The sequence below is a fragment of the Typopeltis vanoorti genome, chromosome 3 (assembly GCF_054136105.1).
Source record: "Typopeltis vanoorti isolate ZY-2024b chromosome 3, IOZ_Tvanoo_1.0, whole genome shotgun sequence".
NCBI classification, from domain to species: Eukaryota; Metazoa; Arthropoda; class Arachnida; order Uropygi; family Thelyphonidae; genus Typopeltis; species Typopeltis vanoorti.
Window position 1 is genome coordinate 65,396,128 of NC_143551.1, and position 243,793 is coordinate 65,639,920.

At 34.7% G+C, this 243,793-nt stretch overlaps 1 protein-coding gene across 1 annotated transcript; it reads left to right on the plus strand.

The window, feature by feature from the left end:
- Positions 1-20,494: 20,494 nt before the first annotated feature.
- On the plus strand, positions 20,495-239,527 carry LOC150108222 (ubiquitin-conjugating enzyme E2-24 kDa-like). The gene is made up of 6 exons (XM_090415670.1): positions 20,495-20,648; positions 21,165-21,316; positions 58,097-58,147; positions 194,504-194,636; positions 231,694-231,841; positions 237,635-239,527. Exons 2-6 carry the CDS (start codon positions 21,165-21,167, stop codon positions 237,730-237,732), a joined length of 582 nt encoding a protein of 193 aa, XP_090271796.1. The 5' UTR covers positions 20,495-20,648; the 3' UTR covers positions 237,733-239,527.
- The last annotated feature ends 4,266 nt before the right edge of the window (positions 239,528-243,793 follow it).

Below are 243,793 nucleotides of genomic sequence, written 5' to 3' on the forward strand. Positions count from 1 at the left end.
ACGATGAGTTGGGATAAGGAAGCTTTGTCCCTCTTCATAAGTTTCTAAGGTTTTCATATGACCACACCTGGACTATAGTGTTCGGATTTGTTCTCTGGGTTTCGTGAATTTCTACGTTTTCTTTATAGAGGAATTGACAAAGAGGATTCAAAAATTAGTAAGAGATATTATTAGGTCCATCTGTGAAATATGCTTTCTCAGAATAGATTCGGGATCAAGCCTACCAACATGTAAGTTGGTAGGCTTGATTTTGGATGAAATATTTTGTCAAAAGAAGTGATCAGTGTATTGTCAGTAAATTAATTCAAGGGAAAAAGTGATAGCCATTGTAAGGCTTCCCATGATGAGTTCTAGAATGCAACAGGGGTGCAATAATATTAATAAAAATTTTTTTTCAGAATAACATTTTTGTATTTAAATATTTGTTACATTAATAAATTTCAGCATTGGTTGATTCTACTTCAACTCCGGGTTCAATGTTCATAGAGACAATCTGCCTTCACAATTTCTGATGGACTACAAATACGTTTGTGGATGCACATTCGATAGCGATCCCAGGTTTTTGATTATACTCTACACGAAATTTTAATAGTAATGAGTACTTTAGCAGCATGCGCACAAGCCTCTTAATCCTCAGGTCTTTGTCTTTTAACATCTTTTATCAAATTGTACACGCTTTTTCAAGATTTAGTAAAAATGTTTTCTAAATCTTGAGAATGATTGGTAAAATTTGGTAAAGCTAGTCACTTTATCCAATTACAATAGAGAATTGGTATTATTATTTTAAAGATTTTAAAAGGCTTAATCTTGGGGGGTTACAACTGTTAAAAATGTTCATTTTTAATAAAAAGTGTGAACGCCAGATATACGTGAACACGCACGCGACAGATTTACATCATTCATCAGTGGGTGAATGCACAGTTATATCCGTTTCTTTGTGACTTATATGACGGAAAAAAAAACAGCTGCTTCCAGCTCAATCACAACTAATCTTTATAAGGGTTTAGCGACTGAAGTCACATACGGAAGTGAACGGTGTTTTCTATCCCGCAAAACAAGTAAATCATCCAGAAAATGCATGCAGTTGCAGACCATATACTGCCTTCATGCCTTAGTTGTTTCGGCATCATTCCGCACAACAACAATAGAACAAAGTATCTTTCCATCTACGCTTGACTGAGAACCCCCTAACACACTTTCAGTTATTAAGCCTACCCACATCCTTCCTAATCATGTTGTCCACGCTTCTAAGCATATTCTTCATGAGTTTATGATACTGTAAGTCAGTTCTTTTCGATTATTCTTCTCGTAACATGATCATTAATTAATGCATCATTGTTTGAAAACACTGATTTTATTTGCACCAGAATTCCAGTTCCTATAGTTATAATGGATAGAGATTATGCCTCTCATGCAGTCCATTTAAGTTTTTCCGTATTTTTTCTCTCAGTCAGTAAGAGATTTAATTTAAGCCACCAAACCTTACAACTGGGATTACACTGGTACATAAGGTCTGCCATCCTCGTCCGCTTGTGCATTGATTGAGGTCAGTCAAGATTTTCCACATCAGCTTCTTCGGACTATGTCGCAGTAGCACCTGTAGTATGATATGGTGTACTGTTAAGCTAAAAGAAACATGGTTCTATTTCGTAAGTTACCATAATGTGAGAAGCGTTGCATATTTGTCAGCGTTCATCCTTGTATGCCAGTGGCGCACCCAGGGAGGGGGCCAAGGACCCCCCCCCAAAAAAATAACAAGTTAAAATACACTAAAAAATTTTCCAAAATACTTTTCCTAATTAAAATTCTTTTTTTATTATTTATGTTGTGTCATGTCTTCTATTTCTATACTACTTATGAATTAGCGGTCACATAAGGTGAGCGTAACCTATAGCAGTGTTTCTCAACCTGTGGTCTGTGACGATGGGACAGGTGGTCCACAGGCAGACTTAAATTAACCAAATAAATCTATATATTTTAATTATCCAAACAAAACAAATTAAAATTGAGTAAGTAAAATTTATTGAAATAAAATGGATACTTAAAAAATAAAATAAAAATAGGGGCAATGTTCATTCCATGAACATTGCCCCTATTTAATTCTAATTTAATTTGTAGCAGCAGAATGACAAGTAATAAAAGAGGGATTAAGTGAACAACAATATGGTTTTATTGCTTCCGCTTTCCCTTGCTGTTTTGTCAGATTTGAAGTGAACATGTGTTGTCCACATGACCACATTTCAACCAATTGCTTGTTGTTTATTGATGTTTATTGTTGAAGGGTTTCCTGCTTTAACTAAAGCTCAATATCTCTTCAGAAGTGCTAAGTAATACTTGGACAAAGTGTGTTGTGAGTTAACCCCAGTATTTATATATTTTTAGGAAATCGCGCGACGGTAAGATAAAAACAAGCTGCCAGTTGAGTTGAAATGCTAACTCTCTTCAACGAATTCCATATGTGAAACTGCCATAACAACATTCACTATATATATATATATATTTCTAAGTTTTAACACCTTTACGAATTTTAACACCTTCGGTTGAACTTTATTGCTGCTTTGTGGCAGGCGAACTCACACACATCTAATTAATAACAATAGTTTTTAGTTAGATACTGTGTTTGCAGGTGCAACACGTGGTTTTGCTTGAGTCTAAATAGCATAGTTTCTGTATGAAAGGACATGTGATTCATTAATTAGTGTGTTTTTATTTCAGTTGTCTTTAATTGCACTATTTGTTGAGAAATATATTACACAGACTCCTCATACCTTATTCACTGGCATAATAAAAGTACTTATTTTTATTGCCTCTGCAATATAGTGGCTGTTAGGGAGGGCGTGTTCTTTACCGCGGGAGCAAATTACTATCCCCTGCTCTGAAGTGTTTCAGCTTTTTTTCATTTGCGAGGTATATGCGAAACTTTTTAATTTCTTTTTCCGAAAAGTAAAATCAGGGGTACGAGTTATATTCGAGTAAGTACAGTATTTCGGATAAGTATGGATAAGTACATTGGCACCTTCTTTAAATGGAAAAATAACTTGGATGACAGTGATAATACAAAACGAGTTTGTAATGACAGTTGGTGTGTGGTTTCTGAAGAGAAAGAAATCTGTAACGAATCCACAGAAACACAGAATTCCCATCAGTTGCAATGCGATAATATTAATACACTGAACGAAAGGAAAGATTTGCTGACTTGCTGGGCACTCGACCAGTGGATCTCATTAAAAGGTAAATACAATCAGTTATTTTGTAGGAACATTTTTCTCTTTTGTGACTTTTCTCCCTTTACGGTAATTATGCCTACATTATTGTGTTATTATTCAACGACTGTTTACAGTTTTGAATGTGTATATAAATCAATATCAACAGTAGCCTGATGACGAACGCGTGATGAAAGGGACGGGGAGGTTTGGAGCTTCCCCGGATAGTATTCAAAAGGTAAATACAATTGAGCTTTCAAGTGACAGTGGACTAAAAATGCAATTCCGTGGTCGTGGTTTGGCTCGAATCTGGATCCCGCCTTCACTGAAAAGTGGATTTCCCGAATTATCTGGAGAAGCATCGAAAATCGTCATGCAGGTTTCTTTGCAAGAAAGAATTTTCATCGCTCCTTCAAATAAAAACAAAAAACAGAATTCGTCTTAGTGTGTGTGTGCCAATCTTCGACTGAAGTTGGCCAATATTGAGCCAGATATCCAGCAACTCTGCAAGGCCGAGAAGCTCATCCATCTCATTAAAAGTAAATAGTAAATAATTATATCATCTTATTTATTTATTTAATAAAAATTAAAACTTTGTTCGATGAAGATACACTTTTACTCGTTTACTTCCAAGTTAATTATGTTTCCATATATATTCAAAACATGCTTTTAGGTTTATTATGTTATAAATGGCACAGTTTTTTCCCAAATGTTGGTAATCCCTACATACGTTTTTTTAAAAAATTACATGACTTAGTGGTCCATAGAATTGTTTTAGGAATTTTATTTGTCCTTGGGCTTAGAAAGGGTGAGAAACGCCGTCCGAGCAGGGCCAGAGAGGATCAGGGTATCATGTATTGGCGAATCATTGCAGATGCTCGGTCATAGGTCGTGTGCGATACGCTCGTATTCTGTGCTATTTTGCATTGAATTCGTTGAAAAGCATGTCTTGAACTTGAAACTTCTTCCCATCTCTGAAGAGTAACCCTACCGTACATAAATTCTTCAATAATATTGAAGTTCAAAGTTAAAGTTTTAAAGTTAAATTTGTAAAAGATTTTATTTTGTTTTTTGGATTTTGTGCTTCAAATTATGGCTGAAAAACGTACGCAGAGTATTTTATTGAACTATTTCTAAAAAACTAAAAAAGGATGATTCAAATGTTAGTAGCTTTTGTTGGCGCTATTAATATTATCAATACCTTTGGATTCGGCTTCCCCAGTCGTAGGTCTGACAAAACCATCGAATTATCCAGAAGAAAGTACTTCCTTAGTTATTAATAATTCTCACGACATCGCATTTTTGAAAGAACAAACATTTAATTCTGACAATAATTTAGATATTGTGAAAAAAGTTGTGGAAACCAGAACCAAATTTTAATTTTCCTGCAACCTGTGCTGCAATTCTATTCAATACATATGGTTTGAAATATTTACATGGCTTGTGTACGCTCAAGTTGAAAATAGTGCATACTGTAAATATTGTGCGTTTTTTGCACCTGCTAATGTTGGAAAATCTAAATCTGAAGTACCTGGGCAGATAGTTACGCAATATTATAATAATTGGAAGAAAGCCATTGAAAATTTTAATAATCATCAAAAACAAAATACCATAACGGCTGTTATGACTTACGAAAGGCTAAACAATATTCGAGATGGAAAATGTATTCCAATCAATCGACAAATTGATGTAGATAGTGCATCACAAGCTGCAGTTAATCGGAAACGATTAGAGCCGATTATAAAAACAGTAATTTTATGTGGTCTGCAAAATATACCCTTGAGAGGACATCGTGATTATGGAGAATTTTCATTTGAATAGGAGCCAATCGCCAATGAAGGCAATTTTCGAGCTTTGTTAAGAACAAGAATCGATGCGGACGACGGCTGAACATTTTAAACATTCTGCCAAAAACGCTACCTACATTAGCTGGAACATACAAAATCAAATTATAAGTGCATGTAATGAAATCATTTTGAACCGTTTGGTCGAAAAAAATTAATTCGGCGAAATGTTTTTTGCCAATGAAACTTATGACATTCTACCACTGAACATCTTTCCTTGTGCGCCAGGTATATAGACGAAGAAAATGACAGCAAAGCTTGTGAAAACAATTTTTACAATTTGTTCCTGTAACAAGCAGTACAGGAAAAAACTTATCCGACAAAATATTAGACAGCTTAAATAATTATGGTATCGATTTGTCATATTTACGTAGGCAAGGTTACGACGGTGCCGCATCAATGAGCGGAAAGTTTAATGGTGTCCAATCTCACATATCAGCTATATATCCACAAGCTTTATATGTTCATCGTGCATCACATAGTTTAAATTTGGTAGTTGGAAATTCTGTATCTGTGACTGAAATAAGAAATTGCATTGGCATAATTGAAAAGGTACACAATTTCTTCAATACCCCTAAGAGACTGGACATCCTTGTTGACAACATTGATAAATATACACCGGATACTATGGGACAGAAACTACGTCAAGTTTGCCCGACTAGGTGGGTGGAACGCCATGAAGCCATCATGACCATGGTAGAATTATATGATGCAGTGATTCATAGCTTGAAACAATCATTTCTTGGGAAGTCAGAGACTCGTCCTCGAACGCAGAACTTTTGAATAATTTATTGTGTGAATTTGGTTTTTTAATATCTTTATTTAGCTTGCAAAAAATATTTGTGTACACCTTATCATTGTCTAAAATAATGCAAAAATCTGACAGTGACCTCTTAATTGCCCTAAATTTTGTTGATGATGTTGTGGCTCAATTAAATACCATTCGTGAAACACCAGAGTCTTCATTTCAAGATATTTACGACAGAGCATGTTTAAAAGCCAATAATTTTAATATTGACATTAAAAAGCCAAGGACTACATCAAAACAAACATTAAGGTCCAATGTTCCAGCCGATTCTGTAGAAGAGTATTTCAGGAGTTCACTCGGCACCGCAACATTTTGAAAAAAAACTTTTCCCTTCTACCAAATGGAAAAAATGCACCAACAGCAAGTGCAATGGAAGATTTTCGTCAGTTGTGTGAATTTTATACCGGTGATTTGCCTTATACAAATCCAGCAATTTTGAACGCCGAATTCAAGTTGTGGTATAAGAAATTTGAAAAATCATTTGCAATAGCTCCATGCAAAAATGCCGTTGATGCAGTTTCAAAGTGTGACAAAATAATATATCCTGATATCTATAACTTATTAAAAATATTTGCAATGCTTCCGGTAACAACACGTGTCAGTGAAAGGTCATTTTCTAACTTACGCCTTTAAAAACGAATTTAAGATCTACCATGACACAATCACGATTGAACGGACTGGCTTTGCTGTATATACACAGAGAAATTAATGTAACCACGACTGAAATAATTCAAGAGCTTTGTAAAAAGAAAAGAGAACTGTGTTTTATTCTTTAAATAAATTTTTATAATCACCTAATGAATTTTATTTAATGAATGAAATTTAACGAATTTTAGTTGAACGGATAAAAATATTTTTAATACAAATTCCTTGCATTAAAAATATTTTTATCCGTTCAACCCCCCCCCTCCCCTTCAAGATTAAATACTGGGTGCGCCGCTGTTCTAGACCATACAAAAAATCATTTTTATTTCTTCTGGTATACATGTTGACCTTTGTTATACACGTCTATACCAGAAGAAATAACTTGACACCATTAATACTTTGTCTTTCGTAATTAATACATAATTATACTTCGTCATGAAATTTCATAGCTCGAATGATGCATTCAAGCATACTAAACACCTCAAGCATACTAAACACCTCAAGCATTTTTCACACCTTTTCACATCTTTAACAGGACTGTGAAGTAGAGTATCCCGATCTTTATTTCAACACGATGTATTCTTCCAAAATTCAGATTTTTGGGATTTGAGGGAGATCGAGGTAAAACTATCAAAGCATAAATAATAGGATCTGAAAAAGACGATTTCGTGGCGCAGTAGAAAGAATGGTACGCTAACCATTAATTGGAAAGATCTGGATTCCAATTTTCATGTGGAACCACATAATTTGTATCTCTTTTGAAGTCTAGTTGAGTTAGATGGGCTATATAACGGTAGCTATGGTTTTTCCCCCCCCTCCTGCAAACTTAGATTTTTCGTTCCACAAAACGATGACCTAGTCATAATACATTTGGCTCAAGACTTGAAACGCCTGGGATAATATTCTAAGCGACCCACTCAGTTATCAACTATATCGAATGGATCATAACAGCTAATTAATGCTATTAAAATAATAAAGATACTGATTGACTGACTACAAAATAAGCACAACAAATCTGAGAATCTCAGCAGTTTGATTTTCTATTTTAATTATAAGTCCATATGAGTAATACTTCAGTGAGGATTATTGCTAGAATCTCCACATAAATAATGAAGAGGATCTGGATCAAACTAAATAAATATGTAAAAATAATTAAATCTTAATTTCTTGAGAAAATTTATTTTTGTTTTATTTTTAATTATTATTGGCAAATAAGTAAAGATATGATAAAATAAAATTACTCTTGTCTTGTTATACTCCTTTTTATTTTATTTTATGTTATTTATTTATTGTTATTTATTTATTTTCAAAATTGAATTTTCTGCAACCGTAAAATAATGAGGTTTTTTTTTCTTTTTTCTGGATATTGAAAGACCCGAAGCGCTTCTCAAATACGTGACCGATATCTTTAAAATAGAAATTAATAGTTTTATTTTTTATCTATTAATTAATCTGTTAGTTGGTTTTGCGTGAACATTTCTTTTTCAAAATAAAATCTTTTATAAATATTTTTAAAGGCAAGCTTTTGAAGCGCCCTCAACTGGGAAACTGATAATTACACTTGATTTCATCGTTTGGTAATTTGCATTTCATATTTTTTTATTTGTTTTTTTTTTTGTATATGTTCGCATTAAAAAAGTACAGATTAGTCTACATGAAATTAGTCTTTTCACAAACTGAAATAAAATGTCATATGTTATTATTTTCATTTATATATTGGGAATGCTCTTGCAGCAGTGTAAAAAAAACAGAAATTTCTGCAATTTTTTTATTACTGTATTGGTTGAAATTAATATTTCTTACGGGAAGACTGTAAAATAACTTTTTAACATTTTAAAAGATTTGAGAAAGGCTGAAGTCCTAAGCAGCTCTTGAATATAAAGTTCCATTGTTCTTAGAATAGGAATTTATAGTGCATAGTTTATTTATATTTTTTTTACAGCACTTCAATATACTGTATTCGGTTTTCAAGAGTACGTGTAGATCATTAATTTCCTTGGAGTCTATTATAACTTATACAAGAATTTAATTGTTGTTTTGTTATTGTCTAGCCTCACCTCCTTTTCAATTAATTTGTTTACGAAAAAAAAAGATGTTTCAGGTCTGCTACTAATAAGCTTTTATTTATTTATTTTTATACACAAAAATAGCTTATTTTCCTTATGTTTTCGATTTTTGCAAGACGTTTCTTTCCCCTCTACGTCATAGCAATTAAACGTTATATCGATTCTGCTATGTCAAGCCTACAGTCATTAGCACCCAACTTCCTCTATTTTTATGGCTGTGACAAGAATATAACATTATTTGGGGTTAAGGACGCTCAGTTTTATTTATATCAAATCATCTATTCGACACAGGTATCTTCCACTAATAGGAACATAAATGACTACGTTAATTTAAGTGCTACTTCGTCTACTATATGAAGAAAATACGCCATGCAGAGTCCACAGGTTTAGAGTCACAGAGTAATGAAGAACAATCGATCTACTGTCGCTCACCGATCTAATGGCAAAGCAGCAGGGTTACATGCTTTCACGTCTCCTATCTCTTTTTAGACGTTCTTTATACCAGCGAAGCTAATAGTGACATAATCCATTATTGGCACGTCGCGTATGTATGGTTTCGTGTCTTAAACTACTGGATGGATTTTGATGAAATCCAGCATACATGTACCCGACAAAAAATCTTTAAAATCAGGATTGTATCCGTAGAACACATAGAAGAGCATAGCCAACTAGTTGTTGGCATACAATTCACAGTTACACATTTATTATTTATTATTCTCTTACACATTTACTGTAAATTAAATTTAGATCCCGACTAGACAGTTTAGCACATCATTTTACATCGTGCCCAAATATACATCCAAGAGACGACAGTTATCTCCGCCTCCGTAGCGCAACTGCAAGAACAGCGAAGAGGCTTTGTCTTTTAATTATAAGACGAGTTTGATTCTTGTCATGACGACAGGAATCTTTATATGGGCTTTTCAGCTGAAGGTGAGTTAGCCGATGTCATACTGAGGTAGCAGAATTTTTTCACTCGGAAACTAGTTTATCATTCGACATACAGGCAAATCAGCCCTAGTATATACACACGCAATTTAGAGTCAGAATGGCGGTAGATGGCGTTGTATTGATTGTGATATTATGTGGATGGAAGATTAAGTAGTGTAAAAGGTGCGTTGTAATGGAGTTTCCTCAGTGATGAGTTTGGGCTCCTTCGAGGTGTCACATTAATAATAATAATAATAATAATAATAATAATAATAATAATACGTTTAAGAACAGATGGACAGAATTAACCGACATAATGTACTGGCCTCATAGCCTTAATTACTTTCGCTGCATTTCACTCCAAACAGCAATCGCAGCCATCAAGAAAGGGAAAGAGATTCTTGTGTTATGTCAGTGCTTTTTGTTTAAATACTTTTCTGAGTCTTAATTTAGTAAGTCAATGTCTATGATGTAATTCATAACTAGGATGCAATTTACTGCATCATGTAAAATGTAAACAAAGGCCAAAACTATGAAAATAGACAGACTACAGAAAACTTCAGGCATATTCTTAATGGAGAATCTGTAGAATAAATTAAATATTTTAGCTATTTAGGCACAGTTTTTATGTAAGACTGCATTAACTCTGGAAATAGACAATAGAATAAGTAAAACTGGTATGGTGGAGAGCCAGTTGAGTAAATTTATATGGAATAAGAGAGAAATTGGCCAAAATACCAAACTGCAGGTATACAAGACAGTGTTCAATCCAGTTTTAGGGTATAGATCTGAGAGTTCGGTTAGAAATAAAGCACTCTTGATCAGAATTAGAGACTACAAATATGAGAGTTCTGAGAACAATTAAGGACTTGAAGAGATGACATTAATGTCAAAATCATAATAAAGTAATAGTAATAACCATCAAATTTAGTTACTTAAAAGATTCTTGTATTGTTTTATTCATAATGTATGTAGTACTGAACTTAATAATGTGTCGAAATAGTATAAGATTGAAAATGCAAACATTATGAAATATCAAGAATATAATAGAATAAAAACAAAACGAAAGGTCAATAAGTAGCGATATATATTTTAAATATTTTACTGAATTTCATAAAAAAAAATATAGGACAATTCGGCGAGTATTTCATAGTACATTAAGTTGTGAAACGGAGAAAAATCGTGTATATACGGAATGCCTGACAAACCTAAATTAAATCAGGATTAAGAATACTTATAAGAATCAGATTCTGTTATTAATAATGATGAAACAGCAAAGCATTTTGTAAAAAATATATATATTCAAGTATATTCAAGAGAATATACTTGAATATGCTTGAAAATTCAAGAAAAATACTAATAGATTTATTCTTTTTCAATTCTTTATGCTCTTCACTCGCCTGTGCGTGTGTGTATGTGCATGTGTGGGTTTCGTTACAATAAAATTAAAACGTTCTTATATTTATCTTAGTTGCGTCATTATCTGGCTCTTTCTTGTCAGCTTCTTTGAAAGTTTCTCTGATTTATGTTCAGATTTGTATTCACAGAATGCAATAGTGCACATAGCCTGAAAGAGAGCTTCAAAGTAAGGACGTATTTCCTTAATATAACGTGGAGTTTTGGAAACTTGTACGATGATAAAAAAAAGTTTAGAATAAAGGCTGCAATACAGGTGTAATTTAATAATAATATTAAATTGAATAATAATAATAATATAAAATTGAACTGCCACGGACCCAGGATATAACACGCGTGATACCACAGAAGTGATAGCAACAACTAGCAATGTTCCAACACGCGTACAGTAACGAATTTAACGAATTTGTATTATGGTTTATCAATGATATGTTACGGTTGTGAAGTTATCAAAAAAAAAAAAAAATCTAATATATGTGTAATTAATTTTAATGGGCTTTTGTTGTGTAAAAATCTTTAGATAGCAGTACCCCTGATGACGTAAGTTTTAACCAAATAACTAAATAAAACTGGTCGAGTTTTATTTGCTTATTTTTATTAAAATCTTTATTTATATTATAATGTGGTGTCAATACCGAAAACTTTCCCACAGAAACTTACGTTTGCATGTTACGTTATATTTCTCTTTCTTTTGTGTGTGTGTGTGTGTGTGTGTGTGAAGCAGATCTGGAAGGAGGGATAATTTTTTCCTCATATAATATTCTCCTCTTTTGCTTTTTTTAATGATCGCATCGATTCAAGTAGGAGAAATTTCAGTTGGAAGAGACGTGGTGAGAATTCTCTGATAAGGAACGCCTATTCGGAAAAATTCACCCAGTTTCTCAAATAGTAGCAAACTATTTGAGAAACTTTTCCCAAACTGTTCCGCGGAAAGTAAATAAGTGTTCCTTGAAAAATTATCAAAGTTAATATGAGACTGGTTTTAAATGCTGCAACAAGTTCAAACATGTTCGAAAATCAGGCGCTCCTCATTTTGCGTGTGGATTCTGCTATTCAGGCCAGCATGCGCTGGCATTGACTCAGCCGCCCGCGATTGTCGACACCTCCGAGTGCGAGTGAAGTACGCAGGTATCTATTCTAGGAAACGTGCGGTCACAAGCAAAGTCAATGCGATGTGCTGCAGCCCGGCACGCCTGTAGCGTGCGCTGTCGCATTTTTGCGATGCGATACAGCCTGCTGCGGCGATAGTGTGCGGTTAGCTTTACATTGAATACGAGACCGATGATACTCGACTCTAACCAGTGGTGAGCTATGGTAATTTTAACAAAGGGCTCGCATCGTCGAGCAAGAAAAAAAAAAAAGGCCTAACTTAGCCTTTATAATACTTATATTGCGACTTTGTAGAGCTTCTGACAGATATGATAATTCCCGTAGGATATCAATCATTAATGCTAGATCTTTTAAAAATTCCAAATTGAGATGATTTAAAAAGCCCTTATATTTATCGTTCGATGCAAAATGCTTTCATAAAGCTGGGTAATTTCTCCACAAAGCAAGAGCCGTTCATAAACTGCAAACTGCCCATCGTGGTCCAAAATCACGGCCGATCTTTAAAATTTCGATACCAAGGCTTTTGCAATCGTATTTAATTCTCGTTGATTTTTTTTGGTGATTGATGATAAAAAGGCATATAATTTATCCATATATATTTCAAAATGATTGATTTCTTTAATGCTTTTTTTTTTTTTTTATCGAATCCGTCTAATGCTAAGTGTAAACGATAAGCGCGATGCCAAATTTCCCACGATGTTGGGAAATTTTTGTAGAAGTTTGATTGCAACACCTGATTTGTTTCCTAACATTACATCAGAACAAAATGCAATGAAATGATTTTCTATATAGTTATCGGAAAATCCATATGAATTTAAAGTAGCAATTATAGTAGCATGTATACATTCCACGGTGGTATTTTCTAGTTCTCAAGATTATTAAACAAGAACAAGGGGCTCTCAAATTTGAGAAAAATTTAACAAAGGGCTCGCGCGAGCCCCTTACAGCTCATCATTGACTCTAACCAAGGTGTTCCGTTAAAATTTCAGAATTTGGGAAGTGTTCCATCGTAGGAAAAATTTGGGAAAAGCTGTTCTAGGTAAACCTACCCACAAGATTATTCACTGATTGTCTTCAATGTTACAATCATGTTTCCAGTATCCTATCTAGTAGCGCGTCTTTTAAAGCTCAATTCTTGTACTTCCAGCAAGAAGAGATGTCGAATCTATTCATCGAGAAACATTGTTTGGCTATCTCAGATCTCTGGTAAGCGACTCGGTGGTTTTGCTATGCCAGACGATGAAATTCGTCCACCAATAATGGTCTCTGAGAGGTATGAGCACCGCAACCCGAACCACGCCCATGTTTAATTATTCCTTGGTAGTCTCCTTCAGTACGATGGTTGATGCTTATAGCCAAAAGATATTCCTAAACTTGTCATTATTGTTATTATTACTTGGCGTCTCCCCAAAGTCCCAAGATTCACCAATGAAAGTCACTCTGAATAAACTACCTTCATAAAATAGTTCATCCACTCCACTCATCGCTCAAATGTGTCTGTTAACTGCGTGTATTCTCCGGCTGGTTTGCTTGTTTTGTGAGCTGGAAGCTGGGATTTTTATCTAAGGAAAAATCCCAGCTTCCAGGAGAAAAATCTCTGCTATTTTCGTGTAAGACCAACTAACTCACATTCAATTAAAATAAGCCCTTTATAAAGATTCCTAATGTCATGACAAGCATCGAGTCAGGGTCTAGGTTCAATTCTAGTCATGTCAGATCGTTAATCCATTCGTGCTACGCATCGTTATCAACATACTCGAAACATAAGCTGTAGGATAGGATCAATTTTGTTCTTTAGTTTATTCTTAGTTGTTTCCACCGTAATCCAATTTAATCAATCATTGTTTATGTATCAATGTTGTTTTGGAAGAAATGATCTTCGAATAAAAATGAACAACAATGAAACGTTCTTAAGGGGAATATAATTAATATTTTTTCCGTGGCCCAAATATGGAAGAGATGCATTTTTACCCAAGAAAAAAAGTCTAATTCTGGCTCTAGGTACAGACATGCAGAGTCACCAGATTTCGACATAAGTTTTCTAAAAAAAAAACTATTCTCATTACTGGTCCGTGTTTACATATCCTCAACATTTATCAGTTAATCCCCCTCCCCCAACACCTAATACTCCTGCTTCTTTTCACAACTTAAGTCTCATCACAGGATCAATGATTTTCATCAATAAAAGCGGTCAAGGCGGCTCTAACACTGTCATTCGAACCGAAGGGAAAATGTCGCGTCGTTTCACGATTGCGTTACAAAGGCGCTGCCTACGGAACAGAACTAATGTCACTATCGTTCTAGAATCACTCCTGCACAACTTGGGCTTTTGGCATGGCTGGGCTGAAAATAAGTGTCACAAAATGAATAAACAGTTTGCATGGAATACTTCGTTTGCAACAGTGCTTATTAAGAAAAGGCTGAATTTAAGCTTTGTAGTATCCATAGGTACTATTTTGCCATGCACCTTACAAATTTGTGAATTATTTTTTGAAGAGCGAATAACTGTCTAGAAACTGTATTGTCTAACATTTTAATTTAACGATGTTAGAAAGAGATTTGCTTACTTAATAATGTTTTCTTCTTAATTATCAGATTAGGTTAAAGTACGTGTTCCTTCTTGTCTGTAATCATTTTAAATGGACGCTCACTGAACAAAGTATTATACAACCCATGATAAATGGAATCTGCCAGTAACAAGCAGTAAGCACAGGCTATAAATATGTGGTAGATTGTCTGCGTTCATGTGTGTGAGAGAGAGAGAGAGAAAGAGAGAGAGAGAGGGGGGGGGGAGGAGAGAGAGAGATAACGACCAAGTCTTAATCTGGATGACTTAGAAATGGCAGATAACGGGAACTAGACGGGTCGGTAAGAGTATCTCGGATTATCTGGTTGCTAAATAGCTATGTGCAACAGCATCCTCAGACATACCAAGAATGGTGTAGTAAACAGAAAAATGTCAAATCAACTCCGGGTATGTGACCAGAAATAGCTGATCGATGCGAGTGGCAGATGAAGGATCCGAAGGAGGTTAAAGTCCAACAGACGTGCTACGAATAGTCAAAGGACTGCGATACAACTAGAATTGCGAAGGAACGTGCTCGACATTGTCTCGAATGTATTTGGCTTGTTTCGAACTACAGCCAAAGTGACTGAGGCTATGAGGCGCCAGTGTATTATGTATGTTGATTTTGTGTGTGTTCTTCTGGCTAGCTTGCCTGTTTGACGGAATGAGAAACCTGCGTTTCCATCTGGGTGGAAAAAAAAACCCTACCACCCAGGCATGAGGGTGGTCTCGAATAGAATATATCGAATTACGATGTTTGTCCAAACAAACAGCTAGCTAGGATGGGTATAGGGACATCAATTTCATTTCATTTCATGCCGACGGAAAAACCAAGGTATGACGAAAACAACAGGAATTTACGGAACCCATTGTGTTTAGTCACAAAATTGCAAGGCAGTGGTGAAATGTGTCTAGGATATATTTTTCTGGCATGCCTTAAGTCCCTTGATACCAGCAGAGTAAGAATAAATGTTACGGCCAACTTGAACATAGTTGTTGATGAAGTACACCCATTGGTGTTGACCATTTACGCTGCACATGATGAACACTTCCAAGCAGGATAACTTGCTATGTTCCAAGGCAATTGTCATCCGCTAATGGTTTTAGGATCATGATAGTGATTTTACCTAAATGTATCGTTCCCTCTTCATTTACCTAATTTCTCATTTTCACCGATCACCATCAGAATATGGTAGAATGCTTGTGATAGGACCAACTATTATATTTTTTTATGATGTTACGTCAGGAATTTTCGCGTCCACCTAGGACAGAATATCTGTGGGATGCTTTCCTAACCACATGGAGTAAATGTCTCAAGAATCGAAGTTGTTCTGAAGACTCATGGTGGTCTAACACATTATTAGTTGTGTCCGAAATAACTGGCTACTAAGCGTAATTAAGAATGCGTCCTTTCAAAATACAGCCCTTGTTTCAAGATTCATACACTTAAGAAGTTAACTTTCTTTAATCTCTCAGGTATATTTTTAATATTTATTAAATAAACACATCTTATATTCTGTTTTCCACTTTTTCGATAACCTGTTTCCGTGTTTATTTTTTTTTTTTACACAGTTAATTGTGACAACGCGAAACAGAATATATACTGACTTTTTTTTTTTTTTTTCCCTACTGATTCAAGAATAAGTCGATTTTGGCGCATGCAGGTAACTTTATTTTATTTTATTTTTTGGAAGAAGCTGGACTTTTTAAGGTCATATGTCACCAAAATTGACCGTAGAAAATCCAGCTTAGAAAAGTGGAGCATACTATAAAATACTAATTAGAATTAGTAGTTAGAATAGAATTATGGTTCGTGTATTCTCAAGAGGTATAATCTCTCACCCCCTTCAGAATACACTTTCGATGGCTACCTAGCAATTGAAAGGGGGAAAAAAAGTTGTGTTAAAAGAGGGCTGACTGCTTCCTTTGAGGAATGAAAAAGCATTAGAGAAATTATGAATTATTTAATAGATTATTTAATAGTGCTAATGAACAGCATGTAGTATTTTTATTGGATTTTATGGGACTTTTAGCAGATCCTTCAAATCATGTAAACATTATCGTTTACAAAATACATAATACAGTATATACGATTTTTATAATTTTCTATTTTAAATTATATTATTTATTTCATTTGAAAATACAAATTATATTTTTTCTCAAATGAAAATTTAGATCTATCTTAAAAATTGCCATGTCTGTAGGTATTTAGTAAAGTAGAATAAATGTCCGTTGATCCGACAGCAAGCAATTTATTCTTTCTATAAGAGATTAAGTCATCTTCAGGAGTTGTCTCGAAATCACCTTGAAATGCATATCGTAGGCTATCTTGAAGGAGTTGCTGAAGTTTCATACGCGGCTTTTAATATATTAGAAAAATCGACTTCCAATTACAAAGTTTGGTTATATATATGCATTAAAATGATCTCAGCTCGCTTCCCCTTATCTTTGATAATATGAAGATCTTTACAGTATCAAATTTCTCTTTCCAGGCTGACATTCACAACTTGCCTTTTCTGATACAACACATCATGTCCATTGGCGAAATATGAAAAAAAAAAAAAATAAAATAAAATAAAAAATAAACTCTCAATACCCTTTCCAAATATTTTGCTAATGAACGATCCACTTTAACATACCTCAGCTGCTACTCCAGATGCATTTTGTTTCTGCTTCATGCCCTTTCTGTAGGTACTTCTATGGGTATTATTTCACTGAGCTAGCTTCCTCCATTTAACACTTTCTTTTACAGGTGTTTATTATTCATTAAAACTCCAGGTATCTCCTTTTCCTCTTTCATTGTATCTATTTCTATTATCAGGAACGGTTTTCTAAGATTATTCCAGGACTGCAACTTACAATTGATGTTCAAAAAGAACATCAATTGTTCCATTTTCCTTCTTAATTTATAGTTCACACACGGCATTAGTGTGGTAGACAAATGTTACCCAACGTAAAATACTATGAAACTTCTTCAGGTGTGACCTAACGAAGACTCTGGAGGCCCAACAAAAATTCCGAAGGGCATTCGAAGCTTGTTGTCAAGATTTCCATACCCTTTTCTGTCACTGAGGTCCTTATCAGTGCCGGATTAAGGGACGGGCTGACCGGGCACCAAAACTATGATCGACACTAGGGCCAGGATCGTCGCCAGATTAGATCGCGTCCTGAGGCATACAATTAATTATCACCCCTGACGGCTTATAAGACAGAATATAAGAAAATCTCCAATTGCTATTTTGTTTTTATTACAAGAGAAACAGTAATGCAAAACGATTACATAATAATATTAATTAAATGTTTGCTCTACGGGGATATCACACAATAAAACTGTTTATAAGCTCTTCTAAATTTTAATTATAAATATGTTCTATATTTAAAAATATAGAACATATATATTTTAATTATATGTTCGCCTCTATCGATATAGTTGCTAGACGAATCAATCTTTTTCAGGTCATTGCTGTTCGCAAATAATTTTTCGTCAGTTTAAGCTTGGAAAAACTTCTTTCCCGCTAACAGGAATTGTTAGCGTAGCGACGGCGCCTACCACAATATGGCTGAACGAGCGCCCCTATTAAGCAGCGCCGCGAGGCAAGCTGCCTCTATGCTACACCCTGTCGACGGTACTGACTTAGAGCCTGCGGTCTTTCCAAAAATAATTACCTATCCCTGTAATACATGATGCACTGATAATACCGATCCAGCCACCAAATCATCTGGATCTTTAACATTAGCAAAAAAACTTTGCGACTATTCCTTTTTAGTTATGTTAGTGACGTGGGATGACATACTTCAGATAAACACAGTAAGCAAATCTATACAAGCAAAAAAATATGGATTTAAAAACTGTTATAAATTTATTAAAACTTTTACAAACGGAGCCAATATTTGCAGAAAAAGAATAGTTCGTAAAAAGAAATTATTTAATTACGAAACAGAAGACATCGTTGCTGTTGATGAGATAACAAAGTTTAGAACAACGACATTCAATATCATTTTATTATCACAATATTAACATCTCTTGAAGAAAGATTTGAGCAAATAAAAACTTATGAACAAAATTGGGGTTTTCTTTTTAATTTAACTAAAATAGTCGATTTAAACGAATTAAGAAAACATTGTATGGATTTGCATTCAATTCTTAGTGATGAAAATAGTAGTGACATTGACGGAAACGAACTCTTTGAAGAAATTAAATCTCTAAACAGTTTACTTCTGGAAATCATCAATTCGCCGTTAGAAACTTGACAATTTTTTAAAGGAAGCAATTTGCAGAATGTAGTTCCAAATACGTGGGTCGCATTGAGAATTTTGCTGATAATTCCTATAACGGTAGCAAACAGCTGAAAGAAGTTTTAGAATTATAAAAATTATTAAAACATGTTTGCGATCGACAATGGGGAGTGAGAGATTAAATTCTTTAGCCTTGTTATCTATTGAAAATGCTGTTCCTCAGAAATTAGACATTAGTGAAAGAATAAAAGCTTTCCAGATTTAAATCAAGAAAAAAAAATCTAAATTGATCGATTAAATTAAAATTACAGTGTAAAATTAATAATTTTTGTTTCTTTTTCATGTAATATATCTGAGCAGTGGCACACCCAGAGGGGGCCTTCCCCCTCCCTAAAAAAGGGGGAAAAACACTAGAAAATTTTCCAAAAATATTTTCCTAATTAAAATTATTTTTTTTAAAAAAAAATTTATGTTGTGTCATGTCGTCTATTTCTATACTACTTATGAGTTAGATTGCTCATTCATAGGTCGTATGCGATGTATTCTCAAATCGCCTACTAAACTCGTCACCCCCCCCTCCAAGATTAAATCCTGAGTGCGCTACTGTATCTGAGTTAATAAAAATGATAAGTAGAAATAATGAAGTTATGAAATTATTAATAATTTGAAAAAAAAAAAATTACACTTACAATTAGAAAGTACTTTAGTACTTAAGTATTAAAAAAAAAAAAATTAGTCTGTCCGGGGCGCGTAATTATCTTGTTCCTGCACTGGTCCTTATATATATATATATACGAGCTGAAATCATAAAGTAAATTTTATATTAAAATAATTGCTTCAGAGTTTTATGTGAAGTAATAAATTATTAAAATGCTTAATAACATGCAAAAAATACCATTTCTTAATTAAAAGTTTAAATAAATATAATTACTAGAACATGGCACTTAATTATTATATTTAAAAACAAGAACAAGGTATTCATTGTTATTGGTGGTTCTATTCTTAATAATCACTCGGACTCGATCCCGCCCCCTTTATACTCAAAGCAGATTGAGACAAGATGGCGCTATCATAATCTCACACATTTTCACAAGGGCGTCACCCATTATATTTACTGCGTCACGAATTGAAAGCTATTTCCCTTCTTGTTATCTTGGTTGTTTCTATTATTTATTGTTTATGCTTTATTTTAATAAAATTTATAATCAGATTAAATAAAACGTAAGTCGTTAATATGGTTTCCAAAAAAAAAAAAATAACAAATGTATTTTCGCATTTATTTTGTATTTTTCTTTTGCTTTTTTTCCTTTTCTTTTAAGAATTAAAATATTAGAATTCAGAAATCTCTAAAATCACTCGAGGTTTTTGTGTTCGTAGAAACTTGAAGCACGTGTTCGTGAACTTCCGCTTGAAATGAAGCACAAATCCGCAGAATTATTAGTGGGTATTTGACACTCGCCTGCAGTTTTCACACCAATGAAAATAGACCAGCTTGGCTTTTTCGTGTTTCATTCCCCCCGTCAGCTTTGTAGTATTTTGTCATTTGATATTTACTTCAGATATTTGGATAAAATAAATAAAATTTTCCATTAATTTTCCCATTCTGTTACAAAAATGGTATTGATTATTTAAATTTACCCGCAGAAAATTCTATTTTAACAATCATTAAAAATTGCTCTTCCTTTTGGGAGACATAACCGCTAGTGGAACAGCCTATGATCATAGTTAAGATCACACGCTGCGTCTGCAGTAGTAGATTTGTGCTATCGAAATAATATTGAATTCGCCTGTGCTTGCCATCTTTATTTACATTCGATATACCAGGTAACATTTGTTTTATGTGCTGACCATGTAGTTTTTTTTTTTAAATCTAAGAAATTTGTGCTTAATCTTTGCGACCACGAAGAAGGCCTTTGTTAGAGATCGCCGTGCGTACTGCATAATCACGAAGCCTGGCTGACCGTCTTTAAGCCGACCGGCGTGTCTCGTTTCACGTAACAAAACAAACGAAGCGCTTTAAATGATTATCTAAGAATTTATTAAACAAGTACTGTCAGTTTAACATGGGTATTCGAAAAATTTACATGTCATTAATTGACATTCATTCATAGGATTTAGTCGTCTTTTCCCATATAAAATAAATAATAAACAAAATATAAATTACAAAATTATTGATACATTCCTTGTATATGTTTTACTTTTAAATTACAGACACGGTTTATCAAAAGTAGTAGTTACCACGCAGAATTTTAAAATGATGATGCCCTTCATGCTCCAATATGACAAGTGATGTCATTTTTATATATCTGTATATTTTATGTATGTAACATTTTTTTCCAGATGTCTGGTGATCGTGCACAGGCAGGCCCTTCCGGATCTTCTGCAGGTGGTGGAAGAGGACGTGGAACTGGATCATCAAATCAAGAAAAAGATCATAAAGAGCCGAAATTGAATCCAAAAATGTCCAAAGCTTTAAGTACTAGTGCAAAGAGGTAAGAGAAATATATACGTTATTAGAGAAATTATAAATTGACTAACTTAGTATAAGTGTTCTTTCTTTATAGAATATATTCTGTAACGAAAAATAGTTTCTCGATTTCTTCTAAAAACTCACTAAAACATATTTTGTATCTGCTGTTTTATGTCACCTATCCACACACATTTTGTGTGGATAGGAAATTAAAGATTCTTCATTACCCGGATATGTTTATACTCATGTTTATTAAACGTAAAAATTATTAGCCTAAAAAAAGTAGGAAAATTAACAGTTTTGTGTACCCTTTAGGTCTTTTTGGCTATTAATAATAGCAAGAATTTCATAGGTCTAACCTGTCCTCGCTTGTGTTTGTGATAAACATCAATAACTAATTGACTGAAAGGTAAAACATGGTATCTAAAAATATAATTTGTAGCGTTTAGTAACAGTAGTCATTTTTATACACCATAAATATGTGCAGTAGAATTGTTTTGGAAAAAAAAAAAAAAATAAAACTTTTACTATCATTGAAATCCAACATTCTTGGATGTGTGGAATTTTGTTAATCCAGCAAGTTAAGAGCTATATATAAAATACACCTCTTCTTCGATGAGTATTTGATCCAAGAGGGTTGATTAATAATATATTAATTACTTCGCTATGAATTATATTATAGTGGAATAGTGATAAAGTCATAAAATTTGCATTCATTTTCAAAAGTCATGAGTCAGTTATTTATTAGAACCCCAAGGATGGCTGTGCTCATTAGTTAATGTAATTGAAAATTACATTAACTAATGAGCTTGCAACTTAACATCAGAAGACCCAGACCCATTTACAACTCAGACAAAAAGAAACCAAAGGAATTAACAGTGTAATAAATAGTATGCTCTTATCACCATTCCTTTCTCTTAATAAGAGAGTGATATAGCAGTTTTAAATCTTAATTTATTAGAGAAAGAGAATAGTTCTTGAAGAAGGCAGTTTGTTTTTAGAGTAGATATATAACTTGTTCAAGTGTTCTTAAGTAATATTCTCACTTAGTGATGGGATGTTAAAAAGTCAATATAACAGATGGGAAGGAGTTGTCTAACTCCCCCCCCCCTAAAAATGTGGCATGTTTAAGCTGTATAATCTTTTGCAAATTCAATTCTGACAACCTTTTTGTAAAATTTTACTAAAATGTAGTTGAAGTGTGTTTTTGTTATTAATTAAATATAAATATGAATGGGAAGGAGTTGTCTAACAAAAGGAAGCAAGGTTCCTTGGGTTAGACAAGGTTCCTCACAAGGAACCTTGAACAGAAACCAAGGGATGATCCTTAGTGATATCTGGAAATTACTCATAAGATCTCTTCACATGTCAGAGTTTAATTTTGCAACTAATTATAGGAGCCATGTGCTTAACAATGACTGACCAAGTACAAATATGTGGAGCATCCACTCTCCACTATGAATTTGATATTTTTCATTTTTCAGTTATGTACTGATTTGTAATCTAAGCTCATTTGTTTTAAGCTGTTATATGTATATTCATCTAAACCAGAAGAAGAAGAAATGACCAGTTAACGTGGCAAAATTAGTCAGTTACTGGTTATATCACATTTCCGACCGATTTAAAACCCAATTTTCAGTTATTTAAGTATTTAGTAGTTGAAAAAAACATTGATCATAAATATATAAGTTTATAAGGAGGTGCTTATGCAATAGGCTGAAGGGATAGCAATCATGACTATTATTACCCAAGACCCCATGGAGTCAAAAGACTCATCTAGGAGGTCCTTTTATGATACACACAGCTCATCATACTGTGCTTTAAACATACTCAAATTCCCTGCAGACACCACACTCTCAGGCAAGGCATTCCAATTATTCACAGCTCTGCATGAAAAAAACCTGCTTTCACTCCCTTACTCACACCTTCTTTATACAGTTTCCAGGAGTGACCTCTGGTTCTCCCCTGATCTCCCACTATTTTCTGTAGAACCTCTCCAGCATTGATCCTATAACAACCCCTTAATAACTTGTAGGTCTCTATCATATCTCCCCTCTTCCTCCTGTCCACCAGACTATGCAAGTTGCATCTTCTCAGTCTTTCCTCATACTTGACATTCCAGGGGTTAGAAACTACCTTAGTCAGTTGCCTCTGGACCCTTTTCAACATCTCTTCATCCTTCTGAAAACCAGGTTACAGAATCTGGGCACAATAGTCCATGTGTGGCCTAATCAAAGCCTTATACAATGGAACAAGAATCTCTCTACTTCTACAAGTCAGTGTCCTCTGCATCTTTCCCAGAAGCCTTTGTGTTGTCTTCACAATTTTGGCTATGTGTCCCCTAAATTTCAGATCCTTATCCACTCTTACCTCCATCTCTGACAATATATCCTCACCAAGCATAAATTCTGCATCCCACTTTTGTTTTCCAAATTTTAAAACCTTACAGTTTGCAACATTGAACTCGCATTCCCATGAGTTCAATGCAGGTCATGTTTTAGTAATTCCCATTCCCGTGCCCAATCACTCAATTTATTCAAGTCTTGTAAGGCCACAACATCTTCTCTACTCTTCATTGTTTGTTCCAACTTTGCATCATCTGCAAACAACTGAATATCTCCATCCAAATCTTCACCAATATCATTAATATACAAGTTAAACAGCAATGGCCCTAACTCCCCCCCCCCCATGGCACACCACTAGAAACTTTCCTTTTCCTGGATATCGCTCCCTCCCATACACAACTTGTTTATACCTATCAGATAGCCAGTCTCCAATCCAATGCACCAATCTAATATCCAACCCCATCCATTCTAGTTTGACTCAACTTATCATGTAGTAATTTATCAAAAGCCTTTGCGAAATCTAAGTATATTACTGTGTATCCTTCTTCTCTGTCCATGGAATCAGTCACCTTGTTGTAATAATTAGATTACTAAAACATTTCCCTTTAGTAAATCCATGCTGTCCATGAAAGGTAATACCATTGTTGTCAACCCAATTCTGGATCCTAGTTCTCACAAGCTTCTCCAACAACTTAACTACAACACACAGATAGACCTCTAGTTTGATGCTTGAGTTCTATCACCTCCTATGAAGTGGCACAATCTTGCCCTCCTTCCATTCCTTAGGAACTTGACTCAGTGCAAGACTCGTGCTAAAAAAATATGTCAAGGCCAGGGTCAACTCCCTGGCACATTCCTTCAGAATACGTGGTGATATATTATCAAATCCCACAACCTTATTTACACCTAGTTTGCTCAACTCCTCATTCACCTCTTGCTCACTTACAGTCAGTCTCTCTTCCCCATCATCAACTGCTCTCAATCTCTCCATGAAGTCACATTCACAAGATTGAAAGACCTTTATGAACTGCTCATTAAGTATCTCCACCACACCTTCTGCAACAGCTGCCATTATACCATTTTCTCCAATCAATGTCATCCTTCCATAATCATGATTTCTTTTGCTGGCTACATATCGAAAGAGCTCCTTAGGATTCTTTTTGGCTTCATTAGCTAACCGCTGTTCATACCCCTCTTTAGCTACCCTCACCAATCAAGTCACTCGCCTTGCCTGATCTTTTGTAGTCCTCATGGAATGGGTTATTTCCACTTCTCTTATGCTGCCTCCATAATGTCCTTTTTCTCTGTATCGCATGCTTAATCTCTTTATTCGTCCATTTCACACCTACCTTATTTAACCTTCTCACCCTCGGAATACATTTAGACATTGCATCTACTAGATAGTTTTTGAAATTCCCCAAGCTGCATTGATCTATTTTCCAGCTAATTCCTCATTCCATGCTACACCTGCAAGCTGCCTCCTGAGCTCTTCATAATCACCCCCCCCCCCCCTTGTAGTTCCACATATACTATTTTCTTACAGAGGTCCTCACACTGCTGGCAACCACCCAGGTAATTACCTCATATGTTGAGACCTTTAGTTAAGTGTCTTACAAAAAAAAAAAAAAAAAAAAAAACATTATACTACTGAATGACTAATTACACTGATCCTCCTTAGCTCGTTTGCCAGTGACAAACACCATTTGTTTGTAAAGAGCTGAGTTTGAATCTTGTCCAGGATGTGAAGAACCAGTATAATGTTTTTTTTTTCATTTAAAGGGTAGTTAATTAGTCTCATATGGAGGCAAAACAGTTTTTAATTCTGAAAAAGCTGTGAGGTAAACTGGCCTCATAGTCTTAGTGCTTGATTGTAATTCCAAACAACCAACCGACTAATTATACAAATAGATCATTTGGATGTTTCTGTCTGAAGTTTATTTAGATAAAAAAAAAATCCAAAACTAATATAGCAGTTATGTCACAAAAGCAGAAGATGTTGGCAGCAGCATAGTTCTAGCATCACAGATTACTTCATTTTTGGTTGAATTTTTTATTTGTAAAAAAAGTGTGTCACACACAATCTGTTTATTGGTGCATATTGGCATGCATGTGTATTTTGGTGTATGATGGCTTCTAAGCTAGCTAGCTTATACATATTAAAGACAGGTGAAAAAAACCCTCTACCTCCATATGAGACCGGCTAACTCACCTTTAAAAACACTTATGAAAGGTTCCTCACGTCATAGACAGGAAGCGAACCCAGGCCTTTCCGACCAAAGGGGCTGCGTCTATACTGACTGAGCTACAGAGGCTCCAAGTAAGTTCCTAATACAATATAATTCCCCTCCCACATGTCAATTTTAGTTTATGACAGCAATACTTATATAACATTAAACTATCAGCAGTCGATATTACATAATAATAATATAGTTTTCATAGTATCTGTTTGAATCGTTTTATGGTATCAGTATCAAATTGTAACCAACTACTTATCATCCTTGGAGTAGAGTTAAAGTTAGTTCACCATTTTATTTTGAGAATTCTCAAAATAAATTTTTTTATTACTTTTTCATGTTATATATATATTGTGTGTGTAACAGCTGTTATCAAGCTTTATGTGGCTAGTGATTTTTTTTTTTCTGATTCATAATGCTCATTCTGCAAATAAGAATGAACATAATAAATTTTTAGATTTTAATGCATATTTCAAAGAGACTGTTTTAATATAAGTCTTGCATGCACATAAATAAGTGAAAATACAGATTTTGAATAAAAATGTTGTAAATTTAATGATTGCTATTTAAAAAAAGTACTAATTCTTTAGGACTTTTGAGTCCATTTACAGCAACAGTTTGGAACTATGAAGCTGTTTTAACTAAATTTTAGTAATAATTAACTTTAATTATGGTATACATCCCAACAGAAAACTTGGAGTATGGATCAGTTATACTTGAACTTTTGGGACCTTTTTCCAGGCCACTGGAAGGACTAAGGGTTAGAGGTTATATAATCTGTAATCCTACTCTAAACACAATATAGAACCTTTTTTTTTTAAGCCACTTCTGTAAACAAGGGCATTAGTCCCACACTAGCTGATGAAATTCATCTATCATCTAAAGACGTTCACAAATATCATTGCTATGTTGGGATTCCAACTTGTAGTCTGCTGGTTTGAGATCTGGAATGCCATCTCTACTAGGGCAGCCAAGCTGGAAGTTTGTTGATGTTCCAATGCAGATAATTTCCAGGACACACTGAGAATGGTTACCATTGGGCAAAATTATGTTGCTCAACCAAGATAGAATTCTGGCGAGAAAATAGCACTCAGTGATTGGCAGCTGCATAAATAGACTTATTTCTAATCTTCTGGGAAATCAGTATGGAACAGAAATTACCACTGAAGTCAGCATGAAAATTTCATTAGAAACAACAACAGTTTGTCATTTAGAGTGGCATAACATAAACTTCTTGTTCCACATAGGAATTTCAAAATTTGGTACATAGTGGAAGAATTAAATTTAAAATATCGAGTTTACCTTGCTATACTAAAATGGTAGGGTAAGTATATGTCAGCTTCAATCTGAAGTCATGGGTCTTTCACATCTTGGACACATTTATTAGAGTGGAGTGATGTTAGTTTAAATAAGATTAAATCTTATATTTAATAAGATTAAAGATCCGAGTGGTTATGCACTCCACAACCATATACCACAACCATATTCACCCTAAACATAAATGTTTAGGGTGAAAAGCGCTGGTTCTTTAATTGTTATATGCTAGAAATGGTTTAAGAAACTCTCTGTAAACCCACTTTTCATAATAAAATCCTACTGAGTTTTTATGGGTTCATCTGGAAAAAAGGCTATTGTAGAGAAGTACCAAACTTGGATATCTTATGAATTTATGCAAGATTATGTTGATATCATTCAGATTTTCTTTTACTTGGCAAACAGAAGTCATCATAGCGAGCAATAGTTTTGATGGGATAATATTAGACCATTCTGTTTTTGTTAGTGTGTATACTTTGTTTCGAGTAAATATATTTATATATAAAAATTCACTTGTGTTTTTACTCTTGCAAAACAAACTGACCTAAGAATATGCAGGGTTAACAAATGCCATGTTTTCACCTCATTCGGTTGTTTATACTCATAAACAACAGCAGCATAAGAATGGAAAGAAGTTTGTTTCAAAGAATATCAGGTTATTGAAGAGGAACAAGTTAATTTAGTATGTATTTTAAACTTGGGGGGAAATTTAAAAAAAAAAAAAAGCCCCATTGTTGCTACAATAAATTTATTCCCACAAAATTACAATTTTGCAAATTGCAAAATTGTAATTTTGCAATTTGCAGTCCATAAAAGAAAACAAATCTAGATTACAAATGTGACAGAAAGTCATATTTTAATTGTACTTCAATCTTGTGACTCTTCAATTATCAGAATAGTAAATTGTCTTCCTGTTGTGGTCAGATTAGATTTCTGTAATTTTTTTAGTATACATAATTGTATGATGACAGGAATGTTGTTTGTATATACTTGTGAAAATGTAGTTATAAGTATAATACGAAGGTCAAGTTCTGCACACTAGTCATTTGTGGTGGTGGGGGGGATTATTATTAGACACCTCCAGAGTCCAAAGACTCATCAAGGGAGGGCACCTGCTCTACAACTTTGTCTCCACCACTCAATCCACTAACTGACCGCAACTACACCCTCTGTCGCTGCCCACCGCCACTAGTATTTCTGAGGACAATCACAAACTCCATGCCCACGGTGGGATTCGAACCCGCAGCCGTTTGGCTGGAGAACATATACGCTAACCACTTGGCCAGTCATGATGCAATAGTTTTCACCTTCATGTCAGTTGTAAGCCAAACAGAGTAAAATCTTTGATGTACTTGTTTTCTGTTTCTGGAATTCTGCTTCTGTGAATTAAGATTTCAGAATGGAAGCAGAATCTAACTCAGACTGGATTTATGCAATGGCCATTACAATATGGATGTCACATGTTTTACATTAAATATTTGATCTTATGAAAAGCATGGATGACAATTATTTTCTCATCACTTGTACAGTCATGACATGAGCTCTTCAGGCTTGGTCTGTTCAGTAAGTCAGCCATTCAGTGGGAAATGTTTAACTACTATTGATAAAGTTACCTAAATGTTAGATAGCAGTTATAAGGAAGAATTGAAATTATATTGAAGGCCTATAAATGTATTTTTTTAAAAATAAATGTTTATCTTAAGAATAGTAGTACAGTTTGCAAAACTTTTGAATTGGCTCTCATATATTCATATTTTCCAAATATAAATTAGTTCTCTATTGAATTATTATTATTATTGAATTAGGAAAGAGCTTGACATTGTCAATATCCAGGAATGTGTTAGCAGAGCTAATCTCAGGTGGTATGGCCACTTAAACAGAATGGGCGAAGAAAGATTAGCAAAACAAGTGTTCTCTGCCAGGTTGGCAGCAAAACGACCCAGAGGAAGACCAAGATGTAGGTGGATTGATACAGTACAAAGTGCCTTAGACGATAGAAATATAAGATCTGATAATGTTGGAGTCTTGACAAGTAACAGACTGATTTGGAGGAAAATTATGGATAGGACGTTAGTAATGATGTAATTTTTTTTCATGTAGTACTATCATATCCTGTATACCCCTTGAGGGTACATGGCAGGAATTTGATGATTGAATTATTATTATTTTTTTATATAAACTATTTTCCCCAACCATATGCCTTTTTATTTAGAGATTGGGGATACCCTTAACAGAAAAAAAGAAAATTTTTTGGTTTACCACCCCAGATTTGAAAAAATCTGGGATGATATTCTTAAAAATTTAAAACTACTTAAATACTTATGATGAATACTTCACTAAACAATTTAAAGCCCACTTAAATGGAGATTTGGTTTTGTATAGTGTTAGCAGTTGTACAACACGCTAGACTGAATACTGATGAATATCTTGATCTCATCTGACTTTCATCATAAGCATTCTTTTGATATGCAGGATATTGAGGAAGTTTTGCATGATATGTTTGTTATAAAAGGTTAGTTAGAAATTTTATCTTGTATGAAGTTCTGGATATTATTCAAGACAATAGGTGCAAATAATTCTTCTTGTAAGGAATAAAACAGCATTGAGTTTCATGAGATTGAAAGTTTGATAATTTAACTTCTTACACTGGACTTATTTACTTTATGTGGTCACATTTAGCTTATTTTGTATCATGTTTTAATTAAATTATCATGATTTTATCTGAAAAATTTCTGTGGTCAATTTTAAAGTGTGGCAAGCCCATCTTAGTTCTTGTGATTTCATTGGGGATGAAAACACAAATGAGAACTCATTTCCTGTCAGTTAATATTCCACATTAACAACATTTATCTTGCCTTAATTCTAGTACCATGATTTTGTGAACTGCAAACATGGCTTATAAGTGTAAGACCGCATTGAAATGCTAAGACTAGTTTGAGAAATTTCTAAAATAAAAATATTAAATGCCAATTTCTGTAGTACACAGAGGCATAGCTGGGGGGGGGGGGGGGCAGCACTTTGAACCTTTTTGAACTTTTGCAGTTAATTCTAAAATACAGTCTTGAGAACTCATTTCTAAATATTGTAATACTTTGGACATTCACACAATTGCTGTGAGTGTTGCTAGTTGTGAGAGGAATTTTTCTAAATAAAATTAAGAATTACCTACATTAATATGAAATAGACTTCGGCAATATCATCGATTTTGCTAACAGACAAGCAAGAAAAATAACATTTTAGAATGTTGAAATTAAAGTTTTACTTCAAAAATAAATAGTGTTTTAATTTATTTCCCTATACGTCACTTTGACTTTTTGTAGTATTTTGGTATGTATTGAGAGGTGTGGCTAACTCAGGGACTGCCCGAGGAACAAAAGCTCTAGTTACATCACTGCTAGTATATTTATTTAGATGCACTACCTCATATTTCTTCTCATTTATTGGCCATCAATAGTGATATTCAAAAGATCTGTCATATTCATAATAGAGATATTTATTTATACTGCTTAACCATGGAAATTTTAAAGAACACATTTCTAAATTATTTTATTTTACTTGCTTCTTAACAATTGTCTTAGCCATTGATCTATGTGAAGAAGTATGTCATAGATCTTAGTTTGGTATTTTATCTACTGTGATTTGTGTAAGAATCAATTTTACTTCTGCCATTAAGCTTTTACTATCCTCAGTAAAAGCTTAATGGCATTTTCTCCCTCATGATCGAATGATTATTAGGCATGGAAAAAAAAAAAGCATCATAATTAGCACAACTTTTAAGGAAGCAAAATGGAGTTGTGATGCCCTTGCAAAACAGGCTCACTGAGGCTGCTCTAATATACAGTTACATCAGTATACTATAAACAGACCCAGTGAACATTAATTTTAAAAACAAAAGTGTGCTAAATTAATTTATAAATGGGTAAATCAGGACTTACATTTAAAATAGTTTATCCAGTATAGTCTACCAATTAGTGAAACAGTTTATTCATATAGTACTATTGAATATTTCAAGTAAGTCAGGTTCATTCATGTTGAAAAAAGTAATCAGAAAATCAAAATTATCGATTAATTATGTAAAGGTAGTAGCTCAGTGGATGTGGCATTTGCTCACCACGGCACTTGACTGCACAAAGGAAGACTGGGTTTCGAATCTAGTTGGCAACTAGAGGAAATTTTTCTAAGCCTTTTTTCGACTGATTCCTGAGTTAGTTAATCTCTGGCATGGGCAAGCAGGTTCTTTCTCCCAGAAACTCAGGTTTTTCATCCTGTAAACTCGAGAAAATTGACCATAGAACCCACACTCTTTCAGACAAATATATTGTGTTGGGGTTAGGGACCACTGCATGGCAGCACTTGTTGAGCAGTCTCTTCACTGTGTGCTGCTGAATTAGTGATAGCCTTGGGCAAGCTATCTCTGATTGGCTACCAGTGGAGATTGAACTGCCTACTCAGTCTCCAAAAGTTAGTTAGGGCTAAAACGGCCTCGCCTACTCCCTATATGGGAATAAAAAGGTGTTAGCTGATTTTTTATTTTTTATTTTTTTTTATGTAAAGGTTTTAAGTCTTCAAAATTGGTGAGCAATAGGTTGTATAGTCTCCAAGGTGGCCACATCAACCACTATCCATCTTCAGTGTCCAAACTGCACACTTTACAATTCTTTGCCAAAAAAAAATGACTAATTTAGAATCCTCTGCATTTTGACCTTCTCTTTAATGTTTCCTCATCCCATTTAGTAACATACATCTGTTGTTATTTACCTGTTTCCAAAAGCCATTCTGACTTCTTTACCTTCCTCTCCATGAAACTTGACCATCTGCAATACAGCTATCCAAATAGGAAGATAATCTCACTGGACAAAATGAAGTTTTTGCTATAAACAGTAAACTAATGCAAATCTTAAATCTACCCATCTGAATTTCTATTTCTGATAACCTTCTCTCCCAACATTGCCAAGCTGAAAATTGGAATTTCGTGTGGTGGCCAAATTTTTAAAATTTTTTTTATTTAGTTAGCGACGTCCACACGATAACGTGTGATCGGTCGTTTGGTGAGAACTCGCATCGCGCGATATCGTGTGATTGGCAATGAACGTGTTAAATCCTGACCTTGTGCCCTTTTTTTTTTATTGCTTCCTCTTTTCTGATCCAAACATCTGCTCTAAGTGAGTCCTCACTGGCAATGGACTTCATTCCCAATTCAACTCAATATTCTTGTCCAATTTCCATGTTAAATTGCCTCCTACCATACCAGAATCTGAGTATCATATGCCTCCTATAGTTTTCCAGCAAAAAAATAAGAAAAATACTAAACAATTTGGGCAGTAAAAGTTTTCTTGTCCTGATGGCATCTCTCCAGTTGTACTCAAATATTGTGCTCCACAACTAAATCCCATCTTGTATTGTCTCTACAATCTTCTCTACATGGCTGGCACTTATCCCATCCAGCTGGGGCTGGATGATTGGAAGCAATCATCCAGCCCCAGTCTTTTCCAAAATAATTGGGAAAAGTCATTACTAGTCAACTTTTCCCCTACCTAGGAGCCCACCAGTTAATCAGGGACTATAAGTATGGATTTTGCCATTCAAGGTCTGCATGTGCTACCACTCATATTTTCACACCTTTTGATGTCTGGCATCAAGGCCTGCTAAGCAAATTGCCATCTTTTGGTCTACCTGCTACCCTTTCTAATTGGGTAACCAGGTTTTCTCTGGTTGTTCACCGATGTGTCATCCTTTAATGGGACAAGGACACTGATCACCTTCACTGTGACTAAAATTCAGCCTTGCCTTCTCTCTTTCCCAAAATGGATCCCAATTCCCCCAGTAATACTCAAATTGCCAAACAGAATCAGATATTTCTCTGCTGGACTGACATTTACCTCCAGCCTCTCCTGGCATAAATATCATATCAATAGCTTCTTGCTTCCAGTCAAGAAGTATTTTTTTTTTATCCACCCAGTTAGTGACTCTATACAAATCCCAAATCTGCTCATCCTTAGAATACGGTTCACATGTTTGGTGTGGTGCACATAACATCTCCTTAAAAATTCTGGATGCTGTCCAGAGAAAAGCACTTTGACTCAGATGATCCCTCCTTTATGGACTCGCTTCAACCTCTGTCTTACTGACTCAGCACCGTGTCTATTCTCTAGGTACTTCCATGGTCACAGCTTCAGTAAACTGGCAACAATCATTCTCCACACTAGAGTGGTAGCTGTTCAGCATCCTTTTTCAGTACAACTGCAAGCACACTGACCCTGTTCTCTTCCTTTTTTATTCCATCTACCTCTGACTTCTGGAACATCCTTCCTCTTGAAGCCATTCTTCTGCTGCTCATGTAGGACGTTGAAGAGGACATATGGAAGTGATCACTTTCCTGTTCTTTGTACAATATCTTCACAGGAACCATGTTCACCCACACAGATACCTATATGGAAAATGGACCAGGCTGACTGGAACACTTTCTCTCATCTTGCAAAATTTAATGCTGATGCCATCGGTCAAACACCTATCAATGAAACTGTAAAATATATAACAGAATGCATTGTCCAGGCAGCAACAATCACCATCCCAAAAACATCATCTCGATTTCCAGTCTATCTAAAGCCTTGGTGGAACGCAGAATGTCAGGCAGCCAAAAAAGATCAACACAGAGCATGACCAAAGCATGTTTTGTAAGACATCAGAGTCCAAAACAATCATGGATCCAATTTACTACGTCAATTAATCAAATGACCAGTCCAAAAATTGTATGGGATAAAATCTGGAAAATGAAAGGCAGATATAGTACACATTATTTGTCCACCTTTAGACTATAATGAAAGTGTTATTGCTGATCCCAAAGCTATTGCAGATATTTTGGGAGAAACGTTTGCTAAAATCTCAGCAACAGCTTCATATGCTCTGGAATTTTTAATACTGAAAGAGCAGCAAGAGAAACAAAGGCTTAATTTTTCTACCAACATTCTTTAGCCATATAATCAGCCATTTGTCAAGGAGGAATTAAAAAGAGCTCTCCAACAATCTCACCCTAGTGCAGTAGGACCTGATGACATCCATTATGAAATGATAAAACATCTACCATCATCTTCTATGGATCTTCTCTTATTATACAATAGAATACTTGCAGAGGAAGAGTGTCCAAATTCTTGGCATAAATCAGTTGTCATTGCTATCCCAAAACCAGGAAAAGATCCAACACAAGCAAATAATCATCAACCCATTGCTCTGACAAGCTATCTTTATAAGATACTAGAGAAAATGGTTAATGCCATTCATAATGGTTAATGCTATATAGAAAGCAACAGTCTTCTTTCCAATACACAATGTGGTTTCTGTAGACATCGATCAACTTTAGACTATTTAGTTCGGTTAGAAACTTGTATAAGAGATGCATTTCTAAAGCAAGAACATCTTGTCTCTGTTTTTTTTTTGACATGGAAAAAGCTTATGACACAACCTGGAGATATGGCATATTGAAAGACCTCTATAACCTAGGTCTCAAAGGACACCTCCCTATATTTATTAAAAACTTTCTGTCCAGGCGAACTTTCCAAGTCAGTGTGGGAAGTATGCTATCTCGTATGCCATATCTTCAAGAACAAGGTGTTCCCGAAGGCTCTGTCTTAAGTGTAACCCTTTTTGCTATTAAAATCAATTCAATCATTGAACAGCTTCTTCCCACTGTAGACAATGCTCTATATGTTGATGACTTCACAATCTACTGTCACTCACGTAACATGAGGGTAATTGAAAGACAGCTTCAGCAAGCAATTGATCGTGTCTCTCTGTGGGCTCTTAATAATGGGTTTAAGTTTTCAACAGAAAAAAGTGTCTGTGTACACTTCTGTCGAAAACGCACTCATCACCCAGATCTTGAACTAAGAATGGGACCTACTGTTATTCTAGTAACTACAGAAACCAAGTTCTTGGGACTCATTTTTGACAGAAAACTCGCATTTCTAGCACACATTCGTCAACTAAGAGAAAAGTGCAAAAGAACTTTGAACCTCCTTTGCACTCTATCCTCTACTGGGTGGGGTGCTGATCGAGCTTCATTGCTCCATCTTTATCGTGCACTTATACCTTCAAAGCTGGATTATGGGTCCCAAGTCTATGGTTCAGCAAGACAGAGTAACCTACGATGGTTGGATTCCATCCATCATCAGGGTATACGGATAGCTACTGGTGCCTTTCGCACCTCACCCACTCCAAATCTCTATGTATAAGCAAATAAACCGGCTCTAGCACTTCGACGGAAACAGTTGTCTCTTAATTACGCCCTAAAAATAAAATCTCTTCCAGATCACCCTACATGGAATAGTATCTTCTCTCTGAATTGGAAAGCTCAAAATCACACACATCAAACTGCTATACATCCTTTTGGTATGCGTATTAAAGAAACTGTGCAAGCTGTTAGTATAAATGTTGACAACATTAGCTACACTAAACAAAACAGCATTCTTCCATGGCAGGTTTGCACACCATCCTGCAACCTCTCACTTTGTCAGCAACAGAAATCTTATACCCCCCCCCCCCCCCCATCATCCATTTACCTGCAATTGTTTAATGCACACATGGTAGCACACGCTGATTTCTTACCCATCTATACTGATGGTTCAAGAACTAACACCTCTGTTGGCTGTGCTGCTGTGGTTCGTGACATTATTATCTCAAATCAGATCCCACTAGACTGCAATAATTATACAGCAGAGTTATATGCCATTCAGCTTGCACTTGTGCATATAAAAGAAAACTGCTACCAAAAGTGTATAATTTATACAGACTCTTTACAGGCTATCTCCTCCCCTATGTATAATCCTCATCCAGTACTTTATGAAGTGCTACACCTGCTTCGCAAAATGAAAATCCTTAATTTCGATGTTCAGTTCTGCTGGATTCCCAGCCACATCGGAATCAAAGGAAATGAGGCTGCAGATGCAGCTGCTAGATCAGCCCATACCTTCTGCACAAACTATTTGACAGTTCCATATACAGACTACAGACAACTTATAAGATCAAAACTAATTGGGAGTTAACATGGCAAGAAACATCAACAAACAAATTATATAACATTAAACCTGAAATTAAATACTGGCATTCTTGTCAATGTACAAAGAGAAGGGAGGAGGTTGTCCTTGCTAGGCTCCCCATAGGTCACAAGTCACCTTACGCATTCTCATTTACTGAGAGCTGATAACCCTCCCATATGTGAAAAATGCAACACACATCTCACTATTCATCATGTTCTGGTAGATTGTCAAAAATTTACACGAGAGAGGAATGAAATTTTCACCTATCTAACCAAGCCATATACACTCAGGGAAATGCTAGCAGACTCAGGCAAATTGCATGATGTTTTTAATTTTTTAGAAAGAATTAATTTGTACAAACACATTTGACCATAAATTTGTTTATATGTAAATACTTTTTGTAATAATAAACAAACTCATCCCAGAAGACCGATTACCCTATTATCGGAATGGTTTCTCCTTTTTGGGACATGCGCAGAAGTGTTGAAGGGTCTCTAATCTGTGGGCAAACTATAGATGGTTGGCGTAGTTGTAGTTGGTGGAGTGGTCGAGACGGAAACCTGTAGAGTAGATGCCCTCTCCCGATGAATCTCTGAACTCCCTGGAAGTGTTACGTAATAATAATACAAATTATTATTATTTGTTCTTATGTATCCCATTTGTCTTACATATATCTGTTTGATCACTCCTCTATCATTATAGTCAATGTGACTTTTAATATTCTACATCATCTTTCAATTAACTTTGTCAAATGCTTTTTCTAAATCAATGAAGCATATATATGTTTTTTGGTTTAGCTCCATTCTTTTTTCGATTATAGTTCTCAGCCTAGTAGTTATGCGCTTTGCAACCATATGCCTGGGGAAGGAATGTCCTAGGTTCGATTCCCGTCGGTGACGTGAGGAGCTGAAGGATCTTCCTCAGCCATAGCCAAGTTAGCCAGTCTTGGGCGTGGACAGCAGGATTTTTTCCCCAGTTTATTCTGGGGTTTTTCATCCCGCAAAGCAGGCAAACTGGCCTTGAGAACTCAACACTACAGGCCATAGGATACACCGGGGCATGAGGCTGACCACCTTATCCTGTAAACGGAGTGGGGTCCGATGATCAATGGACCCTCGACACTGCAAGGTAAAAGAGGGTATAAGGATGATGAGATGAGTAAATACTTTTTTTTTTTTGCTTAACTTAATTTTTATACCTATGTATTATTCATTAGGTTAAATCTGACCAATTATGTATTACCGTGGGCCTTGATCTTGTATATTTGTATCACCCTGCTGTAATTTTATTAATATGTAAATACCATAATGCTAAACTTAAATTTTATGTATCAATGCTGTATAATAATTCCTTTCTGACTCTTTAAGTATTAGTATAATAATGTTTGTTGTAATCTTACTAGATGTAGACACTGCTTTCCTTGACTTGTTTTGTATATACATATGTTAACCTATAGTTATCTATTTATATACTGATGAAACCTCTGCAGTAATTTTGTTTATATGTAGATACTGCATCACTTAACATACACTTTGTGTATGCATCTTATTTACTACTTTATTTTTCAAATAATCATGTAATGCTGTAGGACATCTTACCTATTTGTGTACTTTCTAGTAATTCTGTTTATATGTATCCTAAATTCTGTTTCTACTGTATTGCTAATTTTCATTTTCATCCATGCATATTATATAATAATTCCTTTTTGCCTATTTTTGTGCTGCTATAAAGGCATCTGTTATAATTTTACATATATGTAGATACAGCATTCCTTGGCTTAGTGTTTCATATATTATGTATTAACTTATATTGTTAACTATTTTTGCATTACTGTAATAACCTCTGACCTTGTGTGTTGCTGTGTCCTCTGCAACAGTTCTATTTACCTAGAGATGCTGCTTTATGAAACTAGATTCTTGTACAGACATATTGTTAACAATTTTCTGTAAATGCTAATGTTTGTAACCTTTAGTTGGCACAATATATGACCTTTTTGTGCCAAATAAACTATAAACCAACTAACCAATCCTCTTGAAGTATTCCAAAACTGCAACCTGCAACTCTTGAAGAAAAATGTCAAACTTCTTTATTCCTCACTTGCACTCCATTCATGGCACCAATATGCTTATAAGTTCTTCTGTCCCTTGTGTATGGGATCAGTATTAAAAAAAAAAAAAAGTGTAATTTGCAGAGACAAAAGAATGCATCATTGTTCGAGTTGCCTTTGTGATTATATAAAGGATCCAGCTCATTGACTGAATTATAATTAGGCAGACCATCCAGGTGTTGAATTAATTTTTTCATAATTGATGGAAAGTTCAGTAGCGAGTTGCTAAATATTTGTGCGAGTGATTGTATCTAGCTACTTTTGAAGGAAAAATTTTTTATTTTATTGATTTAGATAGTGATATAGAATAGACATTGAGATTAATTTGCAAGTTAGAACAAGGCCTTTCAGTAATTATGTGATGTATAATTACTGAAATATGTTTAATGTAATGCACATAACATGAAACAAATTTAAATGAAAAGTAACTGTTGAAATAGAATAAAATAAATAAAATAGTTCACAAGAGATAAGCTGTCAAACATCTTCATTTTGTAAGATGTCTAATTACACAGATATTTGTCATTTGATTCTGACACCTGGACATCTGAAGCAGAGGTATCAATGAATAAATATAACATGATTAATAACATTAAAAAAATATATAGCATGAAAAAATGTTTGTTACTTGGCTAAATTTATCTTTTTTGAAGTGAATCTTATTCACAGAAAGAGTGCTAGTCTACAATACATTAGTATTAGTACTATGGATAGACCAAAAATGGAGCTTTTTTCAAGCCAATTCAGGGGTCAATAAGTGGGGTGGGTGTCATACCAGCAGTGAGATTCATCTGTCATCGAAAGATCCATTTACAAAAACATTCATGCCCACAGTGGGATTCAAACCCACATCTTGTTAGTTGGAGATCAGATATACTAATTACTCAGTTGTTGACATCTTGTGGGCAGTTTTACTTTTTTTTTTTTTTTTTTTTCAAGAATAGTATACTGCTGTGGTTTATTATGCATATACCTTTTCAATCACATTATCTGTAATTTCACTTGAATATGAATTGGACTTAATTAGACTTATTTATATTCCACCTACTGCCCCCCCCCTCCCTCCAGCTATATCTTAGGCATTATATTTGAATATATCAGAATCTGCTATGCTGAAATCAGTATTGTGGCATCCTATACTATGTATATTCCTGTCACTGTTATTGGCCTATATTGCCATACAGGGGGCATGCTGGCCATATGTGCAATGTGTGCGATGCACGCACAGGTGCCAAAGAGGAGGAAATACTTTAAAAAAAACGTTTTTTTAAAGTGATTTTTTTTATTGGAGGGGTGGGATAGGGCAGCCAACTAAAGTTTTGCACACAGGTGCCGGACACTACTGGCGTGCTACTGGCTATAGGAGCGCGAACAAAAGTTTTGCACACAGGCGGTGGACACCACTGCCCCCCCCCCCTGCTGCCATATGAGGCTTGTACATCCCTAGAGTTAATTTGTATCATTTTATGAGATGACAATTCTATACTCTCAGTGGCATGTAGAGAACTTAATGGACTGTGAAAGAGATTATCATATGATGCTATATCAGTAACTTATCTGTCCATAACACTGATTAAAAAAAAATGCATCAGTCATAATCAGCTGTAAGCAACATTATCAACCAGTAAATGTGTAGATACCATCCTGAATCAAGAAATGCACCCAAATGTGGAAATGATCAGTCAGAAGTTCAAAAAGTATATGATGGTGGGGGGGGGGGGGTAGGTTAGTAGAATGTTATATAGAGAACTTCAGATTTACTTTCTACAGGGCAGTTGTGCATAAGTCAGACATCAGTCACTGGCAGTCAACAGCACAAACTGCACTGCTGTAATGAGCATTCATGTTGGCCTATAGAGCATTACACGTTTGTTATATATATAGCAGCAAATTGTACTATGTGGTTTTCCAGTTTGGATGGGCTAGTGTGGGCATGAAGCATGCCCACACTAGCATGGGGAATACCTTATGTCTGAGCTGTTTCTCCTAGTATGGACCGAGACTTTTGGTTCTAATGCCGGGAAGGGTGAATGGGGCAACTTCTGGATATTTGGATAATATATACTGCTTCCCATGTAGCACTTTTATGGAACAGATTTTTTTTTTTTTAGCATGACAGTGCACAATGTTGCAACATAGTTTAATCTTAACTAAATAGAAAACATCTTTAGAATGTATTGGAACATTAAGTATTGGTCATTCAGTGCATCCAGAAACAGTATTTAGATTGGCTGTCATGAAGAAAGAAATAGTCCAAAATAGCTGACTTATCTCAAACTGGCACAGAGAATGCCCAGAACAATTATCAGGACCAAAATAGTAAGACCGTGTTATTGAGGTGTGTGTGTGTGTGTGTGCAATTTAGGTTTCTCTGAAATATAGTATCCTCCCAATATTTATTTCAACACTGCGTGTGTGTGTGTGTGTAAATAAATTACTGAATGAAATCTATACTCAAGACTAGTTACTCCCGTTACAGTTGATATAAACATTGGATTTCCTCTGATATTCAATTTTCCCTTAGCGAAGCATGTATTTCAGCTCTATTATAAAATTGTTTATATGAAATTATTTGATGTTGATGGTGGCAAAAATTATTTCTGAGAAAGGAAGGAAGGAAGGGATTTGATACACAGTAACAAAAACATTAGTTGAGTTGCATTTTCATTCATGCAGGAATTTTTTTGTGTTTAAATTGTTTTAATTAGATAATTTAAACCAAATTAAGGGGATAAAAATCCCTTATTATTTTACAGCCAGTATGTGAAACTCTAAGATCGAAAACTACGATCTAAGGGTTTCATGCCGACGAACTATCGGCGAATCCAAGTGTAAGTGACCACCGGGTAGTACCACACCAAGGCAATTCGAAGCGAAGATGGAGCAAGCTCCCTCACTATCCTTGATATTTTCTCATAATGTAAAAACACACAGCTCCTAGGAGATGTAATACTGCTTTACATTATGAGGAGAGGTCACTACCCAGACCGGTTCAACCTTTTTTGAGGTCTCATCAGTGAGTAGCTAGACCTGGAGATATCAAAGTTTAAGTGAAAAGAACTTGCATACCTTCACTATACGAATGCCAGAAAAGTGTGCCCATATATTATATTATAACATATTGTAACTAAGATGAAAAGCCAAATTTTTTTTTTTTTTTCCTGGTGAAGTTAAGGGATTTTTATCCCCTTAATTTAATTAACTCCACCAGGAAAAAAAAAGCCATTTGGCTTTTCATCGTAATTTAAATGAATTAGGTATGAAATGTACTAATAATTTCTAGGCTTTTGACTCAGAAAAAATGGTATTAATTCCTGAAGGTCGATGTTTCCTAGTGATCTTCATAAATTCAGCAGTTGTGTCGATTCTGGAATTTTATAAATTCTTCACGATTGCAAAATTTTGATTTAATTTTTCATTCAAAATTTCATTTTTTTAATGAAAGCTTTGGTATGGGTAGCATGCTGAAATATTGCATTCATTTTATTTGTATAATTAATGTACTTAATATAATTTGCTACTTGGTATCTACAGGATCTATTAATGCAGTAGAAACATGTAATATTTATCTTAATCAAACAAACAAAACTACTTAATTTTATTATCTACAGGACACTGTATTGTATATTGCTGTTGCTAAGAAAATCTCTGCATTGTGTTCTTAACTTGTAATTTCACTGTGCTCTTAATTCTTTAGAAATTTAAGAGAGAGAAATTAATATCCCATGGGCACAACCATGTGGAAAAATTGCCTGCCAGAAAATCAGAAATTAATTCTTTACTCTAGGCACTGTAACTTTCACTACTGCACTGTTAGTAGCGCTGCAGGAATGTTGTAAATTCTATAGTATTATGTGGATAAGTTAAGGGTCAAGACTGGAGAAGGAAATTATAAATTATTCACTGTTATGAATAAACGTAGGTTGTTTTTCAGGAACATTGGAGAATGCTTTTTCAAACCGAAACTGAGGGTATGAAAGAAAAGGAACAAAAGATAGTTTGGGGCTGACTTTAGAAATGTATGGAGTAACTGGATTGAGCTTGTACTTTCTATAATTTTTTTGATGGGATGGAGAGATAATGGGTGACAGTTCAGTTTAACAGTGTCTTTGAAAGTATTTTTACACAATAAAAATATACCTTTTATACAAGGTATAAAGCAGAAGATTAACTAATGGAAAGCAACTAACAATAGTAGTAATGTCAGGAAAGGAAATAAATGTTCAGCCGAAGTTGAGGCAGTTATAAACATGTGTTGTGCTGAGAAAGCTGGAGATGTTAATCTCATCTTGTGCAAGGAAGTAGATATTATAATAGGTTAAGAGTATGGAGGAAACAGGATTGCATTTTAGCTGCATTTAAGTTCAGTGAGTTGTCTGTTTTAAGAATAGTGCAGACTTCAGTATGCCAAGTGAAAAGGTACTGTCCAGACTAAATTTTTTTTTAGGAGTGGGGAGGGATATCAAGATTAGGCAAGATTTTTTCTGAGTTATATACCTTTTTGATTGCTTTTTTAGATTTAAAAAAAAATCGCAAAAATTCTGTCTAATCTGAATGTCTGCATTATGTTCAATATGGTAGAAGGGGAAATATCTTAATTGCCAATGCAATTAAGATATTGGAGAAGAATGATGCTAGGATAATAGTTTGTCTTTAATGATGATATAGTAGAAATATGGATATGGAAGAGTTTGCAGTATGCAAACATTTACCTGATGGTTTAAACTGGTACCTAAAATATTAAGACAAGTACTTGGGTCTTTTTAAAATTGGATTTCATTTGGCTAGTATAGTTTTTCTTTGTAAGCTTCTGTATATGCAGAGGGGGAAATTGAGGTTTTTAAGGGAGTTTTAGTACATGCTGCATGTTTAGTTGATTTGCTATGACAGTTGTGGAATCAAGGTATGCATGTATAAAGAGCAGGAGTTTAGTGCAGAATTAACATCTTTATTCTAGTAAGAATAAATAAGATGATCATTATAATTTACAACAATCCTTTCTCTGATTTAATTACTTTATTCTTTAAATTAAAGATGCCTAGAAATTATATTCTTGGTTTCATCCTTTATCCAAGCATGAGCAAACAAAGTTTGCACATGAAGTCATTTCATGACTGGGTTACATGTATATCGAGGCTAATGACTTTACATCAATTGCCTTAGTATCCCATAATGCAACACACACACACATATCCTTCTGGACATGTATTACATGCTTACACTTGGATAAAGGATGAAACCGAGAATATAATTTCTTGGGATCTTTAATTTATAATATGACCACCAAGTGAAAAAAACTTTCAACATCTATCTTTAATCCATAGTAATAAGGTGTGACACCTTTTGGCATACTTGTATATGGAAATATGACTTCTGCATTATTTCAACCTTGGTATCACTTCTGGGTTTTGCATTTACTGATGGGACCTCAATAAAGGTCAAAACTGGTTGGGGTAGTGGTCCTTCCCATAATGCATAGCATTATACACACCTGAAAGGATGTGTGCTTTGCATTATGGAATGCTAAGGCAATTAATGCGAAGTCACTATATACTACAGCAGTAGACTGGTGAAGATATTTCACATGCAAACTTTGTTTTGCATATACTTTTGGATAAAGGATTAAACACGAATATAATTTCTTGGCATCTTTAATTTATAACTAAGTGAAAAAAAAACTTTCATTATTTTATTCTTCTGTTGCAAACTTGCTTAGCAAATTTAGTCAAAATGTTCTTTAAGTTCTTTCTCTTTATACAACCATTGTTCTCCAGGTATTAAACAAATTTAACTAAAAACGTAGCACATATCATAACTAGTTTAAAACTGAAACTCCAGTTGTTGATTGGATTTTAACGGTATAGATGAGAAGACAGATTGATAAGAAAATAACTATTTATTAACTTAAACGCTTAACTTAAGCATTTAAGTTGATAAATAGTTATTTTCTTATCAATATGTGTTCACATACTATACCATTAAAATCCAATCAACATGTGTGACGAACACATAAGCCTTTCCACATGAAACTCCATTGTTTCTCTTTGGGAATACAGAAGCTCACGTTAGTCACAGTGACCCTCAAAAAGAAATGTTATACACATTGTTTGGTCTGTTATTTAACAGAATGGAAAAGGAAAATTTTTTTGAGCTAATGATAAAAAAAATAATAATTTCATAATGGATTTTGTTTTCTAGGAGCTAATGGTAGTTGCAGTATCTGCCAGTTAAGATTTTATTAGTATTAGAAAGGTCAAGTTTGTTGATGAAGGGACATTGAATCCCCCCCCCCCTGCCCTCATATTTCCACATAGATCAGAGAATCTGTAGTATATTAGTAACATATAGGTGTATTTGCAATCTTAAAAATTTATCGATATTTTAAGTTTTTGGGATTAAATTGGACAACTTATGTCACACTTGTGCATGAAAGGTATATTTCTATGGTTCCACATCATTTCTATAGGTTGCACCAAGACATTTTTTTAAATGCCAGTCAGCAGTCATGGAGGGAGCGAGAGAGAGAGAGAGGAAGAACTAGAATGAACATATCATTCACAATTCATAAGGCTAATAGCGTCACCGTAATGGACTATTATTATTCTGAGTACCTGATTCTTAATTTTGGTTCTCGTTTTTTAAATTGAGTTCCATAAATGGCATATTGTTGCTGTATTAAGATCAATGGTGTAGTTTCATAACTAATTTCAGTAACCAAAAGATTCTTATACCTCAGCACTATGGAGTCACACAGGATGTTGGATCAATACTGAGGCAAAAAGATCATTCACTTCAGGACTCGATTCTCTCTGTATGTAAGCAGCTGGCAAACTTATTTCAAGCCTCTTTTGTGCTAACAGTTATTGTAGATCTCACTCTATACATATAGAAAATTGGCGTCCCTTATCTGCTCCACTAAAGACCAACCACTTCCCCTAGACGGACCTGTCATACACCAGGTAGGTCTAGGGGAAGTGTCCAGGTCTCTGTCCTGCCTGTTTGGCCTACTTCGGCCAAACAGGCAGGACAGCAAATATCAGAATTTCAGAACACAAGAACTACATCTGGTTTCACCAGTACAGCCACTCTGGTCTTGCAGACCATGCTGTGGATACACGCTACAGAATATGGGGGAAGAAAGCCATGGTAATACACCGTAGTAAATTCAAATTTGAAAGGCTATTCATGGATTCAGCCTCAGCCCTAAGAAACATGCCAAACCTCAACAAATTTGGTTGCATGAGACTGCCCCAAATTTGGGAGACTTGCATCAGACCTTCAGCCCGACGGCCAAAAATAACTACATAGCCTACTAGGGGGGCACCATCAGGACTTTTAGGAGAAACAATAGCTTCCTGCTTCGGCCTCATTTACTGTGTGTAGTGCCTGCATGCACGTGTCTTTATTTTAAGTTCCTTTGAAGATGGCAACATCATGTTGCCAAAATATTGGAAATATAGGTTAAAGTTTAATTTAATTTATATCCTTTGTACATTGTAAATTTCTTAAGTTATTTAATAAGCATGTATAACCAACGTCTAAGCCTTTCTACGAGAATTTCTATACATAACTGTAGATCCTTGATTTCCCCTCTCCTCTCTTTACATTCTTTTCTTATTTCAAAATACTTGTAAGCACTTTTGTAATCAGTAATAGTTATGGAACTTTAACAGGTTGAGTTAATAGTAATGAGCATAGTTGTTTGTAGTGGATTTGGGTACCCATTATAAATTTTGTTTGTGTCTGATGTGTAAAAACTAAAGTTTTTCTGGCTTGACTGATTTTAATGAAGTATATTACTTTTTAAAATTAGAATTAGATTTTGTCTAATTTGGAATGAAATGTATCTTTTTTTGTGATCATAGAATTTTTTTCAAATGTCCTTTGAAAGAATGATCAAACCAAAACTTTTTGCATAAATTCTAGCCAACTTGCATTAGGTTTTCTTTTTTTCCCTTCAAGCAAACTAAATAAGTAATGAAAGTTGGGCTCCTTTAGAGTATTTTTCCCCATCAGAATTATTACAATTCTTTCAGTTAGGAAGGTATTTTATTTTTATGCCGTTTCATGTAAATTTACCTTATCAATAAATAATAGCCATAGGATATTCTTTAAATTATAAGACAGGACCAAGAATTATTGCTTTGCTTAGGGCATCGGTTCCCAACCGGTGGTATGCGTACCCCCAGGGGTATGTGCTGGGCCGTTCAGGGGTACACGAAAAATAATCAGTAATGATGGAAAAACAAGTAAAGTAAACAAAATGCACTGAATAGGCACAGAACAAAAGTGTCAGTATTTAAAACAGCTGTTTTAAAAACAAGGGGTACAATTTATAGAAATGGGTTTAAAAGGGGTATGCAAGTGGAAAAATGGTTGGGAACCATGGACTTAGGGCCAAATGTCTTGCAACTTCTGCATATGTATGAATATTACATATAACCTGCATATATTGCATATTATACTTGCCAAGAAATTACATCTTCTGTTTTTTTTTTAATTCTTTTAATTGTTCTTCAACATCTATACTTTTCAGTATAGATGTTGAAGCTAACAAGTATATGTCATTTCTTGAAACTAAAAAGAAATTACATATTCTTCTTCAGCATCTCATTTAGCCTTGATTCCTGCCTGTGAAACCTCATTAAATTGAAAACCAGTGCGGGGATGATTCTTTCCATATTGTAAGGCAATATACATATATATATTAGAATGTGTGCAGTTTACATTATGGATACCTATAAGAACTGCAGTGAATTATGTTAGTCAAGGAGATTTTTGCCTGGGAAAAATATGGATGAAAACAATTATGATATTATTATTACGTGACACCTCCAGGGAGTCCAAAGACTCATCGTGGGAGGGTACCCACTCCACAACTCTCCATCTCCACCATTCACTTCACCAACTACAACAAACTGCAACTACCATCATCATCTACACCAATGCCTCCACAATATGGTATCTGTTATAGTGAGAGAATTATCTACAACTACTACATAGAGGGTCACTCTGTAACTAATGAGTTCAGGACTTCTTTGAATGCTTTTTAGGTAATATGCATGAAAAATGTATGTAATTTAGTAATGAAAATAACACTAACAAGTAGTCACTTAGAATGGTTGTGCCATAGTGCAAGGTATTAGTCCAACTTCATTTGGACCAGTGTGCCACTCTTGCACTGCACTGAAGCTTCAAAACCAGTCTGAATTTTGTAGGATGAGAGTTCATGGCATATATAAGATATCAGGATTCTGCAGTTCACCTTCTCTGTCTGTGGTCACATTCAACTAAATTAGTGAGCATGTTCACCAATAGGAATGGAGTGGAGATTTCTCCAGTGTTGGATGCATTTAAAGCAAAGTAATGGACATTTTGATTAGTGTGGAGGAACAATGTAAAGTAATGTGCCATTGGAGTAATGGATTTTTAATCCAGCCACAAAAGTTTGTAAACCCAAACTACATTAGTACCATAGGTGTGCTAAGGGTGAGCTCATCCACACGAAAGATTGCCAAACTATAATACATCACTGTGGTGTGTAAGAAGAAAGAAGGAATGTGTTATGTTTCTTGAAAAGCTGAAGGTTGTAGTCTTTGAGGAATCAAATGAGAAATCAAATGAAATTTGATTCCTCAAATGAGGAATAACAGTGAAAGGAGGGAGAGAAGTAGGTTTAGTAAGTTTGAAGCTGCTTGTGTCTTTGCATGTAAAAAAGTGGAGGAATGATGATGATTGCAAGTTTGTAAGAACATTCTCCATGGAAATACTTATAGAAGAAACATAAGGCAAAAACAAATTGATTTGTGTGTGTACATGCAAGAGAGAGAGTCATCAGTTAATTGGATTGCCTTCTTCTGGATAGTATCAAGCATTCTTAGAGAGGTGTTAGATGCACCACTACCCCAAATGTGTGAACAGTATTCCAAGGTTGGGAGAATTTAGGATTAATACAGCATCAGCAGTTGTACAATTAAGAAGTAGACTTGAGCAAGAAAGTGCACCAGGTTTTTTGGATGCTAAAGATGATATAGCCAAGAGTATATTTGTGCAGGAGAGGCTAGCAGTGCAAGTCGGCTAAAGAAGAGAAATCTGATTGTTTTGAGATCTCAGTAGTATCAAGACTAAGGGGAAGTGAAGTGACATCCTTCTTCTTAAGAAATAAGACAGGACTATATTTTGCTAGCATTGAAGTTTACAAGATTATTCTTATCCCACTGAAGGAGAGTAGAGAGAGAGAGAAAAGATGAGGTTAAGATACTGGTTATGTTAGCAGCAAGTAGCAGAACTTTAATTTTTTTTAGATTTGTTCAGGACAGCAGAGCGTGTGATAGTGGATGGTGATACTTTTATCAATATACATTCTTCCTCATTTAATTATTTTACAAAGCTCACAGCCATTACATGTTGTATGCAAGCAAAAACAAAAAAATGACGTTAAAAAAATAAAGAATAATGCAAAATATATTTCCACACTAGAGTAGAACACACAGCTTTGCTGCTTGTTTCATGCTTGATTTAGATTTTATTAACTAATTTAATGCTGAGGCATATTACGTATTCAATCGAAAATATGTTTCGTTAAAATTACTATACGTAGCTGTGAGCAATAAAAAAAATAAACTTTTTTGCTGGAATGATCGCTTCGATGGAAAAGAAATTAAATAAAAAGTGAACATAATAGTACATAATCGAAAACTCCAGATTTCTTTTAAAATTATTAAACCGCAATACTATTTAAAATAATTTTTCATGCATTTAAAATATCTAGCTTAATATCGAAAGTTCGAAAAATCACGAATTGGTAGTGTAGAACAAATAATTTAAATCCCCATATATCTCAAATGTAGCTATATGATAAGGCAAATCCAGCCCTCCCACTCCCCATAAATATGAGGGTTATGTTCCATTCCATTCATGTGCCGTCTCCTATCTAGGAGGTTGACTACCATGATATTACTCATGGTTAACTATGGGTGTAACGACATGTGGTGAGGACCCTATCTCTTCCACATATTGCCGTAAGTATTCATGACCGTAATCCGTGCGTGTTCACGGGGCGGTTTGCCTGTTCTGAGGATGAATACCCTCTACCTTCGTATGAGACTGGCTAACTCACCTTTAGTCGAAAGAGACCAGATAAAGGTTCCTCACGTCATAGACGGGAATCGAGCCCAGGTCTTTCCTGGGTTCGATCTTTGACCAAAGGGTGTCTATACCGACTGAGCTGCGGAGGCTCTGAGGGTTATGTTATCATACGAAAAATAAAAGCTTCACAAATATATTCAAAACCGCTCCGAATAACAGTAAATAAAAACAACATATCGTATGAGTTAACGAATTCTAGCTTCCTGCTTTTAAATAATATTGTAAGTATGGATAGCAAATATCGGAATCTACACCTTTATAGTTATGCCTAGTTCATCTCTCTCTCTCTCTCTCTCTCTCTTGAGTCACTGATCGTTGCGAATATTTTAGATGCCCTAAAGCAAATACGTTTTCAGTCAAACTGAATAAATATTAGAAAAAATTGCTTACATGATTTATTTCAAGCTGCTGATCAGTAACTGCTGCTTTCTATCGCTTGATTCTTTGGAATGAAATTTAATGGTACCTGCTCAACGGGTACATTATGAATTTGTTTGCTATCTTGCACGCAGTTTAGTTTAGAGACTTTTTGTTTTTCGTAGAAGCATAGGCACTGTTTTAACATACGAAAAGTGAACTTGCTGATTTTTTTATGTTTAGGAGCGACGATGCCTCCTGTTACATACTTTTCGCCACCCTTAACCATCATTCGCTTGTTCTTCAGTCGAAAAAAAGAACGAACGAGCGAGCTCCTGCCCAAATTTCCCTATCAATTGGGAACCACTTGTCGAAAGTACATAAATCTCTCTAGAAAATGAACAGAAATCGGTAACTCTAAGATTGTCAGTTATCTGCATGGAGAGGACAAAAATAAAAAAGTCTGCAGATGAATTCCTAGGAACACATTCATCGAGTTAGTTGTCCAAAATGGATCATTATTGATTCTCGAGCGGCCATTCCACACTTTATATATGCTGCTGATCTAGTTTTTATTATTATGATTATTTTCTTATCAGAATCGGCCATTAAAGAGAGAAAATTTGGTTTTCTTAGGGGTCAGAATATGCTAAACCGGCGCTGATCATTGCTGAACCGACCAGTGAGAAAATTATAACTTGGCACTCATCTTTCCATTTTGCGCCATCGTGGAGTCCTGTTCGACATGAACAAGAATAAAAAGTGCATTCCATAAATGGAATAGAAACATAGAGCTTTTTAAGACATTCTGAACGCTTTAAAATGCGTGTCAAGAAGTATTTAATCAAAAGTTATGGCTTAAACTATAATGTGAACACTATCTTTCCATAAATCACATAGGCATTCTGCGACTTTGTTTTATATGACAGATATATGCAAAAAGATTTTAAACCTCTCCAATTACCTCTCACTTCAACTCCACCAGGCTAGATTATGAACTGATCATGGCAAAAATGGAGAACAGAATATATAAACCGCTTAACAACTGAAACACACAAAAAAAGTCAAACTTTTATTCCAACGCTGTCAGTGAACGTCCATGTTACTAATGACGTTCTAGTGGGTTATTAGAATTATCTCAGTGATCGCAGTGAACTGAATGATTGAAACGTATTTTTGTCCATAATCTATTTAATTCGGAAAATTATGGTACTCAATAATTTTAGCAAGAACAGAGCAGAAGTTGAAAAGGTATTGTGTTACTTAAGAGTTTTAGTTAAAAATAATGAAAACAAACGATTTTGATCATGAATTTTCTTTTATTGACACTTTCTTCCTACTAATGCAGTGATTTACGTAATATCGGTTTCCCACTACCAACAACGTTTTTAATTTAAAAATTTTAAAGCATTATTGCTTTATTTTATTTTTTTATTTTTAGCAGAAACGATCGTATATCACAAATTTGTATATTCGTACAAATTCATATACATAAAAAATCGTATACCACAATTTTTTTCTCTTCGTAATGAAGTTCTTGTAAAGTGGTCCACGAATTTGATAGTTAAATTTTACGAGTTATGCTAGTATTGAATATCATTCATCGGGCTAGTCGCTATATCCCAGGATTTGTTTACTATCTCAGTAAAGAATGCTGGGGGGGGGGGGAGGCGTCAATTGTTAATTATGAATGTGATGATTGTGTAAGAATTTTTTTGATAGCGAGCGCACACATACATTGATTTTTTTTTTTTTTTTGAGCGGGGAAAATAACTTTTTTCCCCCGCTCACTGTACCAGGTTATGCGCCATTATGTAGAAAGTGCTAGTTGTTGATAACAGGTAACTAACGTTTCTCCTCCATTGAAAGGATCTAGCCGCTATATAAGTTAAGCTGTTCTCGCATAGACTGAACTTCTTTTACATTCATTGTCAATAACTCTTTCTGAATACAAGTGTTTTTTTTTTTTCTTTCTTCGCATAGAAATTGATGGGACATTCTTTCTTCGCATATATCGCCTTTTTATAAGTATTCTTTTAATTAAGATTAAGGTATTTAAGAAACCGTCTGCCATGCAGTAATTATATATCTGCATTATTCCTTAAAAGATCCTTTGTTTCTTCTGAATTATTTCAGTTGTCGCAGTGAACTGAATGGTCGAAACGAATTTTTGTCCATAATCTCTTTAATTTGGAAAAGTATTGCGCTGAATAATTTTAACAAGAACAGAGCAGAAGTTGAAAATATATGCTGTGTTGTTACTTAAGGATTTTGGTTTAAAAAAGAATGAAAACAAATGATTTTGATCATGAATTGACTTTTATTGACACTTTCTTGCCACTGCAGTGATTTATGTAATATCGGTGTCCCACTTTCAACAAGCGTTTTTAATTTAAAATTTTAAATTGTCATTTGCATTATGCAGTATTTATTGCCAGTGGTGATTTGGTGGTTATCTTGTGTGATGCTTCAAAGATGACGTTATAGAGCCGAAGTATGTCTTGGTGAGGAGATCATGCACGTCAGACGAATGTTTTTTTTTTTTTTTTTTTTTTTGCAAGTAAAAAAGATAAAAAAAACCCCCAAAAAATCCGAATAACTTGAGCACTCTGGCATTGCTACAGAAAAAAAAAAAAAAACATTTCAGAACAGCGAAACGTCTGTTAGCAACAATATAAATTTACAAGTGCTCTTTTCTACGCAATGGAAAAGAACACTTTCATCAAAATCAATAGGAATATAAATTTCTGAACTTAGCAGATCTGCAAAGTAACATCGGAAAAGAATGCGTCAGACCTGTTACAGATAGGGTATAACAATTGGCCGCCTCCTAGTTATATTTTTGACAGCTAAAAACAACCAGAAATAGCTGACAGAGAACACCGGTACTGGGTAATAATATGGCGATAGCGTGAATCATTATCATCGTATACCAGCTGGTATTAGGAAGGCGTTACATTTTTTTGTACGTGTTACTTCCACTGTGCACCAATTTCTAAATGCTGTTGACATTGCTGAACATTGTTGTAGACCAGGCGCATTCCTCCTTATTTAGTTTATCCATCCAGTTATTTCCAGAAGTATAATGTTTGAAATCACAAGGTGGTTCGGAATAATTCCAAGACTGTGGGGGGGGATGTTTACCACCAAACTTGTATCTGCTCACCAGATCCCAACTCCATTTGTCATCTGTGGGATGAGGTGGAACGAGTTGTTTGTGACAGGGATCCTTGTCAATGCGACACACACACAGAGTGTATATATAGTGACAAATGGATTGTTAAATGCTATCAAATGACAGTTGGAGTATTTCTCAAACTGCGAATCCCTGGTGAGGGGATTCCTTATTCCAAGAGTTCGCGAATTATGCACGGCAATTGATAATTTGTTATTTTTAAATATAAGCATGTTAACTTTTTTTTTTATTATGTATTTCAAAACTGGATAGTGTAAAAAATGTGGATTCACCGTCTCAGCATACATCAAAAGACATTCGAAGGTACTTGCAACATCCTCAGTACGATACTAGTTGTCACTGTATTATTCTAGTCCTTTTATAAAATGCAATAAAAAATAATTTAAAAAAAATAATAAAATTATAGTTACCTATATTATATTAACAGCAGCATAGTCTTCATAAACATATTCATAGATTTTTGTGCATTCTGTTTATGATGAAAATGTAAGTATTAAAAATAGTACTTCTCAGAACCACAAAATGTAATGAAGAGAATTATCGTGTTACTTACTTGAAGATCGAAAAATCATGAATTAGGTTATAGATGTTATTTAAATTAATATAATTACTACTAATAATTTTCTCTTTTAACGATGTCATGCAAAACTTTTGCGGAAAGGTCGTTTTCTAATACTACGTACCAGTGCAAACCACGTGATATATTAAGTACATTACTTGTATTTCAAATGGCTACTTATTCTCAATCAGTCAACTTCATCATAGGCTGCCATATTAGTCACTAATCAGTTCTTGCGATTGCATAAGGCATTCCAAATCAGTTGTAACGAATGCCATGCCATTGAAAAATAGAAACCTGATTTGTGAAAAGAGATTCAGAATAGTCAGACTGCAAAACGGATGAATGAGTTAGGAGGTATACTGAAAATAGTCGCAGTAAATTCTTTCATCCAGAAGTTTAGGTCGCCCACAGCTATCAGAAGTTTGTGTTCGAACATTTCCTGCTAACTTGTGGCTTATGTAAAGAAACTCTTCCATTGAAATCCAGGCTAGGTAGAGTTCAGCCTCCCCCCCCTAAACATTGCTCAAGTAAGACCTGCCACCCAAAAACCACAACCAAAAACTCAGTTTTTAAATTCTTCAGGAAGATCCCGTCTTTTGAAGGGATTGGAAAGTACAACAATATTATCCGTGCATGTGCGGGGGAAGGAGAGAGAGAGGAGGGATCTAGGTCTCAATAATGCCTCTTAAATTAATTTGATAACTCAAGATAAACGAATAATCCACAAGTTATTAATTCAGGTTGAGTTATCAAATGAGTTCACTTTCATCCGAAGTATAAAGAACGAGAAGCAGCTGCTATGGAAATTCAAAACCAGCAACCGGTGAACACACACAAAAAAGCTTACAAATTAGTTACAAATAATTTCAAGTAAATGGCATTTACTTGCCATTACTTTTATAATTGTAAAAAAGTTATTGTACGCTTTTTGTTATATGAAGTGATCTTTACTGAGTTTGTTGGAATCATTTGAAGGTTTCTTTTCTTTTTTCTTCTTCTTGTAACTGCAATTTAATTTAATTTAGGTACGAGGCGAATGAAATTGTTGTCCTGCATGCCTCTACCACCGGGCTTCTTCGCCAGCATTAATTTCCTATTCACGATGTCAAATCGCTTTTCTCATCCAAATGCTATCAATACTTGCTGTCCTGCCCAGTACGTGATAGCCGTTTCATGTCATTTCGTCACTGGTTGAACCTGTTACTCTTTAGACGTTAGCGGAATCGAAATTCAATACATAAAAAAAAAAATCAATGTAGTCAAATGATATATACATAGATCAGTATCAAGTTTGTGTTAACCGATATCGACATAACCAGTCAAACGTTGTGAAGGATGAATACCACAAACAATGAATCATGGACGAGTCGACTACATCGTTAAGGGACCGGATACTGACAATCCTGGGTAGCAAAACGAGCGAGCTGATTACAACGTTGTAACCTTAAGCTTTTAGGCTTTCGAAGCTTATCTTGCATTGAATTGAATAATTTTCGAGAGAAATAAAATACACAATGACGATTTATTATTATTATTATTATTATTTTTTTTTAAAAATATTTTTGGCAGTTGTGTGTGAGATATGTCAAATTAATTTGATACAGTACAAAATTAAGGAATTCAAATGACGAATTTATTAAGGATTTTAACTATTGCATTATCAAAACTGGAAATCTCGATCAGTACACAGTAAACTCCAATGTAACACAGATAACGAGATGTACGCTTTTGCCAATGTTTTTGTATACACGTTAACTTCCGGAAGGAATAAATATTTTTCAACCTTAACGAGAACGTTTAACAAGTTTTTCAGTTGTTTCCATAGTTACGTCAATCTTTTTGTGAATTGTAAAATGGAAATGTCATTTAAAATTAATATGAATAAGATACTGCCATTATCCTGGAACTACTGCTTAATCGCACTCTACATGACGCTTCATCAGTTATAGCGATTTTTTTCCCCTTTTAGAATGTTATTCACTTTTACCCTGCGTTTTGTTCACCCGCATTAATGTTTGACAGTCATTTTTTCAATCAATTGTACGTTTTTTTCATTCTAAGAATTCTTTATATGGCTTATTTTGGCAAACATATTATATTGCTTAGCATGAAAATGTAGAAAAGGATATGTAGAGGTGAATGATGTGTGATATACAATAACTGTTATTTCACTTGTCTTCGCACTTATGCAAACACCATGTTTGCTTTAATTTCACGCTTAACATGTTTAAACAATGAATTCTCGCAGTTACTACAATCGCTTTTCTTTTTGTCAATTAATTGTCCGTTGTTAGCCTAGATAAATATACTGTTTATTTTGATTAATATTACAGTATAAATGGTGAAATAAACTTGATGAATGAATTTTCTGTTTGATTATTTTATACTTTTCCAGATGGTTAATTTATTTTTAATTTACATTAAACATTTTTTTTTTATTTAATAAAACATACAAAAATGTATAAGTTTTTTTTTTTTTTTTTTTTTTTTTTTTTTTTTTTTTTTTTTTTGCAAGTAACTATCCTAGTAAAAGTGGGAAAAGTTCATTTGTCATTTCTTATATGCGACTTTAGGTAAAACAATAGATCAAATTGTCCACTTGCTCAAAACTTGAATAACCATTATTTTTAGAAAAAGATTCATTCTTATCTTATTCTTGTGGGTTCCTCTCCCTTTTTCCTCAACCGTCCCTTAGGACTGGTTGAGCACTCCTGAAGGATTTATGACTTCGTGTGTGTGTGTGTGTGTGTGTGTTTACCAGCTCGTTTGCCGGTAAACACACACACACACACACACGAAAGAGGGACGAAAAATACGAGTTTCCGGGAAAAAACCCTCCACCACCGTATGAGAACGGCCAACTCACCTTTAGTCGCAAGAGACCAGATAAAGATTCCTCACGTCATGGACGGAAATCGAACCCAGGTCTTTTCAACCAAAGGGCTTTGTCTATATCGACTGAACTACTGAGGCTGAAGATTCATTAACATCAAGAGAAGATAACAACCTCTTTAGATTGTGTACCCACTCATCCCCAAAGAGCAGACCGGTTTGAATTCCATCTTGATGAATGTTATTAAATATATAAGTAGGAGATAATTTTCACCAGTCGCTTATTAAATGCCTGAAGTGGCTTTGAAAGAGTTCTATGTTTTGACTTTAGAGCGGGGTTTCAGATTTTATCAGTGTATTTATACACACACACACACACACACACACACTGATAAATAAAACCTTCATTTATTTTACAAAGTTAGTTGATGGGAGTCACATAAAAAAACGCCTCAAGCGGGAACAACTAGCCTGTCCCTAAGATGCTTTGTATACTGCCGTTTCGTGCGGCATTTAATTCGTCACTAAACGAATTAATTTTCCTAAGAATAGTAAATACTTTCGAGATTAAGTATAGATCTTGAAAGTTCATTGGAAACAATGACAATTTTTATTCCTCTAATTATATCTTCGAATGTTTCCTTGAACACGGCGATTTAATTTCTTCCCATGAGTTAGTCAATCTTTTTCAGATTAGATCATTAACACTAGCACTCTTAGGATCAAGAGGCAAACGGAAAGAAACTGCAAATACAAAATGAAATTTTCTGCTTGCTTTTTGTAGTTCATGCAATTGATTTCATGTACTTCCGTTACCTAACCGGATTTGTAGAGGAAGCTGAGAAAACGGAAGACATTTTTTAACGCTACCTGCTGTCGTGGGGGAAACATAGCGTGCTATGTGTTGCTCAGTCGGCAGAGCGATGTCGAAATTAAGTTTTAACCCTGTTCTGGTAATTTTGAAAAAAATTCTTTTTTCTTGAGAAAGAGCGCAGTGACGTATTCTAGAAAGCCTGAAGTATTAATTACAATTATCTGACCATAATATAAGGTATAAATGGACTTGTTTTATTATTATTTTTAAGAATCCCAAAAGCACTTGCAGAAAATGGGATGAAAGATGTTGAGTTTTGGATCATACTTTTCTGGTCGCCAAAAGCAAGTTCTTTTATAACGATAAACTAAAGTTAACCAGTCAATTTTTTAAGCTAAACCAGTCAGAATGGTTTAGCTTCATCGAGAAAGATTAAAGAGACAATTTAATTTTTTCTGCTACCAAGACAACGGACTTTTTTTTAGGATCCAAAATGAAATGAGAGAAATCTCATCATTCTTGTGGCAAATCAAAAGTATTACTATTAAGTTTTTAAAATCAAAATTTGTGACATTCTTTCATTTATGCCCAGAGTGAAGGGTTCTTCATTTTTCTTATATTGATTTATAAACTGTTGCATTATAAGCTCTGATAATATGATTATATTTAAAAAATGCATTTTGTGTTTACATATGTTTATGCACAGTTTTTCATAAGTTTTCTCAGTTTCTTATCAATGAAATATTTCTCCTGCTTATTTAGTCTCTTCTCTCTTAATCTCTTCTCCATGGCCTTTTTTATGATTTTTATTATAAATGTTATTATCTGAATATAAGATATAACGGACTTCATTGTTTTCAGGATCCAGAAAGAGCTTGCAGAAATCACCCTTGATCCACCACCGAATTGCAGGTAAGTGTCAAACTGTTTTGCAGAATTTCTCTAGTTTACATAGTAACAAAACTGCAAAATTGAAAGATGTTGTCTATCCAGCAGCCATTTCAAAAGATTTCTTTTATTCTGATATTTTGTTTAATTTTTTTCAATGTTATCTAACCCACAAGGGGTTGTTAAAACCTTAGTGTAATTAGGAGAAACTCAACTATAGAAACCATGGAGCTTATTGAAGCTAATTCAGGCTTTCAAAATGATATAATGTATTTACTCGACTATAACTCGCACTTTTTTCTCCAAAATTAAAGTTAAAAAATCGTTATGCGAAATATATACGGGGATTTTTGGAAACTCAAGTTTTTCAGAAAAAACAACAACAACTAAATCGACGTTTATAATTAAATCCTCAGTATTCATTATAATTGCTCACATTATTTATAAAATGAATGCATTTAAATTTTAATTATCAACGTGGTTTACGCGATAGGCTGCTCACTTTCATCACGCGATATATTTGAATCTTTTAGCGACAATGCTTCTGTAATTAAATTAATTATTTCTGGCGAAATCATATCCCAAGCTCTCAATATCCAGTTGCACAATAGTTCTAATGATGGTCTCTTAATCCGCCCCCCCTCCGCAATCCAAGATCGAGAAGTCAATGCCCTCATTCCCACATTTCCTCTACTGGTTGCTTCCATCTCTATGCATGTGATTGGTGCGGTATTAACAAAAGATCGCGCGACTCAACGACAAAGGCAAGCCGACGATTGTTGAGTTGAAAAGCTGATTCTCTTCAACCGAATTCCAAAATATCTGAAACTGTCATAACAACATTCACCGCCTATTTCTTAAAGTTCTAACTTTTTTCTTGTGCGAACTATATGGGAAACTTTTTAATTTATTTTTTCGTAAAGTAAAATCAGGGGTGCAAGGGCGTGTAAATACGGTATTAGTATACGTTACAAATGATAGTTGAGCAGATAACATCTGTTTTCCAGTGTATATACTCTGTGATGTTTGGGAATATCTTCAGTACTAGATTCAAAATTGAAGCTTGAAAAAAAAGTTCTATCATTGATCTTTAGACCACATCTCAGATTATCTAATCTTAATCCAACCATGGTACAGTGTAATATGATTAGGTTTACTGCCTTTTTAACCAAGTGTTGGTTGCTACTTAAGATTACGTAGCATATACACCATGTAATCGCAATAATTTCACATGCTCTTTGGCCTACTTCCTCTATTCTGAGGAAACAGGCTACTTAAGATATTAAATATGTAGAGCATTAACTGTGTCATTCAGAAGGTCCTTTTGAAATCGGATGTTTTAAGGTAATGGGCTGTAGACATTATTTTGAATTAACTGTTAGTGTATGCAAAATATATGAGAGAGAGAATATAGTATATTGACTCCTGTATAGTTCATAATAAGGTGACTTTCAAAGATGTTAAATTTCTTTTTTGAAAGTATTTTTTTGTGTTTAACCTTGGGAAGCAGACCAAAGAACTTGCAAAACTAGTTAATATAAATAAATTAATATCCTGCTGTGATGTTATATACTGCATAAACTTATCTAATACAACTCTGAGTTATTTTTACTATATATATATAGGAATGCAACAATTTAACGTATGGTCGATTTTATTAGTGAAATTGATAACGATACACAAACTCTTGCATCACATATAACATTATTATATGTATATTTATTATAATTATTATTATTATTACAATCATTTATAATAATTGAATAAATGTGGTAAGGAATCTTCAGTGTCATCTTCAGACTGAGCAAACACAGCTGGGATTGCTTTCCATTTTCTGTAAGAATATAGATTAAGTTGAATTGTGTTATTTAGAATTACTGGTGCACTTGTTTTTAAGTTTGTGTGTCTGTATAACACTATTATAGCTATGTAACCTTCACTGGAAGGTGCATTCATGTGGGCTCTCATTATTCATCTGGTCAGAAGTGTGGCACCATCAGAATCCTTGCAAATTGATGTCATAGTATTTATTAATATGTGAATTTGATCAGATATGTAATGATCTGTTTAAATAATTATAAAATATCCATTATTAACTGAATACTTAAGTGGCCATCTGATATGAATCAAAATGGGAAAATTATTCCATGTGTTAGAAATGTTTCTGAAAACGTTGCTCATATTTAAAAGTTTCCAGTTTTCTGCCTATTTCTGTCATGTTCAAAAACTTTTTTTTTTTGCTTTTAAAGCAAAAGTACAATCCTGGTCTCTTTCTGGTGCATGTACTGTATTCTTTGTTCATATGGCCTTACCTTGGCATTCAGCTGAGGACAGATGTGAAGAACACAACGAACTCCATCCATTGATTTCTATCAATTTAGTATGTCTGGATTAGATGACCATATCATTAATACAGGCCAATGGTAGGATATGACACGTTTTTATTGCAGAGCTTCTAAATTTGCAAGATTTAAGTAAAGCTGATTCCATGTCTGTCCCGTTTAAGTAGTAGTTATCTGAAAAAATGAACATTTAAATTTAATATCCTACTATTATTATGATTTATCAAACAGATATTGCTGTCTTTTTAAACACTATTTTTTAATGGATTCGAATTTTCTTCTTCCTATCACGAATCTGGGTCAGGTGGCCAGTTTTGGTCTCAGTCCAGTTTTTTGTCGGTTTCCTTTTTTTCTGGAATTCGCCATCTTCTTGAGTACTCTTTCATAGCATTCGTTCTAGATGTTCTTTTCATTTATTTGTATATTTTCTGCTATTTCCATTATTAGGGACTGGTTTAGCTCTTTCAATATTTCAATAGTTTCATTTGTTTGTTTATTTATTTATTTTAGTCTGTGTTACTCTGATGCTAGTGATATTAGAGAAACATTAACTGCAAAGTTTTGTAATCAACTTTAATTATATTTTCCCCTCAACGTGTTAAAACCTTAATCTGTTAATTATGCCAAGTAGTATGTATTAGAAGGCCTATCTGCGCGCGCGCGCACACACACACACACACACACACACACACCTCATTTTTATGTCGCAAGTATTTATAACGATTGCATGGTTAACATGAGTCAAAGGAACTAACGTATTTTGCTGGAATATTTAATACTGAGGTAGGATTGACGATAGGAATAAACTATCAGGCATGACAGGTTAGATTAGTCTGTCAGGTAATATTAATGAGTCATTAGCTATCTTTTTAGTGACAGTTAATGAATAATAACTTTACTTCTGTAGAAAATTTATTAATGTATTTATTAATAAACACTTCATACCGATTCCCAATGTCATTTTGTTCCCAGTAGAAATGGCCGGCATGTTATCAGCATTACCTTAATGAGTATTAAAATCACGAACCCCTAGCTGTCAGGATTTTACCAGATATTCTCAAGGATGGTTCTGAAATTTGGTATAAGGTCACTTACACTGTGCTAGTAGAAGGGGCATCTAAGCGCTTCGTGTTTAAAGAGCAACTGTTGAAAATTTCTGTAGTTCTCCTCATTATTGTAAAACGTTAGTGGATTTCCTGAAGTTTTATGAAAGATCGGAAAGTCGCTGTATCATTTAAGATTAAATATGTAGAATAATGTGAATCAAGATTTGCTGACAGAATGTTTTCGATTTGTGTTTGTGAATAATCGTTATCATTTTCAGTTTAGAAAGTATTATTAATTGTGTTTATTGAAAGCAAATGATTCGAATTTGTACTCTGGCTTTGAGAGATTGACATTGATTGATTTGCCGTTAAGGACTTATTATTAAATTTCGTTTAAATTGTTTTTATTTAATTTTATTTATTTTTTAATCAGAGGAGAGTACCTATTCTGGAATGAATCAATATTTTTAGACATGTAAGACTAAGCTTTAATGTATTTCTCCTCATTACTACAGTTTTTGGAGTGCTTGTTAAACGGGAAGATAATTCGGCGAAGCAAACATCCTGCGGTGTTTGTTACTGTTTGACTTACTGTAATCGATACATAAAAAGGTAATTTTGTCCTGCTGCTTCTAGCTTGACCTCAGTCGTTACATTTATACTTGGAGCAGACCTTTTCTAAACTAAGTGACATCCGAATGATGTAATTTCATTACGCAATTGCCCATGCTAAGAACAAAATCAATTGCCCCCATAGAGCGCGATACCTGTGGTGTCAATGAGGTCAGAAGAGTCGATTATTTTCGTCAAACCGCTCCTGTCTTTGTTGCAAACGACCGACTATGTGCATAATTACTTTTTGGATTTACGCTATAAATTAAGGAACGCTTAATGAACTCTTCCGATATTTTAAAACAAAATACCTGATTTCGCTTAATTTTATCGTTCTTGGAAAGTCTTGAACCTTTCTTGGTTAAGTGTTCTTGTCACTTCACCAAGAATATCCAGCTGGATAGTGTAAGAGATGCCTCTGTGAATCAAACCCGCTTCCCTTATTAGTATACTGCTATAAATGAATGATTTTTGTAAGAGTGTGCTATTTTTTTTTTATGCAATGCATAAAAATAAGTTTTTAATTAAGCAGCTGTTGAGTAAATAGTGTTTTTTGTTATGTATTTAAATGTTATGTATATTGAACTTTATTGTATCAATTGTTATAAAAACTGCTATTTGGAAAATCGGGGATTGCAACTTTAAGTGGTTCCTTATACCACAACATCTATTTAACTGTGATCGACTTTCCACATTATTCTAGCACAAATATATTTTTGATTTTAGAGGACATTAAAACTTGTGAATCATTTATAGCATTTAAATTGTTACTTGAACTGTTAATTAATAATGATAAACTAATAACGACTTTTGAAAATTCTGCTCGCTTCATTTAGTACATAAGTATCATTTATTATCCTTATGCACTCCGTAAATATCATAGAATTTGGGTTTTGTCGGAGAAAATGTAATTTATTCAAGCATCCTTCATTTTGGTAATAAGTTAATAATTACACTTTGTCTGTGTGTGTGTGGGAGGGGTGTCTTATTCATGCATTGAATAAAGGAACAGTATACTCAATCAACGCATAAATTAAAAGTATAAAAAATTATACTTATGCGCTACACAGATTCTAATAGTGTTAGGTTCTATTCATCTGCGGTGCATACGTAATGCTGATTTTGGAAAAAGAAAAAAAAATCAAACAAAGAAAAATGAATTCCCGTTAATGGCTGCCATGATCTCGAGGTCACTGACAGTACTGTAGTTTTCTAGGTTATATTTCTTTCTCCAGAGATCGATTTCTTCGAAGAGAAGAGATAACGATTGTTTGAAAGCAGACAATGACATTACAGGAATATCAACAAAAATTTATACTTGCTTATTTGATACTTTTCAGTGCGGTATAAGAAATAGAGGTCTCATTTACACCTGATTTATTTTACGATGCTGTTGAAGTTGCTCGCACTAACAGCTACCCTAAGGGAAAACAGTACTGTAGGATTAAAAGCTCAAGGACGACGCGTGTATAGCGTAACTGTAATCCCGGGGTGTTGTGGCTGAGTTAATTCGTGAACGCCAAACGAGTGGAGACTTTCAGCTGCGAGTGCTTCTTTTATCTACTTCACGGAAGATTGCATTTTTAGATGCTCGCAGAATTAGGTCAATCAAACGATACAAACTCTGCCTTACATTTCATTAGCATGCCAGGACTTATGTAGCTATATATAATAGAGTCTTCAAAAATGCATATCTAGTTTCACTTCATTTATAACCCAGCTTGGTCGTTATCCCTTTAATATTTATATCCAATGGAGTATGCTTTAGAATTTTTAATTATAATGCACTGGAAAAATTAATTCACGAAGACCGCCCTTTCTATTCTTTTGCACTATCTGATAGATACTGAGAAAGCAGTCAGCATATACTGCCCTTTTCGTGCACAGTTTACTCACCCGAGATGTCTGGAAGTCGTATTTTTCAACAATCCTTCACGCCTTAGGAGTGGTGCAGACAAAATCCATTTCCTGGAAAAGTGCCAGTTATTAGAAGATATTCAGTGATTATAAACAGTACATAGCCTTGAAGTGATTTCAAAATAATATTGCTCTGTTGTTGAATAGATTGTTGTCAGTAATAACGTATCAAGTAATGGATTTTCCATTAGCGTGTAAATATATTATGCCGATAGACCTCATTCGACACATGTTTTGATATGGTTCTTAATCATGAGTTGGCTATTTTTATGGGGTTACTGATAAATTCACAGTGCTGTTTTTTTTTTTTTTTTTTGTTATTCTCGGAAACTACATTTATTTACATGGTACTACTCGTGCTAGCGAATAACAACAATGATCAACCAACAACTGCAGATACCAGTTAAGTTCGCTGATTGTAAGAATAAAATAAATCTATGGAATTCCTTGGCGGGAAAGAATTTCATTGGCCTTGATTCACCTGCTGCTATAATGACGAAATTAAATGGATAATGGATGTACTTTTGTCGTATCGCATAGTTGAACAACACGTTTGTATCATTTAACCGTGGTATTAACGAAGCTAGATTTTTTCTGCAAGCAGCCTAATTTTTTTAATTTTTGTTTTATTTTTACCAATGGCGTTATAGGATTAACCTGAATAAATCAGGAGAACTATTTTTTCGGACGGTCTTGTTGATCGCTATATCGAATTACTTTGTGTTGTCTGACTATTTCTAGGAAAGTATGTTTGAAACGAAACAGAAAACATCCCGCTCCATATTCGATTTCTAATGCTCGTATACAAGACCGTCGCCAGATTAGATTGCGCCCTGAGGCAAACAAATATTGCCCCTAATGGATAAAGACAAAAATGTAATAAAATCTCCAATTGCCATTTTGTTTTTATTACAAGGGAAACAGTAATCCAAAACAATTACATAATATAAATTAAATGTTTGCTCTACGGGGATATCGCACAATAAAACTGTTTATAAGCTGTTCTAAACTAAATGCAGTATACTTGTAAACTATCTCGTCGCCGTAATACGGCGCCTACCGCAATATGGCTGAACGAACGCCCTTATTAAGTGACGCCCTGAGGCAGGCTACCTCTATGCTACACCCTGTCGACAGTACAGCTCGTATATAACCGAACATTAAACAAACATTTTTAAATTCCATAATTGCACTTACTAAAGGTTTTCCGTGCAGATACTTGGACATCACATTTTGCGATCTCTTACGTGGGGGGGGGGGAGGGCAGGAGGAGTTTTCATCCTGTAAGACAGGCAAATCGGCCAGAAGAACACATGCAATTTACATAATACAATGATATCACACTCTTACTACGGCTGTAAGTCCAACATATTTTGCTGAATATGTTGGACTTACAGTTCAAATTTTGTTAATGAAATTGTGGTTTGCTCTTTATATTGGAATGTTAATGTGGTTATATTTTATTGTTGAAATATACCTTGGCAGCTAGATTTCGGCTATCATTGGTATAGGTGTAGTTCATGCATATTTTTCAAATTGTAATTCGAACCCAGTAGGATGTCCTTGAGTTTGCAGACAACAAACAGTGGGAATTGTTTAGGGTAACGCCAGAACTGTAATCTGGATACCCTCAGCTGTGGTCGTTTCCATTTATGATTAACGGGAAGAGAGTGATTTAAAAACAAATGCTTTGTTTTAAAACACACGGTTTAAATGAGCTCACAAATGTTCGTTTTCTTTGGTACAAAGAATAAGAGAACAAAAAGAAAAAGGCAACATAAAACAATTCTTCCCTATTTGAAAGAGTTTTGTAAAGAATACATAATTCGAGCACTTTTACGCAGGTTTGTATTATATTTAATACAGTTTCTTTAAACATTCAATATGTTTATTAGTATTTGGTTATAATTTACCAACAAACCTAGATTCAAGTTAATGGAAGGAAACTCATAGCTTTAAAAGGTTATTCGTCCTTCGACCGTGACCCATATGCTATATATGTCAAAATTTCTGATATATAACGAGAGAATTCAAAGTAATATTTGTAGACTGCTCTTCGCAACCATATACCTAGGGAAGGAGTGTCCTAGGTTCGATTCCCGTCGGGGGCGAGAGGAGCTTAAGGATCTTCCTCAGCTATAGCCAAGTTAGCCGATCTTGGGCGCGGACAGTAGGGTTTTTTCATTCCGCAAACAGCAAGTCGGCCCCGTGAACACACGGATACAGTCAGGAATACATAAGACAATCCCTCCAGCCATAGGTCTGAATTGTCAGCTGTGCCGGTCCCAAGCCCGGATAAAAATAGGGGGGATTGAGGTGGTGTCGTACCTTCCCGTACGGCCATTGAATCACTATACGAAGTAAATAATAAAATAACTTTTTTTTTTTTTTTTTTTTTTTGTACGATCGATGTAATGTTTCGGATAAAATTTATTTTTGGCATAGTTCTTTACACTCTGGATTCATTATAGTTATTTTCTTTACCCTGGAAAATTAAAAGTATATTAATAAATTGGTCCACCGGTTTTTATAGTCCTTTTAGTTAAAAAGCAGGAATTTTTAAACTGTGGTTGGAATCTCCCTCCCCCAGTATGCAGTGATTCTGCCTACAAGTTTACCTCCTTTATAAAATAAAAATAATTAAAATTCGATCAGAATAAATTGAGATGACAAAATAAAGGCTAACGTTATCATTATCGCTTGCACTTTTTGCTAATTTCAGATGTTGCTAGCGTGGTTGTTCGAGTGGATAGCAGCTCACATCTCTTCAACCAAGACCACATCCCGCTTATTGGGGACCTGAATCGGATTACAATACAATGTTCTCACACCGTTCGATTTTTTCCATGTTTGTAAAAATAAAACAAGGAAGCGTTCTTTGTTTCTAAACTAGGATTTGCAGGTCTGCCTACGGTGTTGAGCCTCCTAGACCTAATTCTTAAATATTTATATGTTTACTTTTGTTGCGAAAAAACATAAACACTTCTGAAATTTATCAAATCCGTTTACAAAAAATATACCTAAAAACCATATAGGCAAGTTTTTAGATATGATTTCAAAACACACCGAAGACTTATTATTCACAATCTGTTTACGATAATTTTTTTTTTTTTTTTTCATCTCCTAGGTTGAAACATCTGCTTTACTTCACTATCCCAGCACACCTGTTTCCGTGGTGACCTGTGATGCTTTATACAAAACCTGTTTCTTAATAGAGTTTTATATAAACGTCAGGTGTTCTGTTCTAATATCAACAAACAACACATTTCATTTTTATCTCACGGGTTCATTCGTAGTTGATGAGGGCGTCATATAAAAAGTATTGGAAAGATAGTGCAATTGGAAATGATATATTTAACTAAAGAACATTAATTATCTTATGTGAAAAACAACTAGAAGCGGTAATTTTTAAATTAATTAATAAAAGTTTGAATTAAATTGCGTGTCATTACTCCGATATTTAAGGATATCCGGGAAATCTTGTTTTAGAGATACAGTTACCATCCTGTTTTGGTTTGTTTGGACAGTATCTTGCAGACTTGCACTTGTATGCACGATGTGATGTAATTAATAAAGGCGTACAGAAGTTGGTCACATGATTTACGTGTCAAACCGTTAATAGTAGTGCATCCCTAAATATAATGTATTCAATTGAACTAATCTTTCTTTCTATTTATGAACCTTTCATATGTTGACATTGAGCGATATTGCAACATGAAATCTAAAAGCAAATGGAATACGGTATATAACTAGGGCATCAGAACAGATTGTTGCCACGACAATGTGTCGTTCATTTTGAATTAAAAAAAAAAAAAAAAAAAACTAGGAAAGATATGCACGATGTAACATTGCAAAGTTGTTTGCTTTATTAAAATATGTCAATGAACATAAGTAAGAAGATTAATGCAAAATATGTTCACTGAGCGATTAATATTCCAAGGGAGAAATTAAAATCATTTACCGTCTTAGAGTCCAGAGCAAACATCACTCACAGACTGAAATTACTTGTGCCGTGAAAAATGTTGGTTTCATCATAATCATTACACGCATTCTTTCAGACACGAATGGACACGCATAACGAAGCTAATAGGTACTTTGCTTGCGAATTTGCCTGTAAAAACGAACGATATCTTAAAAGTATCCCTGACTACACAGATTGAACTCTGCAACACCTCAATGAATATGAAAATGAAGATCGGTGACTCGTACTCGTAGAAGTCAGCTTAACATCTTGAAGTTGTATTCAGAGTACTTTATTTATTCCATCCACTGCCTAAATATTGATAAGAAAAACTGCTTCTCCAGGACTAGGCAACAACTGTGCCGAATCAAGGACATTTATCTCTTGAGAACAGCTTGTGGATAGAGGAAATCCATACTTCTCTGTACAATACATAAAAATGAGATATGAATGGAAACCAAACATCACTCAGTGGTCCCTGAAAGACAGCAGTGACGATATAATTTCGTTATCCATTTCATTATCGACTAAAAATAACGCTTTTTGTTCGAACACTGTCCACCATCCTTAACCTTGTGAACAGCCTTTATTATCCTCCTACCCCATTATTCCTCGCCAGCCGGATGTGTAGATTAGAAATGAGGATATCCAACCTGCCTACTTGCATGTTTCAGCTTTTGTGTAACTCTCTCTCTCCATTCATCCATTCTGCTTATTCGACTTCACACAGTTGTAATTTTTAGGTGGTTTGAGACAAATATCTTGAGATTGGACAACCGATCTCAAACTTTGGAAATTACAGCCGTTTTCCGGTATTATGTTGTTTTCAGCAGTATGACATTTGAACATATCTGAAATTGATGTTGCATTTCTTATGCAAAAGCACCTGGCCACTTCTTTTATAGGTTACCGTATATATTATTATGTAGATCAATAAGTATTGGAAATTAGAATTGGCTGTAGTCAAGTTCCCTCGTTCATATAGGTTAGTATTTTTTCATTCCCCATAAGATTTCACTGATAATCTCTTTGCTCGTTTTGAGTGTACAGTCAGGGGCGCGCCAGTAGTGTCCGGCGCCTGTGTGCAAAACTTTAGTTGGCACCCCTATCCCCCCCCTCCAATAAAAAAATCACTTTAAAAAAAACGTTTTTTTTAAAAATATTTCCTCCTCTTTTGCGCCTTTACTATCCTGGCGCCTGTGTGCATCGCACACATTGCACATATGGCCGGCGCGCCCCTGTGTACTTAGTGATCGTGTCCAAGTTGATTGTTGTTTCCATTGAGAAACGATGGACGTCCCCATTTTTTGCGCATTTTTATTCCAACTCGTCGAGTAGTTTCTGCTCAGTGTTTGTTTAAAACATGAAACCTCTGCCGACTTCCAGTTGCCTTGAAAGTGTGGCTGTTGAACTAGATTTGACTCACCGAAATGCATTGAAGGTGTATGGCCTTCTTATCCACCACTTTGGCATTTTATTGTTGTTCATTCCGATACACGCCCTTAGTGTTGGCAGGTGATATCATCCTATCCTTTCTTCATAGCAAACCCAGTGTGCCGTTTTCTTTAACAAACATTCATTTTTCTTTCCCACAAAATTTTCGGGCCGCAGCGCAATTATCCGTTATTTGTAGGTTTTGAAAACAATCAAATTAACTCGAATTTATATACTTTTATTCTTTTTGAAATTTTAAAATATATGTGAATTATTTTAAAATGCTACTACTCAAGGTATATAAAGGTTTATTTGATTATAAACTGATTGTAGTTTGTCCGTTTAGCTCATTTTTAGAATTTTTTTTTTATTTAACCCTGTTGTGTGTTCGGAATTGCTAAAAATCCCAATAAACTGATTTCCGAAGTCTAATTCGTCAATTTGTTGCAGATATTTTCTGAAAAATCACGTCATTAAGTAGTAATAAATTAATCGATTTTAATTTTTTTTTTTTTTTTTGCTCTCGCCACGAAAGATCATTTGCAAACCTATTTAAAACATTTAGCATCGTGGGTTGGCTAAGAATTTTTTTAAATATTTTAATCAATTTATATATATCGTATTTTAATTTATTCCTACAATGCAATGTTTATTTAAAGCAAGACTTTTCGGCTAATTCGATCATAAAAATAAAGCCATTCTGCACAATTACCATTAACTCAGAAAGTAGTCTGTCTGCAGATCCACTGTCAACCGGACGTTATCACTGAGGATCTGTAGCGACGACCTCTCATGATAGTTTCATCATCCCCCTCCCCTCTTTCCCCGTAGCTCGTTATGTATATTCACCAGTCATCATTCTACGCTTCATTGGTTACCACGTTATATGAGCTGTTTCTGTAAAAGAGGCAACCTATTTTAGCATTTGGTATGTTTGTATAAAAATCCGTTTCTTGCAGTGTTTTTTTTTTTTTTTTTTTAAATTGTTGCTTATCGTAGAACTAATATATTGTACATATGAATAAGCTAGTTTATTGCACTTGTTCTGTTTTTACGTCATTCATGCACTTTCCACTTCATTTCAGTAACTTTTATTGGCGAAACAATGACACTAAATTGAACAGTAGAAGCTTATTCAAAGTCAGCAGAGAGATTCATGTTATCCTCGAATAATTGGACAATAATACTTTTGTTATGACTATTATACTGCTGTCAATTCTTTTGCTTGAATGGGGGAGGGAAAGCAGTTGATTTTTAAACTTTTGTTTCAACTTTAGATCGGAATAGTTATGGCAAAATCGGAAATTTCTCTTTTTTTTTTGAAATTCCAAATATGAAAAAAAAAATTAATAATAATTACTCGAATTCTCTTGTCGTTGTACTTATTAGAAATCTGTAGGTCGAATTCGAATAATTTTCATAAAATTAATTTTATCTTTCATTTGATTTTTAACGTTATTTGAATCCCATATTTATTTTTGCAGACTGTTTTCTCTTTCATTGTGTCGTTTAGATACATCAGAGGTTTGTATCAAATAAACTAGCTCCTTTTTGTGGACAAATGAGCATTTAGGTACATTTTCCTTTAAAATGTCTTGATTTGGACTTAAATCTAAAACTGTGAAGCAATTATTTTTTGAGATTCTGAATCTCTCCTTTTCTCCATGACCTCGCTCTAAAGGTACATATTTTTAATTATTGTGTATATCAAATAAATTTGCCAATGCCTTTTCATTGCCCCAAAGGGATTAGACAGTCTTTATCTATCGCCCAGATTGAATGTCATACCAATAAGAAAATATCACCTAAGGAGGTGATATTTTCTTATTGGTATCTATTTTCGACTATCTTTGTAACGGAGAAAAGGCCTGAATAAATTCTTCTAGTGTACCGCTAGAATAAGATCTATAATAGTCTCCTCTTTTTTCCATATCTAGCATCGAAGCTACATGAGGATGGGCCTCTTAGTATTGTCTAGTAAGAAATTATTTAAATGATCATTCCATAAAATCTCTTTTGACTGATGTACTCGTGCCACCATCGCACAATCGGAAGAACGATAGCGTTTATTTGAATTCTACCTGAAGCTTGAATTTGCTTGAAGTAGCCAGGTTTTTACTTCTAAAAAAAAAAAAAAAAAAAAATCACATGTGATTAGCAGACTACATAGATAAGATTAGCTAAGATTAACTGCATAAAGCTTGTTTGCTTGAGATTAATCTTCCCTTGTAGTGTAGAGCAGATTAAGTACAGGTGTTTAATTATAAATTAGAATAGTTATATTTGATAGAAAATGTAAATCCAGTATATTACCAGATGAATATCTCCCCCGGCCAGAATTCTAACGACAATTTAATTATTTTATGATGCTTCTCGAATATGTTCGTATGGAAAGTCGATGCATGTTTTAAATTTAGAAAATGGCACGGCTCTGTAGGCAGGAGAAAAACGCTGAAACTGTTGTTCAACATTATTGATCCTCCATTGCGATGCTTAATGTAATTTCAAGACAACGATAGGATCATAAAGGTCACAGACCTCACTAAAACTCTTCAGGGCAATGGAGTATAACAAGTAGTTTCGTTATCATAGACATAATAGCACACATAAAATCGACAAGATGAAGAGATAATGTCATGAAGCAGAGATTTATTGTTGACCTAGTTATTTTCCCTGCCTTCTGCGAAGAATTTATTTCCGCGATGATCGGACGAGTCAGAAAAAAGATGATTTGGGCGTAAGCTGTGATGATATTGAGACGCTATTAATATTTCAGCTTGTTGATAGCACTCGACGAGAATTCTTTATCTGAGAATTGCAGTAGTCTGTCTCAGATATATGCATTATTGAAAAACGAAATGCAATTAAACAAGCTCTGAAGATTCCCCCTCCCCCCGTAGAGTTTTTAATTATTCAGAAATTTTCCATTTCGCGACAACTATTTTAGGTGATGCTGCTATTTAGTTTAATAAATGAAATAATGCTTAACCTTTCATAAACAACGCTGGTCTTCTTTTGGACTTTGCCGAAAAAGCTCAAATTGCAACGTGTGACTTTAGATAGGTCCAATGAAGGCTGCGAAGAACCAAGGTAGCTCGAGAGAGGGCAAAAACTTAAAAAGATTTTTTCTCTTCCCTAGAAAACTTGCCGAGCAGCGTTCAAACACTGTAGCTTATAAAAAACAATGTTGACAGTGTAAAGATCTTCAATTTCTTTTTTTTTTTGGGGGGGGGGGTATATTCAAGTGCAAGTATATCCAAAATCAGTCTCGAAATAAGCATTGAAATAAATAATGTTTTGACGGTAAGAATAGACTAAATTTCAAAAAGATTTCGGGAACACAATCTCACGGTTAACATAATTTTCATTATTTCTCTTAATTTTGTTGTGTGCATAAATATTGTACTGTTTGAATGATAATTATCCCATTGACCTCTCTCTCGTAAGTTAGACACCAGTGAAATGGAAAATACTATTATTGCAATGTGTAAAATTTATAATTAGAAGGCGCGCTGAGAAGTAAATACTTTCTTAGTCATTTCTTGGATATGGCCAGGGTGAATTTGGGAATAATGTTATGAAACTCAAACATATAAGGCTGGCATCATATAGGCGACACTCACCAGAGTCACTTAAGTTTTTCTCATAGATGAAAATATTTGAGAACGCTTTCATTCTCTTTACTAATTTTGGAATTTCAGCACCTTATAAACAATACCGGTGTGCTAGCTTTGAAGATAACTCTAAATTAGTGCAGTGTATTCCCTCCTCCTAGTTCTCTAAATATCGGTATGTTGTTGTCCTCAGTGGCGTAGCTGGGGGGGGGGGGGGAGGTCCACCCCGGGCAGCACTTTGAACCTTGCCCTATACATTTGTAATATTTTTTGAGTGTTGAGAGGGGCGACAAAAGCTCTAGTAACGCCACTGGTTGTCCTAAGAATATAAATCTAGATGATTTGCTCCCCCATAATCCATATCTGTGAAAAATAATATATACTACTATTACTACTTCTTCTTGGCTTCCAGTTTTTAAAAAGTCTCCTCCTGGGTCTTCCTCTTGATCGGTGTCCCTTTGGTTTTTATTTCCAGACAATATTTGGCATCTGTCCTCATTCATTTTTTCTATAGGGTGTCCCAAAATTCACGCATGAAGTAATTTTGATAGAAAACACAGGTTTTTAATTAAAAATTGTAATTTCTTATTGATTCATAAAGTATACAGTATAGGGTTATGCATGGAATAGCATATCGGGTAAATGGCCTCCACGGCTTTGTTGGCACATACGCACTCTTTTGTCGAAATTTTCCATGACCGTTTTGCATAAATGTGGCTGAATTTCGTTGATATTCAACGAAACTCAATTTCCTCGTTCAAGGCGTGGGTGGTCATGGGCTTGTTGGCATAAACCTTAGACTTCAAAAAACCCCAAAGAAAAAAGTCCAACGGCGTTAAGTCACATGATCTGGGCGGCCAATTCTGATCACCAAAACGGGAAATTACACGACCAGGAAATGACTCATGCAGTAATTAAATTGTTTCTCGGGCTGTATGGCATGTGACACCGTCTTGTTGAAACCACATGTCGTCCACATCCATATCTTGCAATTTAGGCACAAAAAACTGGATTATCATGTCGCGATAGCGAGCACCATTAACTGTATTGCCTTACCAGCCGCATTTTCGAAGAAGAATGGAATTCCACCCCAAAATCCGCACCAAACAGTGACACGTTGTGGATGCATTTGTTTCTCAACAATCACTCGTGGATTTTCTGAACCCCAAATGCGACAATTTTGTTGATTAACGAAGCCATCAAGATGAAAATGAGCCTCATCGTTGAAGATGATTTTGTTCGAAAAATAACATTATTTTTAAAATATTGCTCAACAATGAAAATGCGTTGTTCTTTCGTGTAGCACTCCATTTTTAATAACCCTGAACTGTCAGCTGTCACGCTGTCTTTTTTTTCTCGTTGGCAACACTTTACCGCACAAATGGCGCTAAATTTAAATCTTGTGTTGGGACACCCTGTACATGGTTTTTTCAGTTCTTTCTATAGTTTGTGATATCTTCTGTTATGTTAATTATGGATAACTGTTTTCTTATTTCTTCGTTTCTTATCTTGTCTATTTTTTTATAGACAGCGAGCGGTCTTAGGAACTTCATTTCTGTAGCTTTCAATTGTCTTTTTATCTCGTTCTCTCCAAATCTATGTTTCACTGCCATATTTCAGAATTGGGTTGGCTGTTGTTTTATATAGTTTTATTTGAGTTGTTCTAAACATCTGTTTTCTGAAGTGTCTGTTCAAAGTTCCAATAACTGCTAGGATTTTTTGCTTTTTATATGCAATGTCAATTTCTCCATTGGGGCTTATGTAATTTTCTAGGTATTTATATTTGTTCATTTGTTATATTACTTTGTTGTGGATGACTAGTTTGCATCTTTCAATTTCTTTACCTTGAAATGTTATTGATTTCGTTTTGTTTAGTCATATTTTCATGCCATACGGTTCTGTTGTTTTGTTCGATACGTGTAGATTTTTCTGTAATTGGTTTTCATTTTCAGCGAAAAATAATTTGATCGTCAGCATACAAAGGCTGGTTAATTCTTTATTTCCCATTTTAATTCCTATGATTTTGTTTTTCTTCCACTCTTTTGAAATTTTTTCAATTTATATATATTGAAGAGTATTGGTGATAATCCACTTCCTTGAATTAGACCTCTATTGGTTTTAATTTTTTCTGTTATTTCATTATTAATTTTAATTTTAATATAGCTTTCTGCCATTATATTTGCTATTGCTTTAGTGGTTTGAGGTGATTTCAATTCACTCAGTATATTAATTTTGTTCTGTTAATTTGATCATATGCTTTCTCATAATCCAGGAAGGCCATATATGCTGGCAGGTTAAATTCTATCGGTCTTTTATTTATTTATTTATTATTTTTTTATATAATTTGTTTGAGTGTGAACGTCGGATCTGTGCAGGATCTTCCTTTTCTACAGCCGCGTTGTTCTTCTTCAGTAACTTCCTCGGCCCATGATGTCAAGTTGCTTTTAATTATATCTAGATATATTTTATACTACTAATAATAATGTCAATTATTAGGAAGCTAATCAAGTTATTTTTACTCCCTGGTTAAATAATCCTGCATTGCAACATGCTTATTAAATAAACATGAACTAAGCATTTGGTTCATTGGCAATTTGGCTCAGCAATTTTTTGTACAACTCTCATCCACGCAAGTTTTAAACCCAAAGCTGGGAATGGCCTAAGTTTTTTTTTTGTTGTTGTTGTTTCTTATTTATTTATATATGTTTACACAATCCGGAAACCCTGCTTTACAGACCAAACAGGGAACTACTTCCAGCCACTTCAGGCCTCCAACAACCGGCTTGGTGGTTTCACACTGACAGGTGAAATTTATCTTCCGTTTAAAGATATTCATAAACATCCATGCCTAGTGGGATTCGAACCGGTAATCTGTTAACAGATTGGAAAGCGAGTAACGATATGTAGATATCGTTAAATATGCAATTATTGAAAACAAAAATTAAACAGCTCGGAAGTTTGCGTTATAATTGAGGACGCAACTAAGGAATTGTTTATATGTTAAAGACAAATTTACAGCGACCCCCCCCCCTCCCAGTGAATAGTTGACGTGAACTAGTTCCAAAATTGAACGTTTGAAACTTTCCTACTAGTTTTTACTTTTTTGTGGGAAGCACTACACTTACCGCAGAAACTAATATACGTTAATGTTTTATGCTTTTAGATGATATTCAGAGTCAGTTGTTTTTCAAGTGTAAATGAAAGAAATTGTAGTGACATACGGAAATGCTTCTTGCGTCTGGTGTGTGGTTCAAGGTCAGAAAGGAGTATATAAGCTATTTGTTAGATAATCAGATTTAAGGCTGTACATAGTGTTAGCCGTGGGTGGTTAGATATTTGTGAAATGAAACCAAATAACATGTTATCCATTCTAAATGTTTAATTACATGTATATATAGTATATCTTGTACTTTTAAGTATTGGTTGAAATGGATTTTCAGTTAATGGTATAAAATTAAAAAGTAAAGTTTTTAATTTTACAATCAGTAATAAGGCAACCACTAATACTAAGGTACATGGAATAAACAATGCCGTTTAGTAAGTAGGTAGCAAGTGATTTGGGTAATTAATCTTCACGGAGAAAAAATTCACTGCGGATGAAAAGAATATCGTCTGCAGTGTCGTCATTTCTAGTAGGTGATACAAAAATAAATAAAGTATATCAAATTAAGTAACCTTCCAAAAGGGGAAGGACTTCAGAAATATCCATCATGAATCCGGATTAAGAAAGCTCTACTAGAGCGCAGCTATTTCAAGCAGAAACACGAGTGGGATGAGGAGGAGAGGCGTCTTAAATTGGAGCTGCATTTTTTAACATGTAAAGGAAAAAAAATTGAAATGTAGCTAACTATAGGTTCGTAATCTTCTACCGTCATGTTGAATAAAATTTTACTGAACGATGCTTTTGAAAAGTAATCACTCACAGTTAACGTAAGACAGTGCAATGACATTGTGAGTATTTAAGAAATGACTAGAATAATTTGATATTTTGAAGTATATTCTGAATTTCCTCCCTCTGTATTGTAGTGGGAAAGATATTCTTTTCATTGGCAGTAAAAGTTTTCTCCGTGAAGATTACCCAAATCACTTGATGCCTACTAACTAAACAAACTCGGCAGATTTTCTTGCTTTGACATTTTTAGTCGAAATCATAAGAGAAGTCATCGGAATTTAATGCTTCCGTTTCTCTTAAGTTTCGATGATGACTACCAGTAGGATTGCCAATTTTGACAGTCTTGAAAATTGGTATCGAGACTTACTACTAAATTGTTTAATAATATAGTCGACACATTGTTATACGAAAAGATTCCCTTCTCGATAAAGAAAGCTTCAGAATAACTTCAGAATAGGAAGTGAGGTTGTCTCAAACATATTCCAAACAAATACTTGACAGTTTTGAAAAGAAACAAAAGGATAAACTAGAGCGCAGCTCTAGTTTATCCTTTCCATATATTATCCATACAAATTTATTTATAAATTTATTTATATTATCCATACAAATCTGGTATTAAATTATATACGAACTATACCATTCACTAAATTCAGATTTTGAATGCTGCTTTCAGTATAGAGGACACGTGTATATTCTAGCGTGTTTGACTTAAATACTGCTCTCATAAAGCATTTGAAATGCAAAAATGCGGCGTAAATTATTTCGGACATAAGCCGGTCCTTGATATTCTGCTCATCTATCTCAAACCTCGGGTATACCTTGAAAATCTGGTTCAATTTAAGCCACTGCAGCCTCGATGCGTGCGAGAGTTAATTGACCTCTTTTCACGATCCGATGTGCATAAAATACAGCGAAATCAGAAATTGAAAATATCTGCCATTTGGATTTATAAGTTATTCACTTTATTCTGTTTATCATAGCTTCATATGTAAAATTATATAATTAAAGAAAAGTAGTATTTTTTCCATGTTAATTGCATTTTAAATTTATTTCTACATGACGTTTCATCGTCTGCTCTTCACATCGCACCACAGTTAATGTTAAGAACGTGTCAACTTTCACATGGAGCATTGGTGTAACGATCGATAAAATGCTTTACTTATTATTATTTTTTTTTTTTTTATCGGGAGTCATGGAAAAGAAGTTACGGATTTCTGTACTTTAATATTCATTAGCGATGTAAAAATAACAAAAATGGATCATTTGGAATTATTATACGCAAGAGAAGACTACAGACAGAACCTGTTTTTATACAGGCAGCATTTAAATCTCCAATTAAGAACATCTATATCTATAACTGATATTTCTTTGTGATATAGCAATCCATAACACTGGTATATTTATCGATCGATTTCACAAACGAGCTTGCTAGAGGTTTGAAAATCCGCGTTAGTATTTTGATTGCAATAAGTCTGATTTTGTTATTTGGAATAGTTAAACTCTCTTCGGAGCTTTGCTGTTGGTCATGCCTCTAGTAAGGTCAGCGTTCTTTTCAAGTTCTTCCATTCAATGAAGCAATGAATGCAGAAGCATTTTGTGGTCTTTGCAGCAGCAGCAGAATAAGAAAGAATAATTCACAAAGTGTACTTTTAACATGTTTATTATTATGCACATAAATGTATACTTTTATATCGCGCATATTAGTAAATTTCTTCTCTTGATTTTCCGAAAATCCTTGTATCTCTAAAATTTTCAAAAACACAGTGTTACCTGAATCGTGATTAGAATGTGCCAGGTTTGTATTTTATGCTTAATAGCCTTAGCTGTTGCCCTGTTACTGATACTGTCATAAGTTTTTAAATATATTAATTCCTGAGATATGTGAGAATAGTTCTTCACGTAAGATACATATTACAATCGGCAAAAAGAGAACTCCCTCTACTTACAAAAGGATAACTAGAATATTTTAGAGTTGTTGCTGTTATTATATAAATTATCCTTGTGTTATTCCGTTTACGTCTCTTCTCAAGAACAATCTTTTCTCCCGTTCGTTCTCCGGAAATTAAATCTTCTTAAACTCAAAACTTTTAAGTTTATTCTGGTTTTCTTCTTAAACTCTTTCCCTATCCCATCTAAAGTATAGATATATTACAAATTCGTTAACTCTTCTTTGGGATCGCTAATTAAATATTGCAATTATTTTAAATTAAAACGTCCCAATTAACATATTTCACATATATACACGGTTATATATATATATAGGATTTCGCGTACAAGTCGATTTTACTACATCCCACGTAGCTGAGTCATTTCCCTTTAACAGTAGTGACGAATACACCATTATTCGAATTTTACTATCGGCCGGGAGAGTTAGTCACAAGATTTTAAATAGAAAACAGAAATATTGCATTGATAAGGAAGGAAAGATGAATTGGTTTACATATAATATAATTTTCTTCTTACAAAGAAAATCACGCATGATCTCTTATAACACATAAATTTGTAAATCACCAACATAAGAAAAACAGTAATATTGTAGAAAACAATTGTAATTGTACAAAATGCATGATGTTTCTGTACTCTGGAGCAATATTGTCCTTGCTGCCTTATGTAATAATTATCTCAGATATTAATCCAAGTTAGTGATACTTCTGTAACTGAATTGAAATACAAAAATATGTATATAGATAAAGAACTAATTTTATTATTATGCATGGTTACGCCAGTGAATTATTTACCTTGTGTACATATTCATTACAGAATAATTGCGTTATCCTAACGCAGGTAGAGTTTGAGAAGTTTCAACCAACCATCATAATTATTATCCCCCTCCCTCCCCCAGTATTCTACTGGATCCTGTTTCGCTCCACATGAAAAAACATAAGGTGGTTGGTTGAATGTCAGGTGTTTATTCCTTCCGGAATATTTCCCCCCTTAGTGACACAGAGATTGGTACTGACCACTTATATGAAGGACACAGAGGGTTATTTGTTACGTCCTTCTCGGCTCACAGCACTTCAGGCAGCAGAGTTAGTGCTAACGGCGATGTCGCGCGAAGACATTCAAGCAGTGGCCATGACCGAGCAGCTTGCTCATATGCTATGGTCTAAAATTCTATCATGCAAAACCTTCACAGCATATAGGATTTGTTTATTGTTGTCTGCTATAAACGAGGCTAGATTATAAATAATGCGTTAGCTAGAGACCACATCCAAAGTCTCCACTTTCGAATATGGTCTCAGAATTAAAATATAGTAAGTAGGAAGCCTCATATTGCGCCTAGGGTCTCAAATCCTTAAATCCGACTTTCTCCCCTTGTAAACTCTTAATTGCATTTGTTTTGTAGATAAAACAACTGTAGTTGACTGCACAGTCATCTCGTTTCATAGGTATTCCCAAATGAGTGGCACGTTGCTAAGCATGCAAGCTGCCAGCCAATTAGAGTATGATAGTCACGTGATCAAATCCATTTCATGTCTAACCTGAAATAACAGTTTGTCATTCTCATATCATTTCGTTCATATCTGCTTCACGTTACACTGAGAGTAGGGGCAACACCTGAGTCTTGATTATGTATTGCATTTTTCGCTGTGAGATGGGATGATTATTCACTGACGTCACCATGGCACATTCAGAAGAACGGTATGTTCCCCTTGACTGGAAAAATTAGTTGTTCAAGGATGCAAGAAACAACCCGTCGTTTTCATTTGAAGCTGCTTTACTTGCCCTCAAATGGAAGTGGAGAGGATATTTTGAACTTAAAGCAAAATAATCTTGAGCTGCGATAAACTCCAAATATTCCCTTTTTTATCAAATTAATTTAAAAGTGACATACGAGGTGATAAAAAAAATTTCTGGACTGATTACCAGGTGACACTACAGCACTTCGCTGTAGTGTCACCTATACACTACTGTATAGGTCTTCCGCTAGGTGTAGATGGCATCGAATTTGTTATTATTTTATAGTTGTAATTTGCATCATTGAGGAATAAAACATTTACTCCTTAAAGTATCGTACGCTGCAAAGAATAGTACGGGCACATCCGATTCAAACAGTTAAAAAAATTGGTATGAAAGAGGAAACAAGGAATAGGATGATATGACCACCTTCCTTATCGGATGGCCGAAGTGGCTTGAAAAAGTTCCATATTTGTTCTCTCGAGAAGGGTTTAAAGATTATTTGACTCCTGGGCCTCGGAATCTGTCCATAAAAAGAGCGTCGCGTCACTATCGAAAATGAAATCCATTGGAGAAGTGACGTTGACCCACTAGGGATTGATTTTCTCTTTCTCCACTATGACAATGTCCGTTTCTGCCTTATCTGTTCGACTATTTCTGACTGAAAATGGCACGATTGTTGTTCCTGTCCTGCCGTTCATTCATTTTCGAATTGAATTCACACATGCAAATGAAATCAATTTGTCAAAATGTGTCTTTTTCATGAGGAATAAGAATTGAAAATATGGAAATGAAACCATCCAGCAAAAACTACTTTTTATTCGTTAATTTCATAGGAACAGTGGACTACTTCAGTTGATTGTCCAGGGAATTAATAAAAAAAATAATTCATTGAATTCTACTAATGTTCTAAGAAGAATTTCATATTCTCCTTTTGCAAGTGTTCCATTGGTGTCATTTCTGTGTGCATTTAATTTTTTAAATATATTTTGAAACCACTCAGATCATTTGTGTTCACCCGATTCAAACAGGTAAAAACTTGGAATGACAGAGAAAACAAGGAGCACGATGATATAATCATTTTATTCCACAAGAGCTGATTAAAGTGTGGATTCCTTATTACAGCATTATTAGAGTTCAAATTGCACGTATTAATAAATGAGGAATAAGCCTTGGCGATATTTTCGTTTCAGAAGAAAACTGTGACATTTGTATTGATTTGTGAAACGTGAGATTATCACTAATTAGACAATGAATATCGTACCGTCTAACTGCTTCCGAAAACATTGCACCGCAGTTTCATGACAGAAGACACAATAGGTCCCGCATATAAAAAAACTACAGATGAGTGAGGTGGAGGGGATGTAGTGTCGCTTTGGTGTATTTAGTCAGATGTGAATTCTTATCACTCCACAACTTAGTCTACTAGTAAACGATTTGATTACTTAGGAAAATATCACTTTAGAGGACTGTTAGTGAGTATGGGTGTTAATATGCTATTTGGCACTTAAAATGAATTGAAGAAACCTGTTTTATGATTGGACTTTTTTCTATTTGTTGTTTTATTTTTTAGTTTGATTTATGGATTACCAGTTTATAGGACTGGTTGTGTATATGTAATTTTTTTTTAGTTCAATATAGTTATCTATAAAATAATATTCGCCTGTGGCAAAATCATTCAAATATACGAACAATTTTGATCTCACCATTTGACGACATTCACAGGGTAGGAAGAAAGGAAAGTGACTTTTCCTAAAAATATAAGTAATTAACAAAAATTGATAGTCAAGTTTTGCATTATTTTGCTATTCTAAGAGTTTTTTTTTTTTTTTTGAAAGAATATTAAACAGATGGGAAAAAAAATCTTCTGACGTGTGATTGAAGGGATTACTTGGCGTTAGTTCAATGCACGCAATGAGCGATAAGATGTGGTATGATTGAGTGAAGAGCAGTGATGCATTGTACCATAAATGATCATTGGAAGAAGAGACTGCTGCTGTGGCCAAGGCGCACCCGAATTCGACTTTGGGCAATGGTTTATGCTGTTTGTAGCAATGATTTCGCATTTTTGAAATGCACCTATTGCCGATTGAGTTGACTCGGGAAGTACGACGTTAGATGGAAAGGCCTGGATTCCAACTTTTTCAAGGAAACGAGAAATATTTAATTGGCCATTTTCAGTTGAATCAAATTTGACGGTTTCACTTTTTTTATTATTATTATTATTTTTTTTTTTAAGGAAAACTCGACTGAGTTGACAAACTTATGGCTTTAGCTACATAACTCTAATCAACCATCGCAGTCGAAGCAAATTGCACAGTGTACTTTAGTTGTTATGATTGGGAATAGACCAAGACAAATAAGTCTGGGGAGTTAATAAACACACGATGTGAGTGAAAGGGGGGAGCAAAGAATTGCAACAATGATTGTGCTGCTGGCACAGTTATTGTTCTATGGATGTGCCTAGTGCTATCCAGAACACTAAGCAGAAAGTTATGGAGTCGGTGCTGAAATTGTACTGGATGACTAAAAAATAAGCAATTTTTCAATTAAATTTTCAACCTTTTATTACACTTCCATTATACATGATTATCATTTACAAAACTGCACGTACGTGTGTTTATATCATGCATTCTTGAATGTAAATATTTGCCAGATGTCGTACCTGTTATTTTCGAAAGATCGTTTTGGCGGGGGGGGGGGAGATTCGCTATTAAAATAGCGTTAAAGTTGGAGCCCCAAACATCAAGAAAGGCAAGGTTTCCACATTTGACTTGAAGCAGAACGTTTGGTAATCCATGTGATATTACATTTTATTATGGTAATTTAATTCGAGATTAAATATTTAATACTAATTTATTTTATCCTCTTTTTGTGATATACAAAATATTTTCCTCGTTGTTCAATAATTCACGAAAGTTTCTTTTGATCATATTTGACGAGACTACTTACTTGATAAACTTGTAACTACTACATGCGTTCTGTATATATCTTTCACTTGTCGAAACCTTTGACCTGACTAATAGGGAAGTGTTATTTCCTTTACGTGCGGAAGCGAAAATTTTGATGAAAAATGCTATCCCAAGATTTTGCAGCTCATTCTTTCAGTGTTTGCCAAATATTTTTTAATATTTCATTTCAGTGCTACGCTATTTTATATGTTCATGTTTGTCTTTCGAAAAATATGCTACAATTTTTTCTTTCATATTCATTAACGTTTTGACCAGTTTTGTTCATGTTTTGTTTTGACCAGTTCAATGAACCGGTCAAAACAAAACATGAACATTTTATATGTTCATGTTTGTCTTCCGAAAAATATGTTACAATTTTTTCTTTCATATCTATTAACGTTTTGACCAGTTCCCTTGTTTTTTAAACAAAACTGTTTAAAATGACCTTGCATTTCATATAAAAAGTCACCGTCTGAGTGACGTAACGTATGTCAAACTCCTTACCTCACCCTCTCTCTCCTTTCTTGGTTGGGTGAGGGATACAGAGTGATTATCTTATTTTCATGAACATACTATAAAACTTTTCAGACATGAAAAAATTGGGTTTTGCTGCCTAATATTATGAGAAACATCATCATTGGCTCTGTGTGGGCCTTGACTTTCTTCAGAAACTTCTTCCAGCATTCTTTGTCCATTGCTGAATTCCTCCAATTTTTCACTTTCAGTCGTAATATTCTGGATAACTTCATCTTACTATCTCTAACCAACCGGAAGCATCCATATAATCATCTGCTCTCTCTCTCTCCCTTAACCATCCTAAGGATAAAGCACAAAATTAGTTAGAGGGGGGGGGTTAAGGGAGAGAGAAAATCAGTATGGAATGGTCATACCTCTCCGATTGGTCTACTGTAACTAGTGGGGATTCTGCAGGAGTAGGTTTGTTAATTTTTATCAGTGATGATCAATAAATTAAAAGTTTAAGGACTAAATTTACAGAATGTGAAGGGTAGTGCTATCGCTCCAAGCAGACTTAAATAACGTATTTTGTTCATCTAAAAATTGCTAATGAAGATTTGACAACTTAAAATCTAAAGAATAGGTCTATTATATTTTATAAGCAGTCTAGTATGGCAGCTAGATCTGCACACAGAACTGAATATTAGTCTGAGGAGACTTGACTGGTGTACTCTGGATATGTAATTATTTCTCTGTATAAAACAATCGTTTAGAGTTATACCGTATTCAGGTTTGAAGTCAATCTTACAAAAATTATGTTATTGCAGAGGAGAGCGACCAGATTCTGAAATTTTGCTATCTATACAAGAAAGTATAAAATTTTAATTTTTTTTAATTCACTCTATTACACCGTGGAGAATGAATATATATATATATAAATTTCCTCTTGATCAACAAGCCGGGAGTGAGATTATATGTGAGAAATCATTTTTTTGGAGCAGACACTGAAATGAGGAATTCTGGAAGATTTTGATGTACAAATAGACCCTCCCTCGCTTTTATAACCTAATTAATTCTTGGAAACTGGAAAATCGAACTTTAATTTCCTTTAGGCTCCGTGTTATGAATTAGGGTTACGTTCTTGGAACTGTCATAACATTGCATGAACTTTATTTTTTAACATCGCACTTAGCGTGGAATGAGACATTGCAGTCAAGTTCCATCACTTTCATTCTAGATTCGTGAAGACTTAAAATTTCATGTTTCTTTTTTGATGTTATTGCTTTTCTTATCAAGAATTTTGCATTCCCAAATTCACTTTTCTTCTTTCCAGACTCTACACACACACACGCACGCACGCATATATATATATATATATATATATATATATATGAACTTTATCGACTTTTATTCCCCAAAGGGAGTGAGTAGGGGAGGCGATATTGTCCTAACTTTTTGAAGACTAGCTTAGCCCATAGGCACTCACTGAATAGTTGGCCCAATACTGTCAGTGATATTAATTGGCATCCAGAGAGGAGATTACGGTTGACAAATATATACGCTGTGTAAATAATTTTAAATTGAATTGACAATAAATGAAGTGCGAGGTAAACCACGACAGTTCACCCTAACTGTAGGGTGAACTGTAAACAAATTCCGTTTGCAACAGTGAAACTTCGGGAACAGTAGCGATTTTGTTAACGTGAATACCTATGCAATATTTTGTGATGTAAAATTTAGTTATTAGAAGGTTTCCGGGCTATGTAAAAAATTAATAAAAAATTAGAAAAAATGCTCAGTCCACTCACACTACTGTTGTACTATAGGTGTTTACAAAAACGATATTTTATAACACCGTTTCTCTCTCTCTCTCTCTCTCTCTCTCTCCCCCCTTCCCTTGCTCATTTCGTGCTTGCTCCTGGGAGAGAGTTGTGGTTAAATTTTATTTCAGGAATAAAGGATGAGGATTAAAAGTTTTAAAGGTCATCTCTTTATAGAGAAAAGTTCGATATGTTTCAGCATTCTTAGAACACCACCGCACGACATAACTTTTTGTAGTACCCAATTTTCAGAATTGGATTTCTGACATTTTACAGTAATTTTTATGATATAAGCACGCCACAAGCAAATCTCGTCTCAAAATCGTTATGCTTTTTCATAACGGTGTCATTATCTGTAGCAACAGTTCTTGCTCATCAACAGTGCGCATATTCGATACTGGTTCCTTTGGAGATAGAAGAATCAGATAAGAGAAAGCAGTGCCTATGTAGCATGTGTGTTCAGTATCCAAAATCAGAGAATAGATTGGCTCCCAGAATAGTATATATGACCTTGTCCCTACCCATTTCTTGGATAATTTCTAATGTTTATTAATAACCTAGTAATTCGTGATTGAAATATTTACCAAACCTTCGGTAAATTTCCTATCAGGTTTTAACTTGGAATAAATTGCTTCATGAAGGTTTATTCTAGCTATATGTTGAAATATGTCTTCTTTGTACGTTTATTCTTCACTGTTTCTAAACTCTATCGGCTGTTATGTATTCATAAACTTTTTTTTAAATCATCTACCTGTTATCTCTACAAAAAGGAAATTTATTGATTTTTAAGTAGTATTTATGTTTATCTTCACCAAGAGAATATATTATTTATTTAAAATCTCGCGAACAACACAGCGGTTGCAACGGTCTTAAAAAATATTTGCTACTTAGCCACTTTTTTTTTTTTTGTTTTGAAATTCCGATATTAGTAGCTTTATGATGATTCGATTTTATGTTGTGCTTATCACCCCTGCACAATACAAGTTCTGTTGATTTAGAAGCAGGCAAAATTTCAGTTTTCTGCAGTGTTGCAAAGTGCTCGAATTAGAGACATGTATACAGTGAACTGAACTCTGTATGTAGTTTGGCATGTGCTCAGTTCAGTTCTTGTCCACGTGTACTATAACTACAGAGGCTTGTCTTTTAGCCATTGTCCCGTTTACACTTAACTGTTTACGTAACCCGACCAATTTCCTGTTCACATTGTCGTCTCTTTCTGTCCAATCCTGTTCGGGAAATAGCATATAAAATTTGTCACAGTGTTTCCCAATGCGGGAATATTCCATCTCTAGCCGAAAAACGATATCACGATATCTCTCAAACTATTAGAGTAATTTTCTAACACGTCCAAAAACAGAACTAATTTTTTCTTTTCCCCCCTGCAAAGAAAAACTGACACTTCTGTGTTTGTAAGCGTATATCAAGCATTGATTTTTGGGTTAGAGATCGTAAATTAACTAGGAGCTCACATTCGACAGGTAAGGAATTATTTTCATTCTATTAATCACCTTTTTTGCATTTTCAGCATTTGAATTCCAAAAGATCGTTAATATCATATCTTTAAATATCATTATATGACAATGTTAAAAATGTCTTTCTACGTAATGTATATTACAGTATTCATAGTGTAGCATAAATTTATATTGATGTATAAAAATGTGCAATGCATCGCAAATGCCTGTTGACCCCAATTATCCCTGAACCAGTCATTACATGATAATTCTGGTTTCTTTGTGAAGGAAACGCACTGTCGAAGTTGTACTGTATATTTTAATTCTTTAATTATCCTGTTTGTCTGAATGTTGCTTTATGGCTTTTCCCCAGAATTGCTCATAGCAGTTCTTAAGAAAGAAGGAAAAATTCTTGATAATCTTTCTCGGAAATGGGTGTCAGAATTGTATTCCTGTCTTGTCTTTCGGGAAATTGGCTTGTTTTTAAACCTAGAGGGGACGAAAATTAATATTCTTATTAAATTATAACATAGATTGAAAGCCAAACGGCTATTTTTCTGGCAACCTTAATAATAATGGAGATATAAATCTTTTGATGTTTAACTGTCAGTAAGCGAAACTCTAAGAACTCGGACCAAGATCTATGAGTTTCATACCGAAAAACTATCGGCAAAACCAAGTGTAAGTAACCACTTGGTAGTGCAACACCAAGGCAACTCGAATCAAAGGTGGAGCAAGTTCCCTCACTATCCTTGATATTTTCTCATAATGTAAAAACACAGCCCCTAGGGGATGTAATACTTTGGCTTTCAATCTATGTTATAATATACAAGCACACCTTTATGGCATTCGTATAGTGAAGGTATGTAAGTTCTTTTCACTTAAACCTTGTTATATCTTCCAGGTCTACCTACTCACTGATGAAACCTCAAAAAAGGTTGAAACCGGTCTGGGTAGTGACCTCTCCTCATAATGTAATTACAGTATTACATCCCCTAGGGGCTGTGTTTTTACATTATGAGAAAATATCAAGGATAGTGAGGGAGCTTGCTCCACCTTTGATTCGAGTTGCCTTGGTGTTGCACTACCAAGTGGTTACTTACACTTGGTTTTGCCGATAGTTTTTCGGTATGAAACTTATAGTACTTAGAGTTTCGCTTACTGGCAGTTAAACATCAAAAGATTTATATCTCCTTCATTATTCTTATTAAATATTTGAAGTAAATTCCTATACATATATGACACGACAGATTATCGAAATCAAATAAGAATTTAAGAAATTTTAATTTTGTTAACATAAGTTAAAAATTGAAATAATTTGGTAAAAATTTGATTAACACATCATTCACAAGTTATTGAAGATATGATTAATGCTTTGTTAATGATGTGTAAAGTCTGCTAATATCTTTCTTACTGCACAGCTCTTATTGACTTTCGCAAGCGGTGACATGTTTATATATTAGTTTTGTGTATTTGGATTTGTATGATTAGTTAGTTTATAAATAGTTTAATTCTTCAGAAGATTAATTTTTATGCCTTTATCGTTGCAATAATATTTTACTGTGGTTGTGAATATCCAATTAGAAAAGAATATTTTGATGTAGAGTTCGTTTTTCAAACAGTGTGTTTCAAACATTGCTTTGTTCCTAACTCGCTTCCTATAATTGTTTTATTTTATTACCGTATTTCATTTTATTAATACAAATCGGTTCGGTCGGAAACTTCCAAAGAGTTTTTGTTTGTGCCGCTCGCTATTAGAATTGTTCATATTTGTTAGCTAATCTGTCTGTGTGTCACTTTAGTGCGTTTCTTAATCCTAAACGAAACAGTGGCAATTAACGCCACAGAGATGCATTGCATTTCGCTGCAGAACCTTGTTTACTCTCAGGGTTACCTGCGCAACATAAACGATGACGAAACCTGCTTCATAATGATGTCACAATCGTGGCTTCGTAGAATTCAGCTACTCAGCTACTTAAAATATCTCTTCATATGTGTCGCCCTTAGTGAACAAAATAAGCAATTTCGTCTGCTGTGTATAGGCTATCAAGATAAGCGTGTGTCCTAGTGCGATGCGTTATTAACGGTCATGTTAAGAAATTTTAGCTGTTCGCAGTTGAATGAAGCGAAAAATTTGAACCATTACACAATATGTTGTGCATTTAGTACCATATCACATTCATAGCAAATAAAATAATAATAATGACTCCAAAACTAGATGTATTAAGAGTAACATATCCTTATAGTCCATCACTCCCCTTCTTTCGTTATGGAGGCATTATGTGGACATTTCGATTCGGGAATTCTTTCAAAAAGAATTAATAAACATTTCACCATAAGATCAACTCCACTCATCATAAGACCCGTTCCGCTTTAGAAATTGAATCGAATAACTGCCTTTCACTCTGACAACTAGATGAGACTTCAGTTCCCACTTTACAGACACCATCACAGGGAGATTACATTGACATGAGGTCTCACCATCATCCTAGCGAAAAGTTGGATATCATCAAAACATTACTCCATCTTGCGTTCATCGAAACTACGTTTCTTTCTAATGGTTTCGAAAGTTATCTCTTGGAAAAAATAATAAATTACAGTCATGGCTACCTGATCTTAAGACGTTCACAAGGGTTTCTATTTCATATGCCAATGGTGCCTTAGAGAAACTTGGGTTTTCGTTCCGCAAAATATCCAGACCTGTTAGGGAACAGATGCATACACTAAACAGGCATAATTTACTGGTCTCATATTCTTAGTTGCTTAGTCCTTAATTTCAGCACAACCCAAGATGCTTCAGAGAAGACGATCAGATTTTTTTTGTGTGCTCCGAGTCACGTTTTGCTCGATGCAAATTAGATTACTTCTTAAATCATTACTTACATAAAATGAGTTAAATCCATTGTACCATGCTGGAGTGTATTGGGAATCTTGCTCACGTGGCCTATTATACTTTAGTCAGACAGAATCGGTGTTTGCTCAGTGTGTAACCTCTTCTGGTCACGCAGACAAATGAAATAAAACCACTGTCGTCCATAAAAGTTACTAATGAGCCCAAACATTATGACCACCCCTCTGTTTCCGGCCAGCCTGAATACACGCTTGGTCAGAAACAGACCGGTGATTGGTGGTATGGGGATAGATGTCACCGGATACTCTCAGTCCCACTGAACACCTTGACTGCTAATTCTTATCTGTGGGATTGTTTCACACCAGGTATTGATCTAAATGGCGACAGTGTGGCCCGATGAATCTGGATTCTTCCAGCAAGACCCTTGTCACAAGGCTCGCATTGTGCAAGGGTTCGAAGAGCATATCCAAGCATTCCGTGTGCTCGCTCCATTGGCCGCCTAATTTTCCTGAGTTAAGAATACCTGAGAACACCTGCCGTGGTCTAGTGGATTCAGTGCCAAAATGCAAGCGGTTTTCTCTGCCAAAAAAAAGGCCCAACACGTTACTAGGTAGATGGTCATATATTTTGGCTCGTTTTGTCATTGAAAAGACGATATAAAAAGCTGTTAAGGTTCTATTCCATAGACCGAATTTAAATAGAGAGCCTCCGTAGCTCAGTCGGTATAGACGAAGCCCTTTGGTCAGGAAGACCTGGGTTCGATTCCGTCCAAGACGTGAGGAACCTTTATCTGGTCTCTTTCGATTATCTGTTCTCTTCCGTCCCTCAGAACAGGTAAACAGTAGAAGAGGCATAGGGGTAACTGCCTTATCCTCGTATTACGGTTAAGAAATCCAAGGGTACTTGGAAGGCTATGGGTGCTTAAGTGCCTGTTAAAGCCACTGATAGATGGAATTTAAATAGGAATGACACCTCAAACTTCTTACAGTAATACGTTACCTAAATCACACTCTGTCAACCAAGATGCTACCCATTCTTGCTAACTTTTCACTGTAAAACGTGACTAACTTATTATTTTTAGAGTGGAGTGCATTCTCTGTATCAGTTACAGATGTATAGCTTGCCTGTTAAACTCGAAATACTTGAATATATCTGTCACCAACAAGGTCTTATCCAGTTAAATTTGTTGCTTCGTGAACATTTGGTTTGTGTTAAGATTTTCTCACTCAGTAGGATCAAATATAGCCTGAATGCAACGGAACTATCTTCGAGCTGTCTGGACGTCCCGTGTCTTCAGACTTTAGATTTTCCGGATTATTAGCTTAATATTGCTGTTTCCGATGTGTTTATAGGAAAATCTTCGACTTCTAATGTGAATATTAAATACCAGTAGTAGTAGTACGCTCTCGTGTTAAGCCAAAAAATAACGCCCACTTTGTTCCTTTAGAAATATTCGAAATAGTTTGACGTTCTGTGGTAATACTGTTTACAGGATATTAGTTTATATGTGTATCCCCCCCCCTCTCTCTACATAATCTTATCTTTTATGTATAAGATATATAATATCTATGAACTATGCTTTACTAGATTACATTATCTGCATCAGAAAAAAATCACCTACTGATAAAGGTCTTAAGCATGAGTAGTACTATTCTTAAAAATAATAGTCAGTTACAAATGAATATATATTTACATATGCTGTTCTTTTCGTAATTCTTTATCATCTTATCACTAATTAAAAGTCTGATGGGCATAATCGAACAATTAAAAATCGATTTAAATTTGTGTGCGTGTGCGTGCAAAGATTTTTCCAGTTGTTTTTAGATTCTCGATTCAGTTCATTGTTTTTGAAAATGTATTTTTTTACTGACTAAGTTTTAAATAAAGTTCCTATTAGTAAAAGAAATTACAATGAACTTGACATTAGTTTACAGTTTTTTTTCATCATTTGTAGGAACAAAGATTTTTACCCTTGTTGTTACATCAGTCTTGATGTAACACTGTATAAACCCAGATGAGTAATTTGTTTATATACGTGAAATGTGGTTATGCAGTGAACAGCTCTCTTTTCAGAAGATCCTGTCAAATCTCTATAGCTCTTTAAGTTATAAGAGACAGCTGTGTATAGCGAGTTTACTCACAAACTATTACCTTTTAAATTGCGGAGTCCCCGGGAAGCAAAAAAAAAGCTTAACTATATTCTTATATTGTTTTAAGTTAATAGGAAGTCGTATTTGAATGTAGTATCTCCTAGCTATTTCTCTTTACATAAAATAAAACCTCGCAATCTTCCTCGGAGAAATAGTATTAAAAACTTGGAGTTATCACAGAGCATACAACCCAAGTAATCTAATTTGTTATCGTTTTAGTTGAAATTTGCATTGGATCATTTGCCTACCTCCGGAAGAAAGAGGATCTACCTAAATCATTATATTGTTCAGAATTTTCTGTGGTTATTTGTATAAAGTGGAAGCTGTATATCAAAAATCTAGGTTTTAACTGTTTTAGGTAAAACCTTAAAGGGATTGTTTGTGTCAGCAAGAAAAATAGAATCCAACGAAATCTTATCACTTTTTTGATAGGTGACAACTTCATATCAAATTTGGTTATCCGAGTATCGCTGGAAGAGAGATGCAAGCAAACTTCATTAAATAATTATGAGCCATTTTATACAGTATATCCATTCAAGATGACAAATAAATTGGACTGGAAAATGACTGCATGATCATGTCATTCAAATGGAGATGAATCGAATAATCAGGTTATTAAAAATGAGTTATTTTAATTTGATTGTTCCCAACAATTTTTAATGCTTATTAACATTTATCCGTTTTCTCTACTTCTACATACTACTCTGACTGAACTGATAACATTTTGCTGTGTAAACCCATATTGGACCACCAAAAGAATTGTTATTAAGATCGCGTTTCATCTGGGCTTTGATATTTCACTCATCCCATTAACACCCTGCCAAAATGTTCAGAGAAGCCAAATGTCTAATCTGATTTTTAAAACACAGGAGATGGTAGATCGTCGTAACTTCATGAGTGAATTACGCAGACCCAGCTTCTTTTTTTTTTTTTTTTGCTTGGATTCAATTTAGCTACTTGAATACAGATTCTACCCTACGGTTCTTCTTTGTGAATTGGTCAATAACATCGTCATAAAAAGTTGGTTGTAACTTAATTTCCCCAAACAACACGCACACTTGTAAAGGCTGGCTGAAGCTCACTGGCTAGAGCTACGTTGACTGCGTATGGCCTGTGTTTAAACAACAGAGTGAGACGACGTGAAATGGCTATGCGCGCGCATGAAATCACAGTGCTGCTGCGAGGACCTGGAAGCTCCTACAAAAATAAAAACCTAAATGGAATGTTTATAAATGCATGCATTTATTAACAAATAACTAGTACTTACTTCTTTCTCAATTAATGAGTTTGCGCAGCAAGCATAGAGAATTCTCCCCTAGAAAGAAAGCAAAATCGAACTAATGATTTGAATATCTGTGGGATTGCACATTTTCAGGAAACACTAATAAAGAAAGATTGTTCCAAGGAAAAATCACATAAGGAATGAATTGAAAAGCAAGCATGGTTAGTTGGATTGTGGTAGATAAGAAACACTATATTATGGATTTTAATTCAGATGTATGGTGCTCATGCAAGAAGTTTCAGATAGGAAAGCATACACAGAACTGGATATATCAGTGTGATTAAGGATGTACTTTAAAAAAGGAAGAATTCATAGCAGCTTTCATTTAAATGAACTCTAAATGTGGAACAGTATGGATTAATAAAACATAATTTCTTGAAGTAATTGTTCATGAGTGGATAACAACTGCGTTGAAAGCAAAAAATAAAAAAAAATAAAAATAAAAAAATAGAGGAAGAATCTATAAACGCGGTATGTCAGCTTTGGATTTTTCAGAAGACAGTAGACAGTTGCCCAAGGGCACGCCATGTCAATGTCTTTTTTTCAAGCAAAAATATTAACATATAGTAGCGTTTTCAGTTGTTCTTAGTAACAGAGCTTACCTCCACAAGGACATTTATCCGACTGTCTGCAGCAGATATGTTGCACTGGGCAATAAGGATTTTATAACCATGGAGTGTGAGTGTTTTAAGGCATAAATAAATAAAGGGATGGAATGGAACTTTTCAGCATCAGTGTTGTTCGTTGTTATAAGTATTGTTTATTGATAATAAAAAACAAACAAACATAATTTTCAAGTAACACACACACACACACACACACACACACAAAAAAATGTAATGAAGTCCTGGGCTCTTGTGCGGCTGTAGGTTGAGATCAGGACTCTATGGAGGCCAGTCAAGTGTGGTGACGTATCCACAAACCATATAATATATGAACTTTACACGCACTTACAGAGGCAGACTTATGACAGTGCACTGTCTTGCAGAATGAGACAATGCTCAGTTCCACAAAAACCCCACAAAGTAGGAAGTATTGCATTGTCCAGAATGTTCAGATACCTCGTGGAGTTCAATGTTCGTGGCACCACAAACAAGGTCCGAGGCCAAACCAGGAAAAACTATACCATCACACAGCAACCTTCGAATTCCATAGTTGGGGTTACGCACTTTGGTAAGAGACGTTCATCGGGTATCTGCGACACCTGTCCATCTTTTTGGTAGAGGGTGTAGCGTGATTCATTGCTCCATAACACATTTTTCAAGCTTCCATCCCACTGTACATGCTCTTTGCACCACAGAAGACGATGCTGCCTGTTGGTTCGGGTAATGTGAGGCTTGCATATTGAGGTTCTACCATGGAAACCCATTTTGCGAGTCTTGGTTTTGAATGTTTTTGTGCAGATTCGTGTTCCACTCGATTCCCTGGAACTCCGCATTGAACGTGTTGGCCGACGAATGGAGGTTTTTACATATTATCCTTCGTAGCACTCTACGGTCACGTTCGGTGAATGTGGTGGGTCATCTACTACGGATAGCACTTGCAGTTGATCCCTTGCGCTTCCATCTCATTATGGTATCACTGATTGTTGACCTGGAATGGCTCAGTTTGTCAACAATTTGCCGAACAAATAGGCGCGCAGCATCCTAACACAACGCCCTTTCAAACTCCGTTAGTTCCCTTCTCGCCACCATTTTCTCCGGATACAGTTGCACTGACTTTGGTGCATCATATTCCTTCAATTTATACTGGCTAGAAACACGTGACTCGTTACATGGAGCGATGCACCTTGCCCATGGGAGTATCCATAGACTTCTTTCCAAGCTGTGTATATATGATTATAAATAGCCAAAATTGGAGTATATGCGTATTTTGCTATATTTACAATAAGATAATATTTGCAATAAGAAAATAAAAATATATACGTTTAAACGTTTTTATCGTTTCATTTTGTAAGCACCTTCGCATATTTCTTTTTCAAGAAACCAACGTCTTTTATCATTCTAGTATTCAGTTGTCTTCATATAGCTAGCAACATCATTTAATTCTTTCTGTTGATTCAGGTGAGATCTGTTGGCACCTTCACAAATGCTTTGATCTGACGATGCCTTTTTTATTCACACATGAAAACAGACATCTCATCTTTCAGAACTGTAATGTATTGGTATGGTGAAGTAAATGCTGCAACTTATAGAGTGAGACGCTGGTCTTTCGACACATTCTAAGTTTGGCGCATTATCAGATGCTTGTGTTTTCATGGACAATCCACATTACTTACACAAAAGTAACAAAGATATTTTGGTTCCCTTGAAATCAGTAACGTCTCAAAAGTCTTTCTCTGAATCAAATTAACCTTATAAGACTTACAGCAACAATGAGAGCACACTTTTGGATCAGGATCTTCATTTAATATCCAAAGTAATGAAATCATGCAGTCCTTATACCGTGAGTGATATATCGCAGCTTAACAGTTGTAAGCGATCTACCTACCCGCTCACAATACATATAGCAATCTACGCTGTTTTATTCTCCTGCTTTTAAATATGTTATTTAAAATTTGTTAAATATAAAACTTTTTCAGGTTCATCAAAGAAATTAAATAACGAGAGGTTCAAAGACGTTTGAGCGTGTGAAATTAAAAATAGCATTGACTTCATTTATTTTTAAAAGAATACATATTTATAGAGGTATTGACAAGGAGGAGTAGCAGAACACATCCACCCATGATTGGTTGCAAAAACGTTATCTGATGGGGAGGTAATTAGTCTCGGTGGACGTGGTCGAGATTTTCCTCCTACAAAGAAACCCGATCCTTTCTTTTCTGGTTCGATAGATATAATAACAGACCTATCTGTTCAATAGATATGATTTTTAAGAGGTGGTTGTCTCGGTGTGTTCTAAACACTAAATACCCCCCCCCCCCAACCACCGATGACCTGCCAGAGAAGAAATCGGCTACAATTGCAAAATGATTGTTTGATAGTTTACATAGAATTCCTTTTATACGATCGAAAGAATTTGAAATGCCAAGAGTAACTAGATGGATGGCGAGTAGAGTCTGTTTTGCAACGAATAAATAGGCCGTGGGCTTGAATTTTGTTCGTGGGTTAAGGTTAGACAATCTTTCGATTATCTCACCTTAACCCACCCACGATACTGTGTGGATGGGAAGCACATTTGCTTTAATTACCAAAAGTTATATTTTATACTCGTGCCAACAGTTTTACAAGTTTAAGGTACAGGACGAAAACTAGAGTTTACATCTATAAGCTGTCAATTTCGCATTTTTCTTGAAAAATAGTTCACTCCTTATTTTTACTAGAAATACAGTGAGACAGTTATGATAGTCATTTCATTTGGCAATGCACGCAAAATCTTTTGGCATGTGCTTTCTATGACAATGAATTTATTTTTTAATTAAGTACTGACGAAAGCCATGTAAAAAAAAAAGTAAACGTCTTAATTAAATGACTAGTTTCGCATAGCCCTGTTTTGCACTTCTTCAGATTGAGACAATATATATATATAGAACATATAAGGTATGTTTCCCACCTTTCTTATGTAGATAATTTTATAGGACAGTTTTATTTAGTTATAGTAGGATCATTAAAACTCAGTGTTAAGATCTGTTCGGTAATTAAATAGTATTGCTAAAACAACCACGTTATTATTATTTAAAATCTGAAGTGAAACAACAAGCATTCTTTTGCCTTCTTCAGTTTTTGAAACGTATACTTCAGTAACTTATTTTGGTCAGGCTGCCTGCATCTCCGTGGTTGTAGCGGTTGTCCTCGCTTTCGCTGTCATTGAATAGGGTGCGACGACGACTGAGCAGGAAGTGCCATATATTTCATCCCCCTCCTCCCCTGAATGTGTTATCGTTCCGATGGCGTAGGAAATCGCCCAGACAAGAAAAGCACGAAGCGCTTAAAAAACAAACAAAAAAAAAACTTTTAGAAATAGTTGGCATAGTCACAGCACACACGCTTCTCAAGATGACGAAGGATTCCTTAACCGATGTTTAGTATTGTCGCCTCAAGCCGCATTTCGATTACAGACAGGAAGTGGAGAGATGATACTATAAATTACTCTTATTGATGCTAAAGGACATGGTAAAATTATATTAGATATTGCTACAGTTGGTAGTGCTCTTATTTATAAATGTGCAGCTGATTTTTATTTTTCTGCTAGTGACGACTGTTTTTGTACGTACACAAAATTGGTGTTGTAAGTGAAAGCCACTGAACCTCGCTGTTCAAAATCATATTCGGCGTAGAGTGTCTCCCCAGAATAAGTACTGCGTCTTCCTGTTCTCCGCACTAAACTTGTAGCTGTTACGAGGGGAACCGTGAGTCCTTGACCTCGGGTAGCCTATGATATTGCTGCAAAGATTGGAAAGAGGCTGTGAAAATATTCTCTCCCCTCCCCTTTCCTTGCTCTCTTTAAAAGTGGAAAGCCAGCCATCCAGACGTATGCACAGTTAATACCAGCTATTCTCTCACATTGATGAAATATCCATGTCTGCTAATATTTGCTGCGTACAAAATAAAAGAGTAATATTTATTATATTTGGAATTCAGTAAAGCTTTATTTTATTACTTAAATTAAGGGGATATTAAATCCCGCATAGTTTTAAAACCGAATAAGAAACTCAAAGATCAAAATCAGAGAGTTTCTTGCCGAATATAGTAAACTATAAAGTATCGGCAACACTAGCGTTAGCCAATGCAAGTGATCCTAGTACGTAGTACAATACCAGGGCAGCTCGTTGCAAAGGTGGTAAAGTTCTGATCGCTATTCTTAGGTATCTGTATTCTTAGAAACTCTCTGATTTTGATCTTTGAGTTTCTTATTCGGTTTTAAAACTATGCGGGATTTAATATCCCCTTAATTTAAGTAATATTTTCATTGCCGAAATGAAGCTTATTAGCTCTTTATTCTTAAGAAAGCTTTATTTTATTTAGTAATCGTAATGCTCATCATTATGGTAGCTATATTTGAAAACGGATTGTGTTGTTGTTATGCAACAAACCTAATTGATGTTGATAGCAGAACATGACCACAGTTCCTGAACTCGTGTCTACTAAAGAAGCTCAAGCACATTGCTTCTTTTGTATAGTTAATCTTGTGATATACTAGGTAGTCGAGCTCGACAATGTTATTTTCATCTTTTTTCTCGCTCTCATTTTTTTGTGGTTGCGAGTAGAGGCTGTTGGATTTTTCAGAACGAAGTTAATACTTGAAAGATAATTTAGATAAGTTAGCTGTAAACGAATTTTGGTAGTCGTTACGTGCAAGTACCGTTTGCTGTAATTAGCATTTCTGTAACATTAATGGTTTAGCGTAGGAAGTTGAATGAAATGGAGTTTAATTGATATCTTTGGCTGTGAAGCACCAATCGGTTTAAAGTGCATTGCTTCATGCACTTAAGTGTAATGTACGTTTACTATTTTTATTTAGCTGTGCTTGTCGAAAGCAGTATAAGATTCCCCCCCCCCCCCCGAAAGGCTTGTGTAATAGTTAAGTATCGATTCACAAGTATTAAATGTTGACATATTTATTGTATCCGATATCGGGTGTGATAATCTAATTAATTAGCTTTTTCAGGTTCATCAATTTATAAGTTTGCAAGATATGCAAATCGCCTTCATTAGATGCTTGTACAATATTCATTTGTTTCAGTGTTAATACGAAATTCCTGCTGCAAACTGATTCAGTGAGTTTTTTTTGTTTTTTGGTTGGTCATTTCCAGTCCTTAATATATTTTGGTAACTGTTTCCTAACACACAATTTATAAAGGATTGTTTCATCTCTACTTAAATTATTAAAATATATTCCTGTTGTATTTGTAGTAGCAGTTTTCAGTTGGTAAATTGCGAGACACAGTATATTGTCATTAATAGCGCATTATGTAGATGTTAAACTAAATCTGTGTGATAGTAAATTGGAAAAGCGATATTTATTGGAAAAGCCTTAGTACGCCTATTACATGATGACACGCTGTGAAATACTGATAATTTGAGGTAGTTGTTGTTGAGGTATTCTGCGTTAATAATAAACTGTTATGGCAATATTGCCAGGTTTATCAGCGCCTTACCGCTTCTCTTGGTGTATCAGTAGTCAACTTGGCAATATAGTTATTACTTTTTACTGAGTGGTATTCTGAACTTTACGTTCATGTTTCTCCTTAAATTTAAATATATAGGGTGTCGCAAAAAATGTATACACACTTTGAATGATCATAAAGTTGGTATTTATTATAATACAGTTAACTTTCACATTGTAAAGTACACTACATAAATGTACTTTTCATCCCTCAACGTCTGTATTCAAACTGATGACCATCCTGGTCCAGGCACCGCTGATAACGTGCAGCAATGGAATTGCAAACACTGAGAATCATTTCGTCTTGTAGCTGGGCGTATTCTCTTTCGATTGCTGCTTTCAAGTCGTCGACTGTTGCCAGTTTTGAAAAGTAAACTTTATCCTTGATAAATCCCCATAAGAAGAAGTCCATTGGCTTGAGGTCTGGTGAATGCGGGTGGTATTCTACAGAACCTCCTCTTCCAATCCATCTGTTGGGTAGAGTTTCATCAAAGATAGGCCCTCACATCTCGATGGTAGTGTGAGGGTGCCTCATCTTGTTGAAAATTAAAGGCCTCATCCTCAAAGTCCTCTTGAATACGTGGCATGACAGCTTCATGCAGCAAGTTCAAGTAATTGGCACCAGTTACAGTACCGTCGAAAAAGAATGGTCCAATTAATCCGTGTGCTGATAAGCCGCACCACACCATCACTCCTGGTAAATTTACATGATGTTCCTCCATAACATGTGGATTCTCAGGTGCCCAGTAAGTACAATTGTGCCGGTTAATTGACCCATTTAAATTAAATGTGGCCTCATCACTCCACACAATTCGTCTTGGAAATTGTGCGTCCTCTTCACATTTTTCCAAGTACCACTCACAAAACTGCATTCTCTTATCCGGATCACCTTCGTTGAGAGCGTGTACTCTTCTTGGAATGTAACTTTTCCAATGACTGCGCTTCAACATGCGATGGACACTTGATTTTGATACTCGTATCTCACGAGACGCTTGTCGCACAGATATTCTTGAACTTTGACGATACGTTTCAATCAACCTTTCTTCTGTTGCTGGCCTCGTAGCTGTTCGTGATCTTCCTGAACGTTGCTTATGGACATTTTGAACAGTTCCATCTTCTTCAAATGCATCTCTAATTAGTGATAGTAAGTCTCGTAGGTGGATCTCGTTGAAATTCTCTTCTAAACTGTCTTTGCACTTCCACTACGTTTTCATATTTCCAGTAGCATTTTAGGATAAATTTTCTTTCCTCAAATCTTAGTCTGGTTTCAGCCATTATTTCAAATCCGTTAAACCTGCAAAATAACGAAATTTAAGTGATTTATCAGTTGTTAAAGTGTATATACATTTTTTTGAGACACCCTGTATATATATATATATTATACATATAAGCAAGCTTTTTTTTTTTTTTATGGAGCACCCATACGCGAACTGCTTTTGGCTATGGTTGATTTTTGATAATGCCACAAAATATGATTGAAACTATTAGAAAGGAAGGCGTCTGTTTCGATGATTAGTGAAAATGGCGAATATCCAAGAATATACGGAAACAGTATGAAAACTACATTACCTGTATAATATAAATGACCTTTAAAATTAAGGATAAATTGTTGGAGAAATAATAAGTGAAACTTGGAATATGAAACAGTAATGAATAAAATCTGTGAGATTAAAGAGTAATGCATAAAAACCGAGATATAGAAGTAGCGATATGAATTAAAGACTAAATTATAAAAAACAATAGATGAAATCCAAGATGTAAAAATATAAAATCTAAGATTAAAAAAAAAAAAATACGGATTTAAAAATATTATTTTTATTTATTTTCGTATTTTGTAATCACGGAGTTCTGTAGAATCAGACTTGAGATACTAGTACTAGTCAGAAATGTTTTTTCAGGGTATACAGAATATTATTTTTCAGTAGATTCAAATGACGTTTGGCAAGTGTTCCTTTGTTGGCGAACATGTGACCCTATGCTATTTCATTTCGCGGACACTTGCCAAACGTCATTTGAATCTACTGAAAAATAATATTCTGTATACCCTGCAAAAACATTTCTGACTAGTACTAGTATCTCAAGTCTGATTCTACAGAACTCCGTGATTACAAAATACGAAAATAAATAAAAATAATATTTTTAAAATATAATTTCTGAGCCTAATCCTATATAATCACATAAGATAATTTTGGTTCTGCATAGGATTAGGCTCAGAAATTATATTTTAATACAGCGTTAAAAAATTCAGTCTCTTTCTACCTGCTATTAGATTTTAAGATCTTCTTGTCACCTTTTGAAATAGAGATTGATAATTGAAGATTCCTCCCGGTTTCCAAACAGGTGGGGGTATGAAAATCCAAATTTGATTCAGATAGGGATTAGTTGAGGGGGGGGGAGCCAGAACGACTGAACTGTAATAATGTGGTAGAGATCAGTTATTCGAAATATGAAGTTTATCATATCAATTTCGCTGAAAGCTATCCATTTCCGAAATTATCCAACATTACTAACATCAACTTGTGTCAGTAAATTACCTTCCCCTCGTCACTTTTCATAAAATTGCAATAAGTTCTGTGTGTGTGTGTGTGTGTGTGTGGCAGTAACTTTCGAAACAGATGTGAAAAGAGACAAGTTTATAGGACTATAACAATTGTGTAACACACCTTCACCAAAATATTAAAACAAAAATGAAGACGAAACTGCCAGCATCATAGATATTTCTCTTCCAATATTATTGGAGGCTCAGCGTCGCTTCTGAATTATGCATCGCCCCGGCGAGATCTTATAAATTGACTTGCAATAGGGAATATCACTAAAGCCTAAGCGGAATATGTTTTCGCATGATGTGTAGGAGGCTATCGTGTTCGATTTCCGCTTGTTGACTGGACTGGCATTTTATTGTGACTGGCTCTGTACTGTGAGCTGCTTAAGGGCGATATTGTCTTCTTTTTCCCTTATAAAAGGAGCTCCCTCTAACTCGGATTCTTTTAACAGATCCATTTATTTGTATACTTGAGCTGTTTTGGAAACATTTGGCAATAAGAGAGGATGTAAAAACAAACACATTTAATAATATAAGGAACAGATTTATACATAGACAATAATATATACAGATATAATAGTCGGCTACTACAGGAGTCCCATTTTCTTATTAAAAAAGAACACTCCGATCTCTATATTTTCTAGCTAGGAAAGACTGACAGTTATCTACTCGTGACTTATGTCCTTTCATTTAAACCGGAGCTTGATTGCTTATTATTTGGATTTTTTTATTATATGGATTTTTGAACTGAAGGTGAGTAAGCAGTCTCATATGTTCATTCATTTCCGGAAGTAGTTTACTTAGTAATTAGTCTAGAAGAACGGGCACTTAACATATATAATATATGGCCTCATAGCGTTGGTTGCTTCGGCAGTAATTCCAGCACCTTAGCATTTGATTACTTCCGGTTATGCATAAATTTCCAAAGATGAGTTCACCTTTTACGTCGATGTCAGCTAGTGAGCAAGAGCATTTGTGAATTCTACTATGAATAAAGTCTGCAAACAGTCTAGGACTACCGGTGCATTAGAGGGGGGGGGTAGGGATCGCTTTATTCTATACACTCATTCATACCAACTTTAATTTTTTAGGCAGTTTCTGCTGTATTCTATCTCTTCTTCAGTTGAACCAAATGGAACTTCGTGTTGTGGACGTCACAGATTTCTTCCGGAGCATCGCATTCAACTCAAAAGGCGGGCTTCGGGGTAGGCCATTTTAAAAAGTCAGGTTCAGACGGATATATTTTTGGTAGGGCTAGTAAATACTCATCATTCGCATTAGAGTAGCTATCGAACTTTTAGTGGGCTCAGGAACTTGACTTTCGCGATAACTGAGCCTCTTAACTAGAGCTCTGACTTTCCCGTCATCACCTGACATCGTCAGGCTAAGACTCCACTCAAGCGCCTGAAAATCTCTAAATTCTACTTCCCATGAAAATTATTTTTCTTCTCTGACCTTCTTGTGAATCGATTTCTGCCAATAGTAATTTCTTTTTTCTTTTGGAAAACAAGCGAAGTCATAAAAAGTGCACTCCCCCCCTTTCTGTTTCTACATTTCTGGCGAGTACAGCTACTCTAATTTTATCTTAGTTATTATAACTCCAAAATTCTAGACATTGGAATTAAGACTATCGTTACTTGGCCTTCGAGCATCTTTCTTTTGTCTGCAGTGCGGCCTTACGCTTCAAGTCTAAGTTATTTCTATTTCTTCGAAACTGAATATCTACTGTATATCAGGATTAGTATTTATCAGTAATTAGTCTCTAAATTAGTATCCTTATTTGGAGACTGTGTGGACAGTTATTTATGACTGAGAGGATTGTGGCCTTGTGCGGGGCATTTCAGGTGCGCAGGTTCCTTTGTGGGATGTGCATCATGTGTTAAATAATACACGATATTAAAATTAAATTCAGTTTTAATAGTAAAAGTGCAGTATTTTTATACTTCCTTAGAACAATGCACTCATAGTTCAAGATTAGTCGAAAGACACATAAGGTTCATTTCAAAATTTATTTCTCGACAACATCGAAAAACGTGATAACAGAATTGAAGAGATACTTACCGCAGTGCCTAGAACAATTTCAACTGGCCTTTTTGCGGGCGGTAGTGACGAGAGGCATAATAGATAGTAATGATATCAGTAATGTGTCTGTTGTTTAAATAACTTCGTTCCCTTCCTTTCTTTCGTTCTTTATTTTTTTTTGATAAAAGAAAGATTTTTGATTTCAAAACTTTTTCTATAAATATAAAAAGTAAATATTTATTGTTTTATACCGAATGAGCAAATTGGGCTTTACCATTGAATTTTAATTTTAGTAAATGATTGAGAGGTAACTGAAATACAAACCTTCAGTATGATTTTTTTTAAATATGAGTCCACGAATGATAGTTGTAAACTTACATTTTTATAACTGAGTATTAGATAACTCGGAAGCCTGTGCTTCAGAGACGAAGCATAAAACTTTATCAACGTACTTTAGGCTACCAGGATAGTCTCACCCAGCTTTCATTGACTACCCCCCCCCCCCAAAAAAAAAAACAATAAAATATCAAAACTTTTTCTCCCGTCTAGGACAGCGAAGAATCTTTATAAAGGCTAACTTACCCTCAAGTGAAGGTGAGTTACCTCTTGTCTGATAATTACCTGGAAGTTCCTCCTCCCCTCCCCTTCCCTCGCCATTATATATATAAAAAAAACAAAAAAACTATTTGCTTGGAATCACACCACCTTTAAAAAAAAAAGTTTTCTTCAAAATCAAATGATTGTGCGTAGAATAGTAGGTTAACTTAAGTTTAATTTCTGTACAAATGATCTGTCATTTAAACTTTCTGTTCTTGTATTTATTTTCATTTAGAAGTTATAATGAACGGAAAGTAAATGTAATTCTCATACAAAATTCATATTTCTTCAGATGGTTTGCTTAGTCATCGTTCCTGAAATATCAACTGCAAAAGAAGGGTTATCAACCTCTTTCCCAGCTTGAATTACCTTGCAGTACCTAGATTAATCCTGAGACTTGCAATGACAAATTCATAGTTAATTCATTTTTTGGTTATGGTTTTATTCACGTTTTTCGGCTCATCTGATATGTTTTTATACTCCTGATGTTCAGCACTTCTAATTATATGTCGTCTCAGCTCTGAAGAAGTCTTCTACTTAGTTATTTTATCATCTTTACCTTCAAAAAATGCAAATATGTCAAAATAATAATCCTTTATTAAAATACATTGCATATCGTTATCTTTTAAAGGGACTGCTCCATTTGGCAAAACAACTTTGCTTTTTAATTTAATATTAAATAGTTAGGAGCATCATACATTGAGATCACTTTCAATATTAATACTGGAGTAGTTTTTCTCACAATTTAGATAAAATGCTTAGCCTAGATTTTCGATTTTGATTGCAATAACATGCGTAAAACCGGGGGGGGGGGGTGTTTAAAACAAGACCTCAGTTAGAAAATGAGGATGATTGTTAAAACAAGCATTTTAATTAAATTCCATCATAGCAGTGCTTGCTGGCAAAAAAAAAAAAAAAAAAAAAAAAAAAAGTAATCCTCAACATATAAAGATAAGTATTGTTGTTTTAAGCTGTAGTAACGACTCTGTAATGTAATAGCCTCACAAGGCTTCTGAAAAAATCTAGGTGAAGTGATATCGCAATTTAGTTTATATTTGTGTCACAATCAGAAACTTTTTACTTGATTTACAAAATAATAATAAAAAAAATACCCGCTGTTAGTAAAACCAATGTTAAATTTATTTTTTTCACGACCACACTATAATGTAGATAATAAAGTTTGTAGTTGTAGTTTTTTTGTGTGTGTGTGTGTTTATTTCGTTTTGTTTCTGGAAGAACCAAAACCAGCTTGATTTTGATACTTTGGAGCATATATTACAAACACTGATTTTATTATTTGGATGTTCCATTTGATCTGCTTCGGATTCAAATATAAATTTAGTTTTATTAAATATTTCTTCAAATATATAGATCCAATTTTTTTTTAGTTGCTGATTTGACGATAAAAGAGAGCCAAACTATTCCGCTCTCCCTTCCTTCCCGAAGGTGAAAATATAATACTTTGGCAGAACTTTGAAACTTTGCATGCACACTCATACTGTGAACTCCAAGAACAAATGTCCTCTTAGAGACTTTTGGTTTTCGATAGTGAACGTTATTTCCAGAGACGAAAATATTCCATGATAAATCTTACTTCGGGATGAATGTTCGCATAATATAATTAACTGTAGTTAAGCAGCAATACTGTGTTACGAACACTGGCTAGTAATAATTATATAATAGTAAATATTATATAATCAGTAATAAATACCAATAATAATAATAACAATTACCATCATCCTTCCAGGAATTTTAGGCTCCAGTGGCTTGTTTGGATCCCGTTCCATTTTTTTTTTTTTTGTACCTTTTTAGAGTAGTCTCGAATCGTCCGTTCTTGCACTGTATTCCATATTCCTTTTTCTATTTGTAGATTTTATTTGTAATCAGTAAATACCGAATTCTGTGCTATTAATACAATGCTTTCACAATGCATTAATACATTTTGAAAGCATATACGATGCTTTCACAATTGATAGTGAAATACGATGCTTTCACAAGTGATAGTGGTATTTTAAAGGCAAATATGCGCTAAAATATTAAGAAACGCCAGTAACAAATATTGTGATGAGTTTGGAGCGAAAACTTTGTTTCTTATTTGGGGGAAATTTCATGTTAGTTCCATGAAAATAAATTCTGTGTTAGCTCCATGGGTGTAGTTCGGCATACATCCAACCTTTAACTCGGATGTTGCCAAAGTGCTCCTTAGTATTACCGGAGCACTGTACCTATGACGTCCCTAATTTTGTCATTTAACGTCTGCAGCGAAGTCACTTTTTCACGTCTTTTACATAATTCAGTTGAGGAGATCTCAGTGTATCATCTGGACGAAGAGCTTTTCGGAAAATGGACAACCAAAGTTCTCGAGCAGTTTGTGGGTTTGCAACATAAGTTTATTTATTTTGTGACTCTTATCCATGAAAAGCTGTAAAATTATAGTACACATCAATACCTTAGGTAGGCTAAAGTTGTTTTAGTTTTATTATATATATTATCGGAAGACCAAACATAAAACACGTTTTCAAGCCACTTCAACATCCAGTATGCGGGTCGGTGGTCTCATTGCCGGCTGGATTTACCTTACACCTAAAGGCATGTCCACGGAGGAATCGAACCGCTTCCTGCTGGCAGTTAATAATTTTTTAAATTAATTATACTGTCAAAAGGTAGTATAATAGTAGAAAAAGCACTTTATTTAAATTGATTATATCCCTGTTTAAAAACATCGTCAGATGTATTACCTAATAAACTGTCGTCGCCGTCTCGATCGCTACTAATTAGAATGTGACGAGTGTGCTTCGCACAAAACTATTTGATTAGACGATTGGCGACGAAAATCGTACTACCTGAAGAGTTCCACAAAGCAACTATCAATAATTTTGATTTGAACTACTGGCATTCTTTTGTCGAAATTATTGTATAAAGTTAGAATATATGTTATTCTGATTTAGAACTAGAGAAAGCGAAGATGTTATTATGTATGGCAGCGCGTTTATGCTAGAGTTGAAGTGTAGGCTTAATTAAAATAATAAAGAATTAAGCATCTTTGGCAAATTTAGGACAAAGGAATGAACGATGCATTAACTGGGTTGTTCTATTTTAAACGTGTGATGTTTAGATACTAACTTTACTGCACATTGTTTGAACTTGAGCTAGTTAATTTGCAGATATCATTGGATAAATACCGATGTAAATTTTTCATTCATTTTACAGTTAGGTTTACATTCACTTTATCGATATAGAGTGTTAGGTTTACATTCCTAAACGCTCTTGAATATTTTACTTGGCTTATTTAATGTCAGTCCATTAAATGATCTGGCATTTATCGGAGATAAATTAATTCTACCTTCTTCACTGGTTTTCACATTCATTAAAACGCATACTTGACATCAAAGTTCATATAGGATAAGTATAGGAGAGATTTTTCAATACATGGGTTTGTGGTCTCGACTTGTTTTTGAATTCGGCTAAGGCTGCGAGGCCAGTGTATTATGTCTGTCTGTCTGTTCATTGCATGTATTTGTATGGTCAGTTCGTTTTGTGGGGCTTCAGCTGAAAAGCCCTTCTCGTTCTAGCCAGGATTCGACCGAGTTTTTCTCAACAAAAGGGGGGGGGGGGATTGTCGTTACTGTGTCAGCTTTCAGTTTATGGTAGGAGAAAGAACCAGAGTTCATTCATGAACGCTGGATGAGTTCGGTCAACAGAGGAGTGTGAGAAGATTTTGCTCGTCGTGAATGAGTGTAATATGTTGCCAATGGGAAGTGATGAGTCTGATGTGAACTAGACGGGTTATACCTCACAGTTGTTACTATTACTTTTGCTATTACTATTTTAGTGCTATTTTATGAATTTTATATTCTTTGCCGGTCTGGTTGGTTATGCATAGTAACTCACCAACCAACGGCCTGCTGAGTTTTAATTCCGCTGTGGGCACCGTGTATGTGTGGGAATGTGTGTGGGGGAATGAATTTCATCGGTCGGTGTAACCACCGACCCGAATTGACTGGGAAAGAGTTTCCTATTTGATCTCTAGAGTAGGTTTACGGGCATGTAATAAATAAATACAAATATCTCTTTGCCAGCTCACGGTACTGGTGTGCTATACGTTTACCTTTCTTGGGTAGAAGTAACATAAAAACTTTGAGGTAAATAATTTGATATCATATCCAGATATAGTTGCATTCCACCATCAAAAGGATGCCACTGTAATAATTGAAACTAGTGTAAGGATTCGTTGCTTTGTATTTCAAAGAGATACAAAACAACGAATCAGCGCATGACAAAATGAAATAGTTATACGTGTTTAGTTTCTCTTTAGTTACAGATATATTTGTAAGTTAATTCCGATATCGGAGTCAGCGACATTTCTTGGGAAAATTCCTCTTAATGTAGTCTGAAACAGTGTACAGTGCATACGTGATATAAGCATATTAATAAAATTATGCTTATTTACAGTCACCCAATGCTTGTCGTTTTGAAGTGATTATGGAAATCCAGTGCTCACGATTGCAGGTGAACTGGTTCGCTGATCCCCCCAGGAAAACGGAGGTAACATGGGGTTCTTTTCTCTCAGCAGTGTGGGCTTTTCCGCCCATTGCTAGGAGCCAAGGTCACTAGGTGTCTGAAAGACGCTTCATGGCCTTTCTCTGCCTCGGCGATAATTCTAGACAACCCAACCCAACTTCAAGGAAAAAGCTGTGGCGTTTTCATCAGAGTAATTGCCTGTTGTAGTCTATGGAAGGCTAAGGGTGTGTCACTGTTGTGTGTGGGATTACACTAGCCCGATAAATGAAAGAGATTCATTGCTGTTCATGGTTTTTGAAGTTTATTGTTTGCTAGTTACTGCTGCCATGATTTTCGTTACGTACTCCTTTCTCCCTTTGGCTTAAGTAGGTTATTTTCTTACTTCAAAGCAAAGCTTGAGAACTGCACTCATCCACTCATCCGACACATGGACTACAGAAACTCCAAATTTTCTGTACACAGTTCAGAAATGTTCCTAGAATAATGTCCTTAGTGCCGTTATCCGATATGTTTCTTTAATTGCCATTACACTGAAAACTTTTATTAAGTTTTTTTTTAAGGAAACACTCGGTAATATAATACCAACCGCAATGCTGTTAAATGCGGTCTGTTGCCTGCCTTGCTAGAGGTCCTTAAACAATATGCATACTTTCAGTTGAATTCCTTAAAAAAATATTTGTGAAGACTGCTTTATTTTGTACCAACTTGTTTGGAGTTTGGATTCACTAAATTTTCTTACAGGGAATTGTTCTTTAGGCAACGACCATTTGCTGACAGGTTAAAAAAAAAAAAAAAAGACTTGGAAACAAAACTCTATAAGAATTATCTAGAATGTTCTAGGAACGAACGCAGAGTTGAATTCTAGCTTTCTTGGGTTAAATTCTCCTGGAACTGCATCGATCGATCTCGCATTTCCAAGTTTTCATTGTATGGATTGAATCTTTACCTTTTCAAGAACCTTGTTAATAGATTGCAACTATTGTGTTATAGGGCTTATGACCTCTCAATAATAATAATAAAAAAAAAAAGTTTAAAAGAAACTTAGGCAGAAAACATGGAGGAACAAAGAACAGCAGATAGGATAGAGAGAGAAAAAGAGAAAATGTTTATATATTTTTGATTCGAATTACAAAATGATAAAGCAGAGAAGGGAAACCCAATTGTTTAGTCATTTATATAAAATTATTATATAACCATGCTCAAATTAACATGATCAATAGCAGTTTGTATGCAGCTATTTTTTATTGATTAATTGTGCTACAGAAAATTCTCATTCAGCGAGCGCAGGCGTATCATGGTCATCATAGCGGTGCTCTATTTTTACTTTCTGCAGAAACATATTCAAGGAATTATTTTCTTTGTCTTGTGTCATGGGCACTTTTTTTTACTGGGTCGTATCGTAGAAGCGCGCTCTTTATGTTCCTTCAGAAATCAGCAATCCCCCCCCCCCCTCTCTCTCTCTCTCTCTCTCTCTCTCTCTCTCTCTCAAAGAAATATAAGTTGCTGGCATAACACAAAACCAACTAGAACATATTTTGGTGGCAATTTAGTAATTCGTGGAGCTTTTCTATTTGCTATCTAGGTGGAAGGCTAATAATAATCATACGTATTAGTGGTATTCTCCAGGATCTGTGTGATCATCCTCTAAAGAAGTTTTTTTTTTTGAACATTTATCACATCTTGATAAATGTGATAATGTTCATTCATTAGATTCGTTTATTTTAGTAAATCAAAGAATGAAAAAGTGACTTCAGTAAAAAAAAAAAAAAAGTACAGTGCACGAGACCTTCCGCCAGAGGCCTCAACTCCACGAGGTTCTAATGTAATAAGAATTTTAATGATTAAATGATGTTTTGTTTTTAACGATTTTTACTGATTTCAAAAATATGTTGCGTACATAAGTAGCTTTCGAATGATATAGTTAATGAAGTGAAGTTTATAAATCTTATAAACCACTTTATAAATTAAACTTATTGAACCTAGAGTACCAAATTTGGTATGTAATTAGAGAAAAGCCATAATGATATGTTTGGAGCCAGTATTAGCTATTTTCCCTTCCCCCTCCCCGTAGAGTTTAAGCCTTTGTTCTGGTTTATGGATCTGCCTTGTATGTGTTCTCACAGCACGAAAGGCTATAGGAATAAAGTTCATGGGTGGACTAATAATTTGGAAACCCTACTCAAGTCCAAACTTTTTTTTTTCCCCTACAGGCCGCTAGTAATACAGGGTAATTTCTCAAAGCTATTGAGATTCATCTGTCTCCTACATTTACAAAAATCCATGCCCTCAGTGGGATTCAAACGCGCAGCCTATTGAAGAGACGCTACCCATTCGGTCAACCAGTCTGGCCTGCAAAACAATCTATGCCAGACACATTTCACTATTTAACGACTGTTGGTTGTATTTGGATCCAAAATTCTGACTGTTGAATATATCGACGGGTTTATCCATTTTTCTACTTATCTTTCGAATTGCTGAATTTTTCATAGCCATCCTATTTGACTAGAAAACAAAACTATAGACTATGTTTGGGATACTTATTCCCACCCCATTTTATGTAATTATTGGCTTATATAATTCTTTCATCATACTTCGCATGCTTTTCCATTTTGCCACTGAAACTCTTGTGCGATGTTTGGCCCAGCATTTTGACAAATGAGATTTGGTGTTTTTTCCTATATCGATTTTTCTTGTCAGTCGATAAGCTTTAGGATACCGAGAGAGAGAGAGAAACGTCCATACAGTATTGGTAATATTTTTATGGTTTTCAAAATCTAATCTAAATGTAAATAAGTTTTTTTTGGACAGGTGAAAATTCATAGACATTTTTTTAATGAACTGTATTTGATTAAGACATATTGTAGAACTTTGAAAGATAAAGTGAGAAAAAAAAATACTTCAAGAACAATCAGGCTTGAAAATTCAATCTTTTGTTTCTTTACGGAAGAGGAAGTTAAAAAATAATTGAATTATGAACCCGAGAAATGTTGTGTTATTTGGTAATTATGGGCAAAACAAAGGTTATGAATCCATTTTATTATGTCTGTTAATTGCGTGTGTTCTTCTGATCTCTTGTTTTGAAAAATCTAATTCTGTTTAAGTTCTATATATAGATTAATGGAATCGTGCGCACAGGAATACGGTTGACATTCAGCACCTCTTAAAAGTCTTTCGTCATTCGTGATGTTCTCTTTCTTTTCCACGATATTTTATCACTTATAGAGATTTCTTCCCCTTTTAATTAAAATTTCCCAGCTTTCTAATCGTCCTGTAATGAGATTTGTGCTCATTCACCAGATTTACTTGCAGTCTTTGAATTAAGAATAATCATATACCAGCTGCTACATAACTGGTTCTTCTGTGGACGTTGGTTCAAATTAGTAATCATAACAGCGTAGTTGTATATGTTAAGAGTGCATGGTTCTGCACTGTTGGCTTGGAATGCAGTTAAGAAATTAAGGGAGACGGCATTTTGTAGCTTGAAGGAAAGGTCAGCAGTATGAGATAACTGGTTTGTTTTGACAAGTCGGACACATCTCAAAGGAGCGAAACAGTGCGGCCAATCGATGAGTCGTGTAAATATACTAGTTGGTGAAGGGCAAGCAGAATGAGTGATTTTACGGAAGAATTGAATTAGTCGATATTGTGCTATTTGTAACATGTTTCATAGCTATTATTTACTCAAGAGAAAATAATTTTTTCAAGAATTGAAAAAAAAAAGCAACTAATTTTGACAAAAAAATACTCAGATGAATAATCTTTCAAACTGTGAATAGAAATGTAGAAGCGAAGCTATTTATCGTTTTTCATAAATGCAAATCATCTTTCTCTCTGTTTTTAAATCATAATTTTTAAAAATACACATTAACTACGCGCGTTAGGTTGCAAAACCTATAGCATGTATGTGCTCTTCGTGGATAAGGGTATATTGCAGGTTCTGCCGTTATAAATTACTGAAATAAGTGCTATAATGCACACATAGGTGTCCCTTCTCCACCGAAGGTGATTTAGCTGGTCTCATACGGGGTTGACAAGGTATTTCATCCCGTAAAATGACAGAACACACAGTTAGAAAGCAGCCTTGGTTGCTTGAGCCATAATTTTTCAGTATATAAAAGCCTGAATTCAGTATATAAATTTGCTTTGCATTGTGGTAGCTCTTTCTTAAATTTAGGTTCACTATCTCATTTTTAATCTCAAAATATCACAAGACGTAAGCAGGTCTTCTGTAGTTATATTCTTTATTAACTCGGCACTGGTGAGGTGGGAAAATGTAACAAAAGTGGGGTCCCACAGACCCACCCAAATAATGTAGTGTATTATAGAAATCTATCTTTTTAATCAATATTAGTGGATTCTTCCTCACAGTCTTGTTCTGTATCAGCCTCATGGTTACTGACTAATTCTAAATCAATTTCACTATCATCATCTCCGCTAAATGGCTCATCATCTTTAAGTTGACGTAACCTCTGTTCTTCCTGTCCGTAACTCATCTGGTAAAAAAAGATATTATTCTCAAAATACCCTCTGAATATTTACGAAAACGTTTACTTATAGTTGGTATTAAAAATATGGAAGACAGCAGTAACGATAATATTTTAGTAGAATATAGAATAATGAAAACAACTTACGTTTCGGAAGTAAATATAGTCACACTTTTGGTAAGGTGGGGTCTGGTGGACCCCCCAGCACACTTTACACTTCTGCGCACTAAACTTTCTTGCGCGCAACATGTTGTCTATGGCAGTGCTTCCCAAGCTTATAGATGCCAAGGCCCCCCTTTGGAAAAATTAAAATATTTCACGGTCCCCATCGAAAAAAAAATCGTAATATAGACATATATTATTATAATATTTATTGTATATTTATATTCAATACAATTTATATTCAAGATTTTGCGTTTGTAAGCTTTTTTCGTGCTTCTTATCAATATCTTTGAAATGAAACTTATATGAATAAGCATATATTTACTAATATTCATCATCATCATCATCATCAAATTCCTGCCATGTACCCTCAAGGGGTGTACAGGATATGACAGTACTACATGAAAAAATTACATCATTATTAACTTCCTATCTACAATTTTCCTCCAAATCAGTCTGTTACTTGTCAAGACTCCAACATTATCAGATCTTATATTTCTATCGTCTAAGGCACTTTGTACCCTATCAATCCACCTATATCTTGGTCTTCCTCTGGGTCGTTTTCCTGCCAACCTGGCAGAGAACACTTGCTTTGCTAATCTTTCCTCTCCCATTCTATTTAAGTGACCATACCACCTGAGATTAGCTCTGCTAACGCATTCCTGGATGCTGACAATGTCAAGTTCTTTCCTAATATCCTCATTTTTAATATGATATTGCCATTGATGCCATCTGTTCATGCCTCTAATCTTTCTCAGGACTCTCATATCTGCGGTCTCTAGTCTTTGGTCAAGTGTTTTACTTCTGACCCAGCTCTCAGATCCATAAGTTAAAACTGGTTTGAACACTGTCTTGTATACAGCTAATTTAGTGTTCCGACTAATTTATCTCTTATTCCATATGAATTTATTCAATTGACTTCCCACCATACCAGCTTTGCTGATTCTGTTGTCTATTTCTTTATTTAATTTACCATCTTCAGTAAAAATCGTGCCTAAATAGCTGAAATGTTTTACTTGTTCCACAGGTTCTCCTAAATAGCGCCGAAATACGCTGGAAGCAAAATTTGTGAACCAACACTAATGTGTGATTTTTTTCATTAAAATATAAAAAAAAGAACAAAAAAAAATAATAAAAATTAAATGTTTCTTTTAAGATTAAAAAAAATCTACTTAGTCTTAAAACATTTTAAATTTGTTTTCATTATTTCATGGTCACCCTCAACAAAACTTGCGGCCCACAGTTTGGGAAGCGCTGGTCTATGGCGTCGTGTAGCGGGTTACGGGAGGGGAAGCTATAGTGAGGCATGATTCACCGCGACGCGTTGTTAAAAAGTTATAGTCAATTAAAAATCTTTGGGGTCTGTGACACCCCACCTTACTAATGCTGGGTTAAAGCGGCTATCATTGGACGTTTAAAACTCTGATCTCTTCTCCCACCATTTTTTTTTATCACTTCATATAGGCATCCTGAGATTCACTTTCTAAACATCCTCGAGAAAAAATATATACCACTTTGTCTTATTATATCTCTTCATTTAATTTGTTTTGATTTCTTTTTTTGCCCTGTCACTTCATATAGATGACAGGCCAAAAAAACTGGGAAAAAACAGTTAAGAGAAAATACTTTTTCTCTTAACAGGGCAAGTGTTAAGAGAAAAAGTATTTTTGAATCATTGGATGTTCCAGGTTTTGGAATACGCTTTGTGAGGAAAGCTGTTCAGAAAATAGAAGTAAAATGTGATGAGAGAGGAGGCGAAGCAGGTTAACAGTTAAATTGTGAACGAACGTCGTGCACTGCTAGTGCTCTTACAGATTTGGCGGACAATGAAGGATTAATTGTTTGTTCAGCGGAAAGCCCATGGAAGTACCTATAGGGGAAAAAAAAAACAAAAAAAAAAAACGCAGAAACAGAATCATCTCTGAGGCAGTGGTTGCGAGTCAGAGAGAGAGAGATCATCGATTGGCTTAACTGCCTTCTTTTGGATAGCATAACGATGTTTGGGGAAGTTCTTGGCATCCAATTTCAAATGTAAGAACAGCATTCTTAAGATTTGGAGAATTTGGAAATTGTACAGAGTTAGTAGCTAAGGAGGTGATTAGTGTTGTCTTTAAGTATAATGGATCATAGTTTTTTGCAAGCTACAAATGTGATGTGATCGTGATACGTAAGGCTAGAGATAAATGCCAGCTCAAAGAGAGAGGTATGATCTTATTTGGTTTGCTGGGTATTCTTAAATATGAGGGAAGTTGAACTGAGAATTTATTTACTTTATTTAATTCTTCTTCTTCTCTTCCGTCTAAGATGGGTTGAGTCTTCTCTTGAGCAGGATCTTCCAGTCTTCTCTATTCCTTGCTGTTCGAAAAAGTTCCTTATATGTTCTGCATCCCGAGATGTTCTTTATTAATTTCAGCCAGGTAATTCTTGGTCTTCCGGGTCTTCTTTTTTCAGTTGGAAAAGTATTGATTAGGAAGTCTGTCTGCGTCCATGCGTACAGTGTGTCCAAACCATCCCAGTTGTTGTTTTCTAATTTTTTCTATTATTGTCTTTTTATACAATAGTTCTTGTCTGACTGTGATGTTTGTTTTCTTTTCTGTCCAACTTGTTCTATTTATTTTTCTTAAGCATTTCATTTCAAATGCCAGCAGTTTTTTCTCCTCTATTTTTAACTGTCCACGCTTCTGCTCCATAGATGACTGTTGGTATAATTATTGCTTCATATAATTTGATTTTGGCTTGCTTAGATATCTTGTTTGGTTTTCAGATTTTCTGTAATTTTCCCATGGTGGTCTATCCTATCGCTATTCTGTGTTTGATTGTTTTGAGTTCATCTATTGTTTCTGTTAGTTTTGATCCAAGGTATATGAAGTTGTCTACTTGTTCTATTTGTTCTCCGTTTAGGGTGGCTGAGATGGTAGTTCCGTTCCTCCCTATTTTCATCACTTTTGTCTTTTGTATATTTATTGTCATGTCATATGCCTTACAGGTTTCGTTTAGCTTGTTGATCAACTTTTGTAGTTCATTCGGGGTTCTTGCAAGAAGGACGAGATCATCTGCATATTTGATATTATTTATGTTTAAACCGTTGACATTGATTCCAGGCTCATTGTCTATGGGGATAATGGGCATCCTTGCATTACTCCTTTTTGGATCTCTATGGGTTCTGTTGTGAGTGTGTCCTTTTTAATTGTTTGACCTTTTTCTTTTGCTTCAAGTTTGGCTGTGATTATTCTAGGAGACACTGGGTTTATTTCAATTACTGAGTGTGTAAGTTTCTTTTCAATTAATAATGCAACTCCTTCTCTGTGTATGTTATCTTTTCTTCCTGAGAAGTACAGTCTTCCTTCTGGTAAATCCATGAATCCATCTCCGCACCAATGTGTCTCTGATAAACCTAAAATACTCCATTTCAGTCTTTTTAAATTTTCCTGGACTAATTGCAATTTTCCAGGTCGGTATAGTGATCTTATGTTGAGGGTGGCTACATGTTTCACATCCTTGACTGACCACATTGCTGATTTCTCACCTACTCTATGTGGTCTTCGAGTAGGCCCGTCGGTTGTCCCGTACGCAATATTTAATTATTTATTTATTTTATTTTAATTTATTTAATTTAGTTTATTTAATTAATCATTATTTACTATATTATATTATTATTTCATTTTTTTTTTTTTTTTTTTGCGAGTGTTGTGTTTTGGCAGCATTGAAGGTTAGGTTTTCCTGACGCCATTAAAATTATTAAAGAATAATGTGGAGATAAGTTTTTAAGATACCGATTGCAGATTAAAGCTTGGGATGTTTGAGGACTGCAAGGTTGTACGTGAAATGAGTAGAAGGAATAGTGCCTATTGTCATTAGCAAAATTATGCTTGGGAGGTCCATGTATGTATAGGAGAAAGAAGGTGGGTAGTTGATTGATCTGGGTTCTGGAACATTCCTACATTGTTAGATAAATCAGAAGACAGATTCTCCTTGACACCAACTGAACTACCGGAGAGAAAAACCGGATATTCAATTACAAAGGGTGGAAAGTAGATCAGAATGGAAGTTAGCCGAGTAGTTTTCTGTGTCACACCTGATCAAATGCTTTGGAAATATGAAGTACATCCACACAGGATTCTCCAAAAACTTCCGTTCACATGTCCAGAGGTAGGTAATGTAGACTAGGAGATATGCTGTGGATCTAGTGACAGAATCCATACTAGTGATCATTAATTAGCTAGTGTGGTTCCATTTGTTGAAGGTGACTGTTAACGACCATTCTAAAACATTATTTTATAATATTTTAGAATGCTGGTGGGATGTGAAGTTTTTTTCATTAGGACTTTTGAGGAATTTTTTTAATCTCGGCAAAAGAAACTATTTTTGTTGATTCCAGAGAAAAAGTTAAGAGTAGTGACATGGAGTGAAATGAGATAAACTGAAAAGATGTCTCCGTACAGAGAGTGCGGAGACATATCTCTTTCTACTTACCATAATAGACTTCGACAATGATAGTATTTCCCAGATGACACGCTAAACGACTCTCTAGGCATGGTAGAACATGTGACAGAAAGCTTATAAACCCGCTGATTTGAATGCCTTCTAATGCATTACCACGAGGTTCGATCCTGTGTGTTAAAATTGCTGATCACTTTACTATTGTATTCTCGAATAGATCTAGACCTACTCTTCAAGTTTGGCATGCCTTTGAAGGATATTGCTCACTCTGCATGAAAAGAGGGTGGAAAGTAGCGCTCAGAAATCATGGATGCCATCAGTCACTTAGGCAAGCAGTGGTGTATTTCACACGGTGATGATCATCTATCACCTAGTAGGTCTAGTTGGCATTTTTTTTTCAATTGGGAGCATATCCTTCGGTGGGAGACGGGGGGAAGAAGTTGATAACTGATCAGAAGGGTTATATATTTCGCTTCACCTGTGCATTTGTGGTCCATAAATAGCCGAGTTTGATCAATATGATATTTATGAAACTGCAGGGTTTTTTTTCTTCTCAAAGTCCTGAAGTTCACACATTTTTTTTTATAGGTAGTTATAACTTTGATCTTGTATTAAAAGAAAAAAACACTGTTGTAGGATGTAATGGTGTACCGCTTCCTTTGTGTGTTTTTTGAATAAGCCTACCTGTTGAGTAACTGCCACTTCTTCCTGCACCTCTCACGTGGTGCAGGAAGAAGTGCATCACTAATAGGAAATACTGTATTTTGTAATAGGAATGCATCTTGCTATTTTTATAACCATCATTCGAATGATTTCAACAAATTTCAAAATCTTTTTTAGATTAGGGAAACCTACTATTTACAAGTACTTCTTTAGATAAGTGAGTTTTTTTTCTTCTTCTTTTAATATCACTGAATTTTAAATCCTGAATATTTGAGTACATCCTTGATAACAGAAGAAAATCCCATGAGAATTATGCAGGTTATATTCATTTTTAACCCTAATTTCTTATTACAAACCGAAAGCAGATCAACGTTAACGCTACTGAAAATTCAAGTCCAGCCGCAGTATATAACTTGACCTGAAGTACTAGTTACTTGTTACCGGATATCCATTTCAAATTATTCATGAGAGCAAATTAGAGCGTGCAGTACACAGATCCGTACTATACTTTTATGGTCGCATGCTATAACACGTGCATATAGCACGCTTGTTTTTGGTGCAGAAACAACGTCTTGGAAAGTTTTTTTTTTTTTTTTTTTTTTTAGATAAACAAGAATTATTAATGAAAAGGAAACAAAAACGGGCCATCCTTTTGGATTAGTTTTAGATAATAGTTTCACTATAAACTTAATAAAGTACTTTGGCAATAAAGAAAATGCTCTTTCACATGAAGTAACTTAAGCATCAAGTAAGAAAAATTGATTTAGTATAAAAAAAAATTACGCTCATGACAAATGAAACAAGTAATTACCGAGGATAAATAGAAGAAAAAAAGTTAACTCTTGTCAGCGATAATGTAGTAATAACGGAAGAAGTCTTAAGTTTATTAGGCGTCAATAAAAGAATGCATTCTTTATCTTTAGGATGTCTTTTTAAGTTTGTCTGTTTTTGGAATTCTTCCCGGTTTTTTAAATAACTCAGATCGATATTTAAATATACTAGATAGCTGTTTAATGAACCATTCGCCAGAATATTTGATAGGAAACGGCTAGATATTTTGTTGCCATGGAAACGTCTCTCTTTAAGAGAGACATATGAAAACTGGCCACTAAACAAGAGCTAGGTCACACTACGAACTATAAACGGAACTGCTTGTTTTCGTTCATTTGGTTCCTACGCTTTTCTTTCACGATGTACTGAAAACGTGTTTGAAATATCATCCGCTTTGAAGGATAGTTAATATCCTTAATGTTTTTAATCATATATAATCTTGCAGTGCTAATTAGGTGTTAAACATACAAATTCCATAGTAATCTTAATTGAGAAATGCATACTAATCGTGGATTTTCCTAGTAGAATGGCTGGTTGTATTTAAGTTGTCGCCCCGAGACCTGTTTGGAATATGCGCAAAAGGCACACGTGGCCTGTAAAATATTCTCATTCTTCAGTGAAACTAGTTTTTATGGGATACGTTGTGTGAATGATCTTTTTTTTATGGTAACATTTTTCGTGTGCCTGTTCAGAATATAGAGAAGAAAGCGAAAATATCAAAACATGGTCTTTTATTTATTGGCATTTCTTTTTTCGAAAAGAGCTTGAAATCACTCAGTCATTTAATTGCAAGTAAATGTCAAGATGTCCTAAATATTTTTATCATGGGATTATAAATAGAAGAAGAAATGGATAATATTCTTGACATTGTGTTTTGCAAGTGAATTTCAAAATTAGTCATTTTTGATTGTTCCTCTTTCCAAAGAATTCGCAAAGAATCGTGTGTAATCGGAATCATGTACACTGAGCTCGTTCTTTCAAAAACATCAACAGAGGGTAGGTTAGCCGGTCCTAGGATGTTGGGAATAAATAAAACAATAAATTAAAGATACCAAGGAATTATATACTTGGTTTAATCCTTTATCCAAGTGTAAGCTAACAAAGTTTGTGCCTGAAGTATTTCCAGGACTGGGACAACTCGTATAACGAAGCTAAGACTTCACATCACTTGCCTTAGTATCCCATAATGCAAAGCACATCTCTTTGCGGACATGTATAATGCTATGCATTATGGGAAATGTCACTACCCAGACCGGTTTCGACCTTTATTGAGGTCTCTTCAGTAGGAGCCAGACTCAGAGGTGATACTTAAGTATCACCTATAACTTAGCGCCAATTATGTCATTAATAAAATTAATACCATATGGCGTTATTTACATATTTTAAACTGTAATTTCGCAGTAACGGATTTTTTTGATTCTCGGAACTTTAAACCACAGAAATCTGGCCTCTCTCAACGCGGAATTGAAAATCCAAGCCATAGGATCCATTGGGAAAAGTCTAAACTTTTACATAGATCTTTATATAAACATGAACGTTTATATAAAAAAAAGTTCTGAAGCCCTACTACACAGACCAAATTTAAACCGCAACGACGTTCTTACTATTCCTAAAGTATGGGAAATTGTCATACAAAATTGTGTAAAATAATTATTATTAGTGTTTTTTTTTTTTTTTTTTTAACTTCTGTAACACGTTACGCACGTTTAATGAGATTCTATTGCAGTCATGCGCCCTGTCTGTATGTTATTCCTATTATTGTTTAAACTACTGTACTGATGATGTCCTAAGATACTTAGGATGAAATATTTACAATTAAATAATTTTCACTGTGGTTAATACGTGTTTCTTTTAATTAATTCTTGATTTGTTTGATTTCTGTTATAATATTTTCGTAAATTAGGTTTCTATTTAACTTAAAACGGTTAAAATTGTATAAACTTGCATCAACATTTATAAATTATTTATTAGCACATATACATATAAATACAAAATTAAGAAAGAAAAATTTAAGAAAAAAATACAAAACACATATCAAAAATCACCATTTTTGATATGTGTTTATTTCAGATTTTTCTTGAAAATTTCGGCAGTTTTTCACAATCGGAACTAGCAGCTTCTCCTGTTCTTCGTATGTTATTTAAGTTAAACCAGCTTTTAAATCGATAAAATCAACCTTTACTAGCGTTAAATGTATGCTCGCCGTATTTATCTTCTTGTTGTTTCCTTAAATTGTCAAATAGGCTGCGTGCTTTTGTTTGAATCGTAAACAAACTGAGAGGAATGTTCTTGTTGATTTGACCATCTATCCATATCATTAAAAGCTTCTCCATTTCATGAATTGGCCCTTCTCTTTTTTTTCGTTAAAATTGTACATTTCATATTAAATACCTCTTTAGATGCCTCCATTATTCTTGATTTATCTTATCTTTTATGATTGTTGAAACAGTTGAATGCGATAATTTTTCTCCTCGTGTGCTATTTCAACGACTTTCTTTCTTTGCCATATGCTTTAATCATCCTCATTTTAACATCCAAACTTAAAGCTTTTCACCCTTCTTTTTAATGTTGGAATATTCATCATTAGTATTACTTCTCTTACTGGACATGATAGGGTTACGACGAGATACAAAAATTGCAACGAGAGAAACGAACACTTCGACAGCTGATTAGCAACTAACGTGCCAAAGGCTGTGATAAGTTTGAAGTGGGTGAATCATAGCAGCAGCTATTGCGTATTGGTGATAGGCTTTGCTTGTCGACTAATGGCGACGCTGCAATGCGTATACAAAAGTCTTCTTCTTCTTCCCTTCAGGTATTAGGCCTATTGGCATGTTATGGAGCTCTCTTTAGCCCTTTTAAGCCGTACCTGTCCCGAGGATAAGGTGGCTAGCCCTATGCCTCCCGGTTTGCCTACTTGCGGGAGGAAAAACCCCAGATAAACTGGGGGAAAAAACCCTGTAGTCCACGCTCAAGACCGGCTAACTTGGCTATGTCTGAGAAAGATCCTTAAGCTCCTCACGTCGGCGACGGGAATCGAACCCAGGACACTCCTTTCCCAGTCATATGGTTGCGAAGGCATAGCCACTCGGTTAACCACGCGGACGTATACAAAAGTAATGTGATATATGCTGGCGGAAAAGTTAAATGAGAGAATTTTTAATAATTTTTGGCCGTCGTAAGTCGAGGACTACCTGTACACACACACACACACACACACACACACACACACACACACACACTCTCTTCTTCTGAATTAAACCTATAGCTATCCACACAACAATACCGAAAGGATCTTTCCTCTATTTCCCCGCTCTCACTCACTTATTAATTTGATAGGTTTTTGCAATACTCATATGAGAGGAGGATAGGGTATTACCATATTATATTTTCTTACCTAAGCAGTAAGAAAATAAATTGCAAAAATGTATTTTCTTACCACTTCCAATTCGCTCGACATTGTATAGCATCTGTTTTAGATTCATTCATGTATGAATTAATATACAGTTTTTCTCGAATTCATTTATATATAGACTGCATTATGAAACGTAAAATGCACATCCCTAAATATTAGAGAATGGGCTAATCATCGTGTCTAATTTCAAAATATCGAGTCCTCAGTGCGAGCACAGATATGAACATTTATTTATTTAGCGTATGGGTATAAAAAATTAATAAGCAAAACTATATACAGATTGATAGTTCAGTTAACCAATTGACGGCCCTATTTGGGAAGAAGTACAAGTTTCTGAGACATCCAGAGAACGGTGTGTGTGTGTGTGGGGGGGGGGAGACAATCACTACCGATATGATGCATAGTCTTATCAAACATTAATTTCTGACCATTAGAGTAGCATTTTTTAAATAATAAACGTCTTCTCAGTTATTTACATGTGGTCATTTATTGATATGCTACACTGAAATCTTTTGTCTCCAAGAATGATTTAGCTTCGGTTTCTTACTACGAAATTGATTAGCAGTGACTGGAAACAGCTACTAAAGATGAAATATTATTGTTGCCTTCAAGACGACCCCTTCAAATAATATCTTCAAGTATATTATCCACTGCAAGATTGTCATAAAAGCTAGATGGAGACTAACCCTCCCTTTCCCCACACCAGCCACCTTCTTCGCGGAAGCCGCTACATAAACCGATATCCAAGTAGAATGTCGAATTCTGTGATCCAATAGGCATATATTTGCAGCGTTCTATATGTTAATACGGTCACGGAACTGTTCCTAGAAATTGGCGCACAGATTTCATTGGAAACGGTGCCATACGAAAGCCTTCAATTGTCTCTATGCTACAAATTGTTATATTTTGCAACAGCTTTATAATCCCATGAAATATTATACATAGAAAGCAATCATGCGTAGGCTTCTGTCCGCTTCAAACGTTGTTAGGTGTACCCAACAGTCACAGCTCTGGCGAGCAGCAGTAAGACTGTGGCTAAGTAAGGTCAAGGTCAGTTTCAAGTTCTAACAGTATGCATGAGCATACGGGGGGGGGGGGAGATGATGTGATAGTATATTGTGTAGCAAGTTAATTATCTGGAACAAAACACTATTCAACAAATCTATGTTTAAAAAAAAAAAGCCTAAATTGAGGCTTCTATATTAGCGATTATTGACTAATCATGTTTCAGTATTAGAAATAAAAAAATATTTTCCAGGCATATTTGCATTCATGTTATTTAATCCGTTTATAATTATCGATTTTAATTGCATGATTTTCACATTCTTTTTTCTTTTTTTAAAAAACGTTTTCAATGGGAAACTAAGTTTTATTATACCTTATTCAATAAGATAATTGCCAATGTGTTTTGAAGACTTTAAATAGATAAGAATGGAAGAAAGGTAGTGTAGCGTCCAACGTCTGGAAAGATGTATTCGAATCCTCTCAAAACGTCGAGGTAACTTTGAGGGCTTCCTAGTTAGCCTGTTTCATACTGCGCTAGCAGAGTTTTCTAATTTTACAAGGACAAACTTGCCAAAGAACACAACATACATGACCTCAGACTCAATTGCTTCGGCCGCACGCACCCCCCCCCCCCACAATATATATATATATATATATATATATATATATTATTTATATAACCTATGCAGGTTGCATGCCTCCGTACATAGTGTCGTGGATGGGCAAAGAATGTTATTTATTGTTTACTGGCCGAAAACTTTGCTCTAAAGACCAAAAATGATCTTTTCAAGCCACTTCAGACCTCCCACAAACTGGGGATGGTTTCACACTAGCGATGAATCCCGCCACTATCGCTAACATGCGTACCTATGGCGAGATTCAAACCTGCAGCCTGTTGGTTGGAGAGCGGGTACTTCAACTACTTGGACAACTATGCTATCCAAGTATAGTTTACAGTCAAAAGTAGTCCAAGCTAACTTGAGCTGTTTCAGGCACTTTGGGAATATACCTCATATGTACAATAAGTGCTTCCGATGATATAATCACTCTCTTTCAACATTTCCCCCATAACAAAATCCTTCAATTGGTTGGGAGCTGCTTGCATTTGCGAATGTGTCTGAACCTTTAAAATTATTTACCATTTCAGGTGTGCCAAATTATTAATTCTGTTTTCTGCCAGTGTTGAAGACGATACGATAGTCACTTCTCTCCTATTTTTCCTTGCTTAATAAACGCAGTCTACGTTATTGATAACAGCAATTTTTTACAAATTTTTATGCCACTTTAACAATTGAATCAATCCGATTAAACGGTAATGATAAAATATAACGCGATTCAAAAAAATTAAGATATTGGAAAGGTTACTTTATAGCCGTGCAACTTGTGAGTTTAGTGTTGGTTGTCTATTATTCACTCCCATCGAGATGAGTGGTAATTATTTTTCTACGAGGTTATTTCAATATAAACAAAGTGTCCTTGTAGCTGTAAGCAGGTCAGTTTATGGGATTATCGATTGTCGACTGACGCTTGCTTACCTACTATCATCGATGCGTTTTACAGTATTGCCGGCTTCTGTGCCTCTATGGAGTTCACAGAACTCGCGTGGTTTCCTTCTGCTTTTATGGCTGACTGTGAATCGCTCACTTCAGAGGGAGTGTTTTATTGTTAGTTCAGACTGTGTGCGAGAGGGAGAGAGACTAGGTGTGTTGTTGCATGAAAATCTGGTTTACAAGACCTCTTATGCTGTATGTACGCTGTCACAATAAATAAACTTTGAAAGGAAGTAGCTGTTGGGGTAACAAAACTGAAACCGAGAAATAACAAATACACCAGAAATTTGAATAATCGCACGAAAGTTTTAGAAGTGGAAGTTCAGGCAAGCAAGTAGTACTCAGCAGGCTTGAGAGTCATAGTTTACCGTATTCAACTTCATTGCTAAATTAAAATTAAAATGATTTTCCTTTGTATTATTTACACCTTTCTATAACTGTGATTACGATTAACGAGAATTTTCAGCTGTCGCTGCATGCCAGTTATGTGCCTTTTGATTTTCAAACATCCTTTCTTCCTTGTGTGTAACATTATTAGTGCTCTTTTCTGAAACTATACTATGAGATGTTCTATGGAATCCTGACCTGTTTTCAACAAATAACCGTAGGGAAATAAAAGGGACTCAGAGCGCTTCGGTAATAAATATTAAAAGAATTTGCAAAGAAAAAAAAAAGGAAATTTTTTCCCCTTCTTGTTCTGTTCAAGGCCTCTTTCTTGTTGAGGTGGGACTGGCATAGCGAGTTGTTAGGTGGTTCTGAATCTATTCATCTTCCCCATGTGAAGTGACCTACTTGTATTGTATGATTATCTATTGTAAGATCTCACTTTCCACGCTGTTGGCAATACCTTTCCAGAATCTTCGAATTACTGGTTGCTAGCGCACAAAAGCTGCATTTTGGACTATTGGAATTTTGTAGAACTGTTTTGTTCGTAGTGGTTGGAAGTGTTGACTGAGGACTGACCTCCATCATTGCGGCATCGTCTACTTATGATTCGGGAAGTGCTGTACAGAAGAATGGTTTGGAGCATTCTTTCTTCATTTTGAGATCGTTAAGCATTTGAGTCTTTAGCCGTCTCTTTTCATCTGCTTTTTATCCCAGGTATGATAGTTTTTGTACTGTGATTTTATTTTTCTATTTTATGCATCTGCTATTCTTCATTTGCCTTCAAACTTGAAGATCTATTTATTTATATAAAGAAATAGCTAAATAAAATCAAGCTAGTTGCACCCAAAATTAATTTGATTAATTTGGAAGATAAAGATACGAAGCAAACACTAGACCGTCCAGTAATTAATTATTTGCATTTACTTGGAGGTCTTCAGTGTTTCTGTTATATTTTCAAATGTCATAATTAACACATAATCTGGATGCACTGCAAACTTTCCGAGAAACTTCTCACTATGCAGCTATCATTTAAAATTCAGGCACACTATTAATTTATCTAATTTAAATAACATCGCGCCTCTTTTGTTTTCATTGATAATACAATTTGATGAAAAAGTTTATAACGTAAGTCATTGTGCATTTTCTTACGTACAATGTATGAAGCATTTGTGATATGTATGAAAATGTTTTTAATCGCGCACAAGTGTTACCGTATTTGCTATCATTATCATACAATTACAATCATTCCAGAATATCATTATGCATGTAATTGTCAAAAAGTATATAAAGTTATATATTATTATTTATATTTGATATTAAGCGTAACTAAATATTTGCGTTTAATTAACTGTGACATGGTTGTAAGAAAATACTGTGTGCTTACGATGACGATGTTTTATTTTGTACTTGAGACATTTTTTCCTCATGAATAAGGAATGGTTTATCATTTCTCTTTCTCCAGTAACAATTATTTTAAAAGAGACAGTGGTAAAATTGAATTGCCTTTTTAAAAAATTATCATTGATCAGCATCAAATCTCCATGGATCGGGACTCGTCGTAAGAGGACCTCTTTGTCAAAGGGCTCATCAAACCGTTTTAAAACCTGTTTATTTCTGTACTCGCCGCATTCTCTCGGGCAGTTTATTTCATTCACTAACCATCTCAAAGCAAGCAATCCTATGCATTAATCTTATACTCCTCGCAGATTTGTCACGATCATATTGACCGTTCTCCTGCCCTCTGCAGATGAATTCTCTGTCCTGTTACCCAATATTTACGAGATCCAGCACCCTGTTAATTGTTCTTTTCTGGATCTCTTCAAAATAGATTCGTCCCGAAAATCAGGTGATCTACTCTTTGCACAGTAGTCCTTGGCCTAATCAAGGTCGGGTACTGTGAAACTACACATACCGGCCACTGAATTAGAAACCTTCATTCAGATGTGTGTAAACGTCAGTTACGCAGCGTATATTCAAAATAATTGGTCACGTGCGTCACCACGTGTTCTAGGCAACTATTTAAGAATGCTACTTTTCTTAAACATGGCCTATCTCTCTAACAAATGCACGCTGATTATAAATAATCGGGCAGTTACCAACCCGATCCTAGGCCCCACCAACTTCTTCATTTCACCCTTACACTTCACAATAGTGTTATTTTTCTTTTGTTGCCCACTCATCTGTCCAGTTGAACTTTCTTTTTAAGCTAGTTGAAGTACTTGAAGTGGAATGATGGTTTATAGAACTTTTGAAAAGTGTTATTACGGTTTTATTTTCAAGGAATTTCTTGATTTGCAAATATTTGAATATAACGATGCTGAAAATTTAGCCAATATATTTCCGTTTTTGATAGCATAGCGAGTTAAACTTTTCTCGTAACGAAAGCAAATCAGGCGAACTTTGAATTTATTTCCATAAGTAGTGATTGACTAGGTTTTGCTGAGGAATACTGTGGGGGACGCCATATCTCTCGAGACCATTTCTGTGATAATACTGTCCGACCACACATGCGAGAACCCTGGCTGGCAGTGCTAAGAAGAGTCAATTCATGTTGAAGGGAAGAAAGGAATAAAGCGATGTACGAATTCATCACCAACACGCGAAATCACGTACTTTATACATAAATTTTTCCAACCGTCGTACAAGCAAAATAAGTTATTACTTTAAAAACTAGAATTTTCATAAAAGAAAAGCTAATTTTCCGACGTATAATAATAAACACTCATCATTGATTACCCTATTATCGAAATGGATTCGCGTTCTTCTGTCATGCGTAGAAGTGTCGAGGGGTCTCGCATCTGTGGTCGGAAAGTAATCAGAAAAGATATTGACACTCAGTCCTACCCCTCTATAAGTCAGCTGTCGAACTCTTTTATTCCTGGATTAGTGGTTAGCGTACCCACTCTCCAACCAACAGGTCGTGGGATCGAATCCTACTGTGGGCATGGATATTTGTGATTGTCTTTAGGTGGAAGTTGAATTTCATCGCCCTGTGTTGAGACCACCGCTCAGCTTGAAGTGGCTTGAAAAAGTTTCATGTTTAGTCTCCAGAGCGGGATTTTTGGCCTGTGTGAAAAATAATTGGAAAAAAATAATCCTTAGCCCACTCAGAGTAACAATGCACTATAGGTTTTCAAACCTTTCGTGGGTGTGAGCCACATTAAAAAAAAAAAAAAAAAAAAAACCCTGGAAATCTGTAGGTAGTCAGCCAGTCTCCACCTTTTACTAGTCATCAGTAATTGAATTCGTAGCAACTTATAATTTTAAGGACTCTGCGAAGAGAGAACACGGCAGATAGTTCTGTCCTTCTCGTTTTCCTAACTAGCATTATTGCCAAATCCTAGTATTCGGGGGAAGGGTAAAGAGAAACCTGTTTGTCTGCGCCATTGACTGAATCGGAAACTTGCTGGGGGAAAAAAAAAAGAATCGAACTTATAACGGTGTTTCTTCTATTAGACTAGCATTATGGAACCAGAAACCCTTGCCACAAGACCAGTATTCGCATTAGTTGATATTAAACTTTAGGCCAATATTTTCTTAATTTTAATACTTAAAAATAAGTAGGTTAACTCACTGCTGATGTAAAAAAAAAAAAAAAAAAAAAAAAAACTTAATAAAATTGGAAAAGTCCGTTCAATCGTGAGTGAGACAAGTAAAGAGAAAGGCTTTGATTTGTTGCCGAAATGACCCCCCACCCCCCTCGGGAACCAAAATGCCATTAACTAATAAATGCAGCTAGCAATACCGGATGAATTATTTACTGTCATTTTGTGTAAAGAATTGTCATCTGCTGTTCTAATGCATTGTTATTGGACCATACAGCGAAAACAAAACGGTGATGATGAAGAAGCCAGAGTTTTTAAATATGATACGAGTAGTAAATACATTTTATCGAGAGTAAAGGTAAGTTGTTTGGTTTATCTTTCAGAAAAGTGCTTCTGTTATAATGAAAGAATGAGGCACCAGTAGAAGAGTATACCTAATGAGAAATTTGACCCTTTGGCTGGTTAACTTCGGGAAAATAAAATTAGCAGTTTGCAAGCTTCCTTGATGAACCAGCAAAATACTTTTAATTTAAGAAGTGTTTCGATAACGAAACGTGTATATCTGCTAGTTATGTAGGGGCAAAAATGATTGCTACACTCGGAAACATTTATTGCTTTAGAATTTCTGAAGTTCTGTTTATTAGCTATGTCCGAACAGATATTGAATCTGTTCGCAATGATTAATATCATTTCGCACAATGCACAGCTATTGATATTCCTTAATGAAACTGAAGTAACTTTGTCGTTTACAAAAAAAAAAGCCATTTGATTTATGTCTTTTAAAAGAACTAATACTAGTAACGATTTGTTCCTGAAAGTGAAAGAGGCACTTTTCATCATTGGATTTATATACTCGTGTAAAAACAGGCGATGGTAGAAGCATATAATGTATATAGTTCTAAGGTAAGCGGGGACAATTTGCGAGGAAGTTATGCAAGATAACTGAAACCTCGATGTATTTTTGCATCGTTTATTAGAAGATGATGTGCTGCAGGAATTTTTTGATTAAGGATCTTATGAACATCGTTATTTCAACAGTAAACGTATTTGGCGCATTGCTTTGGTTCATCATCAATTGACGCATTTTTTGGAAGAGAGACAGAATATGATATTTTACATTTCGGCTGTGATGGTTGAGCAGAAACTCAGGATTAAGTTTTTTCTATTTACTTATCGCGTTTTCTGATGTTAAAATCTTTGTGATGAAATCAAAATTGTTGCATAAATATGAACGAAGAGAACTTTGATCACATTTCGTAAAATTTCTTTAGAATCTTTCATTACACTAGTTGATTGGTTATTACTAATAAATGTGTTAGCTTCATTCACTAGCTCTAGAATGAATTTTTGTGAAGGTTAGCTAGGTCCCATAAGTCGTTGAAAGAAATCCGGTTTTTCCAAAATCCTTTTGTTGTTGCCATTGCCGAGGTCCTGTCACATATGATTGAACTTCAGAGCTACGACGCTGTCTTTAAGTGTTTTTTCTTACAATCTCTGACGTATCAAAAACTTCTTGAGGTCCTTCATTGTGGGACCACTTATGATGTACCTTTTATTAAATTATATATATAAAAAAATATTTAAGTCGAGCATAATGAATTTCTTGTACGACCAACTATGGCTTAGTCCAACCCGCGGGTTCGAATCTCGCCGTGGGGATGTGACACTATCTCCCCGCTTGTTGAAGGCCTGAAGTGTCTTGAAAAAAAGTTTCATGTTTGGTCTCGAGAGTGGTTTTGAGACTACACACACACACACACACACACACACACACATATATATATAAAGAAAAAAGAAAACCCTCGCCTCGCTCATCGTACTTTATTATAAGTTAAAAATCTTTCGGAGGCATAAATAAATGTCAGTAAGTTTCCAAGTGTGTTATTTACCCGATTCTGGTCGCTACTAATTAATTATTCATTGCAGGTTTACTGATGCGAAGTGTTATTTAAACACTTGCGAGGTACAAGGGTGGTTTTAGTAGTTTGCCAAATGTATCCCCTCATGTTCATTTCCTGCTTATGTTCATCAATATGGGAAGTTTTCATTTGTAACATTGGGTAATACATACCAAAGTGAGTGTGGCATCACTCACTTTGGTATGTATTTTTTGGACTTTTTTGTCAAAATTGTTGTTTCACCTCAAATTATATTTTCAAGCTTGCCATCTCTGTTTTACCGTTACATGCACATGTGATTTGTAAATGCTTCCTTTATTGGTTTACATTCATAAGCTTTTATTGGAATGTGTATACTGTTGTCACGCTATTCATTTGGGCGAAGTTTTTTTTTGGATGATCACAAATGACCACAAAATACTTAATATTTTACTCTTTCTATAGATTCGGCGTCATTCTATTTAAATACGATAAAACACGACAATACTCTCTGTTAGGAATGTACGAAGTTAAGTTAGAAGCAATTAGTTCTTCAAAAATCGTTAGCGAAAACTGTTCTATTTAAACGAACTAAAAAAAACAACATTACTTCAGGCTTTTGAGAGTGAATACGAGTGAAACTGTATTTTGCTACTGTACAGTTAAAGCTAACAACAGATTTATCCCAGTCCACGGAATGGAATATGGTAGTTTCATGCATGCTAGGCCTGATTTGAATTTCATTTTTGTGTTGACATCTGTGTGTTCCTTCCGCTTCTCCTATGTGAGTTTTACATTAGCCACCTTAATGGTGCAAAGCTAGTTATGAGAAATAAGTGACTAATGAAATTGACAATAAAAAGTTTTTCCCTACTTTATTTCTATAAAAAAAATATAGAATTCATCATACTGCAGTATATGCAGCGTGATGGATTGCCTTACCAGTTGTAACAGCTTAGTAGGCTTTTCATGACCTTATTTCCAAATACTGTAAATATTCATTTAAAATTGCAGAATAATATTTGTCTATTTTTACCCCTCCCTCCCCCATCCATTTGGGATATGGAGGGGGGAATATTATATTGCTCATGTATTCCATTGTTAAGTATCAAGTCACTTTGATAGCAGTAACTAGTTTTTTTTTTTTTTTTTAATATCAAGAAAAGTATAAATCAAATGGGGATTAATGTCGTGAGGCTTAGATGGAGAAAATCTGAAAAATAAAGTGACGGTAATGTTGTCTTGAATTTATTGATTAAACATGTTAATTGAAAGAAAATTAAATATTGAATACACCGTATGGTTTGAAGTGTGTGAAGAGCAGTAAGAATTTCTTGCAGTACGTTATTTCATCCTAGCATCATTCCTTTAAAATTCTGCAGTTTTTGCCCGCTCCCGAAGCTTAAATTGGAGTTGTGGCAGTGATAAATTGCTTGACCTCGTTCTTTGTTGCTACCTAGTCTCACTAAAAGTTATTGCCTCTCTAATGATAAATTATGACCTTTGCAGTTTTTAGCTCATTATGTTAGCAGTTGTATGATAAATTACAAAGGCTTGAGTTCATTACAAAAAAATTGATAGTTTCTTCTAGAATTAGAGCTTTTTTTCGTCTTATTCTTCTTCCCTCCCTCTCATTTATATAAATGAAAATAAATCATCGTTTACTTTAAAATTGGGCGTTTTGGGTGATAGTGAAGCTGCTTTGATTTATCACATATCAGAAGAGTGGATATTCTCTATTGTTTTCAAGATTCCCTTCATTTTTACTTTCAGAAGAAAAGGATTTCATACGTATGTGGGCAAAATCCTCTGAGCATTAATTATAGTGGCCGAAAGAAACCATTCGTTCTTACTGAGGGGAGAAAAATTGGAACAGTCGAATAGTCTGTTGATATGAAGGGGAAACATAATCTAGTATTTTGAAAGTCATAGAGCCTTGGAAGACCAGAATACTTAGTGAATACGCGCATTAAGTTGAAGCAAAGGGGAAAGGCATGTCCGATCATGTGGGGGAAAAAAAAAAGACGTTTTCGTACATTAGTTCCCATACTATCCAAATTAACTTTACTAAGTTTCCTATTTATGATTACATTTTTAATTATTAGAAATGAATATAAAGCACTCAGTAGATAATTTTGTCTCCGTACGTATATAATTTCGCTCCCGCTGATTGATTTTATTCATATTTGAGCTCTCCACTGAAGTTTATAGAGCATTCTGGAATTTGGTTTAAAATCTATTTTTAGAGCCAAAATTGAGCAAATGTTTCAAAATGACAAAGAACAACTCCTTTTGTTGGATGAAATTTGGTGTTAGAATCAATGAAATTAGTTGTTTAATCTCAATTTTGTTCTGGACCAAATAGCCTATCGATACAAAATTAGGCGTTTGAAACGATAAACTGTGTGCACTACGAGATATAATAATGAATAACTCTATACTTTTTTTTTTAAATCATTGCCTCGGGTTATTTTCATATGTTTCATATGTTTCTGGAAAGGCTTTAATACATAGTACTGAAATTCTCTAACGCAAATTACACATCAATAAGGTGATCAATTACACATCAATAAGGTGATCCCCATCCTTAGTTTCCGGAATTTTAGCATAAAACTACAGTTGAAAACTTTTTTTTTATTCCAAACCCATCTTCCCGCAAACAGTGAAGACTGGTTATCTTCTGATTTCCAGAAGTTAGCGCTAAATTTCACTTACTCTCTTTATAGGTGAAATTTCTAGAAGAGTTATGTTTATCTCTCTCTATCAGTTCGAACCTTTACCATATTCGATTCTTGGAAGCAAAAGAACTCTCCACACAATATCAATTTTTACTTTAACTTTGCTAGTGAATTCTTCAAGTAAATGTCCGACGAAACATCAGATATACATTATAATTTGTATTCGATATGTAGTCAAAATATGTACTTTTAGTTGGACCATTTTGCATATATCCCATTATTAAATTCATCATCTGAAAATAGTTCACGTAATAGTTTTTTAAATTATGATCCTATCACGAAGAAGGCTTTTGGTGAGAGAAAGACCAAATCTTTATTTTTAAAATCGTCATTTATAAAAATCAAAGCGCGCCCAGATTTTACTTGTACAAGCGTAAAATCTGCGACATCGAATAGCCACAGATCCGAGGTGTCACATGTTTAATTTAAAATTTACTAGATTTTTCTGACATTTTTGAAGCTGAAGAGGATACAGATACATAAATTTCGAAAAGAACTGAACAAGGAAAGGTGAAGTCTGTTCCATCTTCAGTTTTGTATGCGTGTGAGCATATGAGCAATATTTATCAGCATTACAAAAGTGGAGACTTGTAATGTTTGACATTATTTAAAACAGTTGAAAAATGATGATATAGCTCTTCCCTTCCTTCTTATCAAGACTAGCCATAAACAACATTTCGGTGTTTTGTGCCGTCGTTTATTTTATTTATTTATTATTATCAGTTCTATTTATTTTTTGCTCAAGTGAGCAATCGTACCTCCGCAGGGCGACAGGAAGAACAAGGGAATTCGAATTTTGTCTAGGAGATAGAAAAAAAAAAAACCCACATAAGTGCTTTTCACTTCACAAGTTTTTCCCTTCGAATAATCGAGTTTTTTTTTTTTCCCCTCCAAAAGAGACTAGCCGGTCGGAGAATACTCTTTGGATTGACACTTAAATTAATGGTAATAAGGAATAACTATTATATTCTGTCAAACGGAATATGGATGTATACATTTATGAGTTTGCACGCATAAAAGATGAATTTATTAATTGTCTATTTTGGTTCAGTGCTGCTTTCTGCCTGTGGTGATCACTAGGTAAGTATTCTGCGGATGTCGTGCGATATACTTTAGTAGGTTGTGGCCTCATTCAAAGCTCTTTTACAATATTTGCTTTCGGTTATTTGTGTAACGTATTCGATCATTGTACATTATCAGTTGATAAGTAAATGTTTGCAGTAGCCTATCTGTATAAAACAGCGCAATAACGATGGTGGAGCAGTGAACTCATGGTAATATTAGCCTTTACCTTTTTTTTTTTTTTTTTAATCGTAACATTCGAGGCTTTGTGTATAACAGTATTTTTAAATGACTCCATATCCTGGATATCATACTGCTACGTATCACACTAAAGATAAAATTAGTTTCGTCATCAACGGCAAAAATTACAATTATAAATGCCCATTTTGCTTAAACCATCTGCTTAAAAATTTTTTCGTATTCTTACATTAAGCTAAAACAGTGAATAACAGTGTTACCCCCCCCCCTCATACCTTTTAACTGCCTCGACTTAACAGAAATTAAATCCCAAACAAGAAAACTGTCGCGATACCGTATATATGAAAACGATCTTCATCTAAAACAATGTGGACTCTTCATTTGCATTTTTGCGAAACATAATAATGTTTACAAATTTCATATATGATTGATATGATTGCATAACCATAAATATTGGTTATATGAGGGTGTAATACTGTTATTCATTGTTTTAGCTTAATGTAAGAATACAAAAAAATGCTTAGGCAAATGGTTTAAGCAAAATGGGCATTTATAAATAAGACTCACTCGACTGCTAAATTGATGACGAAACTAATTTTATCTTTAGTGTGATACGTAGCAGTATGATATCCAGAATATTGAGTCATTTAAAAATATTGTTATACACAAAGCCTCGAATGTTACGATTAACAAAAAAAAAAAAAAGGTAAAACCTAATATTACCATGAGTTCACTGCTCCGCCATCGTTATTGCGCTGTTTTATACAGATAGACTATTGCAAATATTTACTTATCAACTGATAATGTACAATGATCGAATACGTTACACAACTTTTGATATTTGTGAACTTCATTAGCATTTTTGATGATAATGTTTACAAATTTCGTATATTTGATTGCGTGACCTTAAATATTTGTTGTCTCCTTCAACTAATGGCTTGTGGGATAACACTGCTACTATGAAAGGGAATAATAATAAACAAACAATGCGGTTTCTCCTAGCCTTCTTTGCCCATATTAAGTAATTTTTGTCTTTAGATATGTGTGTTCATTGGGCCGGTTTGTCTGTTTTGAGGGACAAAAAAATTCACTATACGAGATAGCGACAGTTTGTTACCAGATTAAAAAAAAAATGCATTAGGCATTTACTTTTCAAGGCAGTTTATCAGCTTGTGATTATGTATTTTAGTCTCTCTGCTGTACTTTTCCCCCTTGATTAGTCATGGTTCGTTAACCCATTGCATAGTTTCCAAAATTGCGGGTGAGGTTAGAGATGCATTTAGTGTTTCTACTGTTGCATTTTCAAAATGTGGTTAGTTATCCAATAATCTTATAACTAATTAATCATAGGATAAAATGCACAGTGGAACACAACTTTGGGATTTAACTGGGAAACGAGGGCAAATTATTAGTGTAATGTGTGTATATCACTATAATTTATTATGCAGCACAGATGGAATGAGCTTTGCAAATAAATGAATTTGCTTCGCATATTTTGAGTGACTTTTTTAAATTCCGAAAAATATTGCAGTATTTTTTTTCTCTATTTAACTTTTCGTTTATTGCAGTTGTAATAGTATAGATTTTTAAAATCTTTTATTTTGATTGGATTGTCATAAAAAAACATGCAATTTAAAAAATTATATTCCATTTAAATTTTATTTAAAATACATTTTTAAAATATATATATTTAATACACGAGAAGTTTCAGAACTTGTAGGAGATTGATGCTATGTGGGCAAGAGTTAAGAGAGAGAGAATGAATCTCTTAATCTTCTTTTTCAAAAGCTGGATTCTCTCTAGTCTTTGAAAGAAATACTTCATGGGAAAGACCTCCACAGAACAGAGGTAGAGAGAATGAAAGATCAGTGAGTTAGCATTTGAATGGATGCTTGGGTAGCTTGCTGCTCGTGCTATTGTAAATTTAGCAGAAATGAAAAGTGTGTGTGTGTGTGTGTGTTGAGGGGGGGGGGATCGGATACCAGCTTAGCTGAACAGCGCGCCCATGGAAGTATTTCTAGGAGCACAATACAGAAACATATCATCTGTGAGACAATGGCTGGAGTGATGAGGAGAGATCGATGATTAGCTAGACTGCCCTTTTTGAACAGCATCAGGAATTTTAAGAGAAACGTTTGGCGCACCACCCCAAAAATGTGATATCATTATTTTAAGTTTGTACAGATTTGGGATATGTACATAATTAATAGACTAATTAACGATTAAGGGACATTTTCAAATAAAGTATTTTTTGCGAAAGAATGATTATAATATTTATTATAAATATAAATATTAATAAACATGTTAATTCTATAGTAAATAATTATTTATAAATAGAATAAATGTGTGTGTGTGTGTGCGCGCGCGCTCATAGAATTATGTACTCTCAAAATCAGGATTTGGGAATCGGGACTCTCAGTGTTATGGTTTTTTTACTTGTCTATGTCTTTTGTTTCTGCTAATTGTCCTAATGAGAGATTAATGCCTTGGTGTTTGCCTTATCTGCTAGTGATTTTGCTTGATTCCATGTAAGCCACTTTCCCATTAAGAACACAACTTTTCCTTCAACTATCATTCTCTGATCCAAGAATGCAGGCTGAATTGACGCCAAGGGACTTGTGTGGCTTCAGCAGAAATATCCGTCTGATTAGGCGCACTGTAGTGTACTGTATTGTTGCCGTGAAGGCACATACTTTCATTCTTGTTACCACTGATTCAATTTGTAAGCAGCAATCCCCCCCCCTCCATCCCGACACAAATGTATAAACGGTGGTCTACATCCCAGCACCTTATGGTGTTTACTATTTCTTCTGAATTACATTACTGCTCGTGTGAAATTTAGCTATAAAATGTCTAGCGACAGTATATTGCATATCAAATGAGTGACTTCAATAATCCTAGCTTACTAAAGTTGCTCATTTGACTCCTGTCGTTTGCTTTTAAGGCATCTTGGCAGAGGAACAAGTCTTTAGTCATTACACACACACACACACACAGAGAGAGAGAGAGAGTTAATTTACAAAGTTTAAAGAAATATGACATAAGCGTAATATGCCAAAGGAATGGTGATCAATCGGACATTTTTTTTTTTTTTTCATAGCTTAGCATATCATTGTAACTCCACCATAAACTAAAGGAAGGGTAATTTATCAATTGGTTTGTTGGCTTGTGCCAGTGAAAAGTTCGAGCTTTCCTTCGGTAATTCCGGTCGGTAGTTCAAAATTAAAAATAGGTTAACTTATCCAGTTTCGTCATTAAACTTTCTGGCATCGGATAAAAAAAAAAATAATAAAAATAAATAAATAGAATAAAATAAACCCTCTGATCATATTGCGAATAATCCGCATCGTTATCATTTGCCTTTGGGAAAAGTCCCTACTTTTTTTATTTTCTTTTTTTTTCTCAATATCTAATATCGACCATTTTGTGGATGGGTTCCTGATTTATCCAATAGGCTATTTCAACCAAAATTATTTTAACGTAAAGTGTTCATTTTCTTTAAGTATAACTATTCCTCCCTAAATAAAATAAATACCAGATTTGTGCAGTAAAAATTAAAGCGCACATCTAGTTTTGTTTCCAAATATTTCCATTCATCTAGCCAGGCCTTTGTTTATCTAACAAATGACTTTTTTGTTTGCATTGACGAGAATACAATCCTAGGCATCAGAGTTGCATTATATAGCTGGCATTACTTAAGACGCGAGTGCTGCACAGGCGTCCGTATATTCGCCTTTTATTAGCACATTTGATAAAGGTTTCACTCGCCTGACAGCTGCTTCGAATTGGTTTATCAAATCTTAAAATATCAAACCTTTATCTAATAAAAGGCTAATATACGGACGCCTGGGGAGCGCTAGTGTCTTTTTAAGTAGTGCAAGCTCAGGCAACTCCGATGCCGAGGATTGTATTCTTATAAGCTTTCTGGTCAAAACTTCTGAAGTTTCTACATACATTCGGCTTTGATATGAGGTTAGATAATATCCGCAATTTCTATATAATTTACATCGCTGAAATGAAGTGTGACTTTCTTTGATAATGAGCAAGAATTTTCTCTCTCGTGATAATCATATACAGTAAAGTCAGTAACGTCTGATCCGTAGGTGTTCATAATAAAATTCGACCGATTGCATATATAAAGGAAAACATATATAATCATGATTTCTGTTGTTGAAATAAAGCTGCAGTTTACATTGAAAAACTCTAAATTTCAATATACAGTGGTTCCGGTTACAGCGAGGGTATAAGAGGACCTGCGGACAGTTTCTTTGTGACGTGGCTCATCCCATGAGCACTTATTATATTGCATGACATCTAGGTCTTTTTGAGTACAGTACTACCAAAACAAGCCTTAAAGTACAAGCCATTAGGAAAAAGAAAACCAGGACGTCCTCTTAAACGATTCAACGATGACTTCTAAAGCCGGAACAGGCCATACTAGGCCTAAATCCTTGATACGTATGATGATGACTACCGGGCAGTTGTAGAAAATATTGAGGTGGTAGATTTCTGCACACGCCTATAATACACAAGCAAAATATGATGGAATAATTAAAGAACAAATTAACGTTTTGTATATATATGCGCTGTATTTCTGTGTCGAATGCGAATAACAATGTCGCCATCACCATATCATCATGAAATTACTATTATAAAACTCACGATAAATTCTACTCATGTAGAAGCCTAAAATTATTGATATTATGGCGAATAGCCAGGGGACGCTGTATATACATTCATGTGACATTTAATAGGCATATTTATGTAGAAATCGCTTCATATTCCGTAGTAATGAAACTGTTTGTATAATTGGCAGAAGCTTTGGAGGAAATAATATTAATAATATTATTAGGAAGACATTGCAACATAATATTATATTATGTTGCAATGTCTGAGATCGGCATGCAGACTATACTTGTGATTTTTTCAAATATAATATAGTAGCATTATTTGTAATAACGTTTCGTCCAAAATTCATGCTGTTAATTGATTTGCGTTGTCACTGACCTAGCTCTGGTTCTTTGCCATAGCTTCGTATTATTATCATACTCGATCGTCATACGCTTCAAGATTGTCAAGATTACCTTCGCATCGTAGGTCGTTAGTCTCGCATGCCTTACCTTTTGAAAGTCTTTCTTACTTGGATCAATACAGATAAAAACCTTACTACAAAACTTGAATGACATTAAAATTACATTGCCAGATTTCAGCCAAATCGATTTTAAAGTGTAACGTATTCTGTACTTTCATCATAGTTAATGGGCACTTTGTGCATTCATCCCCATCTTCAATTTTCAGTAATCCAATTTTATTATTATTATTATAATTTTTAAGGAAAAAGGCTTATCGCCATTCCATTTTCCTTCCTGTAAGTGCTAGTTTTACTGGAAAAGTATCTTATTTGTTTATTCATAAAAATTTCGCACCTTTTATAAATTTAGAATTGAAGAATCCGATTCATACGAATGTTCATTAATAATATTTATTACTGCTATTTTTGCTATTTAAAGCTACCGTGTACATTAGTTAACTCACTAGCCAAATTCATTTTGTTGACCGCAATGGCACAGTTAGTGCTTACCACGCATACGCACTCCAAACGATCTTGATAGTCGGGCTATAATTAGGTGTCTCTGTCGCCCTATCGGTCATCCACCTAACTGCTCCCCACGTCAAGTCACTAAACCATATTAATCGGGCAGACGTTGAAAATATGAAAATTATTTTCGCTTTTACTTACATATTCCCCATTGTAACATGGCGCCTTCTTTTATGAGATGAAATGGCGGTGTAAACATGTTTTTACACTAACCTTAAGTTAGTGGTGGGGGGAAAAAATCAGCATAACAACTACCATGCCATGCGTTTTATAGTGACAAATTCAGTACTATTTGTAGCACTGTTCAGGTTTTTGTTTCGCTATAGTTTCTATTTTTGATTTTTTTTTTTTCAATGAAAGACTGACTGCGTTTTTTAGTTTTGTATTTCAGATGTTCTATAAACTGCCAAGCAGATAATTGTCTGCTTGGCAGTTTATACCATTAATTATAATTAATGGTAACTATTGTTTGAAATATAAATATTTATTTTATTTCAAACAATTACTGCAATGAACATTGAAACTTATCGCGGTTTCAAATGAAGAGATATTTTACAAGCGAAAAAGTAAACATCAGAATGCATAAGAATGGTACACACCAGCTCAAACCGTATGGTCATATTAGAATTTTTTTTTTTTTTTTTTTTTTGGCTCTTGCATGCCTTCTCAGCACAAAAGCAGTTAAATGCTTTACATTTTTTAAAAGTATTTTGTGCTCTATTATTCTATAAACTAGTATTGTCATTATCAGTTTTGAACTTGTATAACAGTATCTCGCTAGGGTTTCTTTGATTTGCAGTATTCTTGAGAAACTATTAGAAGTACTACGTCAATAATAGAATTTGTCGATCCAAGCTCTTGATTTTCTCTCTTTTGTTTCCAAATGATATGTATTATTCTGGCGTTTGGTCTGTACAAAGGAAACTAAACGTCTCGATTTATAAGGAAGGTTTTGAATTATTCTAGTGAGTATTGCACTCTTTCAGCATTACATGCAGCGATATTGGGAGCTCTTAAGTATATTTAGAAACTCCAATATCCTGCCTGGTTTGATAAGAGTATGAGCAGTGAATTTTTGCAAGTGATTTAAGTCTTGCACTCCTTCGTATCGATTTTAACTTCGCTCAGTTCGATTTAGCTCTTCGAGCACCAAGTTTGATGTTTCTAACTTAAGTAACGATCGAATGAATTGAAAATATTTCATGTAGTTTGTTTAAATAAACTAAACTGCAGAAGATTTAAAATAGTTTGTTGCTGACTTGGTTTCTTAATTGTTTTAGTAGTATGTATGTCGAGATTTGTGTGTGTGTGTGGAGACTGATTATTTAAATAACGTTCTTTTATATATGTTGTAATAATACTTTTATTCTCTTCCAATCTCTACATTCATTATAAACGTACAAATCATTTTACTATTTACAGTAATAAATTAAACATTTCTTTTACGTAGTTAAGATCTTATCAGGTGTTGAGGAGTTTGACATTTAATATTCTGTTAGTGGGATAACGTGGCCATCTTTTTGCCAAAATTGTCAGTCATGAGACTTTAATTTTGGAAAGTGATTCTGACAATTGGGAAATACTCGTTAGATTTTTTGATATTTGCTTTAATTCATATAATTTCCTTTTCAAGTTTTTCATTTTCAAGAATTTTAAATAACATTAAAATTCCAAAATTTTAATGTTATTTAACTGATAATTTTCAACCTATGTTTTTCTTCGCAGAACTATCACCTCCTTTTCTTCTAGTTCGCTCCTGCGTAAGTTGTTTTTGTTGAAGTGCATGTGAACATTTTCCAGTTTGGTCATACCAGTCTGACCAAACTGGAAAAGTATTCTCCTAGTAATGTTTAAGTCCAGTTAACTTTTCCAGAAAAAAGATTTAATGCTTAGAGGATCACTATCGTCTAAGCATGTGAAGCAGTGAAAGAATGGTGGTAATAAGCTCAGTAGAACAGCTCTCATGAAATTACCTCTAGACAAGGCTTAAGGCAAAACAGAACAGCAGCGAGATAGTGACCAGTCATTTTCTAATCGGAATGTTTGAATATTAAACTGGCACTCTTATATGTCATAACAGTATTCCAAGGTTGGGAGAATTTGGAATTTATATACGGGGAGGGGAGGGGGACTGAAAAGTTCTGATAAACACCTAGAACAAAAATAATATTAAAGCAGCTGATATAATCACTTTTTTTTCTCAGAGGATTGCAAATGATGCATCAGTGTTACAACGCTGTAACAGAGAATTGCATCATTTGAATCCTCAGAGTTATATAAGTTGCTTTAATATCATTTTTGTTCTAGGTGTTTAACAGAACTTTTCAGTCCCCCCCTCCCCGTAGTATTAGGCGTTGGTTACTAGTTACTCTGTTACAAAGAATGGAAAGTATACTAAGAGATGGCACCTTGGCTAATGTCTTCCTGTTGCGATGGGTCACTCTGGAAATGTCAATAGCGACCACATGAGATTCTCCAAAACTTTCCATGGCTTGTATCTGGAGATGGGTCGTATTGACCAGGAGATCTGTTTAGAGATTATTAGTGACAGGATCCATATCGGCGAATGAAATGGTGATTAAGTTATGAAGAAGTTGATTGTCGATTTTTATTTTAATTGAAGTAAGGGCAATAGGACAGTAGTGGAATGGATGGCTTTTTTTATTGCGTTTTTGGAATGTGCTGATTATAGGCCGACTTCTATGTTGTTTGGTAGTAGATAAACGATTTAAAAAAAAAAAAAAAAAAAGAGAGAGAGAGACGATAAATGATTTTAAATGATTTGAGCTGGGAAAACAATGTGGAAAGTGAAAATTAAATACATAACGAAATATCAATAGTAGATAATAAAAACCAAACAAATTTTAGAATGCAATGGATTTAAAGATTTAAAAATTATGAGTAACTCAAAAACGCAAAAGTAAAGAAAGCCTATAGAAAGCGATCTCTCTCTCTCGCTGTGTGGGGAGGGGGGGGGGGTAGAGAGAAGAGACCAGAATTTGAAGAATTGGTCACAGCGTCGCATTATCGCAGTCAATAAAGACGCAACATTTAACATTCCTTCGATTGGAAAGATTAGAATTGAATTCCGTTCCAGGACGAATGAAATTTTTATAAGGCTTTACGGTTGAAGACAAGTTAGCTGGCGTCATATGAAAATAATAATTCCGCTCCCCCTCCTTGAAATGAGCTAGTTTTTTTCCATCTCAGATAACCTTAGGATAATATACTCAAAAGAGATACTTAATGGCATCATATTTCTTGATGTCTAGTTGTAATGGTAATAAAACCGATTAATTTAAAAATAAAAATAAACTACTAAAAATTATGAGGTAATCTTTTCTGTTATTTTTGTATTATTTTACAAATATATTTGTTTTTATGGGATTTATAAATTTGCAAATTAACTTTACTTAAATTGGAAAATGCAAATTTATTCACTACGCACTATTTGTTTTGAATTATTAATTTAAAATCGAGTGCTAAGCTAAGTAATGTTTTTCTTAACATTTAATAATACTAGGGTAAATGGGGTAGGAAGGGGCTGGCATTCGGATTTATGAAGTTCAGAAAACAAACGCGAAAGACAAATAAAGACCATCGCCTTGCATTGTATATATGGGATAAGTGAGCATATATATGCGGGAAAAAAGCGATTTGTAGGTTTCGATGTGGTTGGAAGGGTGACATCTTTATTTCTACGTTCTCAATATGCATTTACTTTTTCAGGTTTCATAAGACCGAGAGTTTTATTCCGTTAATTTATGTAATACTTAGTATTATGCTACTTGAAATATATGTGTATGCTGCTTTCTACTTCAGCCCGCAAACCAGTCAGAAGAACACACACAACTCTTGCAGACATAATATACTGGCCTCATAGCCTTAATTGCTTCGACTGTAATTCCAAACCTCCACAGTATCTGCTTCAGCAATGTATAATTTGAAGTATCTTGATTCATAATGCTATCAAAGCTTTCTTTTCAGAAAATTGAAACATGTTAAGTTCTCATGCGTGCTGATTAAAGTCGCATAATTCAGTTGCGGTTTCGGAAGACCTTTCCAAAGCTGGGGAATGCATAAAATGCTAAAATTATTTACTCTTTGTAATTCACTGCATCCTGTTTATTAAATTTCATCGTTTTTTTTTTTTAAATCAATATCCGACCTATCCGCATTAGTTCTTTTTTTAAAAAAATTTCACTCCTTTTGAGTGTATCATAGAGATTGCTACTGCCCTTAGCATAGCAGGACAGATCGATCTGATGAAACCCTTGAAGTGATATTGCTCAATAAAGCAACACGATACTGTAGCTGGAGAATAATAGCACAACAGTCTGGGTAATGGAGCTTTGTTGGCTCAGCTTGGTTGTCATCGATTTTCTGCCTAGGTTTGGGAGAGAAGATAACTGTCTTTGTAAGCTTGAGCTTGCACTTATTGGAAAGGAGCAGGTCTCCCTGTGATTACAACGAAATGGCGTTGTAAATACTCGGACTTGCGTTGCTTGCCGAGACCGAAACTTGTTACAATGAATGGGAGTATGAGTTAAAGAAAAAAAAGAAGCTATTTGTAAGCGGTTAACTAATAATGACTCAGTACTATAGTTTTCTTTCATTAAAGTACCAGCAGTTGAATAAAAACGTACCAGTTTTCTATCATCATGTTAAGACCAGCTAAACTGTCTCGGAATGCTTTTTGTCCCTCTAAATTATATCTAGCGACAACACGCGGACTATACCTATCAGAAATTATGTTTGAACTTAAGCAAATAAAGCGCGACGAGAAAGACAGTTATTCCACTTCACCTATTCCTCCATTATCCAACTACACCAAAAGAAACACGAAACTTGTAATAAATCACAAGGCCATTATTTCAAGTCATTTGATGAAGCAAACTGTTCGCTGAATCATCTCTCTGCGAGATAATCAAATTTCACGCACCCATCGCATGCCAATCTTTTTGAAATTTGAGAGGTTTTTAGTAATTGGATTAACAAATCGTTATGCGCTTTAAGTCGTAAGCTGGTCGGTGTCAACATACGGTGACGGTTTCGAATAGTTTCTTTAGGGAAGCGAAGATACAAATATTTAATTTCATTATTGATTTTGATTACTTGTTAATATGACTAAAAAAAAGCAAGTATAGCGATGAATTTAGCGAGTCTGGATAATAGTACTTTTCTTGCCTAACTGATTTAATTTGTCGACAAATTTAGTAAAAATTGCATATATTTTTAATACCGCCTATATTAGGCTTCCAAAAACAAATAGCCTACGTTTCATTTCTTCCATGATGTGAATGTTTCGGCCTAAATACTCATCAGTCTTCACATGTAAATATTTTTTAAATCAACCAGTCAGGATGTCATTGGTGATTTCTCAAGAACTTAATCTCACAAGTATTCATTTGGGATGCTGAGTCGGGATTTCATTCTTTGCTTCATTACCTTGATACCAGGTCCCGAAAGACGTTCGGATTCATCAATAGAATCTTCGCTATGGAAGGTTCTATTCGTAATAAGGTAACGCTGCATCTGAAACGTCATCGTATAACTAGAAACACATCTCCATATCTATACTCCCCCACCCTACTTCGCAGTTAAGGGAATATTTCATTTTGGAAGAGAACAGTTATATTTCAAATTTGGATGTAAATAGTTGAAAGATTCTATCTGTGGAGATGTTTTCAAAAAAAAAAAAAAAAAAAAAATCGCCGCATCTCTTCATATTGGCTGAACTTCTTAGTTCTCTTGAAACAGCTGTATTCCAGATTTCGTCATAAGCAGTTGAACGATACGACCTGTAGAAGTGTCTGAGAAGGAGAAACACCACATCTCGAATAAAAATGGTAGTGCGCTGAAAGTTCAACTTAGAACTGGAGTTACAGTAGCGTGTAGAATTTTGACTTTGATTCTATAGTCAGTGACATTCTCTGCATTACGTGACTTTAGAGAATATCGTGGTTATGATATTAAATAAAAGTATAATCAACTGATAACCATTATGGAAGTCTGGCTTATAGACTTTTTGACAAGTACTTAATGATTAGTTTCTTTACTGATTTCCCTTTGAATTTCTGGTTGGCTGTTAGTTAACACCAGTTGAGGTATTGAGGTATGCCTTAAAAATACAAGGAGGGAAAAAATTGCAACATTATAAAGTAGTGTTTGTCAGCTGCTCTTTGCAAATTTTATGTATTCACAAAACTTTTAGTTCCGAAGGTCACTTTCTTAAAACTAAATTAATAAATGAATGTATAAAAACAATTGGACAGAGCGAATTATATACCAATTTTGTGAAAATATCAGTTGCAAAATACGAGTTAAGGTGTTCTTGAAAAATGATACAAAATTTGAATACAGCGGTTTCAAAACGGTATGTCACGATATTTTTCTTAACTAAAAATATTCCGAATGGAGTTACATGTTATATGTTGATACTCTGATTTGAGGAATTTTGACATTTGACTTTACAGGTCTGAGGAATCAGATGTATTCTGTAACTGTTATATTTCAGTAATTTTAATCGATGCCGGCATCTCAAAGCATGTGAGCGCTCCTTTGGCTTTCCATTCTTTTACGCTTACTTTCACAATAATAATTCGAATCACAATTTGGACCATTCTTTCTTCAACATACTCACCTACTCATGTGCCATTGTTAGACGTAATGTCTGTTCCGCACGCGACGTTTTCAATTCTTCCCAAAGGTGTTTCATTAAGTTGCGATCCGGACTTTTTGCACACCAGTCAAGCATTTCTATATTATTTTTTTCAGACTGTGTGGAAATGACACCTGCAGCATGTACTTTTATGTCAAAACTTCGTACTTAGGTAACCCTTTATTTAAACTACATGCTCCTCTCTCAGAAATTTCCAACTTAATTGAAGCCAGATTAATTTTGATCCCACGTTCATTGGTGAAGGCGTCAGATGTTTGAGAAAGTCAAGAACTTAATCGCAACGAATTGTAATTAATGCGGGAGGAGTACTTGAATCACATAGTTCTGAACGTCGGCTCTCTAGGTTGAGCATGATATCTTTCAGTACTGCAGTAAGAAAAACAGTGAAAACACACCTAGATAATCACGACCATCTCCATTTCACAGTGCCATTCGATCTCACATCCAGTAGATTGGAGAGTACCGTACCTTCCTGAGCCTAATGTAGAAATTCTAGCATCTGGCTGTTCTGATGTACGGCTGCCTCTTTGGCCTTGTCAGAAGAATAACGTGCATTTTGATTGGAAGATTAACCAAATTGTTTTCTGCACTTTTTTGAATTGCTACTGAGTGAATCAATCCCAAATGCCATAAATACAGTATATATATATATATATATATATATATTTTTTTTTTTTTTTTTTTTCATACACTTATCTCTTGGTCAGAACTTCCTCTAACGTGGATAACCCAAATTTCAATGTATTTGTCTTGAATTAAATAATCAGCATCGGTGAAGGACCGCCAGATCAGTCACTAATTGGTTTAAATGGTAATCTCACGCATGAGAGATTCTACTTCGTTGTCTATGACATTAATACACTAAAGTCCAAGAGAAAGAAGAAACTTATTAAGATTGGACTTGAAGATCTGCAGATTTGGAGGGAGGCTGTTCCAAAAGGGCAACAGAGAAAATTAACGAGATGGAAGAAAAATTTGTTCTGCGAGTTTGCATTTTCGAAAGTAATTTTTAAGGTATTAAGTGATAGTGAAGTAGGTGAATTACCGATAGCTGTAAACATAAAATATCAGTAGAAAAATGCGCATGATGAACGTTTTATCAATTCATTCTCTTGTGAAAGAGGGTGGAGTGCACTGGTAAGAGTGAGAAATTATTAATCAGATTAATTGCTGTTTTCTGACGCAAGAATTTTAATGGACACACCTCAAACCCGACAAAAGTACTCAGTGGCTGAACGACTTTGTGATTTATGCAGAATTAATAATAGTTCAGAAGGTAGTGGCTCTTGGAGAATAAAGAGAAAACCGAGCTTCTCGGATGCTGAGATATGTTTATGCCAAAATGTATTGGTTGTTATACTTACCCCAAAACAGGAATCTCATCTTGTATGGTATTTTCTGAAGAAAATGTTTTTCCAAGAAGTAACATCAGATAGATTTTTGTGTGTGTGTCATTAAATTCAACCAGGTTTTTAGAAGACCGAAGAATGGGTTGTAGGTTGGAGAAGAACGTGGTGATTTTTAAACATACTATTTCATTCATCTGTAAAATGAAAAAAAAAAAATATATATATATATTTACATATGTAAACAGATAATTTTTAAATAACGTATGCGAACAGATAATTATACAAAGATAGACGATTTGTTATAGAACGTGACATCCACCATTGCTTACTCAGTAAGTCCTCCTCGTGTATCAAGTGTCGGAGTTGAAAGTCGCAAAGAACATGTCCCGATACTTCCTCTTACACCGAACAAATTTCATCTTAATTCGCTCTCTTCAACTCGGATATGTTCGTGGATTTCTCAGAGATACTGCATCTTTAATGTACTTTACTTCCATAGAAAGAAATTGCACAGGTTTGATTCAGAGGATCATCAGACGGCTGTCATCCTCATCCATATCCTTCTGTTTGTTTCCATTCATTCACTAGCCTCGATATTGACTGGTTTGTCAGTCCACCACGCACACTGAACTGCTGTCGATATTTTTCTTTGAAGAAAGGATTGAATTCCCAGTTCTGTTATATTATTCATCAATAAACTCCTTTGGATCATTGCGGGCTAACCGAAATATAAAATGCGCCGTATGGTGTATTTTATATTTAGGTAAGCCGGATATTGTGATTCAGTGCCACTAATTTTCCTTTCTGCGTACCTTCCTGTGATAACACTAAAACCTGTTATGTTTAAAAATCAACTAGATTTTGTTTTGCATCTAGTTGAACTGCAGCTCCAAATGTTGACTTCATGGATGTGCGAATGGGTAGTCACACAGGGCCGGCACTAATGGGTGAACACTGCACTTACTACAGAATATAAATAAGAAAAATTCATGAATTTCGTTGTATAAAAACAGGTAATTTTTTACAAAGCAAATGCATAGGCATTTTTAAATTGGGAGATTTGTGCGGTGACGGTTACGGTGGTTATGATGATATAATGAAGATATAAGAACTCTCAGACTGTCGTAAAATTATTTACGGTTCTTTCATTTATCATGAACGTTGTCGTCACCTACGGTTTTATCGGTCGAAAAGGAAATTGCTAACAAATTAAATTTTGAGTAAGAATAAGTAAAACTGTAATTTTATAAGTTGTAACATGTAAACGATTGAATAAAAATAATTTATACATACAAACATTATTTTTTCTATCCAAAATGTGCTATTGAACATGTGTTCACTCAGAAGAAAATGCGAATTTTTTCTGTCAACAAAACTTTAAGACGCATTTTTAAAGAAATTTAGGACCCCGCATTCGTATCTTGCACAGGATCCCTCAAAATATGATTTTAATAAGTTCATTAAAAACTCATTGGTATCGGTGTAATCGGTTTTTCTCGTTTCTTACTGTAATCCATTAACATCAATTTCCACTAACAGTGATGCTTAATGCTATTACTTACTACACTCGTAAGTAATAGCATTCTTAGTGCATATCGATCTTGACTTCAGAATTTTTTTTTTTTTATTGTATCTAATTTTAAATTGGAAACCTAGTTTAAGTGGACTTTATTTGATGTTCATTGGGTAATAAGATTTTTTTTTTTCTTTTCTAGTTGTGGTAATTGTTTTCTTTACAGTATTCTATATCTGAGAACTCAGCTGAAGACATTTTTAAGATGTTTTCAAGATGTTTTCTTCTCTCATAAAACTGTGTTATTCTTTATTAACCCTGCAGTGGGCCAGTTATTTAACGAGACTTATTTGACGCAATTAGCTCATATTCACTGAAGATATTGCATTTTATTTTCTTTCAATACATAGCGGAGATGCGCGCAATAATAAAACCATTCTTAAAAACTGGAGAATATTTGGGAATTAATGATAACAAACTTAGCTTTTTGCTATTAGTATTATCTCAGTTAGCACGCATTCTTGTATTTCAAAGCTGTATAGTAACAAAAAAAAAAAAAAAAACCGTATAACTAAACTTTTTGATGCGATAATGTCAAGTATGGAACAGTTTTAAAACTCCGCGGATTAGGTTACATCCGAGAAACACCGAAGTCTGGCATTATCTGTTTCTTTACAAATTTTGTTCATTGGTAATGTATGTGATTTATTAGCGCTTATTCCCTTAAACTCTGTAGAAGATGCTACGGCACATCCTTGAAGCCTCTAATCTGACGATAAATTACCTCATCTATTAAAGTTAAATTAACCTTGACAGGTAATTTTTATCGTATGCTCTAGCAATAGTCGCGTCTCTGTGCACTCCTCATGGTGCTTCTCCGCTGCAAGAAGTGGAGTATTTTAAACAATAGATTTGTAAATACTGTTATAAGATTAAAACTTTTTTTTTTTTTTTTTTTTTGGTGCAATGATGAAATTTCACTAGAACGTGGTCCATATCCTCAAGCGATTATTAGAAATCTGTGCACCTCCTTGGTTTTTTTTTTTTTTAAATAAAAATAACATCGTTTTTTCTCCATTCATTTTGATTTCTATACCACTGTACCGGCTTTTTAAGATTTATATTCCTCGTTCTCCACTCCCACAACACAGGTTGTTCCCAAAACCTATACACAGCGCTACCATATGCGAGCAAGTAGTTAAGAGTGGAGCCATCTATTAAACGGATTTCCCCTCTTCTGGATATCATTGAACATTTTAAGAGAGATTTCTAATGCATTGCCAAAAAGGTGAGAACATGAAAAAATTTGAAATTTATGTACATGAGGAAGAGTAATGCCTTAAACAGAAAATAAATGGTTTTTGGAGGCTGAGGATCAGATGTGTTTGGAAGGATCAGGAAAGGCTGGCTAGAGGTGTAAGTCATTTCAAGAAAGGAAATGCAACCTTGGTGAAGATCCGAGTATTATGAAATTTAGGGAAAATTGAAGCGCGTTCTTTCTTATGTGAAGTAAGCCAGTTGTCTTATTCATGTAAGAACGGATCTTCACTAAAATACTGGTTTCTGAAAACATGGCAACAGCTTTTCTGTGGAAAGGAAGATGTGGTTAGCTTCACTGGTAGAATATATGCTATGCATGATGACAAGAGTATTCTCATTTCTGCAGATTTCTCTTCCCTGTGTTAACTCTCGATTTTTTGAAATCATTCCCATAATCGATGGAATACAAGTCTATTTTCTGCTTGGCTGATGAATCTATTTATTGACTAAACAAGAATTTTTCGGAAATCATCGTGCTTTTCCAATACAGCAATCCCTCGATTAGTGCGCCTAATGCGTTCTTTAAAACAGGCTTATTAATCGAATATATATATATATATATATTACATATAACCTATGGGAAACTAACAGTATAATTCGCTCCTCAAATTTCTTTTTTGAACCTTAATTTTTTTTATAAAAGAATTAAGGTATGTCTCAGGGCCTAGTTAAAGGAAAACCATGAAGCTGAAAGACAATAAAACATATTCAGAATATAAATTTTATTATTCTACTTCTTAACAAAGAATTGAGCTAACGTAGTTTGGTAGGCATTTTGTTTCTTTTTTTTTCATACAACCGACGTTATGGCCCTATTGCCTCTTCTGCTTCTCTCATCATCGAATCTTTTTCACACATCCACCCACTTTTTTGCTCACTAATTCTTTTACTCATGATTAAAGCTTGGGAAAATACTTTAAAATAAAAAAAAGTAAGGAAAACACACTCATATAACATTGCAAAGGAAGCACGTGATACGACCATCAAAGCGCTATGTAATTATAGTACGTCCACACTTTTGTACAGCTTCGCTTGTCTTGGTGGCAAGAATAGTCGATTCATGCTGAAGGGGAGAAAGAAATGAAGGACGTACGAATTGGTCGTCAACACGCGAAATCACGTGCTTTATAGATAAAATTTCCCAACTGTTATATAAGCAAAATAGTTATCACTTTAAAAACTACAATGATCATAAAAGACATGTTAATTTCCCGACGTGTAATAATAAAAAAACAACTCATCCCAGAAGGCGGATTGATTACCCTATTATCGGAATGGATTCTCCTTTTTTTTTGTGACATGCGCAGAAGTGTCGAAAGGTTTCGAATCTGTGGGCGTACTATAGCAGACGACATAAATATTGGCGGTAAATTTTGGAACATAGTGTACATGGAAGTAGTGTAGTAGGCCATTAAAAATAACTTTGTAAAATGTTTTAAATGGATAACTAAATTATTTCATTCTAGTGAGTGATTTTTTAAAATAGTTAGAAAATTTTTAAAATCTGTAACATTTATTTTTAAGATGTATATAGGTGCACTAATCAAATTTGGGTATCGAAAAAAAATGACGCACTAATCGAGGAATCGCTGTAGAATTTTGCTTATGGACATACGCATTTTATAATCGCCTATAAAATTGAATTCAGCTTGCTAAATCACTACATAATTGGAAATTACTTTCCTCACTTCATAAGATCTATGTAATACTTCCTGTTAACCTGTCCTGTTGTGCTATTTTTTCGTCATTTTTTCTGACATATGCAAGAGACCCACCAATAGCTCTACTACATAACATAAGAGACTTAAAAAAAAAAAAAAAAAAAAAAAAAAAAAGCTAAAATCAAAGTAGCAAATGAAGTCTTCTACACAACTGAGAACTCGTCTTTAGTTGAATGACGTGACATTTCACTTTTAGCGACATTTTTAACCAGTTTTTCCTTCTATTATTTTAGCTAGAAATTTTATTTCGATTTTCGATAAAAAAAAATCATCATCATCATCATCATCATCAAATTCCTGCCATGTACCCTCAAGGGGTGTACAGGATATGATAGTACTACATGAAAAAAACTACATCATTACTAACTTCCTATCTACAATTTTCCTACAAATCAGTCTGTTACTTGTCAAGACTCCAACATTATCAGATCTTATATTTCTATCGTCTAAGGCACTTTGTACCGTATCACTCCACCTATATCTTGGTCTTCATCTGGGTCGTTTTGCTGCCAACCTGGCAGAGAACACTTGCTTTGCTAATCTTTCTTCGCCCATTCTGTTTAAGTGACCATACCACCTTAGATTAGCTCTGCTAACGCATTCCTGGATGCTGACAATGTCAAGTTCTTTCCTAATATCCTCGTTTTTAATATGATATTGCCATTGATGCCATCTGTTCACGCCTATAATCTTTCTCAGGACACTCATATCTGCGGTCTCTAGTCTTTGGTCAAGTGTTTTACTTCTGACCCAGCTCTCAGATCCATAAGTTAAAACTGGTTTGAACACTGTCTTGTATACAGCTAATTTAGTGTTCCGACTAATTTCTCTCTTATTCCATATGAATTTATTCAATTGACTTCCCACCATACCAGCTTTGCTGGTTCTGTTGTCTATTTCTATATTTAATTTACCATCTTCACTAAAAATCGTGCCTAAGTAGCTGAAATGTTTTACTTGTTCTACAGGTTCTCCATTCACAACACAGTTGACATTTTCAATGATTCTGCCTATTTTCATTGCCTTTGTCTTTTTATTGCTGACCTTCATACCATATCTTTTACAACAGTTATTCAATTTAGTCAGAGAATCTTGCAGACTTGTAGCGGATTTATTTAGAAGTATAACATCATCCGCATAAAGCAAAGAGCTGACATTAACATCTCCAATTTTGATATCATGTTTAATACCACTTACCTTCATAATGTGATCCATATAGATAATGAATAACAGAGGGGATAATGTACATCCTTGTCTCACACCAGATTTAACATTAAACCATCTTCCTGTACTTCCTTCAGTTCTAACTGCTGACTTACAACTCAAATAAAGACTAAGTATAGCTCGATATAATGCCCCATTGACACCATATAACTGCAGCGTATTGAATAGCTTCTCTCTTGGCACATTGTCATATGCCTTTTCCAAATCGACAAAACTTAAATACAGATCTTTGTTATATTCCCATGCTTTCTCGACTATTTGTCGTAAAGTGAAAATCTGATCCTGACAGCCTCTGTTTGGCCTGAATCCAGCTTGTTCTTCACCAAGCTTTTCTTCCACAATTCTTCTCAACCGTTTCTCAAGTATACGTGCATAGATCTTGCCAGGAACACTCAGTAGGGAAATACCTCTGTAATTCTCACATTCAGTTTTATTTCCCTTTTTATATATGGGTACTATGAGAGCTCTACTCCAATCATCGGGAATTCGTCCCTCTGTCCAGGCTTTCTGGACTATGCAGTGCAGCCACTGTAAGACTCTTATACCACCATACTTCAGCATTTCTGGTCGAATATCATCTACTCCAGCTGCCTTTCCACATTTCAAGCCTTTGATGGCTTTTTCTACTTCAAGTATGGATATGTATTCCTGCCTGCATGTCTGGTCAGTGTTTTTTACCACTGTGCTGTCATCACTGCTTGTTTCATTTAGCAGTTTTTCAAAGTAAATAAATAAAAAAAAATACAAAAAAATCGTCCCTCTATTTTTTTATTTTATTTTTTTCCTCCTGTAAAACAAATTATACTACAAAGTAGCCTTGATGGAAGATTTTTGGTGAATTGCACATTGGTTGTATATAATTAGACGTATAAATTTGTAACTTTATAAAGATGGCAGTTATACTTACTGACTAGTTATGAAATGACTTACTGTATATTTAAGTCATTTCATACTAAACTTAAGGCTGGAATGTTTGCACAGAAAAAAAAGTAATTGCAATATTACAGCCAGTGAATGAACAGTTCATCTTTAAACACGTTTTCTACTGAAAGTATTTTTTTTTTAATTTATAAAATTTACTTAAATTACAAAATGCAGTAGTTTACTGTGGCATACCACGAACGAAAACTGTTGGTGCATTTATTGTAGTACACCAAACTAATTTGCATATATTTGAAGGTGGGCAACATCAGCAGAACCTGTTTACATATTACTTTGAGGCTTTTAGAAAAGAAAGTCGTTACGTAAGACTTGAAATGTTTTCAAGAGTCGGTCTTGAAAAAACTTCTTTTATGGATAACAATCTTAAGTCCTGTATTTACTTATGCAGAAGCGAACAAATTATATTGAGAACGTATTTAGAAATCCACTGGTGTCCAAAAGCTAAGGACGAACTACATTTTTACCTGTAAAAATGTTTCATGACTGCAGCGAAATGTGGACAATTTATTACCAGCATACTAATTAATTATATTATACAAAAAATGTGTTATAAATTTCGTACAGATTAAATTGTAATATGTTTTTTTATTGGCAAAAGATACAAACTTCCTAGGGCCGTAGTTAAGGAATTAATGTACAGTGATTACAGAAAACTATGCGTAGAGATATTTCACCCCGAACTGCGTTGCAACTCTAACAACGTTACAATACTTAGCACCAAGTGATTCAGAAGTTCTTAAGACATACTGGCCCATTCCTCCTTCAGAGCAATAAGGCCTTGTTTGTTTTCCTCAGGGAAATTTCGAGCAGCAATGTGTCTCCTAAACATATTCTATGGGGTTGAGATCTGGCGAGCGTGCTGGCTACTCGATTCAATTAATATTTTCTGCCTTCTCCAGAAGTATTTCCACTGTTCCTGTACGATGTGATGACATTGCCATTCATGAAAATGAATTATTCGCCTACAGCACCACGGATCAATCGAACATGATATTGAAGAACTTCATTGCAATACCGTTCACCAGTCATGGTCCCTTTTTCCAGCACTTATAGCTTGGTGCATCCTTTAAGCATAATACGTCATCACACCATAACTCCAGCACCGCCTTATCTATCCTTTTCAAGAACATTCTCGCGATAGCAAGCAGTTACCACTTTCACGCCAGATCAAGTATCATCTAGAATCGGAGTCAAGAGTAAAACGACTCACAATGGACTAATGTCTTCTGTTAAGAGAACATTAGTTTGTCGAGATATCTTCCCACCTGTGCTCGAATGGAGCCGACTTGCAAGCTGACCTGCCGTGGTGCTTCGATTACTTTTTGTTGTTATAAAAAAAACATCTGTCTTGATGCTCCGTGGTAGAGTGAGTACGACCTCTTAGCAAATGGAACACATTTCATTGGTCTGAAACGCTGCCCTGGGCCTGGATACATCGCTACGTGAGATTCTAAACTCTCTGGCAATATCAGTAATTCTGTAGCCTTCCTCAAGCACTCCAATAATTCTTCCTCGCGTGCAATCGTCTAGATCCTTGTTCCTGGCGGTCCATCAAAAATTTCTTCGTCTCTCAGAAACAACGCTCAAGCCACGTATATCAAATTTTCTAACCTCTAAGCAGCAGCAGATGTCGCACTAGCTAAAAATTGTAATTTTATAACATTGGATTTAATAAATAAAATATTATCTACATTGGTTTATGTTTCTGTCTTAGCTGTCAGCCGGTCCGCGAAATATTTCTCGCATTTTCCCCGGTCCGCAGGTGTAAAAAGGTTGAAGAACGCTGGTCTAGATGATGTTTTTGAGACATTACAAGACATCCAAGTTTGCAACTTTTTCTTCACGAAAAGAGCTTCCTTCAAACACAGTTTGCTTAGCTCAATCTTTTGCCTTTTATCCCGTTGAGTGCTATCATGTGACTCCTTTTCATGCGATTCGAAAATTTGAATGTGTACCTGCTTTTTATTCGAAATCGTCAGCAGTACAAATTACCACAAGCTGATTCGTCTGAATTTTCGGTTGTAATCCTCAGAAATAATGTTCGTCCTTGAGTTTTGGACACTAGTGAGTTTTTGCGTATAGTACTAAGCATGTAGTTCAGCAAAATCTACACGTGCTACTAAACAATGGTTTTACTTATTGCATGATTTAACTTGAATTTATGCTGTTGCTAACCTAGTTGGATTTAAGTCGCCTAGTGGATGGCTGATAGTGATCAAAATAAAAATAAACTAAAAGGGAAATCCCCTGTGACTTTATTGCCAAGAATAATCATCAGAAATCAGTGGAAGGAAATGAAAAAAAAACCTAAACTGATTAGATATTTCATTTGAAACACTTTGTATTCATTTTTCGTTTAGGTTGGACAACAAAGATAACTTAAATGCGTACATGATGAGACATAAGTTTAAATTTGTATGTTGTTGTTCGAAATTGCAGCCGAAGCTTCTATGCTCAGGCCATTGTAATTATGTCTGTTAATCACTTGTGTCCCTACGGTTGTGTTGCTTGCTTGTGTTGAGGGATGAAAACCCCAAGTTTTAAAGTGATAGCGAACGGAAGCACTTTGGGCTATAGTGTAATATCTTTCTTCCATACATGTAGTCAATATTTACATCGAAAAAAGTAGCATGTGAAGTTAAAAATGGGCTGAACTCAAGGGAAAAAATCTTTCTATACATGCACGTTTTGATAGGATATACCCCCACCCCCCAATACGCACTATAAAGTATTCATCAGTAATAATGTTAATTTAAAATAGTATCTTTTAAATAACATAACAAATAGCTGAAAAGTATGTTATTATAATATTATGTTATTAAAAGTATGTTATTATAAGCTCTTGGATAACACAAGATGTTGCGAAATCAAAGTATTTCAACCATTATCGTTGGATGAAATCACGTAATCCACTTAAGTTAGATACGAAGTGTGCTTTTCTTGTGCGTGCGCGCGCGTATGTATATATATATATATATATATATATATATATATATATATATACACACACACACACACACACACACACTGTGCTTCACCGGAAATTATAGTCATACGGTATTTATATAAAAATATCATTGTCCCATTACCCCAAGTATCTTTGGTACGTGAAATACCAGGAGAGATTAAAGGAGAATGAGATATCGATCAGCAGGAAGAACGGTAGAATTATCGTTCGGTCGATAAAAGGAGACGTTGAGAAAGTATCGGGCTTCGAGCTTACAAACGCAGATTACATTACCTTGCGATGGCGACATAATCGAAATTATTTTATTATCTTTGTAATGCGAAGATTAACCTGAAAGCCGAAAAATTAAGAAAACTCGCAAACTTTGAAGTAACTACTGAATAATTCATGGATGTTACAAGAGCAGAAATTTATTACTCACTGTACCAAGTGAGGTTGAACTAATTTACATATAGCGTGGGTGCAGTTTACATCCTGTCATAAACTGTGGTGTTTGCAGATCGATAGCACTGTGACCTTGGCAAGTATGTATGCGAAATGAAAGATTAATATGCTGGCAGGTGATAGGGTAGTCATCTACATCAGAATCTGGTTCGAATCTGGATAACAATGCATTATTCTTATATATATAAGATAATCTCCCCCCCCCCCCCCCCCCAAGGCTATATTTATTCGCAGAATTTCTCCATAATTATGATTGCTTTTACAATGTATATCGTACGCAAGTTTTATTTCATACAATTGCCGCATATTTATTCTTCATTGCATTGACGTCGTGGTTTAAGTTAGTTGTTAGAAGGCTGAAAAGTATGTGGACCATGATAACCGTGGCTTCATCTGATTGTTTTGGTTTAGTTTTAGACACTAATTTCATAGACTAATGCGTTGTTCTGGACGGTTTACCTGTTTTGCAGGAGGAAAAAACCAAAGTGTGTGGGGTGGGGGGGGGGCCCACCTCAGTATGAAGACCGGCTAATTTACAAGTACCTATAATTGAGGCTTCATCCGGGGAGAAAGCACAGTGCGTTTTGTGGTTTATATTTAATCTGCTGTGGGGTAAACGATATACGAGTGATAGGGTAGTCATAGGATAGAAGCTCGTAGTTATTGGCTTCTTATGTGAATTTCATGTTTGACTTGTAATAAAATTAGTACATTTTTGCGGAAACCAAATTATATTTAAAATTCCCCTTTTTTCACTTTTTACCTACACACACAAAATGCAAGTAAAGTTTTTTACACAACAGCTCGGTTATTATCCACGGTTCTTAGTGATCATTGGTTACAAGTTGAAGGATGCTGAAATGAAGAAAGTACCAATAAGAAAGAAAGTACTATTTGGCAGAACAAAGCAATTAAATGTTGTTGGATTCGTAGCACGTCTTTCTAATTCTTATTGGCATGTCACTGTCGGAGTACTGTAATTATTATCCAGCCTATCTTTAGATGGCTAACTATCATTTCAAATATGTACGCTGCAGGAGCGGCAAAAATCGATTAAATCGCTTCAGTTTTTAAATAGGTATTTCAAAAGAAGCAATTGCCGAGTGTGTCCAAGATTTCAGAAAAAGATGCTGGGTGCAATTAGATAAATATATGCATAGTCCAGAAATATGAATAACTGAAGCATGCAATTATTCATGGCAATTTGAAACAAGTACTGCAAACATGAATCACCAATTGAGTTCCATACGTGTATGCATCTTCAGACTAACAAAATTCAACTTAAGAAGGAAGTTAGCCCCAGGGAACGATATGCAGAGTTATAAATATGCCTGAATTTATGGTGGGCACATCACGTCTGAAAACCATCGGTGATTAATGTTTTCAATACTCTATCGTATCTCTTTTTTCCCGCCTATTAGTCAATTTCTATAGCCCACAATTCTTTAAACTACCTTCATAAGGAAACTTTCTGGACCTGCCCTTGGTTACTCACCTCTGTTCGCTCCCCCCCCCCTCAAGAAACCGTAGTTACACTTTCTAAATCTGGCATAAGTCCAGGATTGGCGAGATAATTTTTCTATACATTTTTGCATTGGATATGATTGCTACACTTTTCGCAAATGGAGCGCTTATTTATTCATTTTAGTAACATTTCATAATGAATCAAGTGTATGTTCTAAATGAGTAACCAGCTTAATCTGTTGCGCTTTCATCAATTCTAGATTTAACTCCAGTTTCTTTGGACCCTATTTATATTTACTTTTTGGCAGTCTACCGAGTAGATAAAGCTTTCATTTCGTCACCAGCAAGAAGATTTAGATGTTTAGAAGCACTTTCTAGACAAGCTGATAACTCTAAAAATTGACTTTCAGTGGGGGATAAAAAAAAAAAAAAAAAAGAAAAATCCTTAACCCACTCACAGTATTAATTTATTATTGGTTTGTAACTTTTCCTAGTTGGGAGTTTCAGGGGGAAAAAAAGTTTATTCATATTGTAAGATTTACACTAAAAAGAGTGTTCGTGTTTAAAATTATATCAGTAACAAATATTGGGAATGCCATTCATTTTGGAGTGTAGAGTTTTATGGGTTGTGAGAGTGAACAAGTTTGATGTGAATTTCACGCGTTGCTTGGTAACCATCCAACTCGTAATTCAACTTGTGCCCATGTACACTCCAGTAGAGTAACAGTGAAGCTACATTTCATATGCAAATCCTTTCCTTTATCCATATAAAAAAAAAAAAAAAAACTCTTAGGATATAAGAAGCACTCTATGGATATTCTCAACATTGCTAGTTTCTTTAAAAGGATTATCCTACCTCTTCACATCATGCTGATTACTTGGATTGTGGATTCGCCCAAATTCTCGTTGCACAATTCATTGACTAATTTTGCGTGGCATAAGACAATTTTTTTGTCGAACCGTCGCCATTCGCCACCTTGAGACTATCCTAGTTAGAATGGATGAATAGGCACAAAACTTCTTGTGCCATTCAGAGCATACTCGCAACATTTTTTTTAATGTTTTTTAGTAGTTTCTTTCCCGAAAAAGTTAAAGTTAAGAAGGAAAACATGCTATAATATGGCTTAAGGGTTACGCTTCAGGGGAGGACCCCTCCCGTACGTAAGGCGATAAAAATTATCTACCACCTACCCAGGGCTGGATTTAAGGTTGCTGGAGTCCCTAAGCTATAACTTAAGAGGCCCATTCTGCTGAGTAAATTTTAGGTTTAATAGCTTTTTTTTGTACGCTCTTGTAATGAAGTGAAGCCCTAAGTTGTAGCCTGTGTAGTTTATGCAAAAATCGGTGATGCACCTATCACCTAAAGACATTCACAAACATCTCTGCTCATGGTGGAATTCGAACCCACAGTTTATTTGGAAACTGGAGAGTTCACCCTTGCTAAAAAAAAAAAAAAAAAAAAAAAAAAAACCTACTAGCTTGGATAATAACGTTCAACGATTTGATTTGGTTTAAAAAAATATTTGAAAGAATGCTATGTTTGATCAGCATACAACAGATTTGCATTTTATACATAAGACACTGATGTACGGAAGTCTTGTTCCCTCAAGTAGACATAAAAGGATTACGAGAAAAGGAGATTATATGTATAATTAATGATTTCTGCTTGTAGCACGGACCAACCTAGTTTGCTGAAGAAAATAGCTTAATTAACTTACTACTGCAAATTGCAAGGAAATTTTACTAAAAATAATATCTTTACCAGTTATCCACGTTCGCTGATCATATCCTATAGATGCAAAATGCATCCACAGAGAAGATCCCGAAACCTATAGATTAAATCGCGGAATGCTGGAAAATACAGTATAAAAATACATAATCATAATTATGCTTCTGTTGTTGCTACACTTGCATTAGTATCTTTTTTTACCTTGTTTTCTCCTGAAAAATATGAATACCATCTAGAAAACCTTTAACTAATAACCACTCTTGATAGACACCAGTCTCCTGGTGGAAGGTAGAAAAAAATTTGTAGTTTTAAGTTTGGTATTATACTTAAGATTTCAGGAGTACTTTCTCCCTCCATTACACTTAAAAAAAAGTCTTTGTACAGTTTAACATCTTCGCTGATTGCATATTGATTTCACTAAACTAAGATTGAGTAGATTTGTGAACAATACTGTAAAATTATTCACATTCTGTAAACATAATTTAGTTAATAGGTTCTTGAGAATCAGACAAATTGTGAAACTTCGGAAATATATGCGACCTCATTGTGTGCTAGGGTCATAGCAGAATTAATTGTGTGTTCAAGCTGTTTGTGTATTCTTTTGTCACCAGGCATCTTCGTTCGCTACGGCGAAAAGCGATAGTTGTCAGTCAACCACCGCCTACAGCCTGAGGCGACGACTCCCGCTCTTTTTACTTTCTTAACATTGCTTTTACTCTTTGTGTATCAAGGACACAGATTCAACACAGATAAAAAAAGAATTAAAAAAAAAGTAAACCCCTTTATTATTTTCTTTCTGTTTTTTTTTTATGTGAATAACATCGAGGTACTGCGTAGAGATAAACGCTCGCTTCTTCTTTAAAACGACTAAAATAATAAACGGTGCTGTGCAAACAACCTTTGATCGAAGATGAGTAAATCGCCAAAGTAAAGAAACATTTTTGCGTTGAAGAAGAAGGTTAACTGTCGACGTAATGGATATTGTTCAATCTAAATGCAATGCAAATTTCTTCGATTAACTTCAAAATGAAAGCGTCTAGGGGTTCACTTGCGCTTTTGAATTACCACGACGCTGACACGTTTTGCGAACGCAGTGCACAATGCAGTAATAAAATTACCGCAGCTGATAATTTGTTTTTAATACTAGATAAGTGTATCATTGTGTAATAATGTTTCGGAAACGCCTTCTTCTTACGTTGCGATTCGACAATGCCTGCTGTTTTCTTTTCTACCGGTCCATGCTTTGTTTCCTTTTATCGGTTGAAGGGAGATTAAGAAATATACTTTAGATTTGTAATAACCAGTTTTAATAATATTAAGTAGATAGGTATTAAAAACCTTATTAGTATTTTTCAGTTTTCCCTTTCTGCACGTAACCTTTAATTTTAACTCCATAATTACTATTAATTTTCATTTTCATTCTATTCATAACTAATGTGTCACTCATAAAGTTTTTCAAATTTTTTGTTATTTAAATGAAAATTTACTATTACTTCGATTTATTATTATTTTTGAGTGTGTGTGTGGGGGGGGGGGGAATCATCCCCTCCATATTTCATACTGGTTCAGCCATTTATTCGTGGCTTGATTACCTGAGTTGGATTACTATTTTATATGCTGATCAAAATGAATCACTAGCACTCATTGTCTCTTTAAATTATACATGTTTTTGGTCTTACAAAATATAAGACTTATTGTTAAACTGACCATAGATTTTTAATTCGTACGTATGTTCGTACAATATTCCCTACCGGTTTCGCTAGTAACAGACTAGCTTTCTCAGTACAAAAAAAAATGGTAAATGCAAAAAAAGGTTTAGGAATACAAAAAAAAAAAAAAACACGTTAGTATCTGTTAGGTAGCTAAGGTATGTTACCTTACACGTTCGCGTGACATTTCTACTTAATATCATGAACACGCGTTACATGCAAACGCGTGATATGATTATTCGCGTACTGTACTGTTGAACTGAGGGAATTAATTAGATTTTTCCAAGTATCGTTCAGTATGGCCCTTGATTTCTGTTTAGGTTGCTGCCTGTACGTAGTACTACTGTTGCTTCTTTAAATAAGCGATGTCTGTAATCTTCGTCTACGTACGGCATAGAGCTGTTATTCTAGTCTATAGTGTGGTTCGAAGTTGAAAAGTGTTGTGCTAACCCGGAGGTGATCGTTCTGTTGTGATTTACATCGCCAACATGTTCTTTCTGTCTTATTTCCAGGCTTCTCGAAGTTTGTCCAATGTAGGAAAGACCGCACGTGCATGGAATACCAATGAAGTCCTTTGGTAAATTCCTTTGGCTTCTAAGGATTGATCCAGGTGTTTATAATATTCCATGCACGTGCGGTCTTCCCCACCTCGGACAAACCAATACCATTAAATTCTCGTTGATTATCTTAAATTTCGAATGATTGTTAACATAATGATTAGTTAGATTAATAAATAACTGCATGTTGAACATGTTGCTATGGATACTGTTATTTTTAATGACAGTTTCTGTCACTTGGAAATTGGGGTTCCTCCAGTTGAATCGCTTTTCTTCCTCCAGTATGAGGCTGTCCCAACACTCACCATGAAAAGAATCTGGACCTCACCTTTCTTAGCTACACCTTATCTAGTTTCTAATTTTTTGCAAGTAGTCTTATGTTTGCTTCAATATAAAATGGGAAACGGATTCATACCGTTGTCACCCAGCATTGTGAACTTGTCTTATGGTGGATTTTTATTTATTTTATCGATGGATAAGAATATGATGTATGGGGGAAAGCATGGCTTTGTGAAGGGAATGTTCTGCATTAGTAAATTACTTTTCTTTATTATTATTATTATTTTGTTGTTATTAACATATAATTTCTTTCATATAAATTTAACATGTTTGCATAGTAAAATAAATATTCTGTGTTTTGTAACTGGAAAGTTCAAAATTTGTATCGGAACAGTCGCAAGTCGTTTTAGCACGACCACTACTTGCAACTGCACATACGTCATGAAGCTCACATAGTATGTCCGATAACAAAATAAAATTATAGAATCCTCAAGTATTTATTTCAGAATCCACTAATGTCTGAAACTAAGCTATAGCTATATTATTCATTTTAAAAAAAATATTTTTAGTGTTTAGTTTCTTTTGAATTTTTAGTTTTAGAGAAAAAAAAAATTGTCGCTACTCAGTTTTTTGTTGTCTTTAGAATTCCGCAAGTTGAAGAGATTTCGAACGTCTTTTGCTTTCTTCTGTAAAATTTGACAGATTACGTTTGAGTAGAAACTTGTTTTTTCGATGTCATAAAACTGTAGGATGAGCACTGTCGCCAGAAAGTTTATATTCATCTTTACGTTCCGTGAATTATTATTATTATATTTGCGCGGAGAGTTGTCAATTATTTTAAATAACTCTGACTGGTTTTCTACTGCTATTTCCGTCTTTCCCATTCCACCGCGCTTTATTTATTTTTTCTAGGTTTTTCAACATCTGTGAATTCAATTTCATTTAAATCAGAATCAAATAGAGCTAAATTGTATATCATTTTCTCTTTTTCCGCTTTAAAGAATTATCGCAACGGCTAGAACTGCTTCACAAATAACAGCGTTTATTAAAGAAAATCGACAAATTTGTAGCTACACTTAAAGTAAAATGGCTTGCGTTTATTCGAAAGAGGCTTAAAATAAGTTAATAGATAGATATTGCAGCGGCATTCAATATAGATTTATCTTCTCGAAACATTAGAATTTTGGTATATTTCTTAAAATCATTCAGGCAGTTAACTTTTCGCTTCCAACATGGTAACGGTAAGAAAGAAAATTCCTCTATATAGTGATTCGAATTGTCCACCCCATTACCCAAATAGTTTAGTTAGTTAAAGCCAATGCTTGTTAACCCAAAGTTGTGAATTGGAATCTGGCCAGTGTCACGAGTTTATAAAATGAAATGATAAAAAGTGAAACAAAGTTTTTTTTTTTTTTTTAAATATTAATTTTCTTGATTTCGAACCAACGTATCCCAGAAGTACTCCTAAAAAAAATGGGCACAATCTTAAAACCACCGGCAACATCTTAAATAGACTATTACATATTCCAACGAATATACAGGAGTGTGACAATTACAAACGTGCCGTTTCTCTGCCTTTGATAAAAAATAAAAATAAATAAATAAAAATTACAGATCGTGGCATCGTGACGCTGTTTGGGTGATGCTACAAAACCAAACAGCGTCACTCTCCTCTTAAATGATCAGGAGTGTACAAAATTTTCTGTGCATGCGACATTGTCTTTGTCGGAAAGACATGACGATCTGGAGATATCCGTCTCAAAGATTTGGCGAGCACATAAATCGGGATTAGCATTTCATACCACCAAAGAAAAATATCAACACTTTGGAACTTTGCCGTACATTGAATTCATCAACACAGATTTAAAGAAGTCGCTGAAATGCTACGGTGTCCAACCCAATGTAACGAAAACCAGAGTCACATTTTATACCAGCTTTCGATTTGCATATATGAAAGACCTGCACAACTACGAATTAGGCGATGACCGAAGTTACACAGCACATAGCAACAATGAGCCACGCGTCTGACATCTCGATTCTATATTCATCCAATTTAAGTTCGTTCGATATAAAGCAGTTTTAATTTAGAAATCTCTATATTAATACAACCTTTTTTTTTTTTTTTTGAATTTTGTAATTTTAATCTGAAGTTGTATATGACTTACGAAATTAGTCTTTAACGTTTCTCTCTGAATGCATTATACGTGTTTTTTTACCGGTTAAGTCATAATGAACACTTCATATCACAGGAACATCAATTCATACATATATATATATATATGTATGAAACGTTTTCTGAGATGTACGGTTCATTTATGTGTTTTGGTACGAAAAGTTAATTACTGAATATATATGCTGATGAACATTTTTAACAATAATAAAACGTGAATTGGCTAATATTGCCGAGTATTCGCCAATTCAAGATGAAGTCGACTGCTCCGTATCAACAAACTGATCGTTATTCTTTCTTATGCTCTGATACCGCGACGAATTCACTCCAGCATACATTTCTCCAAGAAAACTGTTTTCACCTACTTATTGTATCTTCGACTGGCTTGGACATCATGCTTTTGTAGAGAAATGGATGAATAACAGTGGTTTTTAAATGACGACTGAGAAAGTGTTTTCTTTAGAGTTGCGTTTATTTTCTTTAGAGTTGAGTTATTCATTTGTCAAATTCCTTTTCGTTCAATGAATACTTTAAGATGAAGCCGACTGCTCCGTATCAACAAGCGGACTGTTATTCTTTCCTATGCTCTGATACCGCGACGAATTCACTCCAGCATGTATGCATTTCTCAAAGATGCTACGGGGAGGGAGAGAGAGAGAGAGAGCTGTGCACACCGCAACAGTCGGCAAGAAGCGCAATCGGAATCCCTTGCTACTACACCATATAGATAGATAGATACTGAGCAGGGATCCAATAAAAATTCCAACAATTAGATTGCAGGCGAGATGTACAAGATGGAGTGGTTGAGTACGAAGCTCTTTCTTAAAATCATTTCTGGTAATAACTTGGATGCTGATTGTTTCTTTATGCTTAGCCCAGATGTGCGAGTTTGCTTCCTGTCTACCATTTTATTTGAGAACAGTTTTCTCCACTTTACAGACGTTCAGAAATGTCTGTACTGTAGTCCATATTCACTGATGACTGAAAAAACTACCGACTCATAACTAGTCAGACGCTCAAAATCGGATAGCTTCATTGAGCTTTCTAAAATTTATTGATATATAAAAACCTGCCAACTAAGTAGCGTTGAATTGCCACTTTTATAATTCTGGTAGTTGCTGTCATCTTTTAATAAAGAAAAGACCGCTTGTTTTAGTCTAGTTAGCCTCTTGGCTCTTTATTTTAATTTTTTTTTTTTTTTGTTAAAGTTGCATAGAGTGATTTATTGGGAAAAAGGAGGTGGCGTTCTCTTTTTCGCCTAAAGGGATGAAGAACCACTGATTTACCGTAACAACACTCCCGACTGCTATAAACATCTCCTCTTGCGTTAATGGCGTCGTTTAAGCCTGAATACACTACGGTCTCGATGTAGAATAATAATAAGTATTCCCTAATGGGTTTACACACTTCTAGTGCAATATTAATTTATGGTAAATTCAAGATTGAGTACTGTCAGTATTCTGCTGCTACAACTGCGTCTTGCATGTGTATTACTTGGCTGTTGTTTTTCTAATAATTATGGACGTGCTGTGTGTGTGTATATATATATATATATATATTGGAAAAAAAAAGTTACTGCTTAAATACTTATTCTTTTTTTAAAAATAAGTATTTAATATAAAATATTTAATATAAAAATACTTGTGTATTTTTTGTTCGAGAATAGGCTGTTGTTATTTGACTCTAGTATAACTATCATAATTAAACACAAGGTTATTATGAAACATATGTTACGTTTCAAGAATATTTAACCGAGATGAGGAAGAAAAGGAGAATCTAATATTCAACTTACTTGCACTTAGTTCAGATCTTTCTGATCACTTTTGCCTATTAGTATTTGCTGAACAAAAAGTGCAGAAACTACTATAATTATGTTGTGAAATTAAAAAATTCAGTTGAACAAACTGTGGCATCAGGAACAAACTGTTACAGTGAATTATTTCAAACCACATCTCTACTTGACATTACTGTTCATTTCAGATGGCTTCATCGTGTGATCCATGCTTTTGTGCACGTGTGCAGATTCCCCTGTGAAAGTAATCAGTACGGAAACAGCAACAACCTCTTCAGTTCTATATAAGAATTTTTTTTTGAAAAGTGGGCCCAATATGTTCTTTTTTCTCCTCTGTGGTTTTCCCTCATTGCAATTAGCATTTTTGAATAAATGAGCAAAGCATAGTTTTGTGAGCTCGATACTTTTCTTTTTTACTCCATTGAATTTTGCATTCTTCTGTTTTTATTATAAGTTAAAAAAAATCCTCTCAGGAATGCCAAACTTCTTAGTCACTTAAACTTATTGCTTCAAGAAACTTCTTTTAGTTATAGTAAAAGTTTACATTAATTCTCTTCTGCTCCTAAGGGAAATTAGTTTATTGAGGAAACAGCATTTTATTTTATTTTTCTTTTAAAGTATATTAAAGTCGAGTATATTTTAGTCTTTAATATACAGAATTCTACTTTTCCTTAATCTGCTTGTGTCATAAAACAATGGATATTGCCGAAGTTCATCAGACAATGTCTGTACATCGTGATACGTAACAAATTATCATGTAATTTAGGGAATTTGTTTCAGTATACGAGGACAAAAATCATGAATCAGTTCATCTTGTACTATGGCATGCAATAGCTATTATTTCATACTAGTATTGTCATTCAGACATTTTGTATATTAACAATGGATATTAAATATTCGCTGTAGCGAATATTTAATATCCATTGTTAATCCTCCTTTAATCTCTGTGTGTGTCTGTGTAATTTATTTATTTTTTTCTTGCAGGATGCGGTATTGACTTTTTCAATACCGGAACTGTTTTTTTTTTTGACCTTGTTTCATATACAGTTCTTAAAGTATGCGAATGATTATTTAGCAGTCCATAAAAATAATCGGAAATGCTGTTTTAAGAGATTTATGAAATATGAAAACGGTTTTGCTTTAACCTCATTCTGAATTCTTATTGGTGGTGCAACTGTTTGTTTAGTATTCTTCAGACGCCTGTTTAATGATGCTACAAATATAATAATTGGGTCTCTGTGTTAACTTGTAGCATTAAAAACAAAAAAGTATTTTAGGGTCATTTTAACACAGAACTTGCTTAAAATGTTCGTTTTTGGATCACGGTCAGGAACTACCAAATGAAAGTTAGTTCGTTTGTTTTAATTTATAAATAGAGGCAATGAAGTAATTATTTCCATTTAGATGAGAATACACAATGGTGGTACTGTGTACTTAGACTTGAAGACCAGTCAGTTGTAAAAACAGGTCTGGAGATCCTCTTTAACTGCATGTCTAAACTAGTTGCTTAATCCGTTTCTCTCGATCAGTAGTCCCTAGCGGAGACGTTAGGCTCCAGAATGGTGAGCAATTTCAGCTCGCCATTCTTTCTTTGGTACATAAATTTCTCCATTTATTTATTTTTACTGTTAGTAAATTATTGCATATTTGTATTATCGAATTTCTGACTCATCAAAAATCATTCCTCGACTTTTCATCCTCATGAAAGTAAGACTCCATGTTATATTTACACATTAGAGGACACAATACCTATAACGACAGCGAAGTGTATGGGCAAATGGTTAAGAGATAAGGAAGGAATTCGTTAATGTATTTCTTGCAGAGCTGGGGCCTTGTATTCATTGGGAAAGGCTGTTCCAAAGAACAGTTGTAGACGAAATGAAGGAAGAGATGAGTTGGTTCGGTTACTTAGGAGCTGAATACGGATATGACTGCCGTCTTTGTACATGATTAGATGACAGCCGAGAAATGGTGTAGTGATCAGTTGAGTAGAGTAGCATTCATGGAAATATATATATATAAAGATACAATGCAGAGTAGAGCGTCTATGAGAACGCGATTCTGCCTTTTTTTTTTTTTTTCAATTTTTTTTAGAAGGCGTCAGAGAGAGAGAGATCATCTGTTAACTGGAGAGCTCCACTCTGGATATGATCAAGCACATTATGAGAGTTTTGAGGGCATTATCTCGAAATGTGGAGACTTTCTAGTCGGACAGATTTAGGATTTATAAAGTGTCAGGAGTCGAACAGAAGAAAAATAATGTTTGGAATGAATAAAAATACTAAAACTTTTGAAGGATGAAGAGGTTATGGACGCGAGATGTTTGTTCCAGCGTGGCTAGATGTGAAAGTATGAAGCAAAATTTTTTTCCCGAGAAATGAGAGGGGATTGTATTTTGGTATCATTGAAATTTGTTAGATTATCTTTGTCTCGCTTAAGAAAATTTGAGGAGATTGGCGTTCAAGTCATTAGTTTCAGCTTGAATTTGAGCACTACAAAGGTTTGAGAAGGGAGTGTACTTTGTCACAAAGCTATTGGATAGGATGTATTGGTGGAGGAGTGTGGATGAAATCACCGAGCCCTAAGTGTATTCCAACATTGGAAAAGTCTGACTGGAGGAAATCATCCACCATGACATGCAGTGGAATGACCAGAGAGTGAGCTAGCAATCCAATTACGAAGAGCAGGAGGAATGGCTTAAAAATGTAACTTGATAAAGAAGTCTCCGATGCCAACACTTGATCAGATGCCTTAGAAATATCCAAAGCGACCACGTGAGGCTCTTCAAACTTTTCCATGACTAAATAAATTTTGATGCTAACTTAAATAATAGGCATACAGAATGTTAAAACTTGGACAATAATAATTACCACTTAACATTTTTCATTATTTCGCTCGTAATAGGAATGACTTCACTATACACAATTTTGCAAACATCAGCCCTTGGATTCCGGCAGTTTTAATTTCTTCCTCGAGATATTGATCTCGCTTACCGAACGTAATCTCGAACTTATGTTACTTGACTACTTTTATCAATAAACAGAAAAGAATAAGAAGATAGTGCGAAAAACAAACAAATGCAATGTTACGTTCATCGTACATTACCTCTCTTATCAAATAAGTCCAAAGTAGATGACTAAATGTTACTTGAAGTGAACATACAGAAGAAGTACTTTTTAAAAAAAAATCTTATCTCTGGAGGAATAGGGGATAGATAAACATTAAGCTGTACCATTGAGACAAGTGCATTTAAAGATGCACTTTTGAGGAGTGTTTTAAACAAAAGAGACAAGCGGAAAAAAATCGCCGTCGCGATATCCTACCACTTTGTAGAGACGTTGCGATCTTAAAGGATTATAATTCAACGGGGCATTTGATTATAACACATTAATTAACATCTTACAAGGACACGATTTTGGTGAACGACACCTTCAAACGTTTAATGGAACTGACTGACTCACTTTTAAGAGCGTTTAGTCTTCTCTTTAGCCCTCTTTGATTTTTCTTTATTAGTTGCTCATTTACAATACCTTAACGGGATCTGCCTTTTACATGATAGCACGACTGAATGAAACGCGAGATATCTGCAACAGACGAATCAGATTTCAAATGTTTTACGTCTAGACTTCCTAACAACTGCTATTAGTATGTCGATTACTATTCGACTTCGTGAGCTGTGAATGCTTTTTTTTTAATGGTATTTAATATCTTTTCATGGATGAGGGAAGTAATCTGATGTGACTGTGGAAATGTAAGAAAATAAGCTTATGGTTAAGTAGGCGCAGATTTAAAAAAATGGCATATTTTGAACAAAAAATTTTGATAGAAACATAAGGCAATAAATGGTTTGCATTATGTAATTTTTTTATAGTTATAGACAAGTCAATATGTATATTCACGTCGTGTCACTCATGATTATTAGTCATGTCACGCACTTTTTATGAAGGGTGCCAGAGAATAATACTTAAAAAAAAAGGGGGAGGATTGAGCTCAAAAATATTAGGAATCGTTGGTCTAACTTTCACAAGAAAGGAATATTTGCTTCCGCATATAAATAAACATAATAATGATCGGAATATTACTACTGGCAGAAAATCGGCTGAGTAAATTCAAATAGAAAAGGGCAGTGGCTCTTGATCAATGTAAATTAAATAGCTCGCAGAATAAATGCAGGAACGGCCTTGCTGAGATATTTAATATCCATTTAACATGGCGAAGAGTTAATCGACGACCTGGTCGACGGAGTCTATAGCATTTCCTTTGTCAAGTCCCCAATTGGGTTCAAATCCTACTGTGGTTCGAATACTTGTTAATGTCTTGAGTTGGTAGATGATTTCCATCGCTTGGTGTATCACGGCTCTGCACATTGCAGGCCAGAAATAGTTTGGAGGGCGAGAGGAATATGTTTTGTCTAGAGTTAATATCCTATAGGTTTCGAAACTTTTGTCTGTGGGAATATCATTAAAAAAAAAGGGGGGGGGGGTTTAATTGATCTAACATGATTATTTTGTTTTCCCTAACAAACAGATAATGACATAGTTAGCGGGGTTCAATGTAATAATCCTCAATTAGTTCTAGCCCTATAGCTTAGGAACGGAGTGGGAGGGGAGAGACAAAGAGATGATTATAGAGCATGTTCTAACCTGTCACCGTGAGACAAGGCTCAACTCCATCGCTTTACTCAGTACAAGTGGACGCGTGTTCAAATATAGACGTTTTCTTACCCTCGGTCGGAAAATGTTGGAGTGCAAGAGTTACCAGCGAGTTAACATCAAGTTTCTTGTGAAACTGAAGAAATCCGCGAGAGCATAGAATAGCATATTTCAATAGTAGCTGCGGGACCTGACTCGTGTGTGAGGAATCGTTCGCGTGGATTTCAGTTAATCACTTGCTAAACATGGCCAAACTCAACAGTTTTTAGTTAAGGAATTTAAATGTTCTCAAGCAAGCGTGAGTAGAGTATTGAGAGAATATTCTAATAACTGGAGTTTTCAAAATAATTGCTACGATAGCGGTCGAAGGTAATAACTTCATCGAGATGAGAGGAGATTGAAGAATATCGTGAAGAAAAACCGCTTCCGAAGTGTAAGACATTGTTACTGGAGATGGAAAGAACTAGGTGTGAATGTGTCTAAATCTACGACGTTTGAGACGACTTCACTAATTGGGTTTTTAAATCACGTGTGCCTAAGACGAAGCCGCTTATGACTTCCAAGCAAAAGTGCGATGGTGTAAACAAATACTGTTGTAGGATCAAGAGGACTGGCAAAAGGTATGGTGTCTTAAGCAAGAAGCATTTGACAAAGAATACGTGAAACGCTTGGTGAAATTTGCAACCTCTGTCATGGTATGGCTCGTATGACCGCAGAGGGTCCAGGTAGGCTTTGTATCGTGTACAAAAGAGTCAATTCCAAAGTGTACCAAGAAATTCTTGAATACCTTGTTACTGGCATCGGAAGATTTATGTGATGATGATTTCCTTTTACAACAAGATTCAGTTTCTTGTCACACTTCCAAGACCACTGCTAGATGGCTCAAAGAACGGCAATTCAATGTAATTCCTTGGCCGGCAAACTCACCAGATTTAAATCCCATTGAGAATTTGTGGGGAATTATGAAGAAAACGTCTTCAAGGAGTTGCCCCCAAGAGGGGCAACAAAACAATTTAACTTGTTTCTAGTCTGCAAACCATATCGGCATGTTTTGATTTAAAAAAAAAAAAGACTGTGAACCGCTAGTAAATAATATGCCCAACCGTTTACGAACGGTCATAAAAGCTAAGACGAGTGCAACAAAGCATTAATTATCGTGTTCTTTCCCTTTGACTGTAATTTTTGTGCATTTATTTTCGTATTATTCTAATATTTTGAACCACGTTAAAAATTATTCTAATTTTGTGGATGTTTTCAAATAAGTTTTCTTATAATTTATAGTACATTTTTCTATGTTTACATGGTTATATAATAATATACAAAGTATGTAGATTTAGATGATGCTAATTCATATTTGGTAATAATTATTTTCTATGCAATAAATTAGAATTGCAAATCATTCAACACATTTTCTTGGATTATTCTAATTTTTTTATCCGTAGAAACTCCGCGTATATAGGGTAATGAAATGGAACTTTTATATTTGATTTCAATGATCATACTTGTTTATTCCTGGAGGACAGTAATTTGTTTAATATCTTTTTCGAACAGCCACTTATTAAGAAGTTCTTGGAACAGAAGGATAGTTTCATTTTTCTTGTTTGCTTTATCACCACGATGCGTGAAGGTCGATTTTTTTAAGGTTGTGATAATGAAATAGAGTTGCTTGCGTGAGATATCTTTAATGTTAGGGGTTGGCTTTCAATAGACGCGTAATGATATTCCCCCGTCTTCTGTTTTGTTATTAAAACTTCCCAAAAATGGAAATTTGTTAGTTGTTTCAATTTCTAGTGTACGAGTAAAATGAATTTTGGATGACTGTTATTTAGGAAACGGACAAATTTATTTAGATCTTAGGGTAGATTTCCAAACAATGACTACACACACACACGCGCGTGTCACCGTCACACGTGTGTTTTGTAACAAACTTCTCTCCTCAAAATTAACCATTGAAGGTGATAATGGAGAGCCCATATGTTTCTGGATATAAATTTTACCTTTCCAAGTGAAGGATGATTGAAAGCAGTGTTGGAAAAGATTTATACTATCTGGTGGAAATAGATCTGGGAGAATAATAGATATTTCATTTGGAGTGTTTATGAATAATAGCCCAACGTCCAAACTGGTTAAAATGATCAATCAATACTTCAGACATTGAATATAAAAGTTTGAAAAATCTCATTCTTTGCTGGCTAACAATGAAAAAAAAAAATACTGGAGACTCGTTTTAATTCTTCATATGGTTTAACCATAGCGTTATGCAACATGAAGTGTTACTACTAAGTTTACATGATGATTTCCTCTGTCGTTGCATTATATTATTTTTTCCTAAATGGTGGAGTGCCTTTCAAATATAGCGGTTCTAAAGAAATTCTTTATCAATCTACTTACTTAATACCCCACGTCTTAAAATGGATTACTCCTTCTTCTACAAGACATTTATGAAAAAAAAAAAAAACCCAGTTGATAGACGCAATATACTTAGCTTTTAGCTGCCTAGATGCTAACTCCCCATAACTGAGTTGTGCTAACTTGTGCCTGCTGTCCTTTAAATGTTTAGTTAGATTTGCTAAGCTCCTTTTTCAGCCTGTCATTTTTTAAAAGTATGAAGACGTTATGCAATGGCTACTGTTAATTTATCTCATTGTGAGTTGTGTATTGTGAGCCGAACTGTTTATTTATTGAATAACAGCGAGAATTATCGTTATCTCTTCTGACACACCACTAGTTACGCTAATCGCCCGAGTGTTGCTAAAAATCGATAAAAAATGACAATTCATAAGACAAGAAACGAATGGAGAAGAAACCGGAAATAAACTGTTTTCTGTTAGCTTGCTTCACTGACGAGTCTCCTTCTCCCTCGAAGTAGCAGCCCGACAATAAATGATGAATGATTGCAAGTAATGAATAACGTGCATTATTTATATTTTACGTCACTCTTAGAGATAGCAGAAAGTGGTGATGTGGATGACTACATACCTGATTATTAAATATTGATAAACTATAAATTCCATTGGTGCAAGCTATTGTCTCTAAAGAAGCCAAATTAATATTAATGTCTTACATCAAATGATGTGCGCACACAATTGGTACTCGTTACTGCTTGCTGGCGCGATTCTCATTCTGCCCTAGTGTTAACTTCCCGTTTAACTATGCCTGACTTGGAATAGAACACGATGTTGTAGTTATAAGGAGAATATTTCTTGCAAATATTGTGCGATTATAAATCGCACAATATTTGCAAGAAATACCCTGAGTTTCATTTCGTATGGAAATACGGAAGTATAATTACTACTTTGCGTCAAGTGTTTGTTGGAGATGACTGATTTCCGAGTGCACGCGTTTTTTTTTTTTTTTAGTCTTCTTAATCTTTTCTTTCTTTTTCTTGTTTTCTTTTTTTGACAAAACTTTTATTTTATACTACTTGTAGTTTCAGAAGTTTTTCGTTGTTGTTGCTTTTCTCTGAATCGCGAAAACTTGTAGGGCAAAGGTCGCTTCGTAATATCGATTGTTTTAAACACGTCACAAAAGTAGCACAGCAGTTACGTGTCTAGTTCGCACTGGGTAGATACTTCATCACGCTATGTTTCGAATCGGTGTTTTTTTTTTTTTTTTTTTTTTTCCTCTCTCTTCTCTTCTCTTTCTTTCATTGTTCTGGAAGGACATTATAAGAAAATTTTAATCACAATCGACGCATAAAAGTAGTTAGTGTTTTAGCATCGAGAAGACGTTATTTTTTGAATCCGTATAGGTTTTAGGAGAAAGGAGGGCATTTCTATTTTTTACGTTGTTCCTACGTCTACCTTGGCACTCTCAGCTTGTTCTTCATCTGCACTTCGTCACTGTTATAGCATTTTTACCTTCTTTTAGCAGAGTTGCTGTGTAAGGAAGTCAAAAGTAGCATTCAGTTTTAAGCTGTCGTCGTTAATCTCCAGGGATGGTCATAGCTTCTGCAGTATCCAGAGTATGTCGAGGTACGTGATGTCATGCGTTGCAGCAACTTGACATCCTCCTTTATAGTGCCTTGACCTCGGAGGAAATGCTCCACACATCGAACAATCAGGTCTCTCTGCTTCCGTGCCCTCTATTTCTTTTTGTTTATCATGATATGCAATCTTAGTGCATCGCTTGTTCTAGTGCGTGATTTTTAACTCGGTCGCCAATTAGAACTTACTGACACAGCTTTTCGAGTGCATACCACTATGTGAACAATTTTTCAAAATAATTATTGATCTGTTATCAGTGCTGTCATTTGGAATATCTAATTTTCTTTCGAGCGATATGGATTGACGAACGCTAATATATACATAGTAGTCTCTCCTGCATATTATTGCTTTCACTGAAATAATTCGCAGAGTAGTGAAGGAAAAAAAAACGCAACTTTGCGCACCTCTCAGTTTTCGAATATCCTTTACGGCTAGCAGGACTCGAGGAATGTTTTACGTAATGATGTAACGTGCGGGATTATTTTGTAACAACTGGAAAGGGCATGTAATCATTAGCAAAAAATATTACCGCTTTCCATTTTGTTATTAGTATTATATATTGTTGACAACTATTACATATGATAAACATGTTATAGTCTAGTTTTACAGGTTTCTACATATGTATTGATTGCTATCAAGAGGCCGAAACCCTACTACAGACGTGTAGATAGAATTGTACAACTGTGTACTAAAAACTATAACAGATTTCTGGATAAACTCATTTACAATCATAACCAATTTTATTATTAAACTACTACTACTTTGTGTTACTAAACTCAAGGGGTTTCATATATTCATAAGCATCGGTTGCAAGTGGATCACAGTCAGACATAGAAATTACAAAACAGTTCAGGCGCATTTTGTTTGTACAACACTAGTGCTGTAGTGTTATTCTAAGGTGGTGAGAAAATATCAGTTTCTTCTTTAAGATTCTTTATATATTGGAATGTAATTACTGGAACACCGACACACTTTTCTGCTTATATTAAGTATGATAAGCAAAAAAACCAGCTAGAACCTTTGCTTTAATGTCCATTCACCTCTGTCATAGTTTTCATAGGTATTCATCTTTCTTAAACAATCGGTTTCAAATCATGATGTGAAGAGTATTGATTGCCACACCCCGAAGTTGACAAAAAAAAACTGTAGACAATAGTAAATCGGCTAATTTGCCAGTCGAGAAAAGACGTTTATTTCGTTCCGGGTTATATTTTTTTGGCAGTCGTGAAACTATACTATAATACTTATGTATTTAGGTGAATTAAGCGTTGGATAAGCTGAGAATTCCACCAGGCCGTTATTAAACAGTATGCTGATATTGAATCGACTGACGAACGTCATTTTTTAAAACTCCTTTTATATTATGTACTTTGAAATGTGAAACTTTTATTTCGTACTTAACAAAATATATTTATTAATTGTAATACAAATTCACGTTTACTGTTGCGATTCGTCAACCTAAACGCTCAGAACACAGCATAAGAGCTGTTTTTACAACCGTACTGCTTACAATCCTCGTAACAAAAGCCCTTTTAGTGTCCAACAGAATTTATAGATTCGTCATACTGTTAACTCTATTCGTTAAGTGACGCATATAATATAAATGTTTTTGTTTTGTTAATAGTTCATATATTTTGATAAACGAATTCTTAAAATGGTAGATATATTTACATATCTGGTAGATTTGAAATCGCATCCTCCTTTCTCCCTTAATCTTTTTCACAAACTGTTGGCGGTCCTGAACAAAAATGACGCTTTTGATAATCATAAAGCAAGCTATGTTTTGAGCACACCAGAAATTTTATAACACATTTATAACACACATATAAACCGGCTATCGCGTGTTTTTTATACTTGTATATGCCACGTAGGCTCATATTATATGACTTGGCTTGCTCACATGTATATGTTTTGAAACCTTTCTTATGTAGGATTGATGTAAGAAAAATGCATCTAAAGTAGCTATTCAATTAGGATTTTCAAGCTAAGAAAAAAAAAATTACACGAAGCTAACTAAAATGATGTGAAGGGTATCGATTGCGACACCGACGTTGACACCCTAATTTAGCTGGATAAAAATTCTTTGCTAATTAACAGAGCAAAAGGAAGATATTGATTTTCGTACTACCTAAGCCTGACTTCCACAAAGTTACCTTGGTATTTTGGTAAGAAGATCAACTTTCTCAGAAAAATATATCCCCCTATATCCTATGAATACACGTCTTTCTTGCAATCCATACAAGAGGGAGAGAGAAAACAATGCAAAAATGTGCACTAGAGACTGTGTATACAACATAAGATCGCTTGCATTCATATTCCAATGACATATCGTAAAATATTAAAAGAAAATTCAAAACAAAATTTTTATAGAAACTAACCTTTTCGCGTGCTATCACTAATAGTTGAGGCCACTTGACAGGTGGTAGTAATATGAATATAATATGATATGATGCATTTTGAGATATGTTTCATAATTTTATATTGAAGTTTATTATGTTTTATGCCAATGCAAGTTAGAATGTCCGGAGTATGTGCCTCCCTCCCACGATTGACTTCATTCTGAACGCGCATCCATCCATCCATCCGTGAACATGAAGCTTGATTGTTTCACTCAAGTATTCGACTTTGATTAATGGCTGTCTCGCTGGATTAACCACACAAATCTGACCACTGTCGATTATATGCAATAAAGAATGGTATGCATTAATTCATTTTTAGTGGATTGAAGGTGTAGAAATTCACCCGAGACGTGCAACAGTGCTCCCCATTGTTTTGTCCAAAAAAAAAAAAAAAAAAAGCGAAGCAGTACAAGAGGATTCGCATGTCCAAACTTAGTTTGAACAAGTGCCACTGAAAACGATCAGTGCACCTATTTGCATAACTGCCTGATGAGAAATGCGAACGCTGAAAAAAAGTTTCACATTGAATTTCGATAACAGATAGGTGACTTCAATGAAGTGGAAAAATGAACTACAGATTAGCTACAAATTCTGCCTTTGGAAAGTTATTGTACCACCGATTAAGCAATGAAGAAGGTGGTTTATACTTCTCTTATCCCTGTAAAAAGTGCGTGCATTTGTGCGAATTTTACATCATTTTTACAAAATATTTTGCATCTTAATATAAAGAGATAAGCCTTGCTTTTGTTATTCAGCACCCGTAGATCAGAACGTGTCTTTTGACTGCAACTTTTTTTTTTTTTTTTTTAAATTCTGATGACAAAGTTTTACCGAAATGGTCTTACTCCGCGACGTAAATCTATTTCATCTTTCATCATATATTTTTTGTTTTACTTTCAAGGGCTTTACATTTCTTCCTTTATTATCCTTTACAGTCTTTACGTTCTAGTTTTTAATCTTTTAAAAATTAAAAATGAGAAATATTAAAAGTTTTATAGTGCATTTATTAACCATATCAATCACTTCACTTCCTCCTCCTTCATTCCACCTGCTTCTGTCCTTTGGAACAGTCTTACCTATTCTGCTTTCCCAAAAGATTGCAACCCTCAGCTGTTCAAGCAAAATGTGAATCGACTCCTTTCTTCTATTCCTCTTGCCCATACATGGTATTAATGTGCTGTAGGTCTTGTGGCCTTTCGTGTGTGGATCAGATATATATTAAAAATTATTACCAATTTATTCTCCTCTAATAGTATCCTATCATTTTTATACTTTTGACTTCATTATTCATATCTCAGTTTTAAATTTTAAAATTGAATGGAGTTTCATCTTACTGTTTTACCTATCATACTCGTTCATCACCACCTGTAATCTCCGCTTCAAAATTCAAAAATCGTTATTGCCAAAAGTATAATAAAGTTGGGCAATATATATTCCATTAAAATTTTAATGAAAAAAATAATAAAAAATCAGACAATATAAAGTTGCATCTCTCTCTCTCTCTCTCTCTCTCTCTGTAGAGTATCATTCACAGGTCACATACTATATTACATAATAATATTATTATTATTATTATTCGTGACACCTCCAAGGAGTCCGAAGACTCATCGTGGGAGGATACCCACTGTACAACTCCCCGTCTCGACTACTATACCGAACTTCTATTAGTTCGCCCACCGATTAGAGATCCCTCGACACTTCTGCGCATGTCAGAAAAAGGAGAATCCATTCCAATAATGGGGTAATCAATCTGTCTTCTGGATGAGTTTGTTTATTATTACAGGTCGGAAAAATTTAGCCTTTCTTTTACGAACATTGCTGTTTTTAAAGTGTAACTATTTTGCTTGTATAACAGTTGAAAAAATGTAAGTAGAGTATTAACAAAATTAAAAAAGTATAGCATAAAACAAAAATTTAACTAAGTTTATTTTTAAGAAAGTTTTCTATAAAATAAAAATAATTATACAGAAAAACAGAAATTTTTTCAAATGAACTTAGATATTCTAAACTTACAGTTGAGAGAACTGAGACACTTTAATGTCCTAAACCGATTAATTATTTATGACTTGTTGTGACTCTTTCAACAAACCCATGCAAAAAAAATGTTGGAAAAAATACCATTATCAAATCCTTTTAATCTTCAGAGTCATCCGAATCGCCATCACTTTCACTTAAACTGATCACCAAAGTTTCGCATAATTCTTCGATAATTCCGTCTCTGTCCAATATATATTTTCCAATGAGGTGACATGAGAGCAATATTTTCCTCCAGTTTTGAACTGTAATACTTTCAATCGCCTGTTCTGAAAGCTTAAAAAGTTTCGACATGTCAATATCCCCAGTTACGTTGCGATGGCGAATGAAACTTTTCACTTCTGCCCAAACATACTCAATAGCATTAATATCGCAATGATATGTGGTAGCCTCAAAGCTAGAAATCCATGCTCTTGTGAGCATCGTGTCGAATTTAAATAGTTTAGTTGTGGGCGAGTTTCTCTTGACCAAATTAAGCAATTCAATTTTTCGCATATCTGGGGAATGAGAAATATTATTTGCAGAGAGCCAATCCATAAGAACTTGCTTCTTATTAGACCAACTTGGAACTTTGTTTAATCGAATAGAGTGATATGAAGCGTTATCAATTATAACAACAGCATTTTTAGGTAGGTTTGGAATTAGTTTTTCTTCTGCCCACTTTTCGAAGATCGTAGAATTCATTTGCCCATGGTAATCTCCAGTAGTTAATTGGCTTTGTATAATAAGTTTCAATTCCGTAAAAAACCCATTTCTCCACCCACACACAAAATTATTATGCGCCGCGAGGCATTTCCGGTTTGTAGCACTCCACATTCTTCTTTAGACTGCCAACATTTTCCATAAGTTAAATTACTATCAATCCAAGTTTCATCTAGATACACAATCGGTCTTTTCTCCTCCCTGAAACGTCTTATTGCTCTTAAATGCTGCGTTCTAGATAAAACAATGTCACTTCGCTCCATGATAAGTTTCCTTTTATTCTGGGACATTTTAAAACAAAATTCGATTTCATGAAGTATTTTCCTTAAAGTTTCTCTTTTCCAAGGAAAATTAATTTTTTAGTTAAGCACAGGAATCAATTTCGGAACAGTTGGCACTCTTTTCTCGACCACGTAAAATACGTGAATAGTTCTTCTTATAACGTCTACATCAAAACCATTCAAAGCTACGGTTTCGGTGGTTTTCTTTCTCTGGCGCTTTTTTTAGGAGATTTAAATTTTGGCTTACCTTCACCTTTTGATTCCCTACGAATTCTTTTAACAGTCGACCCCGATACGCCCGCAATTGCACTTGCACGTTTTATGACTTGAGAAAGGGGAACAAGGAGACGGCCTTCTGACGATTATTTTTCGCAGAATGTCAGCACATTATTCAATATTCTTTTGCAAGAGCTACTGAAACGTTTAACAACAGAACTTGTTGACTGTACTGGATCCATCATACAAATTAATAATAAAAAAAATGCAAAAAAGCGACAACAAAAATCTAGCTAGTACTAGTACAGCGACAGTCAAGAAAGCACGTGATTTCGCATGTTGGCGACCAATTCGTACATCCTTCATTTCTTTCTCCCCTTTAGCTTGAATCGACTATTCTTGGCAAAATCCCAAAGAGAGACCTACGAATCATCTACACCAACGCCATCTATCGCCCACTACCACCCAGCTAGTATTTTTTGTCTGTAAATTGCATGTGTTCTGAAGGGCCGATTTTCTGTATGCGGGATGAAAAACCCGAGTTTCCAAGAGAAAAAACCCTGTTATTCTTCCCAAAATTATTAGATTTGTTGTTCGATTAAGATTTTTTTTCTGATTAAGTTGGTCAAATGCATAGCATTTGTTTTTCATACAGGTTGTGGGTTCGAATCCTGTTGTGGCATGCTTTTAGGTATTTTGTTTGATAGACGCCTTTCATCGCAGGTGTAAATCTGCTTAGTGGAAGTCTGAAGTTGCTTGAAAAAAGTACTTTGTTTGGTCTCTAAAGTAGTCTTCCCAGATTATCCAACTCTTAGTATACTCATGATACTAATGTACTATAGGTTTTCAATCTTTCTTAGTTGGGATAGTCTTTAAAAAAATTATTGTAATACTAAAACCAATACACATGACACACTAAAATGCATTATTATTAAATAAATAAATTATTATTACGTGACACCTACAAGGACCTCTTGAGGATTGTGTGGCTAAGAATATCCAATCTACCACCGCTAATATTTTTGTTGAAAAAACAGTTTCCGGGAGGGAAACCCTTCTTTCTCTCTCTTATGAGATCGGCTAACTTCTCACCATCTGAAGAAAAACCATAAAAAGACTCCACTCGTCATGACGAGAATTTAATACAGATCTTTTTCAATCGAGAGGGCCACGGTCGTCGATTTTTCGTTGACTTACCACTCTTGAATGTCGTGTGCAAAACAGTAACAAAACATGCAGTTATTACTTGTGTAATGAATATGTTTGCTTTCGAGTTCATACCCATGAATGGCATGCATTCGTGGACTGTCAGTTTAAGCTTATTCATGTGTGAAAGAAAGCAGCTGGGCAGCTTTCTAAACTTCTTTAATCATATTTATTTAAGAACCTAAGATAATTAAGCATCATGATTACGTATCGCTTAAAGACGCAACTGCGTATATGCAATTTTTTTTTTTTTTTTTTTTTTTTTTTTTTTTTTTTTTTTTTTTCTGTGGGGTGCGGAAGAGTTGTCAGTCGTTTGGCATTTTTCTGATCCAGTGATCTACTTGCTAAATATGACAACAGGCAGTTTTCTGGATGATTGCTTTTGTTCAGTTAGACCTATTAGTTTCACTTAAAGCAATCGTTTACTCAAACTTATCTTCACCACAAGTGTTATGTCTAGGCAGCACTGAAGACATCGATTATCATAACAGGTCTGGAGATAAGTTGATTTTAAGTACTTCCCGAGTTTTGGCGATTGCTTGAGTGGTGCCTCTGTGTTTGTCAATGAAAACAAGCTCTTCATAGGATTTAGTGATTTCACTAATATCCTATGAAGTTTTATATTTATATATAAAATCGAATGAATTTATATATAAATGATATTTGAGATAAAGTGGATTTTTTCGTGTATGTCATGGCTACTTGGTGTCGAATGAAGAAAGCTCCAATCCAGCGACGGATCCAAAAGAGGATTAACTTCTTCCTTGAAGAAATTAAATTGTTAATTTTCAATTAAATATCAAAAAAAACTATTTTTTTTTAAATTTTATATAATACAGGAATCCCTCGTTTTTCACAGTTAATGTGTCTCGTGAAGATCTGTTAATCGAATATAATAAGCAATGAAAAAAAAAACTCATTCGTGGCTTTCAAAATCTTTACTATTATTTTTTTTTATAAAAAATATAGTTGTTCTTGCCAATTTTACTGACAGTATAACTGTAAAGGATTATAAAAAAGAGATTTAAAAGTAATAAAATACATTTGAAATACTTTAAAACACTGACTTACGTGTCTTCTGTATGCATCTCGCAGTAACAGCTCATTGGTTTTGTCTTCAATTCGATGGACTTGCATACTACGATCAAGTTAGAGTCAGTATCCATAAGTTGTTTTGAAGTTTCAGCAGCTAGAAACAGCGATTCATATTCTTTTCAAAGTTATGTCCTTTGTTGGCATTTTCTTCTGAATCGCAGGCATCTTGTTTTTCGCACGCATGTTGATCATTGAGGTTATTGCTAATCATTCTTCTGAATGAGGCAAGAGAGTTCGCACACTGTTGGCTGGCGCATTTTTACTATTTCATTATACAAATTCTAATTTGAATTATTTCGATTAAATTTTATTTGTAAAGTTATTTTGTGAATTGTCTTGATATGTTCTGTCAATGTCATCTCCATCCAGGAGATTGACTGTTATGGATGCAGGCTCCCTTAATGATAGAAAATCTCAAATGCAGTTTTAGTTTCAAGTTATATAAATAAATCTTTATTTGCTTTTGAGAGTTTTCGCTTTACATAAATCGTTTGGTTTCCGCACCCAATGACTGCATTATATACTGATGTTACCACGTATATTCTGTATTTGATAGCGAATGTTAGGACTTATGCAGTGTAATGTCTGTGGGAGGGGAGTCATTTTTCATTGTGTAAGGTCGTTTACTTTCTAGTTGGCACTAATTGTCGCTAAATGTAGTGCATTGACAAATGTTTCTGTATTGTATTTAGCGATACTATAAAGCTACGCCTCACCTCAAGGTCAACGATAGTCTGGACCAGCGTGTAAATGGAACGGAATGTGGTTAGTGAATTTTTAACTCGTGTTAAATAAATTGTGTTATCAATTTATTGAACATTGAAGAAAATTATATTTCAAAAAAAAAACATCAGAGAGACAGAGAGAGCGCTACTTCTTCATTACCTTCCCCAAACTGAAGTGTTTGCTATTAGCCCAGTCTTAAGTTAGATTCCATACGAGATTTTTGCTTTACACAGTGATTCTGGTGTCATATTACTCATGGCGTAAATTTTGTCAAATACGGGTATTAGTATCCGGCCTGAGGAACCCTACATAAATATATGGTAGCATTTTCGTGATTTTTTTTTTTTTTTATGTGGCTCCCACCCACGAAAGGTTTGTGTGAATCTATAGAACATTCGTACCGTGGATGGGTTAAGGGTTTTTTAAAATATATTTTATTGAATTTTTTTTTGTATTATTTATTTATTTATTTTTACTTGGTCCCGCCGGAAATCTTTATCTAGAGATCAAACATGGAACTTTTTAAAGCCACATCAGACCTCCAATCTCACACCAAGGGATGAAATTCATCTCTCATCTAAAGACAATCACAAACATACATGTTCACGGCGGGATTCGAACCTGCAGCCTCTTGGTTGGAGTAGCAGCTGAGTACTTCAGAAATTTATTCACTTTGTTGGGGTTCACTAGGATTTTAATTTATTTGTACCTTACGTCTGGATAGTAAGATCATAAAAACTTTTATTTCATCTTTCATTTTCATCGGCCATTGGTGGACGAATTCATTTTTTTTCATCTTTACCTTACTTTAGAAATATAAGTAATGTATGGAGAAATTTTATATACTTGGTTTTAATCCTTTTTCCCAAGTAAGCAAAACAAAGTTTTGCGCGTGAAATATATTCACGTCTGAGCTACTTGTATATAGAGGCTAATGATTTCATATCACTTGCCTTAGTATGTATCCCATAATGCAAAGCACATATCCCCATGTGCTTTGCATTATGCAAATATTTCCATAATGCAAAGCACATGGGGTCTGTGCTTTGCATTATGGGATACATACTAATGCAAGTGATATGAAGTCATTAGCCTCTATATACAAGTAGCTCAGACGTGAATATATTTCACGCGCAAAACTTTGTTTTGGTTACTTGGGATAAAAGGATTAAAACCAAGTATATAAAATGTCTTGGTATCTTTAACGTATATTACACCCAAGGTAAAAAACTTTCTGCATATATATATATATATATATATATATATATATATATATTCGTAAAAACAACAACAAAGGTTTCCATGACTTGATTTAGCTGCCATGCAGAAGTGCGTGTTGGGAAGTGTGTTTTTATATTTAAATTTTTGAAAATTTCAAGGTTACAACCACGTCTTCCCACAATAAGGGTTAAGACGCAATCGATTGAATAGTTTATTCTTCGTTCAGTAATATTTTTTCGATGATTTTTAGTTTATCATTTTTAAATAGTTTTTAGATGTTATAAAAACATTAAAAAAAAATAAGATGCTTTGTAGATTTCCCAAGTTTTAACAATGCCAATAGATTTTTTTAAGTTAACTAGAACAAAACTTGATTTCATGAGATTATAATGTCGCTTACTTACATGGCATTACGAAGGAATAGAGGAATAATCTGATGTGAAAATGATCATTTTTAAGAGAATTGACTCCAGCTTCTCTCAGAACACTATTTAATATCGATCCCGTCCATAATTTCATTTTCATGTTTTGTCAACGAAGAGGCAAGCACTACCATCATTACATACCTGGACACTTTTCCGTTATAGTTGCTTAAAATCGATACACTTCTTCAGTGCTGTCCCGTTGACTTTAAATCTCACACACAACATTTTGGGACAGCTGTCTTCTGGGATATTTGTGGATCAATAGAAGTAGATATTAGCGATGCTCCTATCTCTTTGACACACAATTCCATATTTGTTTATCGTGGAACTTTCAGAACTTGAATCCCAGATTTATTTCATTTATTGTGAAGTGATTTTTTTGAAAACAGTTTTCAAAGCGAGACAGAATACAGTGTATAAAATATAAAGTAAGGCATAACTTTTGAATGAGTAAAAAATTAATCAACTGAAAAATTGTTAGACAAAAAAGATTTATTATTGCATATATTTACCAGCATTGGTGTGTAAGACATAAAAATTAATAATTCACTAGACAATGATTAATTTATAACTGAGTTATAAAGTAGGTCTTATAACTCAGGCATCAATGGAATGGAATGGTTGGGAAGTCGCAAACGATAGAAAATGGGATAATGATGGTTAGCGAAACAGGATGGAAACGGATCGACGACATAACTTCGAATTAGCATCTGTCAGAGTGTGATTTGGATTTTAGTTTTCTAACATGTAAAGTGACTGGTTTTAAAAGAAATTACTTTTTTTTTAATGTCTCATAATATTGGGAGCTCAGGTTCTAAATATTTTTTAAAAAAAAGTCATCTTACTCCGTAATTAACTAAATCAGTTGCATGTTATGTGATTCATATCCAGCTTCCTCATCATTTTCATGTTGTAATATTTCATATATAATTATTCTATCACGTAATTATTTTCTGTACTGTTTCATTATTTACGAAATTTCACCACAACGTGTCCCAATTCCAGCTGTTTTATAATTAAAGTTAAGGTGTGATACTCATGCGAGTATCACACCTTAACTTTAATCTTGTATCACGAACTTAAGTATTCTTCAAGCATCTCCAAGCAGTTCGGCAAAAGCTTCAGTTTCCTAAGAGTTTTTGTGACTTACAAAACTTTCACAGAACTTTAGTATTTATATTTACGCATTTTGGATTTTCTAAGGACAGCTGTAGAAGAATTGTGCTTAAGAAATAAAGCAATATTTTTTTCTCTCTGCCCCTCACAGACATTTTTGTGATGAACTGTTTAATTTTGCTCTTCAAAAATAAACGGTTCACAATATATATATATATATATATATATATATATATATATATATATATATATATGTGTGTGTGTGTGTGTGTGTGTTAAGGATACCAAGTAATTTTAAACCTGGTTTTACTCCATTTCCCAAGTAAGCAAACAGACCAAAAGTCAAGTTTGCACCTGCAATTGATGCAAGTCTAACTGATCCCACAGGTAGTGCAAGACCAGGGCAACTCGTGGCAAAGGTGGAACAAGATCCGATCACTAATCTTAATATTTACCCTTAATGCCAAAACACATCTCCAAGAAGGGGATGTATGATGTTTTGTATTAAAGGCAAAGGGCCACTACCCAGACCGGTTTCGACCTTTATTGAGGTCTCATCAGTGGGAGCCAGGCTAGAAATACCAAGATTTAGTAATACAGAGCTTGTAAGTATTTCACCAAAACAAGTTACATAAGGTGTTTTAACCTTATTAAATAAAAATCTCTGGAGGAGATATAAATGTAGAAAGTATTTTTATCTTGGGTATAAATATGTTAAGGATACCAAGTAATTTTAAACCTGGTTTTACTCCATTTCCCAAGTAAGCAAACAGACCAAAAGTCAAGTTTGCACCTGCAATTGATGCAAGTCTTGCACTACCTGTGGGATCAGTTAGACTTGCATCAATTGCAGGTGCAAAACTTGACTTTTGGTCTGTTTGCTTACTTGGGAAATGGAGTAAAACCAGGTTTAAAATTACTTGGTATCCTTAACATAATTATACCCAAGGTAAAAATACTTTCTATATATATATATATATATATATATATATATATATATATTCGTATGACCCCTGCTAACTCACCATCAGTTGAAGAAAGCACATATGAAGATTCCTCCCTTCATTTTGAGAATCAAATGCAGGTCTTTTCCGACCATATGGTTGTTGCATCGTTCTTTCAGCTGCGCCACGTTCGCGCTTAGAAATTTAAGAAATATTTTCAACATGGCTATTAACTTGTCCTTCTGTCCTGGTCATTCCCCTGTTTAGTGACCACAAACACTTAAAAAAACACGCATGCATTCATCCCGAACTTTCAAAGGCTAAACTGATCACCACTTGAATCTTGATTCACGCGAGAATAAGAAGAAACGATAAAGCAAGAAATGAAACACCTCCAGTTCTATGATAATGAAACCCAATCATTTAACTTTCCAGGTTATCATAATCTTTATCATATATCAGGACGGAACAGGAGCCTTAAAAGGTTTTGTAGGTTATGCGAGATCAGGAAGTAGCTACTGAGGATCAAGTTCACCATGTAGATTAAGGGTGACCATTTGTCCCCTATTTTTTATTTCGCCTTACAAAACTGGCAATTGTTTGTTGTAATATTGAAGAAGATAAATTCTTTGGAATATAAGCAGCTCTTGTAAATTAATGCACCTAAGTGGCATAGAAATCCATCTTTTGTAAATTAGATATGTACAACTAAAATCTTAATCTTTGTTTTAAAAAAAAGTATAATTTAAAAATAGCCCCATCTCTGAAATTGCCAATAAAAAAAAAAATGGCCAGTTTAACGTAAATTTCAGTTAGGAAATTTTATACAATACCAAGTTTGGAAAAATAAAAATAGATTTGAACGCGAGGTTTCCGTACGCTGTAAAATGTCCTTTTTTTTTTTTTTCCTTAACCAAACAGTAGTAATAGCCGCACGATAGGATACTGTTGTGAAGGAGGCCAAGGTTCCTCATGGACTTGTATTCAGGAATAAGTAATTACGGAAGATGCTTTCAGCTGTCTTTATTAAAGACTAAACAAACACTTTTAGTCGTTGAATTATTCAGTGGCTTTTAAATTAAAATGAAACAGGCGTTTGGATAATTCAGCTTTCTTTAATTATTCGTTGAATTTAAATTGGCTTTCTTGACTGAAAAGTTCAAGACCGAATTCAGAAGGTTTTGCTAACTGAAACCGTGACAGCCTACCTAACCAGATTTCTGTTTTTCTTTCTTTTTTTAATACTTCCTTAGTATCAAACTTGAACTCTCTCTGCATGCACGATCATCTTTTCGATAGCGTGATTGTAAGACTAAATTTCACACTATCACAAAATAGATCTTCTCGTAGAATGTAGCTGACAGCCCGCGATGCTATCTCCGTCCTGCAAAACCGGTAAACCGGCTGAGAACACGCGCAATTAGTAGACTTAATATAACTGGCCCCAATAGCCGCAGTTGCTTCGATCATTTATCGATCAAGTTATTCGTCTGTAATGCAGGCAGTCTCGGATGGTAACTTAAACAGTTAACGTCCGCGATTTTCCTTTACAGAATGTGAAGATCAACAGTTGAATCCATTCCGTACAGTAACATAACACCCTCTGAAACCATTTTTGTAATTCCTTTAGCTGCATGTAGATTTTGATTTTCGTTGAGTCCCTGAGCATTTTTTATTCTTGTGCTATGCTTTCCCACTATATTTTTGGATTTTGCATATGATAGTTAATCCCACTCAAAAAAAAAAGCTTGCAAATATAGTACATGACTATTATTGTCATTCGGAAACTCTGCTCTGAAGGTATCCACTCAGCCAAAGCAGACCGGTATTGCTTTGAATAGCGATTTTCTCTCCCAACTGGATGTACATTTTTCAATTGCTTGTCTCACCCACCCGTCATCTTGATCTGCCAATGAATTTCACTTAACGTGACATTCTAGGACCACAGAAATCACAACGCTACTTCATTGTTCTTCTGACGTGGACATGTTCGGGGGGATACAACCTTTGGGATGCAATAACAGCTAGTTAGTGTTGCTGCCTTCCAAAAAAATTAGGAAACACATTACGGATTCATATGCCGTGAAATGTTCATAGCACGCAACATGTTAATAAAAAAATTTGGTTTTTTTTTTTTATTTTTTTAGATAAGGGTAATTAAAAACAAGAGGATAATTGGTCTTTGTTAAACGAAGTAATAGCAGCTAAACCTCTGATATTATTTCTTTTTAAAGCGATATCTTCTTAAAATGAAAAAAAAAAAAAAATTCCCCCCCAAATCTCAGCGATTTGATTAGGTTGTCTAATAATTAACTTGAGATACGTAATAAATTACAGAAATCAAACTTGGTTAGCTTTTATCTCCAGATGTATCTAGAAGCCTTGCCTTGGTTCAGGTATAATCTAAAAAAGTGGGATAAAAAGATGTGATTCCTATGAATCACAGAGATTTATATGAAATATTTCTAAATCGTGGAATGCTTTCATCCAGAAGCAGAATACCTGTAACCTCTTCGCATGCTAATCTTAACCAGATTTCTGTTTAACCAGATTACTTTTTTCTTCCATCCTCTAAAAGGATTAGTAAGAACCCTTTTAGAGGATGGAAGAAATAAAATAGTAGCAACAAATGCTTATTTTAGTTTTAATCTATTCGTAGTTTGCATTTCTTCGGTATTATTACCATCAACCTTCCACCATCACCTTTTCCCACATGAGTGTGTTGTCAGCCAGAGAAAAATTCCATTGATAGAATAGTCATAATCAATTTCCTGATATGTACCCTCAAGGGGTGTTCAGGCTACTATGACAGCACTACATGATTAAGTTACATTATTATTAATCTCCTATCCACAATTTTCGTTTAAATTAGTCTATTACTTGTGAGCACCTTAACATTTCGTGCTTCTAAGGCACTTCTCATTGTATCAATCCACCTAGACCTTGGTCTTCCTCTGGGTCTCTTTCCTGCCATCTTGGCATCAAACACATGTTTTACCAACATTTCCTCGCCCATTCCTATTTAAGCGGTCATATCACCTTAGATTAGCTCCGTGCACACATTCTTGAATGCCAACAATGTCGAATTCCTTCCTGTCTTCATTGTTATTATATTATTCTCCCATTGATGCCGTCTGTTCACTCCCCTAATTTTCTCCAGAACTCTCATATTTGTGGTCTCTAATCTTTGATCAAGCGTTTTAGTGTTTATGAATATTCGTCTGTGCTGCGTAAGACACTTTTTGCACAAATGTCTGTCTTGGAGTGGCTCTTTGATTTTAGAGTGGAGGAATTTGTATCAGAACCCTTTAGCTCCATCGATATAGAAACTACTTGATGGGTTTTACTATACATGGCTTCATGTAGTGGCACGTAAAACATTAAAGACCTAAAATGCCTACATTTGTTTTGGTTAAAGATATTGCTGTCATATTATTGCTGTCGTGTATACTCACATACTGGCTCTTCAGATTATGTCTATAATAACAATGCACTGCTGTAATACTATATACTTTTCCCCAACTTTTGTATGTACAAATCACTGATGTACCTTGTTTAGAAGTGATCAACTTGCAATGATAGTTATCAACTTAGGCAGGTTTAGAAATATTGCAAGGATCACTAGATGAACACAGCAAGTGTTCTTTTTGGAATTTCTCATAATATTTGCCATCTTACTGAACATTAATAGGTGAAAGTTACGACACAGTGACTAAGGCTACGAGTAGTGTGCAGATATATGCTAATTACATGCATTCCCCAAGGACGATTTGTAGAATGGTTGGTTGTTTGAAATTACAACGAAAGCAAAACGAAGTTATGAAGAAACCAGCGTATTATATTCTTAAATTGCGTGTGTTCTTTTGGCCGATTTGCCTGAATAGCTGGATGAAAAACCAGCGTTTCCGGGAGGAAAACTTTTCACCACGGTATGAGACCGTGTAACTTACCTTCAGAGGACAAGCCATTATAAAGGTTCTTCGCTCCATGTACGGAATTCGAACTGATTTCTTTTCAAACAGATGGCACCGTCAGTACCCACGGAGTTCGTTTTATAGGAAAGGAACCCAGCAGAATTGCTACGAAGAAAAATCATGCGCCTGTAATAGTTCAACTCATCTTCAGTTCCTGGCATTCCAGGCGGGATTCTAAATCTGTAAAATATAGAATACATCTGAGGTTAAGCTCATATATATTAATTATCTTGTTTTTAAGTTCTGTCTTGTGTTCTCGTTGTATTAACGTAATTCACGGTTTCATTGAATGACTGTCTGTTGCTTCACCTTGCCTGAACTTTTTTTTTTCTCTTTCCAGCGCCGGACCTAAAGGTGATAATCTTTACGAATGGGTATCTACCATTCTTGGACCGCCAGGATCAGTTTATGAAGGTGGAGTTTTCTTTTTAGACATTCACTTTTCTCCAGAATACCCTTTTAAACCACCAAAAGTAAGTATGTCCGATTTCTTGTTTCCCTTTTGGCTTATGGCATGCAATCACATAACCATATCACGTGGACAGTAACCACAATCAAAGTTTCATGTTTAAATTTTTTGTGTCATTTGACTTAAGTAGTCAATTTTAATAGTATTTTCTAAAAGTGCAAAATTTATTATTATTTATTTATTATTTTTTACACAGGAATCAACATTATTTTCGATAATTGTCATAAATGTTAATTTCATTAATATTGAATAACTCAAAGAACTTATGTACCAGGTTAACTGGGCTGCTTGTTACAATTGTTTGTATGATTTCATTCTCTAAGTAAAATAGGAAGTTAAGATAAAGCAGTGTAAACGCTATTTTGTGACAATGCTTCAATTCCAGTTGAGTTCTCGCCAAATATTTGGTTTCGAGATCCTGCTGAAATATTTGGTTGCCAGATTGTTTCTCTTAGCGCTTAGAGTGTTTGTTCAGGGAATCGATCTGCTTTAAATGAGAGCATGAATCAAGGAGGGGGAACTTTTGATTTTTATTAGTGAAAAAAAAAAAATTCGGTCGAAGAATTGCTTATTAGCTCGTAGACTATATCGTGAGCAGTGAAAATTTACTAGCCCCCTTTTTTTTTAAAAAAGTATTAAAGTATTTTTCTTCTTAATACAGTGTTTCTCAAACTTCAGATATCCGCATACCCCTTCTTAAATTTTCATTATTACCAAGTACTCCCTAATTAATTAAAAATTAATTTAAAATATTAATTAAAATTGAATATCTATTTTATTTGAATTTATATGTTCATGTAAAAACAAAAAATATGATTTATTTTTAAAGTTTGGTTCTCTAGAGCAGTGCTTCCCAAACTTCTGGATGTCAGGGCCCCCTTTGCAAAAATTAAAATATTTCACGGCCCCCCTCGAAACAAAATCGTAATAGAGAGATATATTATTATAATATTTATTGTATTTATATTCGATACAAAACATACACAGCGAATATTGCAAAAATCAAATGCATATATTACATTTTTTGCCTCTTACCGTTTGGTTCTGAAGACGATGCGGGCTGTTCTGGTAAAATATGAAATACTGTCCTTTTTTTGAGTCTGTTTCTGCTTCTTCTGATTGTTCGCAGGAATTTTTTTCATTTTTTATCAGCCACTTATCCATCTCAGGGTTAAAATTTTTAACGTAGAATAGATCAAATAATATCACCACTTACCGATACTGGCACACCACAGACTGATAACATGAAATTAGTGAATATTACCTGAATAAGGGAATCCCCGGACCAGGAACATTTTTCTCTTTTGTGACTTTTCTCCCTTTACGGTAATTAAGCCTAACGCGAAACAGACAGCAAAAGCAGGTTATTAAAACGTGCAGATGATTGGTGCGGTATTAACAAAAGATCGCGCAACCAAAAGATAAAAGCATAGCTGACAATTGAGTTGAAATGCTAACTCTCTTCAAACGAATCTTCAAAGATACTCCATATGTGAAACTGCCATAGCATTCATTATATATATATATATATATATATATATGTTACTTAGTTTTAACACTTTTACGAATTTTATTGCTGCCTTGGGAAATCGAACTCACACACGTCTAATTAATAACAATAGTTTTTAGTTAGATACTGTGTTTGCCCATGCAACATATGGTTTTGTTTCAGTCTATACAGCATAGTTTCTGTATGAGGGGACATGTGATTCATTAATTAGTGTGTTTTTATCCCAGTTGTCTCTAATGGCACTATTTGTTGAGAAATATATTACACAGACTCCTCATAAGTTATTCACTGGCATAATAAAAGTACTTGTTTTTATTGCCTCTTCAGTATAGTGGCTGTTAGGGAGGGGTGTTGTTTAACACTGCAAGCGAGTTACTATCTCCCCACATGAAATTGTTTAAGCTTTTTTTCATGTGTGAAGTATATGCGAAACTTTTATTGGTAACAGAAAACTAGCTCGGATGACAGTGATAATATAAAACGAGTTTTGATATGTATATAAAGTCAATATCAACAGTCCCTGATTACGAATACGCGATGAAAGGGACAGGAAGATTTGGAGCTTCCCTGGAGAGCATTCGGAGTAAATAAAATTAACCACTGCTTTGAAATGAAACATATGAATAAGCAATATTGACTAATATTCGTTAAGCGCCGAAATACGCAGGAAGCAAAGTTTGTGAACCAACACCAATGTCTGAATTTTTCCATTAAAATATAAAAAATAACAAAAAAATATAATAAAAGTTAAATACGTTTCTTTTAAAATAAAAAAAAATCTACTTAGTCTTAAAACATTTTAAATTTGTTTTCATTATTTCACTGCCCCCCTCAACAAAACCTACTGCCCCCAAGGGGGCCGCTACCCACAGTTTGGGAAGCGCTGCTCTAGAGATGTCAGACGACACTGATCAATTTCAATTGATCCAGATGCAATATCAACGTTTTCTTGTTGTTTACAGCTACTTGTATTTGTTATGTTGCTCTCTTTTGTGCATTTTATAAATCCAATCTTTAACCAATGATCCACACGTAAGAATTTGAAAGCTAAAAAAATATATATATATATACTGTATTTACTCGAATACAATTCTAACTTTTCAACAGTTGAGTTGAAATGCTAATTCCCTTCAACCGAATTCCATAATATCTGAAACACATTCACTATATATTTCTTAGTTTTAACACGTTAACGAGAGGGGGGTGTCAAGCAAAACCATATGTTCCACCGGCAACATATGATTTTGCTTGTCTATAAATAATTTTCTGTTAGTGAGGGGATGTGATTCATTAGTTAGTGCCGTTTTATCCCGGTTGTCTCTAATTGCACTGTTTGTTGAAAAATATAATGACTCATTTAATTATGCATAGCCGAAAATTGCCACGTACCTTCTAACGACCTTTCGCGTATCCCCGGGGATACGCGTACCACACTTTGAGAAACACTGACTTAATAAGTTTGCCTACTAACGTTTTATATTTTTAACTTTCAAAATGATTAAATATTATCCTCATCACATGCCACTTTGTTGAGACGAGTATGCAAAAAGGTTGCTGATCCTTACCCCTGATACGTATACTAGCCCTAGAGCCCGCTGAAGTAAATAATCGTTCAATTATTATCATTTGGGTAGGGTATCCTCATGGAGTCTTAGGACAGGCTACAGATCCATGCAGTACATGTGAGTATATTCATAATTTGACATTCCCTTGCTAGCTATACTCAGCTTTCAAGAATATCTCGTTCTTTCCCCTCCTACCATACATTGAAAGATATCTCCAGTATCTGGCTTATCAGATCAAAAATATCGTATTAACTTATGTCTATATATCATTATCCTTCGTCTTATCAACTCTCTCTTAAACTGTTTTTAATTGAAAAAATATTTAGGATGTAAGTTAGGTTTGGGCACAGAACTTTTGGAAGTATCTGCTGTAGTGCATATTTCATAGAGAGCTATTAAAAGCGCTAAAAGATCATGATTGAAAATGCCTGTGTCAATAGAACTTAATTTGAGTATATGTGGGATTAAGTCATCTTCTATTTTCCAACCTTCATTAATAGAAACAGTCATGACATATGTACATGCTCTCTCAATCTTTTAACTTTCAGACAGCACGATTATATACTTACATACTGCTACAGCTATATGCCTGTGTGTATGTACATTTCGTACGTGCATGTTTTGTATATTTAAGAAGGTCAAGGTTTTTTGTTGATATTGATAAATGTAGACCTCTTTATTGCAATCCGTTTTTTAAATTGACAGTTTCTGCTCATGACTAGCAAACTGTTTCCTGAGAATCAAGGACGCCTGCCTACTACGGCAAAAAATAGATTAGAGATTCCCGATTTATTTTTTACTTTCACGCTTCAGAAACTCTATAGCTTATCCTTCCCACGGTCATATCCATCAGCTGATGTAATACGATTATACACGTGTGTTTTTGATATTCTCACCCATAAATGATTTTATGTAATAGGCTATGTGTCAGCACCCCAAACTTTGATTTAGCATTGATTTTTTTTATTTGATGACCCCCCCAATATGGGGGGGGGAACTACATTTTTGTAAACCTATAGTACATTAAGGATTTTTTCTATTTTTATTTACTGTTTACGTGGTCAGGAAACCTACTCCAGAGAACAAACATTGGAACGTGGCTCAAACCAAGCGATGAAATTCATATCCCACCTAAAATAATTATAAACTTATCCATGCCAGGATTTGAACTAACCTGCATTCGGGCTGTTGGTTGGAGAGCGGATCCGTTAACCACTCGGCGAACTAGGCCGGCAAATCATTGTTTTGCATTTAGACTGTTTCGTAACTTTCGGATTTCATAATCGTATAAATTGGAAGGTTATCATACACTGTTATCTTCCACCTTTGCTGATCATACGGATTGTTAATCGGCAATTTTTCGATTTGACATCCTTTCACTTATCGCGATTATTCATCATACCGATGTAATCACGTCCGATTTTTGCAGTGAATTAATGTTCTTTCTGAATATGGTGTGTTTTGTTAAGCAACTTTTAGCGATTATTATCAGTGTCAAATAAGGTGTCAGACTGGTATAATTGGTTCCAACGTCAGTTTTAATCAATTAAACCCGTTAATTATTTCTTATAAGGACTTTTTTTTAACGTGAATTCCACTTATTACCGACTTTACATAAAAAAAAAACAAAAAAAAAACAGTATAATTTTTTATGTGAATCCCGCCCATGAAAGGTTATAAACTTTTCATTGGTGAGATTCACATAACCCTTATCACAATGGTTATAAGAGTTCGATAATACCGGAACCTTGCACTTAGAGACCAAAACCTGTTACCTTTTTCAAGAATCGCAGACGTAGTCAGTTCATCTAGCACAAAACATTCACAAACATCGATGGGCACTGTGGGATTCGAACTCACAGCCTACTGACTGAAGAGCGGGTATTTGTCCATATACTGATCTGATGTCTGTAATTTTTCTTAATGAATTGCTTACTATATCACATTTTTTTAAAGACCACCTGTATTTCGAAATGCTTAACTTGCAGTTAACATTGCCTAGGTTGTCAGATAGGCTAGAGAGAAAGTTCGCATAGTAATTTAAGGTTTTATCTTTTCCATCGAGTTTTTTCTCTCTATGTATGTATGCAACGAACTCCTACAGTTTTTTGGTGATAATACAGTGCACTTCATAGTTTTTAACGTCGGAAACATAAGCAAAGTCTGGCGTAATCACCCTACCAGTTTCTTTAGTGCCCATTGTGAAATCATTCTTTATCGATAGTCTTTTTAAATCTTAGCCATAATAAAACCAGATCTTTTATTATTATTTATATATTTTATTTTTATTTGCAAAAAAATCAGTTATTGTTACCTCTGTTCGATACATTAATCTACATAGGAGTACTCTGGCTGGGTCAAGTGAATCTCTAGATTCACATGACTGTGTTACTAAGAGACTACAGTCGACTACTTACGCCACTGTTTCCTACTCTTATATTTGAGAAGTAAAAGATTTTCTGTGTCTGGTATGAAACTGCTCCGTACTGTTTGAGGCTCATTTAACACGAGGAAGACTATGTTTCACGTCTAGAGCTGTGTCCTGCGATTATTTAGTGACTAGATTCTAGTCTTAATCTACCAGTTGGACTAGGGTCTATAAGAATACTAATACAAAATAAAAGCCATCCATAGATACAGTCTTTACACCTCCAACAACTGAACATGTTTTGAAACAGATTTATTACAGTAGTGTTAACGATCGAAATCTGACATAATTTATAATCCTGCAGCACTACTGAAAGAGGTGCATGCAAAGAATCATTGCGGTCGCGCAAGTTGAAAGCCTCGACTGCTAATTACTATGATAAACATCGTATCTCCGACTTCTCGTTTATGGAGCCAGCCCTCATTCTTTTGTGTTCTCCGGTTAGGTTTCGTTGAAAGGCCAAGCTGAGCATGCGCTTAAATAATAACGATCGTCGTGCTAAGGTTCTTGAGACTCGCAGAGCTCATCCTGGGTTAACACTTATCATATTTGTCCGTAGTTAAATGTTTAATGATATGGAAATAAATAGTTATTTTTAACTAGAATTATATTCTGTTAATAGATGTTCTGTTTGTTATATTTAGCTTGGATTTAAACTATGAATCCAATAGTTTCGAGACTTTTTTTTCTCTTTTTTTTTTTAAGGATCCAAGACTAGTTACTTACATGGTAATTGAGTAACTTTGCACGCTAATTCAGCCGGACCAGTGAATTACCGACCAGTAGGTGGCACGAAAATAGCAGACAAACGTCTCGAGCAAACGTAGTTTGAGAGGCCCAGTTGACTTGCCAAAGGGAGCGTAACATTTATCCCCTGCTGTGCAAAAAGGGACCCAAGAGAAAAGTGGATCCTGCTCCACGAGGTAGTTTTTGTGTCTGGGGGAGGATACCTCAAAAGTTTTCCAGACGGGATATACCCTGAGGTTATCAGAGCTTTTTACGTTAACGCCAGTAGCTTGTCATTAGATCTTTTTCGAAGTTATCGGCTTGTTTTATTCATTGCGGAGGAAAGAAAATTTCCCAAGCTTTATTTTTGTTCTAGCTCGCCTCCTTTCACATCTCTTTGAATAGTGGACCTTTCTGGCAAGACAGCTTAAACCGAGATTAGTTATCTTCGAAGTGCTAATAATTGGAAAAAGTCAACATTATTGTAGTGCCAGTTATTCAAGGAGAGGATGCAGTTTTTCAATTATGAAGAAAACTAAAACGAGAATTTCGTTTATGGATCATCAGGCTGTATTTTTATTCCCTTCCATCCATCCGTGTCATAGTGGCAGAGTGATCACCGAAGTAACGGTTTTTAATTTTCTTTCATTCTTGAATTAAGTAGGAGAGGATGTCATACTCCTCAAACCCTGGCTTACATTCAGAATAGTATAAGTTTTCGAACTGTTCATTTTGTAGTAAATGAAGATAAATCTAATTCGGAAGCTAGTGCTCGAACCTTCTTGGTATCATATCTTACCAGAAAAAATTAATAAATAAAAACCAGGTGTCTTTTTCTGCTTATTGCAGTTTCCTAAATACTGAATGTTAAAGCAAGATGCAAGTTCATCGAGAATTTTTTTGCAGCTTGACATTGATTTCTTTCCATTGTTGCTCATTTACGGTTCCATGAGCAGTTTCCTCTATATTGCTTTAAAGGGATGAGATAATTTGTTGGACAACCACACACACAAAAAAAAAAAAAAAACTAATAATTTACTAACCTCAAAAGTGAATCGCTGTCTTGTACAAGGCCTTTTGAAAGGCCCGTCTGCATAATACAAGCTTTTTTCCCTCTTAAAAACTGATTTTTCATTCAGCAGAACAGATGACCAGTGAACACATAGTTAGTGACACGATATACTCTTCATAGTTTCAGTTGCTTCTACTGTACAGTAGAAGAAACTATTACTTTTCTAGAAAGTATTTCTATTATCGAAATATCTGCGAATTTTTGGTGTGTCACGTTTACGTAAAAGCTTAATAAGTAATAATAAATACCGTCGGAAATTTCACCGTTAGTATTTGTAAATATGTTCAAGTGATTGATGAAAACCCAGTATTAGAAAGTTGGTGATGGCTGGACAAAATGAAAGCTGCATAGCTCTAAGAGAGAAGAGACACCATTGCACTAAATAAATGAATAAGACTAAAAGAAGTCGAACATTCATTGATGAATGTTCGACTATTACGGTTATTTTTGTAATAAAAATGGAGGAATTGCTGTTCTCTGATTTCGTACGTGATTCTACCGTTTCTTTTTTCTTTTTTTTTATTTATTCATGAATTTACTTTTTAGCGTGTCATTCTAAACTATTGCTTATGCATTTCCCCTACTTCACAGAAATATTTGAAGTAAGTCTGCGAACGCAGAACATTTCAACAGTAAAAGAACATCCCTGAACCCTGTGTATGTCACTTTGCCAATTAACGACAAAACACACGCTGACGGCTTTGCCATGCAAGCAAGACCTATCGCTATCCTGGAAACACGGAAGCATTCAGTCGCACCTGTCTTAGTTATATTTATTTGCTTGCATGTATGGAAGTGAGAGTTAAAACAAATAATAATAAATAAAGAGAAATTCTCATGTTATAGTGGCATTTCTACTATAACGTCATTATCAATGTACGTCACTGGTTTTGGTTATAGCCTGTCAATTTTTTTCTTTTTTGCTTGATTTGTTAAAAGTGGGAAATTTTGCGGTTGTGGACCACAAAAGCAGGCGCACATCGCTTAGTTATTTTCCATATGGTATGTGTCGTCGCGACCTGTAGGAGATATTTTCATTAAATTTATCTTTATGAGGCATTCAGAATTCATTTAATACTTCCCGAAAGGCTTTCTCCGTGGATGATGTCATATGCTTTTCTATAATCTATACAGCTAACCCTCGTATAACGCTGATGTTCGGTTCCATAGAAATGCCGCGTTATATAAATCGCGTTATGCGAGACTCAGATCACATAGAAAAAGTAGAGTTAGGTTCCGAAATCGTTTTTTTTTTAAGATTATATAAACAATGACATATCCAACAAAAATTTTTTTTTATTTAATTCAGGTAATTCATGTAAGTTAAGAAAACATAAACTATGAAACAAAATACATAGTGTACACGTATAAAAATATAAATTCTACGTAAGCTTCATTGCATATAATGCATAAAATGCTTTAGGCAAAATAAAATAAAGCGCATAATTTAATTGTCATCACTCTTCAAAACTAACATTTCGTAGATGTTCTATATTTACGAGTGGTCGGACGTCGCCATCATTTCAAATCCCTTGGACATCATTAGTATAATTCTCATTGCATACTTCGGCTGGTTTAGTTATCAAGAAGTCAGTAATGCGACCTTGCTTACCACTATGCTACAATTTTTTTTATTAAGTTCATAATACGGAGCTAAACAAATATCCAGTTGTCTCGTGAATTTTCCGGAGCGCTCCATTGATAGATCATTATCCATAAAATAACTTTCTTGCCAAGTTCAATCCTTCTGCTAATTTCTTTAAACTGAATTCTTTAACGGATTCATCGCAATCAGAATCTTCGGCAGAACTTTCCTCATTTCGACGTCATCTATCAATTGAACCAGTTCCTCCTCATTTAAATCTATTTCCCCATCAATTAATTCACTAATTTCGTTTTCAACCATATCGCAAAAGCGCTCTAAGTGGCCATTACTATAAAAATAAACTTTTTACATAAAAAAGCATTACATATTGTATGTAACTCACCAAAAAATAAAGTGCTCAGCTTGAGATTAGCACAATTATGATTTTTAATGCGCTTTCCCGGGCAAAAACGAAGACAATTTTCAACAATAAGCACTTTATACGGTAAACAATTGACATACATGTGTGCTAAAGGGTATTTCCCCTAATATAAAAATTTTAACGAAGATAAAATTTGATTTTTAAGTCGTGCGTTGAAAAATATATGAAAAGATAAAGGGTTACTACAGTTTGTAGACCGCGTTATGCGAGGGTTACCTGTAATTAAAATATGTTAAGGCTGATTATATTGAAAAAATGTCAAATTTCTTTTTTTTTTTTTAGTATAATTCTTCCCATTCTGAGGATATTTTTTCGTTTTCCGATATTTAGATTTACCGGTTCATGTATTTTTGTAGTTATTCCATGTCATCATGTATTTCAGTTGTTCAGCTACTACTACAGCTTGGTGCTTTGTTGTTTCTGGATTGCTTTATACTTTCTTCTACTTCGGCTAGTGAAGGTAGTTTAGATATTTGTAGGCAATAGTTTATATGTTGTCTATTCGAAATTCTTAGCAGTAAAGAGTACTATCTGCTATTTTATCCGTAGCAGTTGGGTGTTTGTCGGTTGCTAATATTAATGTTGTGTTCCTATGTAATTGTTGCTGTTTGGTTTCTGATTTCACAAAACATTTTCTATCTGTTTTGTTGCCTTCTTGCCATTCTTTCTATCTTTGAGTAGCGTGAATATCAATTGGGTTAAGCGAATTGCTTCTTTTTCTTTTTACTGCCAAGTTCACATTCTTCATTAAACTCCCCCCCTCCCGCTGTATTTTACTCTGAATTCCAATTGAATTTTCTTCTGCTGCTTTTATTCTATCCTTGAATCCAGATGTATTTAGTATTTTTTATCCTTGTTCGGCTCATTATTTTTCAGTTTTTGTTTTAATCCAGTATCATATTTTCTTCTCTCCTCTGTTTTACCTAGTTTGTTAACATCGTATCTCAGCTGTTTCACATGTGCTGAAAAATTACTGTTACTGTTTATTTACATTTTTAATTGATGCTAAGAATAGCACGAATTAAAAAAATGATCGCTTTCACCCTCTGAACTATAAATATTCTAGATGCAAGGTCCATTTGTTTATTGATTATATGGTCTGTTTTGTTAAATGTATATTCACTAGAAGATTTCCATATTTTGTTTGTGTATTCTTCCATATAAACATGATTAAATTTCTAGATGCGGCCAAATTATTACTTTCCCCATTAATATTTGTTTCTTCGTTAAGGTTTTGGCTTCTAATGATTCTTTATATTTAATTTTCTTTTCTAATATTCGCATTGAAATTTCCTAATAGGATAATTATATCCTTTTGTGAAACTTCTCGAGAATTAGTTCGTTTTTCATCTTTTATTTTTTCTTCTGCGGCTTTTGTGGGTGCATGTACATTAAAAAAGAGTTTATCAATTTTGCCTGTAATCTTAGTTTGCTTATTCTTTCATTAAAAGCTTCAAATTCAATCACAGATGAACCGTAATTTTTTGTTCATAATGAAACCTGTTCCAAGTTCATGTTTATCTGTGTTGTTTCCATCATAAAGTAGTAAAAGATTGTCTTTCTTCAAATTACCTTCCCGTCTCTTCCATCTCATCTCTTGTATTGCTACTATACCCATTTCATTTAATTCGTGGTGAGTTCCTGAAAGGCTTCAGACTTCTCACGTTCCGTGATCCTATTTGGAATTTATTATTCCGAGGCTTGGGTCGATATCCATTTAAGTCCATTCGGTGAAGATTACTTGTTTCATGGCCAGTAGATATTTTACGAAATAGCTTGTCAATTCCCATGCTCGGGGATTGACAAGGATGCTCGGAGGATCGGGGTGGCTCTTCGTCTAACCCTCTCCCCTTTGACCTGTCCGGCTTGAATGGCCCAGCTGGTAGCAGTGCTGTCGTCCATATAGCTCGCAGGATTATTAGGGATATATTCCCCCACGTCAGGATGGAGAAACATCACTAACCACATTCTTGTAAGTAGGATATTTCGCTTACAATAAAGAGTACCCGTTGGTCTTTACAAGATATTAACGAAAAACTACTGCTATACCTTCACAAAATACAGTACACATTTTTGATATCTGTAATGGGCTTCGGATTACTATACTTTACGCACGCACAAAATCCAATTCCGAAAAATATTTTCATGATATAACAAAGGAATATATACATATGCACTCGTCATCGTATATAAAGCTGTACTCTGCATAACGTTTGACCACCAACTTGCTGTGGTGGTCAAACGTTATCAAAACGTATCGCCATCTCAAAGACTGACGTACCGATTTTCGGGTTTTTATTTGCGCAGAAACGTGCGCACACTTATAAGGTACATGCGTTACATTTTGCTAACGTAATTAAGATTACATTCATGACCAGCTACACGAAAGAAGGGTTGAGAACTTTTTTTTTACAAAGAACCGTAGCGATAGAAAAAAAAAAAAAAAAATCTGAGAGCTACAAACATTACCTTGCTCCTCAGCTCGTATATATTTAGATTCGATGAATCTATTTCGTATAAAAACATTTTCACATGCCACTTGGCCAAGCATAAAGATATATTATGCTCCGCGTTTTTGCATAGTGTTTGGTATTTTACCTTTGTTGCTTTATGATCTTAATGTGGGAAACATGTAACATTATTGAAAATAAGGGAAGATTTATCTTTTATGTAAAAATAATCAAAAGCTTGACAGTATTTATTTATTTTTAGCTCATGCTATTAATTCAACGCGCTGAATTGAACGTTGCTTTCCATCTTCTGTTGTTATAGAACGTTTGAAATAATGCCTGGTAATTAAAAAAAAAAAAGGTTAAGTTAAAAATTTCAGACCAAGGCGTCAACAAAAAAGATAACATGTTTGATGTACTGCACAATATATATATATATATATATATATATATATATATATATATATATATATATATATATATATATATATATATATATATATATACACATATCTGGTGAATGGATACAATTTCTGACTTTCTGCGTCCTTTAGGTTGAGCGTATCCTTTCTTTAAGCATTCAACTTTAAGATTCTAGCGAGGTATTGCTTTCTAAGGATGAAATAGTAAAATGTTAGTAGGTTGGGTTTCGTTTAGCCTCTTTTGTGCGGAAAGTAAGCATTTTTCTTTGTTGTGGAGATGAACTGGTAACCGTTTTGTGGCCCTGAAAGTATTATCAAGCCAAGAAATACTAATACTTCCCAATAAACTTTCCTATTGAAGTCTAAGTGTTTTGAGATTCAACAGCCAACCGAGAGAGAGAGACGCAAGGTACTTTTGCGTTACTGACTTATAGATATGTGTTGTTAAAAGTAATGACCATAAATCAACATAACTGCATTAGGTTAGATAAGTATGACATTAATAGAAATGTAATGTATGCACCTTTTAGATTTTAAGCTTTATAACTTAATCATTGATATTTTCATCACGCGAATTTCTAACGAGGCGTAAAACTAATTACTCCCACGTACGCCTAGAAACTGTTCGGTTTTCCTCAGAGATACGTATTATACATACATAAAACATACTTTGTATTAATTTTCGCTCGTATAACTGAGAGAGCCGAACTCTGTTTTGGTGAAACCCACCTAGAGTTTTATTCCTAATAATAAATTAATTTGCTTTTCATTTTTAAATTTCTTTAATTCATCCTTAAGTCGTAGAACGTGAAATATGAATTTCGACAAGCTCATTTTTGTATCTCTGTTTCTCTCGATAATCAAGAAATATGTGGAAATGAACAGTGCTTGTAAAATGTGGTCAAGTTCTCGTTTATATGAAAATAAGCTTTTCGGCATTTTTCCATTCAGAAATTGATAAGCCAAAAAAGCTTAGAGCATTTCTAAGATAGGCTAACCTTCCATAGTGTCCTCATAGCAAGTAGGAAACCGATAAATTTTGTTTGAACCATTCTGTGAAAATTGTTATATTGTATCTGGATCTAGTTTTGCCCCATGAGAGTTGTGGCGATTCTACCATGAAAGTTTTTTATGATAATAACTTGGTTATCTTTCCATGTTAGCGTGTGATTTCAACAAATTCCCCATTTACTACAATCTTTAAAAAAGAATTAATGAACATAATGAAGTTGACACATCTGAAAATTTTTTCTTAGGTACTTTATGAACCGTTACGCGATATTCTACTTTCTGTGGTTGTCTGTGTTGATTTCTTAAGACTTGTTCGAACATGAAAAGCAACATTTTCTTCTGGATTTGATGTAGGTGGTCTTCCTGATCACTTGAAGCTGTGGAATAGTCAACTATTCCACTTTTGCAGTGGAATAGCTGATTATTATACTACACTACAGTGTTGCCTGCTAAGGTTGATCGATTGGTAGTCTCTGCTACTAATTGCTCCCGCAAAAAAAGTTAAGCAAGTCTGAGCGCGGTTAGTAGTTGGAAGGGGAACAATCGTTCGATGCTGTTGACACTACTGAGGACTGGCCATTTTCACAGGGTTAACTTTGGCCTGTAAACTGACGCATGTCAGACCTCTGTGCCCTCGGGACACGTGGGGATATGACATTGACACTACAGTGTTACGATTTTTGTTCGTTTTTTTACCCCTCCCCCTGCTATCATCGTCTAATAAGAATAATTAATTTTGTAGAAAATGCGCTCCGAACAGTAACTGTCTTATATAATAATACCGTACATAAAATTCGGATACCCATGTACTGAATTGACTAAGTGAATACTAGCTCTCTGAGAGACCGTTGGTGTGATCTGTACACACAACTTTATTTCGAAGGAAAAAAGAGAAAAAAAACATTACCAAAAATAACGAGCCTTCTTATAATTGCTACCCGGTTGTCCAAATGGATAGTGCCTCTGCTTTGCTGTGCTAGCAAAGTATGTAAGACGCCTACTCTGAGGTTGTCATTTAATAATGATGTATATCATTAACGGCGTATTCGTCAGGTTTCCTTAAAAATTTTGATTTATACCATAAGTGCAGAATCGGATGTTTTTGTGTGTATCAAAAAAATACTTGACAAACGATCGCATCATTTACATTGCAAAAGTATATAAATGTATTATTGTTTTTTTTTTCTTATTTTTAATATGAAATCCACAGGTGAAAAATTGCAAATCCTGTAGCACATTCGCGCCTTGTGTAGGGAAGAGATTAAGGGGAAAAGAAGACATTTCTGGCCATGTTTCTTGAATTGCTGAAGGTTATAGCCTTTAGGAAAGACTTCCTTAGAGCTGTTGCAAAGGGCAGAGAATGAAATAGAATGGAAGGGAAGTGGGTTCAGTAGTTGTGAAGCTCGACAGTAAATGGATGTTGACCAGCAGCTTCTTGTCCTTTCAATCTTGGTTGAAAATGGAGGAACGATTGTGGCTCGTTCAGCAGAACATTGTCCTTGACAGTACTTTCAGAAGCATGAGGTACAAACAGAATGTCTGTGAGAAAGTGGAATAAATGTGTTAGAGGAAGGGTCGTTAGTTAATCGAATTCCCCTTTTCATCCAGCATTCTTAGCGAAGCGTTTTTGATGCAGTACCCCAGGTGAGTGAGCAGAATTTCAAGATTGGATAGATTTAGGATTTAAGCAGTGTATCATCCAGTTGTGCGAGGGCTTGAGCAGGTAAAGCCCATCTTTCAAAATGCCAGGTTTCTTTTAAATGTAAAATAAAGCAATCCGTCCCAGTATAATATTTTCGCAATGTTCTCACACAATTCGGTATACGAAAATGCGTGATAAATCATTCTGTAATTCTACAAAATAATGAAAGTTTCTGCTTTCTGGGTTCTTTCGATAAAACGAGTCTTTTAGTTCAAATAATATGCGTTTTGTGCAGAAAACAGTAGTAATTAGTCGTGAAGAGATTGGATGATGTGCTCCCAAGGCGCGACTGATTTTGTTGAACTGTTTTTTTTTTTTTTCCAAGTCGGAGTTTTTTACTTCACTGTGCATGACTTAATGTTTCTAGAGCAAGAATTGTAATGCTATTAGTGTTCCCCCCCCCAAACTTTTTTTAACCCCTTAGCAAAAAAAAAAGTTGAATGAAACACTGAAAACTTAAAGAAACAAGTTTCTGACCGTATCGACAAATATCAGGCTCTTATCATGATTACAACAGTAAATTATTAACCAATTCAAGCCAGTCCTGCATTTCCGATTTCAGATAAAGATTTCAAATTTAAATCTCGATTAGATTTAAATTTGAAATCTTTATCGGAAATCTTGATCAATTTTATAAATCATTTTGAGTATGCAAATGAACACCGCTTATTAGCAAGTTCAACGACGAATCCAATGCATCAACAGACCTGCGAGAAGAATCGACATTTTCACTCGTAAATTGCACAGACGGTTAACGAACAACTTCCAATAATCGAATGAACAAACTAGGGCGATTTTCTGATCAAATACTTCATAGTTAAAGTGACCTTATTGTTAACACACAAGGGAGAACCCCATTTGCGCAGCTTAAAAGTTATGGTGCAGTTGAGATGAGAAATACCGACTCCGTAATCCGTGTCAACCACGGCTGTTGCCTGTCTAATGTAAAATCCATTGCCCTAATAAGTTTACATTTTAAATCTAATAATGCAAGACTGGAAGAGGAATGGTTCTCTACTGCTTCAAAAGAGAAGAATGAATATATCTAAAATCTATTCAGTTAAATTCACCACGTTAGTGTTGGCAAATTGTAGTTCCCAAGAAAGCGATTATGGGAAAAGCGGTAGCTATTCTTGTCAAATGAAGGGTACAGGGGGAAAAACAACTTCAGTCCAATTTTTGTGAATTCAACCTAATGCTGCCATCTGTTGGGGATTAAAGGAAGGTTTCATCTCATAAATACGACTTTCTGTATAAACAACCTCAGTGCAGACAAATGAACGGAGAATATTTCTTAAACTTGGGAAGAACACCCTCAGTCCGAGCGGTTGTATAGAAAAAACTTCGGTCCAATCACATCAACTATTATCACTATTGCATCAGCCATTATTTTGTTATCAGTGGTTTGTTGAATCACTACTAGTTTTGATTATAGTTTTACTGTTTTGGTTTTACGAGTATTTTAATTGTTTTTTAATAATAAAAAGTAGTGTGAAACTGATAAGTGATTATTCTAATAGTTCTAATGAAAGTGAAGCTGATACTAAAGAAAAACTCACAAAGAAACGAAAAAAGACAGGTAGGACTAGAAATGTAATGAAAATTCTTCGCGCAACAACGCACGAAGTTGGTCCTGACTGTTTATGCAAAAGGTATCGTTGTTTCGAAACTATTCCTGATGCCGAACGAAAAAGAATTATTCGTGATTTTAACTTATTAGGGAACTATAATGACCAAAACTCTTATTTAAGTAGAAAGCGTCCTAGAAAAGGAGTTGATGCGAGGGTGAACACGGCTTCATTTGCTTTTCGTGTCAGATTACTGCAAGGCGGCGATGAGGGAATAGCGAAGATGTCAGAATTTGCCGTAAAGCATTTATTTCTTTGCATGGTATATCTGAAGAACGAGTGAAAAGGATTAAAAACTGTTTGATAAATACTGGTCAGTCACCTAAAGATGGGCGTGATAAACACCTAAACAGACCCCACAAAATTTCAGAAGAGACTAAGAACAAAGTTAAAAGTTTTATTAAAAGCGATGACGACAACGTTGATGACCATCCAATAGATGATTGAAATAAATGATTACTTTAAAACTACAATATTTTAACTACTTAAATTTTTATTACTTTTTACCATATTTCATTTTTTGTGTATTATTGCTTACTTAATAAAGAAGCACTTACCAACCTTTGTTAGTATAATAATTCCCTTAGTACCTATCATCTTTAAAACAGGGGATACGATCTGATCATTATTTATAAATTAAATAATTAATTAATTAAAAATCAGATATTACCAATCCGATTAATAAAAAAATGTGCATAAGAACCATTTTTTTTATATAGGATTTACCGGGGAAAAACCACTTCAGTCCGGCCATTTCGACAAAAAGGCCATTAGTTGCCATTTGTTTTTTTAATTTAAGTACTATTTAAATTAATTATGCTTAATATACATGAATGTACCATATCTGTTATTTTTTTATTTTGTTATGCTATGTTTACTTGCATTTTGACAACAAGGAAAATTTAATTAAGTTTTTTTCGGAAGTCAATATCGTGGACTGAAGTTGTTTTTCCCCTGCATCCTTCAAATGCATTCGACTCTCTAGAAAGCAAATGGATGGCATTAAAAATCAGTTTCTGCAATGAGCAGAAAGACTGGTTGGATTAGCTAGATAAAAAGGAGGATTTCAACATGCGGGAAGCATGTTGAAATCCTCCTGTTTAATTTGATATCGACCAAGAAATGTCGATCGAATACATTAAAATAGAGTAGTATTCAGTTTGGGTTTTTCTGTTTGTTGGATTGGAAGTTGGGTGACGATAGTAACTGATTCTGATGCAACGCGTTATAAGCTTTTATTAAAAGCTTTAATTTGTGTGACTAACTTCCAAAATAGCTTAATAAGTATTGCATAATGTTTCCATGGTAACATTAAGAGCTCAGTGGGGGGGGGGGAGAAAAGGTGCTAGTTCCAAATTTCAAATGTTTTCTACTTGTGAAAAAAAAAATTCTAAGTAGGTGATATTTTGAGCGTCCTACTCGCAGCTGAAGTTGCTTGGGATATTTGTGGTATCGCAAAGAAAAGAACCATATTTTTGTAATGCTCTCGGCAAATACTGTTTAAATTTAGTATTGTAAATAGTCGAATATCATTCCACTGTAGATATAACAAATGATTCAAAAGAATGGTGCTCAGAAAAATACATGCCACACATTTGTTTTGTTCGCTTCAAAATGGAATTGTATTAATAAGAGTCCTCCTCCCCTTCATTCTCTTGCGTTCTTATGTTTGTTTTTTTATATCAAGCCGGCCACATGTCTTGAGACAAGAGAAAATAAAATATGTGAAATATTGTAAAGGATTACTTTTTCAGTCTCCACGAGAAAATCTCATCAATTCCTTGCTGGCCACACTCTTACGCAAACTTTCAGGGAGAATCCCCCCCCCCCCACTATGTATTGAAATACCTCCCATGCATCTATCTTATAAAATCCATTCACTAACCAGAGCTTGCTTTAAGTCGATTGGATCCACTCAGGCGTCGCGCTGTGTGATTAAAAAATTCAAATTGTGATAAGATTTTGCAGAATAACAACCAAAAAAAAATTTTTTTTTTTGCTTTTCTTTTGTAAAAGTCTAATCAATAAATGTATTAAATATTATTTATTCAATTTTGATATTGTTTAATAGCATGTATCTCCTATACCTAATTATTTGCTACGCCAACCAACTGTCTTCTTAACTTAAATACTCTATTCTTCGCCCGTTTACCAAACTCTGAAATCGACAGTTTAGAATCGATTATAACTCAGTCATGTAAGGTCAAGTCTCTTCCGAAACGAGCCATCAAAGCGATGCATCAGTAACTTGTAAACGAATAAATGAATGTACACAGGATTAATTTAAGGCTGTATGTTCTGAAAACATTATTGCTGTTGGATATAAATGGATAATGTTAAAAAAAATCCAGGGAAATGAATTTGAATTTGAAGCATTTGAAGCAATTGCTGTAATGAGAAATCATAAAATGACGCAAGTCCTTTGCAATAAAGATACTGAAAAAGAGATGTGCAATGGAAAGGCCTCTAAACAGCACTGATTAATAAATAAAATGAAGATATTCGGGAGTAGAAATCAGTTTCCAAAAGTAAAAATTCTATTATCTTTGTATACGAGAACTGTGTGTGATCGTGAGTTAGTGCTTAGAAAAGTTTAAAAATCTGTTTAAAAAAATGCTTGAATTCGAATTCGGGAGCAAATTATACTTTCCCTAACCAGGGGAGAGAATAAAACTGAGTGTTAGTTTTTGCTGTTGTTTTACTTGAATTCAAATGAGGGGGGGGGGATTGTAGAATTACGTTGTGAATCCCCCACTGACCTTTGAGTAATACCGTAACCACAAACAGCAAGAACCAATACTACTCATTATTAAAAATAATGATTGCAACCAAACCTCCTGTCTTCTCTGTGCTTGGCTCGCTTTTTTTTTTTTTATTTGACATACGAGATCATAATTATTAGTTGAGGTGTAGATTACTTTGATTTATCAAAAAGTAAAAACTCTTTTTTAGAAGAAATCGTTACGATGTAATTAATCGATTTTCGTTTTGTTATAAAATGACTGCAATATCCCGAAAGCTTTTAGGTCAAGCCAATATAGTTAAAACTGCAGTTATATTATGTTGCAGTAGAACCAGGTTATCGGAAGATGTAATCATATATATCGAAAGGCAATTAACTAATTGACGTGATTTAGAGTTAAATCTGAACTAGCTATTTTGGGAAGGGTGGTGTGACCTTGAATGTAGTACTAATTTGAAGGTTGAGCATACAGTAAAGGAAATGGCGAGGCCACAAAGCTGAGACGTGAGGACGGGACCATATATCAAGCATTGCTTCTTTCAACGTTTAAGTGATGTTTAGCCTTTCTTATATAAGGATTCGTTGATGTAATTCCCGTTGTAAGAGGGAGTAAACAGCTCTTTTAAATTACTTTTCTTCCACCGTGTTATTGTGTGAATATTTACCTTTTTTAGTTTATAATTTGAACTGTTAGAAATAAAATAAAGAAATTGCATATTATTATTATTAGTAGTAGTAGATTCTCTTGGAGTCGACTCGTCGTTCTTTTCATCAAAGTCTCTTCATTCCTTAGAAATTTTGTATGACAGCATCTGAGCACAGTAGTCCTTGATGTAGTGTAATCAGTTTTTTTTTTTTTTTTTATAGTGGAACTACTGCCATGTTATCTTTGCTGATCAATGTATTGCAATTATTTTCTAAGTTGTCTTTATCACAGTTTGCGATATATCATTTGAATTTCAAATTTCTATCCATTATCACCCCAATGTATTACTCGAACTAATTGTAGCGGAAGTTTTCCAGTGGAAAACTTCTGCTACAATTAATTATACGAAATTAATAATACGAAAAATTCCAGTGGAAGTTTATCACAAATACCTAATATCATCATTAATTCTCCACTCACATCCTAAGTAATATGCTGTTCGAGCTTATTTAGTGTAAAATTGTCACTTTTGATCGTCGGCAGGGGATGCATTACTCTGATCTATGTAGATAAAGGTTTTTTTATCATTCGGACCAGTTATTACTTCGTAGGCTGTGATCTCGACTATTCTCTTTCTCGTTATTTTCTCTTTAGAAATTTTTTTTTTCCACTTCTGTTTTTAAGGATCACCTTAAAATCAACAAAGTACTTAAAATCCACGCACGTTATGATCTAACCGCTGCATCTTTTTTTTTTTTTTTAATTGTGATATAGGTTCGTACATTTTGAGTATTTCTTTATAAAAAGTTCGGTTTTATTCTCTCCGAAAGCATACATTTTGAGTATTTCTTTATAAAAAGTTCGGTTTTATTCTCTCCGAAAACATACCATCACTTGCTTTCGCCCTGTTACCGAAATAAAGTACCTTATACATAGTTCTTCCAGTAGAAAATCGTGTGAAACAGGAAGGTCTTACTATCTCAGCCGGTTCTAAGCAAAAACTTGTCTTTTGGCCGGGCAAATTGTGTGGGACCTCACAATTTCCTTGAGGGGAGGGATGGTGGCTGAAGGAATGTGTTAAATCACCTACGTGCTCATATTGGTTTAGTTATTAGTCATGCCAAGGGAAGACGAAATAATTTTTGTAATGTTGAGTGAAATGAACTTTTTCTGGCTCTTATTTCTTATTGGTACCTTTCATTTCTCTGCGTGACTGCCATGTATGGCAGGTCAGAAGAGCTCTTGCTGTCGTGGCTATACTGCTAGCTTATATAAAGTCATCTGGTTAGGAATAAAATATCACGCTTAACAACGTAATGTTGTTAGACACGATTAATACAACTGCTTTTCAGAATACCGTACATAATACCTTTTTTTAAACTGACACGTTTAGATGTTAAGATATATCTGAAACGATGTTTTTACGTCACAGAGAAGGCGAAATATTTAATCTTTTCAAATTCTGATTTTTTTTTTTTTTTTTTTTTTTTTTTTTTTTAAATCAGAATCGGTGTCCATGTATTTTGGAAATCGTAAATCATTTTAAATAGTTTGAATATGGTAGTGTGGCTATTATTATCTGTAATTAAATTTACTTGCATATTTTAAAGTCGGAAAATGATCATATTTTTCTACTTTAAGTCGTTTATGACCAGTGGTGAGCTGTAAGGGGGCTCGCGCGAGCCCTTCGTTAAATTTTTCTCAAATTTGCGAGCCCCTTGTTCTTCTTGTTTAATAATCTTGTTGAACTAGAAAATACCACCGTGGAATGTATACATGCTACTTTAAAATTCATAAAAGTTATGAATTTATGAACGTGGAATGCTACTTTAAATTCATATGGATTTTCTGATAACTATATAGAAAATCATTTCATTGCATTTTGTTCTGATGGAGCTAGTGTAATGTTAGGAAATAAATCAGGTGTTTCAATCAAACTTCTACAAAAATTTCCCAACGTTGTGATTTGGCATTGCGCTCATAGTTTACGCTTAGCATTAGACGATTCGATAAAAAAAATATTAAAGAAACAAATCATTTTGAAATATTTATGGATAAATATTTCCAAACCAAAAATCCCCCCCCCCCGATTCTCAGATACCTCTACAGGTCACATTATCCAAATTCTAGTTCCTTCATATGATTTCGACCAAATTGGGATACTTCTTTATGTTTAAGATCTCGTAAAGGAAGGAAGAGAAATTAAATGCTCTTCAGGTCGCAGCCTACATTCTATTTCCTGTTCTCCTAGACTGATTTATCTGATTGTAATTTCATCATGATCAGTTGCATCAGTCTTGGGACTGGTAGCTCAGCAGCAATTTCCTCCATTCCACTCTGTCATTGGCTTTCTTCTTAACCTCCCGGTAACTCCTCAAACTCGTGCTGTCTTTGACTTGGTCAAGAAAGCTTTTGCCTCTTCTTCTTTCCCCCTTTATTTTGCCTTCAGTTATTCTTTTCACAAGACCATCATGTCGAAGTATATGTCCAAACCATCTATCCCTTCTAATTTTGATTGATTTAATTAGAGTTCTTGTTTCGTTTATCTCTCTCAGGACTTGTTGGTTTGATTTTTTTTTTCTGTCCATTTTATTTTGTTCATGCGGCGCCAGCACCATATTTCAAAAGCCTCCAATCTTCTTACATCTTCTCTGCCTAGAATCCAGATTTCACATCCATACAGTGCAATGCTCCATATCAATGTCTTTACTAATTTTTTTTTCAATTGTAGGTTGAGGTGTCCTGTTAAAATGCTTTTCATCTTAGAGAATTGGGCTTTTGCGTTGTTTATTCTTGATCGTATGTCCTCTTGTTCTGCCATCTAATTTAGAAGTACAGTAAACTCTCGATTATACGGACTTCGGATTTAACGGACAAAATTTCCGGTCCTTATGTCCCATGTGAAAATTAACACCCTGTTAATTTTAAAATGCTTTTAACCAAGATTTGCTTATAATTAAATTAATAGGTTATTTTTTGTTATTAATTTCCTGTTATTAAAAGCTTATTTTCGGAAAAATGTTTATTTATTTCGATATAGATCGCAGACTTGTTTTTTAGTCTCGTAACCACGGTGAGATTATAAGCAATAATACACATAGAAAACTTTTCTGTGAAATTAAACTTTTCATAGATACAGTACTTAATTTTAATTACATAAGTAAAAATATGTAAATTAGCTGAATTGTCAATTTTTTAACATACGCATTCGGAAAATCTACTTTATTATATAACCGACACCCCCCTAGCCCGCTATATGAGGTTTTACTGTATTTTAATTGAATTCCCTCTGAAATTCAAGAAATACCAAACCAGTAGCAACACTACGACCACAAATTATTAAAAATAAAGGAAGTGTAGGAGTGGCTACGTAGTTCCAACTAACCTCTTACTTTTTTTTAGTTCTTGGCTCACTTTTTTTTTTTTTTAATTACACACACAAGATAATATCAGCCACATAAAGAGCGTGTCAAGTTTAAAGGATGGACTGAAGTAACTTGTAGCTACACCGAGACAAAGGCACGGCTCTTCTCTCCTATCTAAGTTGTCCCTCATCGATGCTCGCAGCTACTATTCAGCCAAGCTGAAAGTTTATTTTTTCACTTGGTTAGAGTATGATAAAATTAGTTTAATCCTTTATCCAAGTGTGAGCAAACAAAGTTTGCGCCTGAAGTATCTTCAGGACTAGGGTAAAGTGATACAACACATTAGACATATCCGCAAGGAGATGTGTTTTGCATTATAGGAGATGCTGAGTTAGGAGTGTTGGTAGCTTTCTCCACCTTTGCAACGAGTTGCCCTGGTGTTGTATCACTTTACCCTAGTCCTGAAGATACTTCAGGCGCAAACTTTGTTTGCTCACACTTGGATAAAGGATTAAACTAATTTTATCATATTCAGCCAAGCCTTCGTCTGCCATGTTCTCCGTTGCCGCTGCTTAATCGTGTTAAAATAAAAACGGTGTAAATTTATTTAATGTTTAATTGCTTATTATAGTAAGAGATAACTGTAAGTGGTTCGAGGATAACCACTGGCTATCCAAATTGATTCTAATTTGCACTTAGTTGACCTGTTTAGGACAAGCGTTCGCAATATGCGCCTATTAAGTCATCTTAGCACGCGTCTCATACTCGGCGGTATTGTAATTGCTACACCGCAAAAACTCCCAATCAGCATGTATCTTAAGGGATCGATCAAAAGCTTGGTCATATCATCCTATTAAGAAAAGACTACTTCTTTCTGTCGTTTGAGCACAAACATTAACGTAGCGAGTTGAACGATTTTATATTTGAATTGCCAAAGGGAAGCAAACACGAAAAATAAACATACGCATTGCTCTGTTTGGAAGCCGGCAGTAACTGATGATGGAACCGAAAGTTTGCAATTATTTTCTGATGACAAATACGTAATGATAATCTGCAAACTTTGCTATTGAACATTTCTTTAGAACTTCGTGCAGCTGTGTATAACACAGAACCGCCAGGAGAGGGGGAGGGGTAAGCTATTATCTCATTTTCCGACGTTTCCCCTTCAACCGATGAACTCGGCCGCAGAACTTGTGTACCTTGAATGGTAAGGAATGAACACACCTGACAAGAACTGTCAGGTGTGTTCACGGCAGATTCCTTTTTCGGAAAGAAGATTACTGATGCTCAAAGATGGTTGGTATTAAAAGACCGACGAAGGATTTGAAAACGATGTGTCAGTATCGTAAATATGCCGTTCGAGTTTATTTAGTGTAAAATTGTCACTTTTGATCGCCGGCAGGGGATGCATTACTCTGATCTATGTAGATAAAGGTGTTTTTTTTTTTTATCATTCGGACCCGTTATTACTTCGTAGGCTGTGATCTCGCCTATTCTCTTCCTCATTATTTTCTCGAGTCGACTTTTACATTGTTCATAAAAAGTAACACAAAATACATAAACAGTTAACTCAAGTGATTTTTTGCGAAAAAATTAGTTCGAAGTTCAGTTCTTCATTTATTTGCTTTATTACAGTCTCAATGTTTCATTACCATAAGGACAGTTTTTGGGTCTCCGAACAGCAACTTTCTAGACTCCCTTAAGCGTTTTTATTGGACTCGTTGAGCTGTCGTCTCCTCTACCCTTCTCCCACATTGCGGGATTTTGCGTCGAGGTAATTATGCCACCCGCCTTGGTTTACCAGTCTCATCTGAGCTGTCAGCAAGTAATTAAGTATGCTTTCCATTGGGCGATAATAATTGTTAATATTTCTAGTATTTATTTTTTTTTTACGATATTTAAATTTCCCCCCTCTTCCTTCTTTCAATTCTACTGACCTTGTTTAAAAGTTTAATAATAAAAGTAGCATTAGCTACTTTTATTATTAAACTATTTAAGAACTAAAATGAGTAAAAACAATTGATTGCTACCAAACGACTGTATGAGGTGATTTTTCTTTGTGCTCTTATTTAGAATGTCATTGCCTACCAAAGAATCCCGCCATTGGCATGAAAGTACAATGAACGAGAAATTGCCGCAAGGTGTAAAAACTTTATTTTTTCCCCAGATAGCTTGTCTAATTTTGTGTCTAGAATATAATAAAATTTAATTTATTATACTCTTCCTGATCTAGTCCTCACCTCGGAAGTCCAACCCTAATCTTAGACTCACTTCGCTAATCTGTTTCCTTTTATACTAGTCCTCTGCTCTTTTCACGACTTGTGTGATAAGGTCTCTTCGTTTCTGTTACGTAACTGATGTCCACTTTGTCCTAGTTGTCAGCCCTCTGTAGCTCGTTCGGTTTATTTTTTTTTGTACAGAAAATGTAAACATATAAAATATAGCATTTAAACATACAGAAAAGCGAGGGATAAAATCTTTTGTATGTTTAAGAATTACAATGTTCATGTTGTAAGTGAAGCAATCACAACGGACGAACCGCTTTTCTGATCCAAAGCTACTTGGCTAAACTTGACTTTTCTCAGGAGAGAATAAACAGGGACATTTTATTCAAATCAGTGGAAGAAAGGTGTCCTTAAGCTGTAATTCTCAAATTTGCTATGCTGGTTTACATTATCAGCAGGAGGAAAGAAACCAGGAGACGAAATATACGAATTTATTTTAACTATATGACACAGCCAATGGCAAAATAATGGAGAAAGAGCTTATCTGCTCAATATATAAAATGAACGAAAAAAAGCAGTTTGTGGACATTAGAGGTATTTCTCTGTTATGTACAACACACAAAGCATTTACTTCTATTTTGAAGATCAGATTAAACCCATCTATAAAATATTGGTAGATACCAATATTTTATAGATGGATTTATCTACCAATGTTTTATGGATATCCGATTTCAGACAAAGTAAATCTACAATTGGTCAGATACATATTGTTAAACAATTACTGGAGAATTTTTAGGAATTTGATATAAATATTCATCAGATTTTTTGTTGATTTCCAACAAGTATATGACAGCATTCATAGAAGAAAAAAATTATATGACGCTCTGATACATTTTGGAATATACATCAGCTAGTATGATAAGACTTACAAGATGAACAACCAAAAACCCTGAAGCACAGATTAAAATACTAAATGTTTTATCAGATCTCTTTCCAATGACTCAAGGATTAGAACAAGGAGATAGTCCAGTACTTATTAACTTAACTCTGGAATACGTTATCCGATCAAATCACTGAGATATTTAGTATATTTAGATGACATTCGCATCATGTCAAGAACCAAACAGAAAGCGGAAGAAACATTTGGAATTAGAAAAATCAGCATATGAGATAGGGCAAAAAATTAACCAACGGGGAACTAAATTAACTATTAATGCCAGACAGAATCGGTTAACTCATACAAGTGCGAGAAAAAGAGCCTCTTCGTAGTTCAATCGGTATCGACGAAGCCATTTGATCGGAAAGACCCGGGTTCGATTCACGTCCACGACGTGAGGAACCATTATCTGGTCTCTTTCGACTAAAGGTGAGTTAGCCGGTCTCATACGAAGGTAGGGTTTTTTTCACCCGAAAACTCTGGTTTTTCGTCCCCCAGAACAGGCAAACCGGCCCTGTGAATACACACATCTATATCTGCTTAATCGCTCATTAGGAGGGCTCAACCTGGCCGCAAGGACGGATGAATGAGGTAAGAATAAAGTGAGAGTGCGATATTTGGGAACCTTGAAATAGAAAAAGTGGAACAGTTGAAATATTTAGGAGTAATGATCACAACTCGATGATAGAAGTGCAGAATCAAATAATCAAGCTTTTTATTCTCTCTCTCACGTATATTCAGCTCAAAAACATATCCGATGGAAGACTGAAGTACAAATACTGTATATAAATCGATAATTCGTCCATTTGTTATTACCTATGGATGTGAAACCTGGATTACGACGAGGGTAGAAAGGAAAATCCTTGGAAAAAAATATGGCCCAGTGAATGATAAATGGTCTGGAGAATTCCATATAACCATAAGTTATGCGTACTACTCTATAAAGAACTTACAATATCTAGAATAATCAAGTTCAGAAAGTTGCAGTGGGTAGGATATGTTTTTCGTCTGAAAAATAATAGTATTCTTAATGTGACTATAAATAGTAAATTTCTTGGTAAAAGACCAAGGAATAGATGCCATTAGTCAAGATAGCAACATCACATTGCAATGTCCAAACTGGAGAGAAAGTCTTGGACAGATAGGATTGGAGGCTCGTTAGTTGGTTGATTTGGGTATACGGCAGAAGCAACATCTGGCTGTGAGGTCAGTGTACCGTGTCTGTTAAATGCTTGTGTTCTAATGGTTGGTTCTGTTTTGAGGAATGAAAGGATTAATCTAACCTGTTTCCGAGAGGAAACTCCCTCCCCCCAATATGAGACTAGCTTACTCATCGTCACTTGTGAAAGGTCCTGATAAAGATTCTTCGCATCCTACACACGATTCGAAGCTACCAAATGGAGGATTGGAAACTAAAATCTAGGAGGCAAGGCTCGAATTTGGACTATAGAGCCGTTGGAAGAACGTGTTGGATTTCAACAGTAGCTTTCAACAAATAAAAGCTATGCCTGTCGCGTAATGATTGAGAAGGTTACAGCATTTCAAACATTGAACATAATTTTAATAAAACTTTAATTTCCAATAAGATAAGGATGACGTTTGACTGGCAGATGTTTTTCATATGTTAAGCCCAAATAAATATACTCATCTTGTGTTTATTTTTAAACGCTGTATCGCGTATATAGTAAATGGTGCTTGTTCCGTGAAATGAAATCAATGATTTCATAGGATTTCGAATATTAACCAGGAAAGATGGGAAATATAAATTCCCTGTATGTTTTCATGAATATAAGTCACGCGCGAATTTGTGCTAGGCTTCAAGGCAAACCTGTTCTTTAAGGGTAATGCTTCGTTGATAGCAGCTGCGAACAAAAATTTTGGGTGCGATATAGTCATCATCATTTTTACCATCTTAGGCATTGTTAACAGTCATAGCTATAATTACATACCTATGATGGATATCCGTTATTGATTAATTCTATCACTGAATTAGATGCCATAATATGGATTTCAACTAGGGGAGCGAGAGGAATCAGCGTTTGAGTTACTGCTATTCCTTCAGAACTGTGTTGTAATTTATTCAAACAATGTTAGACTTCTCAGTAGATTACTTAATGCTCTTTGTTTTGTACCCTTCTGTTTCCTCCACGTGCCATATAACATAACGGACTTCCGGTTCACTGTCATCAAAATTTCATCACCTGAAAGGTTTGTGTAATAATTTATGCACGAGCTTGTTCTCCCCCTTGTACAAAAACGGAACTCATTTCTAGCGTATAGTGGCGCCATCTACTTGACAGTTCATAAAACGTAAGTCGTGTTGATAATTGTTATCTCGAAAATTATTTTTTTTTAATCAAACACAAGCACTGAAGTTTAATTTATTTAGTAATCTGTGCGTAAACATTAATCCTATTGTTTTATAAATTAAGGTACATGTATGACATTTATCTTTTTCAATCTAGTCATTGGATTGGGAACTTTTGAGGCAAGAGATTAACTATATTTTATTAAGAACAATAAAACCATAAAGTATTTTGTAATTAAAAGTATGTATATCAGTGGAAACAATAAAGTTATGTATGTTTTTTGTCAATGAGTTTTTGTGCCCTTGAAGTATTCATAAGTAATTTGACAAACACATCTAACAGTAGAAATAACAATAGAAAGAAAAGCTTTGATAGTACTGGAAACTTTTTAAGTGTTTAATCGCCATTATCTTCAATGGAAGATTTAGGCTTGAAAACTACCCTACTTGATATCTACAGCAGAGTTTCTGGATTAATCTAACCCAGTGTTTCCCAACCTTTGAAAAGTAATGTATCCCTATGGAGGGGATTGGAATTGACTAATTTTATCTTAAATTATGGCCTATGTTTTTACATCTAGTACTACTAGAAATACTAGAAAAGGAAAAAAGAATGTATATAAAAATAAATAAATAATAATAATGAGAAGAAGAAATAATAATAAATATACTTTATAATAAATTAAAAACAACATTGATTTTTAGTTAATGTGAAGGTTGATGTTTAATGTTCAGTATACCAAAAAACAGAAAATGTATTCGAGCAGTAAACAGTAATGATACGCCAATGTGTGGCATCATTGAATGTACATAGAGGCTCCACAATGCATTGTCAGTCTGTATGGTCTGTGGTAGTACATCAAGGCTGGTTCATAACATAAAATGTTTCTCTTGAATGAATGAACGAATCTCTTGTGGACCCCTTTCAGATGTTACCGCAGACCACAGGTTGGGAACCACTGATCTAACTAACCTTTAGCCTGCATTTCACAAGTCACTGGATGCATGATTTAAAGAGAGATGCTACTTGCCAAAACATTGAAATATTACTAAAAATAAAAAAAATTCTTATTAATATAACACATTAAAATTCTGACAGCATGTACACCTGAATTATTTACTCACCATATTTTAGGGGCCTAATCTATGGTCTAGACTTGTAGTTGCAGATCTAAAATAATCACTGACAATTCTGCTATTTAACAGTGAGAAAGTATTAAATTTAAATAAACAATGTTGCATTTTTTTTAATGTACTAGGGAAAAAAATGTTCCATTACTCCTCACCAATATTTCATTGATTTGGAATTGTATTTAAGATTACATTTACAAAAGTGTAAAATGACTAATACCTAATAATCATTCATTGTGGTATGTGTGTGTGTGAGGAGGTTAGCCTTGTCTTTGGGTGATGTTACAATAGTACTATTTGAATATGAGAGAGAGAGAGAGAAACATGGATAAGCAAATATTTAGGCTCAATGGCCTTAGTGAGTGACCATAAAGGCTCAAAAAAGGGCCTTTGTGGTAATTTTAAATCAAACTTTGAAGGGGCTGCACTCAGCTCCTTCAAAGTTAGATTTAAAATCCGTAAGTTAGAAAATGACCTTTCACTGATGCATGTTGTTACCGGAAGCGTTGCAAATATTTTTAATAAGTTATAGATGTTAGGATATATCATTTTGTCACACTTTGAAATGGCATTTTTGCATGGAGCTATTGCAAATGGTTTATCAAATTTCTTATACCACAACTTGAATTCGGCGTTCAAAATTGCTGGATTTGTATAAGGCAAATCACCGGCATAAAATTCACACAACTGATGATAATCTTCCATTGCACTTGCTGTTGGAGCATCTTTTCCATTTGGTAGAAGAGAAAAAAATGTTTTCAAAATGGTGCGGTGCTGAGTGAAACGATCCTGAAGTTGAGTCAATATTTGATCAATAAATGGAATGGAAATAGTTCTCCTGAAATACTCTTCTACAGAATTGGCTGGAACATTGTTAAATGTGTCAATATTAAAATTATTGGCTTTTAAACATGCTTCATCGTAAATATCTTGAAATGAAGACTGGTGTTTCACGAATGATATTTAATTGAGCCACAACATCATCAACAAAATTTAGGGCAATTAAGAGGTCACTGTCAGATTTTTGCATTATTTTAGACAATGGTAAGGTGTACACAAATATTTTTTGCAAGCTAAATAAAGATATTATAAAACCAAATTCACACAATGAATTATTCAAAAGTTCTGCATTAGAGGATGAGTCTCTGTCTTCCCAAGAAATGATTGTTTCAAGACTATGAATCACTGCATCAGATAATTCTACCATGGTCATGATGGCTTCATGGCATTCCACCCACCTAGTCAGGCAAACTTCACGTAGTTTCTGTCCCATAGTATCCTCTGTATATTTATCAATTTTGTCAACAAGGATGTCCAGTCTCTTAGGGGTATTGAAGAAATTGTGTACCTTTTCAATTATGCCAATGCAATTTCTTATTTCAGTATTTCCGTCACAGATACAGCATTTCCAATTGCCAAATTCAAACTATGTGATGCACAATGAACATATAAAGCTTGTGGATATATAGCTGATATGTGAGATTGGACACCATTAAACTTTCTGCTCATTGATGCGGTACCATTGTAATAACCTTGCCCACGTAAATATGACAAATCGATGCCATAATTATTTAAGTTTTCTAATATTTTGTCGGATAAGTTTTTTCCTGTACTGCTTGTTACAGGAACAAATTGTAAAAATTGTTCATAAACTTTGCTGTCATTTTCTTCGTCTATATACCTGGCACACAAGGAAAGATGTTCAGCGGTAGAAATGTCACAAGTTTCATTGGCAAGAATTGAAACATTTCACTGAATTAATTTTTTCGACCAAATGGTTCAAAATGATTTTATTACATGCACTTATAATTTGATTTTTTTATGTTCCAGCTAATGTAGGTAGCGTTTTTTGGCAGAATGTTTAAAATGTTCAGCCAAATTTTTGTCGCCCGCATTGATTATCGTTCTTAACAAAGCTCGAAAATTGCCTTCATTGGCAATTGGCTCCTATTCAAATGAAAATTCTCCATAATCACGATGTCCTCTCAAGGGTATATTTTGCCGACCACATAAAATTACTGTTTTTATAATCGGCTGTAATCGTTTCCGATTAACTGCAGCTTGCGATGCACTATCTACATCAATTTGTTGAATTGATTGGAATACAATTTTCCATCTTGAATATTGTTTAGTCTTTCGTAAGTCATAACAGTCGTTATATGATATTTTGTTTTTTGATGATTATTAAAATTTTCAATGGCTTTCTTCCAGTTATTATAACCTTGCATAACCAATTGCCCAGGTACTTCAGATTTAGATTTTCCAACATTAGCAGGTGCAAAAAACGCACAATATTTACAGTATGCACTATTTTCAACTTGAGAGTACACAAGCCATGTAAATGTTTCAAACCATATGTATTGAAAACTTCGGTTGGAATTGCAGCATAGGTTGCAGGAAAATTAAAATTTGGTTCTGGTTTCCACAACTTTTTTTCACAATATCTAAATTATCATCAGAATTAAATGTTTGTTCTTTCAAAAATGCAATGTCGTGAGAATTATTAATAACTTCGATGGTTTTGTCATACCTACGACTGGAAAACCGAATCCAAATCGGTATTGATAATATTAATAGCGCCAACATTGCTACTAACATTTGAATCATCCTTTTTTTGGTTTTTTTGAAATAGTTCAATAAAATACTCTAGAGAAGGTACCAATGTACTTATCCATACTTATCCGAAATACTGTACTTACTCGAATATAACTCGCACCCCTGATTTTACTTTTCGGAAAAAGAAATTAAAAAGTTTCGCATATACCTCGCAAATGAAAAAAAGCTGAAACACGTTCAGAGCAGGGGATAGTAATTTGCTCCTGCAGTAAACAACATGCCTTTCCCAATAGCCACTATATTGCAGAGGCAAGAAAAACAAGTACTTTTATTATGTAAGTGAATAAGGTACCAGCAGTCTGTGTAATATATTTCTCAACAAATAGTGCAATTAGAGACAACTGGGATAAACACACACTAATTAATGAATCACATGTCCTTTCATACAGAAACTATGCTATTTAGACTCAAGCAAAACCATGTGTTGCACCTGCAAACACAGTATCTAACTAAAAACTATTGTTATTAATTAGATGTGTGTGAGTTCGCCTGCCACAAAGCAGCAATAAAGTTCAACCGAAGGTGTTAAAATTAGTAAATGTGTTAAAACTTAGAAATATATATATATAATGAATGTTGTTATGGCAGTTGCACATATGGAATTCAGTTGAAGAGAGTTAGCATTTCAACTCAACTGGTTGAAGTGCTTGCTTTTATCTTTCAGTCCTGAGATTTCCTAAAAATATATAAATATGGGTTAACTTACAACACACTTTGTCTAAGTATTACTTAGCACTTCTGAAGATATATTGAGCCTTGGTTAATGGAGGAAACCCTTCAACAATAAAAATCAATAAACAACAAGCAATTGGTTGAAATGTGGTCATGTGGACAACACATGTTCACTTCAAATCTGACAAAACAGCAAGGGAAAGTGGAAGCAATAAAACCATATTGTTGTTCACTTAATCCCTCTTTTATTACTTGTCATTCTGCTGCTACAAATTAAATTATCGCAGAATGTTCATGGAATGAACATTGCCCCTATTTTTATTTTATTTTTTAAGTATCCATTTTATTTCAATAAATTTTACTTATTCAATTTTAATTTGTTTTGTTTGGATAATTAAAATATATAGATTTATTTGGTTAATTTAAGTCTGCCTGTGGACCACCTGTACCATCGTCTCAGACCACAGGTTGAGAAACACTGCTATAGGTTACTCTCACCTTATGTGACCGCTAATTCATAAGTAGTATAGAAATAGAAGACACGACACAACATAAAAAAAAATGAATTTTAATTAGGAAAAGTATTTTGAAAAATTTTTTAGTGGATTTTAACTTTTTTCTTTTTTTTTTGGGGCATGGGGGTAGGGCCCTTGGCCCCCACCCTGGGTGTGCCACTAATGGAAGGAGTAGACATCATGCAAGTTATCTTATTTGTACTGTTATAGTATCAAAGGTAAGACTGAGGGTGGTTAAGTGAAGAGCATCCTCTAGGAAAGGATGCCTGGATGAAGTTATGGCTGGAGTTACCAAGAGGACAGCAGATATCTACAATATATTTACTAGGCGAGCTGGTTAAGAAGAGATCGTGGGTGTTGGGAGAGCCAAGAAAATGGGCAGATGGACAAGTTGTGAAAGATTCTAATTCTGCTGATCAAGCTGGAAACATCTTTTCCTGCTTGATCAGTAGAATTAGAAAATGGTAACTACTAGTCTGAGTTCTGAAAATGTTAGTTTCGAAGAATAATGCCACACTGTTTGGTGTCTTACTAATAAAGTTTCACGAACAAATTCGTGAAGGTCAGGGTCATTATCAAAAGTCAGAGCAATAGAAATAGTGAATGAATACAACTGAAAGGGACAAGAAAATTTTGAGCCCATATCCTCAAACAGGAGAGGTTCAGGGCTTTTACAATTTTTTTCCATACTCCTAAAGCTGCCAACCATACTACATGAAAAAGATAAATGCAATCTTGCTCATGGACTAAATATGGCAACACCCACTCTTGGTCCCTAATAAGCAAGGTTGTGATATTTAACAGAGTAGTGAAATTATTAAAGAACACTTAAGTCCACAGTAATAAGTTTTAATTAATAAATAAGGTACAGATATTTGATACTAAAACAAATAGTACATCTTCAGTGTTACAAACGGATAGGAATGGAATACAAGTAACGAACATTCGGTGGATCACCTATTAAAATACTTTGTTGTCGCGAGCTAGGAAATGAAAGAAATTAATAAATAATTAATATTTAAGATAATTGTTTTTTTTTTAATGATTACATAAAATAAAAGTCTCCCAGATCTTTGAGAGAGAGAGACAATCATTTCGATTTAAATTTGGTCGGTGTAAAATAGCTTCACAACTTTCTTTAAAGAGGCATTCATATTTGAACCTGCATCTATGAAGGAAAATAGCTTTATCCCACTGGATATTATGGGTAGTGGTAATACTGTGTTGTGCTAGACCAGATTTTTGAGGTTTGTTGTAATCAATAAAATCAAAAGAATTAAAGAACATCAATATTATATTGATTACAACAAACCTTGGAAGTCTGGTCTAGCACGACACAGTATTACCACTACCCATAATATCCAGTGGGATAAAGCTATTCTCCTTCATAGATGCAGGTTCAAATATGAACGCCTCTTTAAAGAAAGTTGTGAAGCTATTTTACACTGACCGAATTTAAATCGAAATGATTGTCTCTCTCTCTCTCTCTCTCTCGGAGATCTGGGAGACTTTTATTTTATGTAATCATTAAAAAAAACCAATTATCTTAAATATTAATTATTTATTAATTTCTTTCATTTCCTAGCTCGCGACAATAATTTATTTTAATAGGTGATCCACCCAATGTTCATTACTTATGTTCCATTCCTATCTGTTTGTAACACTGAAGATGTACTATTTGTTTTAGTATGAAATATCTGTACCTTATTTATTAATTAAAAGTTATTACTGTGGACTTAAGTGTTTTTTAATAATTATACTATGCCACAAGTACCTCTAAAAATAAGAGTAGTGAAAGTCATTAACCTTGGAATCTAGTTGGCCTTTCCTACAACTAGGAAAGATGTGTGTTTATGGTGGCATTACTTGCCAGGATAATAGTCCCATTTCTGAAAACTATCATTTATTTTCTTTTTAAAAGAAAGCTTAGCAACGATCAACAAAACCTTACTAGACTGACCAAGTGGATAGTGAACCCACTCTCCAACCAACAGGCTTGAATCTCTCTGAGATGTTTGTGAAAGTCTGAGTGGTAGACTCTTTATCACCCAATATGAGATCACCACCCTACCCAGGATTTTTTTTTTTTTTACTGATATGCTTGTTGATTTTATTTGTAATTATATATAAAGTAATAGGATTATCATTTCCAGTTAAGTTTTCATAAATTATTCAAAATGAAAGGAAACAATTGAAAACGAAAGCAAAAGTCACACAATGAAACTTTAGAGAACTCTCAAACATAATAATAATCTTAAAGTATGTGAATAGGAACACTTATTGCAGTACAAGCTATAAAAATTTTATTGACTTATTCACAGGTTCTAGAAATTCATATTTCATTGATGTGAATCTTTATTTCAGATTACATTTAAAAAGTGTAAAATGACATATTTTTCATTGTGCAATGAAAGCCTTGTCTTTGGGTGATGACATCTGTTGCAGTAGTACCATCTGAATTTAATTTATTACACTACCAGAAGCACTTGGAAAATTTACAAGATATCTGATTAAAAAAATCTTCATATTCACCATTATCATTGGATGTTATACGTAACCTATACATAGTCATCAGTTAATCATTGTTGCAAAAATATAATTCAGTGTGTGTGTGTGTTTAAATGATGTGGCACATGATTTTCATTAGCTAGCATGAAACCACTATTCTGTTTATGGAGGACTGAAGTGGCCTGAAAATATACCTTGCTTGGTTTCTGCATCATGGTTTCATATTATCTAATTCATTTCCACATAATTTTCCTCCGTTATACGGAATTGGAAATGAATTAAGTAATATCTAAACATTTAGATAATTTTGTTATAATCACATTCAGTACTGAATGGAATTGTCATAAAAAAATAAATAATAAAATTCTGACCTTGCATATGATTCTGACCTATTTGTATGACTAGACATTGATTATTATTTGCAAAGGTGACTTACTGTATGTTGCAGGTCAGACATAGTTATTTAAAATAATGAAGGCTCGTAACTTGAGGTACAGTAATAACTCTCACTGTAGCAGGGAGTGTAAAGTAGTTTGTTATTGTGAATAATTTGCTGTCATGAGTATTTTAGAATAGTATTGTGCCTGTGAACCTAAGGCAGAAGTTTGGAAGTTTGTTATAGTTAGCAAGTTTGTTACTGCAGTGAGAATCAGTAGTAGCACCATAAAAGTATTGCTCTTTCCCACTGCTAGATTAAATTAACTACAATATACTTTTAAATTCTTTTAATGAGAGCTGTTTGTCCATATATAACAGATAGTAATATATAATACTCAATTAGTAATTAAAGCTTTAATAGTAAGTATTTTAATGAAATGAAAATAATTAATTAGGAGTTATGTCTTGTGTTACAGGTAACATTTCGGACACGCATATACCATTGTAATATCAACAGTCAAGGAGTAATATGTTTAGATATATTAAAGGACAACTGGAGTCCTGCTCTCACCATCTCTAAAGTTCTACTCTCCATCTGTTCACTTTTGACTGATTGTAATCCAGGTTAGTTAATCCAGGTTAACATTTCACTTTAATTTATATTTATAGTCATTAAACTTCAATGACAATTCATATTTGTTTTCATTTGGTAGACGTTCATAAATGTCACTGCACTCTTAGTTTAATCTGAAATTCATTTACTTAATGCAGAATAGTCTAAAAGATTTCCTGCTGAGTAAATATATTTAACTTAGTTTGGTAAAGTGATGGATAGGAATTCTTGGCTGTCATCCTAGAAATACAAAACAAGTTTCTTTACCAAAACATAAGTGTTAGCCTTTTGAATTGGCCTTACTTATTACAAATCACCTTAATGTTTTGCAATAACTGAGTGGCACCAGCCTCAGGGAGGTGCATTTTAATTTTTGTTATAGGTGAGAATACCATGCTAAACTCTGATGAGAAGCTAGTAGATTCTGTCAGAATATTGAATGGAATGCTAAGATGTTAAATAGTGTAGAGCAAGTTCAGCATACTTGTTGTGGCCATGGTAAAGAATCTCATGAGATAAATAACCCTGGGAATTACTGCTCTTTGTTTATCTCATAGCCAAGTAAGTTACCTGATATTTTCATTGTCTGTTAAGAGCTGTGTACTGAAAGTTTTGTTTTTTCCATGTTTTCCAATTATGAACATGTCATCCATATGTTTCCTTGGGATTGAGGTAGGAACTTTGTCTTTCAGTGACTGTATGGATGAGTTATCAAGGGAAGATAATGGGAAGTCTATCACAAGTCCAAAATTTTATTTTCATATAGGAAGTATCCGTAACTTAGGTTTCAGTAGACGAAGCGAGTAGAAATGTGCATTAAAGTCTGATGCATTGATGTATATTTCTTTTATCATAAATATGATGAAGAATTTTGAATTTTAAATTTATCAAAATAGAATTTTGATAAATTTAATAGATGTTCTTTGAGAATTTGTAAACAGGAAGATCAATGCAGTTGGGTAGAGCAGGACATTTGCATGTAAATGTCAAGAATTGCATAGATACAAGGAAGCAGATGTGGAGAATGTAAGCTTAGTTAGGTATCTCTTGGATATTGAAAATTTAGCCTTGGAATAATTTATTGCAAAAACTTATTTTGCAATAACTTATTGCGAAAGTAGTTTGCAATAAGTTATTGGTTTTCTTGTGATTACTTCTTGGAATAACTCCTAACAGATCAATCAATGCAAGTAAATGTCTATGAAGAGTAATTTTTGCATTTTCCTTTTTTGATCTTCTGTGTTTAGGATAACTGTAGAATTTCCTGCATCTGCAGGTAGTATTATGATGTTGGGATTATTTTAAAGTCTTTGTATAGCTTGCTTTTTGGTTATGGATGTTATTTTCTGGTGGATCATTCAAAATACAGGTTACTTTAAATGTAATCAATTGACATATTTTTGTAATTAAGAAAAAAAAAACACTGTATAATGCTTTTAAAGTTCCTTAGAGCGCTTCAGTGCATAACACATTATTAAAATGTTTGCTTAGAATTTCCAGTTTGGAAAGTGCAATCTGGTTTATTAATAACTGTTTTTTGAAGGAAAGATGCCACTGAGATCGATCTCTTTAGATCTATTCTGATTGTGGGCTCAAACTTGAAATAATTCCCTTTCATAGATTTCATTAGCTTGCACTAAGTATGTTTCTAACTTTATTCCATAGTTTTTTTTTTAATGCACCTTCATCCACAAAAGGTTGTAAATCAATTCCCTCCTTGGAATGACTTTGATGTTCTATGAGATTAAATAAAAGGATGTGTGGTATTAACATGCACAGCTTTCACAGTATCCTAGAAACTAAAAAATTTTGTTTTGCTCTAAGCATTATTTTACTCTTTGGTATAAAAATTCACTTAAGCATATAATGCTGCTTTTCATTCTAAAATCAGTTGGATTAATCAATATTTCTCTTTAATGTGCATCACAATATCCATCAAAATCAGTTGTTTTGCTTGGAATAGTAGTGGGTTATTTTACGTTGATGCATTTCTGAATTTTCTTCTCCCTTTTAATTTTATTGGATTTATATTTTTTGTTTTTAATTAAAAAAAAACTGCAGTATTGTAGAAAGATGCAAAATATTAATGAATAGTCAGGTATGTGTTTTTGATCAGTGTTTTTTTATAAAATAGATTTTAATCAGTAATCTAAGCTTATTTAAAGTAGCCTCAGTGCAACCAACTGCCTTACAGGTTGGTTAACTGAGGCAGCTCCATTTCCACTAAGCTTTGCTGTTATATATCATTATCAAAAAATCAGAGCTATGTGAAACTTAATTTCAGAAATTCAAAGTTATAAATGATTAATTATTGTACTAGAAGTCAATCATTCTCAATTTCTCATTCTTAGACAGTTAACAAAGTATCTGCATGGCAACCACATAAGGTATTTAGTGACATCTGTAGCAAGTTTTGCTGCAAATTTGATAAGATGACAGAGAAACAACATTGAGTCAGCCCCAGACATTTCATTGGTATTTGCATTTTGAAAATGTGGGTAATAATTTTTGTGGAGGTTGTGATCCATCAAGAATTTATCCTCCATAGCCAGATCATGCATTAGACTGTTTACAGAACTATTCTCCAAAGCCTTCAAAACAATTCATTGGAAATGAGCCTCAGTATCATCAAATTACTAACAAAGCACATCATCCCTCTGGTTTTCCTGACCTGATTTACTCACTAGATGTGCTTCCTCTCCATAATCTTTGTTTTACATTAGCATGAAAAACATCTTGAAGGAGAGATGATTTCAAGATGTTGCAGATATTATTATTATCTGAGACCCCAGATAATAAGAGAAGGTATGACAGCAGTGGTCCAAGCTCTGGCCATACCTTCTCTTAAAGTCATTCACACGAGATGCATTTACCACTTCAACAAGCAAACTGTTCAATTCACTTGCTGCTCTGCGAGAGAAAAATTTAGCTCTTACCCCCTTTCATAATGATGTGCAAACTTGACTTCTGTGGATGCCCTCCCCCCAGTGTTCTTTCCCTCTCCACCTTCCATATGATGAAATATTGCATCAGCCCAATATCCCTTTCCTTCTTCACTTAACTTCAGCGCTGTTCTTTCTAGTTCCTCTTCACTTTCTTCAATAATGACTGTCATCTGCAAATTGCAAATTGTTCATTTTAGTACCTTGAATAGAATTTTCCCTTATTATCCTTTATTACATCATTTTTTTTTAAGCATGATAAAAATGTGGGGATGTTAGATCTCCTTCTCTCGTACCTCGTTGTCTGGAACCATCTTCCTATTTCTATGACATTCATGTCACTGTCATGTATGCATACCATAGCTGAACTTACATTTTTACTACTAATCTCATGATGATTTAAATATGACATAGAAATTGCAGGTGTAACACACATTTTGGTCTCTGGCCAAAGCAGTTGACCATAACTTTTACCAACCCTGCTCCCACTGATCCAGATGGGTCTATTGCATCATCACTCACAGAGAAAGCCAATCTCCTGGCATCATACTTTTCCTCAAATGTCTGCATAGATGATTTTGGTAAATGTCCCTCAACCATTCCAAATACCTAACATTCAATGCCTCCTCTGATCTTTTTGGTATCTTATTTGAATAGGATTAGAAAAATCCAAATAAGATATTCATATGATACCAAAAAGTCCCCTGGTCCTGACAGCATTCCTCCATTTGTCCCAAAAATTTGTACTCTAGAATTAACTCCTATTCTGTGTTGCCTCTTTATGCTCTCTTACTTCACTCACATCTACCCTACACCCTGGAAATTATCCCATGTCCAACCTCTTCCTAAGAAGGTGGCAAATCCTTGCCATCAAACTATCACCTAATCTCTCTCTCTCTCTCTCCCACACCTCAGTCCTCTCCCAAGTAATGGAGAGAACTGTTAACAGCCAAACTTCTATGCTATCTTGAAAGTACTTGCCTAAAAAACAACTGCTAGCATGGATTCTGCCAGCCATTCAACAGAGGATCTGTTCACCTATGTCATACACCTCTGAATAAGCACCATGGAAAAGTTTGGTGAATCCCAACTAGATATCTCCAAGGCTTTTGACTGGATCTGGCACAAGGCCTATTAAGTATGCTTCCATCTCATTCAGTCTGTCCAGTGACTTCTGCAATGGGGGTTACTAGTTTTATCACTAGATGTACATTGAGTGTGATGTTCCTTATCTTCTAACTATGCAACTAATGCTGGGGTCCCACAATGTTCTGTCCTTTCACCTACCCTGTTTCTTCTGTACATTAATGACCAACTTGACAAACCTTTCACCAAACAAACCACCACACTCACAGAGCAAAAATTTCTGCCAGTCTAAATTCTAGTCTCCAAACCATTCTTAAATGGGGCTCTGATAATCTTGTTAATGCCAACTCCTGATAGGTGTATCTTCACATTTCTACCTTTGACAGCACTGAAATTTCTAGGCAAGAGGAGATCTCCCCCATCATCTTAACATTGAGACTCTCTTTGCATAAACACATTACAACCATTGCCTTCTCAGGATCCAAAAAATTAGTATTCCTCTTTCATTCAAGGCATTACTTTACCCCTGAACAGGGGTAAACAAAAATGGAAAAATATGTGTCAAGCTATGGTTTTTATATAGTTAAAAGCTGGCAAAATATCAAAGATGTTCTGTTGATGGGCCAGTGATGTTTGGATGAGTAATAAAATAGACATACATAATTCATAAATTACTATGTATTTATTCCTTAAAATGATTGTTCTGAATATTTCATTTTTTCCCTCTTATTAATAAATTTATTTGTTTGCATGTGTCCTCTAAAAGTATGGTACCTAGGTGCCCCTCTCAAAGTAACTCTTTAATTTTTTATGTTGGGGAACCTATCCTGGATATTGAACTTTTGTAGAGATAACATGATATGCAATATAAAATACAGTAATACCTTGCATAGCATGGTTTTAATAGGTTGCCAAAAATGTTCTGTGTTATGCCAAACTATGCTATTTAAAACATTAATATGTTATAATGTTTCAAACAGACAATTACAACATTGGTGAAAAATAAATTATGCATTGTTATTTACTTCAAGCTCACCAGAAATACTGAAATGCGCACAGAAAAATTAAAAAGGATTAAAACAAAATGAAAAAAAAAATTGAACATAAGTTTTTATTTGGAAAAATTGTATTTAAACAATGTATTTTATGCAGGTTTTTTCCTTCATTTTCTCTGCATGCAAAATGCTATTTGATGTTGCAGCACAGTTTGGCTATGATGCCATTTGCAGTTATTACTCTTCTCCTCAATTTCCAATTATACCTTGGCAACACACACACACCTTTGCTTCACCATCTCTAGCAACACACTAATATCCCACACTGCCTCATTCACACTTCCTTACAAATCATTTGTTTCCTATTAGCACAATCATTTCATCTGCACCTCTTCCCCCCCCCCCCCCCCCCAGTCTCACTGAGGTTGTGGAGAAAAGAGGAATGTTGTGTATGAACTAATATAGTTGATACACAACTGGCTGCTTTCCAATCTTTCATCATCATAAGTTTATAAGAAAATAATTAAGGTTTTTGCTTAATGTAAGTATAACATTTCATTTCATCAATACTTAAATTTATTACTTTGCATACCATTTAAAAGTTCAAAATTTGTATAAAAAACACTGACTTACAGTTTAATATAAATGCAGACAGCTAAATGTTAAGTTTGTGAGATGCAGAGAATACGCAAGTAGGTTTACTATTTTTTATTGTATCAATTTCTTTTGGCATTAATACATAATCTTATGATGCAGATGTGTTTTTGTTTTTCTTTTCTAGCCGATCCTCTGGTTGGTAGCATTGCTACACAGTATCTCCAGCATAGAGAAGAGCATGATCGTATTGCTAGATTGTGGACAAAACGTTATGCTACATAAAGATAGCTCATCTTAGGTGTATCTTCCATTCTTTCCCTTGCCATTCAGCTCATCACAAACTTTGGCCTCCCTTAACTTCATCACCATATTACCAGTGTGTTGGTGCTGCATGTTTGTTCTGTCATTGACATTGGATGGTTTTTGTCATCATTAATATTATTTGATCTCATCGAGCCATAATGTTTCCCCCATTCTTCTCTATTTCAGTTAGGTCACTTGCTGTAACAGTATGCCTAAGAATTATAGCCTCACCCCCCCCCCCCCATGATTTTTCTTTGTTTTTAAGTTTAACTTGAAGTGCACATTTTCATAGACCTTAGTGTTTTAATTAATTGATCTAAAGTACAGATATTAGTAGCAATGTAAGCTTTAACTTGATTTTACTTAAATGAAATTACTTGATTTTGAATCTTTCTTTTGAGAAAAAAAAGAAAGTTTAGATAATTTTGTCTCATAACACTTCAGTCAGTTTTATGGAGACATATGTTTCATTGTTTTATGTGTATGTTTCTGTCTGTAAAAGCTAATTAATTATACACTTGTATGAAAATTATGTTGTGTATATAGATTTTTTTTCTCACCTCTATAAGGAATGTTTATTTCTACGATTACAGGGGTATTGAAACCCAGATTGTTAATAATATAATATTCAAAGATCACTACTTTGCTAATTACTGCAAGCAGGTACATCATTAAAAAAAGTGACCTACAACAAATTTACAGGAAATTCATTTTCCCTCTGTATTTTGTGCACACCTGTTTAATTTGAGCTCTTGGCAGAACATCAGTGAAAAGATACTTTAATATACCTCAAATTTTTATTTTTCTGTAATTTTCTTACATTTTAGCCCTATTGACTGGATGAAAAAGTTAGGAAGTACTAAGGGAAATGATGATTGGTTGTAAGTTTTCAAGATGCTTATGCAGAACTATTATTTTTACTATGTTTCATGGATTTGCATTAATTGCAGTTATATTTGTTAATGTGAAATGTTAATGGTTGTCTTTGAAAATTAACTTGTCTAGCATTGAGTAATCGCATTCTTTCTGTTCCATTCTATTCTCTTCTTTCTGTTAAAACTATTTTCTTCTTCGATATAATACTGCTATGCAGTTGCTTTTCTTTTTTTAATAGTTCAGATTAAACAAACTTGGAACACTTTTACCAACAAAACACTGTGCTTCCATCACACTAGTGAAGAAATGTGTATTTATTACATTTGATACAATAAAAATTTCTATGTATCATTTTGTAACTTATAGAATGCAATTTATTTCATTTACTTTTCCAATGATCAATGTTTCAAACTAAGTTTCAAAACTTAAGATTGTGTATGAAATACCTTTATATAATATTTATATACATTGCTGAAGCATAGCAGTTTTGGTGTTCCTATGTGTGGCTTGTTATTTGGATGGAAAATAAGTTTGTAGTTAGCCAGTTAGTAGTCATTTGAAAAGAAGTTTGAAAACTTTTGTGACAGTAGGTGTTAGAGGGTAAAGAATGCCCATCAGTGCATGTTATTTAGGCCTTTGGGGTTAGTGGTGTGTTAACTTTCCATCCGGTCTTCAGCATTCCAGAGGTAGTGTGCAAGCTTGTTGGTTTGTGTTTAAGGAAGAGCTTTTGTTTTTAATCCATTTGTAATGGTCAATTTGTAGTTACTGTGATGTAATGACCCTGCACATGTAGAATGCTCACATGTTGCTGGTATCGTGCGCACCAGCTCATTTGCTGCTGGCTTAAGTTGATCTCCAGTTCTTCCTGTATGAAAATAATAAAATTGTCCATTAAAAATTATTGTGTCAGTGTAATTTTTTAAGCTCTGCAAAAACTAAATGTTTAAGATCCCCGATGAATGTTGAAGACAAAAGTAGAAATAATGATATTTACTTGGGGGGGGGGGGGATTCACATGAATCTTCAATGGAAGGATGTTTCAAGTGAGGTATTGAAGCATCCTCCCAGAAACAGTCAGAGCAACTCCGACTGTTTCCGGAATGGAATATCCTCAATGTTCCTGATAAGGTAATTTGTGCCAAATTAAATGATCAAGGAGTGACAGCCATAAGAATTCTTATTTGTAGGAGATGGTATCCTAGTGCTGACCAGAATAGCATCTTTACATTTAACACCCCAAAACTCCAACATCAGTGAATGCAGGATATCTCAATTGCCCTCTTATTCTCTATATCCCGAACCTTTTTGCTGCTTTAAATGTCAGAAAAATATGGTTGTATCACTTTCTGTTGAATTTCTGTCATTGTGCCTAATGTGATAATAGTGAACATGAGAATAAAGACAGTGCAAAACACTGAAATGCACTGACTTCAATGGGAGAAACTTGTTCATGCTTGGGCCAATCACTAAGCATTCACCATCAGAACCAAAAAGTGCCAGTTTACATCTGCTGTCACTAGATTAGCAAACACCAAGGAGGTCTGGTACAAAATCAGGAAATAAAATGTAGATGCTCACTCACTCTTCTTTGATCCCAACACAGAAAAACATTTTATGATGGATGTATCTACTTACTGTGCTTAATTGAAACTAAAAATGTCATGATAGGAAGACATATTTCAGTCACCAAGCAGTAGGGACAGTTTTTTGTGTTTTTCCAATAAATAATTTCTTTATATTTATTATTATAAAAAAAAAGTAATGGTGTTTGAATAAAGAATGTTAAAAAGAAAAAAAAGATGCATTCATGAAATCCCTTTTTCAATCAACACAAATGTAAACTACATATACAGGAATGGTTGGTCCTTGTTGAAGATCAAATAGCAGGGTAGGAAATGAATGCCAAACAAATAAAATGGCAGGAATATTTGGAGAAAAGAGCAAAACTAATGACAGTAGATACTCTCCATATCTCTAGTTAGGATACAAACTAGTCATCACTTATGCTATGTTTTTATATAATGATGTGTCCAAATTCACATGGAGAGAAAAAAATCAAAAAATCTGTCATTAACTATGTTATTGCTAATAGCAAGATCTTCACACTAGTTCATGACGCAAGAATATATAGAAGGATTTGAAGTAGGAAGTGATCGCTATTTAGTTTGGAGCAGGATCAAAAGGAATTCATAATGAAAAGAAAAATTATGTGCCGAAAATTTTAAAAATCAGAGTTGAACGTAAGCTGTAAACTAAAATATATAAAAATTACGAAGGAAAAAAATTAAAGCCTCTGAAAACAATAAACAAACCTTAGTTATGTAGTGGCAGATGCTGAGGAAAACATTGTTTCAGTCAGAAAGGCATGTGGTGAGATGTTTGCGAGGATAGTGGATTCAGGAAGTCAAGAGACAATTAAGGAAAAGAAGAGTCTGCATGTGATCTGAGAAAATATAGAGAAAAATGTATAAAATCAAAGTGATGTAAAAATACCTTACAAAGCGATGGCAGGGCTTTGGTAAGAATATAAATGAGAAATAAAGCAAAATGTTTTGAAGGCTATTGAAAAAAAAGCTTAGAAATGAACAAAGAGTGAAGTAAAAGGAATCAGAGATGATAAATTTGACATGAAAACTGATACTAAAGATATCCTAGCTGTTTGGAGTGATTACTTGATAAAGATTGATTAATAAATAGCAGTAGAAAATATTCAGCAGAAATGCAGTCAAGAGTACATATCAGTACTTGAGGTAGGAAAAAATCATTGAAAACCTGAAATGTAGAACAGCTGGTGAAGATGATATTCAATCAGATACAGGGTGTTCGGGATAAATTTGACAGTTTCGTAAGGAAAAAGAAAATCTTCTTTGTATCTATTAAATTTAATGAATTGACAAAAAACATTACAGGCAGAGTTAATTACAATACTATCAACAAGATTTACTCAAAATAACCACCATTAGCATCGATCACAGCTTCAATTCTGCTTCGGAACCTCGAACAAGCTGATGCTACAGTCTCCCTGGGAAGGGCCGCAAAAACTGTTTTAATTTTATCCATTAACTGGGCTTTTGTATTACTGGAAGTGCGATTGGTGTCTTTTTCAACTGCGCCCCATACAAAATAATCCATGGGGTTAAGGTCTGGGGAGTTTGGAGGCCAAACATTTGGACTGGTGAAGTCGTAGAAATTTTCAGACAACCATTTTTGACTTTTCCCAGAGGTGTGGCAAGGGGCCGAATCCTGCTGCCATACATACGGCCTACCATTGGCTACCCTTGTTATCCAGGGCTTGACTACAGTTAGCAACTCCACGAACAAAGCCCGAATTCTAATGCCAGGGTTCTTCAACACCTGTTCCTGCAGATTTGCGAGGAATTCTGCTGTACGAACGCAATCAGATCGTCTGCTAGGGATCTTTCTTCTTGCTACATCCTCGTAGTCACCATTGCAAGTCTCTAGTTCATGCCTGATTGTTTTTATTGTATTCAGGGAGCATTGGGCAGCAGTCGTAATATCCTTATTTTGATGGCGGGCACGAATCATCATGATACAAGTTATTCTCTTCCATGATTCAGGTGGGTTCCAGCTATCCATCCTTTCTGACATCTTGTATATGAATGAAGAAGGGTCCAAACTTTTAAATGAAGAGAAGTGTGTGTTAATACATGTAACTTACGGAAAAATATAATTAATTATAAATATGTCAAATTTATCCCGAACACCCTGTATACTCTAATATGGAGGCATTAAAATTCTACATTGATTGCATTACATAATTCAGAAGGCATGGTCAGAAGGTTGAAGTCTGGATTTCACTGGAATTCTTTTCTAGTGGACACACAGGCCACTGAATTAGAAAATCTTCATGCAGATGTATGTAAACATCACTTACGCAGCATATATGCAAAATACTTGGTCACATGCATCACAATGTCTTCTAGGTAACTATTTAAGAATGCTGCTGTTGGTAAATGTGAAAAATAAAGGGCTTATTGTGGGTGACTGTCTGGCTGGAACTATGATTTTGAAAACAGCAGCGTTTAACTGGTTTCTCACAAGGTGTTTAATCAGTGGTAAAATAACCCATATTGCTTGTCTGTGGTCCTAAGAGAGTCTATCAGGTACGATACTGCCATTATTTGAGAAGTCTTGTATGGACAAACAGAACTTCCCGTGTTGCAGAAACTGATCAACACATTTTATGAAGGCTGTTTCCCACCCATATCTCACCAAACTATGTGCAAGGAATTGAAGAGTATCAGTATTGGCAGTCGCATACCTATATGGAAACCACTGATTTCTGTGAAGAACCAAAAAGTTTGTCTTCAGTGGTATCAGAAACACTGCGACTGGACACTGGAAGACTGGAAAGAAGTCGTGGTCCAACGAGTCACGGCACCTTGTTCTGTACTGAGAATAGACAGAGTTTGGTGAGAGCCCCATGAAGTAATGAACCCAGCTTGCCTTGTAAACACAAACTCAAGGTTCTATAGGTGGGGTCATGGTGTGAGACATGAGCATTTGGTACAGAACAGGTCCCCTGATATTGCTGAGATGTCAAGTGTCCTTCTCCAAGGAATATCCAAACATTGTTGCCAATCAAGTCCATCCTGCAATGTTGACTTTTTATCCAACAGGTAATAGTTATTTCATGAATGACATTGCTAGTGTCCATTGCACAAGAATTGTTCAGTGAGCTTGACAATGACTTCCAACATCTTCCCTGCATCTAATAAGCAGGTAGTGGGCTCATACTGGGCATTGAAATTTATTTTCCATCTGTAAAGTCGTTCAAAATGTCCATGTTTTTGAACGACTTTACTAAAGATGTCTAATATCTTTAGGTGTTAATGAATTTGTTTTTGATCTGAACCCCAGTGGGAATGTATGGGATGTGTTAGGAAAAACAGATTCAGGAGCAAAGTCCTCTTCTGTCATTTGAGCTAGTTAAAAGACTGTCTGGTAAACACCTGGTATGTTGTAGATGCAATCCAGCACCTTGTGAAAAATATGCCAAAACCACATATGTGCTGTAATTCAAGCTTGAAGAGGTTAAATAAGTTTCTGATTCAGTGGCTGGTATGTGTAGTACCTACTGGAAAAAAGTAAAACTGAATAATTCACCAAACTGCTGTAATTCACCATTTATATGGAATACATT

Bases quoted from the DNA above. Each gene is read 5' to 3' on its own strand.
- LOC150108222 (XM_090415670.1), top strand. From the start codon at position 21,165: ATGTCTGGTGATCGTGCACAGGCAGGCCCTTCCGGATCTTCTGCAGGT. The intron at 21,317-58,096 runs GTAAGAGAAATA...CATTGTTTTCAG, and splicing joins TTAAGTACTAGTGCAAAGAG to GATCCAGAAAGAGCTTGCAG. The intron at 231,842-237,634 runs GTTAGTTAATCC...TTTCTTTTCTAG, and splicing joins TTTGACTGATTGTAATCCAG to CCGATCCTCTGGTTGGTAGC.